This window comes from Drosophila nasuta, chromosome 2L, assembly GCF_023558535.2.
Source record: "Drosophila nasuta strain 15112-1781.00 chromosome 2L, ASM2355853v1, whole genome shotgun sequence".
NCBI classification, from domain to species: Eukaryota; Metazoa; Arthropoda; class Insecta; order Diptera; family Drosophilidae; genus Drosophila; species Drosophila nasuta.
In genome coordinates this window covers 25,896,621-26,166,298 of record NC_083455.1, presented here as the reverse complement: position 1 = coordinate 26,166,298, position 269,678 = coordinate 25,896,621, and the positions used below count along the sequence as shown (strand labels likewise).

Here is a 269,678-nt window from a genome sequence, read left to right as displayed (position 1 = left end):
GCATTAAAAAACACACTAAAAAGATTTCTTTTAGCCAAATATTTAAGATAGTGTTCATCATAATTAAAATGCTGATAGTTTGATTTACTTACTCATTATATTTCTTTTGCTTAAAGAACTGTCTCACTTTTAATGCATTAAATAACACACAATAAAGATTTATTTTACCATACACACTTACTCTAAAGAACCAAATGCTTAAGGAATTGTTTTGCTATATGCTTGATATCAGACTGAGGGGCATTCATTTAAAATAAAGTACACGGGAAAAATAATAAAAGTTGGTATAAAAACGAAAACGTATCGTGGAATCCTAAGAGCAGTTTAAGCTGTTAACCGCAACCTCGCCCAGCTCTTTGCGGTTTGGCGGCTTTAAGAAGAGCACAAACACACCCATACATACATGCATACATACATGCACACATATTTAAATACACACACTCACACACACATGCACATGCACATTAATATTGCCTGTCCCATTTCTCTCTCGCTGCTGCTGCTGCTGCTGCTGACCGGCTAAAGCGAAAATAATGAGCCCAATGTTGCTGGCTAAAGTGTTTGGTTGTGTGTGTGTGGAAAGAAGAAGCAGATGAGGGAATGTAAAAGTGGTAGGTGGGGGAGGGGGGGACAGCAGCTATGCTGAGAGCAGTCGAGTTCATGTCAAGCTGTCAGTCAAGGTCGATTTCGTTTGCTGTTTGCCTCCGCTTGCTGTCCAGGTGAATGTGGCTGCTGCTGATGGTGCGCCCTGTGCAACACATGAGCAAAAGGGTTGCCCAGGGTTATAAGGGGCAGCACACACACACACACACACACACACACACACACTCACACACACACTCGCAGATGTACTTGTATATATCTGGCCTGGCAAGTGGCTTTTTGTCACTGTCTTCGGGCTGCCAGTGCAATTTTTATGCTCGTCAGTAGTTGTGTGTGTGTGTGTGCGGCAGATAAATTGTGTGTGCTTGTGTTGGTGTGTGTTGTGTGTGTGTGAGCTGGGAATTTTTTCATCATTATCAGTGTCCTTGCTGCGGCTGCCACATGCCACTTAATGCCAACGCTGCACGTTCCACTTTTGCATGTCGTCGTCGCCGTCGCCGTCGTCGTCGTTGACTTCTTCGTCTTCTGCTGCTGCTGTTGCTGCTGCCTTTTGTGGCGCCACAATTGCATGCCACGCCCACTGGCAGCAACCGGGGCGAACACAGGCCATTATATTCAAGCATTTTTGTGTGCCATAAGTTGGCACTTTAGCGTCAGGAGGCAGCTGCTACCTGTTTCTGTTTCAGTTTCAGTTTCTGTTTTAGTCACAGTTTCTGTTACATTTACAGTTGTGCTTCTTCTTCTTCGTGTTGCGGGTGCTTTGTTTGCTTTAGCCGAGTTCAGGACGTGCCGACATTTAGTTTGCCATGTCCTTGGCTTCAGACCCAACTGCCAACAAACTACCCCGCAGTGCGTTTGCCTCGCAATTCATTTCAATTGCCAATATTGGCAATCGATATGTGAGCTAATAGCTGCGTGTGAAGCCAGCAAATGTCTCTTTCCCACCATCCTACTCTCTGCCTCTCTCTCTCCCTTACTCTTCCCTCTCCACCACTCTCAATCTCTCTCTCTTCCTGTCTCTCATTCACTTTAATGAATGTTGCACTAAATGTTCGTTGTTGCTGTTAAAAAAGAAACTTTTGCAGTACCGAAATTGAAAAATAGTTTTGCACTCGCGCATTTATTGATTAGCTTGGGCGTATCCTTGGCACATATATCCGTGACGTGATATAAGCCAAAAGCTTGCACAGCGCGCTCAACAAGTTTCGTCAGCAAGTCAAGGCATCAACGTCACATAAATCCCCACAGGACATGCCTCTGCCCCTGGTTAAGGACACAGGCACAGTCACATTGAAAACTGCAAGAGTCGTGTCACTGTCACGCCCACCAGTCGTCGAGCCGCCCCCCTGCAGCGCGTATAATGAGCGCACTGATAATTCAGTAAACAAAGGCGAAACTGGCAAAACGTTGAAGGGATGCAAACGGGGAAGAAAAATGGCGAAAAATGAGAATGAAATGAAAAGCAAAGTGCAAATAGCTGCTAAAAGTGTCAAGGATAATGTGCAATGTGCGCAGCCGGAAATGAAGCGAGAGCTGACACTTTTCGATGCCAACCAAAACTTGACTGGATATCAAGTGCTCGACGCACCATCATCCAGATATATTCTGCAATATTATTCGAAGCGACGGGAAACTGCAGCGTTTACTATAGTCTGTTGACTGTGCTTTAATATTTACATAGAATGGTATTTTTTAAATACGAAAATGTTGACATGGTAAAAAGATATTGCCAGGGAATGAAGCGCAAAAATAAAAGAAGGATTAGAATAATTTAGAGGCAAGAAATTAAGAAAGTTCTAAGGCAAAACAATACACAGAATGAATATGAATTAAATTGATTAAATCAATTATTAAAAGTTAATATTCTAAGTTTAAATATAGTTCAAAAATTCTAATAAAAGTCGATTGTGCTTGAATGTGATATAACCAATTAATTTTAAAATCATTTTAATACCAAATTGCTATATCGAATAAACACTAAAAATATACAAAAAAAAAGAGCAAACAATAAATGCAAATTAATGAAGAAAGACATGCAGTTAAAAAAAAACGAAGTATTGAAGCAAAGAATCGAAGCTTAAGCCAATATTATAATTTCATTCAATGCTAAGGGTGTGCAAATGTACTTGAATGAATTATTAACTATATAAAGGAAAACATTTTCACTTGAAAATAGAAAAATCAAATATTAAATTTAAAATCAAATTGATTTAAAAACAAAGTTCAACCAACAATCACAAAATCCAGGTCGAACTAAAAAGCAAAATAAACAAAAATTTGCAATAAAGTTAAAAGCAAATTCGCTTCTAAACAACTCATTAGTTAGCTTTGAAATTGTTGTGCTATTTGTTTAGTCGACTAATTGTGATTGTGATGAATATCCGAATTTAAGCCGATTGTAACAGGTATTTGGTTATTCGGTTAATTAAAGCCTCCACCATGTGATCCGCATGCCCTTTTTCTCTGCCGAATACCGCGACAAAAACAAACTGATTTAAAATGCCAAAAGAGACCAAAGGCAAAAACAAATGAAGCCACTAAAAGCTGCCCCGAACAAAACTGCAACAAAACCAGAAAAATGCAACCGAGCAAAGCCTCGCACAAAGTTTTGCGCCGCAATTTTGACTTTTTTTCTTTTGCTCTTTTTTTGTATTTTGAGAAAAAGCCCCTCACCAAAAAAAAAGAAGAGGGAAAAGGAAGCAAAGGCGACGAAACCAATACAAGCAAAGAGAGAAAGACAGAGAGATGGAGACTAATACACACATCAGCAGCAACAAACGGTACAGTGAGAGATATAGACAAACAGGACGTTGGCGCTGATGAGACTGCGGATGCACACCAAGCAGATTATCCTGTTGCTGTCAACAACAACAAGAGCGAGAGAGAGAGAGAGAGGGCAATAACAACTATTTCAAGTGCATCGCAAGGCCGTAATCCCCATTGCCGTAAACGTAACCGTAACCGTAACCGCTGCACAGGGCCACGACAGCCGGCGCAAAGTCCACAGATTGAGGACGCCAAAGGATATGAGAGGCCAGCCAGCCAGTGACTGCCAAACTGCCATAACATGCCTGATTACCCGACTACTGTTGCTGTTGCCGTTGCTCTCGGCGTTGAAGTTGCCAAACCGCTAAGCGCCACAGCAAAAGTTTTCATTAAAGTGGCAACTTTCCACCTCCCAACCACGCTTTGCTGTCGTCTCTTTTTTTTAGCTGCACCTTCACCACCTGACTTGACAGTTTGTGCTTAACTTTTTGCCCTTTGTAATTGCCCTGCCTTGAAAAATTGGCATCGCTGCAGCTGCCGCCGCTTTTTGGGGATAACAAACTGAGTGACTGCCGAATTGTGTCACTGGGCTAGAAAGTGCAGCTAATCAACTTGTATTCAACAGCCTAATAGATGACTTTATTCATTTATCAAAATTGAATATCTATGCAACGGTACGTATACTTAATATGGTTGCAAATTCAAAGAGTTTAAAGTTTTGAAAAGCTAACAAATAACTCAATCCATTTATTATTACAGACTATCTATACAGAATATTTACACACCGTTACGTATACTTAATATGGATGGAATGTTACTAAATATTTAAATTTTCATTTCTTTTAGTCATTAAGGCATTTAGTCATTAAGCTAGCAGCTAGATAGTTTTATTCATATATCCCTATAGAATATAATACTACGCGACGTATACGTAATGTGTCTGCAAATTGAACTAATTATTCAACTAAATTTTAAAATGTTTATTTATTTATTTGTTTTTATAATATTGTATTAAGAAAATAATTAGAATCTAGAATAAATAGAATATATTTATCTATCTATCTGCATCTATCAAATTTGTTTGTCTTTATAAAATATCTGTACAACGCTATGTATACTTAATGCACCGCCAACGAAACTAAAAGTTTTTTACTTTTTTATTACTAAGCAAAGTTTTTGTACCTAATTCATTAAGAATATCTACATGTACTACGCTGCGTATACTCAATGTAGATTTTAACATAATATTACCAATTTTTTTGATTATATTTCAATTTAGAAACGTATGTTTCCGAAGAAGCATAAGTTAGTGAAATAACAACATATATCAAATAATTTAATAATCACACAATTTCAATCAAAATATATTTACAATATATGTATTTTCACTATGCAATTGTAAAAGTTTTGTTTGCTTTCATTTGTATGCAGTTTTTTTAATGTTTTGAATGCTTTTGAATAAAGCAAAAGAAGTTGCCGAAAGCTATTCGACACTGTGCTTGAAATTATTCAATTTGCTATGCTGAGCTTAGAAAATGACAGATTAGAGTGAAAATATAGAAGAGTTTTTGAACTAAACTTTTATTTGAAGATAATTGTATTTGTTAGTTCACATATTAAGATAATCGCTACAAGAAATGAATAGATAAAAGAAATAAAATAATACTCTGGAAACGCGAAATCTTAAAGCTACCTTAGAATGTAATTAATGAATTTACGTTTAAAATGTATTTTAACATCAAATAATGACGTGAATATCGCTATAATATTTGTAGCGAAAGAATTAGTGGAATAATAAATAAACTATGGAATATAAAAGTTTCCAAATTGATAAAACAATAACCTTGTAAGTGTTGGCTTTCAATGTCAAATCAAAATTAATCACTTATATAATTTTCAATAACTCATTTTGAGCTAAAAATTCGCCTAATGCACAGCAGAATTTTGCCATAAATTATTCGCCTCTAAGTAGCCATGCTACACAATTCCAATTAAAGTTTAACAATTGAACTAAAAGTATGACTTAACTTTCTTCGCTTTGCTTTGCAACTTTCCTCATTGCTTTCTCAGTGTCGAGTGCAAAGTGCAGTTTTGTAGTGCAGTGTTAAATGGCCCTTGGCAGGTCGAGCACCCGTTAGAATTGTATGTATAATAAATGCATGTGTATATTTACATTTATTTATGGGGCAACACAGCAACTAAAGCATCAACAACATCATCAACAACAACAACATTAACAATAGAAAATGGCAGCAACAACTCGAATGAACTCGAAAGCAAATGTGCTGAGGCGAGCGAGGCAAATGTTAAGTTCGATGTTGTTTAGCAAATGCGCCGGAAGCGCAACAGTCAGCACCAAAAGTGAAGCAACACCCACAAAAACGCACACACATGGTCTTCCTCTTCACACAGACACAATGCAAAGTAACCAATTTCAAAGTTGAATCGTTTAGTGAAATCACTTGAGGCGATTAAAATCAATCACAGACAATCAGCGCCAACAACAACAACAACAACTGGAATAATAATAACATCATCATCAACTGGTGGCCAACACAACTCAGAAGGATCTACAACGACCATCGACTACATTTTTCTGCCTCTTGCGATTTTATTTAATTTGCACTTCTGCCCAAGAGTAGAGACTTACTCTCTTCATCTTCCTCTCTCTCTTCACCTTTTTGCGATGTCTGTGATGGAGGAAAATTTGATTTTAAATTGGTTTCTGGCATCGATGAGCATAAAGTTTGTTTGGCTCAAACTAACAAAGTCCATTTCCATATAACGGCTAAGCTTGGTTGTAGTGTGTTTTCTTCTCTCTTCTCTTTTTTTTTTGGATGTTTAGCACACAAATAGCTACAGGTGATGTTGGCCCAACAACAACAACAACAACAAGACGAAGAACATCCGAGAAAGTAGAACAGCAGCTGCAGCAACCGCCTCATAAACAACATGCAAAAGTGTCGATAAATATTTGTGCTGAGCAAATGAAATTGAGAGAAAAAATAAAATAAAATGAAATAAAATAAAATCATATGAACTGAAATCTTAAGAAGAGAAAAACAACTTTAAACGAAATGAAAACGAAAATGAAAACACAAATAAAAATGGAAAATGCAAAGAAAAGAAAACATTTAATGAAATGCAAATGGCAAAAGAGCGAAAAGTACAAAAAAAGAAATGAAACTGAAATCGAAAGAGAAGACAAGGTAAGGAGAAAAGCAGCTGGCGAAGGCAAAGGACAACAGACTGAGGCTGGCCAAATGGCTTAATTGGAAGGCGTCAAAAGGGAGCAAATTGAATCAACACACAAAAACTCAACAAAACCCCAAAGTGCACACACACACATACACAGACAGACAGACAGACAGACGGATTTCCCTTTTGTAGACAACGCTTCAAGCAATGGCTACTCATTATGCCATTAGCATAAGTTGCATCGCTTCAGCAGTTAAGTTTGTATAAATGTATTTTAGAAAATAAAACTGAAAGAGAAAAAAGAGGATATAATTAATAAACAATTGATGACAGCATTGACTGTAAGATCTTAGTTAAATACTCTTTAGGAAATTGGCTGTATAAAATGTTGAAGTGAAAGTTGAGTTAGGAGTTATAAACATATGAAGCAATTACATTTTCATTTATAAATCTTTTAACATAGGTAAAGAGCAGACTATTTTACAGTATTTGGTATGCAAATTTATTTACAAAACATATTAATTGAATAATAAAGTTCTCATATATCAAACGTCACAAAGCCCTGTCTCATATGTATCTTATAACATGTAAATTTGAGGTGGAGAACTATCGATAGTCTGCGCCATCGATAGTGATTGATAGTTTCCACAAACTATCGACTATCGACGATAGTAGGGAAAATCTATCGTCGATAGTTGTCGATAGTGCAGTAAAAGAAAATAATTTAATTAGTTTTTAAAAAAATTCCATATTTGTTTAAAGTATGAAATTGGTTTTTCAATCTTTATCTGAAAGTAATAAATAATTATTATTCAAATAATATGATTTTTTAGTTTTTAGGTTTACCTTATATATAAATAATAATTTTGTACGCCTATTTGAAAAGATTTGTCCTGCTTTTCTGAAGACCCTCTCCGACTCTACGGAGGATGTGGCTATACAAAGAAATTTGAAAAAATATCGACCACTATCGATGATAGCGATTGACCACTATCGAGAGTGCGCGCCGCTATCGATAGCGTGTCGATAGTGGCCAACCATCGATAGTACCGATAGTGCCATCGATAGTTCTCCACCTCTACATTTGTAAATTCCGAATTAAAAGATGTTACAAGGATATTTCTTATATAAAAAAAAATGTAAATGTATTTTAAGTACACATAACAGCTTTACTTTGTAGCCTTTTCATTTAAAATACTTCACAGCAGGCATTTAAAAAAGTATTTAAAAACGTCGCTGGCGTTTTTGGGCTGTTGAAATGCAATCGTTGGAGTGTGAATTCAATTAATCTTGCAAAAAAGATCTACAAGTGTATTAAAAGTTCGTCATGCTGACGACAAGTTTTCAATTGTTCACTTATTCACTTGCTCGCTCATTCATTCATTCTAGCATTCATTCATTCATTCAGTTATTCACTTGCTCATTCATTTGTTTATGCTGTTGGTTTTGTGCCCGTCTCCCCGCTCTCAGACTGACTTCATTTGAAAACTTTTGCCATATTTCACGGCACCGCAATAAATTGTTGCCCCTTCGAGTTGCCACTCCCCCTTTCCTCCTTCCCTCCTCTTCTCTTCCTCATCCAACACTTATGCTGCTTTTTATCCATTTAATGGCAACTTTTGCATATTTTTGGCATGTTTTTTAGTCGCAACTGAGACTTGTGAATGGGCAAACTTAAATGATTTTTAATTATGCACGAGCGTAAATAAAATATTTAATAAAATTAAATAAAATTAGTTGGATGGGAGCATAACTGAAGTGGTCAGCGTGCAGTCAGGCAGCGCACATACTTTTAATACACTTTACTAATGCAATTCGATATAATGATAAATATTGAATTAAAGCAATTGCAATTCCAATTGCAATCGTAATTGCAATTGAAACTTTGCAAATGAAACGGCTTTCGTTACCGAGTATCTTGTTTTTATTACGCTGCCGCAACAATTTATATAATTATGCCCTGGAAACTGATAAATGAAGAGTGTATTAGTTGTAAGTATAACGTTTAACAGTGTAGAAATAGTAGAAGAATATTTGAGGAAACTTTTAATTAAAGTAACACCTACATTTCCCTTTAAAGATACATTTGTTTCCAGTGCTGACTTTGTTAACTAATCATTAGCGTTTAGTTTGAATTGCAAAACAATAATTAACGAGTCAATTTATAGAAGTAAAACAGAAATTTCCAGTTAAAGATATATTGTATATAGGGCAAATGGATATAAATAAGGTAAGGCAATAAGGTTTTAATTTCATATATACTTTCTAAGCTTATCATTCAACTTTTAATTCAACCCTTTTCGTCTAATATATTGAGATAAACTGTGAATAATAGAAGATCATTTGATGATACTTTTCATTATAGTAAAGATTAAATTTCTCTTTATAGATACATTTGTATCTATTGCTATAAAATTATAATTTTTAAATGTTCTCATTTCGTTAGCTTATCAACAATTTAATCATACTTTTTATTATAGTATCTATTGCTGAAAAGATAGTTTTAAATTCCCTAACTTTGTAAGCTTATCAACAGCGTTTAATTGAACCCTTTTCAGCTATTATAAACCCATCAAGTATGAAATATAGGGCATCGAGTTGTGCTGTCAGCATTTATTAAGCACTTTTTAGTTGTTTTTCAATTAATCTTTTCTAATTTATTGACACTGACACAAATGCAAAATGCCTGTATGCACTGCCAGCGTTGGCTTACCGTGTAGAGTTATGTATAATTTATGCAAATTTTGCTAAATCAATTTTTAATTAAAATCACACACGAGCATACTTCCACACACACACACACACACACACACACACACACACATGTGTAGAGTAGGCAAACAAACAATTTAATTTTCAGTCTACGCATTATTGCCTCGGGGCTCGGTTGACGCTGGCGCTGGCAAACAAATCAATATGCCCAGCCAACCAGTCAGCCATCCATCCGTCCATCCATTTATCCTTCGATCCATCCGTTCGTTCATTCCATGCAATTTCATGTCATTGCTCGAACTATAATTCTATTTGCATAACACTAAAAATTAAAACTAATTTGTTGCATTGCTTTAACTACACTCATTTGATGTGCCTCTAGTCCCAACACACATGCAAATCGATGGTTCAATGTCAATCCCCCAGTCAAACATTCATAAATTGGTTCACCACACACACACACACACACACACAGTGGTCAGACGGCAGCTCACTTTGATTGAGATATAAACATGGATAAATACTTCGATAGATGGGCATAAATATAGATAAATACAAACTCGAAATATCAACAGCGAAGCGAACTATTCACTAAATGTAGTCAACAGCATTGATTCTAATAATAACATTCAATTCGAAATTGTTCAATGCTGTTATTTTATCAACATATTTTCTCTACTGCATTCCCAATTTTATTTCACATGCATCACGAATATATTGCAGAAATTCGAAGCATAAGTTTTTAACTATTTTTCTATTCAACCACAAAATTTGGAATATTTTTCTAGAAAATATTTTGAAGAATGCAGAACGGAAAATATTTTTAAATAGGAAACAACAGTAGTAGTATTTATTTTATAAATTTTAAATCTAACTAAGGATGAAGAAAGAAGAAGTGGAATTCTAAGAATTTATTTTCTTCAGCTTATGGACATAACAAAGTGATGAAGAAACAGACGCGATGGAATGCAGTAGACGTTCTCTTATGTTATATGAAAGTATTTTAAATCAGAAGTGTGGAAATGTAAGTTTGATTCAACACACTTGCTTGTTGAACAGCACGTTAACAATTTGATAAGGTTTTTTATTAAACAAAATTCCCAATAAAAATACATTTCTCTTGCTATTGCTGAAAGGAAAAACATAGGTTTAAATTTCCTTATTTTGTTGGCTTTAGTCTGAATTGCAGAAGAATATTTGACGAGTCGTTTTATCAAAGTAAAAACTAAATTTCTCTTTAAAGATACATTTATATATTAGAGAAAAGATAGTCTTGAATTCCCTTACTTTGTAACTGAATATCTCATAGTTACTTTGATTATTCTTAAGCAATTAATTGTGATCTTCATCTTCTAAAGAAACATATTGATCTAAACTAATGACAATTCAATAAGACACACTTTAGATTGAGTATCCCGGATAGCAATAGAAAGTTCTTGTTATTTGAGCCAGCTTTAAGTGGTTCAGTTCTCTGATATTCAGATAAACAAACCGGAAATATTAAGAAGTCTCATTGTATCATAATATCAGCTAAAAGTAAGTCACGTTTTATCACATTCTTTACTAATAATGACTCAAACTTTGATAAAAAAAAAAGAATGAAATACTCCATAATACTCAAGACAGTCAAATTACAAACTAAATTATATGTTTTATAATATAAATTTTCTTAGAGAACTCAACTACCCAACTTGAACTTGCAATACACTACACAGCGAACCGCAATACTCCATAATAACTAATTGCATTGTTTATTTGCGGATCTTAATAAAAATATCACCTCTTTACCGCAGTTGAGTAAAAAACTTATGTACATATGCATACATATTTATTATTATTTATATAATACTTGTTTATGGTGCTTTTAACATAATGCGAATGAGTCGAAGCGTGAAATGCTTATTTATAGAGCCGTTGGCCATAAAAATAGTTAATAGTCGGCGCTTAATTGTGTGTAAATTTAAGCGAACAACAACAATAAAATTGTATTTGTATTTGTAATTGTAATTGTAATTTCGCCATCGCAATTGCCGAGTGTCAAACATATGCTCAAATAGCCATTCCAAACATATTCTCTATCCTCAAACACACACACACAATCACACACACACAGGATACAGGAGCTCGACACGTGTGGCAACAAAATTTCTGCTCAATTAACATGTCACGAAGTCTCGCTCACTCTCTATTCCATTTTTCCCTCTCTCTCTCTGCGTCTTCGCTTACACTTTTTGCTCATTCATGGCAGCGCATTTCCGTAGCTGGCATTTCCGCTTCCGGCCGAGTGTCGTAACTATTACTATTATTATTATTATTATTTACCTTTTTCTACACGCTTTTTATAGCCTTGCGAATTCCCTTGTTAGAGCTTTGATTTGAGTTCACTTTCACTTCGGCTGCTTCATAAAATTGAATTAAATTCTGCAAACTCTTCTGGCACTCTATCGCTGTTTTTCCAGATTTCCCTCCGCCCCCGGAATGCCCCCGAAATGCTGCCTCTGCTCTGTGAATGGCAGCTATAATTAATTTGTACGGAAATCGGATGGCTGTCGACAATGCAATCTCGGCGACAAATCTGTTTTCAATTAATGGCAAATTGTCGAGCACGTAAAGCTGTTCGGCTGCTTGAACAGCCAACAGCCAACAAACAACAGCAACAACAGCAGCAACAACAACAACAACAGTTGACCAGACTGAAGTCTCGACATCTGACGACAACCTGCAGAGTTCAAGACTGAGTCTCGAGTCGGAAAACAATAACAAAACTAGCACACATGTAGAAATGTAATAGCAGCAGTTGAAGTGTGTGTTACTGAAACCGCTTTCAATACAATTTCACTCAACAACTACGCTTTTTATACCCGCTATATGTAGGGTAGAAGGGTAAAATAAAAATGTAGAATATTTTTGAGAAATTGTTCTATATTTGTATGTACTGAAAGTAATAGTATATTAATATACCATAAATTATTATTAGTATATTTCAGTATTTGTTGGTATATTTTTAAAATCATAATACCGCCATGGTTGGCAATCTAGTATATGTTGTAATCTGTGGTATATACTGAAAGTATTAGTATATCAATATACCATATATAAATAATAGTATATTTCAGTATTTGTTGGTATATTTTTAGAATAATGCCGCGATGGTTGACAATCTAGTATATGTTGTAATCTATGGTATATACTGAAAGAAATAGTGTATCAATATACTAAACGTAACAATTGGTATATTCCTGGCGTAATCTATGATATATACTAAAAGTATATCAATATACCAAATATATCGAATGCGTTATTTCAGTATTTGTTGGTATATTTTTAGAATAATACCACGATTGTTGAAAATCTAGTATATGTTGTAATCTATGGTATATACTGAAAGTAATAGTATATCAATATACCATATACAAGCATTGGTATATTTCAGTATTTGTTGGTATATTTTTATAATAATACCACGATGTTTGACAATCTAGTATATGTTGTAATCTATTGTATATACTGAAAGTAATAGTGTATCAATATACCAACCGTAACCATTGGTATATTCTTGGTATAATCGATGATATATACTAAAAGTATATCAATATACCAAATATATCGATTGCTTATATCAGCATTTGTTGGTATATTTTAAGAATAATACCGCATCGTATTTTTTGGTATATTAATTCAGTATATTTTTATACCAAATTTTTATAATACTTCACCGTTTTACTCCTTTTCAAAATGAACAGCGAGTATTTCACAGTCAAACACACTCAATTGTAGCTTTCTTACTTCTTTTCTTTTTTGAAGGCAGCTAAAACTTAATAGAGCGCAGATTTATTGGCGAAACTGTGGTCACTCCTTGAGCAGCCGATTGTAAACATTTGCCCCTTTTTTTCAGTGCATAAATAGGTATTGCTAGGTAATAACAATAACAGAAGAGGCAGCAGCAGCAGCTTGAGTTGAAATCACTTGGTTTTATGGTTAGTGGAAAAGCACTTTATCAAGCAGCAAAAGCATGCTGGAAATTGTGCAGTTATCATTTATACAACACACATAGAGAGTAAAATAGAGAGGGAGAGGCTTGTAAATAGCATAGAAAATGGAAAATGTGTAAATGCAAACATTGAAAATGGTTGAAAAGTCTCCAGAGAATCCATTGGCGATAGGCAGTCAGGCAGACAGGCAGACAGAACAGGACAGCCAGACAGACATCAGGACATAAGTAAAATACTTAAGATAAGCAAAAGTGATGGCCAAGTGTGGTTGTTGGGTAGCACTTCAGCATTCCCCTCATAACCATAAGCAAAAGGACAAACCAGGACAAACAGGACTGCCAGGACACAACACAACACAACACAATGTTCGAGTACTCAAGGGTGCTATTAACTAAAGGGTTACGCAATTACATGTTGCCAACAACAAACAGAGCATCAGAGTGCGAGTGCGAGTGCGAGAGCGAGAGAGCAAACAAACAAAAGCCAAAGGACACTTGAAGCGCCAGCTGCGAGAGATATCTGAAACAGATTTCAGCTCGCTCTTGTTGCTGTTGTTGTTTACATAAATTGTTTACCAATCTGGTCGAAAATCGGAATTTCAAATTTGGCCAACGCAAATTTATGCGCACATTTATACAATTTACATTCACACACACACGCAGATCAGAGTTTAGGCCATGGATATGCATCTACATTTCATTTCATTTGAAACAACAAAAAGAGAGGAGGATAAATTCAACAGCAGCCACTTTGCTTCAAACAGAGTCAAGTAACTTTTTGGCGGCTCATCACGAGCTTTAAAGCTGGCAAGGACTCGCAGGACTCGCCTCCAAACAGTCGCTCAACTATATTCACATGTCGTAGAGTTTCACCTGTAATTTAAATTGCAAAACTAAACAACAATCAGGCACGGTCAGTGTCCTTGTACCTGTCCAGGCCAGAACATGTCTGGCTGCTGTAAGTTTATGCCTAAGCAGACGATTTGCTAAGGCTTCAACTGCAACTCTGATTCTGATGCTGTTGCTGTTGCATGTCAACAGCGGTGCTGACGGCAGAGATTAAGATGCAAATTTTCAGGCAGAAAGGACGAACAGCCTGAGCAGGAGCTGAAGCAGGACATTCGCCCATTGCAAAACACCTGTACACTAAATCCGGGTCTGGCAATGCCCGCAAAGTGCAAAGTGAATATTCATGTTGCATGTCAGAACATAATACAACATTTGTGCAGCAACAAAACTCGTTGCGAGTCCTGCGCCCAAGGATCCCTGATGGATCACAGCTTGCTGATGCAGACATTTGCTAATGCCCTCGCACACAATTTACTCACAAATAATTGGCTACGAAAAATAAAACAATTTTCAACTTGCCGACAAAATTTCGGAAGGAAAATCACCAAGGAATTTCAATTAAAAAAATCTCTGTTGCAGTCCGAAGGGATTTTTGCTTTAAAGTCCAAATTACAACAAAAAAATTTGGTTAGAAATTTGCTGAAGAATAAAATTACTTTTAAAGCGAATCTTTTCAACATGAGAAGTACTTTGAAGTTGTCAAAAATTTAAACGTAAATTTATAAAATACTCCAGTTAAAAAGCTGTCTAAATATTTCTTCTTGTTTAAATTTCAGTAAAGATAATCTTAATCCGATCTAACAACAAATTTCCACATTGAAATCGCTTTAATTGATTAACTAAACATATTACAACTGAAATATATTAAATATCAAAGAAAGCTACTGTGTTCTGTGCCCAGCAGGCGCACTTAAATTTAGGCTATAAATCTTTGTGAAAGCTGATTAAAATAATATCTATTTTCGGCAACTTAGAGCATATGCTTCGAGGAAAGACAAGATTTATTGCATAATCTAATTAAAATCGCTCAAGAACAGCAGCTTGAAATAATTACGACTGCAAAGCGATGGAAACCAAGTTAAAAGTCGCCTCATCAACTGCAATTATCGCTTAGGCTTAGAGCTTAATTAAATTAGTCGAAATTTAATTATTCGACATGTTTGAATTAAGCTCATTAACAAAATTCAAGCAGTAAAATGCAAAACATTAAGATGCATCAATATCATGCAATAATTTGAGTCCAGCTCAGTTGCTGCTATCCAACTGCATTCGGACGGAGGACAACTGTCAGTTTCACTGCAATTAATTTTAATGACATCTAAAGACAATTTCTCCCCTTTCAGACGACGTTCTCAATCTTTGTCATGCAGTGCGTATACGTGTTGTGCTTAATTTCAATGATGTTGTTGGGCCCAGGCTATCTGCATAAATGTTTTATTATCTCACACCAGTGCACAATTTTTGGCTCGAAGCATCGGACACGGGACACGGGACACGTGACACGAGCACGAGAAATGGCCAACTCGTGTCAACTGACTTTTAAGCCATATTTAATCCGGCTTCTCTATAGGAAGTGCGCACCAGAAACTCTCAGCTCGAAGCTCGGGAGTTTTCCTCAGTGCATCGAGAACAACAAGAAAACAAGGAAGAAAGCTACAGTCGAGTGTGCTCGACTCTGAAATAATCGGTACCAATTTTTAATAAAAGTAAAATAGTGCGGCATTAATTTTAGACAATACAAAATTAATATACCCAAAAAAAAAAAAAATACTAAATATACCAAATTTATATTTGGTATATTGATATAAAACAAAATAAGCGATATTTCCATAAATTATACCAAATCAATATACCGAAAAATACTAAAAAAATATACCAAGGTCTATACTTGGTATAATTGTATAGTCTATATATAAAATATACCATAGTATCAAATATACCAGATACTAATAATATACCAAAGCCTATATTTGGCGATATTGCCATAAAATATACCAAATCAATATACCGAAAATACTAAAAATATACCAAGGTCTATACTTGATATAAAGATATAGTCTATATACAAAATATACCATAGAGTCTCAATTATATCAGATAATAAAAATATACCAAAGCCTATATTTGGTTTATGTCTGTTCGTTTTTTGCCCATAACAAATATTTCCTATACATATAACTTCTCCAATTTTTATGCGTTCAAAACCAAATCTTTAGGAGTTTTGAAACAAACTTTATCAGCATGCTAAATTTATATCCCTATCGCTTATAGTATCTGAGATCTATGTGTTCATACGAAGAGACAGACGGACGCTGATCAAGAATATATGTATATACTTTAAAAGATCGGAGATGCTTTCTTCTGCCTGTTACATACATTTCCTGCCGGCACAAAGTTATAATACCCTTCTTCCCTAAGGGTAGCCGGGTATAAAAAAACGACTGAAAGAAAGAAAGCAGCATAACAAGCTGCCACTGAGTGGGTGCCAGTTACAAAACTGAACCATTGTGTATCTGTCTGTGTGTGTGCGTAAGTATAAACTGTTGCGACAATGTCAACATGCGAAGTTCTTCCTACCGCAAAGATGACAGATGACCACTTCATGAACCCATGCATTTTAATCCGCACAGACGCGGACACCAGGCACAGGACACGAGGACAACACTCGGATCAGAACGAGGCAGAGTGAACGTTGCCAGGCCGTAGGCAAAAACAATGCCAAGCCTTCTGTCCAGCATCCCGACATCCGGCCAGCTGGCTGTCCATCTACCTCCCTCCCCTCCCTCTGCTGTGGCACTCTCTTTCGCTCTGGATAATGATGGAAGTGCATTCTGTAAATGCAAAATATATTTTGCCATGTACAAGTTAAATGTGCGACACATAAATAATTTCGTACAACGCCGAGGCCCTGGACCAATGCATCAACAATGCACTCACCCACACACACACCCATACACCCACACACACTCACACACTCACTCATGCACTCACAGACACTCAGTGGCACTCAGTGTGGCGGTAACACAGCCATAAAGCTGCGCCCTTCTTCTCTTTTATGCATTACGTTTTAATTTTGCAAAAATTTATTTAAATGCGAGTATAATGTAATGTAAATTTCCATTCGCAGCGTCTGGGCGTGGCGGGGGCGTACAGTGAAAGAGAGCGACAGAGAGGGAGAGAGAGAGAGAGAGAGTGATATAAGTATAAGTAGCTTTACATGGGTTGCCGCTACTCAAATTAATGGATTTTTAATTGTCTCTTTCTCACTTACACCGCAGCCTCCACACAATCACTCCCTTTGCTCTTTCACTGATTACCCCGCTCAATCTCCCTCTCCCCCACTCCCACTGACTCCTCTCAGTCTGTTGTTTGGTCCTGGCAAATTACCTCCATAGCTGTGTGATATCCTTTTGCGCGTCGACTTTAAGCTTATGAAAAGTAAAATGTATAATGCAAAAATTTCTGCAGGCGTTGCTTTCTTTTTCTTTGGGGCTTAAACAACACAATAAGCAGTGTCAGCTGAGAGAGGAAAAGAGAAACAGCATGGAAGAGAAAGAGAGAGAAAGGGAGAGAGCAAGTAAAGCAGCGCGTATCGCAGCGAGCAAAAGATAGCGAGTTTAAAGCAGCGCACATCAAATGAGATTATGACTTTTAATGCATTGGCAATCGACTCGACACATTGACTAATTGAACTCATTAAACCGATAAATAAACAAGAGTTACTGCAGAAAAGAAAAGGCGATGCTTGAGAAGGATTGATCAAGGATAAAACTTAAAGAAAATATGCAGATATTCTGAAATCGAAAGAAGAACTCTCTTGTGTAAACTCAGTTACAGACACTGATTATATCAGAGATGAAAATGATTATAATTTTCAAAATAAAAATAAGCATATCAATGAAAAAGATAGGATAGAAAATCTGAAATATTTGATTACCTTATTCTCATATTGAACAAAAGCGAAATAGTTCAGTATAATTCTTATATTGCACCAAAAAAAATACAAAAGTGGCATCTTTCTACCAAATGGGTGGCTGCATTAGGTAGAAACAGAAATATACCACAAAAATACTAAAAATACCAAAAGATATATTTGGTATACTGATATAGTGCTACATTCAAAATATACCAGATTTATTACCTTTATACTCAATAGGTGGTTTTCTCTACCCAATACATATTGGTATTTTTTTAATGTAGTGCTATATCAATATACCAAATAAAGCTCTCCATATATGTGAGTACTTTTGCGGTATATTAATTTGGTATATTATAGAAATTAGATATGTGTTTTAATATTCTTTTTAGAAATAAAGGCCTTTTATTTTCCCAATTCATATACCACAAAAATACTAAAAATACCAAAAGATATATTTGGTATACTGATATAGTGCTACATTCAAAATATACCAGATTTATTACCTTTATACCCAATAGGTGGTTTTCTCTACCCAGTACATATTGGTATTTTTTTAATGTAGTGCTATATCAATATACCAAATAAAGCCCTCCATATATGTGAGTACTTTTGCGGTATATTAATTTGGTATACTATAGAAATTAGATATGTGTTTTAATATTCTTTTTAGAAATAAAGGCCTTTTATTTTCCCAATTCATATACTACAAAAATACTAAAAATACCAAGGCTATTGTTGGTATATTGATATAATACTACATTCAAAATATACCCAATGGGTGGCTTTTTCTACCCCATACATATTAATATTTTTTGAATGTAGTACTATGCAATATACCAAATAAAGCCCTTCATATATTTTAGTATTTTTTCGGTATTTTAATTTGGTATGTTATAAAAATTAGAATATATTTCAAGACAAAGATATATGTTTCAATATTGTTTTAGAAATAGAAGCCATTTATGTTGATCAACAAATGAAAAAATAACTTCGTTTCATATAATAACATAATCATTATATGATTTCTAGCTTCAAATATTTCAAATTTTAAATAGAAAATATAAAAACAACACAGCTGAAAGCAATTATCAATTTCTAATTACCTAAAAGCTGTTAACAATTCTCATTCGATTAGCCATCATCAGCCAATTATCATTGACAAGTTTGTCAGCCAAAGTTATGCCAACCTTTTTGTATTTTTTATAAATATTTTGTGCAGTAGATATTTTCCCTTTTTGCTATGTCTCGCTTTTTATTGACTGCCAAGTTTTTTGTGCAGAGTTTTTCTTCGGAAATTGCTTAATTTTCACCCACTCTGTATAGTGTCTAAGCCCCCCAGCAAATATCTGGCTAATATCTGTGCAGAGAAATTTGCGCTTTCTCAGTGCCCAGACATATGTGGAAGGATGCAGGACGAAGGACGATGTGTCGCTCGTACGGAAATTAGCTTGATTAGATTGTCTGATGAGTGCCAGACAGAAAGTTATTACTCGAATGAAAATGATGACAGTTGATAGGTTGCTGCATTATGTATCAAATAATAATGTGTTTATCTTCTGCGAGAGTGAAAAGCGAAACATTAAAGCTGCATTAAAGATACACACTCGTATCTATATCTATAAAGTTGAACTGATTGATTAACGAAATGATTATTTAATATGCATAACAAATCAATTTCTGCTTAGCCATAAGCCAAGTTTATCTCTATCGACTTTTCCCTCTACTATCAATCAAATTTTGTTGAGCAACTTTATGGACGAAAATCCGATTCGAGTGCTTATCCAGAGCAGAGTACAAATCACAGTCGAATGCAGCAGTCGATGATATCCACCCACACACACACACTCACAAAATATGCACAAATCTATTAACAATAAACGCAAAAATTACGCATACGCCCGAGTTGCCGAGTAGCTCAGTTCAGCTCTGGCAAAATCGTCGAAAATATGCGCATATGAGAAAAGCTTTTACCCAAAAGCAAAATTTGAAATCCAAATGCTCTGGCAAATTGTGGTTGTGCGTGTGTGTGTGTGTGTGTGTGCAAGTGTGTGTTTGTTCTGTTCAATGGAAATCGCAAGAAATTGCTAGGCAAAGCTGTCGTCCTTAAGCCGCCGCAGCAATAAAAATATCAACGCCAGACAGCAGCAACGTCGTCTCTTTCTCTTCTCTGCTGTAACATTATTGGCTGCCTTTCGGCTTGTATTTTTAATATTTTTATGTACTACCAGGCGCAAGTGTGTGAGTGTGTGTGTGTGTGTGTGTGTGTGCCACACACAAACAACATTTTATGGCTTAACTTGAGTTTGGTTTGCTTTTTTTTTCGTTGTTGTTGCTTTAATAAATTTCCACTTAATAGATTCGTTACAATGGCTGCTTAGCTGTGGGTGTCCTGCAGCAGGATATCTGCTGCTGCTGCAGTCAACCACATGCCACATGCCGCTAGCTGCCACTTGCCACTTGCCACACGCCACACGCTCTTTAGGTTTGTCTATTTTATCGCCTTATGCCAAACACCAGACATCCAGTGACCCCCTTTTCCATCTCCTTTCGAAATTTTATGGCATATTAAATGGGCCAAAGCGTAGAGCAAGCAAAAAAAAAAAAAGAAAGTGTAAAATAAATACATATATAAAGATTTCAAGGCGGCAAGGAAAAGCTTCTTTCTTGTGCCGTGGCAGGAAATTTGATTAGCGGCAATTGTGCAAATTATAAATGACAACATTTCAGCAGCTTTAATTTAATCTCAAACATTTCAGTTTCAGTTCAGTTTCTCAACCTTTTTTCACTCACCGAGATTCTCGCTTAAATGTAAACACAAAAATTAATTTCATCATATTTTTCAGTTGCTTCAAAACAACAACAACAATGGATACTAGCAAAATGATAGAGACAGAGCTAGTGAGTGCGAAAGAGATGGCATCTTAGGGGGGAAGCCTCGCCCACTTCTTTTTAGCTTGGCTAAGGCGTTTTTGGCGCCACGCTTCGTTGAGTTTTGTTTTGTATGCGATGCCAGGGATAATATGCTGTTAATGTTTCCCCCTCACTCTTCCTCTCACCCTCTCTCTCCCTTTGAGCAAGGTTGTGGTCTACTGCTGTGTGTGTGTGTGTGTGCGTGTATTTTCAACAGCAAAAAAAGGATTCAAGCAGCCGCATTTAGCTTGAATTGTTGTCATTTATTATGCTTGTTGTTGCTCTGCTGCTGTGTAGAAAACTGGCTTAGAGGCTGCTTTGGCAATAATTAGTAAAAGATATCAAAGCAAATGACTTTATCTGCTTACAAACTTTACTCATACACACTTTACACTCCCATACACACACAGTAACAACAAGCACAGCAGCCAAGGACAATGAAGCTGCTTTAATGTGTTGCTGACGATGAAGTAGTAGTCGTAGTCTCAGTCTCATTCTCCGTCTCAGTCTCCGTCGTAGTCTCAGTCTCAGTCTCCATCGCAGTCTCAGTCCTAGTCGAATCGTAGTAGCTGCCAACCAGAGAGAGGAGTACATGGGAATTTTGCTAGCTAGCTTACCCCTTGCAGCATTTGCCTTGATTGCGATACTCTTTAGAATAAAGCATATCTTATTACAGAAAAGATTTGCTACATTGAAAGGGATTAAAGCTAAATTTTGTATGGCTAACATTGTGAAGCGCATCTCGAATAAAACTATAGACATATACAGACAACTTTAACTAGCTTCTGATAAAGAAAGTGAGTGATATATTTATTTGGAATTTAAGCGAAATTGTGAGCTTTTGAAAAGAACCAAACAGTTTATGAAATGCTTTAAACTATTCTTTCAACTTTGAAAAAAAGAATCAATACATTATAGATTTAGATTTTATAGATTTCACTTATATATTATCCTAACATTTTTTAATTTATTTTAATCGATCTTGTTGTAGATACTTCTTGCTTCTAAAAATAGTTTTACTTAACTTTTTAGATTTAGATAGATTTAACACAACATGCAAAGAAAAATTCACTTTCAATATAATTTGAAGCTAATTTCAATGCAAATAATATTTATCCAAACGTTCTTCTAAATACAAGAAGTTCTCATATTTTTGTGCCCAGAAGCTTCACCTCAATAGTAATTCCTGTGTCAATCACTTAAATACAGTCAAAGTTAAGGGCCAACTCAAGTTTGCTGACCTTTCAATCAAATGCAGTAAATATCTTATTTTGGGGATCTTTGGAAATTGAATTTAGTATTTTCGGTAAGCGTATATATCAGTTTCAAATACAGTCAGAACTTCATTTAGCTCCTTCCGAGAGTATGTGAATGTGTGAGTATGTGTGTGTGTGTGGATGTCTGTGTGCTTGGTTTGGCTTGCCTCGAGCTGTTGTTCAAGGATATAGAGTCGAGGCAAGGCAAAATGGATCCTTGTGTGATTTTGTGGCTTGGCTTTGTTTAAATTTTCAACCGCACACAACGCAGACTTATAAAATATGCCAGTGAATGCGTCTCTGTCTCTGTCTCTGTCACTCCTTCTCACTCTCTCTTCCCCCTTTCTCTGATATCCATTACAGCTTCTGTTTGTCTGTGCCTTCATTTAGTGATTCAGCTCCGTTTGGCTGCCATTTCATCCATGTGCAATGCTAATAATTTATAACTAGTTTATATTTTGGCAATTATTTCCGGCGCGCCTGAAAGCCTTTGCAAAGGCAAAAGATTTGTGGCCAACAGAGAGAGATCGTGCTCAGTGTTCGGTACTCGAAAACTCGTCAACATTGAATTATCAGCATGACAATTAAAGTCATTTTGCGTGCGGCCATAACAAGTTTGATATGCACAAGAAGCAAACATAAACAACAAGTCAAGACATGAAATCAAAGCACAAAGCACACGAAGCTGGCTGCCTGCAAACAACTTTGTTGTTGTTGGTACAGGGGGAAGGGGAGTCGGAGGGGAGAAGGCATGAGGCATGAGGCAAGCAATAAGCCGCGATAAGAGAACTTCATTCACGGATAACAATAAGCATGCTTAAGGGAGTCAGCAACGACGGCGCAACGATGGCAACTTACAACACATTACAACAACTCATGAATATAAATTGCCGCTGACTTTGGAACCCAGCAGCAACTGTTGGTGTTAGCCGAAACGCTGCGGGTGCCAGTGGCAATTATAAGGCACAAGACCATCCCAGCTAAACGCAAAAAAACCAAGTAAGGAAGCTACAGACGAGTGTGATCGACCATGAGATACCCGCTAACTATTTATAATGAAAGCAAAACAGTGCAGTATTAATTTAAAGATATACCAAATTAATATACCGCAAAGATAATAAAAAAAATACACCAAATGCTATGTTTGGTATATAGCTAGAGTACTACAATACATTCCATTTTAAAATATACCAAATGAATATACCGCATAAATACTAAAAATATACCAAAGGTTGTATTTGGTATATCGTTGAAAAATATCTTGCAAATATACTAAACATATTCAATATTATATATTTAGTATATCGTTGAAGTGTAACATTCAAAATAACACAAGGGCTATATTTGGTATATTGCTGAATTTCTATATTACACATATACCAAAGGTTGTATTTGGTATATCGTTGAAGTGTTACATTAAAAATATACCAAAGACTATACTTGGTATATTGTTGAAGTGATTTATTTAAAATATACTAAACGATATATTTGGTATATTGTTGAATTTCAATATTACAAATATACCAAAGGTTGTATTTGGTATATCGCTAAAGTGGTACATTCAAAATATCTTGCAAAAATACTAAACATATGCAATATTAAATATTTGGTATATCGTTGAAGTGTTACATTAAAAATATACCAAAGACTATACTTGGTATATTGTTGAAGTGATTTATTTAAAATATACTATACGATATATTTGGTATATTGTTGAATTTCCATATTTCAAAAATACCAAAGGCTATATTTGGTATATCGTTAAAGTGCAAGATTTAAAGTATACCAAAAATATATACTTTATCGAGTTAGAAATGACTTCTTCAGCCTATTACATAAATTTCCTACAGGCACAAAGTTATAATACCCCTCTACCCCGATGGGTAGCGGGTATAAAAAAACGATGAAAAGTAGCATAAAAACGAGGCCGCAGTCAGGTGAATTCTCAGCAGACAGACGCAACGCAGACAGAGAGGAGAAAGCAGGCAAAAGTGAATATGAAACTTTTGCTGAATGAATTTCATAGTGGTGCAAATGCTTTGGCTGCTGGTCAGCAAAAGGACTCTCCAACGTGGGTGGTCCTTAATCTAACAGCGGGTGAGCTTTGACAGCGTCACGCCCACTTTGAAGAAAGAACGATACGGGCACACAATAAGCAGGCTTTTAAAATTGTTGCGTATACGCCGCGTTGAACGTGTAATTTAAATGCAATTAAAATAATAATTTATCTTACTCCGCTCGCTTGTCACCTGCGACCCCTCCTCTGCAACAACAACTGAGGGTCAGGTGCAGCCGGAAGAGTATTAGGATCAAGAAGTAGAAGGAGAAGGGGAAGGGAAAGAAACACATACGCTCTAAGCTGTCGCCGCTGTGGAAGCGACCCGATTGCCCCGGTGATAAATGAATGCTCTGTGGGCTGACAAGCCAAATGAAGGTACTTCAAAAGTGCTGCAGAGGGAGAGAAAAGGGATCACTCGGAGTATTGCTAAAGAGCAGCCACAGCCACATCATTTGTATAGAACTGGCAATTAAGTGGCAAACTTCGCCACAAAAAAAAAACGAACCACGAAAAGAAATAAACACATGAGAAATGTTGCTACAGATGCTCGAATACCTAAATGCAATTATGTATGCTCTTCCTTTGTCCTTTTAGCATTTGACACACACACAAAATGCCAGCAAAAAAGCGCTGTTAACGTCTGATAACATTAAGCACTTCAGGAATTGAATTTCTAAATGGAGTCAAGCGCACTTCAATTTAAACTGGAATTTCGTTGAAAAAGAATCGTTTTTAAGGCTTAGCAGCAATTCTATAATTTAAACAAGCATTTTGTGAACAAGTATCTTCAAAAATATACTAATTTAAACCAAACCGCGTAAGCTATAAAGAAATGTAATAGTTAACTATTAAGTGAATGCACCTTTGATTGGATTTTTGTTTAAAGAGAATCGTTTTTTAAAGCTAAGCAGCAATTCTATAATTTAAACTTTCATTTTATGAACAAGTATAAACTATAACTATAAAGAAATGTAATATATTTCTTGTAGTCGTTTACTATTGTGTGAATAAAATAATTTCTCTACTCCTTTGCTTGGATTTTTGTTTAAAGAGAATCTTTCTTTTAAAGCTAAGCAATAAATATATATTTTTAAACTCGCATTTTGTAAGCAGTTATCTTTAAAAGCAAACAAATTTAAAGCAATTCTTAAAAAAATTTAATATTGCTTGATTTAAATAATTTATCCTTTCCTTTGGGTTTGCTTTTAAAGAATAAAATTCTTTCAAAGCTAAACACACAATAAATATTTTAAACTCAACATTTGGTAGCATTAATCTACCAAAATTACAAATTCAAATCAAATATGGTAAAAAGAATATTTTTCACAATGATTAAAAAATTTGCTGTATCTCTCATTAGATTTAAGTTTAAAGAAAATGTTTCTAATAAAGCTAAACACCAAAAATATATATTTTTACTCTCATTTTAAAAAAAGTTATCTTTAAAACCATAAAAAAAAGGAAGATATTTTGCACTGATTGAAATAATTTGTCTGTGCCTTTTATTAATGGCGAAATTGAGAAGCTATTCATCGCCATTATTAAATATTGTATTTTTCTTATTTAGTCATTTATGGCTTTAAATATTTTATTAATTAAATTATGAATAAAAATTGTGCAATAAATCAAAACGCAAAAGCTGAGAACGCCGCCGTGTTGCAGTTGCAGTTGTTGTTGTTGTTGTTATTGCGGAGTAATCAGAATACAATAAACAAATAAAATAACAATTAATTGGATTTTTATGGCTTGTCGCTGCTGCTGTTGTTGCTGTTGTTGCGGCTGCAGTCGAACACGCCCAAGGGCGTCAAGCGTTTAAATTTTTCATAATAAAATGTAATTTATTGCATTTGCATAAACCGTTTCACGGCACAGCCCGAGAGTTCGCATGTGTGAGCGCAATTGAATCAACAGCAAGTTGCAAAGTAGCCAAAGAACAATAAGAAACAACAACGACAACAACAAAAGAAAACAATATAAAATAATCGAAGGATCAGGCAATAAAATGGCCAGCGAACTGTTTGCAATCGCCAGCGGCATCCTCAATAAAAATCCTTTTTTGATTTATACACGTTTGTCACACACCCACACACACACACACACACACGAGATATGCACAAATGTAGAGAGAACCAAAGGGAATATAGAGAACAAGAGAGGGAGAGCGAATCAGAAAGAGAGAGAGAGAGATTGCTAGTGGAGTGTAGGTGAACTTCAAATGGAAGTGCATGCAAATTAATCGGATAATTGCTTTAACAGTTACGTTCAAAGGACAACTCACAAAACTTGTAAAGCGAAACAATGACACAAATGAACAAAAGGTGAAATAAAAGTTGATGGAAGAACGACAGAGTGAAAATTTCAGGGAAAAAATCTGATTGAATGGAAACGTTGTCAACATCTTAATCTATAAATGTTATGAGCGAACGTAAAGATTGAAGAAACATAAAAGAATTCGTCATAAATTAAAATAAAGTTTTGATTTATCCATAAACAGTTTAAAATATAGAAAGCTGAACATGAAGAATTAAGATACAGTAGGGCAATATAAATGACGCATTAAATTGATGAAAAAATTGATGAATAAAATGAAGAAAAAAATCTTTATCATCAAGCCTTGATGATATTGTTACGATAAAGATTCTTTCTATATTTGATTCACTCTTAAAATTATTTGACTTTTGCTTCTTTCTCTCTATTAAGCAAGAAGCACAAAAAGATAAAAAAAAAATTTACAAAAATAAATTAAAAATAAAAATAATATTGATTTCAATATTTAAAAAGTATCTATATAAGCCCAAAACATGAAGAATGAAAAAAGCTATTAATACAATATTTATTTATTACAATATTTAAATAGATTTCTTGGAGTAATAAGTTATTTTTGCTTTACCCAAAAGTAATGTAAAACAGAGAAGACTCAACATGAATAATGAAAAGATAGGTACGAAGTATCAAAAGTCATTAATGATCAATAGTAAACAAGTCAAAGAAAGAAATTCGAAAGATACCGAAACTTTTCTCTTCTGTAAGATTCAACAATTTCCTCAAAGATTTTTCAGCATTAACTTCAATTATTGCCACATTGCCACAATTTCAATATTATTTACTATAAGAGTATATAAAATAAAGAAGTATAAACATGAAGAATGAAAAGTTCAATAATTTAATACTTTGGAAACTCAGAAAGAATCTTTGAAGAATCAAAATTCAATGTTGATGAAAACAAGACTCACAAAGAAATTTAGAAATTATATCTATTACAACGACATATCCAAGCAAATCTTTTCCATTCTTTATTTAACTACCTTATCAACGCTTTCTCCGCATTAACTTGAATTGAATTATATTCTTGGCAGTAAAACGTAAACAGCGTTGCCATATTTTTAAGTGTGTAACGCAATTTGCCAACTAAACATATTTTTTTTTTCCATTTGCATTTTAAGTGAATATTATTTATATTTTTTTTTAATTAGGCAGTTGACCCAGCAATCCTTGACTAATGGCTAAACAAGCACAGCCTGTGTAGAGATGATGGTGCCTCCTCCTCCCCCTCCCTCCCTCCCTCTACCCCCTTACACCATGTAGTGCTCATCTCATTTGATGACATGGTTTGTGTGCTTCGCTAGCTGGCATGGTGCCCATAAAAACACTTGTGGCTCGTGTGGCGCTCGCTCGCTTGCTCTGCATGTCATCACGTGGCGAAACGCAAATGCAATTTAAAGCAAACAATTTTTGAAATGACCTACATCCGGTGTTGTCCACACACACACACACACTCGCTCACTCATTGAGAGGACACGCATTCAGCTGGCTTTGGGGGCAAAGATAGACAAAATGGGAGTCGTTTTCACAGCGCACCAGAGTTCACAACATCATTAAAAATTAATTCACGCTCGATGTACTGGGCTCCCCCTTACCCCCAACCGCTGTTGGCAGCACAAAAAAGCTGACGACCAAAACAGAACTGAAAGATACTCAGCACAACATTTGATTTCACAGAATTTCTCCGGAAATAAATTTGATGAGTGAAACTTTAAGCTTGTGTATTTTTAAGTTTAAATTCTAAATAATTTTAAAAAGAATTTGGTTTTTGCTAACAAACAAATTCCAAAATTATATATTGCTTATTTCAGCAGGAATGTCTTTTATTTTCAGCAGAATCTAAAGCTAAAACATACTCTAAACAAACACATTTTAGTGTGGAACCTTTAAATTAAGCTTTATATTTTACTTCAATTTGTTGCAATTAAAGTTGATGAGTGAAACTTTAAGCTTGCGTATTTTGAAGTTTAAATTCTAAATAATTTTAAAAAGAATTTGGTTTTTGCTAACAAACAAATTCCAAAATTATATATTGCTTATTTCAGCAGGAATGTCTTTTATTTTCAGCAACATCTTTTTACCAGCGGAGAACTAAAAGATGCTCTAAACAAACACATTTTAGTGTGGAACTTTTAAATTAAGCTTTAGATTTTACTTCAATTTTCAGCAAATAAAGTTGATGAGTAAAACTTTAACCTTGTAAGTTTTCGCATTCAAATTGAAGATTAATTTAAAAAGAATTAAAGAACAAACTGACAAACAAATGAAAAATATAACATTCCAAAATTATATGTTGCTAACTGCAGAAGGAATGTATTTTATTTAATTACCAAGTTTTGGTAGTGTACGACAGAAACACATTTAGATTTTAGTGTGGAGGTTGTAAATTTAGCTAAAGATTCAGCAGAATCGTTAGAGCCAACACAAATATGCTTTTACATTTTATTAAACTACTAGCAAATGAAATGTTCAATTTTACTGAAATTTTCAGGACATAAATCTCATGTATTAAACTTATAATACACTCAAAATCAAGCATCCAACTTTCGCTATAATTAGACTTGTGCTTAAATAAGCATAAAAAAGAATTTAGATTTATATCATCTATTAGCGATTATGTGAAAACTGACTTCCAAATAAAACAAATACAACAGAAGTGACTTTTATATCTTAGTTATCTATTTGCACCCTTTCAGCAGTTAAATTGTAGTGAAGAACTAAAAAAATAGACATATAGATTTTGTTGAGCTACTCCAAATAAAATGTTGGATTTTAGTAAAATTTTCAGGACATAAAGTTGATGTACTAAACTAATAATAAACTTACAAGCGAGCAGACATATTGTGATAAAATTTAAGTTGTGCATAAATGAACATAAAAAGAATTTAGTTTCATTTGTTCTTCTAGTAATAGAGTGGATTCTAACTATCAAATAAAAAAAAGTAAAATAAAATAAAATATCAATCCAAAATTTCACTTAAATAACATCCATTTCCCATTCGCCTATTAGCCCCTCTTTGAAGCCAAATCCTTTTACAGGGTATTTCAAAATGAAGTGAAGTACCAAAGCAACAAAAGCAGCAGGAGGAACAACAACAACTGGGGCTCAACAACAACAGCAACAGCAACAGCAATGCACACGTTTGCGGTCTGCTGCTGTGCACTTTATAATTTTGTGCCCAGCACATGTACATACATACAGTTCCTGATCCAGAGGTCCTGGCCAAAGGTCCCATGTACTGGGGACCAGGAACTCGTTTCGTTTTGTTTTAGTCAGCGCTTGATGATGCTGTTGCTTTTGCTGTTGTTGTTGCTGCTGCGGCTGCTGCTGATGACTTAATGAGCATAATAAGCTCAGCGCCGAAATTACCTTTTAAAATTAACATGATGCTACCTAACACACTCACACACACACATGTAAAGGGACCCGCCATAGACACGCAACGGACACACATGAGCGACCCTAACACACAGACAGAGACAGAGACACAGACAGGAGCGGACAGCAGGCAAATGGAGATTATAGTGATTATAGTGGCATAGACAAACCGTTACATATTCAAATTAAGATTTTAATGCACATGCAAAAGGCAAACGCAGCTGCGACTGCGAGTATGAAGAGAGGGATGAGAGGAGAAAGGGCAAAGGGGAAGCACACACAATAGCTGCTGCAATTTAATTGCAAATTAATTAGTCCGCTATACGATTAACTCGCAGTTAGTTGAGGTAGTTGAGGTACTTTTTTGTTTTAGTTGAGTGGAAAATGTTTGATTCAACTGTTTGTTGATTTAATGTTTATAAAATGCATTTTGAACTTACCCCAATAAATATTGCTCAGCTGAAATAAGAAAAGAAAATAATATATGAATTTATTGTCTCATTTCGAAGTCAAAGCAAATCAAATAAAAAACTAAATAAATAAAGACGCATGTTATGCATTAAGTTGACACTCGCTTTTATTTACTCAGCTAAGATATAAACTTGGAATTTATCAGCAATCGTATAAGAGCTACTAAAATGATTCGTAACAGTGAATAGAATGCCGATAAAAATAAAAATAAAACTGAATATTGGTTGAGCAACTTTAAGTGCAAGTCAGGATTTTTTTTGCGTTCCACTTTTTTGTTGGCTTATCGCAAAAGTCGCTTCGCGCGGTGCGTTGCGTTTGTCAATAACTTTTTAACGAATTTTTAAGCAGACGCGTTGCGTATACGCAGCATGTGACCAAAGCAAAACACACATGTATGTGTTGGCGGAAGCAACTGCTCAGCATCATAATCAAATTAAAGCATAATTTTTTACGACGTCATAGTCATAAATATGAACGATGCGAAATTGTGCCCAAGCAAAACACGGAAGCATAAAAGCTTCCTCCTTCCTTGAGCCTGAGCTTGAGCTAAACTCAACCAATTTTCCTGTATAGATAGCGATACTATATTTGAGAAGCTGGTGTGAAAAAATATAAAGCAAATGTATAAATCATTTGTGGCATGCTTTAAAATTGAATACGCATTCGTCAGCAATAAATCGCAAGCAGCTCGAGAGTCGAAGTAAGAGCAAGGAGTTGAGGTCATATCCTGGACGCAGGACTCTCCAAGCTGGTCACATTTGCGTGTCCGCTGCCTTTTGGGAAATTGCTACAATTTGTTTCATATTTTATGCGGCTCCTGCTCTGATTGCTTCTACGTGCGAGTGTGTGTGTGAAAATTCACCAGTTTGCGGTTTTCTCAAAACCACCGAGCAGAGTTTTTCTTGCTTAGCAAAACTTATTCGTTTATTTGAATTATTATTGGAAAAGCGAAGCCAAACCAAAAATATCACAAAGCCAGTGCCAAAAAAATAGATGTGTTGTTGCTGTTGCTGCCTGATTTGCATATAGAATGCAATTGCAAATGGTTTTATTTATAGTTCTCTCTCCCTCTCTCTTTCCCATTCTGTAAGCTTTAACTCGGATAAGTATTTTTTGGCATTGCATACTTTTGTGCGTCCGACAATAATCCAATTGAAGTTCCTGCTTGAAAAGTGTTGCATACTTTTCAGCGTCACAATTAATACTAAAGCGAAATCTTTACTTCGAATACTAGCTATGCCATTTAGCTGATTGTAAATGCGAGCCACTTTCTAAATCACAAGCGACTCCATTTTGTTCATAAATAAGCCCTTATCGTCGGGTAGAAAGTCCAAAAAAGTCCAAAATATAGTTTTGAGTTAAAAGTTGGCACTCGAGGCTAGACTGTGCCTTAATAAACTAATTTTAAACTCAAATCTTTATATTTTTATGGCTATAATCACATGCTATATTTCACTGGAATTACGTTTCGATTCGACATAAACTTTCCCCCTCTTATAACCCGGATACGATAGCTACTGTAATTTAGTAGTAATTTGACCCAAATGCTCAGCTAAGTCCAAACATAATGCCTCGCCCGGCAACAAGTAATCGCAATAAAAATCACCATTTTGCGACAAATTTCAAAACGTCAATTGGGACTTGGAACACATGACTAATACTTATTTTAGCTGTCGCATGAATTTCACAAAAATGAAAAGGAAAGCTCATTAAGATAGAGTAAGCATTAGTTGCTGTTACTCAAAGTAATTTATGAAAAACATTTCAAAGTCACTAAAATGTGTCACTCCATTGAAGAATATATTAAACATGAGTAAACATGGGTAATTCCAATTGATTACCATCCCAATTAAATTTAAAGATAGGCTTTTAATTATGTAGATTAAACGTACAAGGTTGTTAGAACATTATAGTTGAATGACCAAAAACACTAAAATGCCAAAAGTAAGGAAAGTTAAGACCTTGCCCGTCTTGCTATATCTTTAAGATTATGAGAGCTAATGGGCTAATCCAAATACCATTCTTCTAATGCGATTAAGATTAACTCAAGTAGAATTCACATTAAATTAAGCTATAAATTTCTAGCTTCTAAACAGTCTAAAGTGTCGCAGATTAAATTAAAGTGGCTTCCGTATCGATCTGATAGCAAATTCGGCAGCCATAAAGATCGAGCACTTTCTACATTGTGCTCAATTATAAACATTCTTATCTTGCAATCACTTCAAAGCAAATGCAGCGTAACTGAATTCGTTGCTTGTCATGCTCGTGTGCCTAGTCTATGCTAATTTTGAGGGTGAACTGGAGGTGGAGGAGGAGACTCGTGTCCTTTCTTAATTTCAAATGAAACAATGTGAACTGAGGAAGAGAAGAGAGAGAAAAAGGAGAGAGAGACATTGGCAGTGTCGAGGCGACATGTCGTCGAATCGAAAATCAAATTTATGGTCTTAACAAGCGCTGTCAAAATGCGAGAATTGAGTGCCTTGCCTTGGCGGAAAGCAGACAGACTGAGAGAGAGAGAGACAGGGAGATAAAGGGGGAAAGAGACTGGCTGTATATGAGGCATGTTCGTGTGGCGCACAAGCAGCCAAAAATGCATACGGATGCGAGCTGGGCGCCGGAGTTGCAAGAGCAAAATGGAGCAGCTGCTCGGCATTTGCATCTCGCATATAAATCGCATTAGGAACACGCAATTACAGAGCCCGAGACATGTCCACGTGGTTAACAGCAACAGCAAACATTGCACAGCCATCTGGCTGCATCCAATGGAATCCAATAGCAACCACACACACACACACACACACACACAATCTCCGATGCTACGTCTAATTTAAGGTAAAATTATTCATGTGCGGTCTCCCAACTCAACATAGTAGCCCCAACTGTATATATATATCCATTATCCAGCACAGATTTGCGACCCTGACACACAACACTAAACACGCATTTAACTTCATGCCAATTGTGTTGCGATTGTTCCGACACTTGAGATAAGAGAAAAGAAGCAAACCAAACCCAACTGACTGCTTATCATCAAAGCAGTTTTGCAAAAATGAAAAATGAAGAAAAAACAACACCAAACTGTCATAAAGTTAGTATTTAGTTTAATTTACGCAATTCACTCGACTCGCAAAAATTATAAATACACATTTAAAGATTAGAATCGAAGGGGAATCGCACACAACTTCGGCCTGCATAAATATATCACACTGTTGTCCTAATAATAATACTTGCGAATACAAAAACCCAAAGAGTCTACACCAATATAGACTCTGGCTTGTTCTTCGATCCAGACAAGACTTATGATGTTCTTGCTGCTAATAATACTTGATAATACAAAACACACACAAGGAGTCTACTCAATAGACTCTGGTTTGTACTTGAATCAAACTGGACGCGGACATTTGTACATGATGTTGATCTTCTCAATGTCCTTCTTGCTTAGTCCCGTTCTCTGACCGATAACAACAGTATCATCCAGGGGTTTTATCGTATCCTCGCCGTTCACCGAGAAGGCACCCGGTCGATAATGCAGACAGCTGTCGTAATCGTAGCCAACATCAAAATCGGTGATGACAGTTGGCGAATACTTTTGAAAATTAAACTCCTTGCCGGGCACAATGTTCTCCGTGAGCACCTCGATGTAATCGTCCCTGATTGCCGAACTCTGCTGATGATAAAAGCCCAGAGCGTGCATAAACTCATGCAAGATTGTGCCGGGTCTAAAGCAGCCCTCGCCAATCGGATAAATCTCCAGATTCATTTGCTGCGGTTCTCCTTTGTAGCCAACTGCGGTGAAGCAGCCACCCGCATTGGCAGTTATCCTCACATACGCAGTGTCCTCGGCGGTTGCCTCACGGAACTTGAGACAAGAGTTTTCCTGTAGCGTTTGAATGCCCTGTTGTATTGCTTCCTTGTGCGCGGCATCAAAGTCCTCGGAGATTTGATAGATCACTTGATTCTGTGGCCAACGTTTGGTGGCATCAATCAGTCCATTGCGTGCCTTCGGTCCTTGCTCTAGTTGCACTTGCTGTTCCGGCGTCAATTGCATATCTCCCTCTGCATATCCGCCCGCTTCCTCGGGATCTAAAGTCCAAGTCCGTGATCCAATGGGAAGCGCCACACTGAGCAGCAGTTGGCTTGACAGCACAGCTAAGAGTAGTAATAATTTACTTGCCAGAGAGTGTTGCATCTTGTTCGCGACGTTGCTCAACGTTAACTAACGCCAGTGCGGAGCTGCGATTGGACATAAATATGTGCTTTGGTGGCCAGTGGCCATGCTGAGTCCACAGATTAGATACAAGCAATCGATTGTGCTCAGATAGTGCCGCAAAATATGATCGGGGCAAACGGTTTGTTGTGCAACAGAAGTCGGCAAAGTTAACAACAAAATAGATCAGTGGATCATTATTGGAGTGCTGTAGTATTAAGGCGCCAACTTCTTGTCAATTCATTGTTACTAAACTAACTGACACTCCTCCCTTTGTCATCTCTTTGCTCGTGGAAAGGAAGTCCCAAAGGTCTTCCTAGGCAGCGCCTACGTCATGTGTTAAATATTATTATTATCAATCAATTTGCTATGCATTGATTGAAATAGTATCGTTATTATCAGCCCACTGATTGCCTACTCGAGTGCCCAATGTATTTCTGTGGCCTGTTCCCTGGATGAGTAATGAGCCGACGATACTTGCACGATAAGTTCCAGATACGAGAACACGAGTAATCGATTCGCCTAACAAGTAAACCTCTTTTGTCTTTGGACTTGAATGGCGCTTATCTAAATAGAACTACAACTGACATTTTCTAGCTCTCTCTCTCTCTCTCTTTCTTTCTCGATCGTAACATTAAGTGGATTTTGTTGTTATGAAATCCCCTTAAGTATTATACTAAACAGGTGACGGCATCCGGCATAAAAATACAACTCAACTCAGATTAGCCCCACTTCAAAACTACAATCCAAATTCAATTTCCGACGATTGAAATTAGCACCAGATTTGCTTGAAAGTGTTTTTGGGGGTTTTTGGCCTTCGCAAAAGTGGTTAATTGACTAAGCTGATAACCCAAATTGACCGATAATCGGCAAATACAACATGTAAGCACACGCTTTGTGCTTTATTTATATTTGCCAAACAGACGAAACACCCTGTGCTTGAGTAGATAAGGCAACGAGAATGTTGCACTGAAATATTAGCTCACTTTTGGGCGCAATTAAAAGTCGCAAAATGTGAAGTAAATTGAACTGGTTGAATAAGGAATATAGATGTTAAATATAAGTAAAATTATTTTCAAATTTGGAATTGAAAACTAAAATTGATTGAAATTAATTTTAGGATATGACAAAGTGATTGTTTTGCATTCAATTTAATATCCAAGGATTAGAATATCCTCAGAAAACGACAATTTTTGTACATTTGAAATTAATCAAGGACAACAACAAAGAATGTATTACTTAAAATAAAAGAATTTTTACTGGCAAAGACTAGATAGTAAGATAAGTTCTCTCAACATGTTTTGAAGACAGAATATTGTAATCTAAATTCTAAGTCTCTTCATACTTCACTCTACGAAAATTAACTTTTGCTAAACATAAATGCAATTTCTTTACTCTATTAGCAATCGCTTTGATCTCTTAACATTAACAGAATCTCTTAGCAGATGAAGTATTGCTAAACGTATCTGTAATTTCTTTATACTGATAGCAATCACTTTAAGCCTCTTAACTTTTAAAGCACAAATATTTGTAAATTCTTTACACATCTGTAATTTTTGTATACTGTTGGTAAACACTTAAAGTGTCTTAACTTTTAAAGCACAATTATCTGTAATTTTTTTACAGTATGAGCAATCGATTAAATCACTTTATATCTGCTTGGGACACTTGTACATAATGTTCAGCTTGTCGATATCGATCTGACTCATTTGCACGCGCTGTCCCATCACCTTCTCCGCACCCTCCTCCAGCGGCACAATGGTCATCTCTCCATTCTTGGAGAAGCCATAAGGTGTGTAGTGCATGACACTGCCATAATCGTAAGTTTGATCGAAATTCTCCACAAGATTCTCGGAATATTTCTCGAAATTATGCTCTTTACCATCGGCGATATTCTCGGTGGCAATGTGAACGAAATCATCCCGATTCCAGGTGCTCTGCTGATGAAAGAAACCCACGGCGTGTAGAATCTCATGCATAATTGTGCCAAGGCGATAACAACCCTCATCCAAGTCATAAGTCTCTAAATTCAACTGCTGCACTCTCCGTTGATAGCCAACAGCTGTATAGCAGCCACCCGACTCTGCGGTTATATTCACATATTCCGACTGATCCTTGGAGACCTCCTTGAAGGTAAGACACGATTTCAGCTCGATAATGCGCATTCCGAGTTGAATGTGATCCCGATGTGCCTGATCTGCAAACAGTTTCAACTGTAAATTTGCGGCTGAAATCGGAACTGCGACGTACCAATGTTGCTATTGATATAATAACTGACGATTCCATTGGGCCAGTGATAAGTTTCACTTCGTAATCCATTCCGCGCCAGAGGACTAAACATCATGTCGCCTTCGAAGTAACCGCCAGTTAGTTCGGGATCCACTTCAACGCGATTTCCAGGAGCTGTCCACACATCTCCCAGGATACTCGCCCAAAGTAGGGAGAATAGCAACAGGCAATTCATGTTTTCGCTGTCATAGACAAATAAAGACTGTCTAAATTGAATGGGTGGGAATCAATTCCTGGTAAAAAGCAGTTTTATCTTTATTGCGAATGTAATTGCAGTCTTTATTTATTTTTGTGAATTTATTGGCGGACTTTTCGTGTCATAAACTGCAACAATTAGATCTTATCTAATCATCGAATTGAATCGAAACGAATCCGGCAGCTGCTACGATAATATGATATAATGAAACTGATAACCACAATCCGACAACTATTCAATATAACACACAGTGAGAAAAAACGATATTCGATAAGGAATAAACTACTTTAAATGCAGATTCAAAGCAAAGAAGCTAAAAGTAAGAAAAGAAGATGTTCGATTGAAAAGTATTTCAAATGGAGACTAAAAGTAGGGAAAGATGATGTTCGATTCTAATGTACTTTAAATGGCGGCTAAAAGCAAGCAAACTAAAAGTAGAAAACAATTATGTTCTATAGAATTACTTCAAATGGAGACTATAAGTTCAACTAATGCTCCGAACAGCACTTATTACAAAATTTTATAAAAATGCTTGCTCTTCACACTTTTGTGTTCTTAATTTGAGAATAAAAGAAGTATTGCTGAGTACCCAATATTTTGGAACTAAGCATGATATGAAGAGATTCTTATTTCGCAAAGACAAATCTAGAATTTTCGACCAAAGTTAAGAAAAAGCGCTCTTGATAAGAATTAAATCCCCATAATGTTTCTATATACCCACTTTTTCATTCTAAAATTAAGAATATAATATTCTTGAATTGACTATATCTTTCAACTCAATATGTTATGAAATCAATTTCATGTCACGAATACCACATCTAGAACTTTTACCCCAGTTAAGAAAAGAAGACCTTGATTCACTTGAAATAAAATCCAAAAAGAAATGTTTCTTTCTATAGAAGTTTACAATCAGATATGAATAATATTGAATTTACTATATCTTTTCGCTCAATACTATATGAAATCTATTTCATTTCACAAATGCCAAATCTAAAATGTTTAGAAATAATGCTCTAGGTATTGATTCAAGGTTTTATTCTTGATTTTCCAACGCTTTTTCTCTCTGTGCACAATCGTCAGACAATCAATGCGCTTTAGACTTTGCGCGGACACCTGTACATGGTATTCAATTTGTTGATATCCGCATCACTCATTTGCAATCGCTGTCCCATGAGCTCCTCAGCTCCCTCCTGAAGTGGCACAATCGTCATTTCACCGTTCTTGGAGAACGCATACGCAGTGTAGTGCATGACACTGCTGTAATCGTAGTCCTCGCCAAAGTTGTCCACTGTGGCATTCGTATACTTGTTGAAGTTACTCTGAGTGCCCTCGGTAATGTTCTCCTCGGCAATGCGAACATAATCATCCCGATTCCAGGTGCTGTGCTGATGATAGAAGCCCAAAGAGTGCAGGAATTCGTGCACAATTGTGCCGATTCTAAAGCAGCCGGTGTCGATGTCATAGTTCTGCAGATTCAGCTGCTGCACACGATTCAGATAGCCCACATATGAGTAGCAGCCACCTGCCTCTGAGGTGACATTTATATAGTACGACTGATCGCTGGTGGCCTCCTTGAAGACCAGACACGAGTTGGCCTCGAGAACCCGAATGCCGCGAAGAATGTGATCACGATGTTCCTGATCTGTAGCGGTATTGCATAATTGTTTATCGTGTATCGTTTATGGCCTATCGTTATCGATCCTCACCTATGTTTCTGTTGATGAAGTAGTAGATAATGCGATTCGGCCAGCGATAGTTCTCATTGACCAATCCATTCCTTCCCTGCTGCTCCAGCACCATGTCTCCCTCGAAATATCCCGCCGTCAGCTCAGGATCGGTTTCCACGCGAGCTGGGGCAGCTGAGATATCCTTGGCCAGGGCAAAGACCAGCAGCGAAACAATCAGCAGAGACCTCATGTTGACGACTTTAGCGTTTAGGTGCGACTGTTTTGCTGATTAGTTGCCATAGCCTCGGAATGTGCTGACCAGCAACTTTATTTATGGTCAATGGCGATTTTAAAATTTACAACTCTAATTTGTGGATTGGGAAATTCAACGGCAATCGGCTTTAGATCTTATCTAATCTTTAGTTTTTAGACAAACACGTTTCGTGTTCGTAACATAAGATCGATGTACACTGCATTTCTTTTTTCTAGGAACACTGCAGTTTTTAACTGCAAAACTTTTGCAGAAATTTAATTTATTTAGCTGTCATTGTATAAACAAAAGCCCTTTCCCATCGTTATCATCAGATAATTTTGAAGAATCGGAGGCAACCTTTTTTTCATCTTTTCCTGGCATACTTTTAGCTGTTGTTTAAAAATGAATAAATTCCCGGAATTAATAGGCGATTGATTCAGCTGGCATTTAGTTCGTTTTCCTTATCTCTCATTTTTACCTGTTGGGTCGTGACCTTTTCCATTTCACTTTTTTGTTGTTATGCGCTCTTATCAAATCGTTAACGTAATGCGCGAAACGTTGCCGAAATTAATCTCAACAGAAATGACAGCGACAGTAGCGTTTTCCTAATTACATTTGTCAACACCATAAACTGATTAAATTCGAGCTGGCATCTTTTCTTGGGAGAAGCGCGAGTTCCGATGAGTAAATGGCAATAAGGCAATGAAATTTATCATCATTAAGTTGCGAAAGAAATGCGTAAATATGAAAAGAATTTTGCCCTGCGTCACATAAGACTTTACATCAAACACACATCATAATAAAAAGACATTAACGCTGCCTGAACAATATGTAATCATTATTGGATACGACGACTTTTAAAATAAGCTTAGTGAATGCGGTGCATTCGCTTAAATTACGCTTGGCTTGTTGTTAGTTATCGCCAGCGAAATGTACATATTATGTATTTATAAATAAAGCGGATGTGGCTTGAAAATAGAATTTTTCTTACTTACCGAAGAGCTGAGTAATCTCGGCGCGTGCAGCCACAATGAATTAACCATATGCATGAGTATCTGGAAAAAGAAAATATAAGGTCAAATCATATATATTGTAGAATAAAACCACAAAGCACACTTCTCAATAAAAATAAATGAAACAGTTACAGTCGAGTGTGCTCGACTGTGAAATACCCGCTACCCATTTTGAATAAAAGCAAAATATTGCGGTATTTTTTAAAAAATATAGCAAAGATACTAAAAATATACCAAATGGTATTTTTGTTATACCGACCACATTTAAAATATACCATAGACGGCACAATATACCAGATTGTCGGCCAAAGCAACTAAAACCCCTTGAAAGTAGGCGTTTTTGCCCATAAGTATTTCTTTAATAACTTCGAAAATTTTTATCTGATCGCAACCAAATTTTCAGGAATCACAATTACTGTAAATATTATGGTACACACCAGATCTAGCTCTAAAGTTACGCTTGTTATTAGATTTTATTGATTTGCGGGGGCGGGAGGGGGCGTGGCAAAAATTTTAAACAAACTTGATGTGCGTGCAACATAACAAATGCTGTAAAAAAAATTATAGCTCTATCTTTTATAGTCTCTGAGATCCAGTGTTTCATACGGACGGACGGACAGACGGACATGGCTAGATCGTCTTGGCTGTTGACGCTGATCAAGAATATATATACTTTATAGGGTAGGAGATGCCTCCTTCTACCTGTTACATACATTTCCTGCCGGCACAAAGTTATAATACCCTTCTACCCTATGGGTAGCGGGTATAAATAGCATATACCATAATATACCTATAAAAATGTGTAACTAATTAATGACTCGCATTTTGCGTTTTTGTAGGCACATTTACAATGCAACACTACTTAAACTTAAATAAATTTATCGCTTAAACATTTCAAGTTCAGGGTTTTCGAAAGCTAAGTGCACAAATAACGAGTACACAGATAAAAACGAACGGATGTTTATTATTAATCCAACACTAGCAAGTTTTAGAGCAGCACATGAATGATTCCGAAAAACGTTTGTATGACTAACACATAAAAATACTAAAAAGATATAGTACATCGAAATGTACATATATTTAACACCATGCCTAAAATTATCAAAATCCGTAATATACCAATTAAAAAGTGGGTTTTTGTACCGCACTTGTAATATAAATGCAACAGTGCTTAAATAAATAAATTAATTTATCACTTAAGCATTTCAAGTTCAGGGTTTTCGAAATCTGAGTACACAAATCACGAGTACACTGATGACATCAAACGGATGCTTATTAATTAATCTCACATTAGGAAGCTATATAACAGCACATGAATATTTTCGAATTACTCGACGCTAAGGCTAACAAACTCTTGCTTATCAACAAGACAAACCCAGCATATTACATAATAATCAATTTAACGACTTATCTTTCTGTTCACTCTCAAACAATGGGTAAAAATGTATAAAATGAATGGGAAACTTCAATTCGAGAATCATTCACAAAATGTCCAGTTTCAGTTACATTCTGTTAGCTTTCATGTTTAGCTGCTTAAACTCAATGCAAGCGAATGAAATGCGATTGACGACAGCACAATTAAAGTACTTAAACTCTAAGGCACTTCATCGCAATGCGTTGACCTGGTCTGGTTACTATTGGCCAAACAGTACGCTTGTCTACAGCGTGGGCAAGGGAATGGGTAAGAGAAATAGAATCAATCAAGCAACTAGAATCTAATTTAAATAATTTTCAACAGCCTTTACGGACTATTTGCTGGTGATGAGCGCCATGGCGGATATTTCAGCAAAAACATGCATCAAATTTCGACGCACCCACAATCCCAAGGAGCCGCAAGTGAATCTACAGAGAACGGATGACGGCTGCTGGTCGGACATCGGTTATCTGGGCGAGTGGCAAACTCTAAACTTGGGCAAAGGGTGCATGCAACGTGGCATCATACAACACGAGCTGTTGCATTCGCTGGCCTTGTTGCACATGCAAAACGATCCCAGGCGAGATCGATACGTACGAATCAACTTGGCAAACATCGAAGAGGGAGAGCAACACAATTTTCAGATATATCACTCAGATGACTTTCAGCTCGGCTATGATTATGCCAGCTTAATGCACTACGGTGCGTATGCGTTCTCCAAGAATGAGAAACCAACTATAGTTCCACTCAAGAGAGGCGTCAAAATAGGTCAACGTATCGGTCTTAGTGCCAAAGATGTGCAGAAGCTGAGAATAATGTATTGTTGATTAAGTTATTGCACAATTTTGTTGTTTATTATCATTTCTTTTATTTGCTTAATCTCTTCAGTTGTCATTATCTCTCTTAAGTATATATAAGGAGTATTATAATTAATTACTAAGCGTTCTACTTGTCCTCAAAGCCCTGATTATTTTCCTCGATGATTAATTGCGTCGATGGTGCGTAAATTGAGTTGTTCCTATTGAGAAATATTGCGGATTCTGAAATACATGATGAGCCCATTACATTTGAAATCTTTCACATTCTTGCATAACTAACCTCGCCTATTTACTGGAATTTTGGTTCTTCGTTTCTTTCTCGACACGATAATGCAGACAACTATGAGCAATGTTATCACTGATGTCACGCAAATCGCAAGCTCAATCATCCAATGCTTAAGGAAGTCCATGATACCTTGAAGTCCATCCACATGCTCGGTGCACTCATCGACATTGCCAATATATTCCTCGAGGCATTCACAGGTATTGGGTGCCACACATCTGCGATGCTGGCCACATTCCGTTGCACAAACAGGCAGGCAAGCAGCGTCAGTCTGATTATCGGCTTGAGCGTAACCCTTGTTGCAACTACACTTTCCCGGTTCCTCGCAGTATCCATTGATGCAGCCACTGCTGCAAATGGGTGCACAATGATGATCCGTCTCCGTCGCCTCGTAGCCGTCTTCGCAGTGGCAAGTGTTTGGTGCAATGCACTCCCCCTTGCCACAGCCTCCGTCACAGTCTGGCACACATCTAATTGAAGAAGATAACTTGAAATTGCGCTGCTTCTTTTGCATCACATTTCAACGTACCTCTGAGATGCATCACGATCCTTATTAGTATATCCAGCATTACAGCTGCAACTATTGGGACTGCTGCAGGTTCCATTGCCACAATCCTCTTTACATATCGGCACACATTTGAAACCAACTCTGTCGTTCGTGATTATTTCTTTATAACTAGCACAGCATGTTTTAATTTTCTACAAAGAAAAGCGTGAAATTTCTACATCTCTTTGATACACATTATAACTTACTATTGGTTTAAAGACTCCATTTATTTTTCTCCTTTCTGTTTTATCACAAAAGCCAGCAAATATTCCACTAGGCAACAATGCAAGTAATATATAATATCGAAGCAGCATTATAAAGCTGTTGCTTGAACGCACTACGAAACACAACTGAATGCAGCGTACTACGAACTTACAGATCCAAGCAGCTTCAAAGTATTTTTGTATGACTCATTTTCTCTCTCAGCGTACTTAATATTTATTTAATGCAATTGAGAAATAAGTAGTTAAACTGATAAAGTTAAAAGCGAAAGTTACTCTGAATTGCTCAGTTAGTAATACAGAATTATTATTAGCAGCAAAATGTTAATGATTCACTGACCTAAAGATTCAGTACCGTTCATTGAAGAACTCTGAGAACAGGTTTATTATAAGCTTAGCTTGCGTGAAGTAAATCCCAGAATCGACTGATAATATTATCAAGTTTTCTCTCTCTCTCTCGCTCTATCTGAATTCTTTATTGATCAGTCAGTTGGTCACTTCGAGCGAACACAAAAAAGTCATTACAATATATAGAACAAATTTCCATATTCTGTAAACATCAAGTAGTCAAGTTGTGCATCTCATGTATAAAAGAATGACTAACATAGATTTATAAAAAGTATAAGAATGGAAATTTATTCATGACATTAATTAAAAGTTACCATGCTCACATAGAAGACATAAATATATAAATTGAACTCAGTTTAGATTTTCTCGGGTATTGAGTGCCACACATCTGCGATGCTCGCCACATTCTGTTGCACAAACAGGCAGGCAAGCAGCGTCAGTTTGATTATCGGCTTGAGCGTAACCTTCGTTGCAACTACACTTTCCCGGTGTCTCGCAGTATCCATTGGGGCAGCCACTGCTGCATATTGGGGCACAATGATTAACCGCCTCATAGCCGTCTTCGCAGTGGCAAGTGTTTGGTGCAATGCACTCCCCCTTGCCACAGCCTCCGACACAGTTTGGCACACATCTAATTGAAGAGGATAACTTAAAGTTGCGTTGCTTCTTTTGCATCACATTTTAACATACCTCTTAGCTGGATCCTTGTCCTTATTAGTATATCCAACATTACAGCTGCAACTATTGGGACTGATGCAGGTTCCATTGCCACAATCCCCTTTGCATATAGGCACACATTTCAAACCAATTCCATTGTTCATGATTTGTTGTTTATAACCAAAACAGCATACTTTAATTGCCTACAAAAAATAAGCGTGAAATTTCTACATCTATTTGATACACATTATTACTTACACTTGATTTTAAGACTCCATTTATTTTTGTCCATTCTCGTCTGTCACAAAAGTGAGCATATATTCCACTAGGCAACAACGCAAGTAATATATAATATCGGAGCAGCATTATAAAGCTTTTACTCGACCGCACTACGAAACACAACTGAAAGCAGCGCACCACGAACTTTTAGATCGAAACAGCTTCTCAATATAATATTGTATAATACTTTTTCACTCTCAGCATATTTAATGTTTATTTAATGCAATTGAGAAACAAGCATTTAAACTGATAAACTTAAAAGCAAAAGTAAAACTAAACTGCAAAATGATAATTATCTTTGACCTAAAGACTCAATATCGTTCATTGTAGAACTCGTAGAAACAGGTTTAAGCTCAGTTTGCGTGAGTAAATCCCAGAATCGACTGATAATATGTATTAGTAAGTTTCTGACTCTCTCTCTCTCTCTCTCTCTCTCTCTCCCTCTCTCTCTCTATATTCATCTATCACTTTCTATTTCTCTCTCTGCCTTCTCGCTCTGGATTCTTCATTAATCAGTCAGTTGTTGAACACATCAGAAAATTGTTAAGGTCACTTCGAGCGACTACAAAAAATCTTCTTATCTCATAAAATAAAGAACAAAATTTCATATTTGAAAGCCAAGCACTCGCTTTTGCAACTAATGTGTAAACAAATTACTAACATACATTTTAGGTTTAGTATGTTAATTTATTCATTCCATATTCCATTCACATAAATATATAAACTAAATTCTCTTGCTTAGATTTCTCAGAATTATCTTAGGGAAAACTCGATTCACTTCTTAAAATAGAAAACATATAATATATATATTCTTGATCAGAATCAATATGCCTCTTCCATCTGTTCACTTATAAAATCTTGAATCAAGATTGTTTGACGTCAAAATGTACCCAAAAAGATTTATTCTTAAATCAAAATCTTAATCTAGAATAAAACATTATTGAATCATGATTTTAATCCTAATATAAAAAGTTTTTAGTCTTTAAACGCAAATTCAGCATATAAATCTTCATTTAAAAATATCTTATTTCAAGAATTTGTTTTCAGATCGAATAGATCCAATATTTTAAGATCTGCAACTATTTAAACTGAAGATATGATTCACCTTCGTTCACTAAAATGTTTTATTATTATCGATATTTTCGTTCATCTATGAAAACAGCTTGAGATTGATTCTATTTAATAACAGCCATAATTTTCAACTCATTTTCGTAGCTTATAGTAAAAGCTAAGACTTGAGAAGAATGTTGAAGATTGCTAGATTAAGTTGGACTTAAAGAATCAAGTGAATCGTTGGCAGCAATTGCAAACTGCAATCTGCGGTTGGAATGAAGCTTTTGTGATAATATGGTTTTAAAATAAACACAACATTTGCAATTCCAAAGGGACCCAGAATTAACTGTCTCTCTTGCACATCGCTATATCGCTATCCCTTTCACACACCCTCTGACTGTTAATCCGTAAAACAAAAAGCAACGCTCGAAACGCGTCGGAAAAGGAAGTGTTTGCATTTGCCTTTGCCTGGCACTAAAAATTGAATATTTAGTGGTCGTAATTAAAAATTAGCGCACCGGCAACAACCATAACAACGACAACAACAACAACAACAAGAATAACAAGAAAAGCAACAACAAAGTCAGTTTTGCAACAAAAGGAACTAACCATGGCCATGGCCATAATCCCAGTTGGCTTTCCCTCTCTATCTCTCTCTCTCTCTCTCTCTGTCTCTCGTAGGGTGTTGCATACATACGACTACATTTTGGCTTTTTAATAGCAACCACCTGCACTACACACACACACACTTGCAAACCACACAAACACACACATACACAGACACACATAGAGAACAAGAACAAGCGAACGGAAGTCGTAAACATTTAATTTATGCAGACAATGCTTTTGCGTTTTTAACTACACCTGAAGATGGCCAACAGGATGGCCAACAGGATAACTGTGAGCACTAAACTAATACATGTGCAAACGCGCAACATGACTATCTTCTAAGCCCTTAAAACTAACTTGCTGTAGTCGCTGCACTTACAACATTAACTATAATGAAAATTTAACTGCTTATTCTAAAACAAAGGCAGAGCGTAAAATTCAGTTTATTCCAGACTCCGATTAAATTGAGAAGAGTAAAGCCAATATTTATTATATATTTATAAATATAATATGCTAAGCGCATATTTAATGGCAAGACTTAAAATAAATAAAAGATAAATTACTTTTTTTCATTAAAAAAGTGAAAAATAAGTTGGAGAATTTTATTTGAAATGGCAAACATTTGGAAATCATGAGATATTAAAAAAAACTACTCCCACAAATTCGCCTGTCTTTTATTTCTTTAAATAAGTTTTACGAAAATAAAGCCGTTTTACAATAAAATTGTAGTCTCCCAGCTCTTACCGTTTAACTACATAGATACTATTAAAGGAATTTTTCAAAACCCAGCCTTATTGCACGATCAGATTACGAACACTATTTTGTGTGAAAATTGCTGCCTCATAGCTTTTAAAGTTTTCATTTTTATACCCGCTACCCATAGGGTAGAAGGGTATTATAACTTTGTGCCGGCAGGAAATGTATGTAACAGGTAGAAGGAGGCATCTCCGACCCTATAAAGTATATATATTCTTAATCAGCGTCAACAGCCGAGACGATATAGCCATGTCCGTCTGTCCGTCTGTCCGTATGAACACCTAGATCTCAGAGACTATAAGAGATAGAGCTATTATTTTTTTTCGACAGCATTTGTTATGTTTGCACGCAGATCAAGTTTGTTTCAAATTTCTGCCACGCCCACTTCCGCCCCCGCAAATCAAAAAAATCGAATAACAAGAGTAATTTTAAAGCTAGAGTTACGAATTTTGGTATTAACAATAATTGTTATAGTAGTTATGATTCCTGAAAACTTGGTTGCGATCAGATGTGGAAGGTATTAAAGAAATATTTTTGTATGGGCAAAAACGCCTACTTACTAGGGGTCTTAGTTGCTTTGGATGATAATCGGTATATTGTGCCGTCTATGGTATATTTTGAATCCGGTACTATATCGATATACCAAATATATCATTTGGTATATTTTTAGTATTTTTGCGGTATATTCGGTATTCGGTTTTCAAAAAAACCCAGCCTTATTGCACGATCAAATAATTGAAAAATTTAAATCTCTCATCTGTGTTCGCTTGAACTTTTATTAATTCCGTGGTTTTAAATTTTTAGAATTAGGAAGAATTTTAAGATACCTAGCCTTATTCCACTATCAAATTATTGCAACTACTTTGTGTTCAAATTTAAGCCTCCCAGGAATTTATCAGAATTTTCTAATGTTTGGTTTTAAATAGTCAAATTTAAAAAGAAATTGGAATAACCCAACATTATTACCTTGATCAAATTATGAAATCTTTCTTGTTTAAAAATTGCAGCCTCCAAGCTCTTACCGTTTCCCTGTGCGTGGATTGTTCAGTAAATCTACACAAATTCAAGCAAATTCGAAAATGGAATTTAAAATTCAAGTTTGCATTCTCTCAAGAGGCTGCCAAGCGAGTGGGAGAGAGGAAGGACAGCATCTAAGGAATTTGTGTTTTTTAATATACGAGTATATTGTTGGAATAATATAAACCGAATTTAATGGGTTAAGGCGGCCACTAGAACGCCTGGCCATCAACTTTTTGCCAAGAGCTGTAAAAAAGTCAGCGCGTTGGCCAAGTGTATATATGTGTGTGTGTGTGTGTGTGTGTGTTGGCTCAAGACTCGTCTTGACTTGGCCAGAGACTCAAAGCAACTCGACAGCGATGCGTTCGTTGCCTGCTGCGCTGCTTATGATCGTTCTAATTTTATGACATTCTATTTTCATGCATAGGCAAAGACCGGGTGTGAGTGTGTGTGTGTGTGTGTGTGTGTGTGTGTGTGTGTGTGTGTGTGTGTGTGAGTGCAGGCATCGCCATTTCATAGTCAGACATGAATGCTGCGCTTTGTTGCTCTGCTACGCCTTTGTTTGTATTGCCCTCAGGGGTAAAGTTTTTAGGATAATAACTTCCTGCGACTTTATGAGCCAAGCAAAAGCCAAAACCCAGCAGCAGAAGCAACAACAACAACAACAATCACAACGTCAGCAGCTAAAGGGAAATGAGAATACTTAAGTCAGAGAGCAGCGCATATGAACAAAATATCTTAAGACCACACTTCAAGCACTCAGCAACCGCAAGCGACAATGACATTAGCTTAGTGCACTTAGCTGCCACTAGTTGTAAATTTGCATAAATCAGTTAACCTGATTAGAAAACTTCAAGTTATTATCAATTTGAATAATTATAAGAATGTTAAAATGAAGCCATATCTTTTTTATCTTAAAAAAAAGTCAGTAGCAAACAAATGTATAAATTTTATACATTTTTAATAACTTTAAAGATCTCAATTAATCCTAAGTCTATTTTAATTTAATTTGTATTAAGGTTGAAGACCTTTATATTTAGAAAAATATTACAATGTTATTGCTGTCTATGTATAAAATATGTATTTACCATGCTAGCTGATTAAAACTTTTCTTTTACAATAATAAGCTTATAATATACTATATATTCAGACTGAAGCTGCTTCATTCATAGAAAAATATTATTATGCAAGAAGTTTATAATATTTACCTTAATATCTGATTTAAACTTCTCTTTTTAATAATTTATTGTTTTATGCAAACAGAACAAATCAACTGAATGTATTTACTTACTGACTTAATTCTGTGTAATCAGATTAACAAGACTCGTAGATTATATAAACTGATGTTGAATTTATTTACTTATTTCATTCTCAACTTATAGGAATTTACAATATTATTGTTTACTAAGAACTAAATATTTAATTTGAAGTAATCACAACTTCTAAGGATCTTTGCTACACATATTAAAAGATTAAAACCTTTTATTATTGACCAGTTCTAGTTAAGTCAATTAATAAATTCATCAAGTGAATAATTATCCTCTTTGATTTCTAAATGCAAATAGATTGCACCTCACAGCTTCTGCGTCACATTTCAGCTAATGTCATTGTCGCACAATCAAAGGCAAATACCAAGGCATCAGCACATTGCCACTGCGAGAGCGAGATACTCTCGGAGATTCGCACCCAAGCAAACCACACAAACTTTTGACGTTGAGGACAACCACAAGGACAAGAAGCAAGCGCACAGAAGGTAGAAGAAGGTGAAGAAGCAAAGGGGAACTGATGAGGCGACGGTGCGAGCATTAAAGACGAACAGACAGCAGCGCCATGACTGTGGGCATAATCTCAGACATAATTACACACAACTCAGTCACACACACACAAGCAAACGCACGCAAACAAACACAGTCTGAGTTCAAGTCTGAGTCTGAGTCTGAGTCTGACAAATGCAGTCACACATGAATGGGCTGCCAGCTCGCCTGGTTACAATTTTTCCTTTCAACCATTTTGCGATTTATTTGCTTTTTTTCTGCTCTTGATTTTTTTTTTTACTTTCGAGTTCAAGCGAAAGTTAAATTAACAGAGCACCTTAAAGGTGACACAGACACAGCGAGAGTTGCATTCGGAGTTAAGCTAGAAGTCGGAGAGTTAGTCATTTAATGGAATTCGTTTGGCAACTTTACGCTACGAAACTATTAAAAGTGCATTTAAAATTAATTAAGCATACGACGTGTTGCCACGCGACGAGACTAGAAACCTCAAAGGTTAACTCAGCAATACCCTGTAAATTAAGGTAAGTCTTTTGTATATCTATGCAATTTAAAGAACTTATTAAGCATACGACGTGTTGCCACACGTCGAGACTAGAAAAGCGAAAGCTTAACTAAGCAATACCCTATAAACTAAGATAAATCTGCTGGAATTCTTTGAAATTTAGAAAATTTTTAACACACAAATGTAAAACCTTAATTACATCTTAAAGTTTATACTTTTATTACTCGAATTCAACTTTTCATGCCTTTAGCACAAATGAAAATGCGTAGGGTCAGCCTTTTAAAGAAGTTTGAAACAAAAAAATCACTAAAAATGATAATAATAATAATAAGAATGGCGAAAAGCGAAAATATAAAAGAAATTGCGTTGGCAATTAAAAGTTTTTTGGCTGCCCCGCATCGAGGAAGGTCCTCGTTTGGCGTTTATTTGGTGCGCTTAATTTGATTTAACGCCGCTTGTACACACTCCTTTTGCCTTCTCCCTCCCTCTCTCTCTTTCTCTCTCTATCTCTCTCTATCTCTATCTCTGTCTATATATTTCATTTCTCTTGCTCTATCTTCGCTTCGTTCCCCTTTGTGTCTGCAATCAAATCAAAATGCCAAGTTAAATGAAGCCAAAAGTTGCATTCTATGTATGCGAGTGTGCGCTTTTTTTGAAGCATAACTGTGGGCGCCACACACACACACACACACACACACACACACATACTTATGCAGACACACACAGTCGTAGAGAGAAGAGCATCTAGCATCCATTTGGCATTCAGTGGCTCAGAGGGCGCTTAATACGCGGCTTCAAAACTTTAGACACAATATCGCTAATGATAATTACAAGCTAAAACTTTTCCTACATTTGCTTGTACTTCTCCACACACACACACATACACACACAGCTTCCTTTCTATCTCTCTCTTTTTTCCTCCCACTTGGCCACACTATCCCCAACATTATGTAATGTGCGTGTGCGTGTGTGTGTTGGCGTTTGTTTGTTTCTCAACTTCAGTTGGCAACACCAAAGCATAAATATAAAATTTTTCAGTGGTTTGCACAAAAGTTCACTACGAGTTGCGGGCGTTGCCTCAGAGGAAGAGAAAGAGAACGAGACGAAGAAGAGAAGAGCATTTTATAGTGTGCTCTAGTCAAACAGAGAAACACATAAATTTACATTTGTGTATTGCAGATAGATCTGCAGGCAAGCTTAAATACTATAGTGTATGCCTCATTTTAGTAAATTGAAATTCATTTTATAACATTGAATAAAGTATGAAACACTTACATGACGCGCAAGAAGGAATCTGCAAAGAGAAGAGTTTAAATACTTGAAATTAATATAGTTTGAAGAATTTATATATTATAAAGATACTAGATTAGCATGAATACCTTAATTGTAATCAATTCTTAACTACAAATTGCAATCTCTGACGCATGAATGATAAATTGCGTATACGCAATGTATGATAATGTTGCAGTATCGAAAATTAAATTAGTAAACAGCGGAAATACTTCATAAAAGATACTTCATAAAGAATTTAAATATTATAAAGTCTGATTTCTTATACCATATTATCATGAATACCTTAATTGTAATCAATTCTTAACTACAAATGCAATCTCTGAGGCATGAGTGATAAATTGCGTATACGCAATGTATTGATAATTTTGCAGCATCGAAAATTAAATTAGTAAACTGCGGAAATACTTCATAAAAGATACTTCATAAAGAATTTAAATATTATAAAATCTGATTTCTTATGCTAGCTTAGCATGAATACCTTAATTGTAATCAATTCTTACCTACAAATGCATGAGTGACGCATAAGTGATAAATTGCGTATACGCAATGTATTGATAATTTTGCAGCATCGAAAATTAAATTAGTAAACTGCGGAAATACTTTGTAACTACTTGGGATTTGTTTTACGTTAAGACGAGGCTAATTAGGCAACGGCTTTAATAACATTTGATGATAAATGTGGCAGATTAGGCTGACAAAGCAGCTTGGTCTCTATCAGTTTATCGCAAGTCCAGTGCGAGTGCGACAAGCGTATGAATAAAATTCTAAATGCCATTCAGGGACTTAAGCTCTCTATTCATAAATATGTCACAGGCAAAAACCGCAACAAAGCATTCGCTATGAAAAGGGGCTCAAGCTCAGGCTTCTTCGATTCAGATTTGATTCAGACTGCATGTCGTCAACATATCATCGAGGCAAATAAAAACTCATTAGGTATCCTTTAAGCCACTGAGTTTCACTGTTCAATGTCCTTCTCTCTCATTCTCTCTTCTGTGTGTGTGTGTGTGTGCGTTGGGCGTGCTAAGTAAGTTGAGCTGGAGCTCGAACAACGCCGCGCTAATGAAGTGCAAATTGGCTAATGGGGCGGGACGATGCGGCGTTGCCTTTCGCTGCGTCTAATTATCAATGAGGGTGACGCATGTCGTGGCGTTCGAACCACATCGGCGACCCACACAGATCCACCGCAGATAAAACACTGTACAGAGCGAGAGAGAGAAATGGCTGCTGCTGTGCGAGCGAGACGTAAAGATTTTTATGTGAAAACTTTTGTTCATTTCATGGGCAAAACTTTAATGGATTAATTTACCAAAACGTTCGTGCTGCAGGAAATTGAAATAGAAACATGGCAAAAGTAATAACAAAAGTACATAGAAAGATAGCAAAAGAGAGAGACACAGAGAGAAAGAGAGAGAGAGAGAGAGAGAAAGAGAAAAAGAAGAGCTAGAGATTTATGACAATGCTTGTGATCAGCTGCTTTTGAGCTAGAAGAACTCAAAGTGCCAAAGGCAAAAGTTTTATTAACTTTTTCGGCAAGTTTTTTGCACTCGTTGCCTTTAGCAGAAATCATGAATATTTTATTGCTCATTTTTATCCTCAAACACACACACACACAAAGGCACACTCACACATCAAGCCTGGCGTCGACAGCAGTCGGCGATGTGTGAATTCTGCTGCCTTTTATCAATTTCATTTAATTAAAATTAATTCACCAATAATTGACTTTTAACGCACAATCATTTGCATGAGGAGCCTCTGCTCCCTCTGCTGCTGCCTCAGCTCAGCAACTCAATACACAATATCAATACGAAGTGGTTCGTTTCATGCCAAAAAATGCATCATTTTAAAAATACAATTCATTTAATTGGGCGAATTGAATTTGCCATCGAAATCGACATCGAAACCGAAAACCGAAAACCGAAAACCTCAATCACACTTAGCGTATTGAGGTGAAAAATGTGAAGCCACGAAGAGAAGCTGCGAAGTAAATGAAGTGTTTGCAGTAACACAATTGCTTTAGAAACCAAATAATTGTGTTACGATTGAAACTCAATTGAAATACTAAGTTTAGCTTCAGAGTTTTAGCAACCAAGCGAATATAAAAGGCTTCAATCAAATTAAAGGTAATGCGATTCTCAACTAACCTTTCACACTCACAAACAATTACACAAATGTAGAGCTTAAGGCACAGCATGAAATTAGGTTAGAGTGGCACACGTTACGTATACGCACTGTGCACTCAACCAGTTCTGAGTGACTCGCTCAATAATTGTGTCATTTGAATGTGCTGAAGAGTTTTTAGTAGTTTCTCTATTTTACTAATTTAATTTTGGATGCTTTTTTATCAATATATTGCGTATACGCAATTTATCACTCATACTTCAGAGATTGCATTTGCTGTTAATAATTGATTAGAATTATACGTTCAATAGAATGCACATTAGAGCGTATAATTTGCCAATTTATAGACCAGTCTTCTCTTTATAAACAATGCAATTTTTAAATATTTTTAATCAATTCAGTCAGACAAAGTACAATTCAAAAATTATGAACACTTTAATCTCTTTAATGTTTAATTTAATTTATTAAACTTGCTTCAAACGCATTGAGCTAAGAAACGTAAAGTAGGAGAAGGCGCCCTGAAGTATCTACAACAAAAAGAAAAAAGGGATTGTTTAGCATGTGTTTGACAGTCGAGAAGAGAAGAGAAGAGAAGAGAATAGAAGCGAGAGGCAAGCACCTTAACAACTGCCTGTAAGCTGACATAAAAGTAGGAGAGACCCGTAAAATAGAAGGGTTTGTAATTGAGCTCAATCGCCAAGGTGATGACCTTCATCAAGCGCAGATTCTCACGAGAATTGGTGGAATAATACAACACTTGCTCCCACTGCGAAAGGTAGTAAATGCTGCTCTGGGAATTTGTCTAAAAGGCAAAGTAGAATAGAACTCGCATTAAAGTAATTAAATTTGAAAATCAACAAACTTTGAATGAACATTTTAGGAAATTTAAGAACATAAAATATTTTATGTTTCATCTACCATATAAGCTATATCCGATCCCATTTGTCCCAGCGAGAGCAACTCCACAGTCTTGGCGCCAAACCAAATGGGATAAATGTAAGTGCCAGAAGGACTCTGCAAACATCCAAAATTTCAAAACTAGAGCGCTGTTCAGTTTGTAATCACACGCACCACATAAGTCTTGAAGCCTAAAGCGCACAGCAGAATGGCGCTGAAGGCAAACATGATGAATATTTGCACAGTGAAATGCTGCTCCATTCGTGCCATGAATCGGTTCAAGGCAACATTCTGGCGCATGGTTTGCACCAGAACTTCGCGCATTTGCTGCGCCATAAGCGGACGTTGTCGGGCTTCGAGAATCTTCTCTATAGCTGCATCCAAATCGCGCTTTATCACCCTAAAACGTCCATTGAGATGCGCCATCAGTTCGCAGACCAAAGCGAGCTCCCCGAACACCATTGTGACTATCTGCAGTGCCACATAGACGCTGCTCAATGTGAACGGCACAAAGATGTAGAGAGGATTCACATCGAACGCCGGAATCATGGAGAAGAGGTAATCCTTGCGTCCACGCAACAACATCATAATAGGCGACAGAACATAACCCGAGACGGCGGCTAAATAGAGAGCACACACCACACGATTCAAGCGAAGTTTCCTTTGGATGCCTTTATAGATGAGCGGCTCCTTCTTGGCCTCCACATAGATGGAGCTGAAGAAGTTCTGGAGAACTTTTCGCAACTGCTCCCGATGCATCAGAATGTGAACACTTCGCAATTGTCCCTCGACTAGGATGAGATAAGTCGGCACACCGGCGAGCAGAAGATCCAAATTATTTATTTGGCTGAGCAAATAGCGCAACTCGAAATCGTTGTGAAGCATAAGCACAGCCCAGGCAAGAGCCGCAAGGAAGTAATCAAAGCGTCGCCCATTCGATGAGGTTCCTTCATCCAGTGGCCAGAAGATGTGATTGAAGTGGAACAGCCACAATGGCCAGGAGAGTTTCACGCGTTGGCCATCAGCGAGTAGAGGAGTGTAACGAACCATGTCGAGAACTATAATCGAGCAGCAAGTTCACAATTTCTTTTATAGGAAGCTTTGTCTGAGTAGTGTAATCATTTTGTGAAGACAGTTGCTCAACTTTTTAATGAGCTTCGCCATGCATGCAATGGCTCAATTAAGTTATTATCCCCAGAAAACGGAAACTGTTGAAAGTTTAATGATAATTTCGGGCTAATTCACCCAATGTAATCGCTTGGTCCTTAAATATTTGAGTAGATTCCGAAACAACTTTTGCGTAAAGTCAACAACAATTGTAAACATTAGGTAAACGAATAACTGAATACTCAACTTTCCACTGCAATTTCAATTGGAAACTTTTCCATCAGAGCAGAGCAAAGCCACAAAACCCGAATATACTCGTAGTAGCAAAGGCACAACTTGTGCCTAAACATTTACAACTTTGTTGCAAAACTAAACAGATTGCTCTAAACGAAAAGCTGACAGATATCTTGACCAAGGTCAATAACTAGATATAACATACTTAAGAGCGTATTACTGAATGGCAACAAATAATGGAATGGCCAGCAAATTAAAATAAAAAAAAAAGTACTTAGTATAAAGAATATGCTTACAAAAACAGGACATTCAAGATACCAGGAAAATAACAACTATCGATTATTTTCAGAAGTTATTCTTAAATGAGAACAGAACAAAAGTAGATTGATCACATACTTTAACAAGTAAGAAAGCTACTGTGAAGAGTTCTCGACTGTAAGATACTCGCTACCCATCTCCAACACAACCATATTTCACTAAATATACTAAAATATACCAAAAATTATATATTATATAAGGTATATGTTATATATATTATATATATGGTATCGATATTGTACTTAATATACCGCAAAAAATATTAAAATATACCGAAGGCTCTAATTGGTATAATAAAATAGTAGTATATTCAAAAAATATATATTTATACCGAAAGCTATATTTGGTAAACTGATTAATAATGCATTCAAAATATACTATAGTAACATTTTAGATTGTCAGCCTAAGTAAAAATAACACTTTTTGATTTGAAGTTTTTTTTAATAGACAAAAGATTGTATATATATAATTATATACTTTATAATATAATTAGAACTAACAAAAGACATTAAACTATCGCCATTATTTCATTTCAAAGAAAAACATATTGGGTGTTTATCTTTTTGATAACCAGAATTCATTGAATCTCGCTTCTCATTCTAATAAATTTTTTAAGAGGTGAATTTAATTACAATATCAGATTATTTCGTTTGAATAATGTTCTTGGAAAACAGACATTCAATTTACTACTATCGAAAGAGTTTCTTCCAGCCCAAAAAGAAGAACTATTAATGGTGAATTTAAGAAAATTGTTGTTTCTTCAAACCAAGAATACAAACAAGAATATATGTATATCCAACACCATCCCTTCTTAAGTCCTTAAAACGTTCTGCACTGCACCCTCTAATGAATTCCCTTTCTTCCACAGCACTTTTCAACTGCATTGCAACACTTATTCCCCCAGAAATTCAAGCGTTGTTTCAAGCGTAAAAAAGAAACTTAACTCACTTGGCTAATTCATAAAAATCAATTATACAAACGTGCAACTTTTGCACACAACACAGCCATTTGTTAGAGTCCCTGCAACAGTTTCTCCTCCCAGCGTTTTTCCCTGCACTCTGCTGGGAGCTGCCACCCGCTGGTGGCACATTTGCGGCTTGGCTGCAGCAGATAGTGGCAACAGTTTGTGTTATGAATATTTTAAGAGGCCGTCAAGCAGCAGGAACAGCAAAAGCAACAGCAACAGCAACAGTGACAAACAACACAAACAAGGGAAAAAGCAAAAGAGTAAAGCAAGTCGAAATTGTAACTACACTACACACAACACACAAACACACACACTACACTTCACTATACCCTTTCCCTCTTGGCTAAAACTTGGCTTGCCACGTCCAGTTTTGGAGCTGTGCAGTTTGTTCGCCACATTCATCTTAATTTCCTGTCACGACAATGACAACGACGTTGCCGCTATAGTTGTTGTTGCTTTAGTTGTTGCCTTCACTCTGGCCATTGGTCAGGCCAAGTGTGCGTGTGGCAACACTCTCCCCCCGCTGCCCCCGCCTGCCACACTATGATGCCACTTTTCTATCAGTCTGTCTGTCTGTCTGTTTGGGCGAGCAAAAACAACACATTTCACTGGCTGCTGATTTTTTGTGAGCACTTTTTAAGCCTTTTGTGGCAACTGTTTCCACGTTGCAAGCAAGCAAGCGGAGGGCAAGAAGGTGGCAAGCTGTGTCTAGTCTTTGTTGTGCGCCATGTGGCAGGCATTGTGGCAGTGCGTGGCTCGAGTTCATAGCGATGCCGAATGCCATCAAACGGCAAAGGGCCAAAAGCGTTTTGTCCCGGCATAAACAACGCACAACTGCGACTGTGTGAATGGTGAGTGTATGAGTATGTGTGTGTGTATCTCTGCATTCACTCTCCTTCCTCTGAGCCCCGCTTTGTCATTGCCAGCACACACACACACACACACACACACACACACACACACACACACACACACAGTGTATGCGATGTTATCGCGTGCCACAGGATATTGCACTCTAAGCCAGTAGATGGCGTCATGTAAAGCTGGACAACATCCGATTAAAACTTTACGATGTGCGTGTATCCCAGTCGACTCGCTCTCTTTCTGAGTGTGTGTGTGAGTGTTACGTGTATGTGTGTGTGTGTGTGTGCTGGTCAGCAAGTGGATAAATTCTCATTTACTGCTCTTTTAAGCATGTTGTTTTTGCCATTCTCGCTCTTCTTGCTTTGCTTGTCAGCTTGTTACGAGCATGTGTAGGGTATAATACCCTAACGCATGCAAGGTACTTTACTTATACAATGCAGTTTGTGTGCATACAATAAAATTGCTGACAAAAATTGGAGAGAAACTTTCTAATCAGACATTCACTCCAATGTTTCTCTCCTCTTTAATGCTTTTGTCTAACTGAAAGAAGTTTAAAAGTTAAATAGTACTACGAAAAGTATAATGTAAACAACAACTAATGAGATCCACATAGAAATATCTCGTTAGATTAATTAAGAGAGCATCCTATTATATTATTGTATATTCAGTATTAAATTTATAATTAGAATTCAGAGTATTATAAAGAACTTTTTTCAACGAACTCTATTTTAAATAATTTCTACTGAGTACAATTTAGTATAATATACAATGGATATTTCTCTATAGTTTAAATTTAATTTATTTGTTCACACATTCAGTATTCAATTCAGAGTTAAAAGAGAGTATATTATAAAGTATAAAGCACTTCTCCCAAAGAACCCTATTTCGAATGATTAATATTTATTAGAGTAAAATGTTCAATGAATATTTCTCTATACTTTAAATAAATTATTTGTTCAAGCGAGAATTCTACTATATTAAATCAAAGATAGTATTTTTTAAAGGCACTTTTCCCAAAGAAAACTATTTCGAATGACTTGTATTCAGTATAATTCAGTCGAGTGAATACTTCTCTATACTTTGAATAAATTAAAAACTTTGAAAACCCAATAAACATCTGCCATCCCCTAACAACTTTACATAGCGCATTGAGCCGTCGTCATTTGCATGTTGCCCTTTGATATCTTGTTTCATTTTTTTCTCGTGCTAGCACTGGCGCCCTCTGTTGGCCAGTTTCAGCATGTGTGTAAATTGTCCACTCGTTATGTGGGTGTCAGAGGCTGAGTGTGTTAGAGGGATGAGGGGAGTGGAAGTAGTGTAAGGGTTAGTGTTTGGGGGTAATAGCGCGGCATGTTAAACTGACCGCAAGCATTGTTTATCATTAAGTGTGCCTGTCCCACTGTCCCCATGTACCCATTGTGCCCACTGTCCATTCGTTTATCTGGTTGTGTCTCTCTTTTTGTGTGTGTGTGTTTCTCTGGTTTGGCCTGCAGCCTGTCCTGACTCGTTGCCACATGTGTCAAATGACATATGCGCCTCTGCGCGTGCTGCAGACCCAACTCTTTCCCTCTCTCTCTTCTTACATTTATCTATCTCTCTCACACTCTCAACTACAGCCCAAACATGTGTAGCGCGGTTCTGTCGTCTTCTTGTTCTTGTTCTTCTTCATGGTCATCGTGTTGCAGCCACGTTCAGTTAATGGAGCCGTTAGTCAGTCGCTGTCCTGCTGCAGACCCAAATGAAATGAAAGGCTCAACTTTAAGCACTCGAACATTAAATAAAGGAAATAAAATAAACTGCAAAGTTTTTTTTCCACCACTCTCCTTTCCTCCCTCCCACAAAAAAAACTGACGAAAAATCAACCCTCAACGAGTGCAGCGGCGAGTGCATGCAAAACTTTTGTAATTAGGAAGCAATGTCGGTCATTAGTGCGAACGGCTTTTGTAGAGAGAGAGAGAGAGAGAGAGAGAGAGAGAGAGAGGGGAGACTGCACCGCTTGCAACTGCGGGTCTAAATGGCTGATGCTGCCACTGCTGCTGGGAAGATGATGCCACAAAAAGCGCCAGCAGTCAAAACAATAATGCAAATGTGCTGCTAAAACAAGTCAAAAGCCAAAAACTATTTCAAATGCCACGAACTACAAATACGCTTGATAAAATTAACTAGATAATAAATAATTCGGAATTAAACTGAATTAATTTCCATTTAACACAATTTCAAATGAATTCATATTCATTTATCAAGTCAAAGTATCTTTTGAAAACAATTAATTTCCCACTGCTTCAAATGCGTGTTTCTAAAACACAAATCATTACTTGCTTTAATATATTATTATTTATTGCGGAGTAAATTAATGGCAATCTGCATTTTAAAGCAGTATACAGCAGCTATAGAAATTTATATGAATCAATTGCAGAAAAACCGTAATGCATTCTAAACCGAATTACCGTGAAATGTATACACAAATAACCAATGAAAAATCTAATGATATTGGGAATAAGAAAACTTCAACTAAAAGGCTGTGTATCTCACATATTACTTTGCAATTTATTTGAAGAAAAAGTGAGTCAATGATATAGAGTCATTATTCAGAAAAATACCAGAATTTATATTCTGAATTATTTAAAAATATATTAAGGAAACTTTATCGACTGTGAGATACCCGATACACATTGTGAGTAATAGCAAAACAGTGCGGTATTAATATTTAAAATAAATATACCGCAAAAATATATATTGACAAATTACATACCAATTAATATATCGAAAATATACCAAGATTATTAAAAAATACCGAGGGCTGTGTTTGGTATGTTGATATACTACTACATTCACAATATACCATAAAGTAATATATACCAATTATTAGTATATTTACCAAGTATTAATATACCACAAAATACTAAAAATATACCTAATTCAACATTTGCTAAATTGATAAATTATATTCTAATTAAAATTACATATATTACTTAATTATGTTTGAAATTTCATGGCAATTTCGTAACAATTTTTTACGCTTACGTATACTTAATATCCATTTCTATACAATTGCGATTTGTTCTAGTGTTTTAAGTGCTCATGTGCAGATAATAATTTATTTGAAGAAAAAGTGACTCAATCATATGGAGTCAACATTCCGAAAAATGCAAGAATTTATATTCTGAATTATTTCAAAATATATTAAGGAAATTTTATCCTGAAAATAAATAATTTGAAGAAGTGAGTCAATGGTGTAGAGTTAATATTCAGAAAACCTGCAAGCAACAATTACTTAGAATTCCATTAAGGAAATTGTATCCCGAAAGTATTACAGAATAGTCTAATAACGGAAACAATAAACGCAAAAAGAGCGAGTGAGAAAATTAAGAAAACACTTTCATCTCAGACAGTCACAAGAATGTTTCGCATTTGATTTGCAGCTAAAAATCAGTCAATGATATAGCAAATATGCCCAATTTGGAGAGTTTTACCAAATACAAGCAAACAAAGAGCTGCCGAACGAGCAACCGACAATGCTGCAAATAGAAATTAAAAAAGTGAAAAAACGAAACCAAATGCAGACTTAAAAGCATAGCAGGGGTAAATATGGGGTTGGCCAAATAAAAGGGGTACAATTGGGATCAAAATGAAAGGGGAAGAACTGAGAGGGAGCAGAGGAGTAGGGGGTGTGGCAATTGGACAAGCATCAAACGTAATTTTAATAAAGTTTGAATGCAAAAGTTTCTGATTTGAAATGCATATAAAAGTTAACTATTTCCGACGATGCGACTACGAAAACTGCGCCGGCTTAATGTGTGTGAAAAAGTTTGTTCAGAATTTGCTCCTTTTTCTTCTTCTTCTCATTTTCGTAGTCTTGTTGCATCTCTCGCATTGTGGCGATCGGTGGGCTGCATGTATGTATGAATAAAGCAGGAGGTTCAGAGAGGTGGCCCCAAACAAACAGCGGATGTGGCAAGCAGAGGCACGCCCAACCCAACGACTGACAAGAGACGCCGCCGCCGTCGTCGTCGTCGTCTGTCACTGAGGCGCGCCAGGCCATGGCCATAAATTAAAGGCAACAAACCGAGTGCGGAAGCAAGTCGCAAACGGACGACGATGAGATGGGGGAGGCAAGTGGATTTGCGGCCATTACATCTTGGCCTGGGACAACAACCGACTGCAACTCACAAGCCACACAAGAACAGAACAGAACAGAACTGAACACTGAACTGAACTGAACTGAACTGAAGCAGCACCGGAAGCTCAAGCTGTGCTGTTAAGTAGCCTCGAGTCAACGTCGCGTCCTGGTTAACGATCAACTTGTAGCAACTGGCCCCAGGCCGGACTTGAAGTTTCTTTTTTTTTGCTCTCTTCATTTTTTTTTCGTTGCAGATGCAACGGATGGAAGTGTTTCATTCCACCAGCGGAGTGTGGCGAGTCTGCCTCTCATTCTCTCAACAGCGTTTGTCTGAGTGGAGTGTGGAGTGTGTGTAAAGTGGGTGGAGGGAGAACTTCAGCTTTGGCTATTCCGGGACTTGTTACCCTAGCATGTGGCTTGCATATTCATCTTGCACTAAAACCACAAATCTCTTTATGACTCTTGTTTGACTTTACAGCCAAATACCGCGCATGTTGAGTCAAAGATTGATAAATTATTTACAACAGTTTTAGAATACATAAACTTACAAATATTTGTAGTTATTAATTTATATCAAAATTTTATACCAATTTTAATCATGAAATGTATAGACTAAAAAGGCAGAATTAAGAATACATGAAGCTAATTTGAAAATCAATATTACTTATCTTTACGTATACTTAATTTCTTTGAAGTTTCATTGAAGCTTAAGACAAACAAGTATTTAATGCTGAGAAACAAAAATTAAGTATTTAAAAAAGGATATCACATTTTTGCATATTTCTTGGCAATTTACAAAAAATAAACATTTAAGAACGCTACAGTCGAGTGTGCTCGACTGTGAGATACCCGATACACATTATGAGTAATAGCAAAACAGTCCGATATTAATATTTAAAATAAATATACCGCAAAAATATATATTGATAAATTATATACCAATTAATATACCGAAAATATACCAAGATCATTAAAAAATATACCGAGGGCTGTGTTTGGTATATTGATATACTACTACATTCACAATATACCGTAAAGTAATATAATATATACCGATTATTAGTATATATACCAAATATTAATATACCACAAAATACTAAAAATATACCAAATTCAACATTTGCTAAATTGATAAATTATATTCTAATTAAAATTATATATATTACTTAATTATGTTTGAAATGACAATTTCGTAACAATTTTTTACGCTTACGTATACTTAATATACATTTCTACACAATTGCAATTAGTTCTAGTATTTTAAGTGCTCAAGTGCAGATTGCTTCGAAGCTAAAAATGCTGATTTTTTTAATACATATAATAATAAACCTTTTTTTATACTATAAATATATTCAAGAGTTTCTCTGACTGTAGAAATAATGGCAAAAATAGATAAAAAGCATATATAACATAATATTAAATCTGGCAATCTTCATTGTCTTCAATTTTGACTTTAGCAGTAAATTCATTTCACAATTTACGTTCGTCAAAGAGCAATAAACCAAGCAATTCAATTGTCCAATAAACCTTCACCTCTAAGTGATATCATATGCACATTTTAAACAGCCATAAAGGAATTATACGTTTTGATTAAGAAAACCTAATCGAGCTGCGATAAGCTGGGCAAAAATTAATCGCAATTACGGTTCAATTAGTCTAATTGGTATTTCCAATGGATTAGTCGAAAATGTTCAGTCCTAGGAGTAAGTTCGTCGCCTTATTGCTGGCTTGCCTCTGCCTAGGCGCCTCAACGGCGCCACTCAGCATGACCATGGAGGAAACTGATCCAGAGCTAACCGCGGGTTACTTTCAAGGTGACATGGAAATAGAAGTGCTCAGGAATGGAGAATTGTCGCCAACTCTTCACTGGCCCAATGCCACTGTTTACTACAAGATCTCAGGGGAATTCGGTAGGTGGTTCTAAAGGAAATCATTTTCACACTCCTTATTTAAAATCTCTTCTTTTTTAGATGATGAGCATGCGGCTCATATTGAGATTGGCATGAGGCTGATTGAACGTGCTTCCTGCATTCGCTTTTTGCCCGCCACTGCGGAGACCTTGGACTATGTTTTTGTTACAACTTCAGAGACTGGTTGCAGTTCGAAGGTCGGTTACATTGGAGGGGAGCAGACGGTCAAATTGAAAATAGCTCCCATTGACACCGGTTGCTTTAGGTTGGGCACAATTCAACACGAATTTCTGCATTCCCTGGGCTTCCATCATCAGCAATGCTCGCCGAATCGCGATGAATTTGTGAATGTTGTGGAAGAGAATATTACCGAGGGAAAGGAGCACAATTTCAAGAAGTACACCGAAGATCAAGTTGGTGACTTTGATGTGCCATACGACTATTCAAGCATTCTGCACTATAGTTCCATGGCGTTCTCCAAGAATGGAGAGGCAACTATTATAGCTTTTGATCCGGAGGGTCAAGATCAAATGGGACAACGAATTGCACTAAGCGATGGAGATATTATTCGCCTCAATACAATGTACAAATGTCCATTGCAAATGTAAGGGATGCAGAAGTTTCTTTGTACCATTTTGTATGCTTACGTATACTTAATATCCATTCAAATACAATTGCAATTAGTTCTAATATTTTTAGTGCACAAGTGTAGACTGTTTGGAAGTTCAAATTGCTGGTTCTTTTTCATACATTCTTTGAATTATTTCTATACAGAAAATATATTCAAGAGCTTTTCTGACTGTAGAAATAATTGCAAAAATAGATAAAAAGCATATATAATATTAAATCTGGCAATCTTCATTGTCTTCAATTTTGTCTTTAACTGTAAATTCATTTCACAATTTATGACTGAGAGTCAATTCTTTGGCCAAGAGCAATAAACAAAGCAATTCAATTGCCCAATAAACCTTCACCTCTAAGTGATATCATATGCACATTTTAAACAGCCATAAAGGAATTATACGTATTGATTAAGAAAACCTAATCGAGCTACGATAAGCTGGGCAAAATTTAATCGCAATTAGGGTTCAATTAGTCTAATTGGTATTTCCAATGGATTAGTCGAAAATGTTCAGTCCGAGGAGTAAGTTCGTCATCTTATGGCTGGCTTGCCTCTGTCTAGGCGCCTCAACGGCGCCACTCAGCATGACCATGGAGGAAACTGATCCAGAGCTAACTGCGGATTACTTTCAAGGTGACATGGAAATAGAAGTGCTCAGGAATGGAGAATTGTCGCCAACTCTTCACTGGCCCAATGCCACTGTTTACTACAAGATCTCAGGGGAATTCGGTAGGTGCTTCTGAATGAAATAATTTTCACACTTCTTATTTAAATTTTGTATCTTTTTTAGATGCTGAGCATGCGGTTCATATTGAGCTTGGCATGAGGCTAATAGAACGTGCTTCTTGCATACGCTTTTTGCCTGCAACTGTGGACACTTTGAACTATGTTTCTGTTATAACATCAGACTCTGGTTGTAGTTCGAAGGTCGGTTATAAGGGAGGGGAGCAGACGGTCAAATTGAAAATAGCACCCATCGACTTAGGCTGCTTTAAGTTGGGCACAATTCAACACGAATTTCTGCATACGCTGGGCTTCCATCATCAGCAATGCTCGCCAAATCGCGATGAATTTGTGAAAGTTATTGAGGAGAATATTACTGAGGGCAGGGAGAACAATTTTAAGAAGTACACCGAAGATCGAGTTGGTGACTTTGATGTTCCGTACGACTATTCAAGCATTCTGCACTATAGTTCTTTGGCGTTCTCTAAGAATGGAGAGGCAACTATTATAGCTTTAGATCCGGAGGGTCAGGCTAAAATGGGACAACGAATTGCACTAAGCGATGGAGATATTATTCGCCTCAATACAATGTACAAATGTCCATTGCAAATGTAAAATGATGTAGACATTTATTTGATTAAGTGTTGATATACATCAATGAAAAATAAAAAAGTACAAATGTTTCACGAACACAAATTGTAATTAAAAGAATAGAACAATAACAAGAAAAGAATTATGTAAAATATACATTGTTAAAGCTTGCTTCATTAAAAAAGGAATAGAACAAACACAAGAAGATAACTATGTATAAGACTAAATATTGAATTCGTCACTAAAAGAAATGAATCAGTATTGTTAGTATTATCTTTTAGCAAAAGACATTGATCCAAATATGATTATACTTTATTAATCGGAAGGAGCAACTCGTAGTTTATCACAGCGCACGTTCTCATTGAGAAAAACACTTTCGTTGGCGTCGTAATGTTTTTGGTTATAAAATCCGAGCAATTAACAACAGCAGCGCTCCATTTATTGTTAATGAGACGCTTCCAGTCGCTCTCTCTCTCTCTCTCTCTCTCTCTCAGCTGAGAGGCAACACCTGCACTTGCCAACAAATTGGAGGCAAACAAAGAGATCTCCCCCTCTGATCTTTGCATTTCGTTCCAACAACTGTTTTCGATAAGCGGCAATCAGCTTATCTTATCGCCTTGGAAACTATGCGCTACAAATGAGTAAAAGTCGAGCATATTTGTTATCACTTTCGGTTGCTGGATGTTAAAGTTAAGTAATTTCAACTTCGAGTTAACTTCCCCATTGACTGGAAGCAGCGCCGCTCTTAGTCATGTTTGTAGTGCAAGTTTGCTCCGTTTCAGTTTTTTGTTAGTCGTTGATTGAAAGGTGGTGCGCAAGACGAGAGCACCCACAAAAATGCTCAACAACTAACTGAGTTGTTTGGAAATACAAATAGAAAGGAAACGCCCTCAACTTCTATGGCACTACAATGTGTGATCCAGCCTAAAATGTGGTTAGGCCTCAAGCAGATATTACTCTACGTGGGGCTCCTGCTCTGCGTTGTTCTTCAGGTCTGTCGCAGCAAGACCCAACTGCAGCTCAACTGTCCCAGCGTCTGTCACTGTGATCTATATGCACAACGTAATCGCGCCATATGCAGGTGAGTCTTCAGATACTGCTTTTACTTTTTTCCCTTCTCTCTATCTTTCTCGCTCTCTCTCTTTACTTTTGCGTAGCGCCAAACGCTTGATAAGCGCCAGCATTGAAATGCCTAAAAGTGTGGAGCTCTTGGATTTGAGCTACAATGATATCACCAACATTGACGCCGATTGTTTTGAGGTGAGTTTCTCACAGAGTTTGTCAGCACTTTTTCTGTGTGTTTTATATACACTGCAATAGAACAATGACTCAATGAGGGAACTCCCGCTCCTAATTGCTGCTGTGACTATCTTATACAATTATGAAATTATTTTAGATAAAGACTTTACAACAGCAAACTAATTTGAATATGATAATGTGACTAACAATGCATACTCTTTAACAACAATTAGATAAAGACTTTTCAATTGCAATTGAATTTGATTATAATGATACGATTACCACATCATCTTTCACAGCCTTAGTCATAGAATATGGGCATTTCTCAAAGTCGCGAACGTACGTTCGTACGAGATAAATTAGAAAAATAAAATCGAAAACAAACGTTTCCTGAAACTTTTTTTTTACTCTTCGATAGCATTTGTATAGCTCTTTGGTTAGTGTAAATTATGGGGCTTATCGATTTTTAATTTTCATAATATTGTCAAAAAACATGCGGTCGCGAACGTACGCGAAATGGAAGTCAACTTTGGCTTAATACAGTAAAATGCAAAACTCTGCGAATTGAGACGGGATATTTTAAAGAAATAACTTTACTTTTAAAGTAGAATCATGTAGCTTTCTATTAAGTCTACTCCCAAGAAAATATCTCCATTTATTTATTTTTAATTTAATTAAGTTCCGGTCGCGAACGTACGGTCGCGAACGTACGATTTTTCCATGTTGTATTATTTATTAAATTTTTATTTTTACCACAACTTTTTTTTTATTAATAACTTCATATTTCATAAAACAAAACAAACAAACAAAACAAACTCAATTTAATGTGTCTAATAACATTTAAAAGCAAAAAAATAAATTTTTATTAAATATGAAATATGTACTGAAATTTATTAATAGCAAGAAAAATATGTAATAAATAATAAGTAATAACTAACAAGTAATAAGTAACTGCAAACGACATAGTTTTCAAAAACAAAAACAAAAAAAATTTTTTTTTAATCCATGCGACGCTAGTAAAATCGACATAGGCTTATAGGTAAGGTCGCGAACGTACGCTACTTTGACAATCAATAAAAAAAGATTGGCTTGAGTAACCCCAACGATTTTTTATATTTTTAATATATATACCAAAATCACTTAACACGAGAAGTTTCATTCACCTGCTTGCACTTATTGCGGAGCAATTAAAATAAAATGATGTTTTTGGTCGCGAACGTACGATTTGAACATAGATAAGAAGCAAAATAAAATAAACAGTTAATTGAACATTTTTCGCTCACTTTGCATTTTTATCTTATTATTGGATTGCTATTAAGAGATTTGGTAGAAAAAGAGCAAACATATCATATGTTTTCTTTGCGAAATAATAAAACAAAAAAAAGCATACAAAAGGAGCTAAAAGAGAAAAAATTACATTTTTTCAGTTTGCAGGCAAATTTTTTTTATAAAAACAACCGAGATATGCTACGGATCCATTGTATTATCAAAATTTGGATATTTCTTTATGACATTATACAAAAAAATACGATGAATGTGAAGATTTTTTTTTTCGGTCGTGGTTTACCTTTCTTTGAGAATTGCCCATATATAACAGGAATTCATATTAGGAAAACTGTTTCTGAAGACTTAAACAATATTTAACCCACACAAAACAGTTTAGTTTTTTTTCTTCAAATTTCTAGTTGTATTTGAATCATTAAAACTAAGTTTTGACCGAGAGAAATGTAACCAAAAGTAGGTAGAGCCGACTGTCCTTAGGAGAGCGAAGCATAGACCTGTAGAAGTCCTGTTAAGGAGCTGTTAACCAACAGTAACATTTCAAAGATATTATCTCTGCTCCTTAAAGTTTTTGTATTCATAGGTAGAAAACTGTATATAATCTTAATACGAAAAGGGAAGAGAAAATAGGGTAGGGAAATCTTATACAATTTTCTTAAATCTATTAAATACAAACAATCTATATATAACCTTAATCTTACATTGCTGAAGTATCTTCAATAAAGTTATTTCTACGTGAGCAAACTTATCTTTATTTCCTACCCTATTAATATCTCTTCTCTTTTCTCCCCCTCTAGACCACCGTGCACTTGATCAATCTCACGCTGGCTCACAATGCCATTCACACGCTTCATGTGGATGCCTTTGCCAAGCTGCGTCGCCTGCGTTCTCTCGATCTCTCCTACAACTGGCTGGAGCAGGTGGATGAGCATTTGCTGGAGACAAACTCGCAGCTGATGCACCTCAATCTGGAGGGCAATAAACTTGCCACCATAGGCAGTGGTCCACTTCTGAGAAGTGTTTCGCTGCGCTCGCTCAATCTACGCAATGCACAGATCAATCAGCTGAGTGCAGAGACGCTGAGTGCTTTGCCAGAGTTGCGTCAGCTGGATGTGGCGCAGAATATGCTGATAACACTCAGCATCAATGTGTTCCATGCACCTCGCTATCTGGCCTCGCTCAACATCGAGGAGAATCCACTCAACTGCGATCGTGCGTTGGGAAAGGTCGCCACCTGGTTGAGTGTGCGAGGTGTGAGCCTCAGCATGAGCGATTGCTTCGAGGAGAAGCCGCAAACACATCCGCTTGATGTGCAGCTTGACACGACCTCTGATGAACCACTCAAATTTGAGCGATTGGAGGAAGAGCATTCGGATGACGAGCCCAAACCTGTGGCGGAAGTGTGGCGCGAGTTGCCCGACGAATCGGACGAGCAAAAAGCGGAGGAGGAGGAGGAGGCGGCAGAGCAGCGACAGCAAAACGAGGAAGAGCTGTCGACACTTATCGATGTGTGCGAGGGCAATCGGGAGTTGCTTTGCCTGCGCTATCGCAACTGCCTGGAGCGCGTCAGTCACGAGCTGCTCTCTGGAGGAGCAGCTCAGCCAGGTGCTGACCAGGTGCCAGGCACGCACTCCTTTGACGAGGACGATGTGAAGCTGGCCTTTGCAGTGGGCGCTGCCACCGGCATCTGTATGGTCATTTTCATCATCAGTTTCGCTTTGTGCGTGAAAAGCGGCTGCGAGCTGCGAAAGAAGCGACAGCAAACGACGGCAGACGGCGGTGAAACATGTGAGTAACAAACACGTTACAAAGCAACAAAGTAACACAACATGACATCCACACAAAGTGGCTCGTTTAAAGCGAACAACATTCAATTAATCTTGCCTGCCAAATGAGAAATGAGCTGCGCCAAGAATTGGGCGTTAAATGAATTCTTTTTCATGCGCCCAAATGAAACACGAAGATTACTTAATTAATAATCCGAGACTTACTCTTTCTGATTTGGCAACCTAAAGTATTTCGTATTTAGTGCGATTTTAAATCAGCTTTAACATGATTAAGGTTTCAAGAGCATCAAAGTGTCTTTAATGGAATTCATTGTTTTTTAGTTTTATATACTTGATTAAGGAGCAGCTACTTGCTCAAAATTATTCTATCACAAGACAACGCTTTCATGTGCTTTTGACTTTAATTAATTAAAGCTTTGATGTGCTTTCGATCCGTTTAGCTACCGAAAAGCTTCCACAAGCTTCAAACTGTACTTATTTGATGTGCGTTCGAACTATTTAATGTGCTTTCCAAATATTCGACTAACAAAAAGCTTTCAAAATCTTCAAATTTCACTTTATTAAAATAATATTGCATTAAGCAGCAGCTACTTGCTTAAAAGTATTCTATCACAAGACAACGCTTTCATGTGCTTTTGGTTTGAATTAATTAAAGCTTTGATGTGCTTTCGATCCATTCGGCTAGCGAAAGACTTACACAAGCTTCAAGCTGTACTTATTTGATGTGCGTTCCAACTATTTAATGTGCTTTCCAAATATTCGACTAACGAGAAGCTTTCAAAATCTTCAAATTGCACTTAATTTAAATAATATTGGTTAAAGCTTGCATGTGCTTTGGAACTATTTGGCAAACCAAAAGCTTTAAAAGCTTCAAAGTACAATTCATTGAAATAATATTGTCCTAATATTGAATCTAATTGTAAAGCACATATTTCTACTTAATTTCCATCCGCTCAATTCCTGTTCTTACGATTATTCCTATACAAAATTTAACTTAAATGTGCTTTCATTAAACTACTTTTCCCAATTCTTGCTAATATACCAAATAAGCAAAAGTCCTGGAGCTTTTCAATCTGTGTTTGAAGTCCAAAAGCAATCACGCACTTCATGATATTTCAATACAAATAATGTCTAATCCTTCGCTCGATTCACCTATTTACCAAGATTAATCCGACACTTGCATCCAGTCTAATCATTCAATTTACACTATTTAATATTTGTTCCTATTTCTTCTCAGCCACACTAAACTCCTCGCAGCAGCAGCTGCCCACAATTCACACCTGGGCACCACCTCCTCGCTCCCGCCATCCGCGTCGCTCCAATCCACAACGCAGTCGGAATGCCCCATCAAGAGCCTTGGTCAGACAACCCTATGGACCCGAGGATAACTTTGTGTCGCGACTCTTTGGCCGACCAGCAAGACATCAATACTATCGTACCATCAATCAGAACACGGCGACACTAATCAGGCGACTGAGTCGCAGCAATCTTTTCAGCAGTCGCGATCGAGAGTCGAGCAGTCCCGACTCTCCGCCGGTGTCAACGTCTCGCTTCTACACGGACGTTGTGGAGGCGGCAGCGGCACGCCCCGAGACACCGCCGCCCAATTATGGGGATGTGGTGGTCATCGAGAATTGTGATAACAAATAGCCAACAAGCAGTAACCAATAATCAAAAGTGTAGAGTGTAGCTAATAAATGTTTAAAGACGATTTAAGACAGCAGCAGCATTTTTACAACAAAGAGTTGAGAGTAGTTGATGTTTTTCATTTTTTTTGTTTTGTCACATACAGAAAACAGAAATATCAATTGGGGATTCCAAATTTTTCTTCAACTACTTTTTTTCAGTTGCTTGCGTTGCTTTTGTTTGCTGGTTTTGGTAGCATTACTTTTACACGACTGCAACAAATCGCAATAAAAACTTTTGACAAAACTATCAAAGTTGCCATGAAATGGGAACAGGAAGAAAGGAGACTTTCTGAAATTGCCACAGCCACAGCTCTGAACCCTTCCTTCCCCCCCGAAAAATACCGAAAAAAGAATTTAAGTAAGAAAACTTTACACACTCAAATAAATGCTGAAGCGTGTGCAAAAAGGGAGCAGGAAATGAAGAGGGCGCTCGCCAAGCTGAGCGGATGTGGCAAGACAAATCGAAAACGCCACAAAAGAAAACAACAAAAAAACCCAAAAACCCCACCGAAAAAAGTCCTTCGAAAAAAATAGACGTAAAGCGAAAAACCTCCAGCGAAAAAGCGGGCAAAACCCAACAATTTGCACTGTAAAGCAGCAAAAGTGTCTCAAAAGAATCAACCACCAAAACTAACCAAACCACCATACGACAAAAACCAAAAAAAAAAAAGTGAAGTTAAAACCCCAAAGTCAAAAGTATTAGACGAACACATATCCTACGTCTTTTTTTTGTACTCAGTTTGCACAATTACTTAACCGGCTATTTTACAAAATTAGTTGTTATAGAATGGGAGTGCGATAACAATAGTCGTAAATTTAAAAAACTAATTAGTTTTTCTTTTGTAAAACACGACTATAAACCCCTTTTCAGCTCAGTTTTAAGGGGTATAACATAAGACCATAAAAAATGTTATATGAGTAAAGAAAGAAACCGGAAAAGTTTGCGCTAAAAGTGAGTCTTGTTGAAGAATGTGTAAATACACTGAGCGAAATCAAATTCTTAAGATATCAAAATAAAAAAGAACAGCAAAAGAAATTATTACCTTTGATTTCATGTTCAAGGAAAATAGCCTGAATAAATAAATGGTTTTTATGAATTACTTGACTTTATTCACATTAATAAATTTATTCCTAAAATAATTACTTGCCAAACTAAAGCACTGAAAGCTTATACTGAAAACTGCAAGTGTTTTTTATTGTCATTCATTCTCATTTTTTATTTTCATTTTCGTCATATTTCATTTCATTAGCAATTACAAATTATTGATAATAACAGAAAAATGTGAATATTTTGCATTTTGTAAGCCAAACAAATATTCTAGAATAATAACCTGAATATATTCATAATTTTGATGACTTCACTTTTATGAATTTATTCTAAACTAAAGTTAATTTAATGCTGAAAGCTTAACAACTACATTGCTGCTTTAAGTACATTATTAATTTAATCAGATCTTAGTCTCAAATAAAGTTCCATCCAATTGTCATCATAATGTAATTAAAAGCATGCCAAACATCAAAGGAACATAGATTTGTATTATCAAAAAAAATTCCTTGAAATCGTAAATGCAACAGAGCTCGATCCGAAAATCGTTTTAATGTTTAGCAAACTCATTTCTATTGCTGGCAAAATGGCAACTAAAAAAGTTTTGCTTGGCAAATTTGTTGCAACAACGATTTTGCTGTAGCTTTAGCTGCATGTGGCAACATTGCGTGTTTCGACTGCTGTTGTTTGTTGTCTGAATATCGCTGTTTGTTGTTTGTGGCAGCTTTCATTGCACTGCGCTGCACAGCTCAACACAGCGCAACAACAGCAACGCAGCGCAGCACAGGACAAAAGTTAACGTATCCTGGGACCCCAAAAGTTGCGTTGTCAACAACCAAACGCAAAAAAGTGGAGGCAACTGGGCGAAAAAACGCCCCAGCTGAAGAGCGGAGGGGAGAGAGGAGGAAGAGTTGAAAAGCGTGAAAAAATATCTAAATCCAACATTAATGAAAAACTTTTTGCATAATCCATGACGCCGACGGAGCGGTGAGGAGTGGAGAGTGGAGGGGAAAGAGAAGGGAGCAGAGAGAGTGCTAAACTAAAGCCACCGAAAAAACCAGAAAAGCCAACCAATGCCATCGGCTGTAGACACTGCCAAAATGCAGCCAAGTGAAATACTTTGAGCGAAGGAACCGCAAAAAAAATGGCATCAGGTGTATCTAGTTCTTCCTCCTGCCTCATTCCCTATTCTATCTACTCCCCTCTGTTGAGTGAATCAAATGCAATAGGCAAAAGGTTGAGGAAGGCAGAGAGAGGGGAGAAAAAGGTAGTGAGACAGTTTTGGGTGTGGTTTTTAGGGATTGAAGGGCACGCAAAGCGGCTTAAAAGGTTTTGAAGGTTATGCAAAAGCCAACTCAAAGGTTAGAGTGAGTGCATTCTGAATAACTACGAGTATTATTGATTGCAACTTGCCCACATTTAAAAGACTAGACGCTGGATTAAATTGCAAAAGCTTTTACTAAATGTTGCTAAAGAAAGTCCATGTACACTTTTAAGTATTTAATCAATTAATTCAAATAATTATAATGTGCTTAATTCTTTAATGTGCTTACTGATTAAAGAATTATTAGACTGTAAGTGGAATCGATAGAAAATGAAATCCATTCAGCAATCACCTTTAAATTTTAACAAGCAAAAAGAAATGGGTTAAAACTTTAATGTGCTTTTTTAAAAAGTTCACAAAGATAATCAGTGGCAAATGCTAAATTGTTAGCACATTCATAAAAACAATTCAATTTCACTATTTAGTATATACATTGACTATATATACTTCCGTTATAAATCACTAATTTAAAATCAAAAGATATGTATTAAAGCTTCAATATGCTTTTTATTTTAATCTCACAAAAAGATCAGTACCAAATGCTAATTGTAATCATATAAAACAGAGTTTTCTAAGCATTATGCTTCTACAAAATCAAGAAGTTTTCAGAATTATTTCACAAAAGAATAATATGCCACATGATCGTCACCTTAATACCAGCTCTGAAATTATAATTCAAGCTGTCTTTAATCTTACTAATTTAATTGCTTTGCGTATGCAACTAGTCATGTCATCAAGAGCAGTTCTTCCGAAAGATTTACTACAATTTAAATTATAAAAGACACATTAACATTGCTGCTTAAAATGTGTAGAGACTTGAGGTTGAGGTTGACATTCAAGTTGCGTCCAATTTCTCATTCATACATTCAGTGAGCAGTCTGGCGAAACTGAGAATAAACTTCAAAGCATTTAACAGTTGTTCACTGACCGGAGAAACGACCGACCACGCAACACACGCTCCTTCTCCCCTCTGCACTCCTCTCTTCTCTTATACGCCCATTTCGATGTAATCTCCACAATGCCACAGCACAGTTTTAATTGCTGTGACACTGCAGATGCGGCTGACTGAAGCTGGAAATTGGTCAGCGTAGATAGGAGGAGACACAGAAATATATATACGTATATAGATGGATAGTCTCTGTTGTTGCTCACGTTGTTGTCGTTTTCTAATTTGATAAAGATAAAAATCATTTTATAAATGCCGACGATGGCATTGGTGGCGACGTTGCCATCAAGTGTGCCATGCTCCTGACAGCCGACTCCAGTGTGCTCTCGCCTCTTAATTGAATGCTCATTTAAAAGAAGAAGAAGGACCAGAGTTGCCAGCATCGTCGTCGTCGTCGACTTTAATTGCATTTTTATTTCATTTCCCAGCAATTATCGCCGGTTCGTGTGCAAATTTATAAGCTCAAGCTGTGTAGTCATTGCTGTTGCTATTGCTGTTGCTCTTCGCCTCTTGCCACACCTGCTGCCACAACCTGTCGCACCTGCAACATCCTAAGCTGCAAAGGTCAATCGTCGTGTATCCGCTGGTCAGCTTAACACTGTAACAGTATCTCTGTGTGTGTGTGTGTGTGTGTGTGTAACTAGTTGTGTCTGTGTTCTGTACTCTGCTGTCGTAATTAAAGGTGGCCCTGGGCCAGGCCAACACAAGTCTTCTTGGTCTTGAGCGCGTGCTTCTGCAGCAGCAACAGCAGCTTTGGCTTTCCGGTTACAACTCCTTGTTGTTGGCCACATTTTAGTAATATTTATAGTTGTTGCTGCGCTTTGGCATTGGTCTTAGTGCAAGTCCAAGTTGTCGTTGCCAGTTGTTAGCAAAGCAATTAGCATGAGTTTGTTATTGCAACACGGCAACAGCAACAATAACTTATCCCCTCCGCATAGGTAGAGTAGAGTAGAATAGAGTAGAGCGGAGAATCAACGACCATATTCAAGGCTGCACATGCTGAAAGTTTTACATATCCCCCAAACCTCAATACGGCACAAGAATTTAATTTATTTACTCCGACTCAGTTGCATGGTGCGCAAATGGTGTTGGCAAATGGCCATGTGGCATTTAACTCTTAACAACAAATCAAACGTAAGTGAAACTCACCATCAGATAGTCAAATATCTCAGCATGATCAACGACAAGATTTACTACGCACTAACATTTAGCTAATTGTTCAGCGATCTTAGATAAGAAAGGGAAATTTAAAATGGTCAATAGCGAGCAAAATATAATAATTTGAAATGGCGTGAATAGCTAATTAAAGCAATAAATTTATACTAGCAAAAAAATGCAAATGAGCATTAATATTTTACACACAAATTAATTAAATAAAAAACTGCGTATACGTAATAAAAAATTGCGAATTCAAATTATTACTCCAAATGCAAATACTTATTTAAAATCTAGCAAAATATACCAGTTAAACATTTTCATTAAAAGCAAAAAAATTATTATCAAAATATACAAAATTATTATACTGAAAAAATGCTAATATGTATTTACAGAAGATTTTTTTGGTATATTGATATACTACTACATTAAAACTATAACATTGAAAGCACTTCGCAAAGGTTTCTTTTCATTAAAAAACATCTAAATTTATTCAATAAATAATTGCGTATACGTAACAAAAAAAAAAACAATTTAAAATCATTCCTTCAAATGCTTATTTAATATCTAGCAATATAAGAATAAACAAGTAAATATACCAAAGTCTATAATTGGTATATCGATACTACTACATTTAAAATTTATTAAAGTATGACACTTTTTCGCAAAGATTTCTTTTCATTAAATAGAACAGAAATTATTATTATCACTTCAAATGTAAATGCATATTTAAATCTAGCAATATAAGTAAAAACAAGTAAGAAAGCTGCTCGACTGTGTTTTTAAACTATACTTAATTTATATACTGACAAAAAATACTAAGATATACCGAAGTCTATATTTGTTAAACCGATATACTATTACATTTAAAATATGCAGTTAAAATATGAAAATTTTTCGTAAAGATTTGCTTTCTTAAAAAAGAAAAGAAAAAATACACTCAAGTCTATATTTGGTATATTAATATACTACTACATTTAAAATGTATCACTAAAGTATGACACTTTTTCGCAAAGATTTCCTTTTACTAAAGAGCATTCCTTAAATAAGAAAAGGTCTCGCATTTTTCGACGCTTTTCACTACGCATACCCAGACAGCTATTCAATTAACAACACGCATATATGTATGTATATGTATGTGTGGCTGTATTTACACCTGACAAAGGTTCGTTTAACTCACAATTGTTGGCAGTTGTCTCTCGGTTTCCAGTTGCCAGTTGGCAGTTGCCTGTTGCTTGGGCCGCCGATACATCCCCGGTGACAGTTAATTTTTAATTTAATGCACATAAACTGGGAGCTCGTTGCGAGTTACTTTGCTCGACACTCTTAATGGCATTTTGGCCCCATTTCAATTTGCATGCGAGCACACTCACACACACAAAGGGACAACGGCGGACATGGATATACAAAAGAAATGAGCCCAGACACACACACAGAGAGAGAGAGAAAAAGAGAGAGAGAGGGTCAAACTGCCGCTGGCAGCATTTTACACGTGGCGTCTGACAGGTGCGAGGGTCGCACTAAAGTTGGGCGCAAGGACATGCCAGTCCTTTGCCTCACTCTATCACCTCTCTCTCTCTGTCTCTCTCATCTGCTGCTGCCAAATGTGCCCGGGGGACACTTTTATTTTTTAAACTCTGCACTAAACATTTGCCTTCAATTTCGCCGTCAGTTTTTATATTTACTTTCCCTGTGCTGTCCCCAAAAACTTGTTTGGCAGTTTGTTTAGCTTGTTCTCGTTCTTCTTCTTCTCGTTCCTGTTCTGCTCCCGCATCAATGTTTATCTGTGAGCCAGCTAACTGCTTTTGCTCTTATTCTGTTCTGGCCATTTTAAACCACTTTTAATGGCTTGTTTTGTGGGCCAAGCTGTTGACTGATTGACTGCGCTCACTTGATGAGTTTCTCTCTCTCTTTCTCTCTTTTCGAGTGTGTGTGTGTGAACATGATATTTAGCTCGTTGTGATGGCCAACTTCTAATTAACACATATAGCACAACTTTTGCACACATTCGAGTGGCTGATGCCGCTTTCGCTCATTAGCTGCCATTTTGCATTTTCACATTTCCATTTCCATTTCGTTTGCTCAATTTCATAAGCAATTGTGCGCATTTTCTTCTTCTTGTTGCTGTTGTTGTCGCTCCCCTCGTTCCCCTAAATGTATGCAGCTGCACAAGGCATGCTAATATATGCCACACAATCACACACACACACACACACACTAGTAGGCTCTCCCACACTCACATTTATGAATTTCAAATGGGCGCAAACGAAGTTGCTGCAGCGCACAAAAGTATGCAACACAAAAGCAAAGCAAAGTTGCACGCTTTTGCTGCCTCCTCCTCGTTTTCCTTTTCTTCTCCTTCTGGTTTTTCTTTTGTTTGCGCTTCACTCGCTCGATTTGTGCAACGTTTGTGCAAAAGTTTGTGCACCACAAACACACACACACACACACACACACACACTCGCAACCAGCAAGACAAAAGCTGCAACTGCAACTGCAACTGCAACTACAGTTGGAGCTGCCAGCTGAAGCTGAATCTGAAGCTGCCAGCTTGCTTGTCATCTCACAACGAAAGCTGTAAACTCTTTGAGGAATGAGCATTGATTGCCTCATGCGATTCGAGCATTAAAGTCTTTCACATGATCTGCCGAAGAGATCTGTTAAATCATAATTTTCAGCTATATTTTTTGAGGATTAAGTCATTAACTACAGCCTCAGAATGTTTACTTTACTTCTTTCCTTTAAAACCTAATAAATAAGCCTTTGATTCTTCATTAACATATTTTTGATTGATCTTCTTAAAATGAAATATATCAACAAATATATTAATCAATTAAGGGTTTCTTCCCTTTAAAACCATTCCAAAAAAATAATCTTCGTTCTGTATTTCAATTATTTTGAAAAATCTACTTAGCCTCAGTCGCTTTCATATCAAATTTTATATATTCTAGAGCAAATATATTTATATAAAAAAAAAAACACATTAATCTTGAATATATAATGAACTAAATTTACTATATTTTTGCTAAATACAAAATGTTATGTTGTTATGTTTAAACTCTAAAACCATTTCTTTTAGATAAGTATGAATATTCAGAACATTGTTTTCAGTAATAAAAAGTGTAGAACAAAACAAAAAGTGTAGAACAAAAAGATCAAACACAAAAGGGAAAGAATCTTCAAACCATTCAGTAACTGATAGAAAAAGAAGATATAATATCATTAAGAATATTCTTGTTAAGATTCGCTTTACTTAAGCAGCCAAAAAAGTCACCTCATAAGCCTACACAACGTGTCATGAAATTGAGCTGTATTAATTATTCAAGTATCAAGTTTTAACCTACAGATAAGATTTCTGTATTCTCAACGATTCATATCGCAACTATTCAACGTAATTCCCCCTTTAACCTAGACACATAGCTGCAATACCCCAGCGCAATCCATCGAAAGAGAATAAAAACTGAATCAGTGTTGGGTTTGCACGTTGGATATTCGCCTGATTTTGAGTTTAGGCCACTTTTGCAGCTGCAGAGAAACGTGTGAGAAGTTTCAAGTATTCGGTATGCCGTATTCCGTATGCGGTTAGTGATTGCATCATAAATCCATTTAGCAGCTCGAAAGAGCAAACTAGCAAAAGCAACACACAAACAAACACACACACATACACACACAAATAGCTCTGTGGGGCAACCTCAAACTCTGTGTGTGCGGTCAAGTCAAATGGTCAAGTGCCTGATTAGCCTTTAATTGGCGGCCCTTTTTGTTAATTTAGACCGGCGACTCTCGACTCTCGACTGTCGACTGCCGATTGGACTGCCTTTAGACCTAAAAGCAAACACGCACAAATTTACGTCCTGGGACGAAAGTAATTACACGGCTTGGTTGCAAAGCGTCCTCATCGTCGTTGTCATCGTCGTCGTTGTCAGTGTCCATTCAATTTGCACCCAACCACTCGATGTCTCCGAGGGTCGAAGAAGGGCGTGCTCTAACGGTTTTGTGCTAATTTCCGGTGCTCATATTTGGCAGACAGTCACGCCCATTTACACAGCTGCAACAACAGCAACAACAACAGCTGGAGCTGTAGATGCAGCCACATTCAAAGGCAACAAACAATTCGAATTGCACCACATCCTGTCTGCCAGCAAAAGCAATTCAATTCAGCAATTGCATTCTCAACGGCCCCAACAACAAATTGGAATAAAACAACAACAACAACAACAGCAGGAAAAACAATTGCAGCCACAGACTTGTAAACATACTAAATCTATTATCCTGTCAAATTGACAAAACCCGATTCTTTATATGCCTCCATTCGAGCACACGCAACAGACAAGCAAATGACAAACATTGGGGTTACTCACTTTGCAGAAGTAACTATGAAAATGTGAAAAATATTACTAGTTCATATAGGAAAAGATACTTTAAAAGTCGATGCAAAACTTGCAAATATTGCGCACTGAATTTATCAATCATTCTAACACAAGCCACACATGGGAATAATTCTTGACAAAACCATCCAAATTCATAAATTGTAATTTTTAAATTTAATGTTAGCTACACAGACAAATAATTCTAATTTTCGTAGTGAGTAAGAAAGCTACAGCCGAGTTTGCTCGAATATGAGATTCCCGCTACCCATTTTTAATGAAAGCAAAGCCGTGCGTTATTATTCTTAAAATATACCGAAATAATATACCACAAAAATACTAAAATATACCATATACTGCCCATTTTTAATGAAAGCAAAACCGTGCATTATTATTCTTAAAATATACCAAAATAATATACCCCAAAAATACTGTATATACACATTTTTAGCTGTATTATTATCAAAATATATTGAATTAATATACCACAAAAATACTAAAATATACCATATCCTGCCCATTTTTAATGAAAGCAAAGCAGTGCGTTATTATGCTTAAAATATACAAAAATGCTATATATACCCATTTTTATGAAAGCGAAACAAAGCGGTATTATTATTAAAATATGTTGAATTAATATACCACAAAAATACTAAAATATACCGAATGCTACCAACTTGTGATGAAAGCAAAACAGTGTGGTATTATTCTTAATATATACCAAATTAATATACCTAAATAATACAGAAATATACCAAATGCCATCCATTTATAATGAAGACAAAACAGTCAAGGATTATTCTTAAAATATGCCTATTAATTTGGCACCACATTAATACTAGAATATACTAAATGCTATATTAAGTATATTGATATAGTACTACATATATATAATACCCTTCTACCCTAAGGGTAGTGGGTATAATAAAACAAATTCCACTAAATGTCTTTTAAAAAAAAACTGAGCTATTTTTATTTCTAATCTAAGCAACGTTAATAGAAAACCTTTTTTCTAAATCTTTGCCAATTATTTTGTAAAATCATAACGAAATTCCCCAATATTTAATTAGTTTTATAGAACAAATAACTAGCCTTAAGCATAGTAATCAAATCATTAAAAAGCCTGCTTATATCAAGCGAAATAACCGATAACTTCTTCATAGTTCCACTCACTCACGCATAGATAGATTTGCATTTGTGCACACACTAAAGAATCGTGACTCTCCCTAATGACTGAGCCACTCACTCGACGCATCGAAAATCCGTTTCCATGTGGCGTAAGTGTTTGCAGCAATCAGTTATGAGGCAAGTGCAACACAGCCAGAGAAACAGCAACAACAACAAGAACAAGAGGGGCTGCCACTTTCGTGCAGTTCCTGTGGCGATTGTCAACAGCGCAGTTTTTGTGCTGCTCCCTCGACAGCATGCTGGACAGGAGTTGAACGTGAACGTGAACGAGAAACGTGAAAGAGAATGCGAATGAAAGAAAGAGAAGCAGGAGGTAGAGAAGCCATTGGCAGACAGCTCACTGTCCATGCTGCCCATGGCCCTGGCCATGCTCTATAAATCTGCACAAATTGGCAACACTCTGTGGGCTGCATTAAAAAATATTTTATAAAAGAGCAAAAGTAAATAAATTTACAACGATGGACGCAACAGCACACATGTTGCCACGATTCGCTTTTCAGCTTCGCGTTCTCTTTTTTTTTTTTGCTTTTGTGCATTTTTCAACAGCTGCTTGTTTATTTATGCTTGTAACGTTTATAAATCGCTTGTCCAAAAAAATAGTGTAAAACGAGCGAGCAAACGCAAGAAAGACGCCAGCATGAAAAGCAGAAAGTCTGACTGCGACAACAGCAACAACTGTAGCCAAAGGTGGCGTACAATGTGGCGTATGCTTGTTGTCCCCCAATTGAGTTATCAAAGAGAGAGAGAGAGAGAGTGTGTATGTTCATAAATCAGGCAACTAACCGCATCGACTGCCCGTTGATGACCTTATTACGCTTAACTTGTGTCGCACCAGCAAGTGGCGTAGCTTAAATATTTAAACGTTGCAGCTTCCAACTTTTGCCACTGATTTGCTTGAGACGCAACCGCCCGTTGTGCGTCGCCATTCATTCACCGCCTGGCTGGGCAAATATTTGCGCCCACTGCGGGGGCGATATTTCATTTCGAGTCGCAGAACTCATAAATCTACTCGCTGGCTGGCTGGCTGGCTGTTTGGATGGCTACCTGGGCAGGATGGAAATGGATGAGCGACCGCAGTAAGCAATCGTTAGACTGACAAACAGACATCAACATCAGCCACAGGCAACTGAGGCAACTGAGGCAGCAGCAGCTACAGTCAGTCAACCTTTAGAAGACGCATCAACGGGCGGCAAAATCAATATTTTCATTCGAATGAAAAATGACCTGCAGCGTGTCGGAGCAGTTGTCCAAAATGGACAGCTACAAAACCACTTTTGGATTGGGCTTTAAGCCAAACGATGTCGATGTCGAACCAAGAGAGAGAGAGAGAGAGAGAGATAGACAGAGACACACGTTTCAATAGACAAAACACAATTTGACGTATAGCTGCAGCTTAAGTGATTAGCTTAAACAACTTGTTGTGGCTCTCGGTTTCTGCAAATCAAGCAGCCAAGTCGAGCTCGCAAATTTGCAAACGTCGCATAATTGATTAAACATTGAAAACGAATGACTTAATCAAGTGCGTGCCACGTGGCGTATACGCAATGCCAACGCAAATAGGGACAAGCCCTCCCTCCTCTGAGTAGCAGCTTCTGCTTTGTTGGGCCTGATGAAGCAGATGATGATCATCATCATGATGAACAGACAACAAGCAACAACAACAACAATGGCAAATAAAGCCAAAAGAAAAACAAAGACACCAATCAGCAGCAAAAACGGCTCAGGCACAAAATTCAAGCAACACACAGTAGCATCTTTATAGATGTAGCAGATATATCAGATAATCCAATCAAAAGTCGCTACGCTAACTGAAACAATATGTGACGATGACGAACTTGATAAAAATATCAAAAATGTGAAATTCATTATTGTACATATCTAATAAAATAATTCAACAATCTTAATCCAAAATATGTTCATTACAATATTACATATTTTCAAGTTCAAATTTCACATAAGTTTAATTTTAATAGAAAATAAAGCACACATAAATAAAGAACTTTACTGTAGCCTAACTTCAACGCTAATATTATAAATTACTCCATCAATGTTTTAATATTTTCGCTTCGTTTTTATATCTACGCTTTTTTATAGAACTTTCCTTTTACCTGATTCTCAAATTACTAATATTTAAATAGACTTTTCAAGTAATAAAGAACTAGTTAATGCTGAAAGAAAGTTTCAAATAAAAATTTTGAAATTTGATTTGAAGTATTTTAAATATATTCCATAAAAGTAACCCTTTTAACTTAGGCATTTTACGAAATATAATTTATAAAACTATAGTAAAAATAATCTAATAATTTATTCATCATTAATTTCAATAGTTAAAGTTTAGTATTCGTCTTCTAATTTCTATTGAATGCTCAACTTGTTAAGTGCACAATTTGTAATATATTTTTCGCAGTCAGTGTATATTGGATTCGATATATTGAGTATACGCTAGGTAGGCCCCCGCACTTTGGTGTTCTTTATTGTTTTGTTCAACGTATTGTTGCTGTTGTTATTGCTGTTGTTGTTATCTCGCTTATTCTTAGTTCTCGTTGTAGGCACTCAGCTACGTGACACTGACATGGATTTTCAAGTTGTTTGTCGTGTGTGCGTGCGTATGTGTGTGTGTTGGTGTGTGTGTGTGTGTCATTGCCTGCGGATGTCCTCTCAGTGTACTGTACAACTGGCTCGTGTTGCTGCCAGCTCGACTCAACTCGACTCGACTTGGTTTGTCTTGTGTGTTGCGTTGTGTTGTATTGCTTAGGCTCATCCTCATCTCCCCCTCTCACCCCTTCTCTCTCACTGTATCTATCTCTTTGGTGTTCGTTCGTGTTGTGCCCTAAAACCTACTTGCACTTTGTCAATTCGTAAATCTTTTTATACGCCATTCTTTTCGGGGGCGCCTGCCATCATCAAAGGCAACACAACTTTACAAAACTAACTCGACAAATGTTGAGACAGCAGCTGTAGGCAGTCTCCCTCTCTCCCTCTCTTCCTCACTCTCCCTCTCTCTTTCGCTCTTTCAGCCAAACATTTGACAATTGTGCAAGTTAACTTTGATGAATTCAATTATTCGAGCACGACATGCTTCTCTCTCTTGCCATCTCTATCTCTTTCAGCACGTGTTTGTCTTTGCCGCGTTCGTCGTTCAATGAGTTTATTGTCATCGTGCTTAGCACGAATTGAAATTCCCCCATGGGTATCTCCCTTCTCTCCCCCAACCCTCTTTCGGCACTTCCTGTGTCTCAATCTGTAAAGTGGATTTATTTCGGCGAAATCGAAAGTTGACTTCTTCTTCGTGTGACACGCCTTCACTTTTTGGCACCCCTGCAAATCCCAACTAAGCTTGCTTGTCGTAAAAATTGGTGCGTGCGTATGTGTATGTGTGTGTAAAACATTAAAGGATTTATCAACTTACGCAAGGGAAAGTTAGTCAAGTCACCAGATTTGTGCCTTATTATAGTTGTTCACAACAAGTGATTGATTAAACTGTTGCCTCTTCAAAGCATCGACAAGCTTCGACGAGCTTTGTTTCTATTCTGGGCAACAGCTGAGAAAATAAAATAAATATTTGCCCAAAAATGCAGCGAGCAAAATAAACTTAAATGAAGCAGCAAGAAATATTCCATATCGACAAATTCGAAATAATAAAATAAGCAAACGCAAAAAACCAAAAACTATGCCCAATAAATTATTAGCTCAACTTGCACCAGAAATCTAAAGAAAAAATATTACTCCAAGGTATTTAATAGGATTAGAAGATAATCCCTTAAGGTTTGTGCACAGAGATAAAACAGCAGCAATTTGTTGGCATTGTCGGCTTCTCTATCTTTTGTTTTTTTTATACCCGATACCCATAAGGTGGAAGGGTATCATAACTTTAAGACTGCAAGCGAAATTTTAAAGCTAGACTTTTGGTAAATACAAAAAAAGATAAAAATACTAGAAGTTATAAAAGAAATACTTTTATGTAAACAAAAACACCAACATACTACTAGTCTTACGTGCTTTGGATAACAAACTGGTATATTCTAGTCACAAGTGTATTTTTTTGTGTAATACTATATAAATATACCAAATATTGACTTTGGTATATTTTTAGGATCTGGTATATTTTGCACTTTATGGTATATTTGTAATATTATATCAATATACCAAATGTAACCTTCGGTATATTCTTGGTATATTTTTATAGTACCGCACTATGTGCTTTTATTGAATGTTAACCTTTGGTATATTTTTAGTATCTGGTATATTTTGCACTTTTTGGTATATTTGCAATACTATATCTATATACCAAATGTAACCTTCGGTTTATTCTTAGTATTTTTGTGGTATATTAATTTGGTGTATTTTTAAAGTAGTACCGCACTCTGTCCTTTTTTTGAATATTAACCTTTGGTATATTTTTAGTATTTTTGTTGTATTTAAATTTGGTATATTTTAAAATTAATACCGAACTGTTTTGCTATCATTAAAAATGAGTTGCGGGTATGTCACAGTCGAGCACACTCAACTGTAGCTTTCTTACTTGTTTTTTGTTTTTTTTTCTCTTCGGTTTTGTTTGCAGCGAGTGCAATTGAAATTTGTGTTTGATTTGATTATTTACCTGGCAGCTCTCTGATTTATTCATTAAATAATGTGTGTTGCACTCACAAACACACACACAGACACACACATTCTGCTGTTCTACAAAATAAATTGATTTCAGTTTTCAACATTAATTTAATAGTTTGGCTGCCTTTTGCTGTTGTTTTTACAACCTTCGCCCCTTTCCTCTCTCGTCTTTTGGGTTGGCTCTGCTTTTATGATTATTACAATTGGTTGTTGCACTCTTGGTTACATTTGTAATTTCACATCGTGTGTTTGTGTATATATGTTGCAATTTATATATATATGAAATCGTTTAATTACAATTGAATCGGTTTATGCATTGCTGTGGTCATTTGCATCGCATTTCGACCATCAGCAGCAAAATGCTGAAATTCAGCTCATGTCAAGTGCCCATTTTTGGGGTTTTTCGAGTATCGAGTTACGGCTGCTGATGCTGAATTCTTTAAAGTGTCGACCATAAAACGTCAAGTGGACCACAACTAAAGCCCCATAAATCAGCTGGCCATAATCGTTATCGTTTATCCTTTATCGCCCATGTATCGTTATCGCTTTGCCCCACATTTCCATTTCCATTTCCATACAATGCATACAATTTTAATTCATTTTACTGTTAATAATAATGCATTAAATACGCGAAACAATTTGGCCTTGTTTTGTCATTTAACTGGTTTTCTGCTTGTTTGCCCATTAGCCGCATTTGTATATCTCTTGTTTTTTTTGGCCATTGTGTTGCCACTCATAATCGTTGAACAAAACTAAAAACTTTCGAGGCTATACCACAAAAAGCCATTTTCCACTCTGCGTTTGCACGTGGCTTTCTGCTCTTGTTTATGTTTGCATTTAAATGTTGGATTTTAGAATTAGAATATCGAAGAGCAGCTCTTGAAATCGGAATCAATTGTATAACAAAACCAGAACATGATTTTCATTTAATTAGCAACACTTTAAACATATTTAAAGAAATAAATCTATTGACTTGGGTTCGAGTCGAGACATCTGCACAACTCCCCGAAGTTCTTAGTTGGCCAATTAAATTCAAATTTATAATTTATAAGCTGCTAATTTAACGGCTGGCTGCACTGAGCAGCAACAACAGCAACAGCAACAACAAGAACAATTGATATGCTGAATTAATGACAAGTAACAGGATAATGATTTCAGCACGAACACAGACAACAACAGAGCTGCCAGGACAACGACGTCAACGAAAGGCATTGCCTTAGCCCAAGAGCCCAGGCACATTTATAGATTATTTGATTTAAACATTTTGTTGACACAGCTCCAATGTCCTGGGCACGAAATGCAAATATACAATCTCTTCTTCGTACTCAACTCAACTCAACTATCTCTCTATCTCTCTCTGTTAACTGCTGTGGCATCTGTTAATATTTAGTCAAAAATTCGCAAAGTGCAAATGCGTACGTTTGTTTGACTTTATAAATAAGTAAAATTATTTTGGCAAAATCTATTTGATTATGTACAATTTATAATTGAGGCTCATCCGTTTAGCTGCATCTCACGTGCGTGAGATTCATCTGCTGTTGGCTACTGCTGCTGTTTGCTGCCAATGTCAGGACATGATTTTCATATCACATTTGAATTTAGATTCTGATTTGTGTGTTTGCCATGCGTAATTGCGCATCGGAAGTGCCAGTTCCACTGACCAGAGCTGCCCTCATTAATCCTGCTTTCTCTGCCTCTGTTTGCTCCTGACCAGCACAACAAATTGAGCCTATAGAATTAGCGCCATCTATCTACGAGTAGTTGTAACTCGCTTAAATATTTAAAGCTTCATTCGTATAGAGCTTTTTCAGCTTTTCACTACAGCTTTTACTATGCAAGCTTTGCATGCGTAAGCTTACACACAATGTCCTTGCCGGGTTGAAGGCAAAAGCACTCACACTCAATCAATCACATGCAAACTCACACACACTCACACACACTCACACATACACACACATAGCAACTCTTCTATGTATTTCCATTGCCATTGAGAAACTTCCGTTGCAGTACGCATGCACCGAAACTTTTTCTATTATGAGTCCTTTATGGCCCAAACATGTGGCTGACCATCAGATGTTTTGCATATCGAGCGAAGGCAAAGAGAACACGAAATAAAGCAAGCAAGAGAATGAGAGAGAGAGAGAGAGAGAGCTTTTTGTAGTGCGTATCTTGGCGTAGAAATTAAGCATAATCGTTAGAAGAATCTTGTGGAAGAGGATGTGAAATTATCAAAAGGCTTAATTCAAGATTACAAGATTTTAAACAATTTCAAAAAATTCTATGCTTAACAATATTGAAATTTTATATACAGAAAAGCTTTTAAGTTATCCTGATATTTATTAATACTACAAAAATTTGACAACCCCAACAAAGTAATCTTCAAAGCAAAACTTTTCATTAAAATATTCTTACAAAGTAGAATTTTTTAAATAACGAAATAAATCGTAACAAAAAAGAGCAAACTTTTAGAAATGTATAAAATATCTGTAGCTAACCAGAATATGAATAAAAACCAAAGCAAAGAATAAATGAAAGCTACTGAAAAACTTCAACTTTAACTCTTCGCAAGAAAAACGAATTACACTTAAATTATTATTTTTTGTATACCTTCCAAGAGTTACAAACACATAAATTTTTAATACAATTTTTGTTCACTAGAAAATAAAAATTATATAAAAAAAGTGTAATTTACAAACAAAGCTCATTTTGTGAAAGTACAGGTTTTTTAAAGAAAATCTTGCTTAAGCGAAGAAAAAGCTATCATTAAGCAAACTTTCAATCTACTGAAGTAAAGGACTTCCAGCATTTATCTCGCCGATTGCTGACTAAAGTCAAAACTCTATTTATGAATCACTTTGTCAGAAAAGTTCATTAGATAAAAGCTCGCTTAAACAAGAAAAAAAAGCTCCCATTAAACAAACTTTCAAGTCATTCAAGTAAATGATTTCCAGCGTTTGTCTCGCCGATTGCTAGTAAAAGACTGCACTTTCTTCCATAGTCACTTTGTCAGAAAAGTTATTTGCAGAAAAGCTCGCTGAAGCAAAAGCTTTTTTATGACTAAACTTGCAAATCATTGAAGTAAATGATTTCCAGAGTTTATCTCGCCGATTGCTAGTAAAAGTCTACACTCTCTTTGAAAGCTCTGCTCTGCTTTGGTCTACACTTTGTTGCCACTGACACGATACAACCACGCATTCGCCCCGCCGTTCTAGCAACCCCCGCCCTGGCCCGCTGGCCACCAACGCAAAATCGATGCCTGACCCGTTTCGCTCTCTCTGGCTGGCAGTTGGACCAATGTCTGTGGGCTTTTTCCTCGCAGCTCCTTGACTGTGTAGCCCAAAACGCGAATGAACATCGACCGTGGTAGTTGACTGCAAGTACAAAGCGCTGCACTGAAGGTGAATGAATAGCAAAAATCCCACAAAAAGAAAATCTACAAATGTGATGAAAAAAAATGTTTTGCAAAATGCCAAACGATTCAAAACGACAACCAACAATTATTTAAATAATTAATAAAGAAAAGTGTCGAACGCAAATCAATTGGAATTGTTTAAGAAAAAAAGGAATTTGAATTTGAATTTGAATTATTACATAAAAGCAAAACGCCAAACGAAGGGCCTGAAAAGTGTTGTGCGTGTGCGTCTGTCACTGTGTGTGTGTGTGTGTGGGTTCGAGAGTGTATGTGTGTGTGTGACTATGTCAGTGTGGTATGTAAGTGTGTGTGTGTGAGTTGATGGTGGCACGCGCTGGGCCAAAAAAAAAAAAAAAAAAGGAAAAGAGCAGAACATTTTTTGTGTATCAGCATTTTTGGCATTGCCGAAGCAAAGTTGAAAAACAAATTTGCAACAATTTGAATTGAGAAACGTAAATACTGATGGAAAATGCAAAAGTTTAATGGGAAATAATTGTGAAAAGCGTGAAGAAATGCTATTGAATTGAAAGTGAAAACGCGTGTGTCTGAGATATTGATTTTTCCACATGATTTTACGCGTCGTGACCCACTGAGAAAATTCTCTCTGTTCTACTCTGCTCTCTCTCTCTCTCTTCCTTCGACTCTCTCTCCGTCGTTTGCTGTTTGCATTGCGCGTCTCGTCTGGCATAATATACACAAAAATACATTTAACCACGCGCTCAACAATAAAATAAAATAATCAAAAAAAAAAACAAAAACGAAGAGAAACATTCGCTATCGTTAATGACACCAAACGTAATTCGCTAATCATTGTTCGCTAATCGTTTATCGTTAATCGCTTATCGATTTGCAGAAGTGTTCGAAATACATGTGAGACTAGCGCTAAGCAAAGGCCTCACTAGCCAACGCAGCACAACACACACACACTCGCATATTAATTCAGCCTCCCTCTTCACATCACGTCGTTGTCTGCCAGCAGCCCGAGCCTAAGACCATCTTGAGCCTTCTGTTGCCCTCCTGCCGGATCAAATCTACTCACAACTGCTGCTCAACAAACTAACAACATAAGCCACAGCAACAACAACAACAACAGCCAGCAAACTTGACTCTGCAACACTTTACTATTAACAACATTGGCAACATTGTCTGATTAAGAGGTAAGTTGTCTCTTATCTTTTCTGCTGCATACTTTCAGGGGCAAGCGAAACTTTGTTGCGCGAAAGGAATGTAAAGTATTTTCAATCAAACTTTTATAGCTCACACAACATTCTGCTATCTCAGCTGAAGCTATTAAAAATTGAATGTCATAATAATGATTATTTGAAAGCATTTACAAATTTATAAACGACATTATTTTCAGAATGTCCTAATAATAAAGAAATTTATAAAATTGCGAAATAAAATTTGAATATCCTAACTCAAAGAGCCAGTCTAATAAAATAAAATATAAAATATGAGTATGCATGAAAGCTGTGCCAAGAATATATATATGTTGCTCAATACTTACATTTCAATGAACCAATCTTTCAGTTGGCGCTGGAAAGATAAAATGAAAAGATTATAAGAAATAATAATACTAAAAGTTTAACAAAATTTAAAAAATACTAAGTATTTGAACACTCAAAATATTAAATACTAAAATGTAAAAATACTATAATACTAAAATACTGAAATATTAAATACTAAAACTGAAAATATAATATGAGAAAAATAATAATGCTAAAAGTATATAAACAAAATATAAAAAAAATCTAAATACTAAAATGGTAAATACTAAAATACTAAGTTACTAAAATATTAAATTATTGTGAATACTTTAAATACTAAATACTAAAATCTAAAAAGTACTAAAAATACTAAAATACTGAAATATTAAATACTAAAACTGAAAATATGAGAAAACTAATAATTCTTAAAGTACATAAACAAAATATAAAATAATACTAAATATAATATTAAATAAATACTAAAAGTATCAAAAGAAAATAAAAACTTGTTTAATCTTTAATATAACAAGACTTTGAATTACTTGCCCCACAAACTAATTCCCAATTATAATCATGTCTAGCCCAACTCAAGTCAAATTAGCAGCTTTTATGCCTAGCTTGTTAGTTGAACCACAAAAATTGAATACAGCCGTGTTATTAAACTGCAAATATAATTAATTGCTAATACGCATTTTGGTCTAGCTTATTATAAAGCTCCCTTGAGGCTTTTTTTCGCCGAATAAATTCAACTGAAGTCTGAAGCTGATGTTGAAGCCGTAGCCAAAGTTAATTAAGCATCTCTTTGTTCTTGTTCGGCTTGTTGTTAATTATCTTGCGTGCGCTGTGAGCCGAAAAAAGAAAAATCAACATGAAATATGCATAAAACTCAAGCTGAAGAAACGGACAAAGAAAAGATGGCAAGAGATGGGGAAGGGAAGAGCCGAAGTAGTTGGCGATAAGCGTTCGTTTTATTAGCTGAGGAATTATATGCGTGGTTCCTTGGAAACGACACGCACATAAAAACCGCACATAATTGCCAATAATCAAGCCAAAGACAAACTCACGCAATACGCTTTTAAAAGGACATGTGTGAGTGCAACTTTTACAGATTGCACAAAAATAACTGTGTAATGAAATCATAGCACAGAGCACAGAGCAGAATTTTGTGCATTGAAAGCGAAAAGCATAATGATGTGGAAAATTAGTTTTCTTTTCGTAGCAACCTCATTATTAGCATCATCAATGGCCTCATCATGGTCATCATCGTGATAGACTGTCGCCTGAACAATCTTAACTTGGTTAGCCATTCGTCTGCCTACTTTTTTTCAGTCTTCGTTTTTCCTTCAACTTGTTTTTGGTTGCCTTCTCTGGGTTATGTGCGCAGAAAGCGCAAAGAGAACATGAGAGAGAGAGAGAGAGATTGTACCATGTGTTGCCCTCTCTCTCGCGTGCTTTTTCTCTCTCTCACTCTCTTTCTCTCCGAGTGCGCGCGCTCTTCAAAAAGTTTAACCGTTTCCTGCTCAGCATATGAAGCAGAAGCTTAAACAATTAATGTGGGACTGAGCTTCAATGAGGGTCGCCTTCCTGTTTTCCTGTTCTACCCCTCTCCTCTCTCCCATAAAGAATAAAACACTTAATTCTATTTCTATTACATGCCAACGTCATGTTATTATGCCTAGATTGAAGCACAGGTGAATATTTTGTCTGGTCCCGAGGAGCTTAATTTGTTTTGACAGCCTGATTGTCAGGCTCTTGATGTTGGCCCTGCTCCTGGCACGTAAAAAAACATGAGCCTGTCTATCACGTCTGCGACGTCTGCCAAGCCCATTATCTGCTCTGACACTCGACTCTGTGCTCTGCTGCATGTTTTATGAACTCGAATTATCTTATCTCGCTAAATGAACGAAACCCTAATCTAAGTGACAACCAATTGTTGATATTTTTAGTGCAGCTTTTACTTTCAATCCCACAGTTTAGATTCAGCGAAGCTTCGCACAGCTCGCGCTCTGCCACAAAATAAAACGCAAATCAATTCTATTTTTAGACAGAATACCCATCAAAGGTCACGGTGCAAACAAGAGAGCCATAAAAAAACAGAAATATTATGGTAAAACTGGGGCACCCACACAAAGAATATTTTTAAAATATAAATGTGAAGCCAGCGGTCGAAAGTCAATCAACTGAAAGCAGTGCAGTCTTATCTCGAGACTCTTCTTGTTGACTGATTTGATAGTTTTATATAGCCAAAACACAATAAACCCAATTAGAAAAGTGCCATGCAGCTGTTGTCGAAACAAACTGCGTAGTTTTAACACGAATGCCCCAGACAAACGGGCACCGGGCATATAATAAAACCAAACACACACACATACACACACACAGGCACACACACACTAACACACACACCTGAACTGTGTGTATAAAGCAAGCAAGAAAATAAGTTGCGAAAAAACAGCGCTGGCAGAATGACAAAAATTGTTTTGGCGGCGCACAAAAGTATGCTACAATAAAAAGCACGAATGTGTAAGCTGAATATCCATATATGTGTTTGTAGTAATAGAATATACATGTGTGTGTGTGTGTGTAGTTTTCTAAAGAAGTATCTAGGAGCTGCTGCAGTTTGTCCACTTCAAGCCAACACGCAAAACTATAAATTTCTGTTGTGTGGCTGCTTTTATGACATTTTTTTCTCACAGCCATTTTTAACATACACACACACACACACAACATTTTATGTGGCGTCTTCTCTCAGTCTGATTTGCACAAAGCTGCTTTTCGCCCTGTTTTATGACAATCATTATTTCGCTTGTGATTTTCAGCATTAATAAAATATCACGTACGAAATGTGCCAACTTTTCGGGTCTGTCCTCATTTTCTTTTCCTTTCCTCTCCTTCTTTTCGTTTGCACTTTCCTAGGGAAATCTTTTTATTTTGGCTTGATTTTATTGCTCAGGTCGTTGCATTAATATTTAATGTATGCGCAAATTGAACGAGAATGCTGCCAGGTGACTATGAAATGATATGCTACAAGTGGGTTTCATTTAAAATTAAGTAATTTACAATGCAGCCTAAACTTGCTTTTAAAGCATTTTCACATTTTTCACATTTTCTCTGCATACTTTATTTAATAATCGAAGCGCATGCAAATTCAGACACTTCCTCTTCAACTCAATTGAAATGTGCCTTTGTCTCAATTCATCAGGCAAACTCAATTTCCGTTTCGCAAAACTCACTTAACCCAACATCCAACATCCAACGACAACTTGGCTCCCCAACTGGGCTGTGCTAAGAGCAGTTGGCTCCTCTGCTTGAGAGTTGAGAGTTCAGAGAGAGGCTCAAATAGACTTTGCATGTAAATTTATTGATTTGCGCAAAAATGTCGCCAGAAGACTTGCCATGCCGCAGTGGCCTCTGGTGGCGCCACACAAGCCGTTGACGCAGCTGCTTATGGGGCGTTGCCAAGTGTCTTTCGTCAGAGGCTTAAACTGAAGAATTTGTCGGCTAAAAAGTAAATAACCGCGAAGTGAGGCGACTTTTATGCTAAGCACATCTCTTCTTCGAGCATAAGCAACGCATTTGAATTTAAATTTGTTTCATATTTGCCTTTCGCATTTCAAATTCACGCAGTCGCTTCACAGTTTGTGTGTGTGAGTATAGTTTTCCATTACCTTTGACGTCATTTGGTGTGCAAACAAGCATAACCACAACAGCAGCAGCGCAGTTAGCAGCAATTTACAGTCCGCTTTGGGCACGAAATTGCGCATACGACATGTTGCCCAAGGCATTCACATAAATTCAAGGAATTTAAGCCAAAAATAAGACAACTTTACAGCAGCTCAGCTGATAAACACAGCTGCGAGTTTGCCAAAAGTTACGAGAGTTACGCTCTAGGCATAACTCTGAACCACATAAACAACCTTTAAACTCTCTACTTAAATTGCATTCATTATAAATTATAAAACAGCTTAAATTGCGAGCAATTTCAAGTTTTAATTGAGGCAATTATTTTAGGTTTTGTGTCTCTTCATGTCAGCTCACGTCAATCAGAGAAATATGAGCGCAAAATAAAAGAAAACAAATAAAGGTCAAAGGTTGTACATATGAAAAACTTTACTAAAGGGTCGCCGAGTAAACAGAAGTCGTCGTCGTCTCCGTTGTTGTTGTGGCAAATAAAATGTGTTTAATTAAAAATGAATTGCGAGAGAGAAGCACAACAAAAGCGAATGGATAACAATAAGAAACAAAACACAGCGGGAAAAATGCGGGGAGAGCGCAAACCGGTTTTCATATTAATGAATTAAATTAAAAAGAAATGAATGAATAAAAACGGCAGCAGAGAACGTTAAAGTCGTCTCGCAAGTTCAACTAAGAAATACCCTAATAAGAAAAATAGAGCTCAGAGCTTGGCGCCAACTTGTCCTCATTTTAGATAACTTTTCTAATTAGTACTCAATTGTGATGATAAAAAAAAATAGTTGTTTTCTTGCGTCTGATAATCTGTGATCTCAAAAGGAGCCAAGGTTAAATCGACTCGACTTTTCTATGATGACTTTTGCTGCCAGTTATTTGACCCGTTTCAACCATTTGCAAAACGCCACAGGGGATAAAAAAAGAGAGAAAAAACGGAGAATAAGAGTGGAGCGAATGCTGCTTAAACAATCAAACGAATAGAGAGAGGGAGCATGTGTGTATGTGTGAATGTGTGGGTGTGTATTACATTATCCTTCTGTGTGGGTGTCTGTGTCCTTGGCATGCTATCCGCAAAGTACTTTTACTTGAAAATAGCTGAGCAATTGTCGACACCCTCGACGACGACGACGACGACGCATTTCTAGTGTTTCCAAGGATATTCTGACCACGCTAAATTGCCAACGACTTTTGTAGGATTTCAGTTGTTGTGTCTATTTTTAAATGGTGACAGCGCAATTAGAAACCAGTCCGCTTTGGCTTATCAGTGGCAAATTGTTATGGAAATCTTTAGCACATTTTAATGGCATGGATTTCTCTTTCTTTCTTTTTTAGTTGTAAACACAGTGCAAAATGCCGCCAAATGCAAAAACGGACGGCGAGCAGCCAGCAGCGGAGCCAGCGCCTGTGGCCCCAGGTGCTGAGACAGCTCCAGCCGAATTGGAGACGATCAGCCAGAAGCTGGAGGAAACGACACATCACTCCAATTTTCGGGAACAGGCGGCGGTACAGGCTGCCGAACATCAGAAGGCAGAGAATCAAAGAATCGCACAAGTGGAGACTACAATAGCGCCAAAAACGACAGCGGAACCAGAGGGTAAGTTTTGGAAACTATTGAACATTATCTTCATACCCTCTGACCATAGGAAATGTATGTAACAGGCAGAAGAAGGTATTTCCGACCCTAGAATAAATATTCCTGATTAGCGTCAACAGCCTTGAATACATATGTAGATCTTAGAAACTATAAGAGATAGAGATATAGTTTTTTTTCGACAGCATCAAGATTGTTTCAAGTTTGCCACGCCTTTTTCCGCCCCTCTAATTTATAAAAATCGAATAACGTGCGTAATTTTGAAGTTAGAATTTCGATACAGATAATACTAAAGTTTTTATGATTCCTGAAAATTGGGTTGCGTTCAGATAAAAATTGTCCAAGATATCAAAGAAATATTCAAAACGCCTACTTACTAATAGTCTTAGTAGATTTATCTGAAAACCTGGTATATTTTGCCCTCTATGGTATATTTTCAACGTAGTACTATACCAATATACCAAATATAGCCTTTGGTATAATTCATATTTGAGATTTTACTAGTTATGGCTGACAATTTTGCAGTAAAATACTAATCAATATACCAAATTTGCCCTATGGTATATTTTAGTATTTGGTAAATTTTGTACTCTATGGAATATTTTGAATGTAGTAGTATTCAATATATCAAATATAGTCTTTCGTACATTTTAGTATTTTTGTGGTATACTTTTTGGTATATTTTAAGATATACCAATATAACAAATATAGCCTTTGGTATAATTCATATTTGGGATTTTACTAGTTTTGGCTGACAATATGGTATATTTTGCAGTGTAGTACTTTATCAATATACCAAATTTGCGCTATGGTATATTTTAGTATTTGGTAAATTTTTTACTCTATGGAATATTTTGAATGTAGTAGTATTCAATATATCAAATATAGTCTTTGGTACATTTTAGTATTTTTGTGGTATGCTTTTTGGTATATTTTAAGAATAATACCGCACTGTTATACATTCATTCAACATTTGTAGCGGGTATCTCACACTCGACTGTAGCGTCCATACTTGTTGTCCTATATTAATCTCTACCATATATTAATCTCTCATTATAGAATCTACCACCTCGATGCCAGTGATTAAAAAGATTGAGAATGTCGGTGAAAAGATCGCTGTGAAACTGGCCGATACAACGGGCTTGCCCACATGGGGCGTGGTCGCGATTATAATACTCGTATTCCTGGTCGTCTTTGGTATAATATTCTTTTGTGTGCGGCGATTCCTTAAGAAGCGAAGAACCAAAGATGGTAAGGGTAAGAAAGGTGTCGATATGAAATCGGTTCAGTTATTGGGATCGGCATACAAAGAGAAAGTAAGTATCTGCAATGCCATCAAATCTTAGTAGTTATTGGGTTCTGGTATGCCATAGGTTCAGCCTGATATGGAGGAACTCACCGAAAATGCCGAAGAAGGCGACGAAGAGGACAAACAGAGCGAACAAAAGCTGGGGCGACTCAACTTCAAGGTGAGCTTTCACTTTCCCATCCCCAAGAATCTTTTAACAAATATCAAGTGCCCAATTCAAGTGCAACACAACAATAACTTAATTATCCTCCCCCCAAACAAAATACTTACTAACTAACCTAATACTAGATAATGTGTGAAATTGTCCAAAGCACTATCGTTATTGTCGTTTTTTTACACAAAGGAAACACCACTTAAGTCAAGTCAAGTCAAGTCAAATCGAGTCAAGTACAATCGAGAGTGCCAGTAAAACGTACCTCTTAACTTTGCATTACTTTTTTAACTATACAATTTTAACTTTATCACTTGCTCACAACATTAACAGTATACTACAATTTGTCATAATTACTTCATAAAAAACTTTTAACTCTCGTATAACTATTTGAGATCCATAACGAATACTTTTCAAAAGCATTTAGTTGAGTTGCCGAAAGTTGCAAAGAAACTAAAATTAATTAAGAAAGCTGAGATATCCGCTACCCATTTTTGAAGAAAGCAAAACAGTGCGGTATTTATTTTTAAATATACTGCCAAATATTAAAAATATGCCAAACGTTATATTTGGTATATCAATATAGAGATACATTGAAAATATATCATAAAGTGCAAAATATACCATATACTAAAAATATACCAAATGGTTTGGCTCACAATCTGGTATAATTTGCATCCTACGGTATATTTTGAATGTACCAAATATTAAACAGATACCAAATAAAATTAATTAAGATATCCGCTTCCCATTTTTGAAGAAAGCAAAACAGTGCGGTATTTATTTTTAAATATACTGTCAAATACTAAAAATATGCCAAAGATTATAGTCGGTACATTAATATAGTGCTACATTAAAAATACATCATAGAGCTCAAAATATACCATATACTAAAAATATACAAAATGGTTTGGCTCACAATCTGGTATAATTTGCACTCTACGGTATATTTTGAATGTACCAAATATTAAATAAATACCAAATAATAAGCGAAAGTAGACTTTCAAATTCAATGTTATATTCTTTCTTCCACTTTCGGAAAACTTTATCCATCTCTAATCTTAACTAAATGTTATTGAAAAGTACAAAGTATATTTGCTATTTGCACGAAATTAGAATGCAGCACACGAAAATCCATAACATAATTTACAGCTCTTCAAATTTTCTAAATTCTTTCCACTAATATGCTTAAATCTTTCTTCGTTATGGGAACCGCTATTTTTGCGGATCATTTTCTATAATGTGTTTATTGCAGCTTGAATACGACTTCAACTCAAACAGCTTGGCCGTAACCGTTATACAGGCCGAGGAGCTGCCAGCTCTGGACATGGGCGGTACTTCGGATCCCTATGTGAAGGTCTATCTGTTGCCCGACAAGAAAAAGAAGTTCGAGACAAAGGTGCACCGCAAGACCCTCAGTCCTGTCTTCAATGAAACGTTCACATTCAAGGTAAGTAAACATGAAATTATTCTTAATTTATTTTCCTTGTTTGGAATTGGGTATTAAGAGTGTGAGTTCTGCAGAGTTTACCGTATGCCGATGCCATGAACAAGACGCTCGTATTTGCCATCTTTGACTTTGATCGATTCTCGAAACACGACCAAATTGGTGAGGTGAAGGTGCCACTGTGCACCATCGATTTGGCGCAAACCATTGAGGAATGGCGTGATCTGGTCAGCGTTGAGGGTGAAGGTGGACAGGTATGTAGAGATTGGACCATGACAGCTCCACAAATACAAATACATATACAAAACAAAAATATATATTTACGTTTACGTTTACGTTACGTTACGTTTCGTTTGACATTTTCATTTCTTTTGAATATGTTCTTGGGCGGGCATTTTCCTCGATGGTGTTTCCACTCTATGTGTGTAATATGTACTTAACAAAACAAAAAAAACTTAAATGTGCCTCTAAGTGTCTCAAGTTTATTTGATTTTCATTTGAAATTTTGTTGTGTTCACTTCAACTTTGTGACCAAAAAGAAACAACAACAATTTACATCAACAATTTACAACAAGATGTATACGAAACTACAACAACAATAACTACAACAACAACTGTTGCTTATAATTTGAATATGTTTCAATTCATTTGAGTTGTACCCACAAACTACAGTCGAAAAAAAGAGAAAAAAAAACGAAAACAGAAACAGAAAAAACTGAAAGCGTGTTGACTTGTGTGTAACTTATACCAAAGTATTCCCATTATGATACCAAAATAATACCGAATAAACAGAAATTGTGTGTTTTGTGTGTATGTAATTCGCATTTCCATAAAAAATAAAAACAAAAACATACCATAGCAAAAAAATAAAATACAAAACTGAATCCAAATTCAAAAGACCAACTTTGATGTTTGCTTTTACGTATCGCTCTCTTTCTATCTCACTCTCTCTCTGTCTCTTTATCTATCTATCTCTATTTAACTCTCTTCTAAGTAAAAGTATAAAAACCTCCCCAACCCCCCCAAAATAATCTCACTCTCTGACCCCCTCAAGTACAACAGAAACAATAACAATTTAAACTGCGTTAACAGACAGCAAAGTGCAAAACTTTTACTCAACTTTCAAACACACCCAGTTCAAAATGCAAATATAAATAATAAAATCATTTAACAAGTACAAGTATAAATATATTATACAAAAGAAAACATTTACAAGCTGCGGTAATATTTCATCAACTTTGTCAGCAAAGTTTATGAACAATTGCCGAAAACTAAAAACCGAAAAAACTGAAAACAGACTTTGATTTTTCTTGCACATTCTTCTATAACTACTATATATTTTTTCTGTTTGAAACTTTAACCAACACAAAGTACAACAAAATACAAACTGAAATATATAAACTCTTCAATTTCTCTTTCTCCAATTCCCCCAACAAAAAAAAAAAAAAACAACAATTGTTTTCAATACATACATAACTATAAATTACAAAAAAAAAACTCTTGTTTTCTTGAACTTTTGTAGAAGGTAAATACAATGAAAAAAATACTTTAAAGTTTTTACAAAACCCAAAAAAAAAAAAAGAAATTATGATAAAAATTCAACAATAAACACATTTTGCATACATGATTTGTTATAATCTTTCTTTTGTTCCTATATACTACTATGTAAAACTTGCTCTGTCTCTTTGATCTGTCGCTCTCTCTTTCTATCTCTATCTCTCCTGTAAACACATCCAAACAAAATTAACCCACACACAGACACTGTAAACAGCTAATTCCCAACCTCTATATATACATATATATATTAATGTAACTGTAACCATGATAATCAATCTTAAACTATATAAACCTATATAATCATATAATAATTAAACGCGCTGTTTCTCAACTTTCTCTTGTTATGTCTGCATCTTTTCTCGCATCATTAATATTGTAGTTGAATTTTTGCTATTAATCTTAAGAATTTATGAACTTTAACCTTAGCATTTTCCACAATGCAAATAATCACACTGCAATATTATTTTGTTGAGAAAATTTGTGGCATAAGAAATGATTCAAAATCAAAACGATTAACGATTAACGATTAATCAGAATCAGCATGGCCCTTGAACAAAAAAATGCTTAAAGAAATTTATGGAAATTTCCCATGCCGCAAGCCTAGACACAAATTTCCCACGCACACTTCCACCGTCTGCTGTACACCAAACACAAAAAAAAGAACACACTGTACACACAATATTTACCCTAATTTTTGCACTTTGATTGGAAACTTTACAAAAAAGCTCTAAAGTAGTAATCAACTTTTGCACTCGCATCTAAAACGAATAATTTCAAATTGGTCTAATTTATTTAAATGAATGCAAAGCAAAATCTATTCTACAATACACAGAAAAAAAAACACACAAACACACGCACACAACAAACAAAAAAGCACACCAAAAACACTGAAAGAATTTGGCCTGAGAATGCAAGAAAAAAATAAAAATTCTTCGGCTAGCCGAACATTTTATGCTCTTGCAGTTCGATTTTAAATTCCATACTCCCAAAAATATACTTTATAAAATATTCCCAATTAAATACTAAAATAAAACCACTCGAAGAATTAATGCTCTAGCAGTTTTAATTTAAATCCCACTTACTCAAAAATATACTATATAAAATACTCCGAATTAAATACTAAAATAAAATGCTCTTCCAGATTTAATTTAAATTCCAAAAAATATACTATATCAAATACTCCGATTTAAACTAAAAGATGCCTTTGACAATCCCTTCAAATACTAAAATTAATTCGAAAACTTTGTAGTAAAACAGAACATAAAATGGGTATTTTTAAAAGATGGAAATTCAGCTTAAACGAAAAACTCAAAGAAAACCAATCAACTGCAATGGTATTCAAGACACACTATGTATTATAAACTTTTCAATTAGTTTAGCAAGTGAAACCAACACAAAAACAATACTCCAAAATATTGACATACCACGAAACCAAATTGCATGTTTTTTTGCTTAAAAACTATACTCTCCGACTATTTATATACTCTTAAAAAATTACACACCCCAGAGAACCAGACAACATCGACACTTTCACACACCGATGCGAACAACTTGTACACAAACAAATTCGTTGAAGCAAAACATTTTCTTTTTTCAAATTTGCCAACTTTATTGAAATTCTAATGGAACTGTAATTGAAAAATCTTTAATATGCTCTTCATTTTTCTCTTTAATTATTTTTGAACGTATCGCTAATAAAAATCAAATCAAAACCAAACAAAAAAATCTATACAATCGTGTCTCAAAATTCACCAAATTGAAACTCAAAAAAAATCAAAAACCAAATCAAAAACTCTACTCGAACAAAAATTTGACTCATATCGGTTAAACGACATCTGGAATCATATCTGAATTGCCTGGAAACATGTAAGTATCGAAACTCTCCTTGGGAGACAATTCATAATTATCGTTATTTGCTTTGGTTGTTGTCCTCATAAATGTGTTCAAGTTATTTTCGTTGTGTTTGTGTTCCGTTACGTTAAAAATAACAAAACAAAATTAAAAATTAATTAAAAAAATAAAATGTATCTGTAATTCAAAAATAAATTTTTTGTTCATTAAAAAGAAAAACTGTAACAATGCTTCTTTCGTGTTTCGATTAAAAAAAAACCAAAAGAAATTAAATACAAAATATGTACATTTTATGTTCCTTAACTGTGTCGCTGTCTCGACCGATATTTGTATAATGCCATTATATATAAACAACAAAAAAAAATACTTTATAATTTGCAACTTGTTTGTGTGCTGTAATGTTTAAGCAGAGCTTCGATGACAGTCAAAAACAACTGAAAACAAATGATCAACAAATATTTCTTTTGTATTTTACTATTTTTTGTTACTTTTTTATAATTTATTTAGTTAATTGTTTTTAAGTTTATTTATTGAGTTTATATTCTGGTCCGCATAAACATTCACCCAACATTTCGACAAAGTCTTGAGACATTTTTGAAAGCCCATGAAAAAAAAAGCCAAAAACTTTCAATTCAAACTCAATAACTCAAATTCAAAACTCAAAATCAAAAAGTAGCGGTAAGTGACTACTCAAAAACTCTCTCTCTCTCTCTTCCTATCTCTATCTCTCTCTTGCTACCTCTCTCTCTCACTCTGTTACGCTCGCTCGCTCGCTCTCTCTCTCTCTATATAAGATTGTTTATTTTAATAATAATACTCAAAAAAAAGAACACACCAATTATAATAGTAAAATACATAGTTGAAGTTCTTTTAACAAAAATCCCAGGTTAGTTTGTACAAATTGCTGGCTTTGGATAAGTGTATTAAGCAATTGGCAATCGATTAGTGTACAACCGATATATCGATAACAGTATCGATAAGCAAAAACTTAAAACTGAAAACCGAAAATCCCCTTTTCATACACCAAAACAAATGCAAGTGGTTCCAGCCAACCAAGGGTTTATCTACATAGTATGATATGATAAATATATATTTAGATAATGCATTAGATAGTGCAACCTTTATCAAATTGTAATATAATATAATATACTATATTCTTACTCGAATGCCTTTCATGTACATATACATAAATATAATACTCGCTCGTTCTCTTTCTCTTTTTGTCTACAAATCTCTAAAACTCTCTGTCTGTCTATATCTCAAACATTTTGATTTCCTTACTTTTTGAGGCCTTGCGCTCATATAGTTATCCAAAGAACTTTCAACTTTGAAGACCCAACTGTACATATAATACAAATATGAATCGGCCAATCTCAAACTTCTCTCTGTATCTTTCTCTGTCATAATCTCTCATTTTGCTTATATTTTTCAATATATACATATATATATATCGGTTTTGAGCTGGGTGTTTAAAATATAACTAATAAATCTATATTTCTGAACTGTGTAAGTTTGTGTCTGGAATCCCTGTAAACAGCAAACAAGAAAACAAGCAATGAAACAACAACAACAAAACAAAACAAGCAAGCAAACAAACAACACGCAAACCAAATATCAATAAGTTTGTTTTGTTTGTTTTAGGTTTGGTTCTTAATCAACTTTCTTTTGAGTTCTACTTACATACTATATACATAAAATATATACTATTTCAATATATATATATTCACACTCAACAATATCGAAGCTCTAAGACGTGCAGTAAATGTGTTTCCATGTACTTATTTCGTTTTGTGTCCACCAATTAAACCCATTACCAACTAAAGTAAATGTAATCATACAAACTAAGTAGTATGATATCGTACCCAAAAATACCAAAAACCTTATACCGTAACTTGTAAAACGTATTCCGTATATCATCCCCTGTAAAGCCAATATATAAAACGTACTCGTAAATGAGATACAATATTCTATTTGAGTTTGATTTGATTTTCGTGAGAATATTAACTGTTTAAATTGTGTATCCTCGTTTCTTAAACCGTATTATCGTATTATATATCGTATTGTAAACCATTTGAGTTTTGGTTAATATTTTAAAGTCTTTGCTAATTGAGTCTACAGTTTCATCATAAAAAATAACAAACTCTCTGAACTGAACCAGGCAATTAAGTTTACTGACTTTTAAAGAAAGTAAATTAACTTCAACGATATCCCTTTCACTTATAGTGAATCTTTCTTTAGTGAATCTTAATCTCCAGTGTGCCCAGGTTCGATGATGTTCTTCGTATTAAAAATGCCCAAAGTCCCATATAACTAATTCTTGTTTTAAACTGACTCCTGTGATTGAAACCCATCTCGAATAGAAACAATATATATGAAACTGATTAAATGTAACTCCTTAGACTTTATGTGAAGTGTTCAATGTTGTAAATTCGCTTTGCGTTTCTAACCGTAGTACTAATCCATGGGATTTCTTTTTTAATTTTCTATCGAATTTCCACAGGAAAAGCTTGGTGACATTTGCTTCTCGCTGCGTTACGTGCCGACCGCCGGAAAACTAACAGTTGTCATACTCGAGGCCAAGAACTTGAAGAAAATGGATGTCGGTGGATTGTCTGGTAATATAGCGTTATACCAAAGCGTTGTCAAAATGCAAGATGCGACTTTTCCCGTATTATTCAGAGAGTCCAATTGCAGTTTTGGCAACGCTTCAGTGTCTATCTATTTATACGTGTGTGTTTAATATATATTTATAGCCCAGTGAATTATTTGGTTTTGATTATTGATTTTGCGTATGATTTGATTCTTGATTTGTATCTTGCGACTTGATTTACTATATAATATGTAAATGTTAAGAAAAAACCAAATGAAATGCAAACGCCAAGGCAACGTTTGCAGAGAGAGAGCAACAAAGTATTCCAATTTTATTCCCAATTACTTTTTGACCAATTTTTCAATTTTCAATCTAACAAACAACAACAACAAGCTCTTACAACTTTTTCAACTAATAATTATTTAGCGCAAATTTTCGACTTGCATATCTTTAAAACAATACAAAAAACTTTTATGTAATATCGCGTACGCTAAAAATTAAATATCAACAATAAATCAAACTGATATCATTTATAACCATGGATATATTTTGGTCTGGCAACGTTTCCATCTTGAAATTATGCACAGTTTTTTTCGACTTATTGCCTGGCAAACTAAAAAAAAATAACAAAATATACAAACATCTGCAAAATTCAAATAAAATATTGCTAAATACTCGTATTAGCAGTAAATTGAAATTCGCTTGCTTCTAGCTACACTTTTGCATGTAATCTAATTCGTATTCTCTGACACTCTCGCATCAAGTATACGTATAGTATTTCGGCTCTCCATGCTCTCTGAAGCTGGGAGAGCGAAAGAAACGAGAACGTTGCCAGTGAATATATCCGACCCAACGAATGCCCTCGTATGTCGACGATGGGCATATCAAGTTCTTCTAGGCTTTTACAAACAAAAGAACATTTTCAAGTATGTTTTCGGCAAAAGCAATTGACATTTTTGTTCCCATTTGTGCTCTATTGTGATAATATATTCGATCAAAAATGATGATGAGACAAAACTATATCAATATTCTTTCGTATCTTATGATTTATCAGTTGTCTGCCTTGAGTTTAACGTGTTACTGTGTTCGTAAAGTAAAAACTAACTTATCTTTGATATCCAAATAATATCTATCTATCTATCCTGTCTATTTGATTTTGAAATTTCGAGAAGCAAACGAAAGTAGAAACAAAAATCTTGAAGTAAACTATGTAATCATCTCGTAGCTTTTGTAACTCTTGCGATTTTCCATATGTTGATAATATTTCAATGTAATGAATACTTAAATGCTAAGCCTTGAGCATATAAGGCTTTATTTTGCAAAAAATCCTGTTGTGTGTGGGATTTACAGAACTGAAAAGTTTCAGCTTTCGTTTGTTCAAATTTGATAATCGTTGTTTTCGTTTCTTATCTTCTTATCAAGTACAATTTGTTGTTTCAATCTATATGAACAATATTCTATATATTCTATTAATCGAGAGTTTTATGTAACGTTTTTCTTTCTATATATGTGTGTGTTAAAAACTACCAAAAAAAGAAAACAAAAAATGAAAAACAAAAATCTGCTCATCAACTTCAAAGTTTTTACTTTATTATTATAAAAAGAAAATGTTTTCTTTTTCTTTCTTTCAATTTTTTCTATTTTATAGATCCATATGTGAAAATTGCAATCATGCAAAATGGCAAACGTTTGAAAAAGAAGAAGACAAGTATCAAAAAATGCACCCTCAACCCTTACTATAATGAGTCGTTCTCATTTGAAGTACCATTTGAACAAATACAAGTATGCGAGAATGTATTATACTATCCTATAAAACCACTCTACTACTACTGTTACTACTACTACTACTACTTTTACTACTACTACTACTACAACTACTTACTAATACTACCTAACTGTTTACTGTAACCAAAGCTGTCCCTTCCGAACTATCAAACCAACAACAAAAATATAAACCAAAACAAAGTTTGAGTAACGAACCCGCCTCCACACTAGCCTCTTTCGTGCAATTGTTGTTGTTTATATACATAACTCTATATATTTATATATACTACATGTGTTGAATACTCGTATTCTCGTATTCGTATTCGTATTCCAATAACAACAATATCACTCTTTACTCTTTAAACTCTACAACAAACAAATACAAATACCAAACTAAACTAAAAAGGATAGCCAACAAAAAACAAAAACAAAAAACCTCCAACAAATTCCAATTTAAATACTACTATTTATTACTATGTGTGCCCCAAAATAAACCAAAAAAAAAACAAACAAATCAAAATTAATCAAAACGTATTCAATGTTCAATGTTGTATTTTAATCTAAAAATCTAAACAAAAACAAAAACACTTTTTTTGCTTTATGTTTTTTGGTTTTTATATATATATAATACTCTATATATTATATACTTATATATATATACAAAAATTTTGCCCAACGACTGCCACGCCCACATTCCGGCTGTAAATATTATGACAAAATGCTGAGCGCAGTTCGTGAAAAAATCAGAACCAAATTTTGCTTTTACTTTGTGTAGTTTGATTGACAATCTTTTTGTGATAAATCGAAAATATAAAAAAAAAACAAAAAATCTTTTTAATTTTGTGCTTAGCTCAGCTAATGATTTGGTTTTCAAGTATCTTTTATATATATCTATCTATATATGTTCGATGTTGATTTTGACACAGACAAATGACAATCAATTGAGTTCAGTTGTAGGTCGCTTCGTAGTTACAACTACAGATCAATTCCAAAGAAGAATGAGAATGAGAATGAAAATGAAAAAAAACACCCACGAATACTCGTTACACAGACACAAGTCTCTCCTCCTCCTCCCTACTACTACTACAACCAACAATTATATTGTACTCGTAGTTATTGTTTTACTGTAAACATTTTTTGAGAGCGCAGCAGTAGTGCGGCGCGCTCTCGCAGTGCACGAGCAGAGTCGATAAAATTGAATAATCGAATTGAAAAACAATATACTATACAGTATTTTAAGTATCGAATCGAATGGAAAAGATACACACTCTCAACTCTCTCACTCCTTACTACAATATACTACAAAATACTACTTATAAACTACCTACTACTCTTTCCATAATACAAACTATCGCAAACTATCTCTCAGCGGCGTCAATAATGCACCACAATAATGGGTTCATTATTTTGACACTGTCTTCTGATTTGAATATCGATTAAACCAACCAATAAACCAATCGCACCACCAAAAAACTACAACAAAATACTACAACAAATATACAGTATACAAGTTCAAAAAGAAATAAACCTAATAACACACCACAGAGAAGTATAGCGTATCAACATGAAAAAAAAACCCTTTAAAAACAACATACATACATCCATGAAAAATATATAATATATATTTGGTATCTGATCTGAAAAAGAACTCTGGTTACGTGTGCTAGTCCGAGACCTGCCCCCAAAAAAAAACATCAAAAAAGTAGTATTCTGACCACATCACAAAAAACAAAAAGGAAAAGATTTACGACGAATGGGATTGAATATTATACATTTTCGTTTACACGTATTTAATGAACATTTTTCTTTTTGCTACAGCTTAAATGTTGACAAAAATAATTAATAAAGAAAAGTAATTTGTTCATTAGCCGCAGGTTAAGACAAAAGCAATCTATGTGTGTACATTTGTATAAGATCATTGCGCATATCACAAAAAATACCGCAAAAAATACCACACAATTACTAACATATACCACATACCACAAAATATACCAACTACTTCATATGCTTTTCACTCTATACCAACAATTTATTTTCTGTATCATATACAATTATTATTTCGAACGCCTAGTAAAAAATGCATGATATGCTTGTTATTCTACTCGTACCATATTTCGATCAATCCATAATAATTAATCACAGCTTAATACCATATCGTATCACTTTAGAGTTGTAATATTTAATGGCGCTTTTTGTAATGCTTGAAAATATGCCGCCCGCCTTTAGATAAACTCCTAAAAAAGCTTGTACTTAATTCTTTGATGGGATTCTCCCGCTCCCCAAAAAAAAAATCAAACAAAAATTGTTCTTCTACGCTGACCGAACTTCTGGAAACAAGCCAGCTACCGCACCATGTTCCAAAAAAAGTGCACAAAAAATCAATATATATATATATGTTCAAATTCAGCTGTAGTTGAAAACTATATGCCTTTTGTAAAATGCTTTCCAATACAGAATTCGTAGTATCTGCCTGTAACCAGTAACAAACAGTTTTCCTTCCCCGAATATCCATAAACAGAACACGTATATCTGAAAATACTACAAAACAATAAAATAGTTCTTCAACTCGAAAGTTCTATGCTCAACGCATAGTTGTTCCCTCCCCGGAAAAATATTGAGAAAATAAAAGACCGTTAAAATATTGGAAATATGGTAACAACATTGACTAATCAATGGAATCTGTTTTGTTTTGCTGGGAAATCTATTTAGAAAATCTGTCTTGTTGTTACCGTTGTGGATTACGATCGTATTGGCACCTCTGAGCCCATCGGACGCTGTATACTTGGCTGCATGGGCACTGGAACTGAGTTGCGCCATTGGTCCGACATGTTGGCATCGCCTCGTCGACCCATTGCTCAATGGCATACCCTCAAGGATCCCGAGGAAACTGACGAAATACTTAAGAACATGAAGTAAACGCTACACGGCTGACAAATCCAGGTGAGTTTACAATATTCCCATTATAAAAGTATAAAATATAGATTTAATTTAGCATTACAGCACACCTAAGTATCAGACGTTATGGCAAAAGGAAAAGAAAAAGATAAAACCAAAGATAACTCAAGCGAACCGTCATTGTAATCGTATGCATCATCAGCTACTGATCCATTGGATCTATTATGGATCTCGAAGGACCTCAACAAACCCCACAACAAACAACAATCAATATAAATATCGTAGCCCGCGCAGTTTATCAACAACAACACAATCAAATCTGATTAAAAACAAACAAACATATATATTACAAGCCTTTGGAAACAAAATGGAAATAAGAGGAAAAAACACAAGTCGAAAGAAACTAGTATGAATTTAGAAATTTAAGTTCTACTTACATTGGTTCATCCATTATTAAAACAAAAAGCAATTTATTATCCAACTTTGCGCCTGCAATAAATTAATCAAGAAAAGTTTCGTATTGAATTGGATTAATCACATTTATTTCGAAAATAATGCAGAAAATTTCTAGTATTTTATTGTTGTTGTCATTTGATAATGGAAAAATCTACGAGTATGTTACAAAAATATAATTCAAAACACTCTATATACTCAAATATATAAAACCAAAACAAAAACAAAACAAAAAATCAACTAAATCATCATTTTAACGTGTTAAGTTTTTGATTCATTTAAAATAAAGTAAATCTATTATTATTTTGTTCTCATCTTTCAAAAAGGAAAAGAAAAACAAAAAAACGGAAACTGTTGAAAGTTTATTAGAAAATCAATGAAAATACCAAAAGACAAACTGTTATGTAAATTAATTTATTATATTTAATTATCGATTGTATTATGTATTATTGTAATTGTGTAAGTATATTAAACATCAACATATATATGAGACATGACAGACATATGAATGAAGAAGTAAAACAAAAAATAAATAAAAATATATTATATTACGAATAAAAACAAAAAAAACAAATTATGTATAACCCCTGCATAGACTAATGTTATGTATACACAACGCTGAGGTTTGGTAAATCAGACGTATAAGTAGAACAAAATAATACCAAAACACAAAGGAAAAGAAAAGAAAAGAAAAGAAAAGAAAAGAAAAGAACAAACATAAAAGCAAATAACAAAAGTTTAACTTTAAAGCGTGATTTCAATGGAATATATCATCAGTTTAAACCCTAACAAAACAAAAAAACTACCTATCGTATATCGAACATTTCACAATATAAGCATTATTCGATTGATCGATCCTTTAGTTAGCCCTTCTTCTACTCTTCCGAAAATTCTATTCTATATTCTATTCTATACTATAGTATCTAAATTAATTTCGCGTTTAGTTGCTTCAAAAAAAAAGGCTCTTAAGGTTTCTACTAATCTCAACTGTTTGGTATTTTTTTCGGTGTTGTTAATCATAACTATGATTGATTAATAATTTGGAAAAGCATATTAGGACATAATGAAAATATACATAAATAAATACTAAACTAAAGCAAAATAAAAAGTAAAATGTTAAAACAAGAAATATTAAGAACAATAATAGTTATTACTATTTATATTATATTCAAGTATATATAAACATACATATATACATTGAAATCTAAACAATATACATACGTTTATATATACTATACTTCTATAACGTTGTGCAGCCTGTGCACAAAAACCTACTAAATTGGTATTTTCAATGAACAACAACAACAAGATGATGAAATTCGAGAAGAAGAATAACAAATATAACAAACTGCAATCTGAGAAATGAATACGATTATATTTAGGGCATTCCACTCAGAGAGCAGGCTATATTTAATTGATTAATTGATTTGATTATTTCCATATTGCAAAAGTAAAATTAACTATTGAATTAGATGTTTTTGTCCTGTAAAAAATATTTAACAAAACGGTATATAAATGATTATAATAAATTATATGTAATAATGATAAATGCGTAGTTTGGGATCTACAAAATCCCGTACACAGTTTGTAGTTATGTTCACAACAAAATGAAAATGATAAAGAAAAAAAATACAACACAACAACAAATTGCAAACTGAAAATACCAACAAAATATTTATGTAATATAATTCATCTAAATTACAAATATATATATAAATAAAATTTAAAGACAGGCAAACAAATTCTACAACAAATTACGAGTATTGTTCAATAAAAAAAAAAAACAAAAACAAAACAAAATATTAAAAAAAAAAATACGTACTTTGCTTTTCCAAATAATTACTGTAAATTATCAAAACCAAATAAACAACAACAAAGACACAAAACTTACCACAACAACAACAACAACAACAAAACAAACTATATATATACATAAATACTTGCATATTAAACAAATTATATGGAATTATATAAAATGATGTTGATTATTGATTTAAACTGATGAATGAATAAAAAAACAAAACAAAACAAAACAAATTATATATACATATTTCTATATATGCATATACATACATATATAAATATTAACAACAAATAAAAAATACAATAATTTCATTTGGGTTTTTTTTGTCTTTAGTTTTGGTATTTTAATTTGAACACAAGTTTACACTGACCACAATATTTTCGACGGCAGTGTAACAACACATACTCAACATGTACATACTCACCACACACACACTACACACGCACGTGCACACATACACAGAGACAGAGACAGACACAGAGCCACCCACGAACTGACCAAAAACAAAAGTAAAAAGAAAAGTCGTACACGTCTGTATGTATTAGTAATACACATGGATGTCTACCATATATAGTTCTATATGATTACCGTTAGTCGTACAATACTGTGTATACTGCATGTAACGTACGTATCTGTATTATTTCTAAACGCAGCAGTCAAAAAGCAGCGCAGAAGCCATCACAAAAAGCACAAATCAGTAGTTGAAAATAAACAAACCAAAAAACAGAAATGAAGAATACTAATAATAGTTAAAGATATAAAATACTAAAAGAAAAAAAAAAACAATGAAAAGATAAGAACAACAAAACTGTAGAAGTCCATGTATTTTTATTTTTAGATATTTATGTATGTAATTTATATATATTCGATAAATCAGGCATAAAGGCATTTAGCAAAACACCATACGAAACACGATCGATCCACAAAAAACTACTATATAGAGCGCACCTGAAGGATTCGAAGGAGAATATAGAGCGATTTGCACCTACATACAATATATAACGCGTGTATGTGTGTGTTAGGCAAACAGTAATAATGTAATAATGACAAATACAAGAAGAATATATAATTTAAAAGACAAATAGGTAAACCAAGATATAGGGCAATGTTTGATGTTGAAAATAATGAGTTAAAAGGCCACGTAGAGTGTGCATTACATAAGCGATATACATACATACCGGCATACATACATACAACAAATACCGTGCATATATATATTCCAGATAAACAACATTTTATATATATACAAAATAAAATATCACAAGACGGAAGGAAATCGATAAAATGAAGAAATATACATAATCACCACAGCACCGCATAGTATGAAAACTAACCATACAATATACATACATACATATAAATAATGCATTAATATACATATATACATATACATATGTACGTACCACATACATATGTAGGTCGATGTTCAAGCGCCCCGCTTGTTGGGCATTTCCATTAGTTTACCACATCACTATCACTATTTACACTCGCGGCAATCGAAACTCAACTCAACTGAACTCAACACACATTACAATTTTCACCACACTAACACTTCAAAAACACGCGGCGCGTCGCGACAGCGGCTGCGTAACTCACCACTCATCATTAAGCTCTTTTTCGGAGTTTTGTTGTTTATGATAAACTGTTTATAGCTGTTTTTTGAATTTTAAATCAATTATATTTACTATATGAAAATGAACATAAAATATATACATAATACATACGAGTATATGTTTTAAAAGCTCTTACCAAAACTTAATTGCAAAACTGAATTACTGCAAAAACAAAAACGCAAACAAAAAAAAACGAAAACGATTGAATTATATGTATTATTAAATAAACTGCATACTATATATAAAACAATATATAGTATATATATATATATGACGATGCAACTGTATTTGCAAGCTACAAGTATATAATTTTATTTCAATGCGAAAATACAAAAGAATTTAACAACAACAACAACCAAATGAAGCAAAATAACAAGTGTATGCGAGACTCCAGCCGCACACACACACACACAGACAACCACAAGAGCGTCTGTGTGTAGTTTAATGATAAAAAAAATTAAAAAAATATAAATACACTGATATGAACACCCACAAATGAAATGACACGAAATGAGGAACGTTTATAAAGAATAAACAACTGTTTGAAACTATTACAACTACTTTTTATCGCTTTTTCGTTTTATTTCACAAGCGCGACTCGAACCGAAAACCAAACCGATTAAAAGCGCGCAATAACTGTAAACAATCAGTGTGGCCCTCAAAAATATACCATATATTTTGTGACAAAAAAAATATACAAGTTCCAAAAACTTGCGTAGGTGGCCTCGATATATGCGCACCTTGGCATTATCTAAGTCGATAGATAATTTTTCGATAAATACAAAAAAAATATTTGACAAAAAGCGCCAAATGAATTCAACAATTAAATAGAGAGGAATTATGAACAAACATTAAGACAAATTGCAGCACAACAAGCAGAACCTTTATTTACAGTACTCGAAAAATAAAAAAAAAACGATGGAGCAGCAAACAATTAAACACGTACACACTGCTCGAATTTTAGTGCTCGGCGATGCAGGTAACAGCGAAACTTAAACTTGGAAGTTTCAGTGATTTGAATTAAAGATTATATTACAACTCTGCAGGTGTTGGAAAGTCGCGACTAACAGATTTGCTGGCCAAAAGCGAAGATACACCAACACCAGCGACCCGACGCGTTGGCGATTGTTGGTGGAATGTTCAAGTGCGTCTTCATGAGCATCCACGCTATGTGTGGCTGCCCCCAACGCCCGAATGGACATCCTCCTCCTCAACGTCGAGCCCAACAGGAATCGAACAATTTCCACGACGTGGCGGCGTCGATTTGGTGCCACATTTTGTTGAATTCTATGATTTAAAGAGCACGCTGCGCATGCCTCGGGAGCATCGCAATCGCCTCTATCGCCACATTGATGGCATAATCCTTGTATACGATCTATTGCGCATGAGCACCCATGACAACCTGCACGATTGGCTGTATCAGCCGTTGCGTCAGATCTGCCGGCATCGCCACAATCGAATGCGTCCCATCCTCAAGCGGCGACACGTGCCCATCCTTGTGGTGGGCACCAAACTAGATCTGTTGACCACCCGCTGCTTGCGTGGGTCGGGCAAAATAGCCAGTCAGCTGGGCGCGGATGAGATCCTTGTCAATTGCCTGGACGCGAAGAGTTTTGAGCACAAATCTCGCAATGCGGGCAAACTGCGAAAGTTTCTCAGCAATGCCATCGAATTTAAGCTCAATTTTCCAACAACGGGAAAACGATGCTGAGTTTTACAATGATTTTCATATGTATATTTTTACAATGTTTTCTAGTTTTTAAAACTCTTTTTTATTACTCTTTTTGTTGTTAACAATTCCTCTTTTTTGTTAAATGTTAGTTAAGCAATCGTATATTTTTAGCCAGGTGGCCACTGCATTTGACGACCACCCAAAAAGTGCAAGTGCAAATGGTAAACGGACTGTGCTCCGTGTTGTCCATTGTTAATGACCACACGATAGCCTTTCTCGAGTCCCAGATCCTTGGCCACCTTGCGTCCCACGAGCATCAAATGTCCCAGCAACTCGGCATCGCCGTCTTCGGCTAGTGAAAGCTGTGCAATTGGCTTGCGTGGTATGACCAGAAAATGTGTGGGAGCCTGAGGCGCTACATCATTGAATGCCACACACTGTACAACAAATATAAAATGCATTTAAGAATTAATAAAATACAATTACATCTTCATACCAATAAAACCCGCAAGACAACTTTATAGATTAAACTATCTGTCGCACTTTGCACTCCTCACTTACCTTCTCGTCTTCATAGATAAATTTGCATGGAATTTCCTTGCGTAGAATCTTGCCAAAAATGGTGTCTTCAGAGGCTGCGGCGCTTTGCGCTTTCTCCACCTCGCTTGCCATTCTCACGCAGTTTGTTGCAATACCGCGATTTCTAGTAAATTATAATTGGAAATTGTTAATGAGATCGGCAGTTAATAATGGCTAAATTGCATGCGCACTTACCGCACTAGAAAACTGGATAAATTGCGGCCGGCTGTCACGAACATTGTGCAGTGCTGCCAACTTATGCGAAGTTCTGTGTGACCGTCATTTGAGGAAACATAGTATAAAAATATTTTTGGGTTTCATCACTTTAGCGATAACGCAATCTTAAATATTAATATTGTTAATTCCATTTAGCTTGTAAATGATATTCTATAAGCTTTTTTCTCTATAATAATAATCGAAAACCGCGCTAACTGCTTTTTGTATTTTCATAACAAACTGACCTACGGTCACTTGCGAATCATTACTCTCTAGTATTTTTCAGATTTGGTATATCTTGCAAATTTTGCTTACGGTCACACACCTCTAATCTGAAGTGCAACCGAAAGACAACAAATTCGCAACGTTTTAGTCATATTTTTGCATTTAACTGTTAAACAAATACGTTTTATTACTGGGGATGTCAGAGCTGCGCTCCAAAGTTATTACTCTTTACAAGCACGTAAGTAACAATAAAATAAAATGAGTGTACTGCACACCACGTGCAACTGCACCCAATTGGAAGGGGGCAACTGGAAAACTGGAACTTATGTTACGTGAAATTCCATTGCAGTTACAGTACCTGGGCCGTGATTACCCCGGCCTGAATGGGCCGCAAAAGTTTCGCAAACAAATCCATGATGCGTTCATAAACAACAAGGATGAGCGCGATCCCAAAAAGATCGTGGCTCTCCTGGCCCAGGGACGTTACCTCGCCAAGGAGGTGGAGGCGTTGTATTCGCTGAAAAAATACCGCACCGTAAAGCAGCGTTACAGCTACAATGACTAGAGAGTGACCGAAAGAGAGAGGTGAAAGGCGGAAATGCAAAAGGACTGAAAACCAGAACGAGAATGAGAACGGGAATATGATACAGCCAATGTATTGTTTTTGCTTAAACAAAGACAAAAGACCCGCACCCAACACACAAAAATACACACACACACACACTAAATATTAGTTTCGAATGTCTTGTCAATGTTTAACTGTAAGTTAATGTTGAATAAAAAGTGCAAAACAGTCATTGGATAACGCAAGCCAAAAAAACAGACACATACAAACAAACATTGTAGTTGAGATATTATTGGTCATACGCATACCAATGCATTTAGTATATTTATGATCATACATACGCATGCAAAAGGTATTTAGTATATTAATTGAGGGATGACCTTGAAATATTATTGTGTGTGGGGGGCTTGACGGAGTGTCCAAGTATTATTGTTTGTTGTTTATCGAAACAGATACAAATGTTGAACGTGTGACTGCCAAAATTATTGCCACGGGCATTTCATTTTTTGTCGCTTCTGATGCTGATGGCCGACGACGAATGCGTTCCGTGGTTGAACTTTGTTATTGACAAAATATTGCGTATTTAAATTCATTTATTCAGTGGACCAACTGTCTGTGTGTCGTCGTCGATGTGTCAATGTATTGGTGATAAACAACACTGGCGCCGTAGAGCTTTGTGCACACTACACTACACTTTTCATAGGCATATCAGCTATGTGCTGCAGCTTGTCACTTTGCCATTGAGTCTTGTGTTGTTATCAACAAAACAATTAGCTGATAAGTTCTATCGATTGTCTTTTAATGCTATCTAATCACACATAGTGTGAAACAAGGCGTGTGTTCACTATGGCTATAAACAGATCGTAAAAACTCAAGTATAAGTTCTCTAGGTGCTCTAGTGTTGCTAGGAAACTCCACGTACAAAGTACCAAAAATGAATTGACATATATTTTGTGGGTAAAATCGAAGCTATAAAATTTATAATGTCCAAATAATCGGTTTCCTTTCGCTTATCGACAATTTTACTTTTAGAATTAGTCAACATTTGTTTATATTTCTTTCATTCTGTTGTGGTTAATTGTGGTTAATTTAAAATCAAACTTAAAATTTGAATCAAAGTGTATTCAAAAGTCGTTGTAACAATAGAACCCCTTTGCTCTTTGCCTTTGGCTAATGCAAATGTGAAAGCTCTTGCGAAATTAAAAGGGCAGCGTATACGTAATCTTTGTTTTCGTGCTCGTGTAATTCACCTATCACAGATACCTTTTATCGCGTCATTTACGTTTACGCCACTGATAACAAAAGTTCATTGATGCCAAGAAAAAGCTTCTTTATACGAAATGCATCCAAACAAGGAAGACGGAATGCACGGTGGTATATTTTGAGCTATTTATAAATATAAATTGAATAGAGGAACTGTTCTAAATTAGCTAAAAATACTTTTATGATAGTCTCAAATTTGTAAGGTTTAACATTTCCCATATTAGAAAAATTCATTCTATTTCAATAAAAACTTAATTTAAGTTAACTGCGCAGATTTGTTAGAAATTCCAGTGAATCATTTAAATAAACTTTTCAACCACTAATTAAATACTGAGATGTAATAAAAGGTTCATCTATAGTTCAGAGCTTTTACAACCGATTTAACAAGTATTATAGCTGGACATTTCAAAGTATGAAATAATTCTATTTAACTACATATATCAAACACACGAATCATTCGCAATTTTAAGTTTTAAATACAAAATGTTTAATTTAATTAGCTTGTAATAAATAATTGCATTTTCTTTATTTTGCTAATAGCTTAATAACATAATAATATTTAACTTGGCTGCAATATGCAAAACAATAACAACTTTGAAGAGAGTAAAAGTTTGCAAGCCTCTAAAGTCAACACATTAAAGTAGAATGATGAAATTACAAACTAATATTCGCCTGTTGCTGAATTATGAACTAACGAAAATGTAATGTAATTAAGTAAGGTTTAAATTACGACTAAAATCACAAAGTTCTCCCAGTGTGGAAAAGCGTCATGGTCACAGTGGAATGAGCGAAGATAGAGAGAGACCACTTTGAAATGGATTCAAATTGTTGGTTAGCCAAATTCAAAGCCAAGCACATCTTCCATGCCGTAGTCAAAGAGTCGAAAGTCCTCCTCATAAATCTCATAGAGACGCCGAATGGCGCCGATGGGCAGCGGATCGAAATAGTTGCGAAGATTCGCTTTGGTGCTCGACGGTTTGTGGCCCGTGGGGAATGTCAGATTCTTGGTGCCCGACAGATACAAAGCCAGCGCCGAGTCATCGAGAAGTGTGTCATATTTGCCTGTATTGAATATATTTCAAGATTAGCAGGTGTTCTCTACGAAATAGGTTTGATTTCAATCTTTTTGACTCACCCACAACGTTGTACTTCATGACGCACGGATTGCAGAGTTTGGCGATTACTTCCCAATGCTCGTTGTAATCGGTTTGATTGACACGACTCAACTCGGGTCGCAGCAAGTACTCCACGAATTCACCAAACTGCACATCGTTGCCCTGCTCCAACGATTCGTTACTCGCTCCTTGACGCAACTCTCGCACAATCTGACGTCCCACTCGCGACTGAAAGTAACGAGCACTCGGTGAACCGCCTTCCAACTTGTTGCGATACGCTGAGAGCAAACGCTCGAAGGGATGTCGCACCAGAATAAAGCGTGTGTAATCCTCGCTGAGCACCTGCGTCCGCTCATCGTCGCTCAGGTCGTAGAACTTGGTGAACATGCCCACCGAATGGGCCAAAGAGCCGGGTATTTGCAGTGGATCAGTTCCGTTCTGCCATTTGCCTGTGAGCAGCATAAGAACTCGCTTCCAATTCGTGCAGGCAACCTACAAAAATATAGAAAAAGAAATGAGTTTCCAAAATTTGTTTAGTTTCGTCTTTTTTTTTTGTGTTCAACAAAATAAACAATAATGCGCGATTGAGGCCACAAAATGTACACATGTTTCTTTTTGACTAATGATTCACAAGTTTCGGGTATTCGTGAGTACCACTCATGGGCTCTTCAAACGAATGCTATTTAACAATTACAGATAAGCAGCGAACTTCCTGGGATTCCATTTGACGCAGCATATCAACGAGTTATTATCGACATGTGGAAGATAAGTGTGATAGGATCCACACTTGTGGAACAGGTGTGTGTGGAATCCATTGGTGGTATCACAGCACAGTGGTTAAGCCCAGCGGAACTGCGATAAATATTTATCAATTGCAAAAACATTCAACAAGCAACAGCTGAGAATTGAATTAAATTTTTTTCGTCATTCGTTTTTTTATTATCGACATTTGCATACGTTTCTGGAGCTTCACAACAGTGGAACTTATGCAATGTGATAAAGAAATGAATAAAAATGAAAAAAACCAAAATACAAATTCAGAAATTTTTTCTTTTGTATGGCTAAACCCAATTATCTATAAAAATAAATTTTTTTCGGATTCAACAAAAAATAAGGGAAATAAAATAAGATAAAAATAAGGGGAAACAAGAACTTTTGAATTTTCAGTATTGAAGATTATATTATAGTCAACAAAAAAAACATTGAAAATTTAAAGTATTAAATTTATGGGTACATTCCACAGTACGTTCTAAATTTTATAGCTTCCCTTAGCAACATTCTCATTCACAAAGTATCCGCTTTGCCATGCGCGACGCTTTTTGAGACACGATGACGTAGCAAAAATATATATTATGTAGATATATGATTACAAAATAGCTTTAAATGGAACTTGAACCCCTTAAGATAATGATATATAGAAAGTAAACTAACGATAATCATTCATAATATCACAAGTTATAATCCATACAAAGCGGTAGCTTAAAATTAAATTGTTTTCATTAAGAAAAGGAACATGATATAGAAATATAGAAAGTAAACTAACGATAATATCAAATGTTATAATCCATATAAAGCGGGAGCTTAAAAAGTAAATGGCCTTCATTAAGAAAGCGAAAATAATAGATGAGTTAAGAAAACTGTAAATGAAAATGTTTATGGCAATAAGCGACTTTTCACTTAAGCATTTGATATAAATTGTAATATTCGCGATATGAAAAGCAAAGATAAAACTAAATATAAACAATTGTTGTTGCTTAATTGCTGGCAATGGAAAATATGCATGGATTTTTCTAGTTACACTGTGCGGTTGGCTGTGGGTTGAGCCACTTAGCGAGCAAACAATGTTTATAATAATAAAACAACAAATCAACTTAACTAAACTCAACTCAACATCTAAACATTTCATTTCGAGCAGACAGCCTGGCTGACCGACAATGTCGAGTGTAATTAAACGCAACAAAAACATTTCAAATTACAAAAACAAACACTTTAATTTTTCGTATACAAAAACAGGAAAAACTGCGAGCGCACAGTGTGCACAGTGGTTATTGTTGAGACTGCTTGTCAACTTGTCAAAGTTGAAAGTGAAATTTGCAAACATCTTTCAACTGTCGATTGTAAAGCAAAAAAACAGGCGAAACATTCTTGTCTCAACTTTGAAGACCCTGCTACTTATTTTTTGAAGGCTACTTTATTTATGTGAAAGTGAAGGTAACCAGCTGAAGAAAATACTTTTACAAAATGTGCAGATTAGCTATGCTACTGAGGATTTGAGGATTTTTATATTAAAATTTAATATTCAAAAGTTTTTAGACTAAAAACCAATGAAAAAATCGTAAAAATTAATAATTTATATTAAAATTTAATATTTAAAAGTTTTTAGACTAAAAATCAATGAAAAAATCGTAATTTTCAGATAAAAAAAAAATTAAAATTTTAAAAATTATATTCGTTGGTTTTGGAAATTTAAGAGCTTATTACTAAAGAAATTTTTTATGATTTCGAAACTAAAAGTTGAACGCGTTAATTACGTCATCTAATAAAATAGGTCTTGCTCCACTGTACCTGTGGCAAAGTTCAGGTTCAGCATTTTTCGTATGCAAAGCGCATAGTTAAGAAAATGTATTTGCAATACGTAAGCGCATGCGATCATAAAGCAAAATTTAAACATTTTCCTTCGACCATTAAAGGCCACGTTAAGCATCACCACGCGATGGTCAAATAAAACCTCAACAATGTATACAAAGGAGGGGGGAACTTAAAGAGGGGGAAGGGAAATAGGCACGCGTTTACGACTTCGAGAGAAACAAATGTGAGTTTCGCATGTGATTCAACAATTCACTTCACACACACAGACACAGTTTGAGTTCCCCGCTTGAAGACGAGACTACGTCTCTGTAAACTGTAAATTGCTGATAAGCGAAGCGTGCTCGATCGTATCTCAGCTACAACATGACACACCTCCTTCTCTTTTAACGATCTGCCGATCGAATTCATCTGCTTATCAACAAAAAACTGACAACTGAATGTAGTGAAATACGACCTACGATCATTAGCTAATTATTTGATGTAGTTACACTTTATAATAGATACGAAATTTATTGCTTATTAACCTAATATGTTAATAATAAAATAAACATGAAACAAAATGATAAAAGTATTTGAAAATATGTTTGAAAAATTAATCAAATAGTTTACTCTGTATACACATAACGAATAAATAATATAATGAATATAACGAAATCAATAAAATAAAAATGCAAGAATTTACGAAAATTCCCCTAGTTTCATGCTAAGAAAAGCGTTAAAATAATAAATAGATTTTACGCTCGAATTGGTTTAGATCATTTGCTTTTATAAATAATAAAATTTATTTACTCTTCCAAAAGATTTCACAAGAAACGAACCAACATGCAAACTTTCTTAAGACTTATGTTTAAATTAAACTTATCAAAAATATTTTATAAGCAAAAAAAACTTTAATTACAGTAAAAATGAAATGCAATAAAATATTTGTAATTACATTTAAAAATATTCAAATTTATGTACTTTTTTGATTTTAAAACTTTTTACATAATAATTTATTTTAGGCTTTTTTAAAAGTTATTTCCTATAAACGTATTTTTGCTCAAATTCTATGAATTATGTTGGTAAACTTTTATGTTTATCGCAAAATAATTTCCAATATTTTTAGCCTATATTTTTGTGTGATTAATGGCACTTCCCATGTGTATAATTCACGTTTTTTCAGTGAACATAAAAAGAACTGAAATAAATGGATTAATTTGAGGCACTCGTATCAAGTATACGCAGTGTTAATCAGCTTGTTGTAAGTGCCGTGGGATGGCGCCACAGCCGAACTACGTCATGTTATTGGAGGCATTATTACTCAGAGCATAGACAGCCGCAATGTGAGCCACAACAAAAAAAAGGTGATTCGATGGTTTGTTTGGTGTTGGCTCATTATGTTGCGCGATGGTTCAAAGTGCAATGAGCTTCACACATGAAACACAAAGCTATTTTTAAGCCACACGTCGCACGTTTTGGCTGTCGATTCGAATTTCGAATCGCTAATCTAATCAAAATATAGTTGTTTCTTCTTTCTTTTCTTCTTCTTTTATTGATAGCAATGGATTGGGCAACTAGCATTCAGTTTTTATATATATTGGGAGAATTCCAGGTTTCAGTTAATTTCCTTTCAATTGAATTAGCCAATCTAAGGTCGCGGCTATTGTTATCAATTTAGCGAATTTTAATTAATAGAAGACGACGCGATGTGAGCTTTGATAATTGTGCCTCCAATTGAGCGTCATGAGGTCAAGTCGATAACAAATCAAATCCAGCCAGTCATTTCGATTATTCGCTGATTCGTTTATCAATTTCAAAACTGAAACCGACACTGCAACCGAGTGAATAGAAAAAAATAGAGACAATAACATAACATGGAATCTGTGCGATTTACTTGGCATTAAATTACTGAGCGAGAGCTGCATGGCAAAATAATAGACTACAATTAATAGACGCTCGACTGAAACGCAGTTTACATATAAGAAATTTGCTACTAGAACTTGAGGTTCGACTAAGAAATTTCCCTATAAATAAGCAGTATACTGTAAAATATTTTACGATGATTTATCATAGTATAAAGTCTATTGTAAAGTATGTTACGAATATGAATATTACTATAAATCATTATCATCATAACTTATAATAATGATAAAAATGGAATATCTTAAATACCTTCTTTTTTTTTTGGTATTTAGCAAGTTTAAATTAGTATTATATAACCTACTTAATAAATTATCTATAACTGAACTGACTGTATTGAAGCCTTCTTAATCATTACAATGAAATTATAAATCAGAATATTATTCGTGGTATCTCTAATCCCAATTCTCAATGCAATTTTAAGTATTTAAAAAAGATTTTTTGCCTAAAGGAAATTTCCATAGGAAATCATCGGTGATTTCCATAGGAAATTGGTAAAAAAGATATAAATTAAAAATAGATAGTTGCAAATGATATATTTTTATACAATTGAAATTGCATCAGTAGTTTGCATAGAAAATTGGCCATAAAATATAAATTAATAATAGATAGTTGCCAATCACATATTTTTAAATATTTTAAATTGCATTTCAGCTTTAACATATTAATAGAAAATACTTTATGGTAGACTAACTAATAAATTCTCAGTGATTTCCATAGAAAATTGGTCATAAAAATAAACGAGTTATATGAATATTTAAAATTGCATTTTACCGATAGCATATTAATGTCAAATACTTCACAGTAGACTAGCTAATAAAAAACTTGTTGAACTCTCACTATTAACTGAAAAAATATTCTTGTTATTAATGAAAGTTTCACTCGACAATTTCTCCGGCATATCCCCGTTTAAAATCAATAAGTTGAGGTATTAAAATGCAATATCTGCAATTATGGCTACACGAGTATAATTTATAATTGTGGCATATATAACAACGATTACTGAGCGAGAGGCTATGCAGCTGTCTGTCTTACGATGTGGGGTAATCACAGTGGAGCAGTAAAATCAATGATAGTCTGGCGGCTATTGATAAAGCTTCGAGTGCGAGCTTAAGATTGGGAATCAGCAGCTACAATGGGTTAGTAGACTCGTCAAACTCGTCTAGACTCGAGAGCGGCGGCAAACACAAATTGTTTGAATTAAAAAGATGCCACATGTGGCAAGTGAAAGAGTGAGAAACAGGAGGCATTGTAGCATCGGATGTCAGCGGGCAATAAAAGAGAAAACGTAAAGCAAAAAGCAAAAAATTAAAACAAGCAAAATAAACGAGTTTTTTGCTTTTGCTTTTTTAGATTGAGAGACATTTGACAAAAGGGTCAGAACAGACGAGAAAAGGGAAGTAATTCAACACATGGCGAAACAGAACGACAGCAAAATGAATTCCAAAAAAAATTATTTCGGTAGACCTCAAAAAAGTCGAAAAAATACAAAAACTAAAACATTTTAGATGAACGTGTTCGACTAGAAGATACCCTGTTTCATAGAGCTTTGTAAGCTAATTTAAAGTTTCAATCAAGTTAAACTATCTTCTAATACAAATTTTTATATTTCTTAAACGATTTATTAAATATCTTTTAATTGAAATTTTAAATGAAATTGTTAAGAGTGATATTTTTTAATTTATGATCCTAATATGAATGACAACTAAAATTCCAAATAAACATAATTTTTTCTTTTAATACAGCAAGCTTTATACCAAATTTCAACTATGTAGCTCTTATAGTTCATTAGATACGAGCAGTTTAATAGACGGACGGATGGACAGACAGACAAATTTGACCCAAAACCCATCATACCCCATTTTTCTTTATTTCAGAATTAAGGCAGGGCATTAAAATGTTTTTATGTTGACCAAGCGGGAATTTAGATTCTGATTGTGGAAGCAGTTGAACGTACCTTGGGCACATAGCAATAGAGTAGCTTGTGCTCCTTGTCGACGATCATGTGATCCATTTGCAGTTCCGTGAGATCCTCGATAGATTGTCTATTGGCCTCCATGAGATCACATTGTCGCTGCATCAACTCCTGGCGTTGTATGTTGATTGTCTGTGTTAGTTCCAAACTATGTTTGTTGATCTTTACATTGTTGTTGTTGCCATCCTCAAATGCTGCTGCCGCCAAAGGTTGCACGAATGCATAGAGCAGCATTAGGCTGAATATTAACGTTTCTCGCATAATCTTTACTTTTTCTTTCTTTATTTTGGCGGAATTTGGTCTTTCAGGTTTGCCGCTTGCGACCGAAATACTTGACGCGATGCACAAACTTAAGTTTGGAGCCGTTTTCAATGCCAAGCGCCGTTAGAGTTGCGCGTCCGTTGGCCGCGTTGTCATCGATCGGCTGATTGGTGTCCACGTTGAACAGTGCAAAGCAGCGCCATAGAAAACGCCAAGAGACAAGCGCGCGATGTTCGTGACCGTTGCGCTGCGCCGAGTTAACTAACTCACAACTGGAGCGCGGCAGCATGATGGCTTCATTTCCAGCGCCAGCACAAGCAGCAGTAGCAGCAACCATCGCAACCTGTTGTTGTTGATCGCTCGTGTCGTCTTCGTGCTGACCGGCAACGTCTTCGGCTAATGCACGATGACGTTCGTTACGCTGCCTTCGTTTGTGCTGAGCGAGCGCAATTGAGGCGATTGCTGATTTCAATTGGGCAATTGTGGGAGAGCGTTGATGTAGCTGCAAAGAGAGCGAACAGGAAATGAGAGAGAGAGCGAGAACAGGATGATAGCATTTCTAGTTGCCTTGCAAGATAGTCAGCGATTTCACTTATCGATAAATCTTTTTTAATTAATACGAATTAAAACTTTGATTCTAATTTGCAATTATGGTAAAGCGCTGTTGGAAATGAGAGACCAGGATGATAATTCCAGTCGCATTGCAAGACTCAACTTATCGATAAATTCTATTTAGTTCACACCAATTAGAACTTCGACTACTTTGCATTGCTCCACTTTGGACTTCTGACGTCACTAGCGGCGATTCCAAATAATTCTTTGAACAATTGTTTACACTTGCTGCGGAAATTTCACCCAACCTTAATCGATTTGATTGATACGCACAACAATTGTAAACATATTTAATTGAAGAGCGACCAACTTACAATTGAAATCAATTTACTTACCACAATTTTTAGCGTGCTGAGTCCGTCGCGTTGCACGTAGATTGTTGTTGTGGCACGGCCCTCTGCTGTGGCAATCTGTAATTATGAAATCTACATAAGAATGTGCGAATGTCCAGATAACGGTAACAATTTATCAGCTGGCATAACAATACAAAACAATTAGCAGCTTCTAGCTGGAGTAGGTCACCAAACTTCGGTGATCTTCAGTGACGAAAATGACAAGTAGTGCTAATTGGACTTTCATACAACTCTAAATACAAGTTCGCTCTCTTTCCAGAACTCTGCCGGCTTGCAGTCGCAAGGAACGGTTGCGCATGCTGATTGGCTTTCCATGAAATCCAATACAAACTTGCTCTTTATCTCGCTCTTTCGAGAACTCTATCAAAAGAACAGCTGTATATGCTAATTGGACTTCTATAAAATCGAATATAAGCCCTCTCACTCTCGCTCCTCTCATTCACTCTTACCATTCCTAACAGCTCTGCCGGTGTGCAGTCGAAAGGCACGTCTGCCAACTCTTCGTAGTCCGCCAAAATCTGCTGCAGCTCTTGATCGGTTGCCGCCAACATTGCATTGTGTTCAGCGCGATCGAAATCGTTTTGTTTGTTTCGCTTTTTCAATTTTCGCTGCACTTTTTGTTGTTGCATGCCCGCTAAATTGCGCGCTTCACGTATAGCTTTTTTTCTCAAATTAATTGGCAGCAGCTTAAGCTGCTTTTTTATCTGAACCATTTTACGGCGTTCGCGAGAGGTATCCATTTACTTGCTGCAATTTACACAGTTTAATTAACTTGACAAATGTTTGCACTAATTGCGCCTTCACAATTTGTAATTTGCTGCTGTAAATTTGCCGCAGCGTCGTTTACTCAATATCAGCTGTTTCAATTAGAGTGTGGCCAAACTGTCTTTTTTACATTTTCCACAAGCAACCTCCGTTACTATATAAACAAATTTAATAAACTTTTGTAATATTTTATACTTTATATTCTTGGTCTAGAATTTAATGCATTACTCACCATTACACGTTAGAAATTGTTTTTGATTTCGTGCCGTTACATTGCCGATTAATTAATGCAGGACTATCGCCATTTTTTTTTGCATGGACATTTCGCAAAGATTTCGCAATACACCGCAATTCAATAAACAAAAATTTTGGTTTTCGTTTAGTTTAAATACATAGTACGCATAATAATATATTGATCTTCTTTAAGAAGAGAATGTCGTATTTATGTTTTATTTATGCGTTTTAAATTTGCACATTGCAACTGCCGACGTGACGTCACAACTGTCAGTACTAGTTGCATTGAGCAGGCGGCGTTCTAATCGTCTATCGTAAAACGTAATCTTGTCACCGCGATAACCCTTTTCACAAACCAGCGACCAACGAACACATTGATTGTAGATGATAGTGAACTTTTCGACAATTTATTGAAATGTATAAACCGCAACCGCTGCGCAACCACGACGAGGACGTGGAACATGGCCACGACAGCGAGGAGGCGCAACAGCGTCACGCACACGCACTGCAAATGTGCCTGCTATCGGCATTTCTGCTCATCTTTTTTAGCCGGCACCGCTTATCACACCAAGCCATTACCCCCTAAGATCTCCACTACAGCAACTGCAGCGGCGTGACAACCAGAAATACAATTGTAATCTGACACTTGTGGAATCCATACCCATTGGCCTGAACTTTACACCCGGCAGCCCGCATTTCCCTAGCACCTTCGATGCCTGGAATCAGCTGTTGAATCTGAGCAAATCCACATTAGACATTGGCAGCTACTATTGGACGCTGCGTGGTGAGGACACGGGCTTGAATCACAGCACCGCTCATCCAGGTGAACAGATATTCCAGCGTCTCCTAGCCAATGGTGTGGGAGATGGACCAAAGATCAAAATACGCATAGCACAAAGCTCACCATCGAGCGTCTCGCCCGATCTGGAAACACAAATCCTCGCTAGCTATGGTGCCGCCGAAGTGGTTACCTTGGATTTTCCCAAATACCTGGGAGCGGGCATCTTGCACACCAAACTGTGGATAGTGGATAATGAGCATTTCTATTTGGGCAGCGCCAACATGGATTGGCGTGCTCTCACCCAGGTCAAGGAGCTGGGCGTGCTTGGCCGGAATTGTCCGCAGCTAACCAGCGATTTGGCCAAGATCTTCAAGGCCTATTGGTATTTAGGCAGCAATGAGAACGCACGCATTCCATCCTCCTGGCCCTATGATTATGGTACCAACTATAATCTGGAGCAACCCATGCTGCTGAATGTGCTCAAGGATGCCAACACAAACTATACGATGCAAGCATTTGCTGCCAGCTCGCCGCCTCCGCTCTCTGCCACTGGACGCACTCATGATCTGACTGCCATTCTGAACTCGATCAATTCGGCGCTGCAATTTGTGCACATCTCGGTCATGGATTATTTCCCGCTCATCATCTTCGGACCGAAGCTACAGTATTGGGCTGAGATTGATAATGCGCTGCGCACAGCGGCCGTGGAACGTGGCGTCTCGGTGAAGCTGCTCATCTCGTGGTGGAAGCACTCCGATGCCAGCATGGACAACTATTTGCGCTCTCTGCAGGATCTATCCATGACAAGTCGCCAACATGTGGACATTCAAATTGTAAGAGGTTGCAGTAGATAATTGTGCACACAACTTATTCTTTCTTTTCTCCTTTTAGCGTCGCTTCATTGTGCCCGCGGATGAGGATCAGAAGAAGATTCCCTTTGGACGTGTGAATCACAACAAATACATGGTCACCGATCGCGTCGCCTACATTGGCACCTCCAACTGGTCAGGAGATTATTTCACAACCACAGCCGGCATTGGTTTGGTCTTTAAGGACACTCAACCAAGTGCTCCAGCATCGCTGCGCAATGATCTTGTGAGCATCTTTAATCGCGACTGGAACAGCGCTTTTGCCAAAGAATTGTCTTAGTGATTTTACAACCTTCTAAAATGGACTGCAACTGAATGTGAAGAATGATGATCATCATTAGCAGTATTTTCGATAATATTTAATCATTTGTATTCACAGTTTTTTTAATCAAGTTCTATGCTTTTCACGTTTTCTTCTGCAATTATTATCATTGTATATAATTCAAATACTTTTTTTGTTTAAATTTCTTCTGAGATTTGTGGTCACATCGTTGATTTGATTATTTAACATTATTGTTGCCGCGTCGCAGAAAATTGTTGCACGCAATGCTCTTCTCAATCACCGCATTGATATCCGGCACACATCTGGTCAGGCAGCAATGAATGAGCATCAAGCAACGCGCATCCATGGCTGTAAAATGAAGAGAAAATCTTTCAATATCAATTGGGAATACTAAAATGTCTTCAAAAGTTCCTTGTAAGGACGCTAAGCGAAAGGATATAATACTACTTTAGTTATTGTAATACTAAAGTATAAATTAATACTATAGTCTAAAATACTACAATAGTATAAAATACTACTACAGTATAAAATACTACTACAGTATAAAATACTACTATAGTATAAAGTTCTACTATAGTATAAAGTACTACTATAGTATAAAGTACAGAATATAATACTTCAACGGTAATATAATACTACTACAGTAGTACAATACTACTACAGAAATATAATACCATATTAGTATTTAACAGCCTCGATATAAAATTTATACTCTTAAAACCATCTGACAGATCCATAACTGGAGGCACCTAACGAAATTATACTGTAACTACAATTTAAATGCTTAAAATTCTTATCAATCGGATTAAAGTTATCATAAAACTTATTTTTTGGTACGAAAATAAAGTATATCAAATTATAGAGCTAGTTTTTGAGGGGTTAATGATCGATATGATCGAAAGTATAGTAAATTACGATACAACAATAAAAGGGTTCTCCTATCTGAGAATCTAGTATATCAAATTGTAGAGCTATTTATGAGACGTTGACTTATTGATAGCATAGTAAATTACGTTCTAGTGTAGTTGAGCTGATCACTTTCTACATACTAATTCCTTATCTCAGAGACTGACAGCCACAGCTCATAGCTATAAGTACTGGTATATACTTCAACAAGATGTACTTCCCCTAATAGACTCTCTTAAAAGAAAAATTTAATAGATATAAAGTGAAGCGCACCTGCATAAAGCACCTGCTCGCGTCTCAAAGGTCTGTTGGCCCAATTGGAGCATTGATTGGCCTTGTTGAGCTTCTTGCCCAGGCACAGCATGGACAAATCCGTAAGAGCTTCTCCGGCACGATTCAAATTGCCAAACGGCAGCTCGACGCCATGACGTTGCTTCTTCAGCTCCAGCCAAACGGTGCGTAGATCAAGATAATGATGTGGCATCTGTAGACGCAGCTGGAGCGGCAACGAACGCTGCAGCACCGACAAATCGTTGAGCATGGAGAAACCGACCTTCATGATGTTCACATTGTTGAAGACACTGGAGCCCAGCAAACGCCAGTGCTCGTCGTGAAGCTCGTGGCTGGCGAGGCAATCGATAAGGTACACATTGTGCATGGTGGCGATTTGCAGCAGACAGAGTTGATTTTGTACGCACAATTTCTGCATCCACTCGGAGTCCATGTAGATGGTTGGCTCGCACTGCAAATGCTGGAGCATTCGCTCGAATTGCGCCGCCGTATCCACAATGATTAGGCACTCGTCCGGCAAATCCATGCTCAGGTACACACAGCCAGCTGCTGGCGACGTCGTTGTTGCTGCTGCTGTTCCAATTGCCGCTGCTTTGCTTTGCTCCATTTGTTGGTGCCGCAGCTCATCGTGTGAGATCATTGACTTTATTTCGGGCGGACAATCCTCCGGCAACAGCTTGAACTCTGTGGACCAATAGACCGCTTCCAATTCCCCCGGACCGCCAGCTGCGAACAGATAGCCAACGAAATCCGCTTGCAATGCATAATCGTAGGCATGAACACGCACCAGCTCTCGAAAACTTTCGAGATTTGTGTGCGATTTCTCGTATTCACGGTACAGATGATGCAGATAGCCGGCGGTCTTGGTGAATTTGTAGTTGGGCGTCACAGAGTCGTCGAAGCCATACTTCTTGGCCAGGCGATCAACGATCTTGGATATGGGGCGATACCTGAGCACGTGATGCGACACTTTCAGGTTTGAATAGCGGCTAAAGGGAGGGAAAGTAAGATTAACTATTCATTCTATATTCTCTCTTCCGATACTCACTTGAGGATGTCCTCGCACATCTCAATGACCGACTTGTCCTTGTGCAGAAGCGAGTCTAGAAACTTGACGAACGGCAGCCGTTGATGCGTCGCCTGCTCCAGGTACAATTCAGCCAGCGGCAGTTTCTCCTGCGCAATCAGTGGAAACGCCAGGTCCAGCATATCAAACTGATGCGTCAACTTCAGATTGATGGCCCACTGTGCCACATCTTTGTAATGCCCGCCGTCCAACATCTCCCGCAACTTGGGCACAAGCAGTTCCCGGATCTGTTGCAGGCGATACGTCTCAATCATGGCATTCATCAGGGATTGCATTCCCGTTGTCTTCACAAAATGAAAGGCAATCATGCTTGTGTTGTCGTCGCATTGCTCGCTCAGCTGTGGCATGTCCGCCTGCAGTTTGCACACAGTGTCCAGCACAAAGTATGACAAGCTCTTGATCTTCACATTGCTGTTATCCGGACAGTTGGCAAAGATCTTCAAAGCCAATAGCAAGGGATTCTCATGACGCATCAACGTCTTGCTCAAATCCTGTCGCATGTAGGGCGACATGCATTTGTTGTGCATGTTCCATTTGTCGCGAAACATCTTGAAGAACGCCTCAAACTCTGGGTCCAATGTGGCATCAAAGTCCCCATCGATGCCAGCACCTGGAATAATGCAACGCAATAAAAAAACATTTCCCCATTGGGTGCACCTTCAATTCGCTACGAATGTTACCTGTTGTAATATCTTCGAGACGCTTGATTTTCAGATTTCCAATCAAGTAGTCGAGTTCTTCATCGTCAGACTCGAAGCCTGCCGGTATTGCGTTATATAGTTTTGCCATATTTGTTTTTTTAGTGGGCGCGCAGCCCTCCAACGACAACCACAACACGATGCAAGTGCAATTTGTGATAAAACTTTTGACTTTTGCATACGCGATACTTTTTGATATATTTCTTGGCGAGTCTATCGCAAAATTGAGCTGTCAATCGATAAGCAGCACAATTGATTGTTATCGATATGAGAAATGAACTAATGAACTGTTCATGCTATGCAGCCCTGGCAAAAAAAACGTTTCGTTTATTACAAATTTATTTGAAATAAAAGTTGAGGCTGTATTATTGTTAATTACATTATTAGCTTCACTTTCATATTATGTAATTTATTGTAAAAAAAAAGTTTTACACAAATTTATTTTAAGCATACGATTGTTAATATTTTTGAGGAAAAACTAAATGTATAAAATAGGTTAGGACTTGATAAACAATATAATTTTTGAATTAAATAAATAAATACAAATATTTATGCCCTTCAGTTGGTTTTTTACTGTATTTATAGCAATTAACATCACTGATAACAAGTATCGATAGTAATTCAAGCGAACTAGGACATATCGATATTGCGCTTACATTTTTACCGGCTCTAAGGAAAAAAGCCGCTAGACGCTCGAAAAGTTTTTCGTTATTCCGTTGTGAAAAATAAAATGTTGCTTTTTGCTACAATTAAAGTGTTTTAATTAATCTGATTAACAAGTGCTATTAGATGCAACGACTAATTGTGCCGCATCGTTTGAAAATTGACGCAATTAATCAAGAATTGATGAAATTAATAAGTGAACAATTTGCCAATGTAATTTGCAAATCTAATACGTCATAAACTGGAAATGGTAGCAGACGGAAGCCGGCGGACGTCGCCACCAATTACAGCTGCAGTTGCCAGATCAAGTTCCAGTTGGAAGCACGTGTCGGCTAACTGACCCAACAAGATTTATGTATCGATCTCTTGCCAATCCCCATTGATCTGCTGTGGGCAATTGAATTGAGTGCCAACATGCCGACAAGACATGGCTTTAAGCCATTACCATATATGTATGCACATTGTATGGTAATACAACATAAGCCGTTGCCTCAAGGTTAACTGGGCCCTGCTCCAATTGCAGGTATGTTTGAATGTAATTCTCGATTTCACACCCCTGTGTGTATTAACTTGATTAATTGCACTGATGTAATGCAAACCGGTTCTCCATACGGGAACTTATTTAAGAGCTAGCAGACTTCTATAAATAAAATATTTATATTTTTGATCAGCCGAGGCAATATTATGTGGTTCGACTCTCCGTCTCTATGAACAGTTTTAAGTACCGATGAGAATACTTCCTTCTTTCTGTCCGTCTATTTTGAAAGGGGAATTTATCTTATTTTTATTATTATTAGCATATATATATATATATATATATTATTTATTCAATCTATGAAAATTGTTTTAATTTGTAGTACAGCGTAGGTTATAGGATTTTAATAAGTCACAAAGTGTAAAATGTTCTGTTTTTACAACTGTTTTCTGAAGTCATAATTTTATTATTATAACCTTTTTTCAATAGTTGGAAAATTACAAAAACTAAAATTTTTAAATCTTAGCTGATCCTTCGATTAGAAAACTTTCTTTCTTTTATCTGTTCTTTGAATGAAGTTTCCTTATTTCTTTAACTATTAAAATGAGTTGGGTTTCCCCTTTTTTAAATCGTATTTTTAAACTATAAAAATATGTTGTACTTACCCCTTTTTTTAATTCGAATCCTTCGGAAGATTATTCCTTTGGCAAATGTGCTTTAATAGTTTAAATTTTCCGCATTTCCGATTCCATAAACGTCTCAATAAGAGCATTATCTATTAAATTTTGGAAATAATAGTTATATAACTTATACTCACACTTTTGTCTTGTTAAATTCAGTAAAATTGAAGCATCGTTTTTTGATTTTAAACATTTTTATTTTGAAACAATTTTCCAAATGACAACAGAGATTGTGCGTGGTGGCGATTTGTGGTTGTGGTTAACAGATCCTGAGACAGCAGGATGAATGTACATTCATGAAGTTGAACAGAATAGAATAGAATAGAATGGATAGATAGATAGGAGAGCAGTTATAGAGCTGCTCAGGCGGCAGCTGTGTGATTAGCTTGACTTAGATTTGCGGTAAAAAGTGTGGCTAGGAGCAACCAGGTTGCAAGGTAAGAAGGAAAACCATTTTGGGAAATAAAAACAAAAGGCTAGAGAGACTTAAGCATTAGAGCGAAACTCAAAAAAAGAATCGATGGCAAGGTCAAGAGGGCTGGGCTGGTGGCGAATCCAAGTGTGTTGTTTACCAGGTGCCTGGTGCGGGTTCCAAGTTGACGGAGGCAGCGCTCTGGACATGTCCGGGCAGGGGAGCGACATGGACGGCACCGCGGGTCTTGGCCACATACGAAGCTGGAGCGGCGGCAACGGCAACCACAGCTGGAGCATGGGCAGCGACAACAGCTGGAGCAGCAGCGACCACGGCAGGAGCGGCATGAACAACAGCGGCAGCTGGAGCCGACTGGATGAGCACGGGGCCAGCGGGAGAGAGGGCAAGGGGCACGGCGGCTGGCACAGCGGAGGCATGGACAGCGACGGAGCCGGCGACGGCGGGAGCGGCGACCACAACGCCTCCCTGGACGGAGGTCAACAGGGGCACGACGGAGCTATTGACACCATAGGCCAAAGCGAACAAGACTACGACGACGGCGAACTGAAAGAGGAAGAAAGGATTTACAATGAAACTTTTGGAATTTCTACAAATGTATCAGAGATCGTTAGATTGTTTTATTGATCACTTTGATCCTCATCGATCGCTTTAACTCTAATGTTGTGTAAGAGATCGATAGATTGTTCAATTGATCACGTTGATCCTCATCGATCGCTTTAACTCTAATGTTGTGTAAGAGATCGATAGATTGTTTAATTGATCACGTTGATCCTCATCGATCGCTTTACCTTCATGTTGCTTCTCTGTGAACTGTGCGACGATTGAAACGTTACTAATTGTCATCTGCCACTGTTTGAGCGGCTTTTATAGCGCGCTCACAATGCTCTTTAGCATATTGGCGAGCGCAGGCCAAAAGCCAGTTCTCGGACCTGCCGGGCAAATGCGGAAACTGGCCAGATAACAAACGCCCCCCCTCCACTCCTTGACCTTCTCGACGAGAGCAAACACAACCCACAGTACACCACAATTAGCCACAGTCGCAGTTGACAACGCCACAAAAGACACCACAAACCACATTTGATTCGGCCAATCAATTGCTTCGACCAAATGGCCAAGACACTGACTTAACTCAAGCACTACAATAACTACAATAACCACACACCAATCGAGCAATAACAACAATTAGACAATAATCTTTACAAGGTGTCTCCGTACGTTTTTGTTTTTTTTTTTTAGTCTACAAACTGGAGCAAATTTCATCAGCATTTTATGCCCTGAAATTAATTTTGCCGACTAAGTGCTGCAGTTTTATTCGCTTCATGAGGTATGCTAATCAATCTCTTGCAGATCTATTAAAGTGCACAACTACTCAAAGTACTTGAACCATTAAGCTAAGCTCAAGTTACGATCTAAATAATATTATAAAATATGAATTCTTCAATTCTGCGCGTTCATTTAGCTAAGCTTATGGTAATAGAAAATTGATTGATAAGTTCCAGTTTCTTAACTCGGATAATTAAAAGAGGCAATGCATATTAATTTGAAAAGTATACTTCAGGTATTATAATTATTGAGGTGACATAATTAAATTGATTTTTATTAAGATAAAATTATTGCTAATTTTTTGAATATTACATCTTGATTGAGGAAAAGAAAATCTCAATCATTTGAATTATTTGTTATTTATGTTGTCTTCTTAAAACAGAATTATTATAAACAATAATTTTGGTTAAAAAAGAGAATAGATTGATAAGCATAGTCGGAAACATTACATACAATAATGTTGGTTAAACAAAATTGATAGATTGATAAGCATATTCGTTGTTTGTTTAAAATTAGGAAAAATGTGTGAAAACACAATAAGAATTAGTCGGAAAAGTAATAATCAAAAAACTATTAATCAGCAAATCAACTGCCCTCCTCCGTCCCGGTAAATCGATAAAAATTGATATCAATTTCGAAGCTAGAGTCTCGAATTTCGGAACAAACAATAGTTTTTATGATTCTTGAAAATTTGGTTGCGATCGAATAGAAATTGTAGAAGCTATATACGAAATACTTTTGTATGAGCTGACAAATATGGTATATTTGGAACTCAATGGTATATTTTACATAAATTTTTATACCAATATTGTCTTTGGTACTGTTAGTTGTTTTTTGTGGTATATTAATTTGGTATATTTTAAAATGAATGTTTTGCTTTCTCGACTGTAGATTTCTGAATTGATTTTCAATACTTTTAAACTATAGAGTGGCAAAAATATGAAGGAATGGGTTCATGTATATTACAAAGTTCTCAAATTTCCAACTACTCAATCACTAAATCAAGGCCCTTGTGAAAACTATCAAAATTACATCTTGTGTTTCAACAGGAGACAACACAAATTCAAACACTTCTTTAAATACATATTTTACATATTACAGAATTAAATACACTGTGAAAAACTTGGAGAAGGGACGTGAGAATGGGAACGCGTCTGGTGTTTACGGATAAGGATCATAATGCCTACGATCCCAAAAAGTACAAGGTATGAGTATAAAAAATACAATATATCATTGTTAAAGGATATTAATGAGCATCATTCTTGACCACAGGTGGTTCATAAGAATCATTGGCGTCAGGTGAGCCTTCGATTGGCGCCTACTCAGAAGAAATGGTGGGAGGATCCGGATGTTATTGTTGCGTGAGTATTGAGCATTTGATTTCCCTATAAATATGTTTATTATAATGCGGGGTGTGAGACGACGTCTCATTGCTTCTCTCGACCTTTGCAATTGTTTCGTGCGGTTTATGAATGGCGGATTGTGTGGCATGCCATTGATTGAAAGCGAAACAGACACGAAGCGGCGCCAAATGCAACTCTCATTCAATTAAGATTCTTTAGCTAGCAACGTGGGCGACATAATAATATTTTATGGCATCCATTTAATAGTTGCGGCCGCACCTTGAAATTACACTGCTCAACAAAATGACAGTTGAGGAAGTCGAAAGCATTGCTAAATATTTGCATAAAATAATTGATAAAATGCTGATGAAATAGTTGTAGGAAAAGCATTGGGTGTATAATATTTATTGTCTCAAGATAAAGTAAAATGCTTCATTGCTTTTTATTTTAAAACAATTCTATTTGAGAGTTGACTGCGAACTTTTAAAGCGCATTAAAGCTCTAAAAAGTTATTTATTTAATTATTTATTTGAGAGTTGACCAAGAGCTTTAAAGCGCATTAAAGCTCTAAAAAAGTCTATAAGTCTAAAAGTTCTTTAAGCGGCACATATGACGTTATTTAATCTTCTAACTTTTCTTTGTCTTTGCATAGTGAACTTTTACCTTATTCTTAAACAATTATATTTGAGACTAAGAGCTTTTAAGCCGCATTAAATCTCTTATAAGGTTTTTTGGCGACACATAGAACATTATCGAATCTTTTCTATTCAACTTTTGTAGAACATTTAAATGCTAAACCTTTTCTGTAGTTCACTGTAATTTTTACCTAGGGCAATTTAAGTTTACATATTGAATTCTTATCTGGAAACATGTTACGTAAATTGCATCACTTGTTCAAAGTCTTGAGCTCTTTTTAAGCTTTTCAAATTCTCAACTTTTGGCACTGAAATGAAGCGTTTGAGGGCGCTAATTTCTCGACTATACTCAAAGAATATTCGTTGCTGTAAGCTGTGATATATTCGTGGTGCTATGATATGTGATAGTCACGCGATGCTAACTAAGCGTTTGATTGATAGTCTGAGTTCGATATCGGAACTACCAACTACCAAATGAGTGACTGGGTGAATACATATTATAGTATATAATATAGTAGAGGTAATGCTACCTTTTTGGATAGGCTGTCAGCAAAAGTTTGCCAAGTAATTGGGAAAAATGTGATGGCAGGAAATTGGCTGGGTTCCTTCTCTTTAACTAGGTCACATACAATTTATCGCACTTGCGACTCTATGTGGACAGCCTGAAGTGTTATTGTGGTCTCAAGGTCTGAGGAGGAATGTCGGATAAAGAAGAGCTAGAAAGGATTGTGTTTTATGGAACTTGTGCAAGTAAAATGTGCTTTGAACATTTGCATAATTTAAAACAGCTTCGCTGAAAGTTTAGAGAAGCTTTTAAAAATGAACTTTTGCTTTTGTTAAAAGCTTTAATTTAAGAAACTTTGCCATAATTTAAAACAATTATGGTAAAAGTTTTGATTGAGAAGCTTTCAAAAAATAACTTATGGAAGTAAAATTAGCTATTGGATGAAAGCTTTAATTTAAAAGAAATTTTGTCGTAATTTAAAACAGGTATGGTTTGTTAGAAAGTTTTCAATTAAAGAAACTTTGTATTATTTAACTAATGGAAGTGAAATGTGCTTTGGATAAAAGCATTTGATTTAAGAAACTTTAAATAATTCAAAACAATTTCTGTGAAAGTTTTGTAAAATTTAAGATTGATTTCGAGAAGAGGGTAAAATGTTGATAACTGAAATTGATATCGATTGGTTTAGGCCTTTTAGAATATAAACTTTATTTTAGTAAAGCTTTTAATTCGCTAAATTTTCTTTTAATTCCTACTTAGACTTATGGTTTTCTAGGAATAATTAGTACGCGTTTTTTCTATTGAAATAGAACAATAGAACAAAGACTTTCTTTTCAATAGCACATTAAATAACGTATTTAATGTGCTAGGCATTCTTTTGGTAGAGCTTTAGCTGCGTAGTCTTCTATGGTAATGAAAGTAACGCTATTTTTGGGGCTGCGGAGGAACTACGCGAACAAACACTTTGCGTGTTCGATAGAGAACAAAAGGGAAATCAAAATCAAGCGGAAAATGGTGTCAGTACGGAGTACGACAAAAAGAAAGTACTTAAACGGCGCGTCACTCAATCAGAATATTATTTTTAATGGCGCTGTAGCTTTAGTCAGCTGATGGTGTTGCACCTTTGCCTCGATGGAGGAGGATTTCGACTGCATATATGGCAAGGAAATAAACACGATACGCGTTGGCTGCACAGCCACGCAACAGAAGACGTCGACGGCGACAGCGACTGCGACGCCAACTGCGACTGCGACTGCGATTCCGGGCCGGAACTCTCAAATGAAGTTTGGCCGTCAGCAACGTCGCACGCGACGAAGAGAGAGAGGAAGACAGAGGCAGGAAGAAACTTAATTACATTTCAATTTACGCCGAAATGAACAAAAGAAACTGACATCGAACGTGCCCCGGTTGTTGTCCATCAAACTCTCCCGATACACGGCGTAAACAAACTCAGTTATCCACATGTCACTCACAGCTGGTGCTTCCACTGGCTGTGGCACTGTTGCTCGCTCTGACTCCAGCGAATGGGTGCTGCCCGTGAAGCCAGCCGGAGGCGGCAGCGGCGGTGGCAAGTGCACCACGGTAACGATGCTTCTCGCCCAGCGGATTGCACGCAACGATTGCTGGTCAGTCGACGACGAGCCGCGCTACCGTTCGAACAAGATGAATGTCTGGCAGACGCTCGAATACCTCTCCGGGCTCAGTCTACGCAAACGCTACAACTACGAGGGATTCGCAGACACACAGAATCTCATCCGGACTCTAACGCCATCCTGGCGACGCGACAGCTACGCAGAGAAAACCAAGGCGGAGGAGACTGTTGCCTCCTCGACAGCTGCAGCTGGAGGCACTGGCTCAGGGAAGTATGTGGATGATCGGGTCACCGAAAGCGTGGCTGCTGCTGTGGCCAACAACATGGTCAGAAGACGCACCAGTCCCGCTCAATCCAGTGATAATGTGGCCCTCAGTCTGCGTGCTGCGGCTCTCGTTGCAGCTCCGCGACGCAAGCAACGCAGCCGCAAGAAGCGACGACTCAATGCTCCTCAGCTGGCAGCGGAGTACGCGCTCACACCGGAGGATCTGCAGGATCTCGTCAAGTGCACGTAAGATTTAAATCAATTTAGAATGGAAAAGGCAACGAGTAGTTCTTTTGGATACAAAACTTTTCTTGAAAGGAAAAGCATTCGTTTTAAATGTGTTGGATTTCTTGATAAGCATTCATTCTTGTAATGAAGAATGTTAAATATGAATCTTCTATTTGAAAATTTCTCCCGGTTTAAAAAGCTACATTGATTTAAGTACTCAGCGAAAGTGAATTCATCGAGATAAAATCCTTTGAGGAAATTCAAATGTGAGGTTTAAAATGTCTTCAGAATTTATACTTTATTTTGTGGAAAAATGTTTAAAGCAGCTCTTTAAATTATATTATTATTAGTTCTTTTGGATGTTTCTTGAAAGGAATAGCATTCGTGTTGATTTCTTGATTACTTGATTTCTTGATAAGCAACAAGAATGAAGAATGTTAAATATGAATCTTCTATTTGAGAAGTAATCAGCGAAAGTGATTCGAGATAAAATCGTTTGTGGAAATTCAAATGTGAGGTTTAGGATGTCTTCAGGATTTATACTTTATTTTGTGGAAAAGTATTAAAAGCAGCTCTTTAAATGTTGTAATTTTTTTGGGTAACACGTTGAACTGAAGTTCTCATTAAAAGACATGACAAACTTTTTGTGATTTCAAGAAGTTCCCTTCAACAGGGGTGCCAAATTATTTGTGATTTCAAGATATAGAAAAAGTGAAGTGTTAAGTGTTCTAACTAGTTTGCTGACAAACAACACACGTCATATTTTTATTTTAATGAGTTAAGCTTAAAGAAAGAACTTAAAATATAAATCTTTAGGAGTCATGGCAAAATCAAAAAATTAAAAACCCTCTAGAATAGTCGTTAATTCAGAAAATTCTAATAATGCAATTTCAATATTGTGAAAGCACGTCCTTTTTATTTAACTCGTGAGCACAGATTGCCTGATTTATATTTTATCATCTTTTTGCATATATCTTAACATTATTTTTTTCATAAGTAGTAGAAAGTAGTTATGTTAATGTTACAATATTGCCAGACAGTTACTACATTTTTTTTTTATATTTTAATCAACAGTTGGAAACAGTTGTTTATTTTGAATTAACTTTGCTAAAATTCTTCAGATTCTCTTTCGCACTTTTTTATGATAATCTACTTTTGCTAGGGCATAGAGTCGAGTTCCTCTTAAATATTTCACAGTGTAAAAAGCTTATCGAAGCTCACTCAAAGTTTAGCCAATACACAAACCTTAATTGCGTGCTGGCATTGAAACTCGTTTAAATGAGTTGGTGCTGAAAAGAAAATAAGGAAAATGCTAAATTGCAGCAAATAAGGCTGCGCTTTGATATGCCTCAAGTGCACTTAGTTAAGCTGCTTAAATCAAGGTATGCGCGACTGGCAAATACTATGTAAAAAGTGAAATTCAAGAATAACTTTTGGAATGCCTTTTAAAGTGAGAGGGAAGAGAAGGAAGAGCTTGGATTAGATTGTTATTAATTTGTGTCTACAGTCTGTTATACTTAAGGCATGCGCGACTGACAAATACTCTGTAAAAAGTAAAATTTGAGAAGTGTAACTTTTGGAATGCACTTAAAGTGAAAGTAAAGAGTTAAGAAAGTTAAGGAAGAGTTAGGTTTTCGACTGTTATGAATTTGTATCGATAGCCTGTTATACCCAATGCTAGTAATAGCGACTGTAAAGCGGAGCAATGTCGTCGACTTGTCAGTGTCAAAGTGTGTCTCTAAGCTGTTATAAAAACAATCATAAGTCGCCAGTCCATGGCTCGCTCGCTGCAATTGCAGTGATATTATTGCCACAAAAGAACCGAAAAGCCGTGAAAGGCAAACGAGAAAATAAACAAACGGAATTACGTGTTGTCAAGGTGTCGAGACACTGCGACTGCAACTTTGTGGCCACAATCGAGGTCGTCAGAAGCTGTGGCCGAGACTGTAATTGAAGTCTCGATGGCGTCTCTTAAAGTTCCAGCACGTCAATTTGCCACACGAGACTTCTCCTCCTTCTCCCTGAACTGAAGATTGCATGGGTTGCCACGATTGAGAGAGAATCGCAAAAGTGTTTGCTCAATTTCAGCAACTCTTCGAATTGAAATTAGAGGGAATTATTGTATGGCTGTCTGGCATGAAACCTGGCCATAAAGCGAAATAGTTTCTGGTTTCAGCCCAACCAAAATGGTAATGTGAGACTAGCTCAACCCTTCCACATACATTCTACCCCCTGCCTTTGGCTTTGTCTTTGCTTTTGTCCGTGTCATAAAGCGACAATATACGATACGTTTCGATTGAACACAACGATGACAACCATAAAAATCTTCGCATTCACAGGACATTCTCCAAAGGCATTTCGTGTGGGGCGAAATACCAAAAGTAGCGAAATGGATGGGAAAGGCAGCTGTGTGTGTGTGTGTGTGTTTGTGTGATTCTAGTGAGTAGTAAAACTACTTTCACATTATTTAGTTGCTTTGACGATTATAAAAATAGAGTTGTCACCTGACGAAGCAAAAGCATGTTCACTGCACTGCAAGAAAAGGAGGTGTTAGAAGTTGTACTAGAAAAGGAAATTGACAGAAATTAAGTAAGATTGAAAGTAGTGATTAATATAGGAATTGAATAGACTAGATTTCATTATGTGTTATAAGAATTCTTTTAAAGATTTTTTCTTTTCTGAAATTGATCGATGAAAAATGAACGCGATCGGTTGCTTAGCTTTTTTTGTTGGGTAACACATTCTGTACTTGAGAATCGTAGTTTTTGGTATTTTTTATTACTTGTTTATGCAAAAATTAGATTTATTCCAAGGAATAGTTTGACCAAAGCCTGTGAGAACGAATAGCTTTGGTATTTATGATTTCAACACAATGCGAAAAAATTTAGGATTTCAAAACGTGAGAATTACAATTTTTGCCATTTTTTAGTACTTGTTTTTAAAAAAAATTAGAGTAATTCCGTGCAATAGTGTGACCAACTACTGTGAGAGCGAAATACTTTGGAATTTATGATTTGAAGGCGATGCGAATAATGTGAATTGCAAATTTATCTTTTGGTCTCATCACCATCAGATGATGTTGTCTCTTTGTAACTTATTGTGCATTTAACAATAAGTAGAAAAGTGAAAAATATATAATATAAAAACGGAATCCTCCAATATACATGGCACAACATTAACAAGAATTTAAGAAAACGGATAAAAGAAAGTTTTGATGTCTAAAAGAGGAATAACTCAACTTGGTTACAGTAATACTTAATGGACAAGTCAAACACATTCAAGACTTATCAACCATGAAAAGTTTGTGATACATGTTCCCCCGATTTGTCGCAGTGTAAAGTGCAAACTTGTTGACACACAACGTTGTGTATTTGTCATAATATTGACATTGGTGTCATGTCATTAAGCCTAACATTAAACGCTTAGCTCAACATGCGATGCCGATGCCGCGATGCAAAGCGCGCCCACTTGGCCTGGCCAATGCGAAACCGAGCTGCGAGTTTGAGCTTGAAAGAGATAGAGAGAGAGAGAATGAGAGAGAGGCAGAGGCAAAGCTGGAACTGGAACTGGAACTGCGCTTAACAGCGTTGAGTTGAGTTCAGTTGAGCTGCGGCATGTTGAAACACGACACCGTGCCACATTAAAGTGGAATACAGCTACTGCTGCTGCCACATGTAGCACTCGACCCTTCTGCATGCCAAACACACACACCCACAAACATTCACACACATGTGCGGAGAGTCAACAACAAAAAAATGAAAGCGAAACAAAACAAGAATCACATGGCGTAGGGTTCCACATTCGACAGTCGCCATTGGCGCTTGAAAGTTCCCACCGCGGCCCCAGAAAAGAAGCAAAAGAAAAGAATTGGAGATACAACGCATCTCTAATTAAATACTCAAACCATGCCCAACTATGGGCGTTTGAATATGGCCAACAGCGGACGAAGAAAAAGGCCCAAACGCAAAGCTTTGGCTGTGGCAGCCGTGGAGATCGAGGAGGATTTTCTATTCGATTTCGTGCAGTGCACTTTGGAGCCACCAGATAGGTAAACTCCTTTCAAGCCAAGCACTTTTCCAATATTCCCGCACATTTATTGGCGCCGCGGTACGTGTTGCAATTATCAATTTTAATGCGCTGCAAACGAGTCGAGGAAAAACGCATAAATGTCAAGTGATAGCGAAATTTATGCACGTCGCTCGCATTAATTAACGTTGCATACTTTCAGGAGACACTTTGCGCCCTCCAGGCATGGAAGCTAGTTTTATAACTTTGTCTTTCAATTAGCTCTCTTGGACGGACCTCCTCAAGGCCCAGTCTGTAAACTAATATCCTACGCTTGACATTCCGTCGACAGCTCGCAAGTGGCGTTAATTGACTCATAAATAGAATCAATCTCAAATTATTGCATCAAAAGATTCACCTTCCCAATGAATAGATTTTTACTTCATATATATTCATTAGGCATTCGCTGCAGCAAATGTGATTAAATAACAAAGTTAATGATACGTTCAAGAGTTTTCTATTTTATTCTTTAGTAGAATTGTAAGACAGTTTCAATATAATTTCACCAAAGCACATTCTTAACAGTCCATTAACTTCCTGCTCGATTTATAGTTTCTTTTAATATTTCCCAATTTGTTTTTAATTTTTGTTCATTCAGATTATTTTTATTATATTATTATTATTGAGTTTATTAGTTAGCTTGGTAATCAGATATAATAATTTGTCTCTAATATTTATCTCCTAATTTCCTTCTTCTATTTCAAGTAATTTACTTATGAATATCACTCTTGTTGTTGGTAAATATAGTACAGATTGTCAAAATTATAATAATACACTTTATTTAAAAAAAAAGATTTAGTAAAAAAATGCACACCAATGCAACATTTGCTAATAAAGTAGTAGCCTATGTTCACAGCTTAAAATATATTTTATAATCAGCATATCCTAAAAATTGAAAAGGTTAATCATATCTTTAAGTAAGTTCATCATAAGTTTTTACAAGATTATAGGAAAATATGTTAATACCCTAAAAAAACCAAAGTATATAATTGCGTGCTATAAGTTTTTTAAAATCAGGCGGAATTTAAGCCACGTTCACAGCTTATAATAATGTTTATAATCTGCACATAAAAGGTTAATCATATCATTAATAAAGTACAGCTCAAGTTTTTAAAAATAGAAAATTACAGAAACATATTTTTATATTTGAAAAGAGAAAATCTTTAAGAAAGTTCATCACAGATTTTTACAAGTTCCTTAATTTCTTTGTCAAGTTAAACCTAGAACAGAAAATGTTTCATGTTTATCAACTTTTCATCTTTCGGGGAATTTAAACCATGAGAAGGTACTTTACATACATATTATAGACCATTATTGAACATTCAGAAATATTTTTATGTGGTTAACTAAAACTAGCTTTCAGTATTTGTTGGTATTCTAATTCTAGAACTTGTCCACTTTATTATCCAAAGATATGTTCTACACGAGATATGAAGCTGTAGAAGGAGCTATCAGAAAAAATTGCTTTCAAATTAATGCATTACACTGCAGTTAGTAGTTAACAATGCATCTCACTTCATTCTAGACTCTAAAATGCAGTTGCTATTTATCTTCACACGTGTTAACAGATGAAGTGTGCTTATTGAGTTTGATGATCTTGAGACAAATAAGGAAGGGAATTAGGTTTCGTGCCCAATAGTTACATTTGTCGCCTAGACAAATTGAATATGTGGTTGTGTAGATGCGAGTGTGCGTGTGTGTACCAGGAATAGAAACATTGTACTATTTGAGAGTCAACAACAATAACAACATTGTGTGTGTGTTGGCTTTGATGTCTCAATCCGAAGCGTGGAAGAGTGAACGCAGTTCAAAGTCATCAAAAGTTCAATTCAATCAATTTTCAATATGTGAAGGCAAAGGCAAAGGTGCAAAGATTGTAAGCCAGGTTAAGTGTGTGTGTTGTCGTTGGCCCAAACGTCGTTGATAGCTGTGTTACATCAGCATTGACATTGATAATGAAATTCCAATCAATGGGGTATCAATTCGATTCGAATCGAGTCGAGTTCGAGTCGTTTCACTTCGCACATGCATAAATTACGAGTGTTCGACATGGAAACACACAAGACAACGGTGAAGAAGAGGGGGGTGAAAGGGGGGGTGCAGCAGGAGGCAATCTGTCATGTCATGTGCAATTCGAAAGTGTATATAATTGCAATATAAACAAAGCAATTGCAAAACGAAACGGAATGAAACGGAAGCGTTTTGCTTCGTTGTCGAATTTCCTGCAAAAGTATGAGTTCAGGATGCCGACAATCTTTTTATTACCCGCCCACCTCTCCGCCTTTCCTCCGCCCCCTCAACAACGAGTCCATGACATTTGTTGCCAAAGGCTGCATCCGTTCCTGTCACGCACGCTCAGGTGGGCTGTGATTTATAAGTACGTACAACTCCGACTCCTCGCGCTGCCCCGATTATTACCTCTGATATATACTCAATAGCTTTTATGCAATCTCACTCTCTCTGCATGTGGTTTCTCTGTGTGGGGGTCAGACCTTGTCCTGGGTCTCACGTGGGTGAATAGCGAATGGGTTACGCTCAGAGTGATAAAATCTTGTGCACATGTTAGCCATATTCCATGCATTCAGCTATAAAACAAAACTAGTCTCTAATGTCACAAAAATGTAAATAAATGCGCGAAATTGTTATCGAAACGTGGGACGTTAGAGTAAACTAGGCTAAGAGCTGCGATAAATCTTAGTAAATTGCAGTGTCTATTTCTGGTAAATTATAAGGCTATTCTTGTAATTAATTTCTAGTTTGGTTTAAATGTAAATATGAGTTTCAAGCAAGGTACTAAAATGCCTTAGAAATCTAATATTTCTTAAATTTATCAATCACACATTTGAAACAAGAAAGAAAGCTGCAGTTGAGAGTTCTTGACTTTGAGTATATTTTTGGAATATTTTTATTCTAAAAAATATTCTATATATATTTTGTACTCTATGGTATATTTTTATACAGTACAATATCGATATACTAAATATATCCTTTGATATATTTTAGTATATCCATCCTATATCCATATTCTACTATATAAAAATATACCATAGATTACAAAATATACCATAGACTACAAAATATACCACAGAGTATGAAATATACCAAAGAAAATAAATTATACTAGATTGTCAGCCAAAGCCAAAGCCCCAATTGTAGTAGGTAACTTTTCATTAGATTATTTTAAACCGTTTGAATATATATTTTGAAATATGAATGAAGTATACAGTTGAGTATTATATCACTTCTTTTATATCTTAAAAATATTTCATTTATAATAATTTATCGACTGTCTTGTCAGCCTCGCATTTTTATATTTAAAACTAATTCGTTCTAAAAATAACTTAACTTCAAAGAGTTTTTATTTTGAAATGTCATTCCTATGTTTTCCATCTTTGACTCTATTTGCCTCTTTTCTTGAAATGCCAACTTAAATCAGCCAATGCAAAAGTTTTCTTATTTTTGAAGTTGGTATAAACTTTTCATAAGCTTCGCAAAGTAACCAAAAGCAAATGTAAAGTTTCTCTTAGTTGTGTTTGGTGTTAAATACACAATTAAAAGTGCATTTAACTTTGGCCCAAAGCCACATTAAAATAACAGTTAAAAGCTATTTAACCAAAACGATTTGTTGGCTCAGCACCAAACCAAAATAAAACCAAAACCAAAACCGAAAAAAAAGGAAAAACCAGAAAGTGGTAACCAAAGTCAGGCGATGTGTGGCCTGTGCGGAATTGTTAGTCAAAGTCAGGCTATATCATTTAAGTAATTTAGCATTATTTCGACACAAAGTTGGCCTTATTCCTATGCACCTCCCCCTTACTTCCCTTCCACGCTTCCCTTCGGGTGTCAATTCAAATTTGTTTCGTGCAGCAAATGACACAAAAGTCGGCAGCATGGTAAATACCTAGCATTGAGCATTAAGCATATCTTGTGGATAAACCCATTATAATGCTAGACTAATTACTTCGGCCCGTCGATGTCGCTTAAGCAAAGAAAGACAAATTTGAACAACTCGAGAATATATCGCATATACTAGATACAAATGGGGAATTTCTAGCGAAATTTATGTCTTGAAAGCCCAAGCTGTGCCGTCCGCCTTTTGCTATCATGACTGTCTACATTTAAGCCGAAAATATCGCATGTATGGGACCAATATGTATTACCATATAAACCCCGGGGGAACGGAACGAGAACACATACGGATACTACTCTCGTATGTGGAGCACATAAAATGAAGAATAGTCTATAGACTCGATTCTCCTATTCGTACTCAAATAACATATGAGCCCCAATCGACTGTCTGCTGCTAAAAAGCCAAACGAATGTTTGACAGCAATATGACTGCACATCTATTATATATCTGCATATATAGCTTTAGCTATTGCTATTCACGTGCTCATGTGTGTAGCACTTCCCTTCTTGGCTTGGCTAAAATTACACTCATTTTTTCAGGGGGTTTCTATTGTTCACCAACAATATAAAAAAAAATTCAAATCGAGTACTGACAATTGACTGAGGCAACGAAGAGACTTGAATGCACTTTAAAGAAAATAAAACATAACAAATTAAATTATAATTATATTAGTCGCTTCCGAAAGGAGTCTTCAAAATTTAAGTTACATCCATAAATTCAGTACTTTTGATACTTGAGAAATTGTTAGGAATTCATTCACATTTCTTGAGCGTATTTCATTTGTCTAAATATTCTTTCGCAAGTTGTATGAAACCTTTACAAATATAAAATTAAAGTTTCTATATAATTTAAAGGAATATTTATACTTAAAATACTAAATTTATAGTATTATTTACACTATGAATACTAAAAGTACCAATTGAATTTAAATTTTACTTTAAATTTCATTTTTAAAAGAAGAATTTGGTTGAATCCTTGAAATATATCAAATTGAAGTTTATAAATAATTGCAATACTAAATTTTTAGGCTCATTTATACTTGAAATACTACAAATACCAAATAAATTTAGTATGATTAAAAAAAGAAATCTTGATTGAACTGAAAGCTTCAATGTTTTTGCTTGCAAAAACAGTTTTCAAACTAAGTTTAGCTTTTTTTTTTTTTAAGTCGAGCATTCAATCATAATTTTATGTCTTCTAAATACTTCAGAAATTGTTATGAAAACCTTCTTAAATTACTTGAACAGCATTTTGAGCTTCTTTATTTTAATTTTGTTTGATTTGTGCCCTTTTGGATGTGCATAAATTACTTTTTATAAATTAAATTTTCTTTATCAAGTCATTCAATTACAAATTTAATGTGCATAGTAATGTTTCTAATTAAGTCTTTATATACTTTGGGATATAGATCTTTCTTGGTCTAGATACTTGATTTTAAGTGAAATAAATAAACATTTCTAATTAAAGTTTTTAATCAAGCGAAAATCCTTAACTTGTTAGAGCATTCGAAGGGTCTTCAAACTCCTTTGATTAGGAAAATTTGCACATTTATTCGCTTGTTTACCTGCCACACTTTCTTGGTAGCCGGGTGGGCAGAGGGGGGAGGGAGGCGTGGCTGGGGGGCGTCTTCTTGTCCTTGTCGTTTGTCGGTTTCGGGTGTTTGGCAACCAAAATAAAGGCAAGAACTGAGAAGCGCTATAGAAACAAAATATGTGTAGCCGACCTCATTCGTTACCAACAGTTACAAGCGCGAAAACGGTAAAAACGGTGAAGTTGGCGGCATCGGCGCGAGTTCGTGACCCATGTGCAATAACAAATGCGCCGCGTATTATCCTTAGTGGCTTAGTCCTTGCCCGAACGGACAGCAGATAGCAGAAAAGACGTAGCACACAGGAGCCAAAGAAAGGTATGCAAAAGTCCTTTCTTTGCGCTTTGTAATTAAGTGCAAAATATATATATTCTGTGAAATAAATGAATTTTATTAGTCGCGACTTCTTGATAAAGCAGAAAAGTTTTAACTTGGTATTCTCACTCTTTTGGTCCACAGCTTCAATTTGCCGCGCATCAGCGCTCGCCTGGAGCGTTTAATGGGCACCAACGTGGTCAAGCTGACGGACCGTGCCTACATGAAGGAGTTGCGCGAACGCATCGATGAGGATTACCGCAAGCAGCTGTTGGCCCGCATCAAGGCGCGCGAGGTAAGTTCCCCAAAGTTTGTCTCACAAATTGGCCGAGACACAAATGTGGCCAATTTGCGTGGCGTCTAATTGAATTTTGACAAGTTGTCACAACCCTTGGCAATTGTCACGTAGTCGCCTGCGATTATTTTTCACACAGATTGCTCTTAGACCTTTTTTATACTCGCTACCCATGGGGTAAAAGGGTATTATAACTTTGTGCCGGCAGGAAATGTATTTAACAGGTAGAAGGAGCCATCTCCGACCCTATAAAGCATATATATTCTTGATCGGCATCAACAGCTGAGACGATCTAGCCTTGTCCGTCTGTCCGTCTGTCCGTATGAAACACTGGATCTCAGAGACTATAAGAGACAGAGCTATAATTTTTTTTCGACAGCGTTTGTTATGTTTGCACGCAGATCAAGTTTGTTTCAAATTTTTGCCACTCCGCCCCCGCAAATAAAAAAAAATCGAATAATAAGCGTAATTTTAAAGCTAGAGTTGGAATTCTGTTATATATAATAATTACTATAGTACTTATGATTCCTGAAAATTTGGTTGCGATCAGAAAATTGTCGAAGTTATTAAACAAATATTTTTGTATGGGCAAAAACGCCTACTTGCTAGGGATCTGAGTTGCTTTGGCTGACAATGCGGTACAAATATACCATTTGGTATATTTTTAGTATTTTTGCAGTATATTTTCATAAAAAAAATACCGCAAAATATATTTCTTTTATTCAAAATGGGCAGCGGGTATTTCACAGTTGAGCACACTCGACTGTAACTTTCTTACTTGTTTTTATGCTGCTGTTTGTGTTGTGGGCGTGGTCAGCTCTCTAAAGAAAATGGAATCTTTTCAATAACAAAAGTCACGCCTGCTTGAATTCAATGAGCTCTCGACATGAAATTCCAAAACAACATCCAAGCCGTCAAAATCATAAAAAAATTAGACCATCGCGATAGGCACAACAGACGAAAATAAAAAGTGAAAAACTCGATTTTATGTCTGCGAGACATGCGAGTTGAAGCACTGCAGCGGAAATGTGCACTTAGCTTTGTCTGTCTGTCTGTCTGAGTTCTTTGCTCAACTTCAAGTAGCTCCCTTGATATGCCACTTTGTGCCTTTATCATTTTGTTTTTTTTTGCCGCATTGCGCACATCGAGGTGCCAAATGGGCGTAACTCTGCCGCTTTTAACTAGTTGTCGAAAGTCAATTTGAAAAACTACTTTGACTACTTACAAGGCAAATTTTTTGAGGCAGTGCATCAGTCAGTAACAAAGTGTTAACAATCTTTTAAATGTTTAGTAGATATTTCAATACATGATACATGATGGATACTTACAAGGCAAATATTTGAGGAAGTAGAACAGTCTTTTAAATGGCAAGTTCAGAAGATACTTCGACAAATTATTTCTTTGGTTGGAACTGAATTTAACTCCCATGAAGATACTCCTTAAAGTTCCCAATTTCTTTTTACTAAATTAATTAGAGTTTAGAACGTTTGCAGCTAGTGTTAAACTTCTGTTATCCTTCATCTTGATTCTCACATAAAGTTTATATTCCCATTTATAACTTCTAAGGGATATTTTCTCTATTTCTTGACCCCAAAACAATCACCAAAATGTTCTCTGAAGTTAAGTTGAATATCCTATCATAGTTTACTAATATCTGTAGCCAAAAACCTTTTAGCATTTCTCTTCAAACTAATATCTATATTCTTTTCATTCATTTTCATGTTTTACTATTCAAAATTAATTAAATCCCTTTAATTTGTACAGCTCAAAGAGGTGGAGCGTGAACGCATGCTAATTATTGAGGGCAAATCGGACATAATACCCGAGGAACTGGCCGACGATCCCATCTTCATGGTCAACAAAGATGCCAACACAGAGATACTCAAAGAGCGCTCCAAGGTATGAATATGAGCGTAGTATGAACTATAAAATAGATGCACATAATAATAATTGCAATTTATTTGACTGCAGCTGAAAACGAGTCGAGAGAAGAACGCCGAACGTCTGAAGGTCCAGGGCGTTAAATGGGAGCGCGAAAGATTGCAACACGCCGCCAAGGAGGCCGAGATGCTGGCCAAGAAACACGAGCGTCAACGCCAACAAAAGCTCCTCGTCGAACAATATAGAATCGAGGACGCCGAACGGGGCATGGACCTGCTGCGGTAAGTGGAGGCAGCAAAGCCAATCCTCCCCTGTAACTCCGTGTAGAAGACTGTCAGCCAAATGAGCTGGGCTTAAACTACATACTTTAGTTGCTGCGCTGCGTTAGCCTAATTAAAAGTTATGTACAACAGCCTTAAATACATTAAGGTCACGTCCACACGCTTGCTGCCGGCATGCCTGGAGTTTAAAGTCTTTAATCCCAAAGAAGTTTTGCTACAGCAAACTTATCTACATATTGAGAAAAGATACAAGATTGTTGCAAGCTTGAATAGTTAAAGTTCAGTTCAGTTAGTTGATTAGTCGCTTGTATAAATGTGTTTATCTAGACTTAATATCGATGTATTTCTTATGCTCCAGTATAATATGAATTATGCCTTTTTTGTAAGGCAACAAATTTGTCAGTAATTCTATAATAGTAATTAATGTAAATTAACTTAACTAAATGAAAATTCAGGTAGTTACTAATTGAAGATAACTTTCTAATGTTATAGTTAGGAATTCAAGTAGTTAAGCACACATTGTTCCTTCCTCCTACTTTTAAAAACCTAAAATAATTTGTAGGAAATCTTTGTAAGCATCATCTAACCGAAACCTTATATTTTCCAGCATTCACAATGAAGACTGGCGTGAATGCGAGCAGAACCTAAAGGAGTTCCTGGAGAACGAACGCGCCAAAATGAAGGAGCGTTCGCTGCGGGTGCCCAAACCGTTCTCCTCGGATCCACAGGACATTCTCAACATAGTTCGCGCACGGTAAGTGAAGCCCACTTTAATATCACTTCAATCCCATGCTGATTTCTTATTGCGTTCTAGACAAAAGTTCCGGGAGACCGAGCTGCGCATACGCCACCAGTTGGAGGATGATAAAAAGGTTGTAGTGCCAGTTACAACAACTGTGGATAACTTCGTAATGGACGATGTTGGACCCGGTAGCATTGAGATGCCTAGGGAACCATCGTTGGATGGCGATTATCCGGGAGCGATACAAACCAAGTACATGGATGATGCCTCCGATGTGTCCGAGGAGTCTGTGAAGAGCGCTAGTCTCATAAGTCTGTCCGTAGCAAAGCAGGAATATGCTGATGTGCTGCAGGCCGAGATGGAGGATGAGTATAATCGAGGATTGCTGATATCGAAGTTCCAATACGATCAATTGCGCTTCGAGGATGAGAAAATTGTAGCACTACGCAATGCCAAGGTAAGTCTTTCATCTTTTTATTATTTAGCATAAGTATAGAGGTAATGGGTGTTGACGCTTTCAGAATATACTCGAGCTTTATCAACTGGCCGAACAGATTATTATGGGTGATGCGATCGATGACGAGCCAGAGGAGGTCGGTGAAGAGGCTGAGCCAGAGGGTCTACAAAATATTGTTAGTGAAGCCGACGACGAGGAGGCTTAAAAACTAGTTCATTAATCGTTTCATTGTTTTCGTTTTAAATTCATTTCAAACACATCTTTAAACGGGTTCGCAAAACTTTTGGCATTAACACATTCATATTTTTGACAATCACTCAAAATTCTCCACAAAATTTCAAAACGAAATTCCGTTGTAGATTCGTCGGAAGGGGAAAATTAGATTTTGATTAGATGGCGCCGTCATTATGAAATCTCAGTAGCGCAATCAGTGCGATTTACCTATCGATATGTGTCAGTGATGTTTAATTAATCTGTAACCCGTTAAAGATAATAAAACCCACATATGAAACTTGATTCTATTTAATTTTGCACGGTACAGTCGCAAAAGTATGCTACAAATATTTGCATTGTGTCTGTCGATAACACATACAAGCTGGGGGTTGTTCCGAATAACTTTATCGCGTTAAGTTTATTTTTGTTTTATAAACGTTTAATGATTAGAGTGTCTGCGTTTTATCACTATTTATGACAATTATATTGGCGTTTTGGGCGACGAAATAGATTGCTGGAATTGGACTGTGACAAATCTCAGCGCAATTAGCTGAGGCAATTCGCTTATCGATTGCGTGCCGGAAGTGTTGAACGATATTAGATTACATCGCAAATCCCACAAAAGGCGTGACGCATTTCACCCGTTAGTCGTCGGTGGGTGTCAATTGAGTTGAATTAAATTTGAAGCTGTCAAGTGTGTGTGTAGGGTATTTGTCACTATAGTGCAACTCTTGCATATGCGAAATCAATCTTATAAATAGACAATGTGTCTTATTTATGCTTGTCTCTGAAAATACCCACGAACCCTAGACAAAACCAAATCCCACCCTCACAATTCAACTTGAAGTTTTGAGTGTGTGTCTGTTATTGGTTTCCTTTAGAGATTCATCATCGACTTCGTTCTCGTTGTCGTTGTCGTATCATTCTCATATTGGTTGCCCCAGGCAGCACGCTTTGCCTTTCTGCCATCACTCTGCAACCTTATGTGTGCTTATTTGCTATGGTCGCATTTTTAGATATCCCCTCTCTTCTACATACTCTCCCACTCTCTCACTGAGTGTGGAAACCAATGCAAATTATGTGCTCACTTACTCTTTCCCTTACGGCTATTGACTTTAAAGTGTCGCTTGTGGGCGCCTGCGGTGCTTGCCAACTGACTGCAGATTATAGCACAGACCCCACTCACTCCCCTTCACCACAATACCCTTTAGCAGTTGGGCAGTGTCTTGACTTTACATTCTTCTTCTTCGTCTTGTTCGCCTGCCGTCAATTCACATGTGTGATAAATAATAAAACTTTAGACAGCCGCGCTTAACTTTATGTGCCTTTCGCACCTTTTGCTCCATTTAATCATAAAGTCAAATAATGTGTATTCTGCATTTTATGCTTATGCATTGATAATGGCTCTGAAATGAACTTTTATTGATTTTCGTTGTCTAAATGAAATTGAAAAAATGGCATTTTCTTTTAAATATTCGTAATTAAATTTTTAAATACAAAATATAACCAACCATTTAACCAGAATACCCCCAACATGGATAGTGAAAGCTTCCGGTGTAATTACTCTGATTACCACAGTTGTCACTGCCTAATTTATGCACATAATACATAATCAGAAATCAAATGATTTACGGTGACAGCATGCGATAACGTAACAAGTATACGTGGGCGTGATCACGAATCTCGTTTGCCTCTGATTGCAATAGGCACACACAAAAAATAAAAGTTCGGCCATCGTGACGTCACGTTGTCTAAACGAATCATGTAAAAAGCAAAGAAAATCGTCGAGTGGGAGAGCAAGAGTAATGAGTCGCTATTTTGAGAATGGTCAAACCGCAGCGGTGATTTTCTAATTTATCGGTTAGCCACCACTACTAAACTTACAGCAGCTTGAAATAGGAAGAGAAACAAGGAGAGCATTACGATGCTGCCATCGTATGTGTGTGAGTGTAGGTGGCAACGCAGAGAAGAGCCATGATCGAACAAGAGCTTTACAAAGGAGAGAACGCAAAAGGAAGAGCTCACAAGGCAGTGCATGTGTTGTTGGGTAAGGAATGAGCGAGATGCAAATAACATTCGCACGTCAAATTGTATTAATGTAGTTCTTTCTTAGCAGTGACTATTTAGTGAGTGTTAAAGATGGACGTACGCGAAGTGAAATAAAAAAAGAGAAGCCACGCTTGGAAGGCAAACAAGATAAAGACGAAATTGGAAATGGGTAAGTTTGCTTTTATTTATTTAATAAGTACGTATTTGAATAGAGGTCCAATAGTTTTACAAACTGCGCAGCGAATTAAGTAAACCCTTTGACAAAGTCTTAAGCAAATACTTTATGCGTATGAGTCTTACTCGTATTACTTAATAGCTAATGTCTGACTTCAGCCGCTTTCGCTTGAAATGAGCTTTCGAATTGGCGGTCGCAGTTTTATTTTCGCATTGCAGGGATTTGCGTCGCGTCATTTATCCAGCGTAACTGCGCCCACGCCTTAAATAAGTTTCCAGGAAGACAATACGAAATGCGCCAAACGACTCTGAGTATGAGGCGAATATTCATAAAGAGTGTTGTCAACAATTACTTTCTCCCTCTCACTCCCCACTACTTCCCACCCAACTCACGTACATTTATGCTGTGACGTTGGCGCGCAGCTGACTTGTTGCCTACTTAACAGCATGATATCTTGCGGCGTAAATAATTGCAGCCACTTTTTTATGATTCTCGGTTGCGACACCGCTACAAAGCAAATTGTGGGGGGAGGGTCAGGTAACGGGCGACTTTAGGGACGATTTGCCTAAAATTTTTCATCAGACAGGCGACTAAACTTCGCAAATGTGACGAAATATTTCATTGATAAAACGGCCGCCAAAATCTTGTGGACAGCAGACGACGACCCAACAAGCCGAAGGGTCGTAAAAGCTCGGCAAAGCTTTTACGCACTTTTTTGCTAGCCGCCTTCGCATTCATACGTTCGTTTGTTCGTTCGTTGAAAAGCCGAATCGGTCGACAGTAGTTCGGGCTTTTGGCAATCGGCTCTGTGCTTGTCCTTTATAAAAGAACTCGGCGCCTCTAGTCAGTCACGCAGTGTTCAACAAGTAGTAGGAGCAACAGTTGCCCACAGCACAGTTATTTCTGGTTCGAAAACTAGTTGCTCAAGTGTACGGATTATCGCAACCAAGTGAGTTATTGTGAGCAAGTGAGCGCTATATCTACAGTTTTTATTGGAACAAAAAATAAAACAGCAATCCAAAAAACATTCTTAAAAATTTTAAGAATAAACCCGAGTTAAAAAAGTTTTTAAGCCTAGTTCGTAATTTGCGGCAGTTTTATCAGCAACGCGTCGGGAAATCTTAGAAATGCCGTCGCCGTCGCTAAGTTCGTCATCAAAGACAATATGACAACGAGTGCTATTAATATCAAAAACTATTTGTGGGAGTACGATTTAATGCCAAGGGACTATTAAAAAGTGAAAAAATTTTTAAAAATGCGTCAAAAACTTTTAAATTGTTCTATATTTTTGCAAAAGTTTACATACTTTGAAGAAAATTTTTTTGTTTAACTCACCTGACAAAAAATTTAACAAGATTATAAATCCTGAAATTCATTTTCACAAAGAGTTTAGCAAGTTTTTCAGAAAGTCTAGTCATTTAGCAAAAATAGGTTTTGCTAATTTCTACCTTTCCTAAAATAGACTCTGCATTCTAATGAATTGCAAAGTTTTTCTTTTAGTTTAATTGAATTGGAAAATAAAAATCTTTCGGAGAACATTGCTAGCAAAAAATGCGAAAAATGTAATTTTAACTAATGGAAAACTAAAGCGCAGCATAAAAATAGACTACTTTGATTGCTGTGCAAATCAATCATCAATGCTAAGAAAGGGTTTTCAATTGCCAACAATACAAAATGGACCAGCACGTGTCAGAAATTGTTGGCTTATAAAAAATTCAAGCAAAACGCTGCTAAGAAATCAATCATGTGCTCTTGTTTACCGAAAATCTCAAGAAAAAAAAAAGTTTAATATAAAGTCACGTTAATTTAGTGTGTATAAACACACGATGGAAATAGGTCAAAGTGCATCCCATCTTCATGCACACAAGTGAACACACACGCAAACACACTCTTGGAAATTGTTGGCACCTTTTGCAAATACCGTATAATCAAGTTGGATGCGTGAGAAGCGTTGGGTTCTTAAGACACTTAAAAGAAACACGCTGAAGTAAAAGTTAAGTACAACCTGCAGCACAGCTTTCGTTTTGTATTCTGATGCAACTTTTGAGTACATTATTAAATTAAAAATTCATTTGCACTATGGAAAGACTCAGTGTGAGGATTTATTTAAATTGCCATTAACAGATTGAAAATTAAGTGAACACAGCATTAAAGTGTCAAAGTTGTTATCAACTTTATTATTAAAAGGGGATTTTCAATATGGATAGATATAACTTTTGCAAATTTATGTGTTATTAAAATAAAATTCAATTTTCATTTTTGTTCCATATTAAAGAATAATTGAAATTGCAATTAACAAATTGATTATATTAATTTGGCAATTTTTTACACTTTATCGGTGAAAGTTATTCATTTTTTAATTTAAAACGCAGGAAACTTTAATCACACATTTAAAAGTTGTCAAATTAACAAACCATAATCAGTATTAAATTAAATTAAAATTAAATTGAAAATTAAAAAAACACCAATTCGACTGCTTAAAAGGATATTCCAAACAAGCGAAATTTTTTTTATTATAGAAAGTTTAAATTTAGAACTGAAAAATTGTAGTGGAAGTTAGGAGATTATCAAACAATTTCAAGTCTAAATGTCAAGCAAATAAAGCTGTGTAACAAACAATGAAAATTATCAATATGTTATTTGCGGAAAATGTTGCCAAGTAAACACCTCATGACAAATCCCTTTAGTTGAGAACTCAAAAAATTCCAACCGAGTGCTGTGAAAGAATGAAATACAGAAAAGCAAAACTCAAGAAAGAAAATTCCCCAGGCAGCGAATGCATTGTGTATTGGAGTCTGTTACAATGTGAAAAACAAAAGTCAACACCTGGGTGTGTGTGTCAGTGTGTGTGTGAAGGTATATTTATGTGAATCCCTGTAGGACTCGATGGCAAAGTGTGTGCGTGTGTTGGGCCCCACATGTTGGTCATCGAACAAGGATCAAATTTCATGCTTCAGGCATAACAAGTTTCAGCCAGAAAAAATGTACAAAAACCGATCGCTGTCTGAGTGCTTTTTTGTGTGTGCCACAGCCACACATATCAAATTGTTTACCAGCGAATTCATAAATCCACATTTTTTTTGCGTATGCTAACGAGACTCGTGTTTTGAAAGTGGGTTAATCGAAGCTGAACAAACAGTTGGGAGTGTAAAGAAAAATCACAAATTTTCCTTAAATGTTGTGTTAAATTGGCTTGTTAAAGTCTCTTGCCATTCCGGTTCTTTTAGTTTAATAGAAAATTGAATATAGATATTTTTAATGTTGAACAAACAGTTGGGAGTGTAAAGAAAAATCACAATATTTCTTAAAATGTGTTAAATTGGGTTGTTAAAGTCTCTTGCCATTCCGGTTCTTTTAGTTTAATAGAAAATTTAATATAGAAATTTACAATGTTTAATCTTAACTCTATGCTAGTTTCACTTCAGTTCAACTTGGTAATTTATATGATATTTAATTGTGTCTACTTTCTATAAATGTCAACTGTAGCAGACAAAATACTACACACATGTTTCTATGGAGATAGATAGACTTGTGGTGGACAAACTCACTCCCAAAATACAACATCTGGTCAATTTTAAGCTGTGACAGCCTCCCACTAATAGAGATTCCTTTTGTGTGTATTCAATTCACTTTAAGCATTAAGCACAAATACCTTAAGATTCGTGTCAAATGCAATATTAAGCAACACACTTTGCTTAAACTAACTACCAATTATTTTTGGGGTTTTCCTTTCTTATTTTTTTTGTAAGGAATTGCAGCTGTGTTTCACTTTTTTGTTGACGCTCCAATTACATAATATTGAACTGAACCTTTCTGCAAATTGCCTGGCAAAGTGAAGAGCATGTGCATTAGTTTTTTGTTGTTTTTTTCGGGGACAAAGTTTGACTTAGACCCCTGTGTAGTTTTGCCAATTCAAATTGTGGACGAGCGAGGGAGCGAACAAGCTTATTGTGCTTAGTCAACGCTAATTAAACAACTTTTTACACTGCACGACAAGTTGTGTGTCCAGATGGGGGATTCCCCCATGATCCGGCCTACGCTTTGTCCTTAGTCCATTAGGCTGTTGGCCAGTTGGACTCTTGTTCCACTTACTTCGTATTTTAGCTCAATTTTCTCATTTACGCAATTAACTGTGCGTTTATTGCGAAACAGGTGAGTTGGCAGCCAGGTGACAGCTACAAATGCTCTTTCCTTTTTGCGCCTCTCTCTCTCTCTTTCTCTTTGAATGTGGTCGGGCTATTTAATAAATTTCATTTTACCCCTGGGATTCACAGCTACGACAACAACAACGATAGGAACAACAAATAGGACAAGTTTTCTCCAACCTTCCTATTTATTTTTTTTTTTTGTTGTCCTGTTTTTTGATGTTCCGAGGGCACTTTCGACTCTGTGTCAACAAGTTAATTAAAGCATTTTGACAACGATTCCTGTTTGCACACAGTTTGGTTACACTTCCATTTAACACCCCCTCTCTGTAACGATAGCAGCTCTTGAATATCGCAAAAAAAAAGGAATAAGCTAAAAACTGCTGGAAAAATAAGCTAAAAGTGGCAATTATAATTGAAAAAGTTGCCGTCCGATGCCGGAAGGAGGTATTCTCTTAAATTAGGATTTAAAGGAATACTTAAAGGTTTCTATATTTTTGTTAGTTTAAAGTAAACTATATACAAAACAAAGAGCTTTAAATGTCATAACAATTTCACAAATAATTAGAGCCTAATTGTAAAAGATTTTAGGGAAACACTTTCCCATTATATTATTTATTTTAAGTAAGTGTTAAAGGCTTTTTTAAATTTTGAACGTCTAGTAAAGTATTTAAATAGAAAGGCTTAGGTTTTAAATCATATTAAATAAGAATATATATTTGTCAAATTCTTTATTAGATTCACACTTGTCCCACACAACAAACCGAAAAAGAATTTGCATTCTAAGTCCAATCAAAACGTGCAATGAACAAGAAATTGGCTAAGAAAACTTTTCGTTTTGGCTCCTTGGGGACAATTTTAATGAGCAGACGAATTGAAAAATGTTCCTTTTGGCTTGTCAATTTGTCGGAGGCGTGTCGTCGCAACGTTCGCTTCATTTATGTGTATTTGTTGCGAGAACTGTGCATGGTTCGTTTAGTAATTCGTCAATTTGTTTACTTCACCGCAAAATGAGCTGCGTTCAGTTGACTGAGAGAGTTAGCGATGCCACCTTTTTTTGTAATTCTAGTGAAGCTCAATTTAAATTTGAATGTATGGCAACACTTTTCGCAGTGTGGGATCGCAATGATGTGGCCACACTGATCAATCGGTATGACGCCATATTGAAATTACTTTAAAATTGCAATTCGCAGTAAATCTAAAATTGTTCGTGGGGCTAATTTTAAGCGTAGCAGACACAATTTGTTGACTCTGTGTTTTGTGTTTTTCTTCACAAACGAAACAAATCGCAAATTCCCCCTCCCAGTGGGAGGCGTCGGGACCGCAAGTGCCAAAAGTTTAATGCAAGCTCATTTATATTGTTAAGTTAAAGGAGTGTGAGGGTGACAACGAGAAAAAACAACAATGCGGTGGAGTGAGAAGGAAGTCAGTGGCTGGGCTAATGGCAACCAAGACATGCACATGACCCTGTTGTGGAGTGGGCGGGTCGTGACGTAGAGAGCGGGGGGGGCCTAGCAAAGTGTTAAGCGTGGTCTGCAAATCCGCAGCGAAGGAGTTAAGCTGAAGGCGGTGCCACGCCCTTGCTTAATTAAATGAAACGATGCTGCGAATGGCGAAGGCCTTAAAAATAAAAACAAGCTGTATGCATTACAAGAGCAGTGGCAAGGCGAAAAATAACTACGCCAAGAAACCAAACATGAGCAACGAATGTTGTCTAAGAATCGGCACAGTGGAGCAGTTGTGATTATTTTCGGTTGCACTTTAAAATATTAAAGTTGTTATAAAAAAAAAGTCAAATGTAGCGTAATATTTAGTATTGAATTAAAGTAGTGTAGTAGTAATATTTATGACGTTATTATTTTCATTATTCACAGTGTTTAACATATAATAATGAATAGCTCAATTATATTAAATACTATAATAGTATTTCATTTGCCATTGTAAAGCTATTTCAATTAGTTTATTTATAGCATCCCCTTTTAGTATAATTATTTTTAACAAGTGGTCCCACTGTGCAACGCCTTGAAACAGGTTGTTGATTTAAACCTTTCGTATTATGCGTGTGTGCGTGCCTTCCATGTGTGTGAGTATGAGAGTGTGTGCTTTTCAACACAAAAATCAGAAACACCCACACGCAAGGGAGAAGTGTAGAGTGAGGGGGGAGGGGAAGGCAAGTTTTAGCTCCTATCAAACGGTAGTGATGGTAATTACCCTCATGTACATGACACGCATCTCCATTTCAGCCAGCAGATAGAAGCGGCAGCAAGAGTCGCGACGGAGTGCGGGAGGACAACACGCTAATCCCGAGGACAACAGTCAGGACACACACGCACACAAGAAAAGAAACGAAAAGAAAAGAAAACGTCATGAAGCCCGACATATTAACGCTCTGCATCCTGGCAACGACGATCCTGGCCAGCACACGTCACGTCATTGGCTTTCTGACTTCCCAGACGTCGTCATCGTCGTCGCTGGCATCTTCAGCTGGCATAGCAGGCAATGGCATTGGCATTGGCCCAGCATCAGTTGTGGAACAACAGCAGCAGGAGAATGATGTGGTGATACAACCGCGTCGACACTTGGACGCAACGTTGGAACGTAACGTTTACGATCCCGGCGATGGTGAGTCCCTGATTAAATGACACTGCCTTTTGTTGTTTGGCCAAGGATTACCCCTGACATTTGACTCCTTGATGATGACGACGACGTCCCGCGTAGGCTTTGTTCTTATGCTTTCGTTTATTCACTCGTTGGTTCGTTGATTTCGTTCATTGAGCCGCCAAAACGGGTTACACAGTGATGGGGCAACACGAGACAACACAAAGATTCATTTCAGCATCAACTTGCTCTGCTATCAGTCATCTCTTGAACCGAAGAAAAACATTCTCGGAACATATACTGACTAAAGTAGGGTATATGGGATTTGTTCAGAATTTTCATTGAATTGAAGAATTTCTTTAAAATTTTAATATTTCGTTTTTTGTCTTTGACAAATCCAATTTATGATTTAGCAAATATTTTGAACGTTTGAAAAAGAACAAACCATATTTATTCAAGATTGTTTACTTATTGAGGAATTTCCTTACAATTTTGAAGACATTTCAATTTTTTTTCAAAGAATTATCGTAGAAAAGTTATCAATAACATATTAAGAAATAATGAAATAGCTAGAACGTTTAAAAAAGAACAGACAATATTTATCCAAGATTGTTTACGGATTGACGAGTTTCCTTACAATTTTGAAGAGATTTCGTTCTTTCCGTAACACTATCATAAAAAATTCCAACTTTAATTTCCCAAATTTCCAGATAATATAGATTGTTAGGAATGAACAGACCATATTTATCGAAGACAGACAATCTTATAAAAATTAATATTTATATGTATTCTAATGATTTTTTAAATCACCAGATTTGTTAATTTTTCCTAAAACTGTCAAATCTGAACCAATTTCATTGTCCTTTCCTCCTCCATAGCCCAGACCACTCAATTGAAATAATTTATTCATGGTTTTCAAAATTCATTTTGACGTAAAACTCGTGAAATCCCATTGGAGTGTGCCCCTTTGCCCCCCAGTTCTCTGTGTGTCCCCAGTTTGTTTCACTGCACACTCAACAGGTGGCCAGCGTATACTTAAAATGTAGCCCGCTTTTAGGCGCTCGCTCGGCTTTCAATGATTTGAATGGTCGTTGGATATTTCCGGTCATTGCACAATTTCTGAAGTACATTTATCTATGGCAACACACAACAAAACATATTCTCAAATTCTCACATATCACACATTATACATTACACTTAAAACGCAACGCCCACAGAAGAGAGTTGACAACATTTTTTTTTTTGTGTTCTGTTGGTTTGACATTAGGTTGCCTAAAAGCTGGTTTGCGTCAAATCTCACACACACATACATAGTGCTGTCAATATTGACTAGACACACACACACTTACACCCAAATTTTATAGGTTATGTTGAAATTAAAATTTGATTTTTATTTCTTTTCATAAAATCAATTTTATTAGGTTTCCAATTGATTTGAGTTTTAAGACCACAAGCATTTACATAGGCTTTGTAGAATTTGTGATGAAATTCAGCAGAAAATATAACTGTTATAACTATTATATTACACTATAACTATTATACTACACTCTAGACTATAAAATTTTGAAATGTTCTTCAAGTTATGTAGGTCTTTTAAGGAACAGATTATATAGAAATGTTTTATTCATTAGTTTCCGATACATTTATTTTCGTAAAGAAACAATTTTTCTGAGCACAGATTATTTTAAAGTAATCATACCTTGAAGTATTTATATATAAATCCTACACTTTACAACATTGAATTGTTTCCTAAGAACCACTTAATATTAAATTTGTTAGACCTGTTAATCTAAGCTTAAATGTTAAGCGACTCATGTAAGTCAAGAACTGTTCCCCTCATAAAATTGAAATGTAGCCCAGACCAGCGACTGAGACGAAGCGGATAGTCAGGAGGATGCTGCCAAATGAGACAAAAGGCAAGCGGCTGATGGACGAGCAAACGTCAGGCACAATGAATGGCCAAATTGAATGACTGACTAACTGACATGGGCAATGGGATGTAAGCAGATGGTAGATGGGAGCTGTAGTTGTAGCTATAACTGTAGTTGTCGTGCCCATTGCCGCCGGTCAATTTCCGCTGCGGCGATAAAGACTCGCTCGTATATATTTTAATATGTATGAGTATTTTTAAGCCGCAGAACAAGAGTGGGAGCTGAGAAGTGAGAACTGAGAACTGAGAAGAGACAAACAAACGAGTCAAAAGTTTTAAATGTCAGCTGGCGGAAACTTGACGCCTGTTTGTGGCAAGACGGGGGACGAGAACGGGATCGAGGATTGTGGCCGGATTAGTGGAAACTTGTGCAAATATTAAAATGCCAAATAATACAAGATGTTTGTGGCTTCTTCTTCAACTTCTTCTTCGTTTTTCATCCCAATCCCAACCGTAGAGCTGCTGCAAGCCCTCAACACGGAACTGGGGCTGGCCATGCCAGAGCCAGAGGAGCCAGACTACGTGAATGCTGTGAATCCGAATACGAATGCGATTGCGATTGCGAATGAGCTTGAGGTGGCCAGCAAGTTCGATATGCTGAAGAAGCTCGAGGACGATTTGCGTGCTGAGCAGGAACTTGTCGACAAATCCGCTTTGCTCATGAAAATGCTTGAGGTAAGTCCAAAAGTGCCAGCTTAAAATACTGAATACTCACTCTCTACTCTCCCCCCCCGCTTCAGGATCCGACATTGGACACGCTGCCTTTGGTCTATGTGGAGGAGGAGGAACCTGCAGCAATTACTGCTGTTGCTGGCAACGATGACTATCCGGAGCTCGAGACGGGTTTGCAGAGTCTGGTGCTTGGTCAGACCAAGCCGAAACGTTCGCGTTACTATCGTCGTTATCCCTGGAAGCGTCACAATCGAAACCGCGGGTAAGCAGCGAGCTCCCCATGAACCCTTAGATTGCACACACATAGAGCACCCCTTTTTTTTTTTGATTCTCCACCCAACCCCAAACAAATCTTCCCATTCCACACAGTTTATGATTTGTAGTTGTAGTGTTAGTTGTCCAGGTAGAATATTGTACAAAATTAACGGGAATGCAACTCAAATCGCTCTTGCGCTCTTATTTCACCTTTTGTTAAAATAGAAATTTCATTAGAAAATTGTTCATTAGAAAATTCTTGCGATTTGAGCTGCTGCACCATTATTTATGTAGTTGTAATTGATTTGATTTTCACTTACTAAAATGCATCTCCAAGAGTCTCTCTAGGCCCGTTGTCGAGAATTAACACACATCACAGACCTGAGCTAATCGTCTCTTTATGTATCCAAAGTCTAATCAAAAACTAATCAATCAATCCTCAACGCCTCAAATACTGAAATACTGTGGGCGTGACTATGAAACGACAATTCTAATAGCCACATTATTACCGTTATCAGTTCTTACATGAATTCTATCAACAGCAACTATGAACCGGAATTGCGTTATGCCTGCACCCCAAGCAAGGAGGACATCTTCAAGCTCCTCGTCAATCTGCATGAGAATCGCAAAGGAAATCACAGCAAGACGGTCAACTTTTGTAATCGCAAGCGTCCCGCCAAGGCCGTGTTTACCAACATACGATTCCTGGGCTAGATTTGGATACGGAATACGAATATAATGGACACACACACACTGAGACACAATACACAAACAGGTACACACACACATACACACATATGTATACCAAGCATCAATTGTACATTGCTGACAAAGTCAAGCGCGAAAACTGGAGAACAACAAGCACTAACAATTAGTTAACTAACTAAACTAAACTAAACGAAACTAACATTAAAGTAATTAACCAAACAATTAAGTACTTAGAAAAACCTCCCGCACTTGGTAGCAATTTTTGAATGTATTCGCACCTCTAAGCTAGACAAAATTACCCCTGACTTTACCACACACACACACATACATAAAACCCCTTCCCCCTAAATGTGTTGTATATATACCGAGATAAAAAACAAAATATATAAAGTTTTAATATTGTGTGTTAACAACTTTTTCAACTTGTCATATCATTAGAACGCGTCAATCGGTGTCGGTAGTTGAGTATTACAAAAAAGAAAAAGAAAAACCTATTATTGTTACTAACTCTACTATTACTACTAATATTATTACGAAACTTTAGTAGAAATTGCGACTAATTATAAATACGAATGCAAAAACGAAACATCAATGTGTATATATGTATATGTATACTTAACAAAACTAATTCTTATACTTGTATGTAAGAATCAAGGAAAATCTTAATGCTAATAATAATAAAATATATCCATATATATTATCCCTCTGTGCGCAATCAATTTAACTCTTTATTGCTTGGCGGCTTAGTATGTATAAGAACCCCCTAACAAAACACAAATATAAGACTGACTCTCTTCTAATAATAATGACTTATATTTACAGCGAAGCGGTAATTAGCATAATGAAGCGTAAAGCTGTGCGCTGTCATCATCATGGTGTAATAATAATGCGAGGTTAACTGTCAAGCGACAAAGTTACACGTAATTGTTATAGCGATGCAAGTGCAAGAGAGCAGTTGATGCAGGCATAAGACAACCTTGTTTTGTCCTCTACCTTGCATTTGCAGAGAGCGTTCGCAGCTTAGCCGTAGTGTGACTTTAAGCTCTCTCTGTGTCTCTTTCGTGTTTGGAGTAAAAGTGATCAAAGTGAATGGTTTAATAAGTGGTGTCAAACTGCCTATCAATGGCTTCGTATTGAGACATCGTCATAACAAACGGCAGCAGCACAAAAACAATTTAATGCTTTTTCCGCACATATGCCAACAAAAAATTTATTGTCATGCGGCACAAAATATTTGCAAGTAAGTACTCCAACTTCTATTGTTTATCTATGAATCTCTCTTTTTTTTGTCGTTGTTTTGGTTGTGCGTTGTTGACGTCAGAGTATGAGATGTGTGAAAAAGGTTTCTCTGCTTAGTCAGCGCACACTTTGTGAGGGGAGAGGGGGGCACTGTGCTGGGCCGAGTTGTAAAGCAGCCGCATTGTTGCCAGCGCCATTTCCGTTGTTGTCAGGCACAGCAGCATTAACAGCAGCAACAACAACAAGAACAGCGGCAGCAGCAGCAGTAACTGCTCTTCAAACAGATAACATAACCTCAATGCCAAGTTGTCGTCTGGAAGTGTTGACCGTGAGATGCCCGACCAGAGCTTAAGCAAACAGCGCTTAGAACTGTCCAGTCAGCATTAGCAACAGCGGGGGGTGGGAGTTGTAGTTGCTCATGCTTAGACATGCAATGTCACTGAGATGTTCTCGCACTTGAAGGCGGAAGACGGCACGGTCCACAACCGCATGAAGCATCACCACAATCGTCTCACTTATGCGACGTGCGTGCTCAGTAGACAATGCCAAACTTCTGTTTGAAGGAAAATGAGAGTCAACACCTGCTTGTAATATTCGCATGTCTTTCTGCCGCGCTTATTACAAGCTGGTATTTATCTAGTATTTTAAATAGTGTGGGGTTAGCTGCCAAAGAGTTCTCAAAAGTTAGTATTTTTTGAGAATAAGGACTTCAAAAATTGAAAAGGTTACATTTTTTTTTATTTGCTGTGAATGTAACTCTTATTGGAAAGACACTCATTAATTTAAGATATTTTCATCCTTTTTGGGGCTTAACTTATTCTGTATATTAATTGAAGCTCTAGCATTTAAAATAGTTAAAAACTTTATTGTCCGATTTTCAGAAATCTAAATCGAAACTTCATTTTTGTTTACTTTTTGGTGGGAATACGTTTAATAGCACAATATTCTAGAACATTACAGTTTTCTTATGCGGCTAACTAACCAAATATGTTGCTAAACCAACTGCGCAGCGGGGCCAAGCAGATGGGTTTGGTCAACCATAAAGTGTCGACGGAGAGACGCAGCACCTCCATGTAGTCAAAGGTGCAGCTGCTCTGCTCGAAAGCTTTCGTCGTTACGGGTTGTTTGTGCTGCCCACCATGGACGGAAGCGGAAGTAGATGATGTTGTCGCAGGCGTAGCTCTGACGTTGTCCTCCACCTCCTCCGCCGCATCGAGGGCAGCGCGTGCGAAAGCCTCGTCGGCATCAAAGTAATAAAATTCCTTGCGTGTGGAGTTCGTCTCCACAACACGCGACGGCTGCTGAGCATCCAGACCCCGAGCATACGTCCAAGCAGCCTGACGCGACTGTCGATAAGGCGTAATGGGCAGCAGAGGATTGAAGGACCAGAGAGGGGTCTGTGCTTGTGGATGGTAGAGCGGCTGTTGAGCCAACTGCGGCTGGTATCCAAGCTGCGGCTGATAAGCGCCCAGTTGAGGCTGGTAGCCAGCTGGCAAGGGAATTCCTGTAGGTAAACCTGTTGTGCCTGGCAGTCCAGTAAAACCATTTGCTCCTGGCAAGCCTGTAAATCCTGTAGATCCTGTGAAGCCTGAGAATCCTGTTGAACCCGGCAATCCTGCGATTCCTGTGGTTCCCTGCAAACCTGTTATTCTGTTTACACCCAGTGCTCCTGCACCTGCACCTGTTGATCCCGCCAAGCCTGGCAATCCCAGCAAACCCGGTCGATAGCTTTCCGTGTCCTGATCCTGGAAGATCTCCAACAGGAATCCATTAGAAGTGCCGCCTCCCGCCTGTCCCATGCGTAGTCGCAGCGCCTTGCGTCCCTCGGGCCAAAAAGACTTGTGCACATGTCCCGACCGACAACCACAATAGCGCTGTCCATCCAGCTCTATAAAGTCTCCAGTGCAAGCTGCTCCCGCCTGTCCAGGATAGATGCCTCCTCCCGACGGCTGGCCAAAGTCAAAGAACTTGAAGAGAATGCGCAAGCCGGCAACATTTTGTGAGTTCTTCTCCAGATAAAAGACGCAATCCCGCTGCTGTCCCGGCAGCAAAGCATTCAGCACGGTGCGTGGAAAGCCAGGACTAGACAGATAAAAGTGCGACTGGGTGAAGCTGCTGACACAACAGAGATCCACGGAACCACCGAACTGTTGAAGGGTCTGAGGGTCGTAGTCCTTGAGTTGTACGCCTTGGGGCTGAAAGGATGAGCTCTGATACTGCTCTGCGATGGCGGGAAGTTCCTGCTGTTGGTGTTGGGATTGAACTTGAGGTTGAGGTTGCTGTTGTTGCAATTGTTGCTGTAGTTGTTGCAACGACTGTTGCTGTTGCTGTTGTTGTAGCTGCAACTGTTGCTGCTGCAATAGTTGCTGTTGGAATTGTTGCTGTTGCTGTTTCTGTGGCTCGTTGCTGCAAGGAGGCGCTACAGTGCCAGCTGGCTGTACCGAGGGCAGGTAGAAACTACCTCCCCGGGCTGGCAGATAAGGCGGATAAGCGACGCCAGGATAGGGATAAGCGTTGAAGGGTTGATAGCCAGGATAAGCCGCAGGAAAACCAACAAACGGCGCTTGCTGCGGCGACAAACTAAAGTTGCCAGGCAACGGAGCGGGCGTCGACTGCTGCTGCGGCTGTTGATGATGATGGGGATGCAGCGCTTTTTTGGGTGGCAGCTTGGCATTCACCTGCACCGTATCATCCTCATCTACATCCATGTCCAGGCCACGTGCAGTCAAATCCTCATTCTCGCAGGCCAAGCGTGTGATTAGCAAACGGAAACCGCCCGCAGTTGTCCAGGGAGAATCGTCGCTAAGGAAACGCAAGCGCAGAATGCCGTCAGGCGTGTGATACTTCTTGATGCCCAGCACCTGGCCACAAAGCACATCCATATCGTCATCCGACTGCTGCAAGCCAATGGCCAGATAATCGCGACTGCAATTCTCCGAGAGTTCCAGCTGAAAGTCGAGGAACTGAATGTGGAACTTGGTGGGACATCGATACGGGGAGCGTATGACAAAATCCACGCAGGTATTCGGTGGATAATTATCCGGATAATTCGGTGACTCGATGAGACTCTGACGCTGTCTGTAGACGCCCTGAAGTTCACACTGCGACAGCTCATCGTGCACAGCACAGCCGGCGAAGATTAGCACCGAACAGAAGCAGTAGAAGCTGCACAGACAGCTCAGAAGATCCTTTCGCGACATGGCAAATGAGGAAACGAGGAAGGAGAAGAAGAGAACGCGTGCCGTTGTCGTAACCTGTGGAAACGCGCTTCAAAACGCAACTAACTCGACGTGGGTCACTCGAAGCGCTCTTTGGGTCGAAATTAGGTGCGACTTTTCGGTTTCACTTGCCAAGCGGCGACTTGAACAATTTGCACTCTTGTTTATGGCCACAACAAAAGGGTTTACTTGTTTAACTTGCGACTACATTGATGTTTTATTTTTGCTTTTTGGCATACCAAATGCTATGGAAATTGGGCATCAGTTCCGAGTTGTTTCCCAATTCCATTCATAACTCCCCATCAAGCATAGCGAGCATTGAACTTCACTTAGGAAAAAACAGTAATAGATGACATACTTGGACCAAGCTAATTACATCTAGCACTTGACAATGTGGTGCAAAAAGGTTCTTTAGTTACTTACAAAGACAATATTGTGTACCAGTTAGCGAAAAACCATTTTTTAGTTTTATAAACAAACTAATTTGGTTGAAATTTGTATATTTACTAAATTTGGCAAAATATATTAAGGGTATTTCAGCTTCGACCTCATAAGTATTGCTTCTCTTGTGTTATACATAAAATCGTATTGAATTCATACTTAAGCGCTTTTTAATACAACTTTCCCTTTCCTTACCGCAAAGATTAAGTTGCTGCCTAAAATATATATGATTATAGGTATTGGACTGTAAAAAGCAGCTCCAGCTGCTTCAGCTAAATTGTGTTTATATACTTAACAATAATTGACAGATGGGTGATAATTGCTCTTATAATATTCGGTTTGGCCATAACCTTGTTTACTATCAAAGAAATACAAATGAATTGAACATAAATACATTTTGGAAGATTAAAACTCAGCAGTTTAACAACAGCCTCAGAACTCAACTTCATATTATAGCCAATTGCGCAAATTTCCTATTTTATGCAACAATATGCAATGTTTTTTAAAATGTTTATTTAGTCGCAAGTATTTAAATTCGAGTTTAAAATAACTGCGAAAAATTGGTTGTCAATCTTCGCCTATTTTCTTTAAAATTAAAAAGGTATGAATTATATTTTAGTTTATTTAATTTAATGTTTTTATAAAACTGCAATTTTTGTAATCAAAAAAGTTGAGGCAGCTAAGATCCTTTACCATATTTATTAACAATTTCTAATTTCTGTATATGGACTTACATTTTAAATTTTAAAACGTATTTGTGAACTTTGAAATAGCAGTGCTCACGACCTACGCGTTGAAAATTGAAAAATTCAATTTTATTAATGCCACTTCAAGACAAAATTTAGGTATAACAGATGAATGTATTTATTTTGAAATAATTCCCAATTTATTCATTATTGGTAACTCATAGAAAATATTGACTGCACATTGAAATATCAGTGTTAAGAGAAATTAATGATTTACTTTTAAGGTAAGACAAAAACTGCAAAAATAGGTAATTATTACTTAGTATTTACATTTTTGTGATCAAAAAAGTTGAGCCATTTAAGCTATACTTTATTTATACTAAAACTTATTTATTAATAACTCTTACTTAGCGACATGTTGGGATTACATAGATTATATCACAACTATTTGGATTAAAAGAATTATTTGTAACTGCTCTAGATTAATCCACGTCGTCATTATCCTCATCGCTGTCTTCGATATTATTGATTTGGAATGTGTCGCAAAACGCTTTGAGTTCATCAAATGTTTGCTGTTGCTCAGCGAATTTTCTTTTAGAAATATCCAGCAGGAGTTTCCCAATTTCCACGTGTCTTCGAACCTTTGCAATTCTCAACTTCATTTGTCTTATTTTATGTTGGACCTCCCTGAGTTCGTTTAGTTTATCTATATAATTGTTATAGTTGGCATTTAGCAAATATCTCGAACGCTGCGAATTGTCAATGAATGCAATTTGAAAGCCATTGGAGCATAAATTGATTTTGATTAGAAATTGCATCGTGTGTCATTGATAATTTAAAGAAAAATCTTTAGATTTCTAAATCAGTCAGCACAAAGTGTAAAAGTAGAACGGAAATTAATCGTATATTGCTTTTAAATGCTTACTACGATTTTTCTCGTAATTTATGATGCTTTTTAAATAAACATTTAAAAATAGTCTGCATCTGGGCAAAATTATTGTAAAACAAATTTCGCTTCACATGCATAAAAAGTATCGAGACCATAAAACGTAAATGCGTTAAGTGCCGTTCAAAAAACCAAAAACGCAGTCATAAAACCAATAAAAGCGACCAACAAAAACAGCAACAACAATAAATGGCAAACACACACAATGCGTCACACGCACACATGCATATTTACAATGGAATACAAGTTGCATAACGTGTTTGTCTGAAAATATTTGCCTACGCTCGTGGGAGCGATAGCTGCACTTGAACCACGCCTCCTTTAACGCTTCATGCTTCATATTATTTATCTTTCTCTTAGGTTTGCTGTCCCACATTCAAGTTAAGCGCACGCATGGCAGCATAATAAGAGAAGGTTGCGCTTGCTTTTGTCACAGATCAAGCAACTGCTTGTTGTGCTTTCATTTAAACAGAAACTGTCTGTCATGTAAGACAACAGATATTTTTATTCTAGCTTTGTAAAAATTCAAAATTCCTCAGAAATCTGGCTTTTTATTTTATCCACTTTCGGCTTATTTCCAATCTTAAATCAAAATTGTAATTTCCGGTAAAAACCAGATTCTAAATTCTAAAAAAAAGTGCAGCGCGATGACGATGCGACTGAACTTGGATCATATTTTGAGGAGTCAACTGATGGATAAACAACAGTTTGGCGATCATCATTTGGCCAGAGCCACCGACAAGGAGAAGTCCACCCTCAGACTGGGTGCTGGCAAATCGGAAGCGTACAAGTATCTTGTGGAGAAGGGCAATGTGGGCACCCGGGTGAACTCAATGATCTCCAGCATACACCAGCACATGAAGAGTAAGCAGCAAAGCAACACAATTAAACATCAATTTAAGTTTCTTTTTGTAGTTACTGCTCCGCCACGTAAGTCTGTCCCTGCGGTGCCAGCTCCTATTGCTCAGATTCCAGTGGAGGCTTCCATCAGTAAAACCTCCGCTGCAAAGAAGATGCGTCGCATCAAAGGCGGCGGCGGCACTGCGGTAGCTAGCAATAAAGCCATGCCACTGTCACGCATGAAGGCGCGCATTAATCAGCAGTCACAGCAGATTATGCGACGCGGATACGTAGATTTGAATCCGACAAATTACACAAATCAGCGACGCATTCGTGAGGTGCTCGTGCAAAAAACTGTGCTAGAAAATATGTTGTTACAGCACAAGAGATTGCAACGCGACAGGCAAACCATTGCTCTGGACATACAGCGAATGCGTCAAGATCTCGACAAAATCAAAAACAAACTGGACACATCGATGGAGGCCTTAAAATCCACACGAACGCTCTACAGTGGTTTCAATAAGGGCAAAAAGGGACTATTGCCGCTGGGATTGCCAACGAATGCTACCCTTGCAATTAAATCGGCATCAAAACTCGTAACGAAAACGCATTCTGCCAAGTCGAGTAAAATTATTGCAAAGAGGCAACATACGCCTTCCACAAAGAAGATGCGCGCGCGTCGTTAACATTTAAATTTAAATTTAAATTATGGCAAATTAATGCGCACTGTTTTCAGTGTTGCAAATGTGTCTTTTAGACTGCAACAATGTGGCAACTCTAAAATATTTTACGCGCGCCGCAATACGAGCGCTGACAATCGATATGTATCGCATATCGATTACTCAAATTGACATCCCTAAATCATGGCGTCTGTCTCGCCTGTACTAGCCGACAATTTTGTTATTTCATTTATTTTCGTACATTCTCGTTTTGTTTCACCCCAATTATTGGCCCAATTGTCAGCTGTAAAGAGTAGTTAACTTAAACGCCCACACACGCACACAACGACATGGGCTCATCCAAGAAGCACAAAAAGAACAAATCTGAGCGGCGCGAAAAATATGAGGGTGAGACTGCAAGAATTGCACATGCTTGCAAATTTGACAATGTTAATTGTATTTATTTTATTATGAGTTTAGAATATAGCCAACATCAAGATCCCGCACAGTTGCAGCAGCGCGGCCTGAAGTTAATACTTAAAGTGGGTTCCAATGCAACGCCCGAGTACACCGCCAATTCACCGCTCACCGCACTCGATGGCCACGGACCCCCAACAGCCGCTGAGGCAATGATGTCTGCGGCGCCAAGTAGTCCAGCGGGTGTGCCAGAGGAGCTTCAGTGTGGCGAGCTGGGTCATCGCGAGCGTCACAAGAAATCCAAGAAGAAGAAAAAGAAGAAAGATCGTGAAAAGAAACATAAACATCACAAGGAGAAACGCCATCGTAGTCGTGATCGACAACACCGTGAACTTTGCTCCGAGGAAAGGCAAGCTGATGAGCACAACACCTCTGCTGTATCCGCCGCCGACGACAATGCGACACGTTGTAGTCCACGTAGTCAGGCGCCAGCGTCAGTGGATCCCGATGGCAGTCGGGATGGTTTTAGCTTTATGGACGATGATCACGATGAGCAGTCACAGCCACTGCCCGAGAACATCTTGTATTACGCTGGTATTACCACCGACAACTCACCCTCCAATTGCCCAGTTAGCAAACCCATTGTACCGCGTAAACTGGACGAAATTCTGAGTTCGCCGACGTCGTCATCGATGGGCATCACAGCTAGCGCTAGTCCAACAAAACCGCTGCCAGATGTGAGTAATTATATAATTGCATTGCATGTAGAGATTAACAATAATCCTTTGCAGTTACTAATTCCATCGCCATCGGGCTCAACAGCGGCATCCACGCCGGGTGGTGCCGGCTCTCTAAATGCCTTGACGCCCAAAGCGCTCGAGGCTCCCAAGACGCCGAGCAGCAGCAGCGAATCAGGGCGAGAGCCGCGTCGTTGTGTGCTGAAGCTCAAACAACAAAAGTCGCCGTTGAACAAACTATTGGAGCATCTGCTGCGCTTCCTGGAGAAACGTGATCCGCATCAGTTCTTTGCGTGGCCCGTCACCGATGATATTGCACCAGGCTATTCATCTACCATCAGCAAGCCCATGGATTTCCTGACCATGCGACAAAAGATTGATGATCACGAGTACGGCGCACTCAGCGAATTCAGCGACGACTTTAAACTGATTTGTGAGAATGCCATGCGATACAATCGCGTGGACACTGTGTATCATAAGGCAGCCAAGCGACTACTGCAGATTGGCATGAAGCAACTGCAGCCGGAGAATCTGATACGCACTCTGAAACCACTTTCCGGCTATATACGGGAGCTGACCGCCAAGGAGCTTGGCTTTGAAATCAGCAGCAATGAGCTGGCGGGCTACGATGCCCACGATTCGGCGGATGAGGGCGCCTTGACAGGCGCTGAGGAACCAACGCAGGCACAACTCGAAGAGGAGGAACGTAAGCGTGTGTTACGCTTGGAAAATGCACCTAAAACACACTTTGAGCCGTATGTGGATGATTTGACCAGCGAGGAGATTCTCGCCCAAGTGCAGGGCGCTGCAGCGAAAGCCAAACAGCGTATTAGTGCCAAGCAGCGAGCTCACAAGATGGGATTTCTGCGCCAGCACAAGGATGGCAGCACCACGCTCAATTTGCTCATACGGGATGAGAACGAGGGACCCGAAAAGGTCGTAACTATTGGTGATTTAGTTGGAAAACTGCCTACGGGCAGCGGTCAAGTGCATGGTTTGCACACGGATCAGCGAAACAATGTCAAGCCGGTAAAGCCAATGAACTACGGACCATTTGCCAGCTTTGCGCCTACCTTTGATTCGCGTTTCTCTACGCTGAGCGCCGAGGAAACGCAGCTGGTGTTGCGCACCTATGGCGATGCCTCCAGTGCCGAATATGCCGAGAGCATTCTTCAGTTTACTAAAGACTCGAGCTACGGCACCACAATTGCAAATGGTTTGCTGGACATTCTAACGAATGGAGAGCACAGCAAATCACTGGATGAACTGTACAGCATGCAGCTGCAGAGCTACGAACAGAAGGAGATCGACAAGTGCTTCACCAACCAACAAAAGCAGCGGCAAAGCGAACCATCAACCAGCAACGAGACGAGCGAACAAATCGAATTGGAGTATGAAAAGTACAAGAACACACGACTGGACTTTAAGCGCCTGCGAACGCTCAAGGATCTGGGCATTGATGTGGGTTTCCTTGATGAGATGGAAACGGATATGAAGAACTTTGAACTCTCGCGCCGCATGCAGGAGCACCTGAGCAATAACTTAACGCTTATCGAGAAGCTGCGGGTGATTCAAAACGAACGATTATCGCAGCCGTTGCCCTCGCACCTGGCGCTGGTTCAGCCGGCTGGCCAGGAGGAGACACAAATAGCGCAGCAATTGTCACAGCAGCTAACGGACCTGGCCAAGAAGCTGCCGCCCGCAGCCATTGCCGATCAATACGCCTTGCGGAAGGCTATGGGCATGTCCTACGGTAAGTGACCATGAATTATTCTACCGAATTTGTATTCATTATGTTATTGTTGCAGCTGGCTTGCCACCACCACCAGCGTCTCCACGCGTACAGCTACCTGAGCTGCTGCAGCAGCCTGTTGCACTGCCACAGCTTCATCCTGTGGCCAGTAGCACCAGCAGCCATGTTCCCATGGATATCGATGAGCCGGACGTGCACTCTGGCGGCGATTTAGAGAATGAGCTGCGTGAATTCCTCGAAAGCGGCTCTGGTATGCACGCCTCCAATAATCCAGTCGATGACAACAATATCGTCGCGCAGCTTCTCCTTAACTAGATTCGCACACACGGAACAATGTTTATAACTAATGCGAGGACGCTAAATTATTTTCATATATATTTAAATCAGAATGGCATTCTCAATATTAAAAAGAAAAAAAGAATCCTTATCTTAAGTATAGCAATAGTCCTTTCGATTGTTGATAACTTTTCTTGCAGATCCTACAATACGGCAAAAAGGATTCCAATAAATTATATTTACGATCCTAGCTATAAGTAACAATCTAGGCAATTAAGAATAAAAGCAGTTAAAATTCAAATTTACAAGAACTAAACGAATGTTTTTATTATCCTGAAACAAGCTAGGTCCTTGAAATAATATGATTTTTATTATCACAACTAAAACAACTCGCAATCGTTAAAAATTTTAAAGAAAATCGAAGAAAAAAATGTTGCAAATTTTTTAAGGGGGAGGCATGCAAAATTTGTGGAAAAATCCAAAAATCGCCTGTAACTCATCCATTTAAAGGACGATTGCGATGTCCTTTGGCACACAGATAGCTCTTATTGTACAAAGCAAGGATCAGAAATAAAAAGGACGAAAGTCCTTATGGGAGCCGAGATATAAGGACTTTTTTGTATACAGAAAATTGGCCATAACTCCGCCATATCCTTGCCGATCCTTTCGACTTATGTGTCAAACAACTTCGTTTAAGTAGCACTATCGACTGGCCAAAGGACATTCAAATCGTCCTGCGCGTTCCCGAGATATCCAGGATTTTGTGATTTTTAACATTTTTCTTCGAGCTCCGGACTGAAATTTTTCAAGTGTTGGATTTCTAGATGACCACCAAATTTTTTGATGTAGATCGATAGAGTTGGTCCTTACGAACCAAGAGAAACAGGTCCTGCGGAAATCCGTAAGGATATAGCTGAGTTATAGGCTATTTTGTCTATAGGCTTAACCTGTTGTTGTTGTTCTTGAGGCGATGTCTCATGCGTATGTGTGTGTGTGTGTGTGTGCACTGAGATCTGCCGAGCTCGAAAACAGGCAGAATAATCAATGAAATACCAGGCGAACAGAAATCACTAGCAAGTAGAAAACTTGGATTTGGCGCCAAACTAAATGCTCTATTCTCTTTAAGTTTGGCGCCGAGTTTGAAACTTATGAGCGAACGTTATTTTTGAATTTTCAAGGTTATATTAAAAATAATAATTTATAAACAAATTATAAATGAATACATGACAAAATATACATTGGTTAAGTGGATTTTATTTGTACTTATCATTACAATTTCACTTTGTTACCTTTTAGTTTTTTTTAAGTACACATTTTACAAAATGTTGCAAAATTTTATTAACTACTCTGTATTAATCTTATGTGATTTAATCATCTGAAGGCAAATTCTTAAGAGGTTTTTATTTAATTTGTAGTAAGTACGATTCATAAGTGTGAATGTCGTATGATTTTTGACCTTTTGAGTTATCGAATGAACGCATTTTTCGCATTCGGCTCTATCGCTTGTTTGTAAACGTTGCATACAAAAATAAACTTGGCAGGTAAATTCATATAAGTACATATACGAACGAGTATATAGAGTAGTCGACAACATATATACATAAGTACAATACATAAAAAACCTAGGTACCTAAGTACATATACACGTGGTATGTACAGACAATCATATTATGTCCACATATCATATATGTCATAATACATTTTTAGTTAATGTACTAGAGAAAACCTGTCAGCGCCTAATTGAACTTTTCGGCTTAAGCTAATGAACATTTTTATGGTATTCACTAAATTGCACACCCAAAACAAACAATGCTGGGATTGTACGTGTTATTATTTTCAGCTGTAGTTGTAGTTGTTGCTATTGTTGTTAATTATATAGTTGCTTCCGCTGAGGTAGAGCACTTTAACGATGGATTTCACGAATTTCTGTTTAAGCTATCGCTAAATTGTGATGTCTAATTACAATTCTAGTATTTGTTGTTTGTTTGTTTTGTTTGCTATATGAGTTTCGTTATTGTTTTGGTATTTATTCTAAACCAGATTGGCATCCTTGGCCATGCTGTAGAAGGCCGATTTGGGATTGTCCAGCAGTTCGGTGGGCGAAGCAAACTCTGTAATCTGTCCCTTGTCCAGCACAATAACCTTATCTGAGTCCATAATCGTATTCAATCGATGGGCAATTGTTAGCACAGTGCAATCCTTGAACTCGCTACGAATTGTTTTCTGCAAATACGGAATAATTAAGATAAATCCAATAGCATTGAATAAGCTTTAACTTACCTGAATCAGATCATCGGTTTCCAAATCGACAGCAGCTGTGGCCTCGTCAAGCACCAGCACTTTCGTTTTACGGAGCAGAGCACGAGCCAGACAAACCAATTGACGTTGACCCACAGACAGATTGTCGCCTCCTTCGCTGATCTCATGATTGAGACCGGATGGCAGTCCCTTGGCAAATGCCTTCAAATGGGACAGTTCGAGTGCCTTCCAGATTTCTTCGTCGGTCTTCACATCGAAGGGATCGAGATTGGCGCGCAGTGATCCAGAGAACAGCACTGGATCCTGTGGGATGATGGTCAAACGGGAGCGCAGCATGTGGAGACCCAGCTGAGCAATATCCTCGCCATCGATAATAATTTTACCACCGGCAGACTCGATGATTCTGTTTAAATATAAGAAAGTTTTATAAAATTTCCCTTTTCCGTTAAATAAGACAGCTTTTTCAACTTACCTGAACAATGCCAGCGTCAAACTGGATTTGCCGGCGCCAGTGCGTCCCACAATTCCGACCTTTTCGCCGCCGCTGATGTTAAAGCTAACGCCACGCAGCACGAGATCAAGACCCTCGCGATAACGAACTTGGAAGTTACTGAACTCGACGCGACCATCGGCGGGCCAGTTCTTGGGCTTCTTCTTGTCCTCCTCCAGTTCCCAGGCGGCTTCCTGCTTGGTCTCGCCATACTCCTTGATACGCTCCACGGACACAATGTTTGTCTCAATGTCCGAGGACATGCGCACCAGCCAGTTAAGGGTTTGGGTCACCTGCAGCGCATAGCTGACCGACAGACCAACCAGACCGGGATTCGATTGTCCGCCAAGCACAGCGAAGAGCGAGGCAAACAAGATGATCAGATTGCCGACCATTTCCAGGCGGATGGCGAGCCAACGATTGGCAATCAGTGAAGGATACTTGCACACCTGATTCTTGTCCACCTTGTTGTCCGATTCCTCAATGAAGCTGTTGAACACAAAGAAACTTTAGCTATTGAATCGACTAATGCAAAAGTATAAAACTTACCGATCCTCCACAGTGTAGGCACGAATCGTGGAGACTCCGGTGACGGTTTCGCCGAAGTGCGAATAGATGGGCGAACGGGAAACGGACTCCAAACGCATCAGCTGACGTGAGGTGGCCACATAGAAGCGTTGCGCAAAGTAGTAGATAAATCCAATGGGCACAATGACAGCCAAGAAAATCGGCGTCGATATACTAATAACCACAATGGTGGCGAGAACCTAACCAAGACATAAACAATATTAATCTCAAGTTCTTTTCAAAATATGAATACTTCAAAAGGTGCACTGAAGTGAGGAGTTAGTTGAAAAATAAATGGGGGGAAATTGAATTGGTTTAATACGTGATTGAAATAGTCGATTTTATAATTTAATCTTCGAATCTATGGCATGCTATGCATGTCCAACGCGTCGTATACTTGATTTGAGTCAATTGCAGATTTCAATAAACAGGGGAAAGTTTTACGTGGGGAATTGTGAATGTTGTGTGACATTTCGTGGGCCTAAGTTCCAGTCGAAGAGTCAGTGGTTACCTCAAGGACCAACCACACACAATCGCCTATGATGCTCATCAGATCTTCAACAATAGCAACATCAGAGGAGAATCGATTTAATATACGATCCTTCGGAGTCGTATCAAAGAAGCACAATGGAAGGCGGAGCACGTTTCGCAGGAGAAGCAAATGTATCGCTTTAACAGCTTTAAGACTCCCGAGATCAGGTGCCAAGCACAACGCGAAAGAAAAAAACCCTGGTAATCAAGGCAGTTTAAAGGTAAATATAAAGTGCCGGAAGAAGCAAGTGCAGTTTCGGACAAGTTGTTAATCACAGTGTTATTGTAAGTAGAAAATAAGTTGTTGTGAGATCTATGATATTTATAAGAGACGATTTATCTGATATCTTTGGGGGGTTACCTCATATACTATCCACACAATAGTGATAATAATGTGTGGAATTATCGTATCGACCGTGTCAATATCTTTGGAGAATCGGGACAATATGCGACCCTGCGGAGTGGTGTCATAAAAGTGTGTAGGCAAACGCAGGACATTTCGTAGAAGGAATGCATGGAGCAATGTGGCTGCTCGCAGACCTCCAAGAGACGGCAGTATAACCTTTGTAACAGATAATAAACCTGCGGATTTCAATAGCTATTAGACTACAAAGATGTCTGAAAGTTCGCTCCTCACTCAGTATGCAAACAAATGCGTTTAAAGGATGCAGTTTTTAGGGGGGTTAGTTATACGTTATGCAGGTTTTTGTTTTTATTTACATACGCTTACACTGTACAGGGGCGGCTATTCTAGTCTTGGAGATAGCAGGTAGTAGGATATAAGGAATAAGGATCGGGGGAATTTACCTCAAATGCACACCAGAGACCATCGTTTACGACCTCCACCAATTTCTGATCTAAGGTGTCAACGTCTTTGGAGAATCGTGACATTATGCGACCCACTGGGGTGGTATCATAAAACCACATGGGGACACGCAACATATTGCTTAAGAGCAGCATGTGGAGAATCTTGGCGGCTCTCAGGGCTCCCAGATCTATGCCCAGATTCATTATTAGACAAACAATACCTGCGATGTGCAATGGATTAATTGATTAGCTTTTGAGGCTCAGCCTTTTAGGACGATGAGAATATCGATAGTAATACAGAAATGCCCCGCTCTTGTTTTATATACAGTCTAAAGTCTAAAGAATGTCTGAAGAAACTACAAACTTGCTTAGGTGGGATGCATAGAAAATATACAATTGGATTAGTACAAACGTGAAATATGTTAGTTTTGCTCTTGGGATGTTAGTCACAAACAATCTAAAATGGCAGCTTAATGGAGACGTACCCGATACGCTTGAGCATTAAAGACACGCAATAAATCAGGCAATACCACATCCAATTTGTAGACGTCGTTGGACAGACGATCTAGTATTCGACCCCGCGGCTTCATATCGAAAAACTCTTGAGGGGCGCCCAGAATACGCCTCAACAAGTGTCGAAAGATTTTATTGGCCCCAATCAATCCGCCAATATTAACGAGAAATACAGCTCCAATAAAGCTAATGACTGTAAGGATTTTAATGTTGGTTGGTTTCGATTAATGGGACTCTCGACACTTTTCTAGACAATTCACAAAACATGTTTGAGGTTAAACTTTTGTTAGCTAATCTAATAATAAATGTTGGGGAATCAAATAGGGGGAAATCGGAAATCGAAACGAAACACGAAACGATATAAATTTTGCTTTCGAAAATCGAATAAACTGAAGAATTCTTTTTTTGTGAAACTAAAGTAGAGAACAAACCAAAAATCGAAAGGGCAACGGGTCTAGAGAGATCTCAAAGAGGTTTTACCTGAAACGCTGTGGACATACACATGCGTATATTCAAGGGCATGACCATGTCCAAGCAGTTGACATCGTTGGAACAGCGATCCAAGATGCGACCCTTGGGCGTCGTATCGAAAAACTCAGATGGACAATGCATGATATTATCGAAGAGCTGGCGAAACACTTTAAATGAGGCATTTAGCGAGGATGTAAAAAGTGTGATCGCAGCGCCATAATTGCACAGACCTACATTAAAGATGTGTTGCGTGTGTGTTTTGTTTTGTGTGAGTGAAAGAGATAGAGAAAGAATCGGATTGTGAGTGTAATGTGATATATCTTAAGGTCTATGTATATGGAAAAAACCTTGCACAACTTTAATGTATGCACAAGTACAAACCGTAACTCAAGTTGGCTACAAAACGGGGGGAAATAAAAAGAAAGGCAAACGCGCAAAAAAATAGCGAAAAGAGAAAGAAATAAAGTACAAATTGGGAATACCATCCAAAGGAAGGACATAAGGGAATCCATAGTGCCGGGTAATTCTTCGTCGACAACATCCATGTCTCCGCTGAAACTGTTCAAAATGCGTCCCAATGGCGTTATATCGAAAAAGCGACAAACTGATCCGCGCATAACAATACGCAGCAGATCGTTGTGGATGATTTTTGCCGCTCTGAGGCCGCCAACGTAGACAATCACGTTACCAAAGTAGGCAAACAATCCTGCATGGGAACGGAACGGAATGGAATGGAACGACAAAATTGATAAACAATCGAGAAATAAAGAGAGAAGAGAGAATGAACTCAAAAAAATGGGGCGAGAGTTTAGCTCATGGATGTGAAACCAATTAAACCGCCCGAGACCCGGGCAAACCTCTATTCGATATTAATCGGCTCTAATAATCGCAACTTGTTTCGTTAGAGCTCTGAGAAAAGCGCATCTGCAGAGTGGGAAATTTCACTTAGTATAATAATAAGATAGTTCTAACTACTTAATTTATAAAAAACAAGCAAAGCATAATAAATACAAAACTCAGTTGTAGTTGAGGTTTTTAGTTGTTTTTTGTTGTTTTCCACCTGACTCAAATCAAGTAAATGGCGTTTTCAAATGATGCTGTAAATGATAAATGATGATAATGTGTGGATAATATTCTAATTAAGGTGTATAGGTTAGAAAATTTAGTGTGTTGTGTGGGCTATGGAAGCACATATCATTAGCCTATATAGTTAAGGGAAGAGTTCTTAGAATGTCGTGCTGGGTTAGGGAAAGATACATAACATATATATCTTGAGATTTACCGAGAAGCATGTGGATAGAAACTGTGCCAGAATTTGTGGCATAACGTTGTCAATGGTGTCGATATCCTTTGAGAAACGACTGAGTATGCGACCCAATGGCGTTGTATCAAACAATTCCATCGGCCACTTCAACACCACGTTTATCAGCTTGGAAAACACATCCAGGGAACAGTGCAGGCAACCAAGTGACTGGGCCAGGCCCGAAAAGTAACGTGTGAGAACTGCATCGAGTGTGTAAAGTTACTATACAATACAAATACAATTGACCCAAGACGTTCATAGAATACAGAAATTCATGCCGAGCATGCAAAGCAATAAAGTTACGGGGTAATTATTACAGAGAACTATATCAACTTATGGATAGAAGTTAGTTTACAGAAAGTTACATAGACTAGACATTAGTTCTCGTGTTTGTGTTTGAATTTCGAATGCATCTGTTCCAATTGGAATGTATAATACTTTTTGGTGTAATATGTAATACTTAATTGAAAAGCTAAGCGGTTAAAGCATTTTGAAAAGGTCCCCATAAACTAATTTTGAAAGATTTCTTTTCTATCAATTCAATGTTTTAAAGCTTCCCTTTTGCAATATGTACAAAGCTCTGTGTTGTTGCTAGGTGGCAGTGCCATAGTGACAAGTGGACAGTTCTAACACTAAGATTTGATGCTATTTTGCTTAAACTCTATGTGCAGCAGTGCTGTTGATTGTTTTAGTTTTAAATTTGCCAATTGAATTAGTGAATTATGTTGATCAATTTACCGAGAATGTTGTACTTAGCACCATGCGCCAGAGCATAGGCAGTGTGTTATCTAGCACATCAACGTCTTTCGAGAAGCGATTCACGATTCTGCCAATTGGCGTGGTATCAAACGTTTCCATGGGCCATCGAAATACATGATCAATCAGCTGCTCGTGCAGCTTCTTGGCGCAATAAATGCAGCCAAGCGCCAGCGCAAGCGAGGAGAATAGATATGATATAACTATATATATAAAAAGAATTATCTATTAGCGTGTCGACAGAACTAAACTAAGAAGCTCCACAGAAGAATTGCTACAACCTACAAAAAAAAAAAACCTAACACAACTCTTAATTTCCCTCATGACAAAATGAGAAATGGAAGAAAGGGAACTGGAAATTCTAAGGGAAGAATTACCGCAAAAGCCTGGGTTATAACAACGCGCAAGTTGAGCGGCAGGGTATTGTCGATAGTATCGACATCCTTGGAGAAACGGTTCACAACACGACCAATGGGCGTTATGTCGAATAGTTCCATGGGCCAACGCAATGTGTCATGCACGAGGACGTCATGCAAATACTTGGCACTGTAAATGCAGCCCAGCGAGAGCGCAAGAGTGGAGAAGTAACTGGTTGCAACTGCAACATTCAGATACGAGGGGGGGCGGTGAGGAAAAGAAAGAAGAGAAGATTAGTGACCAAACCAAAGCCAAAACCCTAAAATCCCTTTCCAACTACCAAACCATACGTATAGGCAATTGTGATTGGTTATTTTGTTTGATAATAAGCAAAATGCATATTGTATGATATATGATAAACGATCTGAATATGCTGTGTTTTTGTTGTTGTTGTTGTTGTTGATCAACTTGATAAACTGAAGTCCATACCATGAAAGCCTGACTTAAAACGACCCGTATATTGAATGGCAATGTGTTATCGATGGTATCGATATCTTTCGAAAATCGATTAACGACTCGTCCCAGCGGTGTAGTATCGAACAATTCCATCGGCCATCTCAAATTGGAATGCAAGAGTTCATTATGCAGGATGCGCGAACACTGAAGACCGCCCAATGAGATCATGAGTGATGAGAAGAAATTCGTTCCGACTACAATTTTTTGTTTGTTTCGGGAAGTGGTTGGGAATAAAGCGTTTTTCGTTTGTTTTTTTGGGAAATTTAGAGGAAAGGAACAATACACATAATTCAATTAATATTTTTGCCAATTTTGAAGGAATATTTTTTAAGTGTACAAAACACAAGGCATCAAACTACTACACTTAATTACATTCATAGACATGCCCCGAAGAGAGATTGATTACAACGGATCAAAAGAACTTTTGATGTTAAATATATCAAGTTATTCGAAAAGTGGAAGAGTAATTTTTAAATTTTTAAGCGTTCTTAAGTGTTTCCCATTCAGTTCATGCCTTAAATAGATTATTTTCAGTGCAGCATTTGACAAAAGTGTGCAATATCAATTGTTAATAGTCACATATTTCTTTAGCATTCTTTATGTGTTCTTGTTAGGATTGGTTAGGATTCATTTTGCTTTTGTTTCTAGATTGTGTGTCAGAGCGAATGAAGACTGTGTTTTTGGTTTTTTTTTTGGTTTTTAGGTGAGCAATATGTTCTGTCAGAGCCAATCTTATATATAGTAGATATTCTTTCGAGTGAATTCTCAGGCAAACATAAAAAAGCAAAACATAAAATAATAAGAACTAAACAAAATAAATAATAATAAACCAACCCCAGAAGAAAAACTTAAGATTAAATTAACAGACTTAACACAGTTACGCCAGTTGTAAAGATATTTCGCTGTTGACGGCGATGTTATCTTCACTTCTAGCACAAGGATTAAAGCGATAACGTTACACAAAAAAGCAGAAACTAAACGCAAATGAAGCGATAACGAGAACATAAACACTACATAAATGGGACAATCGAACATCGACATGGAAGTATAATAGTAAACTGTATCACAATGGACTTACCTTGAGCAAAACCGAAGGCACCATAGACACCCAAGTACATGTCTCTCTTTGCTGTATTAGTTTCGACTTCTTTGTCATTGGACCATTGGGTGAGCCAGATATTTGAGCCGATTTGGAATGCTTGGAACGCAAAGTTGAGCACAAGTGTGGCCACAGAGAGGAAGATGCCAACGCTCTTGATGTAATGCTTGTAGACGGCAAATTCAACGCCGCCCGTTTGTGACTTTTCTGTCTCAATCAGCTTGCCCTCGACCTCCTGCTTGCGCTTCAGGGAGGCAGCCGAAGCTGCTGAATCATACGACTCCTGTCGCCTGGCGCGACGACGCAGACTGCCGCGTCCCATCAAACTATCAGCTGAGGTCACAGAGCTGTGGATGAGAATAATAGATTAGTAACGATTCAATAGTTCATTTGTGGGCATAGCACATTGCTTATAATAACTCTTCCCTTCTCATCCTAGTTTTTCAATCCCTAATCAATCCAAATGGCGCATATTCTTGTTTCGTAGTCCTTCACAATCCTTCTCTTTTAAAAATTCCTTTTTCTTCCTTTTCCTTTTCCCTTTTCTCAGACTAATTTTGTAATTCCTAATCAATAAAGTTTTTAGTTCCAAGGTTCTTCCCAATCCTTCTGTTTTAAAATTCTTTCTCTGACACAAAATTTCTCAATACTTTACTTTTCTGCTTACTCCTACTACGAACAGTATTACATCACTAATAAATATTTAAAAGCATTCTAAATAAGCATTGAATACCTAAAATATTCTTTTCTCTGCTTATTATTCTTCTATTCTTGCATCTATTATCAAAAGCGTTAATTTTAATTAGTTTACTGCAACTAAACACCTATCATTCTAGTAAATTTATATTGTCTAAGCCTAAGTCTACTCTTTTACATAAATTTAATGAATTTAAAACTTACATGGAGTCCGACAAGCTCTCGGTGCGCGCAAGCTTAATGGCCTTCTCAATGGGTGCAAGCAGTTCGGGTTCGGCATTTTCGGACAATTGACGTTTGATTTGATTGAGATCCTCTTCCTCCTCCTCGCCATCTTGCAAGTGCTGGATGAGGAAGTCGGCAAAGGCGCCCTTGTTCTTCAGCAATTGGGCGTAGGTGCCATTCTCGCTGACCTGGCCCGCCTTCATCACATAAATGTTGTCCACTTGGGGCAGGAACGTAATGCCATGGGTAACCAGCACACGTGTCTTGTTCTTAAGCATTCCCTTCGGTCCGATCACTTCCTCAAAGATGTGTTTGCCTACGTGAGCGTCGACGGCACTCAGCGGATCATCGAGCAGATACAAATCGGCATCATTGTAGACGGCGCGAGCCAATGAGATACGCTGCTTTTGGCCACCCGACAAATTGATGCCCTTCTCACCGATTTCCGTCAAATCGCCAGCGGATAGAATTTCAATATCCGTGCGCAAGGCGCAGGCATCGATCACACGATTGTAACGCTTGCGATCGTAGGCCTTGCCAAACAATATGTTATCGCGCACTGTGGCGTTCTGGATCCAAGCCTGTTGTGGCACATACGCCAGTCTGCCTACCGTGTTGACACTGCCCGAAATCTTTTCCATTTCGCCCAGGATGGCCTGTACCACGGAGGACTTACCAGAGCCGACGGTGCCCACAATGGCGACCAAATTATTCTTTGGCACTTCCATGCTAATATTCTTGAGCGTAGTCTCATCCTCATCGCCCCATGAGAAGTGGCCATTCTCAATGATAATGGGATGAGCTGTAAGCAAAATAAATAAAATTATTATATGATTTATAGCATTTATAGTTTCCTAACTTACGCTTGGACTTGTCGTGTTGCACGTTGTTAGGATCCAGCTCTTCACTGTTCAAGAATTTGTTTATACGTTTGACGGACACTTGCGTCTATGCGAGAAATAAATCGATTAGTTAAATACGAAAACAAGAAACTCAATAACACACACGGAACTAGTTAGTAGTTAGTTGTTGGAATGGATTGGTTTTTGGGAAGAAAGGTGGAAGAAGCTGCTGCTGAGACCCCGCCTATAAAAAAGGCAAACAAAACCAAGCTCGGCCTGCCGAAATTTTGATACCCTTGCAGAACTACAAGTATTCAATGAAACACGTCTATAAAATCCATATTTACGATGTTTTCTACAGCTTAAACGGAAAAGGATAGAGAGATGGGTTAGTAAACATTCCTTTCTGCTAAACAGATAAAAAAAAAACTAATCTCAATCATTAAAATAGACTTTCATTAATACCCTCTGCAAGGGTATTGAATGTGAAGCTAAACTAAACATGGTTTATGATAAGAGAATCGAATAGAAAAGTTCCCCAATGCCTATTGCTGCTTAATTATGTCATGGAATCCCAACTAAATTGTCAAAACTTTTGTTACAGAGGGACAATCGAATGAAAAGAATAAAAGGGAGAGTTAGTAAGGAGAAGGTTAAAGTTAGAGTAGAGAATTTATAGAATTAGATCTCCTTTAGAGTAAATAAGTGGTTAGTTAGGAAGGGTTTGAAATTAAAGATCGTTTGTTTGCTGTTGCTATATCAAAAAAAAATAATAAATAAATAAAAATATCGTTTACAATACACAAGACGGCACAATACAGTTTGCAGTCTACAGTTTCAACAGAAGCCATGATGCGTCGACATCATGATATAATGCTGAAACTGTAGATCTTGAAGTAGGCAGAGAGTACTGCAATGTGATCAACTTACTTGCACCAGGTTGGTGATCAGCATGGGCAACATTGTTAACGGAAAACGAAGAATGTTGAATAATGATAATGAGACAAAGGTTTTTTTCGCATCAAGCACATTATTTTCATCGATTAGAACATAAGTGGCAAATGTGACTAATGAAACCTAGAAAAATACATAAATCGTTGCAGGTTAATTGAAATGTTTTTGATTGGATTGATTTGGTGCCAATTGATGAATGCGCCCATAGCCGAAGTAAATATCATTTAGATCTCTGTTCCGTGTGTTCCTTATGAGCCGTTCGCTCGTTACCTCGGCTATGTCAGCATTCAGCATAGGGATAATTGTGAGCGGCAATTTGATAATGTCGAACAGTGCGATGCTGACAAAGACCTTCTTAGTGCTCAGCTGATTCGCCTCATCGGTTAGCAGGTAAGTGGCAAAAGTTACCAGTGATACCTTTTTTGTTTTGTTTTTTTTTTTTTATACAATTTTCATTGCATTTGGGGCAAGACAATAGACACATATATAATCCACGATTAAAGCGAGTCCAACAAACGGCAAGTGCTGTAAAGAAATTTCAAAGTTTCGCCCGTTTGGCGGCCGGCAATTCTTACCAAAAATGGGGCACAAGACCAGAGGAACGATGTGCTGGCATTCAGATAGGCGGTGGAGCGCAGAGTTGCAATTTCCTTATCACGTATGTCCAAAACTTGCTTCTCAAAGCTCGGCTCCCAGGCGTAGAGTTTAAGTACCTTTAAAGTGAAATATATTACAATAAGAGGGCATAAATTGATTGTTTAACTTCAAACTTACCTTGATGCCACTCAAGACTTCATTCATGAGCTTGACACGCTTATCCTTGTAGGTCATCTGTTGAATCTGATAGGTCTTGATGCGACTGGCAATGAAACCGTTCAAGGGAATCATGATGATCATCACAGCGAGACCGGCGAGCACCGAAGGTCCTAATTCCTGCCACAGGAAATACAGCGCCAAACCGATTTGCAGCGGTGCCGACCACAACATGTTCAAGTACGTGGTCAGATCCATGAAACGTTGTGCGTCCACAGCCATCAGATTGACAATTTCACCCACAGTCGATTCCTTGCGAGCCGCGTTCGAGATGCGCAACGCCTTGCGATAAATGCAATTGATGAGCGCTGTTCGGATGCGCAGACCAACGATGAACATGCGATGGAAATATTGTGCCAATATAAAGGTTTGTATGCTGGCCAGCACAAAGAGCAACACCGAATACAGAATACCCTTCCATTCGGGTTGTGGCGTTGTTTCAAATGCCTCCACATAGCCAATGATCAAGCTCAGCACTTGGGGTTGAGCAAAAGTCAGCACATCGGCGATAAGTTTGAAGAATGAGCCAAACAAGAAGATGCCACCAAAGGATTTGTAGATGGGCGGCATAATGCTAGCCATGCCCTTCTTGCGTCCATTGCCCTGGGGATTCTCGAACGAGACTTTGCCATTGGCGAACTGTGCCTTCGGTTCCGATGTTTGAGCCGCCTGTTTGTAGTTTTTACGCACATTTTTATTCCAGTAATAGGCGAACGTGGGCATGACTTCCTTGCAGCTATCCTGAGGGCGCAAATCCCAGAGATCATCTTCCTCGAGAGGATTGCGGTAACCCTTCAGTGCCATGCTATCGAACCAACGATATGTGATGCGTGACAGGAAACTGGCCGACAACTCGGGAATCTCATTCGGGCCACGCTTATATTTGGTCTGGCGTGGCATTGCGTCGGAGAAACAGTTGAGGAACAGCATGACACAAGCGAAGGCATAGAAGATGAAGAAGCTGACAAACTGATACTCCTCCCAGGAGTAGTCAGGTATCTCCTCCTGATTCGAATCAAGTATCTCGTTACGCTGTTGGTGTGCTCGAGCTTCAGTGCGACAGCGTGGAATCGAGAGAAGGACAAAGAGGAACCAGAACATGAACTGGCAACCCGATGTCTGCACGCCAAACTTGCGGTTCAGCGGAATGAAGAGCAACACCAGCAGCTGCAATTTGTAAATATGTTAGTAAAACGCAAGGTGGCGAAATCAAAATTTGATACTCACAAATGTGGCGATTTTGATGATCGGTCCCCAGACGTCAAGACCGTACCTGGGCAGCTCAGAGTCGCCGCCCTTCTTCACAAAGGCCATGATTAGATCGAGGATGGTAATCACCAATAGTCCGATAGTGAAGAGCAATTTAGAAATGCTAATTTTACTCCATGGAATATTCTTGTCCAAACTGGCCTTGAGATACCAGAAATCAAACAACATAAACAGCCAGAAGAAGGCGCATGGTGTCCAAACCAAAGCAGTTTGTTCAAAGCAGGGTGTTAGATCGGGATCTTCTGTCCACCACGACAAACTGGAATTCTATAAGATAAGTTTAGGTTATAAACAATTCTCACTCGTCGTAATAAGAACAGTTCATATCAAATTGAAATATATTTACCCAAAATTCGGAACCGCAAAAGCGATCCATGGCTGACTCTTCCGCCATGGTTTAGCTATCGACTTTTTTGTATTTTATGTGTACAATCTCCTCCTTGTGTAATCCTGCAATCGAAAGACAAGACACTCCTCAATAAGTGTGTGAAACATATAAATATAGTGTACTGTGCAAAAACAGCTGGTCGGTTCCCAGTCGAGCAGAAGCAACGGTAATAATAAATGCCGACAACGATAACGATAAAACGCAACACTTCACAACACTGTACAATCTTCGTTTAATTATCGCTACAGTTAATTTCGGAGTTGAAGTATTTAATAAATTTAAAAAAGGTTACCCAACTATTGATAGTGTTTATCAGCAAATCATAAATTAATTTAAAATACAAATCACCTGTTGCTGAAGTAGCTAAACTAGCAATTAAAAAAACTATTGTATTTTAGTATATTTTACGTCGTTAAATAATACATTATTAATTTTAACTACGGCCAGACTTTTAATCACTTGTCATTTCACAATTTGCCGAGCAACCCATAAAATTGTTGTCTGCCGCAAAATAAGAAAACAAATATTTTTCACACAATAGTTAAGTAAATAAATAATAAAAACGACGCTGACATGGCGCGTCATACTAATTTTCTGGATGGCAATGACAATTTCCGTGAACAAAATCTACGCTTTGTGCGGGTAAGCAGCGCATTAGCAAAAATGTGCAAAGTAATATTTCGCATTAAGATGTTTTCTAACTAACTTTTCTGATAGAACGAGATGGAAGATAATTTCAATCAATTCTTTGGCGGTAGCAACAACAATAATGGCGGCAACGCCGGCATCAACAACGCGCCAAATGTTGCAGCGCCGCCACGCGACTCAAAAGTTGTGCAACCCACACCAGGTAAGTTTTATTTTTGAACTAATTAAATTTGATTTACGGACAGCGAAAGTGCATCCCTCTTTTGAACTTCTGTTACTCTCCAATATCTGATAGAGGCTTTGATCTTTAACACTACAACGGAATTGTGCTGCAGCTCCAATTGGAAATGCAGTCGAGTCGCTTCTTCACTTCACTAAATAATACGCGCTGTCATTATGAGGAAGGGTTTGACCAACTGTTAAACTGATCTAATCAACAAACACTTGTTGGTAATTGTTTAATCTATCGATACACGTCAGAAACGCGAAATCGGTGACACACGAACGGTTCTTTGCTCACGTTTAACTACCTTTGAAGCACACGTAAAATGCTTATCTTTGGTTTTACCCAAGGGAATGAGCTTCACTTCGAATTTCGAAATCCAACCGGGAATTCTTTTATTCACATGCAAATTATAATATTTGTTAGATTTATTCGCGTGTACATTCTACTACATTAATATAAATATGGCATTTTTTGGTGGAACCTGTTTGCGGACTTTCAGACACTTGAACTTCGAAATGCCAGTTTTATTGATTATATGATTTAAAGCAAAACTTGTTTGAATTCGGTTCGTTCGTGTTTTAAGGTTAAATTTAGATAAAACAAGAAACTATCGTTAATTATAGTTGCCGACAGCACCGCATTTCAAATACTCTATTCACACAACTCTCGCTTTGTGACAATTATACGAATCGACGATCACTTGAATGATGGCAAATAATAATGACATATGAATTATTATAATGGATTAATCAGATAGAATTTAATCAGTTTTACAGCTGACTGTTGATTATGCATTGCAATTGACGGACAAATGAATTGTGTCGCAAACCGTCTAACAAATAAATTATACTTCATGCAAGGTCAGCGCAAACGAAAAAAATAATAAAACGAGAATTCTATTGAATGTTCGTTCGGACAGCACCTTTGTATGTAATTAGCGGCAAACCTGTTCCGGCGGTTATCTCTTATGTAATATATATGGAGAGAATTTAATTGTCGAAAAAATGCGCCAAAAAAGACGATCCTCATTGAGAACTTGCATAGTGTAATGAAAGTTTCGCTATGAGAGCTGTCAATTAATGAAATGCACAGTCATCATGATGCTGCTGCTGCCCAGAAGAGCGAAAAAAGCTCTCCAGATAAAAATAAAAGTTCACTAGCCTTATGGCTTTGGCATATATGCTTACATTTTTACAAGCGATATGCGAGCTTCAAAGTCATTTTGGTGTTTACACAAACAACCACAATGTATGCACACATACGTATAGTACATATAAAACACAATATGATTGTCAGGCGTTGTCTTTGACTTTATCTAGCAGCCCTTGCCGTTATCATCTATATATCACTTGAGAATCACTTCTGGGCACTTACGAAATTTCACCATTATAAACTTTACACGGAACAGAATTCACGTTTGTTTCTTTTTGCTTATCCTTTTGTATTGCCGTTTAATTTGATTTCTTCATTATCTCTCGAGTCTTTTAAGAGAGACGTGCGGAAGAGCCCGTTCTTATCTCTCACTACAATCGCACACGCATCCACAAAAAGATTTGCACATGTGTGTGTGTGTATATGACTCCTAACTGTATTTCTATGAATTGTTGCTTTAGTTTTGAATTGCACTTTATAATTTTATTACTCCCTCTGCTTATCGTTCTTGTTTTGAGTATGCGTGTGTGTGTGTGGGAACGTGTGCATACGTATCTGCATTGGTGTGTGTTAGCAACATAATAACTTTTGTGGCCTTCTTCTTGGGAAGTTATCAAATTGTGGCTTGAATGACAATGACGTCATTGATGTGTGAAGTCTAGCCTCAAAAAACTATTCGAATGGCCAAGCACAATTATTTTTCGTTTTTTTTTTTCGTAAAATGAATGGTATGCATTTAAATCAAAAATAATGACTATGTCGCGTATATAAATAAATGTACTTTATCAATTAATAACCGCATTGAGCATGACAAAACAAAAAGCGGTAATCAACGAAAATCACTGCGGGGCAACGTTTAAATATTCTTTTTGAAATGATTCATGGAAAATCGTTAAATATTTGTTGTTTAAGAATCCCTTTTATAATATTCTACATATAAATATGTACGTACGTATGTGTGCGTGCGCGTGTGTGTATGTGAATGATGGGGTATTTCACAATGTGTGTCAAATAACTTTCGTCCGCACTTGTTACGCTTGCTGCGGGAGGCCGAACCACAATAACAACAACGAGCTAGCAATGCGAGTAAAATGCCACTTATAATTACCTCTGCTGCCGATTGAAAACAACGAACGTATAGAAAAAAAGTACTGAAGTTTGTTGGGTGAGCAATGATGATGGCGGCGACGCGTTTAGAGTGACTTCTCGACCGGCACGTATCGAGCTAACAGAACCAACTGAATACCAAAAGCACAAAACAGCGGCACTTATTTGTTTGAAAGGTCTAGCGAGAGTCCCCTCTTCTCACACACACTAGCACACATATCTTGTTTTGTTTTAATCAAGAGCTAGCAAACTTGATTACAAAATGCTGAGAGCGAGCATGCAATTGCTAACTCAGCCGCTCTCCCAATCTCTCACTCTCTTTCAGTTGAAACTACGCTCTCAAGCGTCGCTTTCGCTAGTTTCATCAATGAGAAAGCTAACAGCATCAAGCCAGACTTTGAGCAATTCAAGCTCAACCCGAAGTTGGTCACACTGCGAATTCCGTTTCGAGTTGTTTACAGTTTGTTTGAGCTGCGAGAGCGCTCGCAACTATTTGTTATTCAATTGCACAGTCATTGCCCATCGGCATTTTCGGCGTGCGCCAAGAGATAGCGGCAAACTGTTGCCATACATATTTTTTGGCCCCTTAAAGAGCAAGATAACTGGCAATGTGATAGGCAAAGAGAGAAAGAGAGAGAGAGCGCGCGCTCGCGCATGGGTAATAAAAAACAACTGTTGATATTGTGAAATTATTAAGCGTACCAATATCGATCAATTATATTTATGCAAATTTATATATATATTTCTTTATGTTTGGTAACTATGACGTTGGGCACTGACTCAGAATTTAAATACTGAAAATGTGCGAAAAATCACAATAAGCATTATTTGAAAAGCGATAGTGTTAAGCATTGTTGTTTATAGAGACCTCAAATCTAAATAAACATATGCTTAGCTAGCGCAAAACAAACAATGCACACATACACATATGTTCTGAAAGTGTGCAATATTAAGCCGCACTCTTAAGACTCTTAAGCAAAGAGTTAAGAATTCGGCAAATGTGTGTGTGTTTGTGAGTTTATTTTAATAAAAGTGTACGTTTTCTTTGCATGTATTGTGAGCAGATATCGATATTGATCCCCTTATGCCGGCGATAACTAAGATTGAATTAGAGCAACGTCGTCTGTTTATGCGCGAGATCGGCTTCAGCCGCAGTGCTGCTCACTCTGCAGCCGCCGATTCCCTCCAGGTCCCCGATTTCAATATGCGCGGACTACAGCAGCGTCGGGTGGACATGTTCCTCGAGCAGGGCAGCAGAAAGTGGGTCGATGTGGATGCAAAGATTGTTCGAGAAATTCGCTCACTTATCGAATCGCATCAGCAAAGGCCCAAAGATCGACCGGCCACATCGTCGTCGTCAAGTGACATTAATTGGATTGAAGACAACATCGCCGGGGCTGTCGGCTCTCTCTCTAATGCGGGAGAGCGAGACGCTAGTCCCGAGAACTATGGTTTAGTTCGTCGCACCGATGAGAATTTCCATGCTCTTCAGACGCGCAATTCAAAGCGCCGAGAGGAGCGCGAGATTGAGCGAAAACAGCTAGCAGAGCGAAACAATAAATTTGTTGGGAGACAGCAACAATTCGATAACTTGCGTAGACGAAACGATAGAAGCGACAATAATAATAATAATCATCGCGATTTTCAATATTCGAATAATCAATTCGGTTGTCGTCCAAAGCAGAACATTGATATAAATAATAATAATTGCGGATTTATGAATCGTAATTCAAATTATGTTGACTTTAATCAACGCAATGGCAACTGGGACAAAGAAAATTATTATCATGGAAATTTTAATCAATATTTCGATACTCAAAACTTTAACGGTTGCCGTAATGAATATTTAAATTTTTACCAAGATAATAATTATGGAAATCAAAACTTTAACGATCGCCGTAATGAATATTCAATTTATTTTCATTTTAATCAATCCAATGGTAATTTTGGCCAAGAAAATAATTATCATAGAAATTATAATCAAAATTTTGGAAAACAAAACTTTAACGGAGGAAGATATCCTAATAATTTCGGGAATAACAATTTTCATGGATATAATAATAACATATACGATTACCGTAATTCGTATTGGGCAGCGGATACATTTCAATGCAATTTAGAGGATAATTTTCAGCAAAATAACTGGGAGAACTTTAATGAAAATCACTACAACTTCGATTTTAATGGTATGTTGAACAATGGAGGTCATCTTAACTTTGGCAATGCTTTTCAATTCGGATACTACGGAAATCAAACAAACTGGAACAATCATCAAAATAATAATATAAATCCGCCTAGAGCCTTTAGAAAGCCAGCTATCAATAAAAAACAACAACCGCAGCCACCAAAGCACACCACAGATAAAAAAGAAGTGAAGAAAACGACGACTGATAAAAAACTAGAACAGAAAAAACAAGTGATTGAACAAAAAGGAGAACAGAAGAAAGAAATAGAACAGAAGAAACAAGTGATTGAACAAAAAGGAGAACAGAAAAAACAAGTGATTGAACAAAAAAAAGAACAGAAGAAAGAAATAGAACAGAAAAAACAAGTGATTGAACAAAAAGGAGAACAGAAGAAAAAAATAGAACCGAAAAAACAAGTGATTGAACAAAAAGGAGAACAGAAAAAACAAGTGATTGAACAAAAAGGAGAACAGAAGAAACCAGCGAGCGCTGCTTTATCGATCAACAACAATAAAACAGAGAAAAAACCGTCTAATGTATTACCAAAGCCAACTACAACAGCTGCCAAGGAAAATGGTAAACTAAAATTCTTATTCAATACTAAAATCAAATAATAAATTGTATCAACTTTTTTCACAGTTGAAAAGCGGACTGCAACAGAACCGCTTCAATCCGGAAAGGCAAAAAAGCAAAAATATGATGGAAAGAAACGAGGATTTATCGTTGCTGGAGTCAAGTTGCCCTACGTCAAACCGAATACCCAAATGCCGCAGCCAGAGGAGCAATCCTATGCAGTCACATTCTTTGAGCATAAGCCTATCTATAACACATCAATCTATGCAGTTGATAACGATGGTGATATGGATAAATATGAAGACGGCTATGATACCGATAATGAATTTGAAATAGGAGGTCCCACAATACGTAAACGTATCAACAACAACTGGAGTAGAATATATGAGGAGCGTAATTATAAATGTTGGCTTACCTGGTGGAAAACGTTCAAGTGGTGCGAACTGCAAATCAATAAGAAGCTTAAATCATTTGGATCTCTTAATATTAAGCATAAGTTCCTACCTTATTATAAGAAACATATGTCCACGCAGGATGTAATAATCAACTTGATGAAACGGGCTAGATTCTCATTGGAGACCAAATCAAATTATTTTCGAGACTTCAAAGTTATTTATGAACTAATGAATGAAACATTCTTGGAGAACCTTTTGCCAGCAACTGCAGAGCAACTTCAGCATATGATACGTAAAATTCCAAATAATCTGTGGTTGTATAAAATGCGCCGCATGGTCTATATATGGGCCGAGTATTATAAGTTAAGCGACAATCTCACGTATAATTTTGCGGGTGTTCAGATGCGTTGGAAGAGTCCCGCTTTCCACTGGTTGTGTAAGCAGGCCTTCGACGAGCTGAAGGTAAGCAAGGATAACATAATTAATTTTATTATATTTAAAATAAATTCTAATTCTTATATTAATTTATTTATTTGCAGACTCTCAGTACCATCGAGTGGCCAAAACACAAGGAAATGTACAACAAACTAAAATCTGTGAAATCTTAAGCGGCTTTAAGCTTTTATATTTTAAGCATTTTGTAGTTTTAAGCTCGTTAACTGGAAGGGAAATAATCACCCAGTTGAAAAAGTTGTTTAATTTAAAAAAACAGTATTATTCTTTTGTATTCCTTACGAGAGAACTGAACTGATCTGTTTAACATTAAAAAAAAAAGTATATTTTTGTATTCCTTACAAGAGAACTTAATAAAAAGTATTTCACGCTGTGAACGCTGAATGGAATTCAGTCATCGGAAATAATGATAATAAATAATTTTATAATTGCTATAGATAAATAACCCACAAGGCAATATTTTTGAACGTTTAATCCACATTATGATTGATTTGCTTTCGAAGTCAAGTAATTTATTAAACTCAAACCATCATCATTTCTAAGCAAAAAAATCAAACAATTATGATTTCTGCTGCTCAAACTATATGAATTTGAATATGACGAATTTTTACCTTATATATGTTATAATGCAAATTAAATTTATGACTAATTTCGTTTCTATTTCATTGACAGGTTTCTGTGTCAAGACCTTCAAGGTGAACAGCAATGAGAAGTTCTTCATTAACGTCTGCCAAGCAGCCGAAGTACCAGCTCCAACCGATGTTACAGACGAGGAACTGATTGCTATCTTGGAATCGAGCACTCCGGGATCTTTTCGTGTTCCCATGAGCATCTCTGAGCTGCGCAACACAAAGGATCGTTCCGACAATTCGGTCGAAGTGTGCGATATTGCTGTTCACCCAAATTTTCTGGCCAAAATCAAAAAAGTCGCAACTCTTCAATAATTTCTTTCTGCAAATCGTTGCTGAGGCATTGAGTGAAAAGTACAACATTCAAATAACAATGCACAAGACAATTATTCTGAGTAATCGCAAATTCATTGGCACCCTTGTGGCTCATCGTGTGCGCAACGATGATGTTCAGCGGGCCTTAAACTCAAGTGATCCCGGCAAGCCGGGATTACAGGCTAGCTCAGGTCAGCAGCTGGTGCAGGAAATCGATGAAGCCTATGCTACTAATATTCGAAACAATTGGATAAAGAACAAAGAACCGGTCTACAAACTGCGAGCACGTCTTCGAGATGAAGTGGTTCATGAAATTCAAGCTGAACTCTATTTGCCTAATTGTGTAAGTACAAAAGAAATCGTTTGGTGTTTTGATTTCTTATTTGAAACAAATTTGTTTTGTTTTAAAAGTATCTTCTGAATAATATGTGAGAACAATTGGGAAAAAGATCGAACTGTGATGAGCGTTTGATAGCTAATTTTAAAAGGATAATTTATAGTGATCTTTAACTTTAACTTAATTCGTTTCAGGTCTCGTCACAAGAATTCAACTTGGATATTGGCGAAGATCGTATTTTGCTCGAGTCTTTGAAGCACGGCATTCTTTTTGACAAATTTGTGAATTATCGTTTAAATCAAGAACGTGCTCAAGCACTTTTTGATAAAACTAGCAAGGTGAGAAGTTTATTGTTTGGCTAAATTTAAATAAAAACATTATTAATAAATTATTCTTTTGTTTTTACAGATGCTACAAGTGCGCATTCCAGTTCATAGTGCCTAATTAATTTTTCCGATGCAGTGCATTACAAAAAACCAAAACTATACTTATTATGTTTGAGTAATTAAATAAAGAGCAATGGTATAAAACCCAACTACTGTATTATTAAAATTCTCGTTTTTATAAGAATGCAGAGGGATGAGTAAAATTTGGGTATTCGTTTTCAGTTGCATGTTTCTCATGGATGGGTGATTGTTAGTGTACAGTATGATAATCAATACTTTTCTCAATATTAAGAAGTGGGTTAACATGAAGGTCAGGTAGTTACATGGTAGCATAATTAAAATCGAATTTCAAAATGGTCGCCAACAAGCGCTTAGATTTTAGTACATTAATGAGAAATAGAAAACCTAAATTTCCAGAATGAATAACGTTGCTAAGTTAACAATAAATAAGCATTTTCATACCAAGTCGAAATTTAACAAGCGCATGTAAATGTAAATTTACAAGCTGCATTTGTTTTAGTAAACGGCCGCCATTGTAATGCAGCCCTGGCAAATTGGAATTTAAGCATTTAGAGACATTTTACCAAAATATGATATTAATAAGATGATTAATTATTTAATTTAAGTGCTGATTTCTACAAAAATGCAAATTATAAGTTTTTAATCCAAATAATTTTTTTTGTTGAACTACTTTCAATCGAGTTTAGGTAACTAGTTCAGTATCAGTTCAATTGAACGAGCGCTAACTAGTTCGCTTCGCGAATCAACGCTACACTGACAGCTCGTTTTCCAACCCTCGATTGGTTGAATGTGTTTGTGTGCGTGCGTGTGTGTGTCTATCAACTGAGAAAATATAATTATTTAGAACGGCAACGCAAAAATTAAGCGCAACCGAAAAAAATAAAAGCGGCGCTTTTTCTCGTCGCATTTCGTAACGTAATATTAAAATAGTTAATTAAAACGCGTGTAGTTTATATAGTGCAGTAATATGGATTATCGGAATAATGCTTACGGCATTGGACAGCGGCGAGTTGTCAATGATGCGCCGTCTTTTGCGCCAATTCGCGGCAGCGGCGGCGGTGGCGGCATTGATGACAATTTTCGTAGTCCGCAGTCAATGAACTATGGTTTTAACAGCAACAACAGTAACAACAACAATGGTAACAATAGCAGTAACGATTTTAACTTTGGAAACAACAATAGTCAACGCTTTGCGAGCATGGATAGCAAATTTGGCAATATGCAGTCCAATAATTATTCTCGCTCCTCGGACAATTCTGGCTATGGAGGTGGTGGAGGACAAAACCAACAACGTTTTGGCAATCACACAAACAGCTCCAATTCATCGTCTGGCAACTTTAACGATAGCAACAACTATCGAGGACAAATGAATCAACGTTCGTTGGGTGATCAACAGCAGCAGCAGCAACAACAACGTTTCAACAATATGAGCGATATTAATCGCAGCTCGTCCAGTGGCGATTATTCTTCTAGTGGTTACAGCAGTTTTCGGGGTTCGTTGCAACCGCCGCCACAGCAGCCGCCACAATTGGGCAATTTGAGCCTGGGGCGTTCAATTAACGATCAGGGCTATAACAACAGCAACAACAACAATGACAGCAACAATGGCAATCAGCGTTTTTACAACAACGATCGTAACGATACATTCCGTCGCGCCGACAACTTTAGCGATAACTTTAATCGTGGCCAGGAATCGATTAATTCGTCACGTTCTGTCGGTGGCGGCAACAATTACAAATTCAACAATGAACGCAGTGAAAACTTTGGACGTCAAGTGAATAATGGTGGCTCCAACAATTTTGGATATCAGAATCAGAATAATCAGAATCGTGGAGGTGGCGGCGGAGGCGGCGGCTTCGATGACAATTTCCGTGGCTCCAATTTGAATAATCACAACTTTGACAACAATAACAAAAACAATCAACAACAACAGCAGTTCTTCAACAATAAGCAGAATGGACCACGCAATGGAGACTCGGGATTCTCGAACGCCCAGAATTTCCGTGGACAGAACAACAGCGACATGCCTATTGGTGGCCAAGCGTTGGCCGCTATCAATGAGACCGTCAATGCTTTAATGACCAATCAGTCCAACTGGCAGGTTGGCAACAATAATAACGGCTTTGGTCAGGGTAATTTCAATGGCGGTGGCGGTGGCGGAAACTATCGCAACAATGCTGGCAACAGAAACAACAATAACAATAACATGAACAATGCTGGCAACAATCGCAACTTTAACAACGGCCCAGCTCAAACTGGCAATTGGGGTAACAATCGGTCGCAGCAACAACAACAGCAGCAGCAGCAACCCAGAAACTTCAAGCCAGTCAACAACAAGCCGCAAGGAGCTCCCGTGGCAGCTCGACAAGGAGCCGCCGGAGGCCCTGCTAAATTCCAGGGCAATAAAAACCAGAATCAGAACCAGAATCAACCCAAGCCGAATACTAACACCAACAAGCCGGTCGTGCAGCAGACCAACAAGAAGAACGTCAATACTACCAATAATAACAAGCAACAACAGCCAGCTAATCAAGCTGTTGCCAAGAATGTTAACGGTGGCCAAAAGCCACCACAACCAAAGACTGCTGTGCCAGCCAAAGCCGCCCAAAATACTCAAGTTAAGCCCAAGCAGGAGGTCAAGAAAGAAGCAGCTGTCGTCAACCCAAAAGGTGAGCTAAGGAAACTTCCGGAAAAACCGGTTCCTCATCTTAAATTTAAGGCGCTAAACGATTTATCTATTACAAAAAATTTTGCTAATCTCAATTTTATACTCTCTTTTTTAGTTGCTCCAAAGCGTCCAGCACCACAGCCAGCTGCTCCGCTTACCAAAGCCGACATCAAGCGTCGCAAGCTGGCGCTGAAGCGCGGCTTTCTGCTGGGCGGCATCAAGCTGCCGTATGTGAACAGCAATCGTGTGGCGCTTCCGCAACCGGAGGATAAATCATATGCTGTCATGTTCTTCGAACAGTCACTGAACTATAGTACAAGCGGCGAGGAGTTGGACGACGACGCGGAATTCGATGGCCCCGAAGCCATACCGGAAGCAACTGATGCCGAAGGCAAGAATGCTGGACGCACGCTGGTGAAACGCATACGCAAGCGTTTGCACTTCGAATGGACCCAAGTCGAGGAGTCGAAGAAATACAAATCGTGGCCTACTTGGTGGACGGATTACAAGTGGTGTGAGAAGGCCATACAAGAGGAGTTGGAGACATTTGGCAGCGTCAATTTGAGGAACTGTTTTCTACCGGATCTACCTCGTCTGACCACCGAGCAGGTGGTGGATGTGATTGTGAAGCAGGCACACTTTGGCCTTGACAAGAATTCGGACAACTATTTCAACAACATGAAGTCGATACTTACATTAATGAATGTAACTTTTCTGGAGAACCTCAAGATGCCCAACACCGAGAAGGTGCAGGATATGATACGCGCTGTGCCCAATGACTTCTGGTGTTACAAGATGCGCAGCATGGTCTATTTGTGGGCACAGTACCTTAAAATCTCCAAGACCTCGTCGCCGTCCACAGAAACGGGCGTCAAGGAGCTGCAGGCGATTGCCCGCGATTGGAAGAATCCATTGTTCCATTGGATGGCCAAGCAGGCCTTCGACGAACTGAAGGTAAATACAGACTTAACTCACTTATGGAACATTATTTAATGTATCTGTTTTATATTTACAGGCAATTAGCGAAGTGGAATGGCCCGAGCACAAGCAGCAGTATGAGGAATTGCAATCGGCAGCCCCGACATCATCTTAAATAAGTTCACAACTGCTAGTATGCATTTTTACATAGATTATAAACAACGTAACAAGAATGTAGATTGATAATAAAATTTAATGCATACACAAATTTTTGCCCGACACTGTTATTTCACTAGCCAACAAGGCATATTTTGCTGTCCAGCACTGTAATTTCAATTAGCGATTCAATTATTAAAGCCATCAATTTAGTAGTTGCAGCTACACTATAGCTCATGTGAATTTGTTTACAAGCATCAATTTATATTATCTATTTTCGGATAGTTTTTTTTTTAACACAAATAACAATTTTATAAGTATGTACATACATATGTACATATGTGCGGAAAATGTTTCCATTCAAGCATGGCTATCTGCAAAACAGCTTTAACGAAGGTTTTTTGGAATTTTTCTGATATTCGCAAGTCAGCTGCAGACAATCACGTAGATTGATAATAATCATTGTAAACTGATAAGATTTAATGCTATCCAGCGGTGTTTTCCACTTATATTTTGGGTAATTCGGAAGCACTCAAGATTTGACTATTTTGCACGAAAATTATTTTCGACTGAATAAAGTTGGCAACGCTGATTCCAAAATGGAATTTGCAAGATGGTTGGCAACAAGAACTCAAAGGAGAAAAGAAACCAAAGGCACTCGTTTCAAATGCAGCTTCTAGCAATTTTATTGCCAATAATATTGGGGAATTTATGTCTTTTGTTCTCATACAATTCAATAATGTGTTATCCATGAAAATGTATTAAGATGAATTGAACAGAATTTGATTCTCATCTTTATTATGTAATAACAGCTTCTGATGTGGGAAGAAAATTGAATTTTGACCACTTTTGCACTTAGGCACCCAATTGCTTGTAGAGAATGGGCACATAATCGTCATACTCGGCCTGATAGAAATTGCCAGCAATAGGATCGCCCAAATTGTATTTCTCGGCAAACTTGGCAATCTTGAATCCGCCGCGTCCATCGCCGCTATTGTTAGGCAAACGCTTCTCATCGAATTGCAGCTTGCACTTCTGCTCGTACACTAGGAACACATAACGATGCAAGCCCGTCTCTGGTGGCGGTCCAGAGCCCACATAAGCGGACAACACTTCACCATTGCTGATATCGTTGCCGGGAATGTTGCCGACCAACCAGTGATGCCACTCACGGAACTGGGGATCCTTGCGGCTGGGTGCATCAGGATCGGTCATGCACAGGGTGTAGAGTTTCGAGGGATCAGCCTTCCAGGTAACACAGGGTTGACTCTTCACTTGGGTGGGAGTTAAGACCACTCCTGGCTCCACAACAATGCGGCCAACATATTCCACACTTGCTGTTTGCTGAGGGGCCTTAGCAATGACATCGGGCACCACACAATGTTCCTCCATGCTGCACCTAATTGGAAGTTTACCCGACAAACGACGTAGCGAAATGTTAATTGGCAATGCCCAGAGCAATATGGCGCGTTTGTTCTTTGCACTTGATGTTGCTGCAGTTCTAATGGCGGCCGGCGAATGGCAACAATTGACAGCTGCTGTCATTGTGGTAGCCCTAAGAAATTGATTTAATGGCGAGTGCAAGGAACGTTTAAACACATCTCGCAAAGGTCCCAAGCGTACAGCATTCATTTTTAAAACGTAATCTTTTCAAATTTATCCGAAACAATCTGTTTTTACTTGTATTTAGATGATCTTTCGCGCTTATTTAATATTCGAGACTTTTTGGTATCCCTGCCATTCACAGGAAATCACGTTTGTATCGCTTTCGACCAGAGTTACGAATTATCTGTTTGAAAATTGAATAATTTAAATCACACAATAAATTTCGGTTTTTTAAATAATTTTAAAATATGAAAAAATAGATGACAGAGTTCAACAAACCGTTTGGAAAAGCTTAGTTAATGTTGTGACAGATTCGATTGTTTTATCGTTATTACTAAAAACCAGAGTTGTTTTTAATTTTTGAATATGTGCCGCGCAACCAATTAGATTAAAGGTCTTGATTTTGATGTTTAGATGAAGTTAATACTGCGCTAAAAAAACCAAAAGCTGTAATTTGTCTCCATAATTATTGTGATTATTTGGTAAATTGTAATGTTACTATGGAAACAACGGTAACTTTTGCAGACTTTCGCATGACGGTTTAAGAAGTATCACAGGGTCAATTGCATTTCTGGTCTAAAAGAATGATATAAATAATGATAAATATAAGAGTATAAGAATTCGTCACTTTTGCAGACTAACATATAATTAAATTTATATATGTACAATTTTTGCATCGTTTTTAAAAAAAAGAATCGTAGAACTAGGGCTTAATTTAACGAATGTCTGGTTAACAAAGATGAAGGAACAATGAATGATATCTATCATGATATGGTTGCGTGTATAAGTCAAGGAGGAGAAGAAACACACACTTTTTGGATTGTTCGTTGCTAATGAACGGGATTCAAGTTTGCGCCAAGGGAAACAACTAAACTTGATAACGCTGCTTATGTCATGCCTTGCGGAAGACATCGCTTGATCCATATGAGAAGCGACGCTCCTTCAGATTAGTGCTGACCAGCACTTCCTCATCGAACTGTGAAACCCGTTGCATTTTTGGACGCATCAATCCTCGCACGTCGCTTAGCGTTATGTCAATATCCTTGAAAGCATTGAGCATAAATACTGCCGTAATAACAGTCAAAAATCCGCAGACATCGCCAAGGATATTCTCGAATTTCATGTGCGTAAACTCCTTCAGCAAAATGGCCGATGCCGTGATAACAAGCGTCGTAAACATCACATAATAAACGGGCGTCACAATGCTGGTGTTGAAAATGTCAAGAGCTTTGTTCAAATAATTCATCTGGATGGCAATAAAGGTGACGGTGACCACAATGAGGAACCATGGCATCCATGTGCCAAACACATTCGATCCACTGGCAATCGTACTCCGAATAGCCAAGCCCAAAGCTTTGCAGGACATCACAGTCAATGAACCGATGCCAGAGCACAAGAAGATGTAGACACAAACGTTTGTATGTCCATGACGCGGTGCCACAAAGCACGCCACAAATGCACTGGAGCCAAAGATGCAGATGACATAGAGTATAAAAACAGGATCCTGCAACATTTCGAAGAGCACTTGTAGATCCTCGATTTCCTTCTCCTTGGGCGAGTGTATCACAATAATTGTTGATCCAATAATGCACAGAAAGCAGCCAATTTTGCCCAAAAGATTGAGTTTCTCATTCAGGAATCTAGAAGCCATCACAGCCGAGATGATTACACTCAAGGCGCCTAGCGGCGTCACAAGTGAAGCTGGCGCAAAAGCGTAGGCAGCGAAATTAGCAGCCTCGCCGAGTCCCACTGTAGGTACAGAAAACATGAGTCATTCTATGCAAATGTTAATGACATCAACTTACTTGTCAACAGTCCCGCCCACCAGATCCATTCGCGCAAATAACCAAATCCTCCAGCTGCCGCACGCACCTCTCCCAGGCGGTTGAGACGTAACAGCGCCTTCTTCTTGATGATAAAGCTGGAGCCGATGAAGAAACATGAGGAGACTGCCAAGCCAACGCCAATGTAATAATCAGTGCTGGAGTAGGGTTCCGTTAACGAAGCGGTTGCATCAGAGACGGGGGAAGAGGATGAGGATGAGGCGGCGGCGACATTATTGGCAACTTGGCCCGCCTGCAGCAGTAATGAGGCTTCACTATTCATTTGAACGACCGACCACAACTCTAGAAGAGAATTATAAACACACAAATGCACAAATAAACAATCGAATACTCCCAACATACACGCACACACACTTATGCAGTTCTAATCAGCTGAAACAGGTTCGCTGTCTGCATGACTCACACGAAAGACAACGTCTTGCTTTCAAGTGTTTAATTACACAGGCCCCAATTCTCTGCTTCGCACTTGTGATCTTTTACTGTAGCAATCTTAATAACGCATACTGAACATAATAAACTTACTTATCTTTTCTGCAGCGCCCTTCGACTAACTTTGTTGTTTGCGCCCCGTTCGCTGTTGTTGTTTTGTGCTAGCGTTGTGCAATGTGGCCGCAAATGTAAATCATCAATATACTAAAGCCGCTAAAAAAACTATAATTGGTCACACTGCTTAGTTGGTGCCACTGCAGAGGTGCTTCGATAGTTATCAAACTACTATAAATATCGAATTCGCGGCCTGAATGGCGGAAATATATTGTGTAGAAAATATCGTTACTTTATTTTTATTTACGCTACGGTTTGAGATTTGTTCGAGCACATTTTTAGGAACAGAACGACCAGCAAGTAAATGGCCGACATAATTAGAAAATAGCTGCCATACACAATGTACTGATCTCTGGGTGGCAAACCAAAGCCCGTATCTGAAATGTAAGTAACCAAAAGGTCGTTTTGAATGTTTGCAAATAAAATAATATATGGCAACTTACCTGCAACAACAACCACTGTGAGGATGGTCTGCAGAATGAGCGCGACTAGCGTATTGATGCCGAAGACCAGGCCAAAACTGTCGTCTACCAGATTCTCGGCCACAATTGCCGCCGCAATGGTGACAATAAAATAAAACACCGAGCAAAATGCAATATATACAGCATACGACACCCAGACATTGTTGCACAGAGCCGCCAGCAGCAACAGCGCGCCCAAAGCGATGCCACAAATCGAATTGATGAGCATATAACGATTCCGGTGATTATTACTCTTCAACAGTCCAGCAATGATGGCACCAACTGCTCCGAGAAGTGTGGCAATCGCTTCAGTGCCTCCGTTGTAGTTGCTCTGATTGTTGGGTGCCTGATCCTTCCACAGGAACTGTATGTAAGTGATGACTTGCACTTGGGCGCAGATGGCCAGGGACCACCAGATGCTCCACATCAGGACAATGGGATTTGTGTAGGAAGACACCAAATGATACCAAAGCAAACGTCCAGCGTTTCGTAAAGAGAACTTTGGTGTCTCCTCCTGGCCAGCAATCGCCGGTGGCTTGGTGGTCTCCTTGTCCACGGCATAAAAGTAGAAACTGCGCGGCACTTTGGGCAACAACAGCGATATCGGCAACGATATGATTTGCGTGGCCAGCGAGATGAAGTGCAGCTCCCGGAAGCTCATCGACTCTGTGGAGACGAGCACTTGAGCCAAGACGCCACCCAGGAATTTGCCAGACAAGATGGCAGCACGTGTATGACCAGTGACGACTTGATAGTGCTCTCTGTCGACCTTAGCATAGATGTAGGTGTAATAGGCCACCTCGGAGGCCATGAACGTGCCATAGAACACCTGTGCAATCTGTAGATTGAGCAGCGAGCGTGTCCACAGCAGCATGACGAATAACACGATGCCGGTGATGGCGGAGAGTATGATGATGGGCTTGTAGCGCAGCAAATCCGTCACCAGAAACACAATCACCAGCTGGGCGAGCACGGAATACGTTCCAAATGGATAGACCTCTTGCTGGACTTGCTCCGATGTTAGATTACGCCAGTCGCCGGCAAGATATTCGGTGACATACGACTCCGAGGGACGCATCTCACGAAAGAAGCCGAACATGCACAGCAGCAGCGAGATCTTCAACCAGTTGTCCATATTTGTGGTTGCAAAAAGTGCAGCTTATCTTAATTAGAGACGCAAACCAAACCGAAATGGCTGTGATTGTTGTTTTGCTAAGTAAAGCAAAGCAAAGCAGAGCGTCCGCTGTGTCTGGTGTCGTAATCGCAACAAGCGCCTGACATCAACTGCTATCCAATCCAATCAGACTCAACATGCCACGCACTTGCTCTCCGTCGAAACCTGAAGCACACACTGAACACTTGTTGCTTTCTCTCTCGCAGGGCTTGTAAATTGCCCAGCTAAGCAATAAACGTCTCTTCTACTAACTTATAAAAAACACATTTCAGATAAATACACACATGTATGTACATATGTTTCTACACACACACAGGCACAAAAAATCACAAAACAATGTTGTCACTATACCCTGTAAATAATTAATTGATCTTACGTACACGCCGTTTCGATTGATCTCGTGCCGCAGAATCTATATTTATCAATTTATATTTAACTCTATTGTATATATAGCGAAAATGTTTGCGTGTTTTATTGGCAATTAGTTGAACGATTTGGAAAATCTATTTGAACTTGTAAAATACAATTGATTTAATTGTTTAATGCGAATTAAGCCAGGGTAGCATAATAATAATCTAAAGTAAAGGCAATATTAAAATTGCTGACGTAGTTATTCTATATTATAAATTAAGTTTATCTGTATTTATCGGTTGATTTTGTATTGGATATTTCGGATAATTTTAAAAATGTATTTGAACTTGATTTTTAAAATTTGAATTTGAATACTAACATTTTAATGTAAAAAGAAAAGTGAAGCTATTAAATTTATAATTGTATATCAAAAATGTCAGTTCTTATGAAAGTTCAAATTTTATAAATTTGGTATCACAATTAAAACTGATGTTTACGATGATCCTAATCAAATTATTAAATATTATGGTGATACTTTAAGATACTTTCCTTCACATAACTTTTTAAATCTGTAGGCACTCCAAAGAATATAGGGTATTCCACAATCGTTCAATCTAAACACGTCAATCCATTAGATTTCTACACTCTTAATTTAAAGAAATCAATGTGACATTCATTGATTGAACAATTCTAATCGCCAGTCAAGACTATCGCCAACTACATGCAATATGGGACGTAGTCTTTGGCTGCTAGTGGCAGATTTATAGAGACAGATAATAAGACTGTTTACTGATTAATATTGGCTTTGTAATTATGTTCGCTAGATTATCTTATCGCAATTGATTGTCTGTTGATTTCTGACGTACATAATGAATAGAGAGAGATATAAGCATGATATACTATGCTGGAACTAATTGATCAGTCCACATTTCCGCCAGCCTGCTGTACTCTCAACTTTGATCACGGGCATAATTGGACTTATCAGCGCTGTGCACTCTTTCTAATTTCCCAAATATAATCACTTTAATCATACGTCTATTTTTGGGCTGCAAAACAAATCAAATGTTTATTAGCTACTTTTTCATATAGTCCTGATAAAGACGCAACAGTTCGGGACTTGTGCGTGGTTGCACCATTTGCAACGCTGTCTCAAAATGTTGCCACCGCACGTGCTCCGCCTCGATGCTCTGCTCCAATGCGCTCAGTGCTGCCTCATGGCAAACAGCTTGAATCTCGGCACCCGAATAGCCGTCGGTTAGCTCCACCAGTTTGTCCACTTCCACATCTGCAGCCAGCGGCATCTGACGCAACTTGATCTTGAGTATTTCACGCCTTGCATCCGCCTCCGGCAATCCCACGTAGCAGACACGATCAATGCGCCCAGGACGAAGCAGCGCCTTGTCTATCATATCCGGACGATTCGTGGCCGCCACAATTGTCACATTCTGCAGCGTCTCAACGCCATCCAGCTCCGTCAACAGCTGTGTCAGCACGCGTTCTTTGACCGACGAACCACTTCCAGAGGATCCCTCGGAGCGTTCTCCGCCAATGGCATCGATCTCATCGAAGAAGACAATAGCTGGAGCCACTTGACGCGCCTTGCGAAACACTTCACGGACTGCACGTTCTGATTCGCCCACCCACATGGAGAACAACTCAGGTCCCTTGATGGACAAAAAGTTGAGTTTACTCTCCGTGGCCAGCGCCTTGGCAATCATGGTTTTGGAGCAGCCTGGTGGACCAAACATGAGCACGCCTCGCGGAGGTTTAATGCCCAAACGCTTGAACTTGTCCGCATGCAACAGAGGCCATTCAATGGATTGTTGTAGGGTCAATCTGAGTGCAGCCTGACCTCCAATATCAGACCACAACACATTGGGATTCTCGATTAACACCTCTCGCATAGCGGAGGGCTTGACGTGTGTGAGAGCTGATTGCAGATCACGTAGTTCCAACGGACGTGTGTCTTCCTTGAGTGCTGTTAGTGTGGCAGCATAAACCAAATTGGCCAGATCAGCTCCCACATAACCATGAGTTATGCTGGCAATTTGCTCGATTTCCTCCACGCTCAATTTGTGCTTTACCGACTGCAGCAGGCATTGTAATATTTCACGTCGGGATTGCGGGGTTGGTGCGCCCAATTCCAGCTCACAGTCCAGGCGCCCAGCGCGTCTTATACTCGGATGCAGTGCCTCAATCTGCGAGCTGGTGGCCAGTAGAAAAGTGCGTTGAGCCTCCTTGCGATTGCTGTTACTTAGCTGATCGAGCAGTGCCATAAATGCCAGCGAAACGCGCTTCACCAGGTCACTGTTCTCCTGCTTGGGGCACAGCGTTTGCACATCCTCCAGCAGCATCAATGTGGCCCGTGGATAATGCGCATAGGCACGCTCAAAGTATGCGCTCAGCTTTTGCTCCGTTTCGCCTAGAAATTTGCTGTAGACTTCACCGCTGTTGATGCGTATAATTTGCACTTGAGGGTCACGTTCCTGGGCAGCGGCGCACATGGCCTCCAGGACCAGGGATTTGCCACAGCCGCTGGCGCCGTAGAGCAGCAAGCCACGCGACACTTTGACGCCTGCAAAATAGAGGATTTTTTTAGGTATATAAAATAAACGTTATATTAGACTTTTATAAAGTAAAGTATCTGCTCTTTGCTCACCTGCTGGTAAAGGTTTATAGCCTAGCGCGTAGTCTATGCTCTCTTCGACCAATTGAAGCTGTTTCGTCAAGCCGCCAATCTTGGCTTTGGTAATGCGTTCCTCCGGCTGAGATTCTTGAACCTGTAGTTTCCTTACCAGCTCCACTCTGGTCACATTTGTAATCTGCACAAACTGCTGAGACTTATCCAAGCTCAGGCGTGACAAGGCATCTTCTAGAGCCTGCTCTTCAATACCTTGCCAGTTGTCCAAACTGAATGTGAGTTGCTTGTTGAAGAAGTTCAAGTGAATAACGCTGCCTTGACTATAAATCTGATTAACAATCTCGCGCTTAACTACAGCGGCCACATCAGGCAGCTGCTCGGGCTCTAGCTTAGCTTCGCTTTCGTTAAGTTGCCTCAAATTGATGCACGCTGCAGCAACAAGTTGACTGCTGTCCAGCGCTGAGATGCGCAGCGATTTTCCACGCAGTGACGTCCAGTTCTGTTTGTAGTCTATACAGAATCAGTGAGCAAGTAGTTATAAATGAAAATCATTAGCTTACCTGCTGCTGTGGCAAAAACCGTGGTCAGGAACTGTTCTGGAACTGGCCAAACAATGCGCACCAAAGGCGCCACTTCTGTGCCGTCTGCTGCAGCTGCTCTAATCACCACATGTTGGCCTATATGGAATTCCGCCAGCTTAATAGCTCCTTCCGATATAAAAATCAACATATTGGCATATTTGGCTGGCAGTTCTTTCAGAGATTCCACCTCAAAGCTCTTTTGCAGCAGACTTGCAGTATAGAGTACGCCATTGCGTACAAATTCTGCGTCCGCTTCCACTTTCTGTACTTCATCGCCAATGGGACAGATGCGGTCGTGTGTATCGCGAGATTTGGTCGTAATGTGCACGTTACATTTCTCGCAATGATACCAAGTTGCTGGGTTTTTCTTGTTGCTCGATTTAGGCGGCATGGCGGCACATCGAAGCACGTTTTGTTTACATTTTCGCCAATCAGCTGAGAACGTATGCGTGATGGGTGAATGGCAAATTTGGCAAATTAAGTTATCGATAATAAGATGCGTTACAGCATCGGAAATTTGATTATTTAAAATTTAAGCACCTATTTGCACATAAAAATAACGAAAGCTAAAGTAAATCGGTTTTTAGTTACAAATAAGCTAATAGCGCTAGTACCGCACGTTGTGAATGAATTAGCAATAATCTACCAATACAACTTCCAAGTTAAGTATTTTCCGTTAAAACTATTAATTTTCCAATTCATTTATACACACATTTTATTTGTACATTAAAAACAGCGAAAGGAGCTCATTGTAAAAGTAAATCGGTTTCGGAAGCATTTGCCGACATCAGGTCACGTTCTAAGCTCGTGGTGGCATTTGCCTGATTAAGAAACAGATCAAAATCGTAGCCATCGTTTTGTGCGGAAATCGAATCCTTTTGATTGCTGATTGTCTGAGGATTTGACAACAAATCAATGTCGTGTAACCCCAGCTCCTTGAGCAGCGTTTCATTTTCGTTGCAACTCGACTCAGTGGTATTTGCAACCGTCTCCTTGGTCGCCACATTGATAATAGGCGCTGGCTGCTCCACTGCATCAATGCCATAGACAACTTTGGTTTGGCGTGCGCTGTCCATGGCCTGAATCTCATCATCGTCCAGCTCCTGTGGTTTAAGTGTGCTGGACTTATACTGAAAATCGGTCTCCTTAAAGTCCACTTCAATGGGAAACAGCGGTGGCAACGATTCCAGACGCTCCACCAAACTACGATGCAGTTCCGCCAAACTTTCGAGCAGGCTGCGCAGCTGTTTGTTTAGATCCATGGCATGCTTGCACTCCAGCAGCTCCATCTTCTCCAGCACATCCGTGCGCAGTTTGGCAAACTTGGAGCGTGCATCTTGCCGGCAACGCAGGATCAAACGATACTCATAGTTGCCCGTCTCGACGCGATAGAGCGGTTCCTGCAGCGCTGCAAAGCCATGCTCCTCGTCATCCATTTCCTTGACTTTCAGACAGTATGAGAGGTACGTAAACTTGGCATCCGCATAACGACGCACCGTCAACTTCGTGTCCGGAATGGCTTTATTCAGATAAGTGCCCAGATCAGCAAGCACAGGTTTGATTTGTTTGATAATGGTTAATCCATCTTTTTCCAGTGAGCGATGGAATTCCCCAAAGGTGCGAAACGCTTCGGAGGCGCGTTGCTGCGGTTCGTGTGCCGAGATCTGTGTAAAACAATCCCCAAAAGACTTGTACGTCTGCAGCAGATCATAGTAAGCTTTCAGCATGCGACGTGCATGCTCCACGAGACCTTTGTACATCAACTCGGTGCCCTCCAGTTCCTCCAGTCGCTTGACCAGCGAATCGTTGCACAATATAGCACGAGAGAGACCCAAAGTATCTGCTGTGTTGCTTGACAAATTATCCACAATGCGATGCTTCAGTTTCTTCAATATGATGTCAAGAGTTTTGCCCTGCTCTGGATCTGCGTGCAGTTTGTTATAGTGTATGGTCACCTCATCGGTGGCTGTCTGTATCATTTTGGCTACCTCGACTTTGGTTTTTCCCTTGACGCTGGCTGAGTTGACGGCCAGCAGCTCATCGCCAGACTGCAGAGAACCTTCGCGTGCCGCAGGAGTTCCATCAAAGACCTGCAAAATCAAATGGAAACTGAGTAAGCTACATTTTAAAATTGTAAACAGTTATTGTAAACAACTTTTTTCAGATACAACAAAATTAGAATATTATTAAAATTTTGAAAAAAAAGGTTTTAAAGCTGTGCCATGACTGTGCTACAATGGGCCATGGGCTTTAAAGGCTGTGGATTAAAGACACAGAAGCCTGCCAATAATAAAGCCAAAGATCTTGCAGGCTGCGAGCGGCTGGGCCAACAAATTGGCTCCATTATGCTGGAGAATCATTCCAATGAGCTGCTGTTGCGTCAACAGGCGGGCCTGGACAATAGAAAGAAGGGGCAAACACGTCGTCGTGTGGCAGCTCCCAAAGTCTACAAGTTTCAGCAGAAATACGAGCGCAATCGAAAACAAAAAGAGCGTCAGATCAGCGAGGAACAGCAAAAGTTGCGCCAGTTTCATAGTCATCCAGTGCCGAACTTCAATCAGCTGCACAAACGCTGGGAGCATCGTAATCGAGTGCGTCAAATGGTCTCGCAACACAAGGTGACCACAGCGCAGACGCCTTTGACGCTCGTCACCTCGGCGGAGGCGCGCAAGAAACGCGAGGAGAAAATGCAGCGAACATTGCAAAAGCAGCAGAGCTTACATCAGCGTCCCAAGCTGACATCGGCATCTTTGGACTCTTGGCGCAAGCCACCGTTTCGACCACGCATTCAGCCCAGTTTCATCAAGGTGCAACCGTTCCATCTGTTGTCCGAGGAGCGTGGCAAGCGTCGCAAAGCCTACGATGAGCGCAGCAGATACGACCAGCAAATGCGCTTTCGGAAACAGGCTGAAGAATGGGCGAAACGCTGGCGCGAAGAGTATTTGATACTGCGCAACCAAACCAACTTTAAAGCACGTCCCAATCCTTGCCAATCAGGGCATATGTTTAGAAAAGCAGTTAAATCTTAAAAAATAGTATACATAATACCTGTACTATATAGAGACATGGACACATGGGCGCTCCTCCTCCGATGCTGATGCCAATCAAGTTGCTCTGATCCTTGGTGATGACAACCGCATTCGTGGTCACAGTCATGCCCCTAATTTGCATAGAGATCAAAATTAAAAGTTTAATTCGAGGATTTGCATACATAATATTACAATTGTCTAGACCTAATTTGGAGCATTGATATAACGGGGTAGTAAGCGTGCTATACTCACATCCAAAGTGCAAATTTCTAAATAGCTATCTTATTAATTCTATTTTAATTAATTTTAATTCTGCATTTTGGATAATATCATAAGATTGCGCCAACTCATTAGTTCGATTGCAATAAAGTTAAATATTTATATACAAATTGAAAAAAAGTACTTTTCGTAGTTTTTATAATATCAAAGAGACTAGCTGCAGTTCTAGTTTATTATATTTTTTAAATTGCCTTATAAAAGTAGTCAAATGTCTATAGTATAAAATAGTATTCTATATATTATAAAAATTAAAGATATATATTATTGTTCTCTCACGCAATTGTCAAAATCATTGTATAGTATTCGGTATATTAAAAAAATTAGATTCTATTATTATTTTCTCACGCAATTGGCTATTACAAATAATATTTACTAAACTATTATTTAATGACCAGCTGGCGCCATCTATTGCTCATATATTAGCCAGGGTTTTTAGGGGCAAAAGGAAACTGCATTTTTTCTCAGTAAGTTTAAATTAAACAAAGTCTACACAAAAAATAACGCACAATATAAATCGCAAATTTGGTGATTACAATACAAAATAACAAATTCGTGTAGCACATGTTAAATGTGTTTTTCGTATTAAGAGCCTTAAAGTTAATGAACCCATTTAAGCTAATGTTACTTCTATGTTTACATATTAATGGTTTGTTTCTCTCAGTCTCCGGTCTATGTTGGTAGCTTTTGAGAGACACTACAGTTTACAAGAATTACGTATGTATATATCGAGCTATCTGCGTATTTGACTTACAACCGATCTAACTCATATTTCTGTCTATGCAGCTGTCCATATCTCTCAGTTGCCAGATCGAAGCCAGTGCACAGCACAGCAGTTTCACTTTCAGCCCGCCAGGTGTCGTGTGAGGACTTCGCAGTCACAGCTGTTTCCGCACTGCATTTTGCACTTTTAACAAATTGATGTGAAGTCAAATATGTCAACAAATACGCCTACTTTGACCATAGTACTTACGCCTCAAAGTCAGCCGTGCAATTTTCATCTAATTGGATGAGCACCGGAGCAGCAGTTGTTTCACTAGGAGGCCTGACTCTAACAATGTTTGCGCCAAAATACAAAGTGTACAATATGTTGACCCCAATAATTATTGATTTTTTTTTTTTAAGAACACCCGGTTGCAAAAATAATTGTATTGTACAGAGCGCTCAACAAGATTCGTAATTTAATAAATACATATGTTTGAAGAGGCAGTTTACTCACATTTTATCCTCGTAGAAAAAGTCATCATCGTCCGTCAACATTTTAGCAGTTTTTTAAATTATTTTATTTTGAAACCAGGCCAATTCAGAGGAAGCAAGAAACTTCGATGGCATCAATCAATTATCGCGTTTAGCTAACAAACTTCGTTGTTTTTTGCAGCCACCGAAATAATTTATCAATTCATTTATATTAAATAAATAAATTCTTCTTTTAGGCGAACTCCTTTTCTTCGTTTATTAAAAAAACAAACGAGCTTTTTTTCTTAAAAGCTGTTTATGGTCGAGTGTGACCACATCAACATTTTTATAATAAATGTTTTAACGCTTATGGGATATACCAAAACACAGAGAATTACTACTAACGGTCACACTGAGCAGCAACTTGTTGCCAAGGCAACAGAAAAATATAAACAACTTTTATTTTGGTTGCAATGGATTGGGCTGAAGAATTAAAAATGACAATTAGAAAGGTAAAAGTGAATATAATTAATATAGTTTACTTAATTTTGTTAATATCATAGACGACGGCGAGAAAAGGACGTCGTTCAAAGAGTCGTGATGCATTAAGTGATCAAGTTCAAGCTGGAACTTCGAGTGCCGCGTCAACACACTTGCTAAACAAGGATATATCAATAGATATAACCTTGGATATACAGAATGCTAACAGTAACAGCCCCCCTACTACAACTGCAACATCGGCCAGCACTTATAATAATGAGTTTGATTCAAGTCGGCCGCCAATTAGACGGGTATCTGGAGGTTGGGCTGATTCCGGTTTAAAGGGATTAAAGTAAGTAATAATGAGATTATTGTACTACAGCTAAAATAAATATAATATAATTTACAGATCAAAGAAGAATTCGTTTGACGAGTAAGAACCAAATAACATGTTGAAAACCTTTTCATATATTAACAAAAAATCGAAATTTAGCGAGCGATTTCAGATTTCAAAGTCAGCTACAAGCACAATTCCTACAGATGATATACCCATCATACCGGACTTGGATGATGTACGCGATGAGATATTGTTAAATGAAATAGTGGAGCCTCCCTCGTAAGTAGTTGAAGGTCTATAAAATCAACTAATATTAAAATTGTATTCCCTTTTCTGCAGCGGTTCAATTAACCATGAAGTGGCATTTAAGGAGCTGAGTTCTGACTTATTATCGCAGAATGCCTTTACAGCAATTGAAAACGTTGATTTATCCATACTAACACGTTGTTTGCAGATACAAGAAGCGCTCGACGAACCTGATGAAGTCTGGGAATGGGATAAACTCTTTACTGAGATCACAGCTCAAATAAATTCTGATAAAAACCAAAATTCTGGCGTGCCGGAAAAGGTAGAAATCGGACCCGATGAAATACCTCCGGCAGCTAAACTATATTAGTTCTCTATAATATCCTTTTAATAATGTAATAAATGAATATTTAGTATATCACAATTTGAAAAATTCACTTTTCGATAAATAACTAGTGTCAACGTTGTTTCTCCATCTAAATTTTGTCATTCACAAGCAAGCACAAGAAGTAGTGTTGTATAATCGTACAAATATATCGTCACACGTTTCTCATCACTATCCGTCACGGGGCAGTGAAAAACATTATATTAGACATTTTTTAATCTGTGTTAATCGCATTGAAAATCGCGTTTAAAAATTGCCAATCCGTAAGAATTGTATAATTAACACATCAATGGCGCCCAAGGCTAAGACAGTTGGTATCAAACCGAAGGCACAGACCTTCAAAGACAAGTCGAAACCAACCGATGTGCGGCTGTCGAACATCCAAGCGGCAAAAGGTAAGGAAATTTTTAATAAATATGCAAAAACGATGAAACATCACATAAAATGCATAGAGTTTGCTCATTTAAGCAACAAATTGCAATATGAAAGGCATGTTAATTGTTGTTTAGTTGAGTTTGCTCACAATAATGCCAAAAACAAAAGCAGTTGCCGGCTGTGCGGCGGCAGTCTGGAAACTTCTTAGGGATGACACTCAACACAATATGACTCATGTGATGCAGCATGTAAAGAAAATTATAATTTAAACAGAATTAACAGCTAATGGGCATTTATTATAACTTAGAGACATCCTAAAATGTTGTTAATAGGCAGAAGAATGCAACTTAGATAATGAAAGGAAGATACCAAACTCTGAAATAATGCTTTAAAATTTAAGACATGGTCTACTGCTTATTCCCTCTGACTGTCCGTCCCTCGTTTGAGCTACAAGCGTAATTTTAATACTTAAATCTGTAGTTTTAATATGTATCATAGTAAAAACATGCTAAAAATGCTTGTTTCTTATTCACAGCTGTTTCCGATGCTATTCGCACCAGTTTGGGCCCACGCGGCATGGACAAAATGATCCAGGCTGCCAACGGCGAGGTGTCCATTACCAACGATGGCGCCACCATTTTGAAGCAGATGAATGTCCTGCATCCCGCTGCCAAGATGCTTGTTGAGCTGTCCCGTGCCCAGGATGTGGAGGCTGGTGACGGCACCACATCCGTGGTGGTCATTGCTGGTGCTCTGTTGGAGGCCTGCGAGAAACTGCTGCAGAAGGGTTTGCATCCCACGGCCATTTCGGATTCGTTCCAGCGTTGCTCCAACAAGGCTGTGGAGATTCTGACTGAAATGTCCACGCCCATTGAGCTGAACGATCGTGATACTCTGATCAAGAGCGCTTCCACATCGCTCAACTCGAAGGTAGTATCACAACAGAGCAGTCTGCTTGCTCCCATTGCCGTGGATGCCGTGATTAAGGTCACCGAACCTGGTAAGGAAAACGCTGTGGATCTGAAGAACATCAAGGTGATTCAGAGTCTTGGCGGCACCGTTGAGGATACGGAGTTGGTGCAAGGATTGGTCTTCACCAGTCGCTCGGCAGGTACCAATGCACCCAAGCGCATTGAGAAGGCCAAGATTGGCTTGATTCAGTTCTGCATTTCGGCACCCAAAACCGATATGGATCACAATGTGATTGTCAGCGATTACGCTGCCATGGATCGTGTGCTCAAGGAGGAGCGTTCCTACATTCTCAACATTGTCAAGCAGATCAAGAAGGCTGGCTGCAATGTGCTGCTCGTTCAGAAGTCCATCTTGCGGTAAGCTTGAGCTAATATATTTCTATTTAGTAAATACTTATCAAATTCATTTTTAATTATAGCGATGCTGTCTCAGATCTGGCTCAACATTTCTTGGACAAGATCAAGTGTCTCGTGGTCAAGGATGTGGAGCGTGAAGACATTGAGTTCGTGTGCAAGACTCTCCACTGTCGCCCTATTGCTTCATTGGATCATTTCACAGCCGAGAATCTGTCCAGCGCCGATCTCGTTGAAGAGGTCGCCAGCGGCACCAACAAGTTTGTCAAGATCACAGGCATTCAGAACATGGGACGCACTATCTCCATCATCTGCCGTGGCTCCAACAAACTGGTTCTGGAGGAAGCTGCTCGCTCCCTGCACGATGCTCTCTGTGTGGTGCGTTGTCTGGTGCGCAAGCGTGCTCAGATTGTGGGCGGCGGTGCTCCCGAGATTGAGATGGCTCTACAGCTGGCTGCTGCAGCTCAGACTGTGGAGGGTGTGGATGCCTACTGTTATCGTGCATTTGCTGATGCTCTGGAGGTCATTCCATCGACATTGGCTGAGAACGCGGGTCTGAATCCCATTGCCACGGTGACGGAGCTGCGTAATCGTCATGCGCAGGGTGAGAAGAACGCTGGTATTAATGTGCGCAAGGGTGCCATCACAGATATTTTTGCTGAGAATGTTGTGCAGCCGCTGCTGGTCAGCATTTCGGCCATCACGCTGGCTACGGAGACCATTCGCTCCATACTCAAGATCGATGATATTGTAAGTGAACCATTTGCAACATTTAAATATAATATTAAGTAACAAATTTCTCTTCTTTAGGTCAACACCTTCAGCTAAGCAGGGAGATGATATCCTAATGTCTACTACTGTGTATTCGTGCGCTGGAAAAGATCTATACTTATTTTGCATTTTCATAAAATCCCCAAAAACTTACACACACACACACATTAACAAACAAATCCCATTATGCGGCTGCACGTCCGCAACAAATTGAATAAAATTCACATTACACACACTATTCTATGCCTTACACGTTAATATCTATATTTAATACCTAATCATTTATGTGTATTTCGCTTTGTATTAAAATCGACATTAACTCGGTAAATTCCCTAGTTTATCTTTTTTCAAATTTAATTTAACGAGCAGTTCGCTTGACTTGACATTCACAGGTTACGCACGCTTTTGTCATGACGTTGCCAGATCACGCGAAATTGTTGCCACCTTTGTTTGGCGCTAGTTTTGAAATGCGTATCTGTCTCATGTTTAATTTGTCAGCTAGTACAACAAGATTTAATGGCAAAATTTAATTTATTTGCTGTCGGCATTATCAGTTATCTGATTCGTTTGTGCTATTTTTGTGCCGCTAATATTTCAAAGGGCTTTGGTGTCGCATTTTCTTGTATTATTGTTCCGTTTTTGTGTGTTATTTGTTGACATTCCTTTGTTGTGAGTGCGTGTAAATAAAAATCACTTGATGTGATTTTTATGATGTGCGTTAAATGATTAAACCACTTGAAATGGTTTCAAATTGTCAAAATATAAAAGAAGCGACGAACCGTTTTCCTGTTGTTTTCTTAGCCCCATTTTGTTGTTGTTGTCGTCAAGGGTTTCATTTTCACTTGGCTGTGCTTCTCTTCTGTCTTGACCGGAAGTTTTGGGCGCGTGTAAGTTAATTAAATGTGTAAACATGTCAAAAAAAGCCCAAAAATAAAAAGGATGAACTCTGATGATGGTGTTGATTTCAGTTCACGCCCCAAAATTCCATTGTCGGGGTTGTCGCTTTGATTTTTGAGCTCACAACTTTTCCAACTAATTGGCTTCACCGGGAGGGAGGTTGTATCTCTATTTTGGGGTTGAGATTACTGATAAAATTTGCATGTGAGCTTCCATTTTGAATTGCCATTTTTTATTTTTCAATCGGCCATTTAAAATTCACCCTAGTTTAATTTTTATGGCATACTTTTTAGGGTGGTGGTTGAACAAATCCCAAATACCATCAGCTTTTCTTGTATTTTCCATTTTGATGGCCCACAGCATGTGCAGCACTTTGCCACATTTTGTGTGGCTTGTTTACCCTGGGACACAGCTGCTGGTCGGACAGGACACAGGACATTGTCGTCGTCGACGTCGTCGTTGTCCTCCAGAGATTCGCATTTGTTTGTATTCGCAAATATTGAATTTGCGCTTTTTTGCCAGCTAGTTATTTGCTCGCCACATGTCTCACACTTTAAAATTTCCAATTTCCTTCCAAAGAGAAATACTTGAGTTCTATTCGTATGTTTGCTACATTATGTATTTCTCTTTGTTTCGTTCGCTTGTGTTTGCTTAATTTCTGCGATTTGCTTGGCACACTAAAAAAAAACGTCTTTCCTTTTCTTTGTTGCTCATTTCATATTTTCATTGTAATTCAATTGGGTTTATTTCTGTTTTGGCCAAATGTTTGCACAATTCACAGGCTAACAACAAAGGCTATAGTCAAGAAAAAGGGGTGTGTCATGCGCCCCTTCTCCCTTTTCCCTTCTCTCCTACAAAATGTCAGCATTTCGTGTGCGATTCCGTCTCAGTAAATTGAAATTCAAAGCATCAAATTCGCAAGCAATCACGCAGAAACTTAACATATGCTTGCCATATAATTTCCCAGTCACTTTCTCACATCAATTGGCATCCAGTCAGAGACAGAGACATATTCTATTTGCAGTAGTCTGAAAATTCTTCCCCTTCCACCCATCAACAGCAATTTCCTCTCGTCCTCCTCATATTAAAGCTTGCAATTTATATACACTCACTCGCTCTCTCTTTTTCTCTTTTGATCAACTCCTAATGCGCAACTCAAGTGTGCCCAAATTGGTGTGCTTTAAAAAATATGCAAAAATGGGCAAGAAATGCACCCACAATATATCAACACGGTGCAGCATAATTTTGGCGCGGCTTTTGTCTCCTTTCTGCTCATGCATATCGTATTTCCTATCTCGTATGCAAAGCGCCAGCGCGCCAGTTTTGTGAAAATTTTCGTGAGTGCGGTTCGTTTTTGTGCAAATGCAAATTAGTTAATTGTTTTCGTCAAAAATCGAGTGCATATAAGTTGTAGTGAAAAATGCGATTTACGCGTCGAGTAATTTGCATAAATTATCAATTTCACGGTTGCGTCGCGGATATATTAAGTGCGTTTTTTTTTAGATAATTTTTTTGTTGTGTCCTCGTCTATTGCAAGTGAAGTGTAATTAAAAGTGCGTGTCAATAAAGTGAAGTGCAGTGCAGTGCAGTGTAGTGATCTATATGTGTATAATGTTTATCATTATTTAATTAAAGCCTATAGCAAAAGTTGGCACTGAGGCTCCGCTGCCACTTTGTCCTAAGCAGCTCCTTTTTTTTCATTCGTTTTTTTTCTGTGTGAGTGTATTAGTATTAGTGAATAGAAAAAGAAAGCGCCACCTGCTGCTTATTTTGGAAGCTCTTTGAGTTTTTGATCGTGGTAAGTAGCTGATTGACATGAAACTGCATGCGGGGGTGCAAGCAGTTAGCTTTTGCATTGGTACTAAGCTTCCTTAATCCTTTATATTATTTATACGCGAATAGCAAACCAGGGCTAACAGCTAATCTACTTTAATTGTATAGCTGTTTTAAATTTGTTTAAGTTTTATAAATATTTTGCGCTATATTTGTTCTGCACAAGTGGGAAGTAGAATAACATTTTTTGATGGCTGCAAAAAATAGCATGAGACAAACTTAATTTTCGTTAGCCCTGGCAGCTGGTGTGATTAATGATTTGAATGGGTCGCAACCCAAAAACACATACATGTGTTGCCCAACATATACATACTTACTTATATATATATTATGAAAACGCATTGGAAAATTTCATTAAATTGTTATAAATGAAGGCAGCGAGTGCTTTGTAGGGTAAGAAACATTTCTCAAAATGGAATTCAATTTGCAAATGCAGCAGTCGAGGCAAGTGAAATCTATCAAAGAGCTCAAATCAAATCTTGGACTGCCGATCTGAGCGCCTGCCACATGCCGCATGCCACAAATAATAGCCTCAAGCTTTCATTCCTCTAATCCCAATTCCAATCGAACACCGCACCCGCCTTCTGTTTGACCAGTTAAATGACCTGAGGGCAGGCATGAAGCAAGTGGAGCATGTGGCAAGTGGCGAATGGCGAATGGCAGGCAGGCGGCAGGACATTTTGAATATGGGCTGAAAACTCAAAGCGATTTCGTTTCCTTTGAATGTTTTCTTCATCTGCAGCGAACTGATAACATTCAACCAGCAGCTCTCTCGACTTTGCCAATTATGTGTGAGTGCTCTTCGGATGCTTCTGTGTCTATGCCCGAGGTCTCAGCTTCTGTTGTCCAGTTGTCCAGTTGTGGGTCTGAGTGTTTACGTAGTACATAAACCATTGCTGGCAGGCGAAATTGAAATGCTTTTGATGTGCTGAGCACAGCCAATAAAATGGCCTTTAAATTGAATATTTACATATTTACTAAGAACTTTGTAATTTCAAGTTATATACTTAACATAGAGATTACCTTGTAATTTCGTGCCAAATACTGTGAAAATTTTATAACTATCTCTTCAGGTGAAGTGTCCGAATAAAAGAATACTAAGATTATTTACTAGTTGTTATCAATTTTATTAAAAAGATGTGAACAGCTTTTTTTTCACAATGAATCTATGCTCACAAAAATAGCAGTGTTCGTTTAAGAATGTTTCAACCGAGGCACAAAGTATTATACAAATGTAAAATTGAACATCATAGACTAAGTTTCCATTAAAAGTATTTTGGCTGTAGATTCTTGAATAGCTCTCTTAGAATAATTAAAGGTATACACCATTTAAAGCCCACTTTTGGAGTTGTTTTCAATTTGAAGTTTAGCGAATGACCCAAGATAACTTACAACTGCGACACAATACAAAAGGACGCTCCAGAACAACAACAACGACAACAACAACAAGGACAACGACAACGACAAAAAAAAACTAGAACAACAACCACCCGAGCACCATATGACATAACTATGTGTGAATTTATGGTATAAACCCTTTTCGTCCCACCCCACCGGCAAAAGTTGAATTCGTCCTAAACGAATCAGAAAACGGCACCATCTAAAGTCGCTTACCCCCACCCCCGGGGTAAGGGTAGGGGAAGGGTTAGAGTTGGGCGGTCAAATGGATTTACACGCTTGCTTCGATATACAAATAGGGGTTTCATTTGGTATGGAACTGTATTTCAGATGCCATATTAAGTGTTGCAGGGGCAAAGATGAAGTGATTTCTTATCCAACAAATCCAGTGCTGAGATTTTCGCCTAAACAACAATGCGTGTATGTCCTCGACGAAAAGAAGGACGGCTGCAAAGGGGTTGGTGCGGGTCCCTTTTTTCCTTTGGAAGAGAGGAAGTTTATTAAAAAATTGTGTGTTTGCGCTTGGCGCGTGTCCTGTCCGGATGGGATCCTTGGGTTCGAAATCAGTTAACTAAATATGTACTTAAATATTTATTTAGGTAGCTTCTAATGAGATACAAGTGTGTATGTGTGGGATATGGCAGTATAAACCAAGGATATGCTATAGCTCAACTAATTGAATTATAAACTGAAGCCGGGTTTTAACTCGTTAACCTTAAAAAACGGAGGCAAAACTTTTAACAAGTTTTTGTTGAGTTTCTTCAAAGTAGAATACAATTCAGAAATCGAAAGAGATTTAAAAAACATTTTCCATTATTTGTTTTTAATGATTTTTATTGAAATTTCAGTGTTTTATGTTAGATCTAAGAGTTTAAGATCAATTTACAATTGGACATCGTACAACAACATCTTTATGTGGTAGGTTTAAGTATAGGTAAAGTTGTAGGTATATTACATAGACTTATCATTATTATTAGGGTGTTATTTTATATTAAATATATAGTAAAGTATAGTATATTGATAGATTGGCATGCTGGACACATACGTACACACAACAGTTATCGATAGTATTTAGTTGGGTTTCTATATAGGTTGACTACATGGAAACTCTAGGAACTCTACGTAGATCCAATACAGTGCTTAACATAATCTATGCATATGTACTTGTAAATTCGTAATGGATTCTTCTGATACGACTCGCTATCACCTAAGGGGGGGGAGCATAAAAGGGAACGATATGCAGTTTTGTGTGTGGAATGTGTGTGTGTGGAAGATTTGGAGGTATCTTTCTATGTACAAGAGTTGATCAAAGGAACAACTTATTCGCCAGAACTAATTGAGCTGCCGCAAAACGAACTCGCCTCGAGCAACGCATGACCATTGGACATATTGAGGGCTTGGGGTGGATAGCCAAAGGCATGACTACTCAGCGGTGTGCCTGTTGGACTGTCCAGGTCCAGTGAGGGATTGATGCGTTTCTCCTTCTGCCGGCGATTGCAGAACCACACACGAACCACCTCCTTGTCCATGTGAAGGCGCTCGGATAGCTGATTGATCTCCTCCGAGGTGGGTTTGCAGTTCAGCACAAAAGCCTGCTCGAGGGCACCGCGAATTGTCGTCTCAATCGAAGTGCGCTTCTTGCGTCGCCGTCCCAAGATGCTCTCAGGTGTGCTGGCCAAATTCGTGGTCATGGTGTTGATGTTGAAGACTCCGCCGCCGGATTTGGCCACACTGCTGTCCGCATCTTCGAGCCACTTTTGCAGCAACGGCTTCAGTTTGCACATGTTCTTGAAGCTCAGATTGAGCGCCTCAAAGCGCGAGATTGTCGTCTGCGAAAAGTCATTGCCATAGAGTTTGCCCATGGCCAATCCCACATCACCTTGGGTGAATCCCAACTTAATGCGACGCTGCTTGAAGGTCTTGGCAAACTGTTCCAGCTCCTCCAGATCGGTGGTCTCTTCAGGTGACTGCTCCAGCTTGGTGGCCATCACAGCGGCCACTGTGGCGCCACTTGACATGGGTTTGGGCGTGCTCGCTGATGCTCCGGATGCTTGATGTTGCATGCTCGGCGTATTTGGCGTCAACACAGCGCTGCTCAATCCCATTGCGGCAGCGGCAGTTAGTGAATTGGGCGGAGTGCGTTGATGCTGCTGCTGTGGCTGTTGATCGTTGGAACGTGCCACAGGCGATAGCGATGGGCTGCGCAGTGGCGATTTGCTGACGGGTGTGGAATAATGGCGAGCGGGAGGCAAAGAGATGGACTCATTAAGTGGCGGCTGCTCTCGCTGTTGTTTGAGTTGCTGCAGCGCTTGGAATTGTGCGAGTGCTTGCAGCGAATTTTGCAGCAGAAATTGTGTGGCAAGATTGGGATTGGGGAATGCATCGGGCGCCAGTTGACGGACCATTTCAATGTAGCTATGCAGCTGCAATTGCAACGCTTGTTGCATGTCCTCCGGTCCAAAGGCCATCGGAGGCAAACCCATGGCGGACATGGCAGCGGCTGCTGCGGCATGTTGTGGTTGCTGGGGGGCTGTTGGTGTGGCTGTTGCCGTTGGTGGGGCATCGAGAGCCAAGCGCTTGGACGGTGGTGATTCGCTGCGTGCCAGATTGAGCACTTCATCCTCGAGAGCCGCATCCAATTGGCCAGCGCTGCGTTTGCGACTCAAGTTTTCAGCATATTCTTGCTCGTGTTCCTCTTCGACCTCCTCTTCTTCTTCTTTGTAACTTTTGCCGCAGTCTGGAAAAGAGGAAAGAGGTGGAAAATTTGCGTTATCTTCAAGTATTTATAAATATGTTTTCGTTTGGGCTTTTTCTTTTCAATTTTCCAACTCAATGAAGTTCAAGTAGCCTGCGTCGCATAAATTGGCCAAGTTTTCAATATTTTTGCTATTTTAAGGCAAATTTTATTCAATCTTCCAATTGAATGCCCGCCATTCGCCATCGCTTGTGCCTTGTCCTGCGGTTAGCTGCTGCATTGCCGATAGACGCTCAAGCGGAAGGGTTTCTAGCCTTTGTGCCCCCCTTCTTCTCCATGCTCTTCCCCCTTTCTGCAATACAATTTCGTGCATTGCCCAAAACTCAATCATGCATAATAATTGGAAAATCGCCTAACGTTTTGCCCAGCTTCGGGGCCAGGAAGCTTTCTTCTTCTGGACTGGACTTTTGAGTTTGAAATCTGCGCAGTGTCAGCGACAGCAGCTCTCAAATTTCATAACGTGTCATGGCAAAAATTATTGATTTACAACCGAAAGAATGCCGCCTAACATATCAACAACATCCTGTGCTGTAAGATAATCCTTGCAGTGTTTTATAAAAAAAAATGAGAACTTCCTTTCAGCTGATGAAAAACGTTTAGCCCAAAACAATTGAAAATTTATACATGAAAATTTTCAATGAATGAGATCTTTCATTCACATTTTACATAGGTAATTACTTATTTTCAAATGGTAAAAGAATAAACTATCAAAAGTATTAATCATTTAAATTAATATTAAATAAGGTAATAATTTTAAATCCATATTTTTGTAAGCAATCCAATTACTCAGTTTTAAAATGTAAGAGAATAAACTATCAAATTTATTAATCATTTAAATTCAAACTAAATGATTAATATCCATAGATAATAACTTCAAAAACATATTTTACATATGCATATAGTATTTTATATATATTCCAATCCAATTACTTATTTTAAAATTGTAAACTATCAAAATTTATTAATCATTTAAATTCAAACTAAATGATTAATCGCCACAAATACAAACTTTATTTTTGTTTATTATTATATTTTACATATATTGAAAGCAATCCAATTACTCTGTTTGAAAATATAAAAGACTAAACTATAAATTGTATTAATCATTTAAATTCAAACTAAATGATTAATCGCCATAGATAATAACTTCAAAAGATTTGATTAGATGATTGCTGTAAGCGGCTTTTGGCCGTCAGTTTGCCTCTTTTGTCGTTTTATCAGTTTTGAGCTGGTTAAGGGATTAGACAGTTGGACAGTTTTTGCAATGCGGGTGAAAAGTTTAAAATATATATACACGCTTTGATACATGTGAAATGTTATGTGGGCAGCTGTTTTTATGACTTTCGTTGTAAGCGAAGAGAATCGACTAATATAATTAGCTGGAGAGACGCAGTTAAAACTCAGTGAGTGAGTGAGCTAAAAATCGCATCGTTATAAGGGTTACACGGCTTCCAAATTGTGATTGTAAAATCCGCGTACTCTCTCCCCCCTTCGGGGTTGCAACCCCTGGATTGATGGGTAACAAACAATTCGTTACAATTGCAAACAATTTGGAATGCACGAGTTGAGGATTTTCCATTTTCCAGTTTTCGTTTTTAGTATGGGGTGGGGAATGAATTTTCGTTTTTGAATGCAACTTGCGATTGGCAGAAACTTTAGAAAGGGTTTAGCGCTGCCACAAAGGGCTGCAAGTTGCATTGTTGCAACATAAGAAAGGTTTTGCAAAAGTCAAGAAGCTGCAGGCGCAACTTGGCCCAGAGCAACAGAGCGACACACGCAGAGTCGAGTCGAGTTGAGGACTGAACAACATCGAACCCGATACCAGGTGATGTGGCTGCGTTTTGTCTTTTAGCCCAGCAGATGTGTTGATGCTGTTCTAGGGATGCCACACAATGGCAAATGTGTGAATATATATGGTATGTTGTGTGTGTGCGTGTTTCACTGACAAATGAAGTGTTGCACGTTGTTTCTATGCTGATGTGGCACTCTGTTGTCTTTCTGCATTTAGGGGTTGCATGCTACGGGGCGTCCTCTTTTGAATGCATCAATGTAAAGTGCGTTTCGATTTATGGGAAAGATATAAAAGATCCATATAGACTCAGTGCGCATTCAATCCAATTATATGCCGTACTATCTGAGAGATCTTTTCACAATATTCTGCATAAATTAGGTACGAAATCGAAGCAAAATTTCTGGAAATTTTCAAGCAGAACTAAAAACACTTTAGATCTATTAAATGATTGAAAAATGTCGACAAAAATTGTTATATTTTTAACAATTTTGAAATAGCAAAAATTTGAGACAAACTTGATCTGCGTGCAAACATAACAAATGCTGTCGAAAAAAAATTATAGCTCTATCTCTTATAGTCTCTGAGATCCAGTGTTTCATACGGACGGACGGACAGACGGACAGACACACAGACGGACAGACGGACATGTCTAGATAGAAGTTATAATACCCTTCTTCCCTATGGGTAGCGGGTATAAACAGCAAAAAAGTCTAGAGAATTGTGTTCAAGCTACTCTCAAATTATTTTCCAATTCATCCTGTGATTTCTTTTGTTGTTTAATATCAAGTTCCTCCAGCAACTTTAACGCCTCTTAAGCACCCATTCCATACAATTTAAAACGCCCGCGTGACGCCCCAAAGTTGTGTTCGATTCAAGTGGCCAATCAAAAAACCGCTGATTATATAATATCATGAGAACTTGTGTCAGAGAAATTACCCTATTGAAGGGACAATTAGACTCACGCAACCTAATCCTTTGGCATACCCTTTTTTGCGGTTAGCGGAAGAGGCGTTCAATTTGAATAACAGCCAGCGAGTCAACAAGTGGCAGTTAATAAAAAAAGAGGGTTACCCGTTAGGGTAAGTGTGAGGTAACCCCTTCAATATGTGGCACACTCTCTCTTTACACCTCAGCGCTATTCAAATGATATGTTAAACGGGAAGCTACAGTTGACTTTGCTCTTCCCCTCTCTCTCTCTCTATGTGTGTTTTTTAATAGACTGCAACCCTTTTTTTAAGGGCTTTCCATTGTTGTTATTGTTGTGACATATTTAAATATGCACCCTTGAGGAGGGCTCGCTTAATTTGCGTGTAAACCAATAAAAATGCAACTCTAATTGTCAGTCTATGATATGGCAACCCTGTTATCTACATAGTATTTAAATGAGGGTTGTCATTTAAATTTGAAACTCAACGAGGGTTGCATGTTTTTGCATAGATTATTTACAGTTTGTTAGGGGCAAGGGAAGGTCGCCAGTTAGGGTCGACGTCTCCCTGTTGTATAATTGTTGCCAACAATCATCTAAATGCGCAGTTTTGTGAGCGCATCAAAGAGAAGGAGACAAAGACACCCAAAATTTACATTTTGACAAATTGTTATTTTTGTTTATTTGCAAGCAGGGTCACGCGGGGGTTCCGAGGGGTCAACAATGTCGAAAACTGTGTATGTGTGTGTGTGCATAACCTTTTGCATATTTGTTCTGGGGTTGCACTTCTTATCGTACTTATACAGTTGTTACATTCTACACCATGCTCTCTAGGGTTGCAACTTGCAACTGTCCATTGTCGTGGGTGTCGGGTGTTTATGTTGTGCTGAGGGTTTCGATTCACAGAAATTTGCAAAAATGTATACAGGATACTTTACAGTACCCAATATGAAGAGGAAATTTTAGGAAATTAAAGAAAGTACTTTGGGTAGATGTCTATTTTTTCATCTATAATAAAAGTACTTCTACTAATTCTTAGTTCCTTTCTTATCAAGTAACTTTTATCGGTTTGAAATTCCATTCTAAGTTTCTAAATAGTTTGTATAAAGGGTTCGTAAGTTCTGCATTTTCTGCATCACATAATTTTAAGCAACATGAAATTTCATTTGAAGTTTCTAAATAGTTTTAATAAAGGATTTGTAAATTATAAATCTGATTCCCTCATTGTTCACACAACATTATTTGCCCAAAAATATCGTTATTTCATAATTCTTAACTCCTTTCTTATCACATAACTTTTAGCCATATGAAATTTAGATAAATGCTTTACATATATGGTTATTACTTCTTCAATAACAAAAGTTCTCCATAATTCTTATCACATAACTTTTAGCTATATTCCATTCTAAGTTACTAATAGTTTTTATAAAGAGTTCGAAATTTCTGCATTTGCTTCCCTCATTCTTCACACAACTTTATTTGATCAGAAATATTGTTATTTCCTAATTTTTAGTTGCATTCTAAGTTTCTAATAGTTTAAATAAAGTGATCGAAATTTTTGCATCTGCTTCCCTCATTCGTCATACAATTTTATTTGCCCAGAAATATCGTTATTTGAGGCAACTCAATGTGGCTGCGACTGCATTTGGTTGGATTTTAGGGGCACACTTCAGTCACGTGCGATGTCAGTTGCAGCACCTACCTAAGGCCAAGCCCGTTTAGCTCATCCCAAAACCTATTCTGGCTGCTTTTGGGGTTGCATCAACTATAAAATTCCTGACCCCGGGCTATATACATATGTATATGTATAAGAAGAGACATCAATAAATGGCAACATGGCTCGTGTGAGTAATCAATTTTGCCACAAAGTAGCCACGTTCCCAGACACGAGACCAAAACCAGGCAAAACCAGGAACCCAAACCCAAACCCAACCTTAAAGACCCTTTGCTGTAGCTACTTTTTGGTTTGGCTTGGAACATGTCTGTTGAATATTGGCAAAGGATTACGAGCATACCTGATAGAGATCGCAGAGGTGATGGCGGTGTCGGTGAGTTGGACATGTGTCGCAAAACTGTAAAGAAAGTGAAAAAAAAGATGCAGTGGCTGTGGTTAGTTTTTTTCGTTTTTGTCTCGATGGCATTTCCCTTAACATAATAATAAACCTAAATAACTGATCATCATTGAGTTGACTATCGATTAGTCGAAGCACTGACGACAGAAATGCAAATGGCACGTTCTTATCCTATTTTCAGCACGGCTGTCAATTTGTGCCACACCATGTTGCAAGGGGGAAGCGACTTTGTCTGGGGTTTGTCTCTTGTCTTGTGTTCGTTGAGTGTGTCTGCCACTTGGTCAGCCATGGCTCGTAAAATGTCCATTAGTATTTACGGTTCTTATAACGTGGCATGCAAAAATACTATGTCTTCTGTTTGCTGTTGCTGTTACTGAGTTGTCCTCTGAGTGGTGTCCGGTGTTGTTAACTTTTTTAAGGTCCTCGCTTTATGTCTGGCAAATGGACACACTCGAAACATTCGCAAAACTGCGATGAAATCAGCAACAGCAAACTGTCTTTGAATGAAACTTTAACATGTTATTTAACTTTCAAATGAATTGAATTACTTTAATCATTCTTTGTAGTTTTAGAATTAATTGCCAAATAAAGTTCATTTAATTTCGTTTTCCTTTAACACTTTTTTCTGCCTTTCGCCAACTTCTTGCTTATTTCCTTTACCTCTTCAAACATTTTAACATTTTATTCAACAATTTTTGTATTCAATATTTAAATGAATTGAATTGCTTTAATAATTTTTATAGTTTCAAAAATAATTGTCTAAAAAAATGTAATTCAATTTCTTTTCTCTTCAACATATCTTTGTTGCCTCTCTTCAGCTTCTTGCCTATTTCATTTTCCTATTCAAACATTTTCACATTTTTTCCAGCAATTTTTCTATTTAATTTCCAAATGAATTGAATTGCTTTAATAATTTTTTGTAGTTTTAGAATTAATTGTCAAAAAAATTGTATTTAATTTCTTTTCTCTTCAACATATTTTTGCTGCCTCTCAGCAACTTTTGGCCTGTTTCCTTTACCTATTCAAACATTCAAACATAACATTCAACAATTTTTCCATTTTTTGTAGTTTCAGACTTAATTGTCAAAAAAATGGTATTTAATTTCTTTTTTCTTCAACATATTTTTGCTGTCTCTCTTCAGCTTCTATCCTATTTCCTTCACCTATTCAAAATCCAGGATTCACACACACTACGACACTCTCTTTACTCACACATGCTTGCGTGGCCAAGAGGCACTTGATGCGCTGTGCTGTTGTCCACCCTGTGGATGGCTTTTTTTGTATACCATTTTCGGTTTTTTGTTTTGCAAAGTAGATATTAAATTTATAGCTCCCCCGGGGCGTAAGCAAAGTGTAGCGCATCCAAGCGCACACACACAGATACTCACACACACACACAAAGAGTTGGCCAGCAAAAAAAAGTAACATATTTTTACGACAATATATTGTAGATGGAATGTTTTGGAATCCTTGTGCATAATGTCCTGAGCGACGCATTATAAATATACAGATTACCCCACTGGACACTCTGCTCAGGACTGGACTGCGAGTGTGTGCGTGTGTATGTGTGTGTGCGTGTGTGTGGTTGGTAATGGGTTTTTGGCTTGTTCTGGCTTTTGGACTTTTGCTTCTGTGTGTTGTGGTTTTTTGGGAGGTGTGAGGATGGCAAGGGAGGCTTATCTCCTGTGTGTCCCAATGTCCCTCCTCCCTCCCCTTCTCACAGAGGGTGATTACAAGTGGCATTAGTAGGGACTCAACTGATCTGCATGTTCGACTGTTTCAGAAATTATGGGTTTTGCCCAACGTCCCTTTTTTTTGTCATGCAATTAAAAAGGCAATGGTCAGAAGCGGCATATCCTTGCACCTTCGGCTTAAATGTAATTACACAAAATTTGGCTTTTGTGGCGAATGGAAAAAGAGAAAATAGAAAATTAAGGGAAATTGCACGCCTCAAACTAAAAACGAAAATAAAAAAAGGCGCATCTTCGTTTTTTCAGACGTCCTTTTTTTTAAAGAAAGAAGCAAGAATTAAGAAAAAAAAGTACGTTTCCTTTTTGTGTGCGGTGAATGCAAAATACCTGAGACGAGTCCGGTTTTTGGGACAGGTAAAAAGGACACAGGACTCGGCCCAAGAGATGCAAATGTAAACAAAGTAATGATCACACGCTCTGTGGGGAGCGAGCATCAGCTGCAGCCTCAAGACTCAGTCTCAGTCTCAGCAGGACATCATGATGCCGAATCAAAACTGAAGCAAATGCTACATCTGATAGGGAAATTCAATGCTCCTAGAGTTCTTGGTACACCTAATGTGAGGGCGTGCGTCATACTAATCATGTGTTGTATCCTTTGTTGCAAGTACAAAGGGGGAAAGTGAAAGCTACAGGTGCAAGAGAAGGAAGCTTCGAGTTGTCACTCTAAATTTTTGACTTCTTGCGTGTTGTTTTAATCCTTTTAACTATGCTTATGCTAATAAATGTTGCTTAAAGCTTTAGCCTACATGTGTCGTGTTGCTCCTGGCGCTGTTGCAAGAGTCGCACACTTGCTTCCTCATCGTCGCAATCCGTCTCCACTTTGATGTTTGGCTGCGTAGCATTTGTTGCTGCTGCTGTTGTTGTTGTTGTCGTTTCCTCTGTGGCATTCCACAAACGCCGTTGCATTTGCTGTAGCACCATCATTTTGTTAAATGATTTTTATATTTATTGTTTATTTTTTAGCACAAAAAATTCTTCACTTGCACTTTCTTTTTTATGTAAATCCGTAGAACTGTCAAATGTTCAAAATATATCTGTGTGTGAGAGCGAAATTGACATATGCAACTCACAGCGAACAGAGTTGCTTTAAATAATTAATCGTTAACGTATATTTTTTGTTTTTATAGAGTTTTATGCATTTCAATAAAAACGACTTTTACGTTGTCAATGTTAACGGAACAGCCAATGTTAATGTAAATGTTCCGAACCGACTTCGTCGACTTGCCGAATGCAACTGAATCGACAAACGACGGCGACAAACTCAGCTGCAGTTGCTCTATCGTGTAGTGTTTGTATGTGTGTGTGTGCGAGTGTGTGCGAGTGTGAATGCTTTATGATTTGCAGCAGCAGCAGCAGCGCCGTCAGCAGCGTGTAGTTGTTGTTTTTGTTTTTCCTTTTGCCTAGTTTTCTTTGTTGCTTTGCACTCAACATTCTCACTCTCCTCTCTGGCACACACACATTTGCTTACCCCGCCGCACTCAAACTTCGACTCAATTCAAGCAATCAACCCTGCACCGTTAGACTGACTTTGAGTGTGTGCATGTGTGTGTGTGAGTGTGGAACGTATTCGGTTTGTCATTGCCTGCATTCTGATTAGACTTGATGTCATTGTTGCAGTCACCTTCCCCTGCATTAGCATAGAGTATTTTTTGTTGCTTCTGTTTTTCCTTATTTTGAGTGAAATGGGTGTGGCCAATGCTCTCATACGCACACAAATGCACGAGTATGAGTATGCACATGCAGTTATAGCGCCGTTTGCTGCGCAGTTCTGCTCTGCCATTGCCATTGCTTTTGCTTTTGCATATTCTCTTTTCTCTTATTGCACTCAAGTACATAGATCATAATTAAGAGCTTACATAGCGTACGAGTTCGTGTACGAAGGAAGTGCGACTACTGCCAAGGTGCTTGGGCTTATTGCCGCTCTGTATACAGACTGCTATGTAAAAGCAGTTTGCACAAAATGCAGATATATGCAACTGATTCAGACCGTTAGATAGGTGTAGAATATTTACAGTGGCAGACACAGTCTTTGGGGCAATTGCATGAGAGAGAATAATGAAGCTTTGTATACTGTTGAAGTAATTTATAAACTGTTTAAATTACGTATATAATATGTTAATATATATAATATAATTTATAATATAGTTCTAGGCTTAGTTTATGAATGGGAAAGAATAAAAAAGCTTGGTAGACTGTTGAAGTAATTTATAAACTATTTAAATTTTGTATATAATATGTTATATAAATAAAATAGTTATAATTTATGAATTGGAAAGTATAATGAAGCTTTGTAGACTGTTGCAGTAAATAGTTTATATAATACAAACATAATATAGTTTTGTAATATAACACATAAACATTTAAAATAGCTATTTCCTTTTTCTTTAGTAGAATTAATATAAATTCTACTATTATAAATTATAATTATAAATTTTGTTTTAAGAAGTGATGTCCTTTCTATTTCTCTATAAAAACTTTGTTTAAATATTTTAAAATCAAATAATTTTAATTCATTTTTGAAAAACCTTTTATTTTTGAGTTAATTGATAACAACCAAATGAAAAGTGAATTTCAATATGAATATATCACAATATCTTTGTGGTATATATAAATACATTTTCTTCTTTTCATACTTATATAAAACTCATACTTTTCTAAAATAAATAAATTATATAATAAATATAAAAAAAATAAATATAATTAAATATAAATATACATTATTTAAATTTATCACAAGATTTATTTTGATATACATATAAATATTTTTTTTATTTTCATACAATACTTCTATAAAACTCATACTTTTCATAGTATAAACTTCCTGAAACTTGTGTCGTTGTTCCACTGTGCCAAAATCAGTTTGGAGTATCCTTAGAGCACTGTGGGCTGCAATACGAGCAAGGTTGAGCATTTCGGTGTGATTATATAAACACAAAACCCATTCATATAAACATCAGAGCAGCCGTTGAACCGAGAGTTGGGGAGTAATTACAACAAGTGTTGTGTTTGTTGCTCTTCTTGTTCTATGCCAGACAGGGCAGCTGTGTATGTGTGTGTGTGTGTTTGGGGAGGACGCAAAGTTTTTGCTGCAAAGCATTGCAAAAGAAAGTCGAGAGCATTTTCCACATGCAGGCAACGTGCAAAGTGGCCAAAGAGAGAAAGAGAGAACACTTGAGGGGAAGAGGAGGGTGCTTGGGGGCAGGTCTTTGCCTTGCCTCGGTGACAGCGCATACATTTTATGATTATGAGTGGAGGTTCTGCAGCCTGGTTGCAGTTTGCAGCCTTTGTTTTAGCTCGAGTCACGAATAAGGAATTGGAAAACTGTTGGAAAAACTGAGAGGAAAAACTAGCAGGACAATGCCTGTGGGGTGTGTGTGTGTGGGTGAAATGTTTTAATTAAAAGTGCAAAATTAATGTTTGGCCTGCCAGGATATGACTGGCCAATGAGCAATGACCAGCAGACATTCGGTTTGGCGCACATTAAAGTGCCAAAATGATTTAAGTGCCAACTGAGGAACTGAGGAACGCAAAAAGGGGCAGGAAAATCAATATAGTAGATATAGATAGAGGAAATGCTACCCTCGACAAACTGACCAACTGCCAACTAATTTCAATAGTTATCCTTTTGACTTTGCTCCTGCTCGTTCGCCTGTGCACGTAGCCTGATTAAACTTGTCACTCGGCCTCCTCGACTGGCAAAACAAAAGATAAACAATCTTCAGTCTACATACAAGTATATCCACCTACCCAGTTACCTCTCCGCTCTCCTCTACACTTTTTGCCTGTCTCTCAGACTTGCAGACTTGAGTTCTCCGAACAGTTGCGAGTCGAGCGCAGTTGTCCGCTGTCTGGGCAATTTGATTATTTGCCAAAAACAGACTACGCAGTTAGAAACAGGGGTTACACCCACATAAACACATGTGGCATGTAAATAGCTCACAAAGGGCAACAACAAAGTTTTTGGGCATTGAAATTAATCAAGAAAATAAACGCTTGGCAGCATCAAAAATACGAGTACGGCAAAAGGGACGAACGACGGCACTTTGCATGAACATTCAGCTCACAAGGACAATGCCAGGAGCAGAGTTAGAAACAGCAGATACAACAGACAGTCAGAGGGTTGGGTGGAGCTAACTGTCATCCTCTTCTGGTTTCTTGTTGTTGCTGTTGTTGTTGCAATGCATTAAAATGACATACCAATTTGCGTTAAGCAAATAAGACGAGACTAGTTTTAGTCTTTTTTTTTGCTTTGGGGTTGTCTCTGTCCGTCGCAGAATGGGATTGATTTTGTGCTAAGCTTTAAGTTATCGTAGGTTTTCAGGGTTGGCTTTAACATTGGCAAATTTAATTGTAGATAGCGTCGGAAATATGTGTGATAAATGTCAAAAAGATAGGGATATAGTAATATAAATTAAAAACGAATATCATGGTCAATATTTATACCCGCTACCCATAGGGTAGAAGGGTATTATAACTTTGTGCCGGCAGGAAATGTATGTAACATGTAGAAGAAGGCATCTCCGACCCTATAAAGTATATATATTCTTGATCAGCGTCAACAGCCGAGACGATCTAGCCATGTCCGTCTGTCCGTCCGTCCGTATGAAACACTGGATCTCAGAGACTTTAAGAGATAGAGCTATAATTTTTTTTCGACAGTATTTGTTATGTTTGCACGCAGATCAAGTTTGTTTCAAATTTTTGTCTCGCCTCTTTCCGCCCCCGAAAATCAAAAAAATCGAATAACAAGCGTAACTTTAAAGCTAGAGCTGTAAACAATAATAACTATAGTATTTATGAGTCCTGAATTTTATTGCGATTAGATTTTGTATGGACAAAAAGTATATTTTTAGTATTTTTGTAGTATTTTCGGTATATTTTAAAAAAATATACCGCAATATTTTCCTTTTATTCGAAATGGGTAGCGGGTATCTCACAGTCGAGCACACTCGACTGCGGCTTTCTAACTTGTTTTTGATTGTCTTTAGAGATTGAGTGTGCTAAATTTTGTCCCCAAATTTAATGATCTTTCTGTTAGTGCAGCTGAATGGGGAATCGATTAAAAATGGAATAGTTTGCACATTTGTTTAGCTGCTGAAAATGCGCGCCAAAAAAACTGAACAAAAAGATTGAATTCGATAGGAATTCGAAAGGCAAACCCCATCCAATTGTTAAAAAAAGAGAAGAAATCAATGCCCAAGGCCAAATGTCCCTTTACTTCCGTATTTTAGCGCCGTCTTCCTACTTAGCTCCCCGCTCCCCGCTCTCTGCTTCCCTTCTCTCATTATTTATTAACGTTTATTGATTTCGACTTGCTTGGAAATCTGCCACAAAAAATCTCTGTCAAATGCAACCCTTCGTCCCTAAAAATCGACCCAAAAATTGTACAGAAAAAAAAAATAAGATGCATTTTCCCAGATTTCTTTGTCAAATTCGCGCCGTTTTCTGTGTCTTTGAGTTTTCAATGTTTTTTGGGCTAGAAAATAGACAAATAAAAAGGAGGAAAAAAAGCAAGAAACTCAAGGGTAAAATTTGAGGCTCACTGTCAAGGATTATTGAGGATCTTCCACAGTTTAGCTGTAGCGCAAACACACTTGTAGTAGGGTCTTGAGGGTAGTTGCAACCCCTAGCTGTAATTCGGGGTGAATCTATGCCAATAATGCGTCATTTTTTAACGAAAAAAAATTTGTGTAATATATGAAGAAAAAAATGTGAGGTAAAAACGGTATTTTTGCGTTGAACAATGCAATTTTTCTGGGTGATTTTTTTCAATTTTTTTATATAGTTGGGTGCTAGGGTAAGAAAAGATATTGCGGTTCTTTGCTACCGTTTTTTTTTGATTAGCCATGACAGCGTCTAACGGAATTTTGCTGAAATTTTCTCACAAATTCTCAAGCAATTTCTCAACTCAATTTTGACGCCATTTTGTGAATCCTTTAGGGGGTAAAACCCCTTTTCTTAAGGTATATGCAAATTTAACCCTTAAGTCGCTACTCCTCCTTCTACTTTTTTCAATTGCGCAACCATTTTTTAAATAATAAAATATTACCTTAGGCAAATGGGATTTATGAGCCATTGCTTTACAGCTTGTAAAGCGGTTTTATTGGATTTGTCATTGCCACCCTCCAGTTCCTCCCCCTTGGTGAACTCAATTGGCCATAAGCTGCTCAGGACCTGGCACAGTTGGTATTGACACCAGTTCACAGTGAGCTTAATTTAAGTTTTTCTTTTTTCCATTCTTTCACTGAGTTTGTTGAGGGTGCGTGTTCGATGCGATGTCAAAGGTTAGAGACATGCAATTGTGGTACTGAATACTGAATGCCGCAGGCAGCCGCAACCTTTGGCCAACCACCCACTGAAAAGTGGTTTTAAATTCCATTAAATAAAGTTGTTAAGGTTTTTGTCTCGCACTTCCCTGCATTTTCACGCATATTTTCTTCGCACTTTTGTAAAATTTATTAATATTTTAGTGCTTTCAAATGGAGTTTAGATGTTACCATTGGGGTTGTCCCCACCTCTCAAGGGATGTTTACGGGAATATGAACAGCAGACAATGTTGAGCATTGAACACGGCATGTCATTGGTATTGTATTAAGTGGAGTGCTAGTAATTGAGTTTATGTTTTTACGGTGGATTTATATGGGGGAGTTGGGTGCTATGGGGGCAGTTTAAAGATGGACATTACTATGTGAAGGAGTGAAGGTATATTGGCAGTTTAAGGATAGATAATACTATGTGACAGTGATGGTATATCGGCAGTTTAATGGTATACAATACTATGGGCGATTGCTGAGAAATCTATTTATGATGTAGACTCAAATTAAGAAAATATAGTTGTAAACTATATATTCTAAGAAATTTTTATTTTCTTCTTATGAAACACTTTTACTGATAGATCTATCTAGTACGTAAACTGCATAAAAAGACTCTAATTAAGTAGATATAGATGTTGACTATAGATTATAATAGATTAGTTATAAAATACATTACTATTCTGTGCCCATGAAACACTTTTACTGAGTAAACTATTTATTATGTAAACTTAATAAAAATACTTAAATATTGTAGATAGAACAGATCAGTTATACAAGTAGAAGGGTTTATTATTCTGTTCCTATGCAACAATTTTACTAAGAGAACTATATAATATGTGAACTTTTTATTATGCGACTCAAATTAAGTAGATATGGATGTTAACTACATAATATTCTAGATCACTTATAGAAAAGTTTATTATTCTGTTCTTATGAAACATTTTTACTGAGAGAACTATTTATTATTTGAACTATATGGATATCGACTATATTTTATAATAGATCAGTTATAAAAGAGATTAATTTTCTCTTTCTATCAAACACTTTTATTAAAAGATCTATTTATTGTGTAAACTGAATGAAAAGACTCAAATTAAGTAGATATGGATGTTAACTATTATTGTTATTAGTTATTATTCTGTTCTTGACTATATGTTGTAATAGATCAGTTATAGAAAAGTTTATTATTTCGCTTTTATCTAACACTTTTATCTTTAAGCCGTATTGTCGCACAGCTGAAATCTGAACTGCTGTTAAATAGTGTTATCATTAAAGGTGGCAAAGCTGTGCTCACAGGCAACACAACATCAATTAGTAGCTAGCCAAGAGAAGTTGGAAATATATAGAAAGAGACGGCGACTTACCTTTGTTCATTGTGGGGCTGCCAGAGTTGCCATCGCGACAGAGTTGACCATTTGGCTGCTGTTGTTGCTGCTGCTTGGCAGGCTCGTAAATATTTGACTCCTTATGAGCGGCAGACGGAGTGGAAGCGAAGGTGGCAACTGCATCTCCTGCCAACGTTTGACTCTTGTGTTGTGTACTTGCTGCTGTTGCTGAAGGTGTTGTTGTTGTTGTGGCTGTTGTTGCTGTCATGGCATTGCCATTGCCATCATAGACGACACCATGCCAATGATTGTTATGGCCATTCGACTCCAACTGCGAGACGGAATTCGTCTGCTGCTGTTGCTGCTGTTGTTGTTGTTGTTGTTGCTGTTCCTCTGCATCCTTGTTGTTGTTCACATCCTGTTCCTGTTCCAGCTCCAACTCCAACTCTTGCTCTTGCTCGTCGGCAAAATCACGCAGTCGCTGCTGCTGCAGTTGATGCTCGCGTATGAGACGATCTCGTTCGTGAAAGTGACGCACGAACAAATGCTCGCCGCCATTGTGGTGTTGTGGACGTGTGGCAAGTGGCACGTTTAGTGGCTGTTGTTGCTGCTGTTGCTGTGGGGTTAATGACTTTGTAGCATACAAACTGGCACTGGCAAATGTCTCTGTTTTCGCATACGCCAAGCTCGGCAGACTATTAATTAATGTGCCCATTGTACTTGCTGTTGTTGCCACTGGCTGCCTGTGTTGTTGTTGTTGCTGTTGATAATGATGTTGAAACATAATTTCATGCAGTGGTATCAGAAAGTCCGGCAGCGATTTGTGCGCTTTGGCAGTGACGGATGCTGCTGTTGTCGGCATTTCCATGCCAAAATATGGCAGACATGTCTGCGATTCGACACCGACTCCCACATCAAGACCGATGCCTGCGAGGAACTGCGGGGGGAGAGTTGTCTGACTGGCTGTCACATAGGAAAGCAATTCGTTGTCCTTGTTGCTGTTGTTATTGTTGTTGTTATTATAATTATGATATCCTGCGACTGGCCTCAAATACCAGGGACTTAGCATTGTTTTCGTGCGACAGCTTGCCCCGTTTGATGGCAGGCACAGAGACGGCGGCGCTATAAATCATACGCAAAACAAAAAGGGGTAGAAAATTGGGGTAAAAAACACACATGAAAACGATTGCATTTTTATAGACACAAAATGAAGTGCGAATTTGTCGCTTTTTACACCAAAAAAAAGAGAGAGAGTGCTGTGGCATATGTTAAAGGGTTGCACATTATCATTATTAACACCCGGTTCAGCAACCCCCTCCCCCCTATCATTTACCTAACCCATCTGGCTGAAGTCCAACTCTGCAAAGTTGTTATGTCACTATCAATTACTCATCATTATTGGGCCCCGACCCTCACGCATTGCTACGCCTTTTAGGCCTTGTTTAACCCCCTTCCCTCTCTCTCTCTCTCTCTCTCTCTCTCTCCAACCCACCCCACTTGCAACTGGCTGAGTCAGGGGGTTGCACGCCATTTTTTAATGTTTAATCAGTTCGGATCATCATTCGATTCGTTTATGACTTTGATTGATTATCAATCGGTACATAATTTCCATTGCAAAAACGTTTTACACGAAATCCTAAACAAAATCTGAACATTTGCGCAAAGTGTGGGCGTTCTTAGCGATAAGCGTGCCAAGACACGCCCATTTTTTAGTTCCAACACCAGAAGCAATTCAACGTTTTGTAACTCTATTATAAAACTGTTTGATGACCTTTCATATTTTTAGGGAAAAATATTAAAAAGATGAAAATGAAAGAATGATTTGTAAAATGTTGTATAATTTCATTCATTTTAAATGTTTAACTTCACAATCTAAGCCTTATAATAAATAATTATTTAATTTTAATTGAAATTTTATTTATCATGTGTTTGTGTTATATTTTTAAAAGTTTTATTCATATTGAGGTAAAATCAGGAAGTGATTTTTAAAATTTTGTAAAATTTTATTGCTTTTACTATTTAATTATTTAAATTTTCTTTATCATTTTACATTGCTTAAAAGATATATTAGTTTTTAAGTGAAATGAAGAAATGATTTTTTTAATTTTGTAAAATTTCATTACTACTAAAATAATTGAATTTTCTTTATGAAAGATTTGTCTTATCACATTGTTTAAAAGTTTTATTAGTTTAAAAGTAAATGAAGAAATAATGTTTTAAATTTTATTAAATTCCATTAATATTTAATGAAATTTTCTTTGTGAAGTATTTGTGTTATACCATTTTTTTTTAATTTTTATTGGTTTTAAAGAAAAATGAGGAAATAATTTGAAAAATGTAGTAAAATTTCATTGCTTTTACACTCGAATTATTAAAATTTTCTTTGTCAATTGTTTTTTTTAAAGCTTTATTACTTTTTAAAGTAATATGAGGAAATAATGTTTAAAATTTTGTAAAATTCCATTGCTCTTACAATTCAAATATTAAAATTTTCTTTGGCAGGAGTTTGTTTTATTACATTGCTTAAAAGATTTATTAGTTTTAAAGTAAAATGAAGAAATGATTTGTTAAATTTTGTAATATAATATTTCATTAATTTGCCTATTTAAATAATTAAATTTTCTTTATGAAAAATTTGTCTTATCACATTGTTCAAAAGTTTTATTAGGAATGTAAAATGAGGAAATACTTCTTAACATTTCAAAAATTTTAAAATTTAAATTTTGTATTTCCTTAAAAAAGATTAAATTGTTTAAAAGTTTTATTAGTTTTGAACTAAAATAAAGCAATGATTTTTGAAATTTTATAAAATATCATTAACTTTATCATTTAATTTTTTATATAATATTTTCTTTATCAAGTGTTTGTGCTGTACCATTTCTTAATAGTTTTATTAGTTTTGAGGAAATACCAAAAGAAGTTTTTCTATTATTCCGATAATTAGCCTGTGTGAGGTCTTCTACAATATGATTGAAAATATTAATAAAAACGTAGAAACTCGCAACTGCAACGATCATAAAAAAAAGGAAAATAGAAAATAGAGATTGAGACAGCATATTAAATGCGAAAATCGTTAAAGAGGGATCTTTAGACAACGCAATGCTGTCACATTTTTGTAGCTAGGGAATCTGCCCCCGCTTTGCGTTGCGTTGCGTTTCAGCTCGGTTGCAAGTCTAATGTGTTTGCCAGCCGGTGCATGCAACAATGGCACACAAAGGATAAAGGATAATGCCGCAATAGAAATCAAAGCGCATATAAGAAAGCAATAAAGGCAGTCAAAGGAAGACACACGGCTTCAGGTAGTCGATAAGAATGCCGAAAGGATGTTGGCGGGTGCGTGTTAATCGCCATGTTGCAGGTAAAGTAATCGCAATGTAACAATGCCAAAAAAGAGGAAAAAAACTGAGAATAGAAACCGCCAAAAAAAAAAAACGCAATAAATGAGGGGGAAGGGGAGCAGGAAAAGGATCAGAAGCGGTGGTAACTGGTTAGATAGATTTACCTTTGTTGGCGTGCTCGATTTGGTTGGCACAGCTTGCGTTAAGATGTAACCAACAAAAAGAGAAGAAGGATGCAACAAATTGAGCCTGAAAAAAGGATTTAATTTTCAGTTTTTTAACAATTGCCAACTGTGGCTTGTGGCCATGCAGCAGCTGCAGCTGGGAAGAGAGACTGTGGCAACTGTCTAAGCAATGGAAAGTAATCGCAGCCTGACGCAAACTTTCACCTTTTCCATCTTCATTTCATGCAACAAAATGTGGCCTTATGGTCCGCCTTTCAATGGCATTCACCTTGACTGGCACATGCATTCAAGTCCTTTGACAGGCATTCAATCGCGTTGAGTTTCTCTCAAGTAATTAGAAGTCAGCTTTCGTTGCAAAAGCCACGCCCTCATTTGAAATCGGAATCACTTTCCCCTGCGTTCGCATTTCATTTTCATAATCCATGCCACACTTCCTTCCAATACCAGATGCCTGGCGAATTTCCTGTCAACCCTGAGAGACCGTAACCCTTTTTTTTTGCATCTTTAAGATAGGTCGCGTGGCGGGCACACGACACGAAGCGAAGGGAAAGGAAAGGAAAGGGTTAAATGTTAACTAATATTTTTCCTATTATGTCAAAAATTTGCTGTCGTTTGCTTTCTGGGTCACTCGATGACTTCCTGGCTCCCAAGGTCCATTAATTTTCGACATTTTGGTTTTGTTCTAACAGCTCATATATCAACGGAATACCATAATATTCACATATGTATCTTTTAACATCTTTGCAACCTGGTAGCTATATTTATAACCAAATCTACACTCATTATTCAAGTTTTCAACGCTTTATTTTTGACTCTAATGAACATTTTGTGGTCAACTACTCGAATTGAGATTCTCTATGCATCATTAGCTCTAACGCCGCATTATTTTTCCATTCATGCAGCGATTACACCGGGTCCCCTTTTCTCTTTTATTTAAAGCTCTCTTGCAAATGAAATGAGCTCATAGCTGATGCCCAAACGGTAGCTTTATTGCTTTACAAATTACCAAAAAGATCAAAGTGCAGTGAAATTTATTAAATATGAATAAGATGAACAGATTTTAAGACAGACATATATTCAAATTTTATTTTATTTTTTACATATTTTCAGATTTAATAGAGTATGGATAAATGGTCTATGTAAGTTTACTATTTTATATATTTTTCATAATATAAGTTTTGCCTATTAAGATATAAAAACGTGTTGCAAATGCACAAAATTAAATTCCGTAATGAATCAATTTTCATTCAAACTTTCTACTACAAAATTAATAACGAAAACCAGACGTGCTCGAATTTAAATTAAATCCACACATAAAATCACCGGCAGAAGAGCATTTAGAAACGTTTTACGTAATAATTACGGCTATTATTTTGAAATGGGGTCATTAACATGTGACATTCAACATTCAATATCCAACGCAGCACAAAAAACCAAACAAACATAAATTTAAAATTGTTTAACCCAACAACACTAGCAACAAGAACAACAAAACTTTGATCTATAATTAGCGATAAAATAGGTTATAAAATGAAATAGGAAAAAAACGCCAAATGATAACTAAAGAGTGATAAGAGTTCGAAGAGTGCTTAAAAGATACATTTCTTTGAGCATCGCGAACTTTTTGTTTAATTTGGAGAATGTGTCTCAGTCTCAGGGCAGAAGATTTCGCTGAAGATTTTGCTCGAATCTGATTTGGAATAACAATAAATTTTTCCACCAGCTAATTGTGGTTTCTGTGGTGAGTTTGAAGAATGATCTGGGATTAGTGGAGCCATTAAAAAGGGCTAAAAAAAAACAAATACTAAAATATATACGCGTCAGCTGTGCCAAACAAAGCGTGGCATAGTGATGGCAACGTGTCGTGACACGAGTCTTTATGTATTCACGAAATGTCGAGAAAAGTAGTATAGCTATTTTTTCTTCTTAATAAGATACAAGATTAAAGCTATGATCTTTTTTTTTTTTATTTTAAGTTACATTTAGAATATTTCAACATAAAAATGAAAAGATTGTTTAAAAATAACAAGATCTAGACTAGGATTAATCTTCGTTACAATTAAATTAAACTTGGCATAAAGTAATGATAAATTATAGTAAAAATGAATAGATAAATTAGTTTGCTCATTCAGATCCAAAGTTTATTTAAAGCACTTTAAACGTGTTTTTTAAATTTCTCCACGATCCCAATTATTGTTCTTCTTATTTTGGCAATCACGCTCTCATATCTAACCGATTAAATTCTGGTGTAAAGTTCAGAACTTTGGTGGGCTTCATCTGTTGCACGTGTGTATAAATTGGTGGTGCTTAGAACATTACCGGCAGTTGCTTTGCGCTTTAGCCATGGCCTACACGTTGTTAGCCACGTTAATACTTGTCGCTCTTTCGCGTTCATCCGCTGTGCCAAAACCCGCGTCACTTGATCTCTTCGCCCCACTTCCGGATTTCAAACACAAAGAGGAGCTATTGGAGCACTATGGCGACTTTATGTTGTCCACGATGAATCGCAGCGTGGATCCTTGTGAGAATTTCTATGAATACGCTTGCGGTAGCTGGAAGGAGTCAAAGATGTTGACCGAAAAGGCACGGAATACGAGCGTCTTGGGTGTCATTCAGGAGCGGATTAACGATCAGATTTTGGCCTTCCTTCAGAATGCCACGCAAGAGCAACTGCAGGATAAGAATCATTCCACGAGTGCCGAGTGGAAGGCCAAACAGTTCTTTGCTAGCTGTGTGCAGATGAAGGCGAATCTCTCTCTGGGCTATGAGAAAATCATGGGACAGCAGGACGATCGTTATGCGGTGGAGTGGAAGCAGCATTATCAGAATGTCAGCCAGGATTGGATCTACCTCAATTTCATGTCCCACTACGACGTTTATCCGCTGCTCCCGATGAGGTTGCACTATAATACATCGGGTCGAAAGTTTGATATTCTACTCTCGGGACCTTCCAAGGCACTGGCGAATGTTAATGAGGAGCAATTGCAGAATATGACACGAGATTTCGGCATCATCGATGAGCAGAAGCGTAAAGATTTCCTCTCTAACTTTGCGAATCTTACGCAATTTGAACGGAATCTTACGCAATTGGCTAAACATCGCAATGACACGGAGCAGTTGAAGTTGGGAGAATTCATTACCCGCCATAAGGAGGATCGCTTGAATTGGACGCGTTACTTTGATGTGGCCTTTAATGGCACACAGAGATCGTCCTGGCCAGTGATTAATCTTCTGGAGGATGTGGGTGAACTTGTGCACTTCCTGGAACGCACGGAGCTAAATGTTTTACGCTCTTATGTCCAACATCGTGTGCTCATCAAGTTCTACGAGGTGTGGAAAACAAAGACGAGGAATGGAACTTTAGCCAGTGAATGTCGCGTCATCACTGAGACTTACTTTAATTATGCGCTGTTGCCTTGGTTTATTGAGCAAAACTTTGACAAGGAGCGACGTGCTGATGTCTTAACTCTAGCCAAGCACATCAAAGATACGTTCTATGATCTGCTCGATCAATACAGCTGGTTGGATGATGAGACACGCTCGGAGGCGAAGACGAAGTTATCATCAATGGATATTCTGGTTGGTTACAGTGATGATCTGCAACATCGCGAGATTTTCGATGCTGTGTACAGTAATCAGAATATGACCAACGATTGGTATGAGAATCTCGTCACGCTTGAGAAGAATCGAGCGAAAGTCAAGCTACGATCGGTGGATAAAGCGTTGATACCACAAGTTCAAATGACACGCATTGCGAATGCTTACTACGCGGGTTATTTCAACCAGGCTTTCATTGCCATTGGCATATCCCAGTGGCCACTTTATCACGTCGATTTTCCTGCCGTGCTCAAGTTTGCTGGGATTGGAAATATTGTTGGTCATGAGATGGCTCACGGATTTGACTCGACGCTCTATCAGTACAACTACGATGGAAAGAAGGTTAACTGGTGGTCAGCTGCTTCGTTGCGCAACTTCAAGGAACGCTATCGCTGCTTGGAGTCGCAGTATAACAAATACATTCTGCTGGGAGTGCAGACTAATGGCACCCTGACATCGGGTGATAATATTGCCGATAATGTGGGTGCTCGAATGGCGTATCGGGCCTATGAGAGGAACATGGGCAGCAAGGCGTGGCAAAAGAGGCCGCTACAGGGAATTGATTACAACAACAAACAGCTCTTCTTTCTCAAGTTCGCTCAATCCTGGTGCACGGGAGCGGATAACGCTTCGAAGCTAAGCAAAATAAAGAGCGATGAACATGCCTACGAAGAGTTCCGAGTCATTGGAACACTTAGCAACATGCCCGAGTTCAGTGAGGCTTTCAATTGCAAACTGGGAACGGATATGAATCCGCTCAAGAAGTGTGTTGTTTGGTAGCGCAATAAAGAAAATATATTTAAAACAATTGAATTCGTATTCTAGAGGTCAATCTTTGTAGAGGAAATTCTCAATATGTATAAGATTAGTTCGATATATTATATTTTTCAAAACTTTAAATCACTCTTTGTAAAGAAAGTTCTCGATATTTGTAAGATTAGCCCGATGTCAACTAACATAATAATCCTTAATATCTCTAAAGATCTCAGCGACAGTTTTATGTCGGCAATCAAACCTTTCAAGCACTTCATAACGCCCACGCAAAAACAAAGATAAATGTCAGACTATTGTCCCAGAATTTAGTACAGCTGATGATGATGCGTTCACATAGAATAAGAACTAATTGATTTTAGGCAGAACCTGCAGAGTGCAGCCTGCAATATACGATGGGCGAGTCTGTTAATATTTGTCTTTGACTTCGAACCGGGTGACACCTTTCTCATTACGAATTAATGGCATTTGAGCGCAGTTGAACAAAAGCAAAGACAAAGGAAAGAATAGAAAGAAAGTCAGCAGAAAACTACCGAAACGTTCGATCCCAAAAAAGGTGTAGAAAGTGAAGTTCTGTACTGAGAGCAACGTCACTTCAGCTGAAAAATGGTTATGCTCAAAGTCAAAGAATAACAGTTTTACTATCATTAGTCCGTGCAAACGAGATCGTACTGAGAATAGACAAAGTGCCACGCAAAAGTCAGCAAAAAAAAAAAAAGATACAAGAGATGCCTGTTGCATACCAAATGATCTGGTGTGTCAGTCGGTCAGTATTTGTTTAAGGATCTGCTGTGAGTTTATCGTATCTATGCTGTCTGTCAGTCGAACGGCCTAACGGATTTTCATGCATTTGTTATGGATTTTCGGCGCCAGGTCTCTTATTAGCCCTCACAATATTCAGGTAGTAGTTGGTTGTTATCCTTTAGACTCAGACTCTCAGCTGGAAATGCGAATGCGTGACTTGTCTGACTCTAACTCTGACTTTGGCTTTGGCTCATAATCTGCAGGTCATAAAATCAGCATAGATCATTAATTTTACAGTTTCTTTCTTTCTCTTCTAACTGACTTTACCCAAAATGCAAAGTGTGCAGGCTCCGTGACCTGCCTACACACATCTACTAAGGTGGTCTCTCTATTCTGTGCTGGCTGGTATAAATCAAATTGCAAATCTTCAATTATTTAGCTGGGAAATTCAAGTGCACTTTCCCACTTTATCTCATAATTGCATTTGCAGCAGCACAAGCACAAAATTGCCGCCACAATGCCCAGTCAAATTAGCCAAGACGAGAGCGACCATTTGTAATCTTCTAGCCCCAGACTCAAGCATCGCTTCGCTTCTCTGCCTTTAACTATGACTCTGTGGCTCTTAGGATCAGGTTCATGCCTTCAGCTTCAGCTTCAGTTTCAGTTTCAGGCTGTGTGTAGTGAGCGCATTAATTTCATTTATGTAAACCATTGGAACAGGGCTTGTCTTTTAATATGAAAGGCGTAGACCGCGTAATAAAAAATCAACTTGCCGAGCGATGCTGACGCTGCTGCTGCTGCCGCTGCGCTGAGTGGGAGCCGCTCTGCAGCAATCAGGTCTGTGAGCAGACAGGGTTGCCAAGGTTGTGAGGAATTGCTGAGAATAGCAGACGATATGATAGAGCAAATGTGATTCAAAAATAATCTCAAAATATTCAATGAGGTATATATTTTGCCCAGTGACAAACTTTTATAAGATTCTAGGAATATTGTGTGCAGGCAGGGTTGCCAAGGTTGAGTAACATTGCTGAGAAACTGATTGAAAATAATCACAAAATAATCAAAGAAATGTATTTTTAGTAGAGACAAACTTTAACAAGCAAGCAGGGTTTCCATAGTTGAGTAAGATTGCTGAGAATAGAGCTAATATATGAGAGCAACTGTGATTGAAAATAATTGTCAAATTAATCAAAGAAATGTATGTCTATAGAAGAGCCAACTCAGCTAACGGTAACAACACCAGAAATTAGGTTTTAATTTTAATGGATGGGAATTGCAACATTTTAAGAAACAAGAACAAAATTATTTTTTTTTAAGATCGAAAAAAATCTTAAGCCAAGATTTTCAATTTACTTTTCAATATAGATTAAAACATTCTTTAATCAAATTTTGAAGTATTAAAAAAGATGTTTTTAACTTACAATACAAATTTAGGATTAAAATCTTGATTAAAGTTTGTTTTATCCTAAAAATCTTATATCAAGATTGTTCTTTTTAAGATCGAAAAAATCTTAATTCATGATTCTTTTTTCATGAGTTTTTCTTTTCTGTGTGTAGCAGAGAGAAACTTCAAATAAAATGTTTGTATTTGTAAATTAGGAAAATATTTCGGATGCTTCTGTAGCATCCACTTCCTGAATTGTTTTTTTTTAATTTAGAAAAATCTTAAATCAAGATTTTTTAATCTAGTTTTCTTTCTCTCTGTGTAGCAGAGACAAACTTGAATAAGATTTTTGTATTTGTAAATCTGGAAAATATTTTGGTTTTCCTCTTCCTGGATTGTTGTTTTAAGATCCAAAAAAAATCTGAAATCAAGATTTTTTCAATCTAGTTTTTTTCTCTCTGTGTAATTGTTAATATTGTGCCATTAAAGTTGCCTCGACAACCCTGGCTGGTCGAGTATTGTATAAACAACTTGCCAAAACCATGTTACCATAATTACATGCAGAAAGTCTTTTAAGCCTTGGTTGGCTTCCGCCGCAGCCGCAATCTCAGTCGCTGCGCACCCACTTCCTGACACCCCCAACTCCCCCAAAAAGAGATTCTGGCGACTGCGGCTCATCATCTCTGCTCGTAGCAGCAACAGAGCAGAAATTGAACAAATGGGCGTCACGGCAGCCGCAGTTGCAGCTGGGGCAGAGAGACAGAGGCAAGTACCAACTACCAACTACCAAAACAGTTGCAAGAGCCACCAACCACCGCGGTGGTTGGTGTGGTGTTCATGGTGAATTATGAAAATCGTTGCGAAATTAAGTTAAGAACTTTTGCAGCAGGAAGCCAAGCCACAAAGAGCCACGAACTGAAGAAGGTTGAGGCTTCTTGTGGCTTTGCCTTTATTAAATGGAGATGATCAATTTAAATATTTCGTTATTGTTGTTCTTGTTGTTGTTGTTGTTGTGCGTGTGCGCCTGACCCAAAGGTTTACGAATTGAAGCTGACTTAGAGTTGGAGTTGGGGCAGAGTTGGGGCAGAGTTGCTTGTTGCTCTGCCTCTGCCTCATCTTGATGCAACGCGTTTTACTGTTCAACCTGCTGGCTGCTGCTTCTGCTTCTCCTCTTCTGCTCTCCTCCTCTGATTTGTATAAAAAATGTGCTTCATTTTATTTGGACGCTCTGCCGTCCGCCTTCGTTCAGTAAACGCCCCTCAAAAAAAGAAGAAAGAAAAAAAACACGAAGCTCGCGCCGAAAATGCGGCAAACAAATCGCATATGGATCGCTGGGATCTCTGTGGTCTTCCACTTCCACTTTGTCTTGGCTTCTGCATTTGCTCCAACTTGCAACTTCGTTTTAGATACTATATATATTTGTACCCTGCCTCTTTCTCTTTTTGGATTTTTGCAAACGATTATCTAAATTGCATACGAAATTATTTTAATTAAAAATCTAATTTTCTTCCCTGACTTCTTCCCACCAAAATTCTCATTGGGGGTTTTCCTTGGACTCTCGGTGCTCCTCCCACTTCTAGAACTTGTTACTTAACATATTGCATTCTTGCACTCGACTCTCAAGACGATGGGAAATGTTCTTATTACTCTTATGCTCGATAGCCGTTGCATTTTGTGTGCATTGAAACCCTTAATTTGACGCGATTAAAACGATATTAGTGCGGCTTTTATATGGTCTCATCGCATATGTTGCACTCGTCGCGTATGTTGTTGCATGCCTCATTGACAGAGAAAAAGGTCTCTCTCTGCTCTCGAGGTGTGAAGTTGCCACGGCGTCAGCTGCTTACGTGACCATTTCTACGCCATTTATTGATTAATGATCTACTATTTGGATATATTTTTGAGCTAATGTTTCTCCCTTACTCGGAGTCTCGCTCCGTTTTTGTACTTGTATAATTAACGCCTTTCCGGTTGTGTTTTGTACACTTCTGAGACAGTTTCCAACTAAGAAATGCAACTAGTCTTGAGCCGAGGAATCATTAGGTTAACGGAAATAAAAGGTAATAGAAGGTATTCTATCTTAAACATATTGCAAAGAGCCTCTAAAGAGTCTCTCTCTCTTTCATATTCTCTTTACTAACTTATGCACTTTATTCAATTAAAATTGTAACTAAAACTTGACTTAAAAATCAGAGTTTGACCTTTAGATTGATATCTATTAAAATCTCATATGTAGTATAATACTATTTTAACTTAGAGATGTTCTAAGAAGCCTCTAAAATATCATTCGTATTCTTTACTATAACTTTTGCACTTTATTCGAATAAAATTGTAGCTCAAACTTGACTTTAAATTGTTTCTTTAATCAGAGTTTGATCTTTAGATTTATATCTGTTAAATTCTCATATGTATTATAATACTATTTTAACTTAGAGATCTTCTAAGAAGCCTCTAAAATATCATTATTATTTTCTACACATTATGCAATTAAAATTATAGCTAAAACTTGACTCAATTCAGAGTTTGGCTTTTAGATTGATTCTGAGAAGACTCTAAAGTATCATTTATATTCTCTAGTCTAATTTGTAGTATATTTCAATCAAAATTTTAGCTAAAATTTGTTTTCAAAATGTCTCTCGAATCAGAGTTTGAACTTTATATTGATAAATATTACAATCTCATATATGTATTGTAATACTATTTTAACTTAAAGATCTTCTGAGAAGACTCACACATTATACAAATAAAATTGTTCCTAAAACTTATCTTCAAAATATCTTTCGAATCAAAGTTTAACCTATAGGTTGATTTAATTTAGATTCTCATATGTAATATAACACTTTTTTAAGTTACATATCTTATGAAAAGACTCTAAAATATCACTCATATTCTCTACTCTAACTTGTGCACTTTATTCAATTAAAAGTGTAGCTAAAACTTGATTCAAATCATATTGTGACCTTTAGATTGATATCTGTTAGATTCTCTCATATATAGGTAGCATCGATTAAGATTGAGCCACGGCATGATTAATTAATTGATGCAAGTGCAATTTAATTAGCCACCAACCGATGCATAAAATTTAAATAAATGTTTGATTTGAATTTAATTGCTGGCAAACATATAGAGAGAGAAGAACCTGTCTTGTCTTCCACACACAATCTCAATCTCTGATTGAATATAAATCAAAGCTGCCAGTGCAGCAGCTCATCACATCAGCAGCTGCAACCACAACAACAACAACAACAGCGATTGTGCAGCCCACTGAAGAGATCATCAAAGGGACGCGCTAATCACACGCTGCGCCAAATAGGATCTAATTTCCACACGAAACTCATTTTTTATATTATTATATTCAACAATGAATGCAACGTGAATATATAGAGAGATCATAGAAGACTGCCAGTTGCAGTTGCAACCTCTGACTGACGGATGTCGGCGTTGCATTCAAATTTTGCGCACCGCACGAAGATAAATGATGAATGCAACTGGCAGGTAGGGAAGAACGAAAGAAGAAGAAGACGAGGAAAACCAACAACAAGGGGTTAGCAGGTTGTCAGTGGCAGTGGCAAAGGTTAGCAGGTTACAGGTATTTTGAGCTGCCGTTTTCGATTTGAATTTCGACAATAATTAAGCGCAACAATGGATTTATTGAGTTTTCTTTCCATAATCTTCATTGTAGTTAAACGTCGAGCTGATCTGCGGTTCAGACTGAGCCTACAATTAGTTGTGCCCCCCTCTCTCTCTCTCTACCTCATCATCATCATCAACAGCAGCAGCAGTTGCCATTGCAATTATCATAATTATTTTCATTCATGCGGCGATCTGTTGAGATACAACTCCTCGACTCAAGTTCGAGATGCGAGTCTATCTTTGAGGTTTTCAGTTTTCAGCTTGATTGCCAGAGATACATTTACAGCGATAAGTCTGCGCTCTGTCAGTCAGAATCTTTTGTGAATGAAATGCTGTTGGTTTTCCCTGACATTCACTGACGTTGAGCTTAACGCCGTTTCCTTTTGTCTTTCCGCGTTCTCAGCACTCAGGATGTGCATCTTGCATTCAAATTTTCCTCTCTATTTCTTCACGTTTCCGGCCAAACTCATAAAGAGTTTGCAAATGAGAAATAATGAGATGTAGATGGAGGGTAATAAATCTATCAATTATTATTAAATATTAATAAGTGAGTTATTTTTTGAATTTGAATGCGTTTTCTTTGTTCTAATTTTCAGTTATTGATTCCCATTCGAATTTCTAAGCAATCATTAGCACTTAACTTCTCAAGCTCTAATTAAAGTTACTTTTCAATATCACTTTGCCATTTAAATGGGCAACAAATATTAAACTTAAATACTTCCCAGGTTAATAAGTGCATGTTTTCCCCAGTGTCGATGTTGTTGTAATACTTTAATTGACAATTAAGAAAATTATGTTATCATATTGTGTATCGCACTCGGGTTTAATTCGTTCGCTTGTTGCACTTTCGACAGCCATTTACGCCTTTAGGTAATTGTTTCTCTGTTGCTCAGTTTTTTCGTATTTGTTTTTGTTGTTTCCCCCCAGTTCCCAAGCCACTGTTAAAGTATCTGTAGTTGTCTATAAATGCAGCTGTATCTGCGCATTGTATCTGTATCTGTATCTGCGGTTGCACTTTGCGCTGCTTTCCCATGGTTAAATGGTTAAATGCGGAGACTCGCTCGATCATATTGAGAAGGAGGACGTCATATTGTGCCATTTGTACATGTAACGCGAGTGCACATTTAAGGCAAATTATTATGAGATGCGATGTGTGTGTAATGGCCTATGAGCCAACTTAGCGGCCACTTGGCTAACAAAGAAACAAACTACAAACAACAACGATAACAAAAAAAACCAAATCTAACATTTGCTTAAATTGGATACAATTTCCGGTCGCGTGTTGCAGCGTTTTGATCTCTTTTTTTTGTTTTGTTTTACATTAAATATTTTTTTGATAATTGCCTCACTTAAAGTTTGTTGTTATTATCGCCGTTATAGTTGTTGTTGTTTTGCATGTGAGCAGCGCATTTCCGTGTGCGAGTTCAAAAGGAAATAGACAACGATTTGAATATGAAGATGAATGAAGTCTGAGTCTGCTCTAATGAGCCTTATTCAAATAAACGTAACAAACAGCCAGAAGGGGGTCGATCTATAAATAGTGCATAGCAATTTCTGGTTTTTAACACACACACAATTGAGGTCACGTGTTTACAGTTTACTCTTCCACTGTCCCCCGAGTGAGATCATAAAATGCCATCGTCAATGCCATTGCCGGCAATTTCAATAATCGAAAGAAAACAAGATGTTTCCTAGCCCAGCAGCAGCAGCAGCAACAGGACTCTCTCTTGCACCCTTTTTTTCGCCAAAGGGCAACCCTTTATCCTGTACGTTGTGTGTGTTTTTTTGGGTCGCGGTTAAGATGGATGAAGTGTTTGACAACCCTTTCAATCTTCATAAATGTTTGGCACTCGTGGCCAGGCGTCGATTGTGCAAATGTCTGTCTGTCCCCCTTTCTATCTTTGTGTCTGTCTTTCTATCTGCCTCTTCGATTGCGTGAGTCCTTTAGCAATATTAGCCAGCTTGTAGAACGTCTCCCTTGTGTGTCACATCTTTTGGCTCTATCAAGATGTCGACGACGTCGACCTTTTGCCTTCGTCTTTAAGGGGTCGGCAATAAAAAATGAAATCTGTTTAAACGCATAAAAAATTGAAAATCTCATAAGCATGCGTATGGCACGAGTTGGGTTTGGGTTTGAGTTTCAGTTTTGCCCACACCGAGAGAGCTCTCGAGAGTTTTCGAGTTCTTGTTGTTGGCTGCTGCCTGTCAAGGGGTTAGAGCCATGAAAAATGGCAATGTTGTTGTTAACACATTGTAAATACCTCGTTTTTCACTTAACGGGTTTTTTAAGTACATATGTATTTGATTTTCACCACGCAACATGGGCGGCTATTAGAAGCTGACGCCCTATTGTGGGGCCACAACTTTAATTTAAAGTGTGTCGAAGCGTCTGCACAAAACGTTATGTTGTGACGGGTTTTAAGCCAAGTAATAAAATTTAAATGTGATATGTTTTTTTTTTTATATTTTGCCAAAAATATATTTTTAGTGTCTACAAAATGAAAATTTAAATAAAAATAAATTTTATAATTATTTTAAAAAAGTTGTGAATTGAATGAAATTAGGAATAAGCTATTTAAAGTTTTAAATAATTTTGATAGGAATGTTGTTGCGCATTTTAATACCAGCTACCCTTATGGTAGAAGGATATTTTAACTTTGTGCCTCTATGAAATGTATGTAACAGGCTGAAGAGGCATCTCCGACTTTATAAGGTATATTTATACAAGTATGTATTCCTGATCAGGGTCAACAACTGGGACGATAGAGCTATTTTAGTTTTAGAGTTCGGTTGACAATCTGATATATTTTGTACTCTATTGTAAAATGTAATAGTATGTTAATATACCAAATATAGCTTTTTTGCATATCTTAGTATTTTTGTGGTATAATTGTGGTATATTTGTGACAACTTGTCCTATTCAAAATGACTAGCTACGTTGGCCCTGGTATATTTTAGTATTTTTGTGGTATATTTTCAGTATATTAGTGGAATCTTGCTCTATTCAAAACAGCTAGCGACTTTGGCATCGGTATATTTTTAGTATTTTTGCGGTATATTTTCGGTATATTTGTGGATAATTATTCTATTCAATGTAATAGTATATTAATATACCAAATATAGCTTTGTGGCATATCTTAGTATTTTATTGTGGTATAATATTGGTATATTTGTGACAACTTGTCCTATTTAAAATGGCTAGCGACGTTGGTATATTATAGTATTTTTGCGGTATATTTTTGGTATATTTGTGGAATCTTGTTATATTCAAAAGGGCTAACAGGTATCTCACAGTCGAACACACTTGACTGTAGCTTAATAGTGTTGTATGATAAACTATATATTTTATAGAATTCTACCTTCTGTGTTCTTGTATATCTTAAATTTTAGTAAAAAGTAGAATATAATTTTAGCATTGCCGAAAATCTGTTGACAAAGCTTTTAAGTTCACTACACTCAATACAGAAGTTAAAATTATTTAACGACATTTTATAAGTAAAGGAATTTCAATTCGAATAGTTTCAATAATTTAAATAGTTATTTATTTTTACACTTACCCGAATGTTTGCTGCTGTTGTGGCTGTGACTGTTGCTGTGTTCCATCAGCTCCATGAACTCTTGCTTGACTTGAATTTGTGGCTGTCGCAGCATGCTTTCAAATGTGTTGTTGTGTGTGTTGTTGTTGTTGTTGTGCTTAACGTGGCCAGTGGGTGTATGGGGTGGACTATGATGATGTTGCTTTGTGCTTGGCTTGTGGCTGGTGGTGGGGTTAAAGCCATTCAAATGGGCGACGTAAGCGGCATAATTAACAGATGCGGCTGCTGGCAGTTGATCATTGACTGAAGTCTCAGTGCGAGCAACGCCTTTGCTAGTAATTTGAACATTAACACCTGCTCGACTTGAGATTGTTGTTGCTGCTGTTGTTGTTGTTGTTGTTGCTGCTGCCATTGCTGGCAGAGTTGTTGCTGTTGCTGCTGCTGCTGCTGCTGTCGTTGTCTTTGCTGCAGAGTCAAGCAACAACATTGCTGTCGGCTCCAAGTGTTGACGATGGGAATTGTGGTGCTGCTGTAGCTGAAGCTGTGGCTGCATCTGTTGCTGCCCAAGTGTTGCCAACAATAATGGCATTGCTTGTGTTGTTGTTGTTGCTTGTTGTTGCTGCTGTTGCCGTTTCGCGCAGTTCGTCAGCAGCAAATTGCGTCGCTTTGATTTATGACGCCAGTTGCTGCCTCTTGCTGTCTTCTACGACTTGTTGCTGCCTCAGATTATGATATTGACCCATGCACCAGCGGCGATTTTTTCCCTGGCTAAAGTTGCCTTTGCTGTTGCTGTTGCTGTGGCTGTTGCTCTGGCTGTTGATGTTGCTGTGGTTGTTGCCTGTAAATGGTTGATAATTAAAAATGTCTTCTTTTTGCTGTTGCTGTAGCTGTTGTCAGTTGTTGCTGCTGAAAGCTTAATTTGCTGTTAAGTGCTTTTTAAAATGTTGTTATTAAAAAACAGTTGCATCCCCTCTAGCAGTGATTCCCTCTTCTCCCCTTAACCCTTTGGCTGTCCACACTTCGTGTGGCTACTCTATCATCTTTGGCTGCGATTCTAGTGCCACGATAACGGAAGTAATTGATTTGCTGTCTGAACACTGGCCGCCTTTTGCCTCCCCCTCTATCAAGAGCTTGTGTAATTGCCCCTCTCTTGGAATCGGTATCCGCGAATTTCACGTGACCAATTCTGACTAATTCGCAAAGGCTTTTCGAACAAGAATGAACTTTTTTCATTCAACATTGTTGTTGTCATTTACAGCGGAAGCTTGTTGAGTTTGCGGGTTTATCGGAACCATTAATATTCTCATAAATTATTGGCAATGAGTCAAAAATTGTTAAGAGAAATTATAGAACTATTTGCTGATAAGAAGTTGTACTTGTCACAAGAAGGTCAATTAAAGTTTAAAGTCTTTCTATTTTATGAATATTAATGCTATATTAGTATATAATTATACTATATACTACACTGTTAGTATATAGTACTAAATACGTTAAATACTATATAGTATAACAAGTATATTATAATACTATGTAGTATAGTATATACTAGTATACTCTACAATATACTATATATACTAGTATACTATATAATATACTATATATATGCTATAAAATATACCATAATTAATTTTGTTTATGAATATAATTATATTAATGGTATATTAGTATATTATTATACTATATACTACACTATATACTATATACTAAACACTTTAAATACTATATAGTATAGTATATACTAACTAATATACTAAATACTATATAGTATAACTAGTATATTAGAATACTATATAGTATAGTATATACTAGTATACTCTACAATATACTATATATATACTAGTATACTATATAATATACTATGAGATATACCATAATTAATTTTGTTTGTGAATATATTTACATTAATGGTATATTAGTATTTTATTATACTATATACTACACTGTGTACTATATACTAAATAGTATATAGTATACCTAGTATATTAGGACACTATGCATAATAGTATATACTAACTAATATACTAAATACTAAATAGTATAACTAGTATATTAGAATACTATGTAGTATAGTACTAGTATAATACTAGTATACTCTATAATATACTATATATATACTAGTATAATTTTTTATAAATGATCTCATTGAAATTCTACGGAAATGCTTCACATAAAAGTGCAACAAAGCCATTAAAGTGTTCAATAAATTGAACAAGTGCGCACATCGTAAAAGCAGAATGAAAATATATAGTAATAACTTGGTCTATTATGCAAACAAAGCGAGTGACAAATGATATTTACAGACACTTTACAGTTTAAACTGTAGCAACGCTGAAACGAAATTGTTGTAAATTGAAAACAAATTGAAGCCGCTGCGATATGCGATAACACAGCACGTAACAAACATATAGAAAAGCGATGAAATCAAAGAAAAATGGAAAAATTAAACTACAATGCTCTCGATGTTGTTCTACTACGAGTATGTGTGAAGAGAGCTTCGCGTAGTCGACGATCAAATGAACGTGCCCGTGCTTCCCCCTCCCCTTCCCCCTCTTAGGCAAACACTGATAAGATAAGGGAAAGTGCAACGCTCATAAGTGTGTGGTTAATATATGGAAATGTTGTCCATAAAATGAGGCGAGGGGGCGGCATTTACATACACCTGTTCAGCGAGGTAGAGAGAAGAGGAAAGAGAGAGAGGAGGGGGAAGGTGATCGTAACAATAATGGCACTTGTAAACAAATCAATCGACAGCGCAAATTGCCGGCTTGCCAAAGTGCCGGGTCCATCATAACATTGATTGTTATCAATCAGAGCAATTGGGGCCAGGTATTGAAAAGAGAGAATGGGCTCATCGGGGGGTGTGGGGAGGGTAAAACTACATTATGTACTTTGCATGTCAGCAAGCAATTTCCGAGTATGTGAAACTCCAGAGACGCCGCCGTGCACTTCAAAGGCGTCCCGACTTGTTGCAATCGCTGCCCGCTCTCTCTCTCTCTCTTTTTGTCTTTGCTTTCTTCTCTTCAACAACTTGTTCACGTCTCGTGTGGCAGCTATTTTTAATAATTGTTCAATAAAATTGGTTATTTGCCATTTGTGCTTATGGCCCTGTTTATGTTAAATTTTCGTGATACCCTCTCTCTTCGATATGTGTGATAACTATCGTTATTTTTGGCACTGTGGCGTTTTTATCTTGTTTTAAAATTAAACACAATTTGTTGTTGTCACACTCGATTGTTATGATGGTTAACGGTTAACATACAAACACACAAACATACATGGTATATAGGCCGCTGTTGTTAATTTCTTAGCACTGTTTTTCATTAAGTTTTCATTGAATGTTCAATAACTGTTAGTAAAGATAAAAGGTATTTGATTTGATTTACTAGCTTCACACGGCTGTCGTCAATTGAAGCGATTAAATTGCTATTGTTTTTTAATGTTTCTTGCCAGTTTTTATAACTAATTGTACTAATTGTAACTTTATTAATATATGCTTTCATTAGTGAGTTGGGTAACATGCAAATTATTAGGAATTGAGTAGCTATATTAACATCTTTATAATTTCTTTCAACTTCTTTGATATATATATATTTTTTGATCAGTTATTCATTGTATTATTTCTAGAACTAAAATGATTCAAATGATTATAAACACCATAAGAATTTAAGCTGTTGGTCATATATTTATTGTTCAGCTATTTGTTGGATGTTCTCAAGAACTAAATTATGTTTTTTTTTTGTTCAAGTGATTATAAACAATATTTTAAAGTGTTTCTTATAACTGAAAAGGATTTTAAGCTGTTGATTCTATATTTCTTTTTGAGTTATTCATTGTATGTTTTTTAGAACGAAGTTTTTTCTTGATCATTCTTGATGATTATAGTCAAGATTTAAAAATGATTCTTATTTCTCAATATAAATTATAAACCCCTTTTTAAATGTTGTTTATATATAAAAATGATTCTTATAGCTCAATAAGAATTATAAGAAGCATTTTGAAATGTTGTTTATAGTTATTTGAAAATAATAATTTGGTTCTTGAGAAAAACCAATTGATTCTATATTTCTTTTCCAGTTATTTATTGTTTTCAAATGATTCTAAACAACATTTAAAAGTGATTTTTATGAGTGAATAAGTTTTAAGACTGTTGATCCTAGTTTTTAATGATAACGAATGTCAATGGAAAGCACTTGTTGTCCCGCCCACACACACATATACACACACACATACACATTCAGTTCCTGAGCTGATTAACAAGAAAAATGGTTGAGACAAGTAGAGAAAATGTCAACACAACGTAATCGATCGAGTCATCTATCGATCGAGCTTGAGTTAAAGGCGAAGGTGTCCACATAACAAGCTCCGTAGCACACATACACAACACACACTCACACACACATAAATAACTTACACGCGTGTTAAGATCTTTTTATTTTTTGAGCCGCACCTTCTGCAGAGACGCCACAATCGAATTCGAATTCGGATTCGGATTTAATTTAATTGTTTGTTTTCGGGATAAATTTAATTGCAACAATGGCGTCGCCAACGTCGCTGTCGCCGTCACCGAGACACCAACAACACTGTACTCGTAGTTGTTGTTGTTGTTGCTGTCGTAGTTGTTGTTGTTGCTGCTGTCGTCGCTGCTTTTCACGCCCTGCGCGACTGCAACTTTGGCAACTCTGGGAGCTGTGTGAGCGAGACACGCTTTTTGATTGACTTCCGACAAACGACTGACTTAAAAAAACGCAAGAAGATATGAGCAAAAAAAACAACAAAGTTAAAATAAAAAAGGCGAAAAAAAACAACACAGTTCGCAACGACGTCAGCCGACGACGACGTCCACAAAATGTCAAGCGCGCGCAAAAAAAGTAGATGATGTTGGGGCAGCGCAGCAGCTGCATGTGTGTGTGTGTGTGTGTGTGAGCTTTGCCTGTGTTCTGTGTGCTCTGCCAGCAGGTGGCTCTATGGGGAGGGCGCTGCGTTGACGTCGACGGCGACTGCGACGGCGACAGAGGCAGCGACGTTGGTAACTTGGACTTGGACTTGGAGACTCGCTGGCGTTTTGGGAGTTGGGCGCATTTTATGGCCGCGCGGCTTCGTTTTTCTTGTTGTTGTTATTTCGTTTCGTTTCTGCTCGTTTCGTTTTACTTTTTTTTTTTTTGCACGTTTCTTGGCACGAGGTTTTAAAATCAAAAGCGTGTATTGTGTGGGTGGCCTGTGTATGTGTGTGAGTTTGTGAGTGTTGGTGGGCGGGTGGTTCTTATCGGATTTCGAATTATGTATGTATTGAGAAGGGAAAATGCGAGCAGGTCCCCATTAATTTGATTTGTAGTTTTATGGGAGCCACATAAAATGCTGGCTAATAATGCAATTAAAATGAAATTGTGTTTAAATTTGAATTCAAAATTGAATTTCAATTAAATTACATTTTAAAATAACTATTCCAAATAACTATAAATACTGCACCACTGTGCAGCACATACAAAATATGCATAGGAGTATGTGTGTGTGTGTGTGCAAGAAATCAAAGGGACAAAAACAAAACTCGAAATGACATGGCGAATTGGCGATGATGGCGATGCAGAACCGAGAATTATTCGCTGCCTGTCAAAATGTGAATGTCAACGGACAAGGCAACAAAAAAAATGGAGGAGAAGAAGAAGAAGAAGCAGCAGCAGTGACAGCAACAGCAGAAGCCAATGGCAGCGACAGCGGCAAAGCGTAAAAAGCGATAAACGCATAAATTAAAATAATTACAGTGCAGCAGCAGATTTCGTTGACGTTGTTGTTGTTTTGGTTGTTGTTATTGCTGCAGTTGTCATGCACGCACATTGACAATACACGCACACACACACACTCATACACAGAGGAAGAGAAGCCACAAAAAAATGCGCGTTGCGGCAATGCTGCTGCTCCGTTGCAACTGAGAAATGCAGCTGGAAGCATCTCAGAGCAGCCAAAGACTTGCACAGCTTTGCACTTGCGTTCCACACACCAATACACACGCACACCCTCAAGAGTAGTAAATGCAGCTGTGTTGTTGTTGCTCTTGGCTGCTGTTGATTTTATTCAAAATGGTTTGTTTATGTGTGATTGAGCCACAGCTGGGGAAATGTCGACGCTCTCCACACTCACACACACTCGCACACCGAGCTGAAGGCAGCCAATAGCATTGGCGCTTGTCGCTCAGCGTGCGCATGTGCGTGGCGCTCTCTCGCTCACTCAACTCGTCAAATTCGCCGCACACAAGCTTGAGGGCTCAATTCGCCGTGTCTTTGCGCAGCATCTCTTTTTTTCGCCACGGCCGTTGCCGTTTTGCCTTTACCTTTTGCTTTTGCTTTTGCTAATTTCCGTTCATTAAAGTTGCCTTCTCAGCGACGGCGTCGTCTCGTGAACTCAACTATTTCACTTTAGCATTTCTTTCCCTCCCCTCCTCGTCGTCGTCGTCTATTCGATTCTGTGTGCGCGCTCTTAAAGCTCTCGCTTTGCCTTGCTTTTATTTTATATGTATGTTGTTTTTTTTTTCTTGTTTTTGGTGTAATTTCTTTTTTCGTGCTTTAATTTCATTGATTAGCAAAAATCGTCGAGCCATCTGCTTTTCTTCTTCTTCGTCGTCTTCGCTGACTGTTGTTGTATAGTTTTTCTTATTTTTTTTTTGGGTTTGTCATTGCCTGTTTTGCGTGTTTGTTTCTTTGAGTGTTTGTTTGTGTGTGTGTTGCGCTTTATTTTTAGTTTCGTTGCCAAAAATGTAACTGTTTCGTGTATCTTTTGGCTCTTAAGCACTTCAACGTTTAAGATTGTTTTGCTTTCCCATTCGAAATACTGCTTGCTGTGACTTAAATCAACCAATCGATTGAAATTTCTAGTTGCTGCTGTATCGAATAGTTTATTAAGGGCTCGAGATGCGCTGATTGAGTGTGCATGGAAAACGCATGAAAAGGCACGGAATTCTAAACTGCAAAGAAAATACATTATGAATTGAGAGTATTAAAGTACTATGTCATTATGTCATTGTATTTATATTATATTCTGCATTTACGTTTAAGGTAAAACTATATTTAAAATAAACTTACAATATGTTAATATTATTAGTTCGCTTTTCGCTACGATTTCTTGAATATGGTTTAGCTTAATTCTAGTTACATATATTATATTTTTGTAACCTGGAGTAAAAAATTCTTTGCGTAAGGAAAAACTACTATTAAAATATATACATATATAATTTCATACAGGACTTATTATTTTTTAAATTACCTAAATAATTTGTTCATTACTCTTTCATGAATATGTATGTATAACATTTAAATGAAGTGTAATGAATTGATTTTTCGAATTTCATAATCATTTGTTGTTGACTCTTTCATATATTATGTTCAACTTTTAAATGAAAATATTATTTTAAACTTTAAAAATAACTAGATTGTTTTTTACAACTTTTCTTAAATATCCTTTACTACAATACTTCTTTTATAAAGTTGGTTTCTTAATTATAGTATACTATAATACTTCATTTATAAAGTACTTCTCTTAATAATCGTTTACTATAATACTTCATTTATGTATATACAAAACTTATCTTTTTATAAA

At 37.5% G+C, this 269,678-nt stretch overlaps 37 protein-coding genes and 1 long non-coding RNA gene across 73 annotated transcripts; 19 read left to right on the top strand and 19 right to left on the bottom strand.

The window, feature by feature from the left end:
* Positions 1-33,540: 33,540 nt before the first annotated feature.
* On the bottom strand, positions 33,541-34,672 carry LOC132790059 (seminal metalloprotease 1-like). Its single transcript, XM_060798487.1, has one exon. It carries the CDS (start codon positions 34,622-34,624, stop codon positions 33,818-33,820), a length of 807 nt encoding a protein of 268 aa, XP_060654470.1. The 5' UTR covers positions 34,625-34,672; the 3' UTR covers positions 33,541-33,817.
* Positions 34,673-35,829: 1,157 nt separating this feature from the next.
* LOC132783569 (seminal metalloprotease 1-like) lies at positions 35,830-37,142 on the bottom strand. Its single transcript, XM_060788819.1, has 2 exons — positions 36,893-37,142; positions 35,830-36,839 (listed from the first exon to the last, which is right to left on the bottom strand). Exons 1-2 carry the CDS (start codon positions 37,104-37,106, stop codon positions 36,292-36,294), a joined length of 762 nt encoding a protein of 253 aa, XP_060644802.1. The 5' UTR covers positions 37,107-37,142; the 3' UTR covers positions 35,830-36,291.
* A 997-nt stretch (positions 37,143-38,139) lies between these two features.
* LOC132783570 (seminal metalloprotease 1-like) lies at positions 38,140-39,083 on the bottom strand. Its single transcript, XM_060788820.1, has 2 exons — positions 38,834-39,083; positions 38,140-38,769 (listed from the first exon to the last, which is right to left on the bottom strand). The coding sequence occupies exons 1-2, from the start codon at positions 39,042-39,044 to the stop codon at positions 38,222-38,224; spliced, it is 759 nt and encodes a 252-aa protein (XP_060644803.1). The 5' UTR covers positions 39,045-39,083; the 3' UTR covers positions 38,140-38,221.
* Positions 39,084-41,598: 2,515 nt separating this feature from the next.
* LOC132792581 (zinc metalloproteinase nas-13) lies at positions 41,599-42,324 on the top strand. Its single transcript, XM_060802009.1, has 2 exons — positions 41,599-41,741; positions 41,799-42,324. Exons 1-2 carry the CDS (start codon positions 41,603-41,605, stop codon positions 42,299-42,301), a joined length of 642 nt encoding a protein of 213 aa, XP_060657992.1. The 5' UTR covers positions 41,599-41,602; the 3' UTR covers positions 42,302-42,324.
* Positions 42,325-42,419: 95 nt separating this feature from the next.
* LOC132792570 (epidermal growth factor-like protein) lies at positions 42,420-43,454 on the bottom strand. Its single transcript, XM_060801998.1, has 4 exons — positions 43,329-43,454; positions 43,105-43,274; positions 42,573-43,045; positions 42,420-42,514 (listed from the first exon to the last, which is right to left on the bottom strand). The coding sequence occupies exons 1-4, from the start codon at positions 43,434-43,436 to the stop codon at positions 42,420-42,422; spliced, it is 846 nt and encodes a 281-aa protein (XP_060657981.1). The 5' UTR covers positions 43,437-43,454.
* A 510-nt stretch (positions 43,455-43,964) lies between these two features.
* Positions 43,965-44,781, bottom strand: LOC132798302 (epidermal growth factor-like protein). Its single transcript, XM_060810114.1, has 3 exons — positions 44,607-44,781; positions 44,382-44,551; positions 43,965-44,322 (listed from the first exon to the last, which is right to left on the bottom strand). Exons 1-3 carry the CDS (start codon positions 44,712-44,714, stop codon positions 44,043-44,045), a joined length of 558 nt encoding a protein of 185 aa, XP_060666097.1. The 5' UTR covers positions 44,715-44,781; the 3' UTR covers positions 43,965-44,042.
* Positions 44,782-54,214: 9,433 nt separating this feature from the next.
* Positions 54,215-55,697, bottom strand: LOC132798176 (odorant receptor 35a). Its single transcript, XM_060809929.1, has 4 exons — positions 54,822-55,697; positions 54,669-54,764; positions 54,370-54,552; positions 54,215-54,277 (listed from the first exon to the last, which is right to left on the bottom strand). The coding sequence occupies exons 1-4, from the start codon at positions 55,695-55,697 to the stop codon at positions 54,215-54,217; spliced, it is 1,218 nt and encodes a 405-aa protein (XP_060665912.1).
* An 8,224-nt stretch (positions 55,698-63,921) lies between these two features.
* On the top strand, positions 63,922-65,154 carry LOC132795634 (seminal metalloprotease 1-like). 2 transcript variants are annotated; one of them, XM_060806478.1, is made up of 3 exons: positions 63,923-64,167; positions 64,228-64,407; positions 64,602-64,690. In XM_060806478.1, the coding sequence occupies exons 1-3, from the start codon at positions 63,945-63,947 to the stop codon at positions 64,628-64,630; spliced, it is 432 nt and encodes a 143-aa protein (XP_060662461.1). In that variant the 5' UTR covers positions 63,923-63,944; the 3' UTR covers positions 64,631-64,690. The 2 variants fall into 2 exon arrangements, with proteins under 2 accessions (XP_060662450.1, XP_060662461.1); XM_060806467.1 differs by having other exon boundaries at positions 63,922-64,167; positions 64,228-65,154.
* Positions 65,155-65,274: 120 nt separating this feature from the next.
* Positions 65,275-66,261, top strand: LOC132795635 (seminal metalloprotease 1-like). The gene is made up of 2 exons (XM_060806493.1): positions 65,275-65,518; positions 65,580-66,261. The coding sequence occupies exons 1-2, from the start codon at positions 65,296-65,298 to the stop codon at positions 66,125-66,127; spliced, it is 771 nt and encodes a 256-aa protein (XP_060662476.1). The 5' UTR covers positions 65,275-65,295; the 3' UTR covers positions 66,128-66,261.
* Positions 66,262-66,885: 624 nt separating this feature from the next.
* On the top strand, positions 66,886-72,121 carry LOC132795633 (uncharacterized). The gene is made up of 4 exons (XM_060806450.1): positions 66,886-67,184; positions 67,261-67,363; positions 69,421-70,411; positions 71,648-72,121. Exons 1-4 carry the CDS (start codon positions 67,003-67,005, stop codon positions 72,058-72,060), a joined length of 1,689 nt encoding a protein of 562 aa, XP_060662433.1. The 5' UTR covers positions 66,886-67,002; the 3' UTR covers positions 72,061-72,121.
* A 17,922-nt stretch (positions 72,122-90,043) lies between these two features.
* LOC132783567 (synaptotagmin 1) lies at positions 90,044-114,905 on the top strand. Of its 6 annotated transcripts, none has more exons than XM_060788814.1 (11): positions 90,044-90,129; positions 91,123-91,300; positions 96,653-96,914; positions 97,971-98,227; positions 98,285-98,380; positions 99,627-99,821; positions 99,896-100,072; positions 105,727-105,841; positions 107,465-107,598; positions 110,290-110,520; positions 110,573-114,905. In XM_060788814.1, exons 3-10 carry the CDS (start codon positions 96,671-96,673, stop codon positions 110,494-110,496), a joined length of 1,425 nt encoding a protein of 474 aa, XP_060644797.1. In that variant the 5' UTR covers positions 90,044-90,129; positions 91,123-91,300; positions 96,653-96,670; the 3' UTR covers positions 110,497-110,520; positions 110,573-114,905. The 6 variants fall into 6 exon arrangements, with proteins under 6 accessions (XP_060644797.1, XP_060644801.1, XP_060644799.1 ...); XM_060788818.1 differs by having other exon boundaries at positions 90,054-90,129; positions 90,997-91,300; positions 98,291-98,380; positions 105,733-105,841; XM_060788816.1 differs by having other exon boundaries at positions 90,054-90,129; positions 90,997-91,300; positions 98,291-98,380.
* A 196-nt stretch (positions 114,906-115,101) lies between these two features.
* Positions 115,102-116,328, top strand: LOC132783572 (rab-like protein 3). The gene is made up of 2 exons (XM_060788821.1): positions 115,102-115,324; positions 115,392-116,328. The coding sequence occupies exons 1-2, from the start codon at positions 115,264-115,266 to the stop codon at positions 116,054-116,056; spliced, it is 726 nt and encodes a 241-aa protein (XP_060644804.1). The 5' UTR covers positions 115,102-115,263; the 3' UTR covers positions 116,057-116,328.
* On the bottom strand, positions 116,082-116,884 carry LOC132783573 (adenosine 5'-monophosphoramidase HINT1). The gene is made up of 3 exons (XM_060788822.1): positions 116,792-116,884; positions 116,579-116,720; positions 116,082-116,454 (listed from the first exon to the last, which is right to left on the bottom strand). The coding sequence occupies exons 1-3, from the start codon at positions 116,833-116,835 to the stop codon at positions 116,185-116,187; spliced, it is 456 nt and encodes a 151-aa protein (XP_060644805.1). The 5' UTR covers positions 116,836-116,884; the 3' UTR covers positions 116,082-116,184.
* A 236-nt stretch (positions 116,885-117,120) lies between these two features.
* On the top strand, positions 117,121-117,752 carry LOC132798642 (electron transfer flavoprotein regulatory factor 1). Its single transcript, XM_060810579.1, has 2 exons — positions 117,121-117,275; positions 117,387-117,752. The coding sequence occupies exons 1-2, from the start codon at positions 117,234-117,236 to the stop codon at positions 117,600-117,602; spliced, it is 258 nt and encodes an 85-aa protein (XP_060666562.1). The 5' UTR covers positions 117,121-117,233; the 3' UTR covers positions 117,603-117,752.
* A 1,654-nt stretch (positions 117,753-119,406) lies between these two features.
* Positions 119,407-126,726, bottom strand: LOC132797810 (carbohydrate sulfotransferase 11). Its single transcript, XM_060809584.1, has 3 exons — positions 126,426-126,726; positions 120,001-120,472; positions 119,407-119,927 (listed from the first exon to the last, which is right to left on the bottom strand). Exons 1-3 carry the CDS (start codon positions 126,702-126,704, stop codon positions 119,698-119,700), a joined length of 981 nt encoding a protein of 326 aa, XP_060665567.1. The 5' UTR covers positions 126,705-126,726; the 3' UTR covers positions 119,407-119,697.
* LOC132797815 (uncharacterized) lies at positions 126,726-128,530 on the bottom strand. The gene is made up of 3 exons (XM_060809590.1): positions 128,119-128,530; positions 127,652-127,726; positions 126,726-127,206 (listed from the first exon to the last, which is right to left on the bottom strand). Exons 1-3 carry the CDS (start codon positions 128,407-128,409, stop codon positions 126,748-126,750), a joined length of 825 nt encoding a protein of 274 aa, XP_060665573.1. The 5' UTR covers positions 128,410-128,530; the 3' UTR covers positions 126,726-126,747.
* Positions 128,531-129,074: 544 nt separating this feature from the next.
* On the bottom strand, positions 129,075-133,777 carry LOC132790381 (exonuclease mut-7 homolog). The gene is made up of 4 exons (XM_060798882.1): positions 133,566-133,777; positions 132,847-133,495; positions 131,781-132,787; positions 129,075-130,949 (listed from the first exon to the last, which is right to left on the bottom strand). The coding sequence occupies exons 1-4, from the start codon at positions 133,672-133,674 to the stop codon at positions 130,819-130,821; spliced, it is 1,896 nt and encodes a 631-aa protein (XP_060654865.1). The 5' UTR covers positions 133,675-133,777; the 3' UTR covers positions 129,075-130,818.
* Positions 129,084-131,462, top strand: LOC132798175 (5'-3' exonuclease PLD3-like). The gene is made up of 3 exons (XM_060809928.1): positions 129,084-129,122; positions 129,218-130,282; positions 130,341-131,462. Exons 1-3 carry the CDS (start codon positions 129,084-129,086, stop codon positions 130,596-130,598), a joined length of 1,362 nt encoding a protein of 453 aa, XP_060665911.1. The 3' UTR covers positions 130,599-131,462.
* Positions 133,778-135,576: 1,799 nt separating the features above from the next.
* Positions 135,577-136,727, bottom strand: LOC132797657 (adult cuticle protein 1). Its single transcript, XM_060809414.1, has 2 exons — positions 136,623-136,727; positions 135,577-136,377 (listed from the first exon to the last, which is right to left on the bottom strand). The coding sequence occupies exons 1-2, from the start codon at positions 136,626-136,628 to the stop codon at positions 135,970-135,972; spliced, it is 414 nt and encodes a 137-aa protein (XP_060665397.1). The 5' UTR covers positions 136,629-136,727; the 3' UTR covers positions 135,577-135,969.
* Positions 136,728-138,169: 1,442 nt separating this feature from the next.
* Positions 138,170-155,769, top strand: LOC132797653 (uncharacterized). The gene is made up of 8 exons (XM_060809410.1): positions 138,170-138,362; positions 138,430-138,518; positions 151,747-151,897; positions 153,662-153,796; positions 153,869-154,059; positions 154,667-154,813; positions 154,874-155,258; positions 155,323-155,769. Exons 1-8 carry the CDS (start codon positions 138,300-138,302, stop codon positions 155,461-155,463), a joined length of 1,302 nt encoding a protein of 433 aa, XP_060665393.1. The 5' UTR covers positions 138,170-138,299; the 3' UTR covers positions 155,464-155,769.
* Positions 155,770-157,607: 1,838 nt separating this feature from the next.
* Positions 157,608-168,683, top strand: LOC132798631 (uncharacterized). Of its 3 annotated transcripts, none has more exons than XM_060810565.1 (5): positions 157,608-157,689; positions 164,084-164,462; positions 166,826-167,043; positions 167,109-167,302; positions 167,814-168,683. In XM_060810565.1, exons 2-5 carry the CDS (start codon positions 164,207-164,209, stop codon positions 168,007-168,009), a joined length of 864 nt encoding a protein of 287 aa, XP_060666548.1. In that variant the 5' UTR covers positions 157,608-157,689; positions 164,084-164,206; the 3' UTR covers positions 168,010-168,683. The 3 variants fall into 3 exon arrangements, with proteins under 3 accessions (XP_060666548.1, XP_060666547.1, XP_060666549.1); XM_060810564.1 differs by lacking the exon at positions 157,608-157,689 and adding an exon at positions 158,554-158,644; XM_060810566.1 differs by lacking the exon at positions 157,608-157,689 and adding an exon at positions 158,554-158,644 and having other exon boundaries at positions 167,838-168,682.
* A 1,536-nt stretch (positions 168,684-170,219) lies between these two features.
* On the bottom strand, positions 170,220-172,857 carry LOC132798618 (uncharacterized). The gene has a single exon (XM_060810545.1). It carries the CDS (start codon positions 172,440-172,442, stop codon positions 170,220-170,222), a length of 2,223 nt encoding a protein of 740 aa, XP_060666528.1. The 5' UTR covers positions 172,443-172,857.
* Positions 172,858-175,003: 2,146 nt separating this feature from the next.
* Positions 175,004-176,060, top strand: LOC132784420 (uncharacterized). The gene is made up of 2 exons (XM_060790038.1): positions 175,004-175,397; positions 175,449-176,060. Exons 1-2 carry the CDS (start codon positions 175,181-175,183, stop codon positions 176,057-176,059), a joined length of 828 nt encoding a protein of 275 aa, XP_060646021.1. The 5' UTR covers positions 175,004-175,180; the 3' UTR covers position 176,060.
* Positions 176,061-176,297: 237 nt separating this feature from the next.
* Positions 176,298-179,531, top strand: LOC132784383 (bromodomain-containing protein 7). The gene is made up of 4 exons (XM_060789973.1): positions 176,298-176,440; positions 176,513-177,186; positions 177,241-178,939; positions 178,995-179,531. Exons 1-4 carry the CDS (start codon positions 176,383-176,385, stop codon positions 179,252-179,254), a joined length of 2,691 nt encoding a protein of 896 aa, XP_060645956.1. The 5' UTR covers positions 176,298-176,382; the 3' UTR covers positions 179,255-179,531.
* A 918-nt stretch (positions 179,532-180,449) lies between these two features.
* Positions 180,450-197,346, bottom strand: LOC132784259 (multidrug resistance-associated protein 1). 25 transcript variants are annotated; one of them, XM_060789774.1, is made up of 15 exons: positions 197,206-197,343; positions 197,050-197,137; positions 194,030-194,133; positions 193,642-193,950; positions 192,376-193,581; positions 192,177-192,314; positions 191,578-191,724; positions 190,669-190,753; positions 189,785-190,607; positions 188,864-189,231; positions 185,336-185,559; positions 182,514-182,731; positions 181,947-182,453; positions 181,496-181,877; positions 180,450-181,438 (listed from the first exon to the last, which is right to left on the bottom strand). In XM_060789774.1, the coding sequence occupies exons 3-15, from the start codon at positions 194,075-194,077 to the stop codon at positions 181,247-181,249; spliced, it is 4,647 nt and encodes a 1,548-aa protein (XP_060645757.1). In that variant the 5' UTR covers positions 194,078-194,133; positions 197,050-197,137; positions 197,206-197,343; the 3' UTR covers positions 180,450-181,246. The 25 variants fall into 25 exon arrangements, with proteins under 25 accessions (XP_060645757.1, XP_060645857.1, XP_060645833.1 ...); XM_060789874.1 differs by lacking the exons at positions 185,336-185,559; positions 191,578-191,724; positions 197,050-197,137 and adding exons at positions 187,759-187,979; positions 191,872-192,018; XM_060789850.1 differs by lacking the exons at positions 185,336-185,559; positions 191,578-191,724; positions 197,050-197,137 and adding exons at positions 187,290-187,510; positions 191,872-192,018.
* On the top strand, positions 194,532-202,627 carry LOC132784412 (PIH1 domain-containing protein 1-like). Its single transcript, XM_060790024.1, is given in 6 exon segments — positions 194,532-194,713; positions 194,789-194,921; positions 201,484-201,731; positions 201,733-202,098; positions 202,287-202,430; positions 202,501-202,627. Coding segments are annotated over 6 exon segments (996 nt in total). The 5' UTR covers positions 194,532-194,644; the 3' UTR covers positions 202,537-202,627.
* Positions 202,628-203,297: 670 nt separating this feature from the next.
* On the top strand, positions 203,298-206,353 carry LOC132784392 (GATA zinc finger domain-containing protein 14). The gene is made up of 3 exons (XM_060789987.1): positions 203,298-205,168; positions 205,283-206,121; positions 206,183-206,353. Exons 1-3 carry the CDS (start codon positions 203,467-203,469, stop codon positions 206,258-206,260), a joined length of 2,619 nt encoding a protein of 872 aa, XP_060645970.1. The 5' UTR covers positions 203,298-203,466; the 3' UTR covers positions 206,261-206,353.
* A 545-nt stretch (positions 206,354-206,898) lies between these two features.
* LOC132784427 (protein D3) lies at positions 206,899-208,054 on the bottom strand. The gene has a single exon (XM_060790049.1). The coding sequence runs from the start codon at positions 207,871-207,873 to the stop codon at positions 207,097-207,099; it is 777 nt and encodes a 258-aa protein (XP_060646032.1). The 5' UTR covers positions 207,874-208,054; the 3' UTR covers positions 206,899-207,096.
* A 172-nt stretch (positions 208,055-208,226) lies between these two features.
* Positions 208,227-210,353, bottom strand: LOC132784403 (magnesium transporter NIPA2). Its single transcript, XM_060790011.1, has 3 exons — positions 210,213-210,353; positions 209,652-209,972; positions 208,227-209,595 (listed from the first exon to the last, which is right to left on the bottom strand). The coding sequence occupies exons 2-3, from the start codon at positions 209,950-209,952 to the stop codon at positions 208,739-208,741; spliced, it is 1,158 nt and encodes a 385-aa protein (XP_060645994.1). The 5' UTR covers positions 209,953-209,972; positions 210,213-210,353; the 3' UTR covers positions 208,227-208,738.
* Positions 210,354-210,430: 77 nt separating this feature from the next.
* Positions 210,431-212,296, bottom strand: LOC132784395 (thiamine transporter 2). The gene is made up of 2 exons (XM_060790000.1): positions 210,677-212,296; positions 210,431-210,610 (listed from the first exon to the last, which is right to left on the bottom strand). Exons 1-2 carry the CDS (start codon positions 211,827-211,829, stop codon positions 210,477-210,479), a joined length of 1,287 nt encoding a protein of 428 aa, XP_060645983.1. The 5' UTR covers positions 211,830-212,296; the 3' UTR covers positions 210,431-210,476.
* A 484-nt stretch (positions 212,297-212,780) lies between these two features.
* Positions 212,781-215,872, bottom strand: LOC132798220 (ATPase family gene 2 protein homolog A). The gene is made up of 3 exons (XM_060809999.1): positions 215,421-215,872; positions 214,879-215,370; positions 212,781-214,794 (listed from the first exon to the last, which is right to left on the bottom strand). Exons 1-3 carry the CDS (start codon positions 215,830-215,832, stop codon positions 213,293-213,295), a joined length of 2,406 nt encoding a protein of 801 aa, XP_060665982.1. The 5' UTR covers positions 215,833-215,872; the 3' UTR covers positions 212,781-213,292.
* Positions 215,873-216,138: 266 nt separating this feature from the next.
* On the bottom strand, positions 216,139-220,257 carry LOC132787338 (PRKCA-binding protein). Of its 2 annotated transcripts, XM_060794327.1 has the most exons (5): positions 219,966-220,257; positions 219,720-219,797; positions 219,501-219,653; positions 218,490-218,601; positions 216,139-217,531 (listed from the first exon to the last, which is right to left on the bottom strand). In XM_060794327.1, exons 1-5 carry the CDS (start codon positions 220,004-220,006, stop codon positions 216,188-216,190), a joined length of 1,728 nt encoding a protein of 575 aa, XP_060650310.1. In that variant the 5' UTR covers positions 220,007-220,257; the 3' UTR covers positions 216,139-216,187. The 2 variants fall into 2 exon arrangements, with proteins under 2 accessions (XP_060650310.1, XP_060650320.1); XM_060794337.1 differs by lacking the exons at positions 219,501-219,653; positions 219,720-219,797.
* Positions 217,602-218,491, top strand: LOC132787357 (trichohyalin). The gene has a single exon (XM_060794361.1). It carries the CDS (start codon positions 217,664-217,666, stop codon positions 218,468-218,470), a length of 807 nt encoding a protein of 268 aa, XP_060650344.1. The 5' UTR covers positions 217,602-217,663; the 3' UTR covers positions 218,471-218,491.
* On the top strand, positions 219,305-220,232 carry LOC132787377 (uncharacterized). Its single transcript, XR_009632537.1, has 3 exons — positions 219,305-219,463; positions 219,533-219,826; positions 220,180-220,232. It is a non-coding gene; the product is annotated as an uncharacterized LOC132787377 (long non-coding RNA).
* Positions 220,258-220,341: 84 nt separating the features above from the next.
* LOC132787367 (intraflagellar transport protein 43 homolog) lies at positions 220,342-221,412 on the top strand. Its single transcript, XM_060794371.1, has 5 exons — positions 220,342-220,434; positions 220,486-220,754; positions 220,812-220,835; positions 220,896-221,018; positions 221,079-221,412. Exons 1-5 carry the CDS (start codon positions 220,396-220,398, stop codon positions 221,353-221,355), a joined length of 732 nt encoding a protein of 243 aa, XP_060650354.1. The 5' UTR covers positions 220,342-220,395; the 3' UTR covers positions 221,356-221,412.
* A 116-nt stretch (positions 221,413-221,528) lies between these two features.
* On the top strand, positions 221,529-224,079 carry LOC132787349 (T-complex protein 1 subunit delta). The gene is made up of 4 exons (XM_060794350.1): positions 221,529-221,765; positions 222,281-223,073; positions 223,136-223,820; positions 223,881-224,079. Exons 1-4 carry the CDS (start codon positions 221,660-221,662, stop codon positions 223,896-223,898), a joined length of 1,602 nt encoding a protein of 533 aa, XP_060650333.1. The 5' UTR covers positions 221,529-221,659; the 3' UTR covers positions 223,899-224,079.
* A 4,727-nt stretch (positions 224,080-228,806) lies between these two features.
* LOC132798478 (POU domain protein 2) lies at positions 228,807-266,826 on the bottom strand. Of its 3 annotated transcripts, XM_060810345.1 has the most exons (5): positions 266,503-266,826; positions 262,113-262,929; positions 244,943-246,025; positions 235,457-235,513; positions 228,807-230,706 (listed from the first exon to the last, which is right to left on the bottom strand). In XM_060810345.1, the coding sequence occupies exons 2-5, from the start codon at positions 262,678-262,680 to the stop codon at positions 229,289-229,291; spliced, it is 3,126 nt and encodes a 1,041-aa protein (XP_060666328.1). In that variant the 5' UTR covers positions 262,681-262,929; positions 266,503-266,826; the 3' UTR covers positions 228,807-229,288. The 3 variants fall into 3 exon arrangements, with proteins under 3 accessions (XP_060666328.1, XP_060666329.1, XP_060666330.1); XM_060810346.1 differs by lacking the exons at positions 262,113-262,929; positions 266,503-266,826 and having other exon boundaries at positions 244,943-245,519; positions 245,624-245,764; XM_060810347.1 differs by lacking the exons at positions 244,943-246,025; positions 262,113-262,929; positions 266,503-266,826 and adding an exon at positions 238,011-238,479.
* Positions 250,770-252,803, top strand: LOC132799021 (neprilysin). The gene has a single exon (XM_060811146.1). It carries the CDS (start codon positions 250,770-250,772, stop codon positions 252,801-252,803), a length of 2,034 nt encoding a protein of 677 aa, XP_060667129.1.
* Positions 266,827-269,678: the final 2,852 nt, after the last annotated feature.

Coding starts and splice junctions, on each gene's coding strand:
- LOC132792581 (XM_060802009.1), top strand. CDS start 41,603: ATGCAAGCGAATGAAATGCGATTGACGACAGCACAATTAAAGTACTTA. Junction 41,742..41,798: donor CAGCGTGGGCAAGGGAATGG/GTAAGAGAAATA, acceptor AATTTTCAACAG/CCTTTACGGACTATTTGCTG.
- LOC132787357 (XM_060794361.1), top strand. CDS start 217,664: ATGACTGTGCTACAATGGGCCATGGGCTTTAAAGGCTGTGGATTAAAG.
- LOC132784395 (XM_060790000.1), bottom strand. CDS start 211,829: ATGGACAACTGGTTGAAGATCTCGCTGCTGCTGTGCATGTTCGGCTTC. Junction 210,611..210,676: donor CACAGTGGTTGTTGTTGCAG/GTAAGTTGCCAT, acceptor CTTACATTTCAG/ATACGGGCTTTGGTTTGCCA.
- LOC132783567 (XM_060788814.1), top strand. CDS start 96,671: ATGCCGCCAAATGCAAAAACGGACGGCGAGCAGCCAGCAGCGGAGCCA. Junction 98,228..98,284: donor GATCGGCATACAAAGAGAAA/GTAAGTATCTGC, acceptor GGTATGCCATAG/GTTCAGCCTGATATGGAGGA. Junction 105,842..107,464: donor GGATGTCGGTGGATTGTCTG/GTAATATAGCGT, acceptor TCTATTTTATAG/ATCCATATGTGAAAATTGCA.
- LOC132783573 (XM_060788822.1), bottom strand. CDS start 116,835: ATGTTCGTGACAGCCGGCCGCAATTTATCCAGTTTTCTAGTGCG. Junction 116,721..116,791: donor TTATCCAGTTTTCTAGTGCG/GTAAGTGCGCAT, acceptor ATAATTTACTAG/AAATCGCGGTATTGCAACAA. Junction 116,455..116,578: donor TTATCTATGAAGACGAGAAG/GTAAGTGAGGAG, acceptor TTTGTTGTACAG/TGTGTGGCATTCAATGATGT.
- LOC132784259 (XM_060789774.1), bottom strand. CDS start 194,077: ATGGCGGAAGAGTCAGCCATGGATCGCTTTTGCGGTTCCGAATTTTGG. Junction 193,582..193,641: donor TCATCAAAATCGCCACATTT/GTGAGTATCAAA, acceptor TACAAATTGCAG/CTGCTGGTGTTGCTCTTCAT. Junction 182,732..185,335: donor TTATGTCCTTCCTTTGGATG/GTATTCCCAATT, acceptor TGTCTTGGTTAG/GTTCTCGCCACCATTGTGGT.
- LOC132783569 (XM_060788819.1), bottom strand. CDS start 37,106: ATGAATTGCCTGTTGCTATTCTCCCTACTTTGGGCGAGTATCCTGGGA. Junction 36,840..36,892: donor TTATATCAATAGCAACATTG/GTACGTCGCAGT, acceptor AACTGTTTGCAG/ATCAGGCACATCGGGATCAC.
- LOC132784420 (XM_060790038.1), top strand. CDS start 175,181: ATGACGATGCGACTGAACTTGGATCATATTTTGAGGAGTCAACTGATG. Junction 175,398..175,448: donor CATACACCAGCACATGAAGA/GTAAGCAGCAAA, acceptor TTCTTTTTGTAG/TTACTGCTCCGCCACGTAAG.
- LOC132797815 (XM_060809590.1), bottom strand. CDS start 128,409: ATGGATACCTCTCGCGAACGCCGTAAAATGGTTCAGATAAAAAAGCAG. Junction 127,727..128,118: donor CGGCAGAGCTGTTAGGAATG/GTAAGAGTGAAT, acceptor TCATAATTACAG/ATTGCCACAGCAGAGGGCCG. Junction 127,207..127,651: donor TCAGCACGCTAAAAATTGTG/GTAAGTAAATTG, acceptor CTCTCTTTGCAG/CTACATCAACGCTCTCCCAC.
- LOC132784427 (XM_060790049.1), bottom strand. CDS start 207,873: ATGAATGCTGTACGCTTGGGACCTTTGCGAGATGTGTTTAAACGTTCC.
- LOC132799021 (XM_060811146.1), top strand. CDS start 250,770: ATGGCCTACACGTTGTTAGCCACGTTAATACTTGTCGCTCTTTCGCGT.
- LOC132790381 (XM_060798882.1), bottom strand. CDS start 133,674: ATGGCAAAACTATATAACGCAATACCGGCAGGCTTCGAGTCTGACGAT. Junction 133,496..133,565: donor TCTCGAAGATATTACAACAG/GTAACATTCGTA, acceptor GCATTATTCCAG/GTGCTGGCATCGATGGGGAC. Junction 130,950..131,780: donor CGAGCAGGTGCTTTATGCAG/GTGCGCTTCACT, acceptor TTCATTTTACAG/CCATGGATGCGCGTTGCTTG.
- LOC132795633 (XM_060806450.1), top strand. CDS start 67,003: ATGGCACTACAATGTGTGATCCAGCCTAAAATGTGGTTAGGCCTCAAG. Junction 67,185..67,260: donor CGTAATCGCGCCATATGCAG/GTGAGTCTTCAG, acceptor ACTTTTGCGTAG/CGCCAAACGCTTGATAAGCG. Junction 67,364..69,420: donor TTGACGCCGATTGTTTTGAG/GTGAGTTTCTCA, acceptor CTCCCCCTCTAG/ACCACCGTGCACTTGATCAA.
- LOC132784392 (XM_060789987.1), top strand. CDS start 203,467: ATGGATTATCGGAATAATGCTTACGGCATTGGACAGCGGCGAGTTGTC. Junction 205,169..205,282: donor AGCTGTCGTCAACCCAAAAG/GTGAGCTAAGGA, acceptor TCTCTTTTTTAG/TTGCTCCAAAGCGTCCAGCA. Junction 206,122..206,182: donor AGGCCTTCGACGAACTGAAG/GTAAATACAGAC, acceptor TTATATTTACAG/GCAATTAGCGAAGTGGAATG.
- LOC132795634 (XM_060806467.1), top strand. CDS start 63,945: ATGTTCAGTCCTAGGAGTAAGTTCGTCGCCTTATTGCTGGCTTGCCTC. Junction 64,168..64,227: donor CAAGATCTCAGGGGAATTCG/GTAGGTGGTTCT, acceptor CTTCTTTTTTAG/ATGATGAGCATGCGGCTCAT.
- LOC132798176 (XM_060809929.1), bottom strand. CDS start 55,697: ATGGTTCGTTACACTCCTCTACTCGCTGATGGCCAACGCGTGAAACTC. Junction 54,553..54,668: donor GATCGGATATAGCTTATATG/GTAGATGAAACA, acceptor TTTGCCTTTTAG/ACAAATTCCCAGAGCAGCAT. Junction 54,278..54,369: donor GCTTACAGGCAGTTGTTAAG/GTGCTTGCCTCT, acceptor TTTTTGTTGTAG/ATACTTCAGGGCGCCTTCTC.
- LOC132783572 (XM_060788821.1), top strand. CDS start 115,264: ATGGAGCAGCAAACAATTAAACACGTACACACTGCTCGAATTTTAGTG. Junction 115,325..115,391: donor TTTAGTGCTCGGCGATGCAG/GTAACAGCGAAA, acceptor ACAACTCTGCAG/GTGTTGGAAAGTCGCGACTA.
- LOC132787349 (XM_060794350.1), top strand. CDS start 221,660: ATGGCGCCCAAGGCTAAGACAGTTGGTATCAAACCGAAGGCACAGACC. Junction 221,766..222,280: donor GAACATCCAAGCGGCAAAAG/GTAAGGAAATTT, acceptor TCTTATTCACAG/CTGTTTCCGATGCTATTCGC. Junction 223,074..223,135: donor GTTCAGAAGTCCATCTTGCG/GTAAGCTTGAGC, acceptor TTTTAATTATAG/CGATGCTGTCTCAGATCTGG.
- LOC132792570 (XM_060801998.1), bottom strand. CDS start 43,436: ATGCTGCTTCGATATTATATATTACTTGCATTGTTGCCTAGTGGAATA. Junction 43,275..43,328: donor ATGGAGTCTTTAAACCAATA/GTAAGTTATAAT, acceptor TTTTCTTTGTAG/AAAATTAAAACATGCTGTGC. Junction 43,046..43,104: donor GATCGTGATGCATCTCAGAG/GTACGTTGAAAT, acceptor TTCTTCAATTAG/ATGTGTGCCAGACTGTGACG.
- LOC132798618 (XM_060810545.1), bottom strand. CDS start 172,442: ATGTCGCGAAAGGATCTTCTGAGCTGTCTGTGCAGCTTCTACTGCTTC.
- LOC132797653 (XM_060809410.1), top strand. CDS start 138,300: ATGGGAACGCGTCTGGTGTTTACGGATAAGGATCATAATGCCTACGAT. Junction 138,363..138,429: donor ACGATCCCAAAAAGTACAAG/GTATGAGTATAA, acceptor TCTTGACCACAG/GTGGTTCATAAGAATCATTG. Junction 154,814..154,873: donor CTCAACATAGTTCGCGCACG/GTAAGTGAAGCC, acceptor ATTGCGTTCTAG/ACAAAAGTTCCGGGAGACCG.
- LOC132787338 (XM_060794327.1), bottom strand. CDS start 220,006: ATGTTGACGGACGATGATGACTTTTTCTACGAGGATAAAAT. Junction 219,798..219,965: donor TTTTTCTACGAGGATAAAAT/GTGAGTAAACTG, acceptor AAACATTGTTAG/AGTCAGGCCTCCTAGTGAAA. Junction 217,532..218,489: donor CATGTCTCTATATAGTACAG/GTATTATGTATA, acceptor TTGATTTTGCAG/GTCTTTGATGGAACTCCTGC.
- LOC132798631 (XM_060810565.1), top strand. CDS start 164,207: ATGAAGCCCGACATATTAACGCTCTGCATCCTGGCAACGACGATCCTG. Junction 167,044..167,108: donor TGCTCATGAAAATGCTTGAG/GTAAGTCCAAAA, acceptor CCCCCGCTTCAG/GATCCGACATTGGACACGCT. Junction 167,303..167,813: donor CGTCACAATCGAAACCGCGG/GTAAGCAGCGAG, acceptor TACCGTTATCAG/TTCTTACATGAATTCTATCA.
- LOC132798220 (XM_060809999.1), bottom strand. CDS start 215,832: ATGCCGCCTAAATCGAGCAACAAGAAAAACCCAGCAACTTGGTATCAT. Junction 215,371..215,420: donor GGTTTTTGCCACAGCAGCAG/GTAAGCTAATGA, acceptor GATTCTGTATAG/ACTACAAACAGAACTGGACG. Junction 214,795..214,878: donor CTATAAACCTTTACCAGCAG/GTGAGCAAAGAG, acceptor TCTATTTTGCAG/GCGTCAAAGTGTCGCGTGGC.
- LOC132784403 (XM_060790011.1), bottom strand. CDS start 209,952: ATGAATAGTGAAGCCTCATTACTGCTGCAGGCGGGCCAAGTTGCCAAT. Junction 209,596..209,651: donor GTGGGCGGGACTGTTGACAA/GTAAGTTGATGT, acceptor CTGTACCTACAG/TGGGACTCGGCGAGGCTGCT.
- LOC132787367 (XM_060794371.1), top strand. CDS start 220,396: ATGGATTGGGCTGAAGAATTAAAAATGACAATTAGAAAG. Junction 220,435..220,485: donor TAAAAATGACAATTAGAAAG/GTAAAAGTGAAT, acceptor TTAATATCATAG/ACGACGGCGAGAAAAGGACG. Junction 220,755..220,811: donor TCCGGTTTAAAGGGATTAAA/GTAAGTAATAAT, acceptor TATAATTTACAG/ATCAAAGAAGAATTCGTTTG.
- LOC132797810 (XM_060809584.1), bottom strand. CDS start 126,704: ATGCGAGAAACGTTAATATTCAGCCTAATGCTGCTCTATGCATTCGTG. Junction 120,473..126,425: donor TCTATTGCTATGTGCCCAAG/GTACGTTCAACT, acceptor ATATTTTTGTAG/GTTGCCTGCACGAATTGGAA. Junction 119,928..120,000: donor CATGAAGTACAACGTTGTGG/GTGAGTCAAAAA, acceptor TATTCAATACAG/GCAAATATGACACACTTCTC.
- LOC132784383 (XM_060789973.1), top strand. CDS start 176,383: ATGGGCTCATCCAAGAAGCACAAAAAGAACAAATCTGAGCGGCGCGAA. Junction 176,441..176,512: donor GCGGCGCGAAAAATATGAGG/GTGAGACTGCAA, acceptor TTATGAGTTTAG/AATATAGCCAACATCAAGAT. Junction 177,187..177,240: donor CAACAAAACCGCTGCCAGAT/GTGAGTAATTAT, acceptor AATCCTTTGCAG/TTACTAATTCCATCGCCATC.
- LOC132798302 (XM_060810114.1), bottom strand. CDS start 44,714: ATGCTGCTCCGATATTATATATTACTTGCGTTGTTGCCTAGTGGAATA. Junction 44,552..44,606: donor ATGGAGTCTTAAAATCAAGT/GTAAGTAATAAT, acceptor TATTTTTTGTAG/GCAATTAAAGTATGCTGTTT. Junction 44,323..44,381: donor GACAAGGATCCAGCTAAGAG/GTATGTTAAAAT, acceptor CTCTTCAATTAG/ATGTGTGCCAAACTGTGTCG.
- LOC132798478 (XM_060810345.1), bottom strand. CDS start 262,680: ATGCCATTATTGTTGGCAACACTTGGGCAGCAACAGATGCAGCCACAG. Junction 246,026..262,112: donor CAACAGCAGCAAACATTCGG/GTAAGTGTAAAA, acceptor TATGATTTATAG/CGCCGCCGTCTCTGTGCCTG. Junction 235,514..244,942: donor CAGCCCCACAATGAACAAAG/GTAAGTCGCCGT, acceptor CTTTCTTTACAG/TTTTGCGACACATGTCCAAC.
- LOC132790059 (XM_060798487.1), bottom strand. CDS start 34,624: ATGCAACACTCTCTGGCAAGTAAATTATTACTACTCTTAGCTGTGCTG.
- LOC132783570 (XM_060788820.1), bottom strand. CDS start 39,044: ATGAGGTCTCTGCTGATTGTTTCGCTGCTGGTCTTTGCCCTGGCCAAG. Junction 38,770..38,833: donor CTTCATCAACAGAAACATAG/GTGAGGATCGAT, acceptor ATACCGCTACAG/ATCAGGAACATCGTGATCAC.
- LOC132798175 (XM_060809928.1), top strand. CDS start 129,084: ATGTATAAACCGCAACCGCTGCGCAACCACGACGAGGAC. Junction 129,123..129,217: donor TGCGCAACCACGACGAGGAC/GTGGAACATGGC, acceptor CATCTTTTTTAG/CCGGCACCGCTTATCACACC. Junction 130,283..130,340: donor AACATGTGGACATTCAAATT/GTAAGAGGTTGC, acceptor TTCTCCTTTTAG/CGTCGCTTCATTGTGCCCGC.
- LOC132798642 (XM_060810579.1), top strand. CDS start 117,234: ATGTCAGAGCTGCGCTCCAAAGTTATTACTCTTTACAAGCAC. Junction 117,276..117,386: donor TTATTACTCTTTACAAGCAC/GTAAGTAACAAT, acceptor ATTCCATTGCAG/TTACAGTACCTGGGCCGTGA.
- LOC132795635 (XM_060806493.1), top strand. CDS start 65,296: ATGTTCAGTCCGAGGAGTAAGTTCGTCATCTTATGGCTGGCTTGCCTC. Junction 65,519..65,579: donor CAAGATCTCAGGGGAATTCG/GTAGGTGCTTCT, acceptor TATCTTTTTTAG/ATGCTGAGCATGCGGTTCAT.